Source organism: Indicator indicator, chromosome 2, assembly GCF_027791375.1.
Source record: "Indicator indicator isolate 239-I01 chromosome 2, UM_Iind_1.1, whole genome shotgun sequence".
NCBI lineage: Eukaryota > Metazoa > Chordata > Aves > Piciformes > Indicatoridae > Indicator > Indicator indicator.
Window position 1 is genome coordinate 52,966,383 of NC_072011.1, and position 288,358 is coordinate 53,254,740.

The window sequence follows — 288,358 nt, forward strand, 5'->3', positions numbered from 1 at the left end:
GTGTTTCTGCACACACCAGTATGGAATTTTGGGTTTCAGATTTATAAAAATGAGCAATTGTGGAGCATGGAGCAATGCTCCATGACAGGTGAATCAGAAACAGCCCCGTGGCCTCATGTACTTACATATAATATTGATAGTAATTCCTCTGGAATAAATGTATACAGAGTGTATACTTGTAAATATATATACTATACTCCTAAAAGTGCAAAGGAATTGTGTAGAACATGCAGTGATCTGAACAGCTCATCTTGACACTTCAAGCAGTTGACTTTGGCTTAGTAATGAAATCATGGTTCAAGAGAGAAGGAATGTCTTTTTCTTGAAGACCAAGATTGCGGAGACCTAGAGGTGTGTCCAGAGAGTCAGATTTACTTTAGGTTGCCTTTCAAGAGATTCTTTAACTTGGGTAGAATGAGCCTGAAGCACCTGACCACTTCCTACCATAGCTTCACCAAGCTGGTGTGCTTATTTTGATGAAACTACTACCCAATACTCTGCTAGCAGAAGCAGAGCAAATACTACAAAACCAGAAGAAAAACAATACAGGAGAGCAGGCCTTGATGGAATTACTCTCATTTGTGGAATGGGAGAGTAGGAACAAAATCAGAGCACAGTACTCTGGACCACTAGGCTTTCCTTGAATGGTGGCTGAGTCTGTGATGGAGCCAAAGAACTGAGCTTTAGGAAGGGATTTTCAGAACTGCAAGACCAACCGAGTGACTCATTTTCCTTCCTTTCCTCTCCTCTCTCCCCTGTCTTCTTCACACAAAAAAGTGGTGAAGTCTGGCACTTACAACATTTTATAAACCGTATTTAAAGGTCATTAGAATAATTTTTGTAGGAAAAAAACTCAACTAATTCAATGTCACTCTTACTAACAGCAACATTATTAATTTAATAAATCTATGTGTCAGTGTGAGCACAATCTAAAAGAGCAAAAAGGCCAATAATGCACTGTATTAGTTTTGGGTTTAATTAACGAGGTGGGAATTATAAAATGTAGTTATTTTATTTTCCCAAAAACCACACCCCAAAACTATGTACAAAAACTGATAGAATTATTTATGGGTTCTATTCGGTCGTGAATTCTTCCAGGATACTTAATGGCAATTTTGATACAATTTAGAGAGTTCAGAGACTGGAAAAAAGCTATGACACAAATAGCTTCACCCACTTATAAACCAAAGGCCAACCAATAACCCTTAGGAAGATATGAGCAGTCCAGGCTTTACTCACGAAGATTAGAGTAGGAATTTGGAGATAGTTCCTAGCTCACTCTCTCTGCTGACAGGCTCCAGAAACTGTCGGTTTGTAATCCAGTTCGAGGCTCAGGCTTTATCCCAGGGCTCTGGACCAGGCACTGGAAGCAAGGCAGGACACTCCAGACGACAAGGCTTGAAGTGAGGTGAGGCTTCAGCAGATGTGAGCAGGGCTTGAGCACGGCAGATTTGAGCGAGGCAGATCTGAGCAAGGTGGATCTGAGCAGGAGCCCCTAGGCTCCCGAGCCACTTGCATATATACAAAATGCCAGAGGTCGCTTGGTGCAATGGGGCACTAAAGCTAACATGTAGCCACCCACTGGAAAAGCCTTCTGCCAGGCTATGACCATAAAGGGCAGAGGCCAGGACCTTGTATCTGGGGCAGCTTATGTGCTCTGACCCCAGATGGGCATCTTGTTTACCAGGCAGGCAAGGTCCTGTCCCCTTTGCTCCTTTTCCTGCGTTGCCCTGTTGTTGTGGCAGGAAGGAGGGGAGAGAAAGGACCTGTCTAGACATCTTGAGACCTGTCTGGATTTGTACTGGGCCATGTGTCATGGCCTACCACCACATGCACCAAATTTAAAACAGAGACCTTCAAAAACCTAGATTTGAGTTTTTAGGATATACCTGAAGACATTCAGGAGAAAGTCCTATACACTGCACATCTCCCACTTTGTCTATACGGTTCTTAATCTGAAGTGCAATAGTACAGAATTGTACTGAAAATTGTGACTTCCCGGATTGTCGGAAAAGCGAATTGATTACTGTGTTTTATCTGCAATGCATTTATTCTTAAACAAAGCATTGCATACTGAATTTTCTTCTTTTTTCAGAACCGATCTTTGTAGCTGTTTTAGTTTTCCTTTTACTATTTTTTTATCTAATAAGTTTGCCTATGTCTTCATCACTGCTAAGTGACCTGAATTTTCTTCTTGCAGCCTCCCAGTGAAACATGTGGTATCCAACAAAGAGCACACATTGGACAACAAGGTTTTACTTATCTGAGTGTGAGGATTGAGAGCAAGTAAGAAACCATATTGCATCAAAATGTGCATCTGTCAAAGTTCTGGTAGATCTCAAGATTTAAAAGCACACCACTCTTAGTAACTAGTAATAGAAAGAGTGGGAGATTGTTGTGGGAGAAAATTTTACATAAAAAGAAGAAACGGATGTAATCTTGTACTAAGCAGAAAATTGGTTTTATCTTCCTATTATTCTAGTAGGCTGGCAAAACAGCCTTCATTTATTTTGTGTCTTTGAATATGTAAATGATAAACAGGAGCCTATTCTTGTAGGCGTAAAGTCATTTTATACTGCTGAAATGATTTGCACATCAAACCCATTAGCAGCAACTCTGTTTCTATTGTGCTGCTTCCTTGCTTAACACTTCAGAAGACATGAGTTTGGATGCACCTTTTCATTGTGACTTCTGAGTTTTATCCTTCAAGGTACAGAACTTCTTTGCCAAGACAGACATTTCTGTCAGAAAAAGTACTTAGCTGATATGTAGTATCTTTTAGTGAAGATAAATGCTAAACTGCAAAGGTGGTTTGCGTTTCCTCAGTGGGCTGCTCACAAGAATGAGATTGGGTCCTCGCTGTCTCTGTATGAAAATCTCATGTTATGGTTTCCGTGTGCATCAGGAGCCTTCTACTCAATGTGGGTTTCTAAACTGATAGAAGTACATGCCTCCATACAGCAATAGAGTCCTCCTTGGCTGTGTAAAAGGAATACCTTCATAGGAAAGCATTGTAAAAAACACAGATAATGTTTGCCTTTGATATGTCATCTAGGAAAACTTGCTGTTGTAGCTAATGAAGGTATCTGAACAAATTCTGTGTCATCTTGATCTTCTCAAGTAGGTGAGTTCTACTTCCCATGCACTTCTGTGTCAGGATCATCTCTATCAAACTAACACTCTCAGAAAGCTTTCTGTGGCATTCTGTTACTACGGCACTGTTTTCATAAAATAATTAATCAAAAATACTTATTTAAAATTATTACATAAGACAGCATTGGAAAAAGAAAAACATACAATTGAGCATGAAGAGTTAAACAAAGAGAAAGAAATTTTGGTTGTGATGTGTCATGATCCTGAACTTGTTCTCTTGCTCTTCTGTACTGAAGATCTCGTATAATACATTTCTTGAATCCTTATGGGAAAGAGTTATGTTTGCCTTCTTGGCTTGTATATCTTACTTGAACAACTGCATCTCACCACTGCCTTTGAGCTATCTTTGCTTCAAAGTACATTATACTCTTCTCAGAGGAATAGGCTACCACAGATCTCTGATACATGGTTCCCACTATGCATGCACTGTGGAGAAATAGAAGCTTTCATTTTTCCAGCTTTTAAAATTTCATTTTAAAATGCAAGGGGGATTGCATGTAGAAAGGGAGCATGCTCCCTTGTACATAGCTGTCACACGGAGAAGTAGGACATGCCTCACAACCCGGTGAATGACAAAAACTAAACACAGTCCAAACTGAATTCTCTGTTTCCACGGAAAGGGATGAATATACTGTTTTTTTAAACAATCTTCCTTTCAAAAAAGGAAGGGCAGGAGACTCACATTGGGTACTGCAGCCTTCAGCCAAGAGGTGGCGTTAAGGTGCAGTGCAATGTTCTCTTAACGAAACCCCATTCATTCCTCAAAATCTGTTTTAGCTGTGCTGTGCCTGAGGCCCAGAGATACGAAACAGTTAGAGAAATGAAAAATAAAGCGTGGATTAGCAAGGGATTTAAGGGGAGCTTAGATTGGAAAACTAAACCAATTTATGCCTCCAACCACCACGTTGCTTGAAGTTTGTATATCAGAGTCACACGGTCTGCAAGATAGCATGTTATCTGTGTAAACATGAGCCCAATGCCAGATACTAAGTCAGGCAGTAGATTAGATAATAGTAGGTAGTGTATTATAGTATAGATGCTCCTTTCTTAACCACAATGATGCATACTTCCAGCACATATATGCCTCTTCAGAGCACCTTCATCGTAAAAGAAGACAAGTATTTCCAAACCAAACAAATGGAGCCAGGCCTATTTTGAAAACAAAACAAAATGAAGCTACTCACATTTAACACTGGTATGCAGACTCTTTGGTGCAGATGAATCAACAGCAGCTGTATGAACAAAAAGTAGATTCAGTCCAATGAGACATTAACATCACAAATAATTGTATGAAAATGGATAGAAATGAAACCAATCATCCTAAGGTGTTAAAATCTCTGGGGAATCTGGTGCCAGTCTGCATAATATTAGCATTATTAACAATGCAGATCTACAACCCACCAAATCTTACTGTTTCCCTAGTGAGGTACAATTTTGTAACTATTTCCTGCTATTATGTTCACCAATGATGAGCTCTCAAAAGAGAACATAGCTTAAATGTAGTGAAGTTAGTTGAGTTATGCCAACTTCAATTACACCAGCTGCAATTACATCAACCAAGGATTTACTCCCTTGTATTTATCTGGGTAAAAACATAAGATGAGTGCCTTAGCAGTGCTGTTGTTGGCTCAGTATCAAACCTGGGTCTGAATTTTGTGGGTTTTGCCCATGTTTACTTGGCTATAGAAATAAGAGGCAGTACAGCTATGGTTATTAACTTTAATTTTAGTTTACAATTTAAGAAAAGCTGTACTAGTTTTGTATTGTCATCTACTGCTACCCAGAAAGTAGGGTAGCAGTAGAAAAGTAGTACAGCTGTTACCAGCCAGGGAAAGATGCCAAGCGATGCTCTGAGAATGAGATTCAAGTTGTCTCTGGGCTCAAGGTTATCATACATTTTTTTCTTCATACATTTTTTTACCAATAGGAGTTATTTGATTATACAGTTGCACAGGCAGTTTTGTACACAGCATTTTCTGTTATTTGGTGCTTTGGTTTTCATTGTAAAAGATTAATCAAGAAAGCTTCGAGGAACCAAGCCTTGTGACTCTGCTGCTGCTCAGCCTTCATTAAGCAATATATCCATATGTCCATACAGGAGGTGGCATGAATGTTAATGGTGCTGTATGTTTGATTGCATATACATGGATATAACTGAGGTAGATGGAGAAATAACTATTTTTGACTGTGGAGTGAAAATCAGTTACATAGGTGAAGTTCAATTCCAGTTTCATTTGAAGAATACTGACTCTATTTCCATCAAGACACTTCTTGTGATTAGTGCCAAATATCACAGCAAATTGGAGTTTATAGAAAGTCCTCCAAACGAAGTTTCAGACAGGTCTAACTACTGTATGGAATGAAGCCAAATAGGTTGTATCTAAAAAGGCATCTGTGTTTTCCAAAAGACTGGAGAATATTTAGAAGGATATTGAAGTCCTTAGGAGAAGTCTGACAAGATTTTTCAGAGACACAAAATCCTATTGTCTCTTCCAAGGATGTACAGAACATGTGGTGAGTCTGCACTTCAGAGCACCAAGGTGTGAACAGAGGAGAACTTTGATAACCTTCCAAAGTGTGTTTTTTACTATGTATGCAGAAGCTGTACAGGGAAAACCTGTAAGAATGATAAAGCACTATAATAAGTAAAATAAGTGTTTTAATATTAAAGATTCCTTCTGTATTATACTCCAAGTTTGACTTTTGAGAACTATAATGCCAGATGGTGAAACACTTGGCAATTAGAAATTTTAGCCACTGGAAATTTTGTTTAGCACCTACTGTGAGAAGCTCTTTCCAACTTGACTGAATTCTGCTACAACAAGCAGGACATTTGGAAAAAACAAAAAAAAAAAAAAGAAGAGAGAGAAAATGGAAACTTGCTTGGGAACACTTGGCTCCTTTTATACAAGAGTATCTTTTGTGAGTTTTCTTCTGAGCTTCAAGAATGTAAAAGACCAAAAGGCTGCAAAACATCTTTGTTTTCTTCCTTTTATTTTTTTTAATCTTTGCTCCTTCATTTAGGTTTCACCAGTTGAGAATAAATCAATATCTATTATACACATCAGACTTTGCTGTTATTAATTAGCCTTGATACTTCTGTATATTTATAAGCAATGTACTAGAACACAAATTCTACAGTCTTTAGAGTTCACTGTTTCTGTGACACTAGCCTCACAAAAGCAGAAGTGGCTTAAGTATTAAAGTACACAGCACACCTTTGGCAGACATCAGTTTCCTGTAATGAGCAGCCATGTGATCTTGAATGATGTACTGGTTGGAGAGCTTGCAGGAAGGTCCAGAAGAAAAAGCTGCAAGAGAGAAAAATCATAGTTCATTCAACAGGGCAAGTAATCTCTCAGGAAATAATGGCTTTGAAAACATTTTAATATTTACCCTCTCCTGCTTGCACTAAAATAAAGTCAGCATTCATTCATTTATTTAAAAAAGTAAGGGTAACACAAAATAGCATGAAAAAGTGGTAAATTACTCTCATTTTGCATGTTTTTGAATACCTGGGAGAATTGTGGCTTGCAATAAGTAATGTACAAGCCTCGAATATTATAGAATGATGGAGAATAATTGAGGACCTCCCTCTTTAATATCTGACACAATAAAAAGCATTTACATTTTGAAAGATTTAATACTAGAGAGTAGGACAAAGTACTGTAAAAAACTGCATATGAACATCTTACCTCTTGATGGTTCCAGGCCTAACTCTAGCACTCTGTAGAGAGGAAAATGGGCTGGGTGCAGACAAAGACAGAAATTGGGCCAGAAAAGAAGACAGAACATGGAACAGAAATTTATTACACACAGACTGACCATGACACTCCTCTGAATCTCTAACCCACAAGAATTCTCAGATTAGGAAGTATTTGCCTCTGTATCTGATACATCTGATCACTAGCCTAGGAAAAAAGGTCAAGAAGCAGATAAGCATTTTGTCATATTAAATATTAAATTTATTAAAATTGATTTTAAATTTAAATTTATTAAAATTATTAAATTTTAACCTGGTAGTGCAGCTGAGCTAGATCATTGTCTTTCAACCTGTTTCTAAACAAAAATATTTTTGTGTTCCTTCTCAAATTACCAGACAGGGTTTGTAGATGGAGATTTGCTAGCAAATAATATTTAAAAATGAACAGAATACCAGAGATCAGAAATCTAATGTGCCTTTGACCTTCCATCTATGAACACAGAATAGCCCTTACACTGAGATAATTAGCCCATCCAACCTGTGCAGAATTTGCTTTCTGACACAACAAAGTAAATTATTTTTTCGTTGTTCACATCCCAATGTACCATCTCAGTTAATGACTTATTGTACTTTGAAGGAATAGGAGACACTGGGTTGAGAGTCTGGGAGACAAACCCTCTAATCTTGGTTTGGCTGCTTTCTTGCCATGTTGCTTTTTCTTGTCTTAATCTTTTGCCTAACCAAGTGAGACAGTGCTACAGTGCTACAAATTCATTTTTACTGCAAAGGGGGGGTGGTGACTAAATTAATTTTATTGTGTCATCTTTTGAACAAGCACTATAAGAAAGAGCAAGACAGAACACCTAATGCCATAGTTGTTGCTTAATTTCCTATTATTTACTAATGTGCTCTGTCAAGCAACTAAAAAAGCACTGGTGTGAATATTTGCTTTCAACAGTGTGTTCAGGAGCAAGCATCACATTCCAACACGACCAACACGACCAACAAGACCACTGCAACTCTACTGATTGTTCATTGAGCAAGTTGACAGCCACAGTGCTTACACCATGACACAGCTGCAGAGACACCAACAGAAATAATGACTCTGTGTTTGCTGTAAAGCAATGGACAACCTGGTGCAAAATTATGACAAAACTGCATTTATCTCTTGTCTCAATGAAGTTTAACATAGTACAGGTACCACAATCGAATCCAACACTTTAGGCAGGCAAATATGAAGCTCACTAAGAAGTTACTAAGAAAGTCTTATTTCAGGAAATGCCTCAAATCTTTCTGATTGACACTGACATCTTAATTTCAATATATGTGGTGAAAAAGACAGCATGATAGAAGAGCAATGTGATAATCCAAAAAATATACAAGGATTAAAAAGGGATGAAAAATCCGTTTATAAAAGAAACATTCTTCTCAAAATCAATTACTGCCCTAAATTTCAAATGCTGGAGATATGCAGGGTAGCAGTAGTTTAATCTTTTGTTTGTTTGTTTGCTTGTTTGTTTTGCACAAAATCCTGTGTCCTGAAAATTTTTAACTTTGTGCAACAAGCACCATTGTGGTTATTCCTATGTAAGAGAAAAAAAAATCTTTGCCAGAGAGTTTCTATTGAACTTTGGCAAGGTATTTTATTTCCTATGTTTCAGTCTCTCTGAAAAGAGGACAATAAAAGACATATCTCTTTCTCAAATAAGGTGTTTTAAGGATAAAACAATAACTTTAAGAGATTTAGTGGGTGCCCATCCAAGTATCTCCCACCCCTAGAGAGGATGATCTTATTTGAACTCACTGGAAAGTGCACACTTTTCAGCAGAGGTTTTAACATATTTTTTTTCTTTTACATCTTTGAATAACTTCATATTGAGATAAATGTCAAATAGAAATCTTCCAGGAATTTTAAGCAGCCATGTTATGGGGCTCTGTTGATGGGACAAACACAACAGGTCAAATTGAAACAGCTCTTTTGTATGCTGTAAAGATAGGCAGAGTTCTAAAGCCCATGCCTGAACAGAATCAAACTTCTGTATTTTCTGCTGTCTTACATAGTTCTTGTTTACCTGCAACATTCAGTGAATTGTTTTATCCAATTTTTCAATATTTCACAGTTTCAACATTTTCTATGTTCATATGCTCATGCACAGATCTAACTACAAAAAGTTGCCTCCTTTTGGAAACCTAAACTCTGAGTGCTATTGTAGTTTCAAGACATTTACATCTTGCTTCTATATATGAGAGGAAAGATCTCCAGGAAACACAGGTCCAAGAACAAGCAATAAAGAACAGTGACAACTCTTTCGAAACTAACTTTTTTTATTTCCTATTTTGTAATGACTTTCCTAGGAATTTATTATAGTCCTGAACGTGTAGTTGCACGATAACTAATTTACCTAGCTTCCACTGATTGAATTGCAAGAGATTACTTCTGGAAATCATGTCTGGAGAATATATCATGTCCAGAGGTATAATGTCATATCATAAATCCAGTCGTAGCAGTATTAAAGTTTGACTGATACACAATGCCAGTGATAAAACATGTCATTTCCATGTAGCTAAAAACCAAGAATATGCTTTTGAAAAACTCAAGAGGTGACTTTGCTCCTCACCAGACTGCTAATTCAAAGCCACTAGTTTTTGCCTCTTATAGGAGCAAAAGCATGTCCTCATGAATGTCAGCTATTTCACTCTTTGAAAGACCAGTATAACTGCAGTGCTGCTCTGGCCCCGGTAGCTTATACCATTGCTAACTGCACAACATGTGAAAGAAAACTACATCTACTTAAAATCAACAAATAAAACCTGTTCAGTGATACTTAACCCTGAAACACTTGGAAATATTAAATTATTATCTACCCTTGATATTACTGGCAAGTGGAAACTGTCTCTACAGCATCCTTGGCTTTGCCTCTTATAAACTGATGGTAGTATTTGAGCCATGTTGCAAGGAAACAGCTGTCTCATACCATAAGCAGCACTTCACTGGGCATACAGATAGGTCATACACCTATCTGTATCTGTCTATTTCCTCATCTTGCATTTTAGAGCCTGAATTTGAAGGGGAGAAAGACCACGTCCTCACTCTGTGATTCATGCTTAACAAGGTAGACCAATTTTTCCACAGCTATGACCACAGTGCTTGCTTCAGTGCAGGTAATATGGTAATCAATGAGATTCAGCAGAGTGATAAAGTCAGTGGCTGACAAATGCTTTGGTTCAGCTGCATAGTTATCTCAAGATGCTCCCCTTCTGGATAAGTATTTCTGCCTGTTTTCAGCTACGTGAAGCCCTGGCAACCATTGAGCTTTGGCTTCTGCTTTGATCGTTCCACAGAGGTGTCTCTGCTTCTCTTCAGAAAATATACATATATCACTTTATACACGAAGCCAGTGTAACAGTCTGTTGAGGTGGGAACATGATAGGTGTAATCTCTCAGTGCTTTGGAGTGCCCTTGAAGAGGTAGGAAGAGGAGGATGGTAGGATAATACTCTGCAGGCCATGAAATGCAGCACTTTCTATGTACAAGGACCAAAATATATATTTCTACTGTGTTCCATCTTGGGCCCTTTACTACAAGAAAGATATGGAGATGCTGGAGCATATCTAAAGGAGGGAAACTAGTCTGGTGAAGAGTCTAAAGAAGAAGACTTATGAGAACCAGGTGAGGGAAGTGGAGTTGTTTAATCTGGAGAAAAGGAGGCTGAGGGGAGGCTTTCTCATTCGCTACAACTCCCTGAAAGTAGGTTGTAGCAATGTTGGGTCTCAGTCTCTTCTCCCAAATCACAAAGCACAGGGAAAGAGGAAATGGCCTCAAGTTAGCCAGGGAAGTTTAGGTTAGATATTAGGAAAATATTTCTTCACAGAAAGGCTTGTCAAGTACTAAACCAAACTAGCCAGGGAATGGTGGAGTCACCACCCCTGGAGGTATCTAAAGCATATGTCGATAGTGCTTTGTGACATGTTTTAGTGGTGGACTTGGCAGTGCAAGGCTAACAATTGGACTGGATGGTCTTAAAGGTCTTTTTGAAAACGAAACAACGCTATGATTCTATTAAATGCCTCTCACTGAAGAGAAACAAAGGACAAAAATTGCAGGGAATGACAGTGTTTGTCAGCATCTAATTAAGGACTGAAACTATACGGACCTGGAGAAGATAAAAAGTGGAACAGTATTGCTGAGAAGAGAAGCTTCAGGGAGAACAGCTTTTTAGTAACTCTTCTAGAGGTGCTTGGCAAAGATCCTGACCAGGTAAGCTGCTTGCCTGAATTAAGGCGAGATTTTTGTAAAAGCAGATATTAGAAGCACTTATCCACTTTACATTATTTCAGTAATAAAATCTGTATGTTTAATAATCTCCTACAGTTCAAACTGTTATTTCAAAACTGGAGCACATAAACACCTCTCAAGTAATAACTTGAATACTTACAGCTACTTTTGAGACTCATGTGTCCCTTGAAAGATCCCTTCACGGAGCATGTAGGCACCACCAGCATCTTGGTAAGGAAGGAAAATATATTGGTGACATATTATGGAATCATTAAGGAATACAATTACCTTTCTGCAGATCCTATGAGGATTACAGAAGAGTCATCTCCTGGCCAGAATGCTATGCTGCAACTGATACAGGTATGAAAAGGCTGGTACTTTTGACTGTTATGTCCTTGCCAGATTACTTCTGTTTGTTTTAATCCCTACCAATTAGCAGGGCCCTTTTGACCAGATACTCTGAGAGAAAATTCCCTTTTACAACAGCATCTACAGGGCAGTTTTCTGCAGGCCACAAAAATGACCCACGGCATTGCACAAATGTCACATATTTTGCAATCTGAAATACCATCTCTGCTAAACATAAATCTTCAGGGCAAAAGAAGAAGCAGCTCAGTAAGCTACTGTGCTGCTTGTTCCCAAGGGAAGCAGTGGGGAAAAAGGCACCACATTAAAGATTTTCTAAAGATACCCTATGATAGGCTCACATCACAGAAGCCAGGCCACAAAAAGCCCGGCCCAACACAGCAAAGTAAGCAAACAAGCTCTCTCATTTCAAATAAGTGGCAAAGTGCAGGAACACATATTCCAGACAGACAGAATTCTATCCATTTGATAAGGATAAGCCCCACTGTAACATCTGAATTAACCTCAGATGACTTACAGGGTAAATTTTGCTGTATGCCTTAATAGCTGAAGGAGCTAATTCTCAATTTAAAAAGCCACTCATTTCACAGAAGTCAGGTAGACGCAGATTCATCGGAAATTCAGGAGATTTGAGTCCCTACTTGTCCAGTGATATGGCCTTCCTAACTCCCTCTAAAATCGAGGAGAAGTTGGTACCTTAATTTGCAAGTCTGATCATGGAGACCAAACTTCAGTCCTCTTTTTAAAGCTTAGTGAAATGATTTGTCTACATGCAGAAGTTCCAGCAAGAATTTGACCTACAATTTAAATAGACTTCCTCCAATTTAAAAACTTATTTTGGTTCAACTTAAACCTGTTCCTGGTTAATGTAAAGCAAGCCAGTTACCACTACAATATGCATACATGAATCTTTTCACTTAAATGTCCATGCTTGTTAAGCAGATAGAATAACTGGCATGCAGGAGCCTAAAGCCCAGTAGCTTTGTACTCCAAAGGGTTGTGCACTGGCAGAAGTTCCTTAATTGTGAACTTATATTTGCCTGGTTAGATTTGTGAATTGTAAAGGAAACATCTCCCTAGAGATGATCTCAAATGTCAAAGGACACGCCAAGTGCCATAGAACTAGAAAAATCAATGCAATTTTTGATTTTGGTTTCCAGCCAACATCATAATTTGGTGAGGAACCAGGAGTGTCTGACTCGTGAACAATGAAATCTTTTGTTCACATGTACACAATGCAGGATAATTTTTTACTTCAAAGGCATTGCTGTAACTTCAGAAACCTTGTGTTTATACAGGCATAAACAAAACCTAAAGGCAAGCTTTAGAAAGTAATTACAACTTTTGGATCTTGATTTGGTGAGAACTAACAAAGTGCCTGGTTTTTTTTCAGAGAATGCATTTTGAAATTCAGGCTTCACCACTAGAAGCTTAGTTTTTGGCAAAATCATCTGACTGGGACAGCCACCTTAAAAATCAAAAGATGCAAGTAGCACAGAATATTATAACATTGTTCTGAGAAAATAATCCTGGAAAAATTACAAGCAGTACTTTTTAAGATCAATTTCTGCCATCTTAGACCACTGGCTTAAAATAAAGACACTATTAAATAAATGGGAGATGACTAAACATGTTTGCTTTTCCTCTGTGCTCCCTTCCTCTGTGTTCCTTTCTAATTGTCATGGGTCCCTAAGTTAATAAAATCATCAAAAGGTCAGCCTTTTCTTTTTTTTCTTTTGAAACTATCCTTCTATATTCACAATAGGATATGGACAGAGGAACTTACCACTCTCAAATCCAATGCAACACATCAAAACATTTGATTTAAAAAAAAAAAGTATTTATCTAAATGTATTTATTTAAACATATTCCTTAAGCATTTTTATTAAGGTTCTGAAAACTGGTAAAACTTAATAATAGCTATGTATATAATGGATAACGACTTAAAAGCAAATTAGTTTAGCAACACCTCACTGTATATTACTCCTAAAAATTTTTAGCCTTTAATTTCTTTTGAAACATAAATTATGCTGGCTGAATCCTTCACTCTTTTGACTTTTTTCTTTTTTTACATCAAACACCTGTACAAGAACAGAAGAATATTATGAAAAGAGCTCTTAATCATGTGAAAATTTAGAATAGAGAGCAATTATTTATTTTCTTCTGTCCGGTCCTACCATTTCAGCTCAACAATTACTCCACTATGGTTTCAAGTAGAAAAACTTAAGTGGGAGGCTGCTCTGAGGAAGATACAAATAGAGAATGCATGTAGCAAAAATTGTAATTGTTTGACCCAAATATTTTTAATTTAATCTGTGAAGATTCTTTGTAACACACGACACAGGCACTAAACAATTGTTGTTATTGAGCACAGTCACAATAACTGCAGATCTTTCAGCAGCTAGTTCTTTGCATGTGCATGTAGAACAGTTAACTCATGCAGTGATGTTGCTGCTGCTGTTTGAACTTGGGTGACTTCCTGAAGTGTCAATCACATCACTGTCCCAGGCTTTACAAAAATAGTCATTAACACACCCAGAGAGTTTACAGTTGAAGTCTGCAAACCAGATAAATAACAAGCAGGGAAGAAACCCATCATCTTTATTTCAGAGCCTTGTCCATTGTAACAAGATCAACAGAGTTAGTGGCAGAGAAGTGGAAATTGATTTTCTCAGTACCCAACCAGTGCCTAGTCTCAGGACATCTGATTTCATCTCTATCTAAATACCTAAAAAATGTGGAATTTTCTTTCTTCTGAGAAGAAACACTGCATAGTTTCCATAGCTGCAATTTTAAATGGTTTTTTGTTTTTTTTTTTTACTTAAGGAGCCCTAAAAGTTTGTATGAACAGTGTGTTTCCCAATAGAAAGCCATACAAAAAGAAAATTATTTTGCCAAGAATCATTTTGAAAACCAATGACCTGATAGTATGAAACTACTGTGTTCAAGTTATGATGATTCAGTGTCATGGTCCAATACTACACATGGAGCCAGATTGTATCAAAGGTGATGCCCCTAGCAATATATTCCAGTTAAGTTCAAAATCAGGCCTTGAATAATGAACATTCTTTTCCAGAGCAAAGTGTCTAACAGGTCTTTCTGAATCTGAAGGATATGGTCACTTAAAAGCAGTAATTTGGCAATATTCCCTACCACAAGCTTAAGTCCTGATAGCTCTAGACACAGAATTTGAAAACCATACTTCAGCACTATTGCTGAAATAATTCAGCAGCTATGCAGATGCTATTATTTTTGCCTTTTCATGGAATTAAAACAAGTATATAGCCTTTGAAAGAATGGTGTTACCTTTTGTGAAACTTTTAATTTGAATCATAGCAAACTGAGAGAAAACAGAGCTCCTGCCTCATATCTGCTTCAACTGAGTGTATAGTAACAGAAGCTGCTGTGTTTGGGGATAATTTCAGACAGGGAATTTCCTAAGTCTGTCATAATTTATGACCACCTCTGTTAACCTATACAAGATGCAGCAGGGAATCTAGACCACATACTCAATAGTTTCCTATCTATCTATAAATTAAGCCCTAATCTTTGTGAAAGAAAAGTCCCAGATCCAGCAGAGGCTTGTTCTAGCCACTGTTCTGCGGGCAGCTGCTGGACGTGTGGAGAGTGCATGATTCCTTAGATGACCAATTCCTTAGCATGTGCATAGAGCAAAACAATAATGCTCCATGTGTGCCAAGAACAACATCCTCAAGTTGGCACCCTTTGATTGGAACATGCTGCATGTTATTAATGAATGATTTTATGAAATTAATATGGCAAATATGAATAGTAACAAAATATTAATATATTGGTGTATTGATAGAATATTAATAAAACATTAGTATATTTCTATTAATACAAAAAATTGCCAAAATCTTATCAAAGAGGTTTGATGTACAGTTGGAATATATATTTACAGTGGGAATGTACAGCACTTAGGCAAATACAACAATTTTAAACAATTTTAAGCAAACTGAGAGGAATCACAGCGAAAGAGAGAATTTCCCGGTGCAAAATGGCGCTTGACCATGGCAAGGAGACTCGACAAGAACCATTAAGGCAAGGAGGCAGTGAATTAATTACTCACGAAAGTTCACCCAAATGGGGGAGTGCTCCTGCTATGTGTTAGCCATTGAGGCTTTTGGGGGCGCTCTTGTGTGTGCCAAGCATGGCTGGTAGCCAGCAGGAGGGCCACACGGTCTTGGGGCTGATCTGACTTCAGCAGGACGGCAGGCGATATGATGTGTTTTCCGTGAAGGGCTCTTGGCTTTTCTGGGTAAACTGAGGCACGGCAAAATTCTAGTTGCAAGGGGAAGTGCGGCTTGGATCCTAAGGCTTGTGGCTTCTATCCCAGGTATTGGACCAGGTAACTCGAGGTGAGGCAAGCCAAATTAAAGCAAGGCAGGTCCAAGCAGGCAAGGGCAAGGCAACTACAAATCAGCTCGTATATATATATCTTGCCCAAGATTCAATTGGGCCAATAGGGCAACCGAAGCCACCAAACAGTTACCTAATGAAAAAGGATTCTGCCAGGCTGTGGCCATAAAAGGCAGAAACATAGGCCTGGTCTGGAAGAAGCAGTGGCCAGTACACATGTTCTTACCCTGGAAGGAGGCTTGTTTACCCTGACATGTTGGGGCCTTTCTTTTGTCCCTTTTCCTGCGTTACCCCAACTCCTGCAGGAAGGAGGGGGTAGAGGGGGACCATGTCTAGGCACATCAGGACCTGTCTGGATTTGTGCTGGGCCCATTTGGCTCTACCATGACACTGCAGAAGCCACCTCCTTGACATGCTGGCATCTCTTATTGGGAAAAGATTTTACCTTATATATACGTGGCTGGATTTTACTGGTTAAGCGATTGATAACAAAAAGTATAAAAACAGCCACTCTGAGCAATAGTAACCTGTGATTAGGGACTTAGCAATGGCTTGGGGGATTAGGGCTGCTAGGGAGTTCTGCTTCTGCTAGTTTGCCCCTTCTGGCAAGGGCTTCAGTGTAGGGATGCTGCGAGGGGTATGCTTGGGACTTCTGTCAGCTGCTTCATCTGTTAAAGGCTTCCAGGACTTCTTCTGTAAGTGGGGCTCTGAGACTCTGTAATGCAAGGGATTGTGCAACGCAGTAATAAAGGACTTCAAAGAAGACTTCTGAGATTCTCTGCTTTTCTGGAATCTCATTGCTCTACAGCAACGGGGTTCGTGCCTTCATTCATCACCCAACAGGCCCCAAACTGCAGGAAGAACTAGAGAGGCTCATTTATATTTAATGTGTTTTGTTGTCAGGATGGTCTCTTCAGTTTCTTTGTATTTTCTGCATTTCTGTAACACCTGAATCTGTCTCCCTATACAAACCCTGCAGCAGTTATTTTAGTTTGCACCAAACTGCTTTAATTTCACTGGACTATAATAAAACAATTCAGTCAGTAATACTTTGGTATTTCACATCAATGCTTAACCGGAGACCCAGGCTGTAAATTCTATAGAAGAAAAATTGGGTTTTATAGCAGAGATACCTCATAGGGAATTTTCTCTATTGAATATCAAACATGGCACACCTAAAAAGGTGACACTGAAAGTGCTGAATTGAAGATATAGACATGCACTTTTACATTTTAGTGAATACTAATTCACAAATACAACCTGACATTGCTAATGGCATTCACAGAAGACATAAGACAGACTCTTCCTGGATATTTTGAATGATGTACAATGAAACAGATTAAAGCATGCAGCTAAGCAGTTGCTGCTGTGAGAGGATCATTCTCCAGAAACAGGAGGTTTGATTCTGTAACTTTGTACTTGCCTACAGTAAGCAGCAGAGCAGCATCAGCTCCCATATTTCCAGGGCTTTGTGTGTTGCACAATTTGGCTCTCAGTAATACAAAAGTGATAGAATATTCTGGTTTACGTTTTCATATCTAAGGATATCTAAGTTGCTGCATATACTATGGTGGGTTAAAAATTAGCCATATACTAAGTGGTTCCCATTGATAAGAATGTGGGAAGTTTATCACAGTTCTATAACAGAAACTGATCCGATCATACATATTGAGCAATGGAATTTATCCTTGTAAGTGTTCTCAGTGTTGACAGAGTAAGTCCAGGTAAAAAAAGAGTGACCTTCATTCACAGGAATACAGAACTACAGATTCTGAGATGCCTAAGGTATTTGTGCTCAGAACAGATTATTAGATATTCATTACTTCACTTTGAGAGTAGTAGAGCACAGGAACAGGTTGCCCGACACATTGTGGAGCCTCTATCTCTGGAGGAATTAAAAACCCACCTGGATATGTTCCTGACTGGTTTATTCTAGGTGATCCTGATCCAGCAGGGAGGGTTGGACTAGAAGATCTTCAGATATCCCTTCCAACTTCTACCATACTGTCATTCTGTGATAATGTCAGCATCCTAAGAGCCACATTAATTTCCTAGTGTTCTGGAATCAATCTGGGTCCGTATGTGAGTACCTGCAGCAGCTTGCATCCTTCATCAGGCATCAGATATTAAACAGCATATGCAGGTTTAATCTAAAATGTTAAAATAAACCCATCTTGACTGTTGTTTATGCAGCACTTTAAAGCTGGTTGAAAATTTTACAGGAAAATAGGACTTGGGGGGGGGGAGGGGGGAGCATTTTTGTTGTCGGTTGTCAGTTGTCAGAAATCTTTCTCAGACAAAGAACAGGGTTTCACTGAACTTCAGAAACAGGACCTGGAAGGAATCCTTCTGGAACACCTGGCTGTCTAAGGGAGAGTTCTGGCTCCCAGGACCCACAGCTCCAAAGCAGTCCCACTATATGTCCTCCTCTCTGCCAGGGACTGTGACCACTCCAACACCTGACACTTCCAGGCCTGCTGGCTTTGTGGAAGTATCACAGCTGTCTTCTCTCTTGTGAACCTGAAAACTACATGTCACATTTGGCCTTCTGATTGAGCAGCAAGAAACCTGAGACCTTTGAAAACTCATTTTATGCGCAGGCTCTGAGTCTCTGAGGTCCTGGAAAACTGCTGTGGACTTCAGGACTCACTCCAGTACAGATAGCTAAAAAACATGAAAGCTTGGGCATTTAGGAACCTATGAGACAGAGTCTCCAGATTTAACAAATTATAAAAAAATAATTTAAAGGCACAAGCAGATGGCTTCTAATGCACATTCTAATAACACATCAATTATTTTCCTTAATTTTGGACCTTCCTGTGGAACAGGAGTTCTGCCACTTGACTGCCTCTGCTAAAGTCTACCATATTTCTATTGGATGAACATGCTGGTATTTGTACTCCATAGTGTTTAATTATCTGATATCTTAAACTGTGTGATTAACTATTCAGAGCTGGAGGCATATTAAGCAACTGTTACCATTACATAAGCGACATCCTAGAGAGCCCTCATGCAGATATGTATGAACCCATACTCAAGCCATCCTCCCACTGATCAGCAGGATCCAATTTTAGCAGTGTTCATGTCATCTGCAAGGCCCCCAATGGAGCAAAGACACTCCTTTTCAAATGCCTTTGCTATCACTGGGTGGTATCCACTTGAAAACATGGAGAATCAAGGAGAGACACATGAAAGGAAGAAAGATTGGGTAGTCCTTCATCAAGTCCTTTGATGTAAAATGGAGATGTTATACAGCCAGAAAAGTATGAACAGAAGACAAATAATAAGAAAACCATGAAAGCATGTGGAAAAATTATGACTGCTCTTTATTCTCTATCTCTTTTCATTAACAGACAGAACATGGTGAAGCTAGCAATATATTTTAGAAAGTTGTCTTTCTTTTCATAAGAGCTCTGACATTTTCCCTCACATTTGCATGTCATTTCTATGTAGCTGCACACAGATCAATTATTTTTTCTCATCTAGGACAGATTCATAATTTCCTAGTAACAGTTTCAAGATTCTTAAATAAATAGAATGAACACCATGACTGTATCAGCCCTTTTATCCCAATTAAATATCTGAGGGTTGCTCAAGTACTGATTAGCCTGTAATCTTGCCCTGCAGGATAAGAATCACTCTTACTGGGCTTCTCACGGGCCAGAGCTCATCTGCAAATTTTTATCCTTTACACTACATCCAAATCAGAGAACTTCTAAACAGCAGGCAGTCTGTTCATTAATATATAAACTCTAGTTGATGAAGAACAAATTACTCAATTGCCTGAGAAAGTAACTGAGCCACCTTTCAAGCACGCAGCCATGCTGGGGTAGCTCATGGATTTCAGTGGGCAACACAGTCAAGTAGTTATTTCAATAAAGGCAGAAGACCTTTTCTGAGTTTCTAAAATAAACATGTTGTAAGTGAAGCACTTCAGACTGCATTTATCAAAAAGAAATATGGCCCCATCCTGGGCAGGTAAAAGCAGGATATAAATAAATTTATGCTGTCTCTGATGATGGATATAAACCTGCTGCTAGCACATTACTGCAGTTATTTTAGACTCCTTTGGAAATTTAAACCCTAAAATAATTTTTACTTCTCTACTCCTTCCAAACTTCTGTTTCTCTTCTCAGCAACTAGAAGACAGACTTTGGATGGGTGCAATGCAGTCTCTTCCTTCTCTCAGTGCCCAACAGCTGCTTGGACAAGGTCTATACCTCAGAAGTATCCCTTTCTCTACTGACTGGGAAGTTTGTGGCAGCATTTGTTCAAGGATGTGCTTCCTACTCTACCAGCATGCTCTTCTCTCCCTCAGAGCAAGCAAATGCCTTCTCTCTGTTCCCTGTGAAGAGGATTGAGTGCCGTGATAGCAGAAATTTCCTTGAGCTTCAAATCAGTATGCAGGGTTCTGTTGCTGTGACTCTGCAGCAATGTTGTATTTACCAGATTGGAAATTACTTTAGGAATATATTTATAATTAGTGCATAACTTAGAGCATGAGAAACCATAATGTGTGCCTTTCCCCCTTCCAATCTGTCTTGTCTAGTTAAACTAGAGGTTTACAGTTTCTCAGGGCAATAGTTGTCCTTCACTCCATACAGATACGTACCTCTCAAACAAGTCTCGACCTGTCACATTTAAACACAAACACTGCACAAGCAGCAATTCATGAGAAATAATCTGAGTACAAACAAACACTGAAACATGAGATGGGTGCTGTTAGAAGTCTACATGTCTACCACACTGGTTATCCATTTTCCCCCAAAGGACTACGGAAGGGAAAAGGGAGATGGAAGAGTGGTAAGGGAAAGGTATTGTATTCTTACCCTGTTCTTTCCTTTCCCAAGCATATACTTATGGCCAGTACTGGGGAAATACTTGACTATCTGACTTCTGGTCAGATACAGGGCAGCACTGGTAAAGTGTTTTGCCAGTGCATGGCCTTCTTTACTTATATATTATATATTATATTATATTATATATAATATAAGTTATAAATAAATAAAAAAACCCCACTCGTTCTTCTGTAAGTGTAGCTTGACTTCTTTCTGTTATTTTGAGCAAGATGAAGTCACAGGCTGCATCAGGGCCATTGACTACATTCAGAAGAAACCCAGATTCCACCAATCTTTCAGATCATGTTTTATTTACTGTTTGATCTCCTCTTGCCTATAAGGGCTGAAACTGGAAGTAATGCCTAGTGAAAAGAAAAGAAGAAAGAAAAAGGGAAAGGAAAAGAGAAAAAGGAAAAGGAAAAGAAAAAGAAAAAAGGGCAGAACAAATGAACTCTTAAGAGGCCTTCATACAACATATTCTGTTGATTTTATCCTAGTGTTGGCAAGGAAAGGTAGGACATTTGTAAATTATATTAATTTAAAACAACAATGTACCTTAAAAAAGGAATTAAATAAAATGATTTAAAAGAACACAGAAAAGAACATTTAACCAGAGCAGTTGGTAATTGCTGTCTCACTTGAGGTTTAAATATTTTTCCTCTACTCAACTGGGTTTTCTCTGCTTGTACACATGCTTTGACTTCTTCTACATGACATGACACTGGTATGTTATTACCTGACAAAGCAAGAAAGTTTGAAACCAAGTTCTGTTCTATACAGTGAGGAATTACTGATTTCTCCCCCTATTTGTCAGGTATAGTGCATTATGAGTGTTCTGGACTGTTGTTGGAGCAAGCCTATTACAGGAATTAACTAAATGAGTAAGCCTACTATTTATTTGGTTAGGGCTTTGCAAGAAAATAATTTAATTCCATTAAATTGTCATGATATTTATTATTATTCTATTATATCTATTTCCCACTTCTCAGCTCACAGGACTGTAAATCATCACTGATGTGCCATGTGGTAGGTTAAAGGTGACCATCTTGAACATAAGAACTTCACAAGGAACTACAGTTCATGTTTGAAACCTGCTGGCTCACAGGAGCTATCTACAAGTTTCAACAGTTCACAAAAGCAATACAGCCTCTTCCTGCAGCAGCTGCAACAGTTAGAAATGACTGATGGTTGAAAAGGAGGAAAAAAAATAGGATCTTTTTCTTTTCTTTGTGTTACTTCAGGGGCATGCTGTGCACTTGGTGGGGCTACCAGGAAGCTTACTACAGCATCTTCAGCACTGGTGAGGAATGATCAGTGTCAGGTGTCACAAAGCAAAGTTAAGATCAGTAACAACTGTGGCCACAAGGGTGACAAGAGAGGGTGAAGCACTGGTTGCTAGAAAACTGGAATTTTCTCCAGAGTATGCAGAAAGCTCCCAGTGGCCAAAAGCCAATAAAGCAGCACTGCTCCATCTAGTCAGAAAACCTCTAGCATAATGACAGCAGGAACAGTGATGCATCTGTTTCTAAATGCCAAAGAAGTCCAACAACCCAAAACAAAAACCCACAGGAGGATGAATGAAGCCCGGTTCAGAGAAGAACTACAAAGCCAGTGTAAATCACCGAGGAAATGTACGCTGTCAGCTCAAGATGAGCTCTCTGTAACTTCTTTTTGTGACATATGTCAATAAAATGATTGCTCTTTTGTATCAGAAATGTAGTCCAGTTCAGCATCTTGACACTGGGATCCTGCCTTTCAAATACCTGAAAAAAAAACCTTCAGCAAGTACAAATATAAACCCCAATTTGCTCTTCTCTTCATACTACATCTTCTAACATCCAGAAGTTTCCTTTTGAATAAACATTAATTACTCTTTCCAATAAATCTATTAGAATTTATGACAAAATAGTTGATATATCAGTTTGTATCACCTCTAAGCACAATTAAAAGGATGTGAAACAAGATCTTGGTATTTGTTGATACTTTGTAGTATTCGCAATATCTTAAACAGCTGCCTTGAAAGCATTTCAGTTCCTCAAAATCACTAAGTAATATTAATTCAGCATTTGCAAACTTTCCAAATACTTCTCCTGCTAACTGCATACTGTGACACCTTGACTGATGAGAGTAAATTAACAACTTCCAAGTCTTAAATTAAATAATTAAAGACAGCCACTGATATCTAAATCTGCTGAGATAAAATTAAACCCACAATTTACTACCAAATCTTCCAAGGATACAGTATCACAAAGTTAATATGGTATTGAAGGACAGCAGAAAATATGCTGTCAGATACTAATAATAAACTCATCTAAGGCTGAGACCAACAAGCTTTAATGAGAACTAAAAGCTGTAAAGTTATCATCATGTGTTTGTGTGGCTTTGTCTTCACTAATTAGACATTGCAGGATGAAAAGAATGATATTATAATGCTTCTTTCCTGAGAGACAGGCACAAAAGCTCTCAGCAAGAATCCACATTGCATGCAGAATTGGGCTAACCAGTCGTAAATAACTAAAAGATCACAGGATTACAGAATGTCAAGGGTTGGAAGGGGCCCAAATAGATCAGCTAGTCCAACCCCCCTGCCAGAGCAGGACCGTACAATCTTGCTCAAGTCACAGAGGAATGCATCCAGACAGGGCCTTGAAAGTCTCCAGAGAAGGAGACTCCACAACCTGTCTGGGGAGCCTGTTCCAGTAGTCTGTGACCCTTATGGTAAAGAAGTTCCCCCTTGTGTTGAGATGGAACCTCTTGTGCTGCAGCATACATCCATTGCTCCTTGTCCTCTCACAGGGAGCAAGTGAGAAGAGCCTGTCCCCTCCCTCCTGACACCCAGCCCTCAGATATTTATAAACATTTATTAAATCCCTGCTAAGTCTTCTCTTTTCCAGACTAAAAAGCCCCAGGTCCCTCAGCCTCTCCTCATAAGGAAGTGCTCCAGTCCCCTAATCGCCCTCGTAGCCCTCTGCTGGACCCTCTCCAGCAGATCCCTGTCCCTCCTAAACTGGGGAGCCCAAAACTGAATGCAGTACTCAAGATGAGGTCTTACCAGGGCAGAGTAGAGGGGGAGGAGAACCTCCCTTGATCTGCTGGACACACTCTTCTTAATACACCCCAGAATCCCATTGGCCTTCTTGGCTACAAAGGCACATTGCTGTCCCATGGATAACTTGTTATCCCCCAGGACTCCCAGATTCCTCTCCACAGGGCTGCCCTGCAGCACATCACCTCCTAACCTGTACTGGTGCAGTTTATTATTACTCCCCAGATGCAGGAGGAGGAGATGCAAGGAGGTCCTTGTTGAACCTCATTAGTTTCCTCTGTGCCCAGCTCTCCAGTATGTCCAAGTCTCACTGGATGGCCACACAGCCTTCAGCTGTATCAGCCAAGCCTCCCAGTTTGGTGTCATCAGCAAACTTGCTGAGCAGACACTCTGTCCCCTCATCAGTATCATTGATGAAGATATTTAACAGCACTGGACTTTCTCATTGTCTTCATGGATCAGACTGCCAGCATCAGCCAGAACTTGAAGTCTTTATTTACCTACCTACACCTATATATTCCTTGTTGTATCTTAGAAAAACATCTTAGGTATCCACATTTTTGGGAAACCAACAACTCTTTGTGCATTAATGAGCATATTTTTATAACTTCAGCTATGCAACTTATTTATTTAGATGTAAACTTTTTTACTTTGTTACAATTTCCTGTTATGTTTCATATTATGTTAGTCAGAAAACCATTAGGATGTCTTTTTTGCATATTTCAATTCCTTTGCAATTCATAAAAAAAATAAAGAAATCCACTGCATAAATCTTCCTCCATTTTTATCTTTTACAAGACTGTCCCAGTCAAACACTTAACAAACATAGAATGACTATAATAGGCAAGTACATTTTACTTTTGATTTTCATCAAAACTGTAAATTTGCTTCCAACTCTGGCACCTGCTCCATAATAATGTTGACACTGACTTCAACAAGGTCACAAATTGGTCCTATAGAAGCTCATGGGTATTTTGAAACAGAAGGCATGAAGAAATATGGGCAGGTATGTATGTGTTTGCAAAAGTAACAGAGAGGCCACTCCCGTCTGGTATTCTGTAATTATGTACTCATCTAGTTTCTTCAAATACCAGAAGAGCTTGGCTGAAAAAGACTGTTGGCAGCTGAAGGCTTCTTAAAACAAATCCTCCAAAATGTGTAGTGAAACTACAATATTATATTGCAAATGTAATGCAAAATTTTGTTTTCTGGAAGAAAAAAAAAGCACTTAACTACAATAAATCTCTCTGAAGCAGGGCTGAGTTATCTTTAGATGCGTGAATATTTGCTGTAGACTACTAGCTATGCTGCTGCAGCAAAACACTGTCTGGCTTCATCATGGAGATCCAGCTCTTCTTCTAAATAACAAAAATATTACCTATAGTTTCCTGATTTTTGTTAATTTGCTTTTTCATATTATTTCAAATGATGGAGACATTATATCATAGTGTAAATTGAGCATCCAGTAGGAAAAAGAGCATTGTTTAAAACTACAGCACCATTAAACTACCAGTCTTTACATGAATTTTTTCCCCTTCCCCTGGTGCAAGCAAGAACATTCCCGTTACAAGAGGAAATTAGCTAACAGAGCGAGATCATACAGCATAGTAGGGGAGCCCTGCTGTTACTTGCTGGAAGAACGTCAGAACTGAAAGGAGGAGGTATTAAATGTAACTCCCTGCTGCTCAGTCTCTTAAGGCACAGGCAGTTCTCTACTGGAGGCCTGCTAGCTGCAATCAAAGCTTGCCCTGAGAAATCTCCACCATAAAGCCATAAGCAGCAGACTATAAAGCTCTTATTAAGTTTAAACACAATCCTGGAAGTCGTAAGCACAGGAGGATCCTCCTGAGTGAGTCTCTCCGGATTTGAGAGAATCAGAGAGTTGGTGAGGTGGGAAGGGACTTCTAGAGCTCAGCTAGTCTGACCCCCCTGCTCAAGCAGGACCACCCAGAATTGGTTGCCCAGGGCCATGCTTTTGAATGTCTCCAAGGATGGATACTCCCCCGGGCAACCTGTGTCAGTGCTCTGTCAACCTCACAAGAAAAGTGATTCCTGATGCTCACGGAGACTCCCCTGGGTTTCAGTTTGCACCTGTGCACAAACTCCTTCTGCTCCAGTCACTGGGCACCACTGAGATAAGCTTGGCTTCTGGCACCCTGAACTGCCCGCCTCACAGCCTCCGAGAAGCCTCCCGTTCCCTCCTGTCCTCTGGAGACGGCGGCGCTCCCTCCCGCCCACTCCGGGGCAACCGCGGGTACCGGGTTACCTCTCAGGCGGGAGGAATGGAGCCCTGAGCCGTTTCGCGGACCGACACCCGCACAGCTGAAGCCGCGGGCTCGCGTGATTTCTGCCTGGCAACGGCGGCTGCCCGGGGAGGAGGTCCGCGGTCCTGCCAGCCGCCGGCCGCCTACCGAGAACTCGCTGCCCCGCAGGCGTCTCTGCCCGCCTACCCTACCCTACCCTACCCTACCCTACCCTATCCTATCCTACCCTACCCTACCCTACCCTACCCTGCCTTGCCTTGCCTTGCCTTGCTTTGTCTCCCCTGCCCTGCCTCCGGGGCCGTCCTGAAGGTGCTCTCCCCTACGAAGCTGCGGCGTTGACCAGGCGCTTTGAAGCTGCTTTAACCGGCTCCTATTTATAGCTCTTCTGTCTTATTTTTAGAGCTGAGCCTGGGTCTCGGCCACAAAGGCTGGCGAAGCGTGCGCAGTGTACGGCCAGGCAGACAGCGCTATCACCATAACCCCGAGCGCTTTCAGAAACATGGGTAGTGAAGCGATAAAATGTGTCGCCTCATCAGATGAAAAACAACTTGGAGCTTCAGCATGGGGTTGGGTCTGCTGACAAACGTCTGGGCAGGCCACAGGCAGTGTCTGAAGTGGAGGAGAGGCCAAAGCGACGAGGAGGGCAGCATTGCCTGTCAGCATGGCCTAGATGAAGTGTGCCTGTCAGCACTTCCTGGCTGTGTGTCTCTTCTGAAGGGGTTATAAGAAGATCTCAGAGTCAGTAATGGTCCCTATGCAAGTAATCCTGAGTGATACTGGACAGTTGCAGAACTGGCAGGAAAACATATTTCTGTGCTGCCTATAACATGATATTGATTCAGATGAACCATTGAAGTGTATGGACCAGTCCTAAAGGTGCTCATTTATCAATATCCAGTCCATACCATTATCTTAGAAACAGACATTATTGCAGAAGTTTGTGACGGTTTTAAGACTTTTTAATTTTTCTTCACAAAGTTCAAGCGGAGAAAGTGAAAGAATGTAAACAAATCACTATTGGGTGTAAGAAAGCAAAATAACAATTATTCTAAACACTTCCATTGGAGAGAGAAATGTTTAAGAATCTCTACTCAAAACAAGGTTGGGGAGTTGGGCAGTTCTCAGCTTGCTTGCTGGGCTTCTGTTGGCTGTTCTTTTCTGGCTGAAGATAACACACTGACCTTGACAAGCTAAGTCTAACAGCCTCTCTGCTTCTTGACTCTCTGCCTTCTGCCAGTGGGCCTGGGGGGATTCCTTCTGGCTGGGAGGAGGCCCCTTGGGGAAAGGCCCCATGGGGGAAGCAAAGAAGGCTTGGTTGTGCTTTTCTGTTGATTATATATATTTGTAAATGTTGTGAATAGTGTATGTTTGTACATATTCATTGCATTTCATCATAGATTGTAGATTTGTTTGTAAAAACAGCTTTCATTTGCTTCCAGACTGAGCTAGCCTGGTTGTTGTTGGTGTGGGATGGGGATTTCAGCTCTCACACTGTTACAGAGTTCATTAGCTTTTTTGAGCACATACACTCACCCTGAAGGGCAGGTCCTCCCTTTCCTTGGTACTTTAAATTCACATTAAAGGGAGCCAGGTGCGTGTAACGAAGCAGTGTAGCCCAGGGCACACACATTCCATCACTGGCATCCATTACCCATACTAAGTGACTAGAGGATAAATTAGACTTCATGTGAACACTACTCTGGTATTTTCTGCAGTTATTAAAAAAAAGTGTTTATCCAGATCTGTCTGTCCCCACCTTTCAGATTATGCAGCTCCAAAAGAAGCTGTAAAGAAGTGTCACAGAGTACAGCTGGAACCATAGAATCTGCACTACAGGCTGCACTATCAGGCAAAATGGTTATACTATTGGCAAAGCAACTGCATAGCCTCATGTAATTTAGAAAAAAAAAAATCCTTCACAGGATTATAAACAGAGATTAAATCTAGCCTTTTCAGAGCCCAGACAGTGTTTTAGAACTTCACCTGAAGGAATATTTTAATTAACTGCTAGTTATTGTATAGTCTTGTTAATGAATAATATCTGGCCATTACAAAGGAACATATTTGTTTTAGTTAGAGCTTCATCTGCTTTAGAGTAAGAGATGAGGAAGGGCATTCTGAGTAGAACATATCAGTCATTAGGGCTCCTTGTGTATAGTTAAAGAGATTTAAACATTAATACCATGCTCCAGAAAATACAACGTTGCAGAACTCAAGTTGTAGCAGTAGAGACTGTAAAGACTGTCTCTGCTGCTGAAGAGTCATCCTGGTGACATCTCCTCTCTAAAGTCTTGAGCCTATGCACCATATGAGGCAAGAACATATCTAGATTAAGCTTCAGCTATACAGGAGGAAGATTAAATTTCCAGATTTAAAAAACTATGTTTAATATTTCTGACCACTTCAAAATAAAACATGCTCAGGTGGCAAATAGAAGATAGACTTTATTTCCCTGAGTCTTCAGATTAAATCAGGCAAGTAGACATTTTTATCTCCTGGCTTCATGTCTTCTAGCAGATCACTACGGGTGACAAATGTTCTGGAGGGCAAGCTATGACTTTTAATTTCACCCAGGCAGTTAATTTGCATACAAATAACTGACTAGTCCTTTAATTATCCCATAGTTCTGTTGATGATGGACAAGAGCTATAGCTCATACTCCCTCAGTTACGTTGGTGTAGCAAGAATAACAAATAACTTTAAAAAAAAGTGTTTTTGTTACAAAGTCAGCACACACATCTCTGAATTCACGCAGGGAACAGATGTAATAAGTAAGAAGATACCATTTGAGCGCAGTTGCTATGTGGGGTTGAACTGGGCTTGAGAGAAAGTTGTGTAGATCCTAACCCTGCAATCAAGAAAAGTTGCTGTTAATGTGCTGATTCTTTTAGAACCAAGACAGCTTTTAAATGCTTTAAACACCCACTTTTCTTCTATCAGTCATTGTTTTGATTGAAGAGAAGGGAAAACCAAAACAAACACCTTATGTGGAAGATGTAGAGCTACTTTGAAAAGCATCCTTTACAAATGCTTCTCTTGGAACTCAGTCTCTCACAAAGAGTAGATCTGTTGCCTGAACCATCCTTCTCTGTGAACAGGTAAGTTCAGATGCTTTTATTACTTTTTAATCTAATGGGCTGGTTTCTAGCTTGTATTTAATTAATGTATCTTATGCTGATACTCTTGAGAAGGATTGTTGAGAGCAAACTTGAAGAAATTCAGAATACTGAAGAATAAGCAAGAGATAAAGAAGGACAAAAAGAAAACTGTTTGTTATCCTCATAAAACACAGAAAAAACTGCCTGCTGTTCTTTCTTCCTTTGCTTCTTTTCATGCTGGACATGATAGAGTTTTGCTTGCCCTCTCTTGTTTAAATCAGTAGCAAGATTTTTTAAAAAGACCTTATTCTGGAGGAATAAGGCAATGTCAGTCTTAATGCATTTTTGGATATATTTCTGAGCAATATTAGTCTTATACCTGCGGAGAGATATACAATTGTTTCAAAGCAATTCATTAGTTATATTCAGTATTTGAATTTGCAAATGTTGTTCAAGATTAAGCAACTTTGTTTGTTTGTTCGTTCGTTTTTCCAACTCACAAGTGGGAATAAAAAGATTTGAATTTTAATCTGGATTGTTATGACATGTTGCTATTTTCACTTTTTATGAAACAACTTGATTAGGAGACAACACATGAAGAGGCAACAATAAATATTAGTCTGGTTCTGTAACCTTTACAAATGAGCAACAGCACTGAGTTTGGGTGGACTACATTGATGAGAAGTCATTTGGTTCTTAAAGTTTAATTTGTTAACAAAATACAAGGAAACTGTGTAGCAATTCAGTGTTGTTGGACTTTTCAAGAGGCACAGCAACTAAACAAACAGTTGAATGATGTAGCAGCAGCAGGAGACCTGCTAATGCAAATACTTAGTCAAGTGACTCATAAAAACAAGCCAAAAGAAAAACATTAGACAGCTTGCTCTTTCTTCTTCTCTCTCTCCCTTTCCCCCTCCTCTCTTTCCCTCTCTCTCTCCCTCCCTCTCTGTCTCCCTCCATTCTCTCCCTCTACTCTCTCCCGGTCTCTTCCTCCTGCACTCTGTTTCCCCCTTCCCACATCACGTATCTTAAAAGCACAAGCAGATCAACACCAGGGAATTTTCTGCTACTTGTATATGGTACATCCATAAGGGGGGCAAAAGTGAAATGACATTCCATTTTAAAACTTAAACCAATGTATAACAATCTCTCCTTCTTGCTGGATCACTGAAAGAAAAGAGGTCTACAGAAATTCTCCAGCTGCCTTACTACATTCTTTAGTCACTGTCTTGGTGTATAGAGCTAGTCCACCTACAGCAGACAACAATGGAGTAAAAACAAACATCAAGACTAAGACTTCAAATGTAGTTGTGGTGCAAAAACTCCATTGAGGCTTTAAAGCCTCATTTTCAGAAATATAAATATTAGAAATAATTGGATATTCCCAACCTTTGGTAATCCTAATGTATCTGTTGAATTTTCATATGAATTCATATAATCCTTTTGTCCTCTGCTTGCTTTCTGTTTCAGTTGTTCTAAACTGGGTCTACTGTAATGTGTTTGGTGTTTTCTCTGCAGCTTTCTGTGGCTTTCCTATTCTAAAATTTCTTTCCAGGAAGCTGCACTCACATGAGTTCAATCAACATACCTCTAAGTGGTCACATTAACAAATCACGACATTTGGAACAACATGAAATTCAAACTATTAGGTGAAGGCTGCTATAGTATAGGAGTTGAAAAGTATTATTGTCTGTGGTTACCACATACAACTATCACTTAGAGAGGATAACCCTCTTAAGGGGTTCTCTAAAGCACAAGTTTTACTTCTTTAGAAAATATACCAACTGCCAGTCCTTATACCACCTTCTGAATATTAGTAGGGATTGTGCATCTTGCAAGTTCAAGTACACCAGAAAAACTGCAGAATTAAGCTTCTGCTGAGATTGTTTCCATCATCTTACTATTTTTCTTTCCTTCTTTTTTTTTAAAATATGTATGTAACATATAAAATCTGCATTCTCACTCATAACTAAGCTAAACTGAGGGGCACTTTAAAATGTACTTACATCTGCTCGTTTATCTCTGGAGTACATCTTAATGGCATAGTTGTAAGTTACTCTTGTTATTGCTGAAAATTATGAAGCAAAACCTATCTTTCATGTTTCTCATCTAATATAAAAATAGCCTGATTTGATTCTTGGAAACCTTTAACTTCTGGCTGCAATAAACCTGTAGAAGAACATGTTTCTAAAATACATGTTTCCAACCACTGGAAGGAAGTCTATCTTACTAATATCTTTATCATTAATTCACAGTAGTGATCCAGAAACTCAATCCAACAGGAAGGATAAAAATATAGAGGCAAGCTTTAACTAGTTTGTTGACTGAGACTCTTTAGAGACAAATTTAATGTCAATCTCAGCTGCAGAGACCACCTGCCACTCTCTTTTTATATTGCAATGTATCCTGTGCTATTTACTGTTTCCACTGTGCATCTGTAGAACAGACATCATTCCTTGATTCTCCACAAGAAACTACAAACCTGAATGCAGCCCCATAAGAGAAGGCAGGATTTGGGAACTAGTGCAAGAAGTCTATTTTCTAAGCCATCAGTACCTTTACTCATGATATAGTCTTTGTAAGCAGAGCTGGTGGATTTTACAGGTCCTGAAGTCATGAAGCTAATTAACCATTACAGCCATAAAGTACCTCAGCCTAGATGAACACATCCACCATCCATATGGAGCACAGCAGTAATTTAGTTTCTGCAGTGGCACTCCAGATACAAATCTGCAGTCTGATAAAGGAGATTATCTTTATGCCCTGTGTCAAATTGCACTTGGAGTGGAGGATTTCACATCTTCACCTGAGACCCTGCTGAGTATCACTTTTCTGTGCCCATTGCAAAAGATATATCTGCACAGCTAAAGGAAGGATTACTGTAGATTCAGTCCTTTTGGAGAAAGGCAAGATCAAATATGGGTTTGTAGATTAAGCTTTGCCTTTCCAAAATGAAACACATGACTCAGGGATTTCAAGCGCTTCACATTCAAGTGAAAAGTGACCAGCACAGATGCAGATGAACATCTATGGAATTTAATTCATGGTATTGACAGCATTTCACATGATTACTGATTTTGTTACTAATGCAATTATTTCTTTGACAAGTTGGGAAATACTTAGCAGAATCTGTTTTATAATATTTTCAACAAATCTCAGCCTGGATATGGGTGGATGATCCTTGTTGAAGTACAAGAATGTCCACTGAAGTATTTTATTTGTGTTACAAGGGCACATTGCCTGGCATTGCCATGTCATGTGTTGCCTTGGCTGTTACATTATGTTGCCTAAATCACTGCATTGTGCAAGAGACCTGATGATTGCTTCCCAGCAATGATGAGAGTGAGTTATGAGCCTCTCTGCCTCTTCCTAAAATAACAAGGAATGAATTACATGTGGGCAAACACTTGACTCATTATTCTTGGAACTGATAGCTTACCACACAGGAATTGGAGGCTGCTCAGTGAACCAGTCCATGGTTCACAGGAAGAAGAAGCCTCCAGAGGAGCTCAGACACTCAAAGAATAACATTCTTAGCCAAAAATAACCCTGAGCACTGAAAACAAATTGGGGAAAAAAAAATTGGTTTACTTGTAAATGTGTTGCAGCAATGTGTACCCCCAGACATACCCGAGAGATGAATCCATCTTTGTCTCTTCATTCTTTTGTATCCAAGTAAAGCCTCTTCCTTACTGTGATGGCTTGAAACCAGTGCTACATATGATTTACATAGCTTAACATCATGAGTCACGTGAGCTAGTCATCTGCTGCTGGTGAAGACCCTTGTGTAGGATTTGAAGGTAAGAATGGCTGCCCTAGGGCAATTGAAACAATACAATGCTATTTGCAGAGGGACTGAGAAAAACAGGATTGCTTAGAAAAGGCCAGAATTGTAACAAAAGTGGTGTGAGAGAGGACAGTCCCACATATGAAGCTGTACAAGGAGGATGGGTAGGTGTCGTTCTTGGCATGTCCTGAATGAGTGTTCAAAGGATGCAATGCAGCATGTTGTGCTGTGGGTGTCATAACAGGCTTGTATGGATGTGTGTCAACATGGGTGTGAGGATGGGATGCAATCAGGATAGTAGAAGTGATACATCTGTCCTACCTGTTCACACACAATGGTGAATCAGGGATCACCTTTTCTCCGATATCCTCCACATGTGCTGTATGGTTTTCCCTCAGTTCTACAGCTGATTGTGGTGAATGACATGGCCAAGTGCACACCATGATTTTGAATCTGTGTTTTGACAGTCATTCTGCAGAGTCTTTGGCACAAAGTAGAAAATGGCACACTGACAGCAGAAGGGATATGTCTCTCTCATAGATGTGAATCCTTCCTTGGATGAAAAAGCTGCTGTGTACTGCCAGCTAGCATTCTTGCTGATCGTTACATTTCCAAATTAAATCATGATTTAAGTCTACTTGAGGCAATACGTGCTATGAGATGCTGCTGTGGCATGAATCTTTACAGACTATTGCATAGACTGGGAACCAAAACCAAACCTACCCCCACATCTTTTTCCTTCTGTTGTGTTCCCTTCCTTATCCCCTGCGCTACTATTCCTCCCCAGGAGCAATAAAACATTCTTTCCTTGCTCACAATTTTAAACAGGGAGATAAAGAGAGTGATCAGCCTGCCAAGAGCAAGGGAAAGGGTCTGGAACTGCTTGACAGTAGTGGAAGTGGAGAATAAGAGTTGATCACTCTCCAGAATAATTCCCTTTCTTCTCAAAATATGTAATACCAGTACTGATACCACAAAAATAATAATCTTTCCATCCCTGAGAAAATTTGAGGAAGTACAATTAGCATCCTTGTTTGTATGTTGACAAGTCAGCCTTCATCCCAGAAGTGGCATGGGTCTCCAAGGAAAGAATGATATTTCTGTTCCAGAGTATTAGTGGCCTGAGGCTGATCTCTGTAAACTACAACTGAAGCTTCTCTGGACTGGAAATGACATTCCTGTTGGAACAGGAATGCAGGAAATTAATATGGTAACAAATACACTGCTAAACACAACTGTTTATATTAGGAGCTGGGCTCTCATTTGTGCTAAAATCTTCTTACCTACACAGGAAGCTATGAAGGGATATTCAAATGGACAAAATTATTAGAGTGAGAGGCTTTTAACAAGACATGAAATACCCTAATCTGAAAGACACATATTAATGCAATTTACTGGTGTAAACAGAGCAGAAAACAATTAAAGGAGGCTGTTGTCATGATCTTGATTGGTCATGGTAGCTTCATGCTGAAGTTGAGTTTGTAGTTGATAACAGAGATAAGCAAAATTAAAACCCATATAAACATCTTTATAAAATAAATAAGGATCATATTTTTATATTAGTCTATTAAAATAGTTATGCTTAGCATGGTTATGTTTACTTGAAGACCTAGTTACCTAGTGTTAAAAACCTTAGGAAACATCAAACACCGTTATCCCATTCTTGTAGAGGGTCAGGAGGAGTCTCTTAAAAATGACAGGTCAAGACCAACATGAAAATCCCATTTGCTAAATGTCTTTAAGGAAGATGCTGCCTCTTTTCTGCTCATCTGCGGGTTTTGGTAGGACCTGTGTTGATTAGTAATGCTTCCTGTTGTAATACCTTGTCTTTGAACAAAAATGGTTTGTACTTTCATTCTGTGAGAGATGTAAGTACCTGTAATGGGTTTGAACAAATCATAATAAGACTTGAAACATTAGACAGTAACTGCTTAATCCTGCAGATATTTCATTAATTTTTCTGGGTTCTTAAGGTAGTAAAAGTAATTGAAATGTTAACCTAAGATATTTGCTAAGGCGTTATGCTTATTCTCTATTCAATTGGTGTTCCAGTGCTGTGGGTTAAAGATGGATTTGTTATTAGGAAAATAAGATTCTGAGATCTCAGCAGTTTTGACTTAAAGGACTAAGTTGTATTAATTGTACTTGTTGTCTGCCCACAGGGTGTAAAGAGATGATCAAAAGGCTGGCAAGCCTCAGATGACTTTGATATTGTTGCATGCTAACAACAATAGATCTGCAAAACCAGGAATTCCTCCAGAAGTTAGCAAGTTAGCTTGTAGGGTAACTGTTTTAGCAGGTGGCATAGCACAGGTGTAATAAGTGAGGCTGTGACCTTGGGGAGTACTATACTTGGTACTTTCTAATTCAAATCATAGATGCTTTTCATTCAGCTTGGACAGAGTTATATGAAATATTTTTTAAATTAAGGAATACCCATAGTAACATAGTAGAAGGTGGAACGTACTGGTGTTATTTTAATTCTGCTTTCATGCAGTACAGAAAGTGAAATAGTGTTTGGATATTGTCCTGAGCAGAGGAGCCAAGAAATTATGTTTTGAAATCCTGATACTGACATTTACTCAAAGCTGAAAGAATGAGGCAGCCTCTGAGGCACACTTACCCCACTTTTGCTAGAGCATCGCTAAATCAACCCTAGTTACCTTATTTTCAAAATGTAGAAATACTGCTTGTATTATGAAGGTTAACTAGATAGTGTATGACAAACTGCTTTGAAGATTGAGCATCAAAGAAATTGCATACTTCAAAATAGGGCTCAGTATTTAATAACTTATCAGATAGCTGGCTCCTGCTCACTCTTGTCTTGCAAGAGTTTTGCGATTTGTTTTAATGATGGTAGGATGACCTCCAGAGCTTCTACATTTTATCTGAAGACTGCTATGCCTGGTCTCAATGACTTTTTGTGTTATCTTTTACCCCAGTTCCATGTAACATTTAAAAAAGTCCTATTATAATTCAGGAGAAAAAAAAGCCCCTTAGGCTCTATGATCCTTTAGCATTTTAGATATTCTACCGTGTATCTAAATTCCAGCATTGTGTCAGATGCACATTTCCTCTGCTTTCATCCCTCTTCATCTGCTGTTTTAAAAGGAAGTCAGTTGTTTTGTCAGCTGAATACTTCAGTATGTGACTGTGATCAAAGTGAATCCATGACAAATAACTAGCATAGGAACACCTTACTCGTACAACTGTGCACAGTTTAGGAGAATAAAATGTGTGCTCTCTTACTGTATTGGGGCAGAAGGGAACTAATGTTTTGTAAGAATAATTTTCTGGCTGTGGAAAAATAAATTTTAAATTCCCAGCATATCTGTTACACTGAAAATGCAGGGGAATTTAGAGCTGCATGTGAAATCTGTGGCTTAAAGTCATCTCTGGGAATGTGTTGATGGAATAAGTCAGGGTAAAACAGTGACAATTCATCAATTTAAAACAAGGTAACTGTATTGTGAGGGTCTTCCAAAAGGGATGATTTTTTTGCTTCGCCTGTTCTTACACTCTGTTCCATGTATGTACTTGTGTTCATTCTCAAGGACGGGTACCATTAGCACTCTGGGCAAGCTCTAGCTCTCAATTACTTTTATTTAATTCCTCTGCTCACTGCAGATGGTATAATTGCACCCTAGCTTGCACAAGAGCTTCTCTTACACTCAGATGTTGGGAAAATTAATATGGGCGAGTTTCTTCATGTGTCAGTACCACATCCAACAGGCAGGCACAACATTATGGTACCATGTTTTTGCTGATGGACACTGGGCTTTGGAGGACAGTTCTCTCTTCCCCAATAGATGGATTCCAGTGGAAATTCCTCACTGTTGGAACAGAAACATCTATGGCTACAACAGTAGTTCGGGGTTGCTCACACCCCTGCAACAGAATTTGGTCTGTACTGAGTAAATTGTATTGCATTTAGAATCTTTTGTTGACTTTCATTTAAATCAACAAACATGAAGGAGGAACAATTAAATGTATTGCTTGCTAACTACACTCAAGATGTACATGTTCTATTACATCTCATTCTGTTATTTTTGTTCATTGGTTAACAAATATAATAAACATGCCCAACTTAAATACATTACTGCAGGATGCTAATATACTGAGGATATTGAATATAATAGTTGTCCTGGAGAAACAGTCCAACAGAACAAATAAAAAATACATAAATTATTTGATATGATTTGATGTGATTATTCTGTCTTAAATTTCTCGGGAAAACAATTTGTCTTCGTTTAAGGAGCAAGACAGGCTCTCTTTAACTCTTCTTAAAGTAGTTAAAGAAAAACACTCCACTCTGGATTGGACAGAATTGCAAAGTTTAAATGGAAGTGCTATTCATAACTAATACTACAGTACAAAGCATATAAAATGCACAACATCCATAGGCCATGGTTCTTCAAAACCTCCTTAGGCCAAAGCCTCTGACCACCTTCCTCCAAAACAAGCCGAAAACTCAGGCCTCAAATGAACACACACCTTCCCCCAGCCCCCACACCTCCTTGCTTCCCTCCATACCAGGCCTGCAAAGACACAGCTAAAATTTGGCTTGCCAGCTCCTGGCCCCTGCCAAGGCTGCTCCAGGTCTCACTCCTCCACATCACAAAGATAAGGGAGCAGCATCGGGAAGAAGAGAAAGGGAAGAAGGGAAAAGGGAAAAAAGGGGCAGAAAAGCTTGCACTGTTTATTTTTATAGAGATGCAGGGAATGAAATAACAAAAAAGTACACTTTTAGGTCCCCATCCCCCAGACCTATCTAGCCTCTGGAGGCCCTCGACTTTATGGTTCTTAAAGGCACCCACCCTCAAACCGTGACACAATTACCATGCTAATTTATTTCTTGAATGTCCTAAATAGCAAGATAGAGGAACAAGGGATGATCACCAGAATCACAGACCAATTACTGACTTAGACCATCTATAGTGAATTTTGCTCTAGTTTATTTTAAACATTTGGTAGTTTAGCATATATAATTATGGAATCATGTAAGTTGGAAAAGATCAGTAAGATCCTGGAATCCAACTGTTAACCCAGCACTGCCGAGTCCACCACTAAACTGTGTCACTAAGCACCACATCTGCATATCTTTCAAATACCTTCAGGGATGGTGACTCCACCACATCTGTAGCAGCCTGTTCCAGTGCCTGACAACCCTTTTGGCAATGAATTTTTTCCTAATATCCAGCCTAAAGCTTCCCTGGTGCAACATGAGGCCATTTCCTCCTTTTTCTGTCTTGTTAACTTGGGAGAAGAGACTCCCACCCTGCTACTGCCACCTCACTACTGGATATTAGGAAGAAATTCTTCACAGAAAGAGTGAATGGCCTTTGGAATGGGCTGCCCAGGGAGGTGGTGGAGTCACTGTCCCTGGAAGTGTTTAAAATGAGACTGGATGAGGCACTTAGTGCCATGGTTTAGTTGATTAGATGGTGTTGGGTGATAGGTCAGACTTGGTGATCTTGAAGGTCTTTTCCAACCTGGTTAATTCTGTGATTCTGTGATACAGCCTCAGGTAACTGTAGAGAGTGATAAGGTCTCCCCTGAGCCTCCATTTCTCCAGATTAAGTGACTCCATTTCCCTCAGTCACTCCTCACAAGACTTGTGCTCTAGCCCCTTCACCATTTTTGTTGCCATTCTTCAGACACATTTCAGCCCTTTGATGACTCAGGTGCCTAAAATGGAACACAGTATTTGAGGTGTGGCCTCACCAGTCCCGAATACAGAGGGTCCCTAGCCCTGCTGGCCACACTATGTATAATTAAGAGATGCTTTGCTAAGAGAAGTAATAACATTAATAAGTAATATATTTGTGCTTTTTATAGGTATATATAAGTATACAGGAATATAATTTGTCTGACCATGGTCAAGCTTTGTTTCTCTGTTATTCGTCAGCAGACTTCTCTTATTTTCTGAAACAGAATATTCAAAGCAAGCCTGCTACACCTACTTTTTGGTAAAATACAAACCCCTCAAGTGAGTGAGCAGCACATTTCCAGCACACAAAAATGTTGAGCTAATCACTCATCATTATTTTGTGTTCTTTGATAAATGTTTCAACACTGCAGTTTAAATCAGCAGGATACCTGTTCAACATGATTTTCAGGGAGATTCCAGCTGAGCCCTGATCTGCAAAAGCATATACTATTTTTCTAGTGCAAGTGCTCAAGGGTTGAATGAAATGTGAAAATAAGGTATATGTGAAGGTCTATTTTTAGTTTTGCATTTTGCATGGCCAGGGTGTTTACAAATCTGATGAGTGGGCTCTAGAGTAAGGGTGGAAATGTACACTACAATCATCTATTTCTCAAAATAGCATACAGTTTCATAGATACTGCTCCTTTTATTTCTTCATGGACAATTTCCAGTGGATTTATTCAGTAAATTAAAACCCAGGATATTGACAAAAAAAATGCTTTGAGCCTTCAGAGTCTTCACACATCCTTGCAAGACCAGTGAGAGAAATCCTTCTACTTTTTCTGTCATTTTTCTGTTATGAATCATAGAATTCACACCAAATGAGTTTAATCAGAACCTCTTATATGTATACATATACAGCAGATAGCTCTGAAATTAGCTGCCTTGAAATACAGAGTTGGTCTTTGTCATGTTTGCATTGACGAAAATCGTATGAATGGTATTTCCTGAGTCTTCTGGTGGTTTTCCTTGAACTTGACAAGCAAGATGGATTTTGGGGTTTAGGCTGTCATTGTGTTCCATTTCCAAAATGACTGAAAGAGGCCTGTGCTCTAATCTCCATATGAATGTTGGGATTTTGTATTCCAAACACCCACCATCCTAACTGCAATACATCTAAAATGTGTTCTATAGCTTTCTGCAAATTTATGCTGAAGTTCACAAATATTAGTCATTTTGAGGGATGATACTCATTTTAATCTCGACAACACTTACATGCCAAATCACTTTGTGTCTCCTTACCTGTACAGTTGTATTGATAAAAATTATTTGTATCACACATAACTGCAAGGCAGGGTAGATAAGTCCTTGTAGGAAGCCTCATACCACTTTTAAGTTTACTGCTTGAAAGCTGTGCATCAAAGCATTTTGTGCATTATTAGCTTGTTCCTTGCCAGATGATGTGGTACCCACACAAATATTACCATCTGGTAACTTCTGTTTAAAGCAGATGTAGTCAGAATATTCCAGAATTTTAATCAGTATTTAGATTTCTAAATGCCAAAGCAAATATACCTAAGAAGAGCTTCTTAGACTAAAAGTCTGCATTACAGCATGCTGATCTCCTCCCTGAACAGTATCCATGCACAAAAAGGACATGTTCCAGATATCAGTTCCTAGACGATAATTGATTTTTTTTTAGGATAACTTTCCGTGAGAACATCTGCAAAGTCATATGAAATGAAACAAGAAGTGTGGAAGAGAATGAGAATTGTCCACTAAATTGTGATAGTCTAGAAGTTGCTTAGGCTCTTGAGTTTTAAGGCAAGATGCAACTGAAAGCACACCAGCCATTTATTTTGGTGCAATGCCTCTTAACAACCATATATTGATAAAAACAACTACTTTTAAGATTTGGTCAGATCACAATTGAACACTGAAACAACCTTGGCTAAAAAGAAATTAATCTGATATACAGCTCTGCGAATGATAAAATCTAAAGGAACCAGTACAGAATGTGGGGGGGGTTTTGTTTATTTGGTGGGTTTTTTGTTGTTGTTGTTTGGGTTTGGTTTTTTGTTTGTTTGTGTGTGTGGGGTTTTGTTTCTTTGTTTTTTTCCCCCACAGGAATTTATTTATAATTTCAGAAGCACACATTAGTGGAAAGAAGCTGATGAAAATCCTGTTGACAAGTAACAAGCATGAAAATTTTATTCTCCTTTTCCTTGAGTCACCAGAGAGTTTATATTTTGAGCTTCAGGAATGATTTACTAGGAATTTCTGTGTCATATAGCAGCAAGTAGTATTACTGCCTTAGCTATAGATGCTGGACCCTATTTCTTTATCAACACAAATGTGAATTTTTCTCTGAGGAACTCAGTATTGGTACCTTGTTTTCCAGTCAGTGGAGTTTTGCCATTGATACAGCATGTAATTAGTTATGACCCAACTATAGAAAACAACTTTGTGTTGCTGAAATTTATGATTCCTTCTAGCGATTATTGGAGAAGAGAGAACTGGGGGATTTGTTGCTATAGCAGGGGGTAAAATGTAGCCCACTACAGATGAATAATGCTGGCATGGGATTTTTATGAAATACAGCAGAATGTAGATAAGAAATTGGTGGGTACACTTCAAAAAAGTTTAACATGAAAGAGTTCAAATATCAATTCTCCATAATCTGATTCTACTCATTCCAAAACAAACAAACAAAAGCCCATGTCAGTACCATATTTGATAACATTTCACTACCTTCAAAGCTTGTTCTTCTATATTGTTGTTTTTCACATCTCCTTGTACTGGGCAAAGCTTGTACTCATATTTGCCACATATCCTTTAAAAACACCAACTGCAAAATCTAAAGTACTTTACTAGAAACTGCAGATACTAATGCTGTTTCTAGGGGATACTCTTTGGGAATTCTTTGTGGTGTGAGCACTGGTGTATGCAGATATTATAGAGAGAAATGTTTTACTGTGATTCTTGCGTTATTCAGATTCCCCCAGCAGAATATTCCTTCCCTGCTGAATTATTGTGATAAAATTTTTTTCACATTTGTGGCAGCTGAAATGTGGGGTTGACACTGGGTTGCTCCACAGAGTCTAGAAAATAGGTGGAGTACTTGCCTCTGCAAAAACTGTTTATGTTTATGTCATTGTTGGTGTCTGCTGCTATTGGGACGATGTGTTTTCTGCCATTTGTAGCAATCTTCCTGCTCAGTTCTGGCATGGTGGCTGGAAAAGAGGAGGCTCCAGGGAGACATAATAGTGGTCTTCCAGCACCTGAAGGGGAGGCTACAAGAAGGATGGAAAGAGGCTCTTCATAAAGGCCTGTAGTGATAAGACGAGGGACAATGGTTTCAAACTAGAGAAGAGCAGTTTTAGACTGGATATTAGGAACAGGTTCTTTACCATGATGGTAGTAGACATTGGAACAAGTTGCCCAGGGAGGTGGTTGGGGCCCCATCCCTGGAGATATTCAAGGTCAAGCTTAACAGGGCTCTGGGCAACCTGACCTAGTTGAGGATACCCTTGCTTACTGCAGAGGGGGTTGGAGCAGATGACCTTTGGAGGTCCCTTCCAACCCAGACCATTCTATGATTCTATGACTCCATACCCTTTCACCTGGAACTGTGCCGCTTCACAAGTGGGTGAAGGACTGGATCTGAGTCCTAGGTTTTCACACACCTATTGGAGTGATTTGGTTCAGATCATAATACAAGTCAATAGTGAACTGCGTTTGTCCTGTATTAAACAGCTCCACAGAAACAGATGAATGTACTGAAACATAGTGTATACGAGGACATAGACTCTTTGCATTCTACTTACTTGTGTTCAATGTATATTACTTATTTTGGATGCTTATCAGTCCAGGCGTCAGAGCAGGTTTCTGTAAAGCACTTTGTTTTCCCTTTTCTCTGATTTCACTGAGGCACCCATACTCTTTTATGCATATCTACTGCTGTTCATCAATCAGAAGGTCACAATCAGCTCATCAAGGCACTTTGAAACCTTTGTAATGTGCAGTTGTTGATGATCTTTTTCCCCTTTTTGATTAACCCTACTTTATCACAGATTTAGTAAGATATTTTTCTCAACCGTTCAAGTGCTCTTCCTAAAGTACAATTACAGCAACTATATTAAGGAAGGTTACGAGCTGAAAAAAATGTACAAAGCCTTATTTTGAAATGAGGTAATACTAGCAACATGAATTACATGAACCTTGGAACTTGGTCCAGCTAAAACAGATTAAAGAAGACCAATTTTTGGAAGACCATGATTATTTTTTTGAAAATCATAGAAGTGTTGAAACAATTGAAAGGATCATGACAATGTTGATTTGGAACAGACAGAGTAGAGGAATCCGATTGTTTGGTTCTCACACTTGAGTAAATCAAGAGTGATTCCATCCGAGCAAATATAATTCTGCCAATAGGAAACCAAATGTAAATAGGAGGAGAAATGACCTAGCGAACCTAGAGCCTTTTGAAAGCTCTGTGCACAAGTCAAGTCTGACATTTTCTATTTTCTGTGTTGCAAAAAGCAAACCAAATGTGCCTCCTGTTGGTTTATTTTTGTGCCCTCAACAACATGGGAAAGCAAGTGGCATGTCAAATGTCATTTCAGTGTGGATTACGTATATGCATACACTCTGCTGGTACAGAAATCACAGTACTTTTCAGGGCATTCTGCATCCAGGGCATTACTCCTCCAGTTAGGCAGACTAGACTTCAGAAGAAGTAGTCACCAGAAAAAAGAGCCTGCAAACCCATGACGTTTCACCAGTACCTGGCTTCTCTCAGCAAAACTCCCAGCAGGCAGAATGTAAACAAGGAGCTGTATCTTTCATGAACCTTTTGCATGATTGAGTTTATATTTCACCAGTAGCAATCTGCCTTGTGCATTAGAAATAGACCATAAGAGTAGCCTGATTTTGTAATTTATATGTCTGTGCATTTTAGAGGAGACAGGGACATATGACTTCCTGAATTACATTATACTATTGACTGATCAAGTCAGGTATCTTGCTTCCTACAATGGCCATGACCTAATACTTCACAGATGCAAATAGCAGTTATTCAGATGTGGCCAGCTTAAAGACAGAAAGCAACTCCTACCTGTTCCTATCACAGCTTAGGTATTTAAACAAACTATCCATATTCATTGACTGTTAATTAACATTGTTTTAAGAACATAGCTGCAAATAGTTGCTGAATTTAGTAAGTTTCTGTTATTACAATAAATAAATAAATGAATAAGTAAATAAATACAGTTTAACAGAAAAATTCTGTTTCTGTAAAAGTCAAGAGGCAATAGTCTTTGAACTCCAGGATAGAAAAATGTAAGTCCTCTTATCCCCCTCCCTTCTATAAGGAAGATAATGAGATAATAACTGAATGTATCTCAAAAATGAGAGAAGTGGAAACTGCAGTCTGCTCTGCAAAGACTACTGGTGGAACTATTTCTGGTACTGAATTTTATTCAGTTGGAAATCTGTTGGCTTGAGCCCTCAGCCACCAGCTATGGATTTAATTGATGTTTGCAGCTGGATGAATAATTCAATTTCATCTGTCCTCTTCAGCTTGTGAAAACAATCTTCAGGTTTCAGCTCCCTCATGTATTTATCCAGATACTTCTCGAATCCATTCAAAGCTGTGCTTGTCTTCCTTCAGGATGATGTTTCCAACAACATGAACAGGCTCTCAGTTCTGCAAAGATTCTGCTTAAACAGAAACATATCAAAAGGTCTGTGCAAGGGGAAACCTGTGAAATTCAGCCCTGATGTTTCAGTCTGGGTTAAATGGATACACGGGTGACATTCTAACAATGGTGAAGTGAATGGTACAGTTCCCATGGACTTGGAAATGAGAGTGATTTCAGATTAGGTCCCAATTCCTGCAGGTGAAAATCTAAAATTCAGACTTGAAAGTGCAGTTTTAAAATGTATTTTCCATGTTCAGCTTCATGAAATGTCTCTTGTTGTTTTAAAGAAAGAGAATGTAAGGATGGCTGATGTTGTTGCAGTGTAAATATTTGCGTGAGTGCTTATTCAAAGTCTTTTCTATTCATTTTGTGGAAAAAATTTTGGTCAGGATTGTTGAAATATAACTTCCTTAATATTAAAGAGGTCAGAGTAAGCTCTCTGTTTTGGATGACCTGGAGTAAAACAATAACAGGTGATTCATTTCTGCTTCCCCTGACTAGTTCACTACAATAGAAACTTGGTGGAAAATACAGTGATTTAGTGGTGGGGATGATCTTTCATTCTCCATTAGACATCAGTAAAAGCCATGAAGCAATATTCAATACAGCCTATTTCTAAAAAGCTCAGTAATATTTCCTTTTTTTCCCCTTTTTTGGTTTAGTTTCTATGTAACTTCTATTTAGATTCCACTTTTTTTTTTTTTTGCAAAAACACATTTAGCCACTAACATCAAGAAAACAAAATTATATGTTTTAAAAACAACCAAAATGTGACAGTAAATGGTGTTATGATGAAATAGGCGTAAAGTGGCTATATTGTGGGTGGAAGATTGATGTTCTTAATTATTCATTTTCATGCTTTTAGGTGCTTGGATTTTTAATGTGATGTAATAGGTACCGTTTTAGCTCATCATTACCTTTAGTGCCTTCAACTGATTTTAGAAATATGTACAATGATTTGGGTTTCTGTTTTGATAATCTGGCAATACTCGGATGACATGCAGAAACAAATCACAGGTTGGTAAGGAGAATCAGATATATTTCTACATCAGAGGGAATGTGTAGGCTAGAAGAAGTCAGAGACCAGTTTTTTAGGTTTTTTCTGCTTGCCTTGTGACAGAGATGCTGCAAAGCTTTCCAGCAATGTGGGAAACATATTTTTGTTTAAGTTGCAAAAGCTAGTGGTTGAAAGTAAGGCTGGAACTGAGCTAACTACTCCCATCCTGATAATAGATGTTGGCAAGAAAATCAAAGCTTGATTACTTTCATTGCCCTCTTGACATACTCCCCAAGCTCCCTGGGACAATTGCAGCCAACTTAGATTATAAAGGCTTTGGGTTAGACAAAAGACAAAAAAGCTTCTGCACTTTTCCTGCTTTCAGCTTGCTTTTCCATATTGCGCCAGTTCATGCAGTAGAGACCGAGTCCTCCTTTTGTGTTCATCCTTGCCTGTATGTCTTCCATCCTATCCAGTCTAATTGTTGCTGCCCTTGAAATGTTTATATAGCACCGGAGTAGAGGACACCTCTGTATCCCGAGAAGACATTTTCTTGACAGGAAGACGCAGGAACAGGATCTAGTTTTGGTATGAGTGGTGAATTGGGAGAAAAAGTAATTCTCTTCTTCCTCAAACACACTGGTCAGCAACAGCACCTGGTCTCATTGTAGAAGGGAAGGCATGCTTTCAAAATTTTAATTATAGAAATCAAATATCTAAGTCTGTGAAAGAACAATATAGTCCACAGGAACTTTGAAGTACCTTGTCCTTTTGATTTGTTTACAAATTTAAGCATATTCTCCTTTTAGCAATAGATTTCTATACTTTGTACAGAAATGACTGAAAATATTTCTGTTTATTATTAATTGCCTTCTGGGCAAAGATTACATTTTGTATTATGATACAAAAATACCTAAGGCCCTCTGTTTGAGTGCAATATAGAACATTTGATTTTCATGGATACTGGATGCTACTATGGATTTAACAGCTCAGCCCTTATTTATCTTTCAGATCATTGTATCAGACATAGGTACTCCACAGGAAATAGAAATAATTTTGTTCCTCATGGTTATGTAATCATTAGAAAGTCAGAGGTACATCTGTAATGTCTGTCCATTAATATAATCATTATATTTAATAATAATCAACTTGCAGGCTTGGCTTTTCTGAAAGCTGTTAGTGAGAGAGCCACTAGTCTTGACCTTTTTAAAAGGGTATGGAGCTTTTGCCTTCCTTCAGGTAAAGGCAGTTGGAGATGTTCACAGCACCCATACCATCTGAAATGCACCATCCAGCAGCACTGAAAGTTAAATGTGACTATCAGACTAGCTCTTGGTTCCAACCATTTATATTTTGTTTTTTATTGGGTAAGATTTCTCAACTCTGTGTGACACCAATGTAGATTTGAGCCTCATGGCATAAATGCTGAGTGGGTGGTGGGGATATGAACAACTTATAAAGCCAATCTTGCTTTAGAGATGCTACCTGGATGGCAGTTAGACTCATCAAAATGGCTCATTATATTTTCCAAAGTTATTTTCCCATCATCAAATGAAACAGCTTAATCTAATGTGAACAACATGTACAAGATGTTTGTGTGCCTGGTGTCACCTATTTTGTACATAACTATTTAAATATTATCTGATGGGATATTGTTTTTCTAATATGCAGCCCTGTGTTTTTCTAAGACACAGCAGCTAGCCATCTGCCTCAAGTATACAAAAGCGCCCATATTTTCTAAAACTAAAGTGTGCTCTTGTATAATTGAAAAAAAAAATCTAGTCAGTCTTTGAAAAGTGACAGCAAATAACTCAATTTTCATGCTAGAGATATTGAGTTATGCTGTCTCTTTCCAGTGACACAGTCTCACAGCCTTCAAATTAATCCTGTCTCTACAGACCTGTTGGGCACAGCGAGTTACTGCAGATCTAGCTGCAGACAACATCCATCTGATTCTGTTCATCCAGGAGGAACAGAATACAGCTCTTAAAATTCATCCTTGTCTGGGCTGAAGTTGGCAATTTGCAAGCATGTATGAAGAGATCAGCTGCTTAAGGAAAGTCTGTTTCTCTGTTCTTTGGAGGAGGATGATCTTAGAATAAAAAATGAATGCAGTAAATAGCTGAAAGCTGCTACGCCACACTAAAACAGGATAGAATGGGATTGTTGATATCCCAAATTTCTCCCTTTTCATGGTCCATTCTCTCCTCCAAATTGGCAGCTGTTTCCATGAACGCTAATTCCTTCCTCTAACTGTTGGCAAAGAGACCATTTCTAAGACTGATGCAATATAATTTAAGATGAGAGTGCTTTTGTTAGAAGCACAAGTTGTCATACTCTATCCTTTCCCCTAAACCCCAAATATGTCTGCATGCCACACTGTTCCCTGTAAAATGGCCATAACTGTTCAGTTTTCCTTCCCAGACCTTTTTATGGCCACCACATAAACATTATTTTAACACCAACTTTGTGGCTGCCAATACACTTACCTCAGAGTTACTCAGATTTTACATGGAGAAATGGGGAGTCTTACTCTTGGAGGGGCAGGGGGAGAGGGGGAAGGAGCAGGTAACTCCAGCTTAGCATGGTAAACCTTTGTTAAAACTGAAACTATGTTAATTGCATAGTATGCCTAATTACCTTAGGATTTCATTTTCTCTGCTTTTTCCCTTGTGGTATAATGAATTTGGACTTTCCTTTGTTTGTTTTTTGTTTGGTTTGGTTTGGTTTGGGTCTTTTTCCATTTAATTTTGAACTAACAATAAAGCTTTTTCTTGATTGTTTTGACTTTTTTTTCTTTCATTATTGCTTTTAAAGTTCATTTTCCTTCTTAGCCTTTCTGACTCTGTCATTGCATTCTTGTGCTATTTTGTCATATTCATCCTTAGTCCTGTAGCCTTTGCAAACATTTTATATGATTCTTCAACTGAAATACTAGTAAGGAGAAATTTTATTAGGAATCTCTACCAATTATTTAATTTCTTTTGTATCTTTTGTGACAAAGACCTAGTTCTGGCTATTCTTCTACATAAAAAATAGTCACATAAATACCTAGATTGATTTTCATCTTGGAAATTCTTGTCACACTGAATGAAAAGATTTCTCTTCAGTTTTGAATTCATCACCTTTTACTTTCACTGCAGCTGTGATTGTGTGTCAGTGTAGTATGATGTTCTTATAGCATAACAATACTTTCAAGTTTTATTACATAGTGTGTAGATGTGTATGCCTTTAAAGATACGATTTTGCTTCTAAAATCTACAATTAAATGTCTTTGGATCAGTTTCCCATTTTGAGATGGAAACAAAATAATCAGCTCAAATAGTTTAATAATATGGGAAATCAGTGGTTCCACTGTCATGGGTATGCCTGTGATGTTGTTGAAGGTATATAATATATTCAAAATTTTATCTACCAACTTTATCTGTAGGTCAGCAATTTGTAGGCACTGCATGACTTTTCTGTAATCATTGTGTAATTCATGGACTGAAGTATAGAACGAAGAACAGTTTTATCTTTAATTCTTCAAGTTCTGGCACAGTTAAGATACCTTGTTTTGCCCAAGTATCTTATCTATAGAACAGAACAAATGCAGTATTACCTCAGTAAAATTATATGAGACTGAATAGAGAGGAATTATAGAACCTGTAAAAAATATAGATCACTGGTTAGACAGGATTCATAAGCATTTGAAAGAAGGTGAATCATTATTTAGAAAAACAGTTTGTATTTCTAACTCTGAGGAGTTGTTTGTGGAGTTCCTCAGGGACCTGTACTGGGTCTAGTGCTGTTTAACATCTTTGTCAGCAACATGGACATTGAGTGCACCCTCAGCAAGTTTGCCAGACACCAAGCTGTGTGGTGCTGTGGACTCACTTGAGGGAAGGGATGCTATTCAGAAGGATCTTGACAGGCTTGAGAAGTGGCCCAGTGACAACTGCATGAGGTTCAGTAAGTCGAAGTGTAAGGTTGGACCTGGGTTGGACCAGTCCCAGGCACAAATCCAGGCTGGGTGCAGAATGGGTTGTGAGTAGCTCTGAAGAATGATACTTGGTTGTATTGATTGATCAGAAGCTCAACATAAGCCAGCAACACACTCATGCAGCCCAGAAGGCAAATCCTATCCTAGGCTGCATCAAGAGGAGTGTGGCCAGCAGAGCAAGAGAGATGATTCTCCCGCTTTACTCTGCTTTTATGAGATGCCACCTTGAATACTGCATCCAGTTCTGGTGTCCCCATCATAAGAAGGACACAGAGCTATTGGGGGAAGTCCAGAGGAATGCCACAAATCGGATCCAAGGGCTGGAACACCTCTGCTATAGGCTGAGGGAGCTGGGGTTGTTCAGCCCAGAGAAGAGAAGACTCCGGGGGGTCTGTATAGCTGCCTTCCAATAGCTGAAGGGATCCTACAGAAAGGCTGGAGAGGGATTTCTCATAAGGGTGTCTAGTGATAGGACAAGAGGGAATGGTTTTAAGCTAAGGGAGAGTAGGTTTAGACTGGATCTTAGGTAGAAGTTCTTCAGTATGAGGCTGCCCAGGGAGGTTGTGGATGCCTCCTCTTGGGGTGTTTAAGACCAGGCTGGATGAGACCTTGAGCAGCCAAGTCTAGTTGAGAGGTATCTCTGCTTATGGTGGGGAGGTTGGAGTAGATGATCTATGAGGTCCCTTCCAAACTAAGCTATTCTGTGACTATATGATTCTACAAATTCTCCACAGTGCTGTTTTGCCATTGATTTCAAAAGGAATGGAATTAATCTAATGAAATTTTGTAAGAAAGTACTTTGAATACTTCATTAATAACGTAATGCTGTCACCTTTTTAGTTGTGTGCTTTTTCTTTATCCCTCTAAATGGCATATCTGGTATGAATATATAAAACTTTATACTTAAAGGAAAGCTACATCTCCACAAGGTAAGAGAGTTGATGTCTTTGTCTAAATAAGGAAAACGATTGGTGTTTAAGGCAGCCACATATTCAGTCAGAGAGTGCACTACTGTTTTACTTACCCAAGCTCACCTAGGTCTCGCTGGATGAAATGATAGACAGAAGATAAGAGGTAGCAAACAACAGGTTACTAAAAGATGAATCACTATAAGGCAGCATATATGCACTACTCACTCTGTTTCAGGACAAAGTCAGAGCAATTCCTGAAACTCATTTGTCTGACTTTGTGTTGAAACATGAAAAGGACATACCTTAAAGTACAAGTGAGAGAGGCTTTAGGAGGATGTTAAGGACTGAATATTGGGATGTTTTTTTGGTTGTATGTTTTGTTTTGTTTTGTTTTGTTTTGTTTTGTTTTGTTTTGTTTTGTTTTGTTTTGTTTTGTTTTGTTTTGTTTTGTTTTGTTTTCCCCTCTGGAACAGACTAAGAGTACTTATGAACGGAACTTTGAGTGAGCAACTCTACTATGTGGTTGGGGTTCCAAGCCTGCAGGAAGTCGCAACCTGCACGGACAACCACCTCCTGCCCTTGGGGCACCTTTGTCCTTGTGCACTGGCTTTGAACCTGGGCCGTGTTTGGAGTTGGTCTATCTTCCCAGATACTGGGATTTGAGGCCAGTTACTTCAGATGAGGAAGTGGATGTCTTTAGCCTAGCATTTATAGTAACTGGCCATCCTAATCACCTTGGAATGTGAAAAGGGACCAGTGTTTCCTGCTTGTCTTTTTTGGTAGCTTTCCATGGCTTAGGTGTGAGACAGGCATCTGAACTTTACTGAACTTTGTAAACAGGAAAGTCTTTTATAACCTTTTTCAGAGGAGGGCAATTTGAGCAACTTTGTTACAAAATGTCAACAGGTTTATACCTGATGACAGAAGACCAAAAAGCCATTTTAAACTTCAAATGTTTCTTGTGTTGCCTTCTGTCAGATAGTATAGCACAGTAAAGCCTTCTCTGATACTTTAGGGAAAACGCTTTTGGGCTCCATGCCAAGGCTGAGCATATATTGCTACTGTACACAAAAGCATAGATTATTATGCACATGCACTGCATGTGAGTGAGGGATGTTGTGTTTGTGGTACACCAGTCAAAACTGACTGTATTTTCAAGTCCTAAAATTCCATCAGGAAGAGAAACTTGGAAGGGATTGAGAGAATTTTTGATACAAAAGGAGAAAGGTAAAGCAATTTTGAGGGTTTAAGAGTATTCTTGAACTCTGTCAAAATGAATAATTCATGCTTTTGGGAGAATGTATTCAAAACTGCAAATTGTTATCCACACAACAAAAGAACTAGAGATAAATGGACAACATATGTCCAAACCATTTTATAAAGCAGGCAAATTTATGGAATTAATTATAACATTTTTAAAGTTTAAAATTGCCCCATCTGACACTAACATCATCTGATACAAGTGTATTCTGCAGCAGAGACTAAAGACATCCTCAAAAAAAAAAACTTTTGGGGACAGACTTGGAGAGAAAAGGTATGGAAAAGAGGCAGAAAATAGACCGTAAACACAAAGTGGAAATTGATGTAAGAGCTACTAGCTGTAATATTTTTCCAGTTTCTGGAAATGCAGATTACTACAGCTGAACATTGTGAGAGATATGTTATTAAACTTATGGCTGCATAATCTTGGACTACAAATGAGATTTGCATTATTTTATCAAAGAAAAGATAGTTTGATATGCCCTACTTCTCAGGGGACAAGCCAGCAGAGTTCCCATTCCCCTAGGAATTCTAAGAAAACCTGTTAATTAGTCACTGATTTGTAGAGTTTGACTCTTCCCTACTATGGATTTATGCTCAAAGATCTTCATTAACTGACTCGTATTATGTGAATTAATTTCACACATTTCTAATTATTGTCAGCACCCAAGTGCAGGCACATTAGATTTACAGAGTTGTGGTAATTGCTCATAGACAGGAGTTATGCAACTTACAGAAATGGGAAAGGAGAATAGGCAATTTGTGTGCTTGTGTAATAGCTAAATGATCAAAAGTGGACTAAATAAAGAGAATTGATCATCTGCAAGTGTTTTCATAGACATGCAGACCAGGAAAATATTTTTTTCTATTAAAAAAACCCCACCAAACAATCAAAATAGAATTACAGCAGAAACACGTGCTATGTGGAAAACGACTCTTGATAATTTATGCTTTCAGATCACAGTGTCAGGCTTGCTTTGACCATCTTTGATACTTCTCTTAGTTCCAAGAACTTCTTACTTGTTTTTAAAATATAGTTCCTGAGGGTTAGTTTTCTGTGACATTGATTTTTGTTGGTTCGTAGATGGCAGCATTTACATGTTTGCTTTCACAGAGAAATAGCTGGATCAAAAAATTGGTATTACTTCAAATTAAATGGGAGTAGAGGAGTACTCTTTATCAGAACTGTTACTATAAACACTTGCTTACAGAGTAGCTGGGACTCTGGACTTAAAATGCACAAAAAAGAAAAAATTCTCTAATTTAAAGAAATCCTTGCACTAGTGATTTATTACCAAATTATATATAGCTAAGTCTTGCTATAAGGCAGATTTTCCTTTAATTTGCATCTACATCTTTATAATAGCTGTCAGGCTCTTGGTAAGTATGAAGTTTTAAAGTTAATAAAAAATACTACGGTGTTTTTTTTTCTCTTTGTCAACTACTACTTCTGTTTCCAGCTCTTCACTGCAAACAAAAGACCAAGAAATCGAAGAAAAAATGTGATGTCCTGAAATATTTGCCTGACTTCATGCATTAGGGCTTTAAGCAAAGTATTAACCATTTTAGAGTGCCTGGTGGAAGGTTGTGAAACTTAGGTATGTGAAACTATTGAAGTATCTGTCACAGGGACTCACATATAGCACATCTCCACATTGAGAGATTCTAGAGAAGTCTTATGAAATGCTATCATCTGACTGTGAACAGTATAATTGTTTTAATGTTTCCAGAGTCTGGGGCCAGATTACCAGCCCAGTCTGGTCACAGATGATAAACCTGTGAAATAAGAAAAAGTTTCTTTTTAATTTAATAAGAGTGGGAATTGGTTCTCTGTACACAGCTTCTGGGAATATTTCCTTATTTATTTAGTCTAGAGAAGTTCAACTATTGGCCATAAAAGAATTAAGATTGTAAGCATGCACAAGTGTTTGGCTAGAAGTTAAAGTCTCAATGGTCAAGCCAGATTTTCTTTTACTGACAATAATATTCCTTTGTTTGTGGATGCATATATTTAGAAGTTGATTACAGAATATTTAAAAGAGAGAGTTACATTTCTTCTTTTAACCCCTCAAGATACCTTCAAATATTTAAAATGGTATACCAGAAATTTTAGAGCAAGCTTATATGACTACTTACTTGAAACAGTTTTCTCAGTCTATTTTGTTAGGTTACTCTTGTGACAACTACATTTTCTGAAATATGACTAACAGATTAATTGTTCTGTGTAAGATTCCTAAGTGACATGATTTTCTCGAATATGGAAAACCTATGCTGTACAATTTTTTTAGGGAATTGAATACAAATTTAAAAGGTGTGCCTCAAATTACTGACATCTGAACTTGGCAAATCTGTGTGAAACTGCAGGGAGGGAACTAAATAAATCCAGGTCCTTTTTCAAAATTTATAATTGGGATAATCATAATGCTGCAGCTAATGGGGAAGAAGAATAGATAGAGGAGACATGATGAATTAAATTTCTAAAAAAAGGTACAGAAAATGAAATGAAACTCTAAAGATTATGTTATTCCCATCTCCTTCATCCTAATCAATAATTATTGATACAGTTGAAAAATGATGTTTAAAAGTCCCTTTTGTGACTGCTACTGAAGAAACTCCTAAATAAAAAAGGAAATTGTAGCAATGAAAGTTTTCCACTTTTAAACAATGGAACAAATTTTATACTTTGAGGCACACCTGACTCCCTAAAACATACTGGGGATCTTTCAATGACATTTAGTCTGCATGCTGCACATGCATGTTTCTTGTGAATGATACTTGAGAAAGGAAGAGTTAATGAGAATGCTGATTTTTCATCTATTCATTGTAGCTCTGGTCATTTAAAATCTTCTGGAACATTTGAGATACAATTATTCAATCTTTTAAGGGACTTTGGTTAATTTTGGCTCAGATTTCCAAGTGCTTCCTAATCTGTTCAATCAACTGTCCTTTGTAAAGTCCTATGAAAATGGAAAACATGACAGAAATGCCATGTGCCATAATTAAGTAACCTACTAATTTACTCTTGTGTGTACATTGAGTGCTTTGGACAGGAAATACAGAGAAAGAACATACGTGTACTTCGGAAGAGAATATGCTATGACAAAAGGACTTGTTCAGAAGACTCCTGAAAGACAGAAATAAAAGAAATGCTTTATCTGAGAACAAAAGCATGGTGACTTCTGAATATTACATCACCAAATGAGGAACCCACAAGCAAGACATAATTTTTACTGTAAGTACCACTACTTTAGACAAATTCTTAATTTACCTAAACTTTACAGTTTTTAGTCAGGTTCCATAACTTGAGATGGTGGATTAGAATGTAGAATTAGATTGATTGATTCATAATTAGATCAGCAAAAATGCCTTAATGACATACCTATCTATAATAAAGTGTAATTTTAGATAATAGCTTTTCTTTTGAACTGATGATACTGTAGTAAGGTCTGCTTAGATGCAATACTTGTGCATGTGTTAAAGATTTCTTGTATCTGAATATTAGAACTTAGGCAAATTGTGTCAGTTAAAGCGTATGTTGTTACTGAGAATCCTTACTGGGGAATTTGAAGATATCCTTAATTTTGCTCTGATCACAAACATCACTTAAATAGCTAAATGCATATTTATTCACATAAAATATTGTGATGATTAATTGGGAGCTTAGAGATTAAGAAACTGCTGAGTAGAATTATCCTTACCTGAAAACCCCACTTAAAACAGGCTTTCATTTCAACATGTTGATGTAAGTGGCCCCACTGCAGTCAGGTATTGGAGGTCCTTGTGTTTTTATTTGGAAATTGTCAGCAGATGTGTAAGTTTTGACATAAATTTTCTCATGAACTCAGGAAAATCCTGCCCAAAATTTAAGAAAGAAGAAATTAACTTTGTAGTGCTTGGATTCATGAAAGAGGAAGATCTGTTTGCAGATATCTGTCAGTCTAAGGACTCGCACTGTGGGTTTCTGAATTCAAGAAGAGTCTTCTGAGATACCACAAAAGCAGCTGCTCTGGTTTTAGATTATTTCCCTTGCTTTTGTATTGGTTTTGGGTTATTCTTTCTTTTTTGTTTTGTTTTGTTTTAATTTTTTTGGGGGGTGTGTATGTTTGGGGAGACTTGTTTGTTGGTTTGGTTTTGTCGTTTTTTTCTTCCTGCAAAAAGCCCAATTTGGAAAGTGTTTGCTTTCTTCCAATCTGATGTATGGGTGTTTTTTGTTTGTGAGCAAGAATTTTCTCCTTCTGCTTGGTTGTCTATAGTCCTTACTGAGCATAATGGTGAACATAATACTGAGTAATTGTGTTGGATGGGAGATAAACAACTTATCACCATAATGGGTCCTTTAATGTCATGTAACAGAACTTTGATGCAGTTCCGTTGTTTTCAGAGTTGTGTGTCTCTTTGGATCACTGTCTACTGTCAATGTTTCTGAAAGTGAACTAGATTTTTTTTTTTTTTAAATGCCTAGTTATGCTGAAATGATACTTTCCAAAATACTTAACCCTTTTATTGAAGGACATTTTTCCATTAATTAATTAAATCCTTTATCCTTCATTTGAAAAGTCATGGCAGTCAGGTGAAGTCCCTGGGGACTGGAAGAAAAGAAACATCACAAACATTTTTAAAAAGGGTAGAAAGGAGAACCCTGGGAACTACCAACCTTTCAGCCTCAGCTCCATGGCTGGGAAGGTCATGGAACAGATCCTCCGAGATGCCATGCTGAGGCACATGGAGGACAGGGAGATGATTCAGGACAGCCAGCATGGCTTTACTAGGGGCAGGTCCTGCCTGACTAACCTAGTAGCCTTCTATGATAGAGGGACTATGTCAGTAGATAAGCGATGACCTATGGATGTGAAGGCCAGAAGGCCAATTACATCCTGGGCTGCATCAAAAGATGTGTTGCCAGCAGATCCAGAAAGGTAACTCTGCCACTTTGCTCTGGTGAGACCTCACCTGGAGTACTGTGTGCAACTCTGGAGCTCTCAACGTAGGAAGGACATGGACCTGATAGAGCAGGTTCAGAGCAGGGTTATGAGAATGCCCAGGGGGTTGGAACACTTCTGCTATGAGGACAGGCTGAGGGAGCTGGGATTGTTCAGCCTGGAGAAGAGGAGGCTCTGGGAAGACCTAATAGCAGCCTTCCAGTACCTGAAGGGGGCCTACAAGAAGGATGGAGAGAGACTGTTTACAGAGGTCTGCAGTGACAGGACGAGGGCCAATGGCTTTAAGCTGGAGAAAAGCAGATTTAGATGTTAGGAACAAGATCTTTACTATGAGCGTGGTGGAACACTGGAACAGGTTGCACAGGGAGGAGGTCGAGGCCCCTTTCCCTGGAGGTATTCAAGGTGATGAGGCCTTGGGCAGCTTGGTCTAGTTGAGGATGTCCCTGCTGACTGCGGGGAGGTTGGACTAGATGACCTTCAGAGGTCCCTTCCGGCCCACACCAATCTACAATTCTATGATCATATATACTCCTTTAAGGTGTATACTATGGATGTGGATGTTCAGGCTGGAATTACAGATTTAAAAGCCCAGTTTATGGTTATTTATCCTTATTTTACTTTATTCCCTTCTCTGCTCTCTCAGAGTGTCAGTGACTACATACTTTTCTCTAGAAGTAGTTTAACATTGCTGGCCTGTCAACCATTAGCATCACAGCTGAAGAATGAGTAGTTCTGAATCTTCAGAAAGTTGATGAACTCAAGCATTTATTTTTAAAAACTGAAAACAAACACCACCATCACCTCTACTAAACTTTTTTCTATCACTTTCTATCCTATGATTCTAAAAGGTATGGAAAAGAGATGAGGTAAGTTATACTGAGGTACCAAGACTGCTGTGGCACCCAATTGAAGCTGTTCAACAGCCTGCAGCACCCCTACAAACTCATGACAAATGAAGTATACATTTGCAAAAATCTAAATGAGACCTTAGGCAGGCAGAATGTAATTACCTAATGAGAATTTAAGTAAGTCCTCAGGACACCTGGGAAGGAAGTTGTTGCTCCCTGTTAGTAGGGTGCCAAGCAGGAAATGTTTTTTGGATTATTTACTACGTAAAGTACCCTACAATGCCAGTAATTTTCAACTAGTAATAAGGCATGATGGAATAGAGCCATCATGCTCTATTATGCAATCTCCATTTTATAGAATGTATGACTGTAACTTCAGTTATTTGCTGTTTACTGGGTGAAATCACACCAACTTAGCTTTTAAAAACAAAAAATAATTTTCAAAAGAAAAGAGAAGGCAGTACCAAGTCTGTGCTCTCTGATATGGATGTTTTGCATAGGGGCTTGGATTAATAGCACACAATCCATTTCTGTATCTATCTGTAATATTAAATCTGAAGGGTATGTTAGACTACAACTCAAAAGAGAGTTGGTACACCATATATAAGAGGAAGATGGAGGTAAGTATTAGCTATGGGCTGTAGCACAAATTTGTTTTCACATGAAAACCAAAACATAATGCAAAGAAGCCAACAAGATCAGAGGTGATTTGCTTTGAAGGTTGTAAAATGGACATTTAATCTGTACATCTTTAGGGTTATTGATGTTCTTTTCAGTATTTGCAAGCCAAGTGTTGTCAGAAAAGCCGTAAGAAAGGTGAACTAAGAGCATAAATAAGGAATAGTCATAAACACTAATGATTTTTCCTAATACTACAAACAGCACCTCAACTTCTCTCTCTAAGGATACTGGAAAAGCTGGGGTTAAAGTTTAAGAGAATGGAAAGAGAATGGTATTTTTAAATGCTTTAGAAACAGGTCTTATGTTTGAAACTCAGAGGATGAAAAGTGGAAGGCTGTCCCAGAACTGGCATTCATTGTTTGACTAACTTTTCACCTTGCAAATATTTTTGGTACATACTAAATCATGATCCAGCCAAATGGTGATGTTTTATTCTTGGAGCCTGTGTTCCATTATTCCATTGGTCTTCAAACTTCATAGTTCTTTAAATTAGTTAAGGAGTGCTGCATCAACAAATACAGCTAGGCATTTGTCAGCACACTGCAGCTGCAAGGACTTCATTTGCAGAAATCGTTTAAACATCTGGATGCTTAGTATGGAGGCTTAATGTTTCTCCTGGCCCTTGGTGAGAATTCTACTTTGGTCAAGATTTTAAATTTTGAAGTCTACCAAGTGCAGGAACAGGGGGAAGCTGAAAAGTGTTTGGGAGAAGAAAATGAGACAGGATGTGAAAACCATCAAGGAAATAGATGGAAATTAATTCCTAACACCTTTGAAGTATGAGGTCAAAAAGATAAGTGGTACAGATAAAGCATGTTTGAGAAGTTGAGAGGCATCGTGTTGCGATTAAGTAGATTTTTCATACTTTTATTTTAATGTGATTGATTTACATAGATAAAATAGATGGCAGTTTGATTTTCTGGTATGTATAACCAATTCCCATCTTAATTAATCTACTATTAAAAGAGTGGATTTACTTCCTACATTCACTTCTGGAAGAGAAAGGAACTGCTCAATGCTGGCAGCAAATTCATATAACATTGAACACGGTACAATCCTGAGATCATCAGTATCACAGTATCACACAGGTTATCAGAGGTTGGAAGGAACCTCAAGAGATCATCGAGTCCAACCCCCCTGCCAGAGCAGGATCACTCAGGGTAGTTCACACAGGAATGCATCTGGACCTCTTCTGTTTTGGTTAATTTAAAAACAGCATCTCCCCACATATTCATTCACTCCCTTGAGAAGGTTAGAGGAGAGAACCAAGAGGATCATGCTCATCCTTATATTAAATCCCCTTTCCAAAAGGCAACATTGTACATGTCTGTGCACACCAAGAGTCTTTCAAGGGTTTCTCTACCCTGTCCCACTTCTGGCACCTCAGCCAAGCACTCCCTTTCAAACCTACCGGTTTTGAAAATCTCCAGAGAAGGAGACTCTACAACCCGCCTGGGGAGCCTGTTCCTCACTGTAAAGAAGTTTCTCCTCCTGTTGAGATGAAATCTTCTATGTTCAAGTTTGAACCCATTGTTCCTTGTCCTATCACTCTGTACCACCAAAAAGAGCCTGGCCCCCTCCTCCTGACACCCACCCCTCACATATTTATAGACATTGATCAGATGCCCTCTCAGTCTTCTCCAGACTAAACAGCCCCAGGGATCTCAAGTCTCTCTTCATAGGGGAGATGCTCAAGTCCCCTGATCATCCTTGTGGCTCTCCATTGGATTCTCTCCAGCAGGTCTCTGTCTCTCTTGAACTGGGGATCCCAAAACTGGACACAGTATTCCAGGTGTGGTCTCACCAAGGCAGAGTAAAGAGGTAGAAGAACTTCCCTACACCTGCTGGACACACCTTTCTTGATACATCCCAGGATCCCATTAGCTCTCTTGGCCACAAGAGCACATTGTTGTTCCATGGAGAACTTGCAGTCCACCATCACTTCAAGGTCTTTCTCTGTGGAGCTGCTTTCCAGCAGGGTAGCCTCTAACCTGTACTGGTGCCTGTTGTTATTTCTCCCCAGATGTAGGACCCTGCACTTGTCCTTATTAAACTTCATGAGGTTTGCCTGCATCCAGCTCTCCAGCCTGTCCAGGTCACGTTGGATGGCTGCACAGCCTGAGGGGGTGTCAGCCAACCCCCCCACCCCCCCCCCACCCCCAATTTTATATCATCAGTGAACTTGCTGAGGGTACTCTCAATCCCCTCATCAAGGTCATTGATAAATATATTGAACAAAAATGGACCTAGTACTGATCCCTGGGGAACACCACTGGCCACAGGCCTCCAAGGTGACTCTGTGCCACTGATGATGACACTCTGAACTCTGTCGTGGAGCCAGTTTTCAATCCACCTCACTGACCAGCCATCTATGCCACATTTCCTGAGTCTTTCTATGAGGATGTCATGGGAGACAGTATCAAAAGCTTAACTGAAGTCAAGGTATATGACATCTACTGCTCTTCCCTCATCTACCCACTTGGTCATAACTTCATAGAAGGCTATTGGATTAGTTAGACAAGATTTCCCCTTAGTAAATCCCTGTTCTCTACTCCTGATAACCTTCTTGCCTTCCATGTGGTTAGAGATGACTTCTAGGATGAGCTGCTCCATCATCTTTCAGGGATGGAGGTGAGGCTGAGTGGTCTGTAGTTACCTGGGTCTTCCTTCTTGCGTTTTTTGAAGACTGGAGTGACATTTGCTTTCTTCCAGTCATCAGGCACCTCTCCTACTCTCCATGACTTTTCAAAGATGATGGAGAGAGGTTCAGTAACAGTATCAGCCAGCTCTCTCAGCACTCATGGATGCATCCCATCAGGGCCCATGGATTTGTGTGTCTACAGTTAGTATAAGAGATCTCTAACCCTGTCCTGACTGACCAATGGAATGTCCACATCTCTCCAGTTCTGCTCCCTTGCTTCTAGGGACTGAGCTTCCTGAGGGCTGGTCTTAGGAGTGAAGGCTCAGCAAAGAAGGCATTCAGCAACTCTTCCATCTCTCTATCATCAGTTACTGTATCTCCCATCTCAAGTATGATGTGGTAAACCACAAAACAACATGAAGACAAATACCTTTTTGGCTTTATTTATTACATGGTTTTATTTATTACATCCTTCTTAATTTTTGACTTGTGGAGAAGAAAAAAATGCATGATTTAAAGTAGTCATGATGAGTTTTTAACAATTTTGTGTTTTGAGAAAATACTTGGTAGATCAAACATTATAGTAAATGCATAGAGTTGTCTGTGCATGATTTTTGAGTTATTCAGAGAGAGCACATCTTTCTACAGGGAGGTCAGAGTCAACTGCAAAAGGGATGATTTTATTCATGCAGTGTTTCCTGTAAAGATAAAATGCAGATTAACAGTGAGATGTATTATACTGTAGTCCAGAATTCCACATCAGTCTAGGAAAAGTTTGCTGGGTGTTTGTTTTTTCTACCTTATTGTTCACATCCCTAGGAGTTTTGGCCAGGATCTAAATTTTTTTTTTCACAACCATTCTGTCTGCAGCCTTTGACTAATAGAAGCCATAAAGTTTGGGCAGGTTCTGACTCTCACCAATAAGAACAATTCAGAATGTTTGAGCAAGAGTCAAGTGTGGCTTCTCTGAATAAGCACTGAGTAAAAATAGCTGTGACTTTGAGATCTGACCTTGCAAAGCATTGTTGCAATAGCACTCTTCTAAACCAAAATCAGTGGGATAAGTTGCAGAACATCAGCCTGTCTTCAGTGTTCAGCTGTTATTCCTAGTGTTTTAGAATATCTAAAATGCTTTAACTAAGGCCTAAGATAGAAGCAAGGTATTTTCTCCTGTATCTAGGGTGCATAGTAAATACTGAGCTAGATGGAATGCCTCTTTCTTCTTAAATTGAAAATAAAACTGCAGAACTTCATTCTCTTCTTGGATGAATAGTCGTCATGTAGCAGCTAGCTTTGCATGTGGCCAGGCAGCTTTTTAGTTTTAACTTTGGAGCCACATCTTTGATTCTGGCTTTTGAAATGAGTTTACAAACAAGCAACAATGACAAAAGTCTACCTTGAAAGTCTTATTCCAGCAGGCAAGAAACTGTGTTCTAGAAATGTGTTGCATTTGTAAGGGTGTGTACGAGTTTGAGGTCAGAGGGCTGGTAGCACTCCAGTGCAGGAAGGACGGAACAGGAGAGGTGCATGCATATGAATTTGCTTCATGTGTTCTGCCTGTTTTGAGTAAAAATTGAGGTATTTTAAAGATATTGTTTTGATGTTAAATGATTTAATACATTTACAGATCCATAAACATTGCTTTTTCTCTGAATGAAAAAATGTATCAGAAATATGTTAAAAATTAACTGTCATGAAGAACAAAATGTTGTTTTAATTATTACAGGATGTTTGGTTTTGGAATTAATAGACAAAATAATTGTGATTCCTGGAAATTGAATATATGGCAGTAAGGTCATGAAAAAATGCAAGGTTGATTTGCAGGTCAGGTTAAGGGCTGATAATGTTAGCTACAATGTCTTACTCTAGCTGATGCCATATTAGTTATTTAAATATTAACCTGACACATGTTAGATGAAGAATGCCTGTTGCTGTTTGCATGTAACAAAACTAGCCTTCACTTCTTTTTCACAGAATTACAGAATTGTCAGGGTTGGAAGGAACATCAAAAATCATCTAGTTCCAACCCCCCTGCCATGGGCAGGGACACTTTCCACTAGATCAGGTTGCCCAGAGCCACATCCACCCTGGCTTAAAAAAAATCCAGGATGGGGCTTCCACCACCTCCTTGGGCAACCTATTCCAGTGTCTCACCATGCTTATGGTGAAGAACTTCTTCCTAACATCTAATCTAAATCTACCCTCTTGTAGCTTGGATCCATTTCCCCTAGTCCTATCACTATCTGACACCCTAAAAAGTCCCTCACCAGCTTTCTTGTAGGCTCCCTTAAGACATTGGAAGGCCACAATAAGGGCTCTGAGGAGACCCCAACTCTCTTAACCTGTCTGCATAGGAGAGATGCTCCAAGACCCCTGATCATCCTCATGGTCCTTCTCTGGAAATGTTCCAGCATGGTTATATCTTTCTTTTTCTTTTTTAAAATTTGAATATGCATATAAAAAACTTTAAAGCCCAAAATACATCCTAATATCTCTTTCAATGTGGATTATTTTTTTTAACCTTGTCTTAGACTCATTACAACTTAAAACAGCTACTTATTTGAAAACTTGATGACAAAATCAAGTGATTCAAAATATATAAACTTCGTAAGGAAACTATTTTATTTACTTTGAGATTAAGATTATAATGTAATGCTTTTTACTTATATGTGATGGGAAGAAAAGCACAGAGAAGAGTAACATTTTTTCCACAAAATGAATCAGTAGTTTTAAGAGGTGTTGTACTGGAGCAATATATTGGATACAGATAAATCAGCTAGAAAGCAACCTAAGGAAGCTTATAACTTCACTTTTTCTGCTGACCTCATAAATATGTAAGTCTCCACAGATAAAATCAATGGAATTCTATATAGCAATCTATCTGTAATTGATTGACAACTAGAAGAAATCCTGCCAAGTCTATATGCTGAGCCAAAATATGTTGCTTATTCCTGGATTTAATAAGGATCAATCCTCCACCAAAGCTGAAAAAAAATATTTTTGATTCATATATTTGTACCAAAAATGTTATGCATAAATTATTTAGGAGAAATTTTTTTTTTTTACTTGTTCTCACCCTGAAAGATTTGGAATAGCATGTTCTGTATATCACATTATAAAATGAATTGTCTGTTAAAACCAGAAAAAATTCTTTCCTAACAGTCACTTAAATGATGGAGAGGTGGTTTCTGAGCTGTTCATTTGAAAAGTTATCGAGTTGCACAGCAATCACAGAATCTCCAGTTTTATTATCCTTTATGTAACTGAGAAATGCCTGCTGTTTTGTTGTTCTGTTTTCATTTCCATCATGTTCCAAACCAGCAATGCGTCACTGTCTAAAAATGCATTGGCAGGTAATAGAGAAAGGCAAGTAAAAGGTCAAATCTCTTGCAAACTGATAAAACCACATAACTTAAATTTAGATGGAAACCACATTATATGATCAGAGAGAAACAATGTATGGATTGTAGTATAATTTATAAAATAAAGAACATTACAATTAAGGAAGCCCAGGAGTGAAGCATTAACAAATAAGTCAGCATTCCCATTGATTTGCCTTTAGATGTGTGCTGTGTTCTTGTTTGGTTGAGGCAAGGACATTTGTTTGGATTTTCTCTGCTGCATTAAATACCTCTTCTATTTTTTACCATTCTTCATAGAAACATGTGTACAAAGCAAAAACTCCTCAGTGGGAGACACACCTACATAATGACTTTATCTTGCTAATATTGCCGTTATTCCCTCAAATAGATCTTTCAGTTTTCCCACCTACCATTTGATTTGTATTTGCTCACAAAACAACTTAGTACATTGTGTGCACTTAACCTACACACAAGAAAGACAGTAGAAGGCTAAAGAACGCACTGACACCATGCTCCATTTTCTCAGACTTGTAGCTTTCCATTTAAAGAACTCTTAAGAAGCTGCTGCTGTCTTGTTTTGCCTCCACTCCTTGGTTGACAAGGATAGATTCAGAGATGTTACCACCATACTAGAAATGGCAGGAGAAATGCAGAGGCCACACCAGAGGTTGTGCAGGTGATCTGTGTCACACGGAAGACAGAAGCTCTGATCATATCCCCATCAAAAAACACAGCAGAGCCTTGAACATCTTGTTACACATTCAAATAAGAGATGGTATCTGACTGTTGTGCTGCCCAAACTGCTTCTGTCCAACTCTCCTGTAGAAAGGGAAGCAGATCAGCAGGGTCCATCTGTAATGTGCACATGTTTCTGTCTGAGCCTCATGCACGTAGTCTGATCTCTCACACAAACAAACATTTGCTTCTAAAGAAGTCCAGACAGGCAGAAATCAGATACTGGAGCTGAATGCAACATTTTGAAAATCACAATGAACTTGTATTATACACCATTTTAAAAAGTGGGTATTTTTTTAAAGGTCATACTTTCAGTATAACCCATGCATTGCAAAGAACCAAATGAAATACTGAAATGATAGCCACTACCAATTCATGTAGGAAAAGGTTTCTAAAGTTTTAGTGATGCCTTTTTTAAGACTGCTGGGGTGCTTCAGATGAGACATTAACTATTTTCAAATGTTATTGCAATTATTTTAAAGAATTTTGAAAACCATTGATCAAGAAGAGTACAAAAAACACAGTTGCAGAAATAATCTGGTCTGTAACCTAAATAGGGAGATGTACAGTGCCTGTTGCCAAGGTATATGCAGAAATAACATGATGAAAAAATCACAAACATCAGCATGCTTTTGCTTTAATTTGGAAAACCCACATAAAGAATAAACTGTAGGAGACTGAAAGTAAAATCCTAGTAATCTATGAGTCATTAGTGTTTGGATTTGATGACCTCTGGAATGCAATTGAATTGAAAGAAAAAGGCAGAGAAGGGTCTTACTAAACACCTGTAGCTCAGCTCCACCATCAGTAAACATGGAGGGGCAAGAGACTCAGGAGGTGCTGCACACTACAGCTTCTCTTATTTTTTACATGTGCTACTTGGAGTTTACTCCATTTTGAGTCTGTGGCAATTATCATCTAATGTGACAGCAATGGCTTTATGAATATAAGGAAAAAAACTATTTTAGCACAGGTAAAATCCTCAGAGAGAAGCCGCCAGACATTTTTGACCTTGCAAAACAAATTTTGGCCATTTATATGCTTAACTCCATTAATCTTATCCTCATACAAATTGTAAGGAGCTTATATTTGAGAATCTACTTCAAGTTTCTATTTGACTGAGGTAAGTGTCTGGCAGAAGGGGACACCATCATGAAGAGTTCATCCAGACTACGGTTTCATGGCCAAAAGAAGGCATACAGATGAGGAATTAAATTCTGTGTAGAAGTTTTCTATAGGGTATAGATGCTATTGCTTCCATAGAGAACTGAGCACTTGTGCAAGGAAGAGAACATCTTCACAATGCAAACATGCTTAACATAAATGCAAACACATGGAGCAGGTTGGCTTAAAAAATCAAATTGAAAACTGATAGCTATAAAATTTCTCTCATCGGAGGTGTAATGACAGGAAAGAAAAATGTAACTAAATCCTGGAAACATGTATCAACAGGCCTTTTAACAGTATTTAGGATTTCTAGTAAACAATAACAAACACCGCAGAAATCTTGGTTTTTAGCTGTGGATGGAGAACAGCTTCTTCACAAAAACTCAGCTACAATTAAAGCTATGGGAAGACAGGACCGTAATGGGACAGCGATGGCAGAACTGTGCATGCCTCCAGCCACATGACTTGAGAATGTGATGTAAGGCAGCCTATATGACAGATCTCTAGATAGAAAAATCATCAGTTCTGAAGCAGAGGTGCGCAGATTGGTAGTCTGTTCTCTAGCTATGGGTATTCATTTGCATCTCTACAGAGTTAGCACATGGTTATAGGGATGTACAACTCATGAAAGACTAATGCTTCATCCAGGTTGGAGGCAGACAGCGCTAGACAACATGAACGCACATCTGATAAAGCAGGGACAAAGCTGTGTTTCTATTCTTTGCCAGCATGAATTAGAGGTGATGAGAAGCCTTTTTGAGGTAAAATGTCTTCAGTGACAGAAGCTAACATTTCAAGTTAAAAACCTTTGCCACAGGAAAGCACCAGTCTGACTGAAATTTCCCATGGAAACCTGCATTTCAGCTCCACTAAGCACACAATAATGCAACTACTTGATACTGCCAGGCTTGTTAAGGTGCTGGATTAAGCAGGTTAATATTGTCTCTTGACTCTTCAATATTTTCCAGGCAAGGGTCCTAAGATCTTAACCAACAGTTTAGTTGCTTTTGTGGGATATGTGAAGAACTTGTATTTAATTCTTCTTCTTTTTTTTTTTTCTTTTTTAAGTCAGGGTTTGGAAGTGGGGTGGTGGGCAACAAAAAAGAAAAAATTTTTTAAAGGTTTCCATTCTCACAATATGTGGAAGAAGGCATTCACATATGTGGGAAGATCCAGCTTCTCTCTACCTGTGCAGTCAGTGTACATGCTGCCATCTTAGCTTAGCTTCAGCAATTGCCTGGCTTCTTAGATCCTCCTCAGCCGTAAATAAGTCCTATCACCCTCTGACACTCTTTAAATGAAACAAGAAAAGTTTTTTATTTACCCAGAATAAGAAAAATAACTCTTAACAGCAGAGAAAATAGAGATGGAAAAATCCTGAAAAGCTTTAAATAACTGAAAAACCCACAGTGAGCCCATGCCCACTATTCTGATTAAATTTCCCAGATATTTTTTTCCCTGTGACTGTCCCCAAAACAGATTGTCTTCCTATTCACTATGACATTTTTTTCTGTTTCACATGGACAAGCACAGCAATTTCCAAACATGTATTATAAACAGAAGTATATTGTAAGGGAAAGTAACCTTGCTAACCTATGCAAATACCAGAGAAGAGTGTGAGGATTATATTAGAAAGGGTGAAAAAAGGTTAGTGCTATGAAGAAATAGAAAAAAAAAAAAACAAAACAGGAAAAGATGTTTCAACTGCTTTTAAAACCTCTCTTTAAATTATTTATTTGGCACTTTGACCACTCACAATTTAAATTTTTTCATTCATTGTAATATTTCATTCCAGTTTTTAATTATATTAGTAACTTGAGGCTACTTCTTGACTCAGCAACAGCTTCATCTTCTATTAATAAATGGCACATATCCTTGGCTTTGACACTTGCTGTGAGTGTTTTGGCTTTGGTAGAACACACAGTCCAGGACACTGTTATTGCCTCTTAAACCTCAGATCTTCTCAAGTTATCAGTACAGTGTTTCACCCTGATGATGATAACTTAGCACAAAAATGTTCGATTTTCACTATGGTTCTTAGTGCTACTGTTGCTAAAAATACAGATCAGAGAACAAGTTCTTTTAAAAACCCTTATTGTACAAGACATTCTTCCAGATGGTTTTTCATCTCCATAGTCTGGAGACAGTCAGATAGAAGGGACAGCCTGGCACCTGAGAGCTGTGGGTTAGAAGTGTAATACATCTCATTGTGCATGACTGAAAGACCTTGGGATGAAGGTCTCAGGGTTTTTGAGCTGCAAACCAAGTGACCTCCCATGCTGGGGTTACAGCACTCATGTGACAGTGGGCTGCATTGGTTTGGAGGCTGCTGAGGGACATGAGCCAGTTGACGTGATTTTGTCTGGTACGCAGAGGCCATCCAACCCAAATCCACAAGGGAACACTAAAAGATCTGGGACATGCTGAGCTATCCACTCTCCCCACAGCTCTCCAAAGTCTATGTGGCTCTGTGAATAAAAGAGAATGTGGCTTCTGGGGTCAGGAAGATTGACCATCTCTCCACTGAGCCTCTGAGACCAATCTGTTTTTGCAGGCAGCATGTCAGATAAATATTTTTTATAAACTGACCATCCTCTGTTTTAAAATGTTAGGTTTTTGTTCTCATCCTCCCTATTAAGAGTTTGTTCCAGAAGTGGGATCTTCTCATGCTTTTTGTGATTTCCAGCCAAAATTTATTCACAGAATGGTTTTGGGTTTGTGCCAACATGGTCCATTAGCTCAAAAATGCCTTTTTGATTGATCTACACACAGCAGAATAAGTGAGCTGAGCTTCTCCTGTTTGCTCTGACACAATCCATCTAGCTGCCTTTTCTGCTTCTCTTTGGGTTAAATTCTGTGGATCACTGATGACTAGAACTATGTGCATTTTGCCACTGATGTTTCACCAGGGCTTGATGGTTGGCATGCAGCACTGATAGCTGGAGAAACCTCATCTCCTATTGCGTTGTTGATACTAGCAACGATAATCAGTCTAGACAAGATGGTGGATTTATGAGGACTTGTAATAAATGTAGTTAAAACAGACTAGAAGGGTCCAGCTTATTATGCAACACTCTCTTGTGTTCACACAGTGATACAGGATCAGGACACAACAGGATTAGGATCCAAACCACACTGATCCACATGAGTAGTGCTGTTTGTAGGTGGGTCTGAAAGAATCAGTGTCCTAAATGTGTGATATTTGGTGGCTTTCTGCTCAGAGGCTGGCCACTTTGGGTTCCTTCCAGAAAGTGTTGACTCTCCCCATTCACTTGTAGTAGACTTGTTACAGCTCCTAAGAATCTCCTTCCTATGGACACAAAGCATATTTTAGGTTCAGATTGAAGCAAGAGTTTAAGGATAATTGGGCCCCAAATAGTCTTAGTTAGAAGTGTAACATTCCTTGTGCAACACATTGCTTTGAACCAGGACGGATCAATATCAAGAGGAAGAAGAAAAACATCAGCTTTTCTCCGTTGCAAGCTCCAGTGTTACAAATAACTGACAAATATTTGTAGTCTACCCATTACATCTAGAAAGATTCATCCTGGGCAATTACATTAGTTACCACCAAGAACACTCCATGATATCTGAAGAAGAGACAGAGAAAGAAACATGCATCCAGTGTCAGAAAAGTCAAAGCAAATGTGAGGGATGAAGGATCTGGAACAGCAGCTAATATCTAATAGCTATTGCATCCATGGTTCTCATGAAATGAATCAGGCAGAGGAATTAAAGGAGAATTTTTTCTCTTCAAAAAGAAAAGTTTCTAAAGAGGAAGGTGTGTAAAAGCTAGCTCTAAGCTCCCTGCCATGGCATGCCATGGCAGGGTTGCCTTTCAACAAGAAGAGCAATCTGGCTTGTGCTAAGGGAAAAATATAGAGTCATATTCTGAAAGAATGAAATTCTGAGAGGATATCCAAAATAGAAAATTATTTAATATTTGTAAAAGAAAAAAACACACTTCCTCCCCCCCCCCCCCCCCCCCCCCCCCGTTTATGGAATACTAATTTTGAGACCAGATTGTAGCAGAGACCAAAACTGAAACAGCATATGAGATTCTAACTTAAGTGTAGAAGCAGCTGTGTTAGTCTGCCAGGCTGCAGAACTCTCTCAGATGAGAATAGAAATTTTAGAAAGAAAAGAGGTGATGGCACAGTAAATGGGGCTGACAAACAGATCTTACTAAAAAAAAAAATGGATGGCAAAGTAAAAAGACCCCAAGCTTCAACAGTAAAATTCTCATGTGTGGTGAATTTACAAGAAGTAATGTGAAAATTTACATGTGAAGGAAAAAAAAGGGGAGCTAAACAATGACTGGCTTTTGATAGAGATGCTATTTTGTCAAGAAACAAAGCTGTGTGAGAAGCTGTACCTCAAAGAAAATTAAGTATAAGTGTTCTGCACAATGAAGAAGATAATTCTGTGGAAATTGCTCCAATAGAGAGCTATCTCAGAAGGCTGAAATGCCCCCTTGAAGAAGAATTGAATTGGATATTGATATCCGGGTCAATATGCAATCTTAAGTAAGTTTGAATACAAATAAAAAAGCCCAAATTGTGCAGTGATAAACTCACTTCTGTAATAGCTGTAAACAAGATATAATTGCAAAGCAGTCTCTTGAAAACAAAATTTTACTGATTACTGATGGAGACAGAAGCTGGAAATGCATGTGGCACTTCATCTCACAGGGAGAAGGCCAGATGCACTTGGAAAAAGAAAAACAGATTAAAAGAAGCAACAAACAAATAAATTAAGACATAGACAGCAAAGAAAGAATCATAAAGCAAATTTCACCAAGAAAAAAGGAAATTGAAATAGTCATTGCAGTTTTAAGAGAACACAAAGAAAAATGTAGAACAAAGATCAGAAGTTGAACATATGCACATGCTTAAAGAAACTTTCTATCCATGATTGGATATTCTGGAGATTTTAGAAACAAATGTCCATTGCAAAGGAGAAAAATGTCCCAGTTCTCAGTGCATATTTACAACTAAGTACACAGAAAACTAAACTGCAACCTGTTAAAAATTTCTTGTCCACAGGGAACTCCCTATGTAATATTTTTTGCTCCCTATGTGACTAATTTTTAGATTCCATTATTAAAAATGCACTTTTCCACCTCGAAGAATTAATGAAAGAAAGAGTGCTTAACAATGTTTAACATATATACACCATTGTAATGTGGTTAATACACACATCTCCCCCAGAAAGACTTAGCAGTCTAGAGAGAAAATTTATGGTACAGACTTAAGGACTCTCAGTAAGTGGCATGGCTTGCATTCTAAATTAAAGGGTGACTGTGTCTTGGCTTGATTTATATGTTGATTTTGAACATGATGGGTAAGGTGGTTTCTACCATAGTTCCACTTCATCCAAAACCAAGCTTTATATGCCTTTCCCCACCCATCCCCCCACCTCCCTGGGTACACTTGTTTTTTAGTGTTTGCCTTTTGTGCTTTACTGCAGTTAGCATTATCTGAGCTCTGTGTTCTACATGGAAACTTCTTAAGCATGTAGGGTCCTTCTGTGTCATGGCTTGTGAGAGTCCTTCCCATTTCTCTGGGCTCATAAGAATATACAGGCTGTATGCCACTGTTGTACTGGGGCTCGACCCAGGCATGCAGTGATCCCTTGTCCCCATATTTCTCACATCCAGTTGCCATGCCAAGGAAAGCTCAAACCCAGATCCTGAACATGAGCCATGGCATGTTGTAGCCGGGCGTTGGTCTGAAAGTTTGTGGAGCAGGACCCTGAGGCATGCCAGGTCAATTGAAAGCCTCTAAGTTTTCAGGCTTCCTTTGAAGTTGATGGGAATTTGCCTGAGTAAGGTATGCATAAAAATGGCCTGTTGGGACATGGGTGTCAGTATTAAATGCTTTATTGCTGAAATCGTAAGCAGCTAAATATTTGAGGATTAAGAATACTCCGCCCAATGGTTTTCTGGTTAGAGTCTTCCTGTAGAGGTAGATGTGAGCCCCTATCTCCTCTCCTGTCTCCTGGGTGGATGCTTCAGCTACTGAGTTGCACTTAGTGGTGCCTTCTAGCTCTTTGTTCTCTCCCTTTCCTTCTTCTCTTCCCATTTTGTCCCTGTCAAGTACTTTAAAAAGTCCACCCAGACAACATCTGGAATCTCTTCCTTTAAGAGACTTGGATACCAGAGCTTGACAAGGATTATTTTCTGTGGTGTTGCCCGGTGGCTGGTTGATAGCAGTTCCTGGAGGACTGTTGTGGATGATTACCTTTCCCCGTGTACAGGACTCAGGCTCCAACTTTAGACTGCAGCTGCTGTTTAACTAAAACTAGGTGTACCAGTGCAGAGCACAGTGACTCTTGAATCACTGTGTTGAGATCACGACCAAATTTTAGCTGTCTTTGTTTACAGTATTGTCATCTAAGTCAGTGAGATCACATCAAGACACAGTAACTGACAAGACGTGAATCTAGACTAGAAGAAAGACTGGGTCAGCTACCCTTGCACCCTGTTATTGCAGGCAACTAGATCATGCAGTTCCTTTCACAAACTGGTGACTCTCCAGCCTCTAGCTCAACCTTATACATTCTGCAGCATTAAATGAATATGAGTTACATGAATATGAGGAACATAAAGTTACAGACTTTACCACTGAAGTGTCTTCCATGTCAGTATGTCTCTAGTAAGGATCCTTAAGGAACACTTACAGCAAGACGAGGTGTTCCATGTTGCAGGTCAGAAAGTCACACACTGCAGTACCAGTGGCCTGTTCAGTTAAGTGATGGATCTATCTTTGTTACATTAGAGGAGTGTATAAACAAGATCAGTAGATTTCTGCTATTTATTTCAGTACTACAAAAGGCTTATGACATACTCATTAAAAAAGAATAGTAAAAACTAGAGCATAGCTAGTGTATAAATGCAGTTTTTGTTGATCATACAGATGCAGACTTCTACCTAAAATTCCCCATATAGCTTTCTGTTAAATATTCTGCACAGCAGCTATTGCGTGTATGTTCTTTCCTAAGCAGTCATTTTGAATGGTTAGTAGTTTAGCAGTTATTGACAGGTTGCTTTCTTGTCTTAAAAACAGAGGAATGTGTGAATCCTTGTACACAGTGGGTATTCAAGTACTAATGGAAGTGATTGATGATGAAAAGCTTTCTTTCTACTCTCCTGTCATCAACAACCTATTGGAATCAAGAGAACATGGATAGAAATTAATGTTCCTTGAGTTATGCTAAACAGTCGACGAATGGGAGATTTCTTTCATCTTATTCAGTTGAAATTGATGATTTGCTCTGTTTGAACTGAGTTAGCAGGAATTTTCTGCATGCTGAAGCATCCTTGATGGTTTGTCTTCTTGAATGCCAAAGGAATAAACTTGGCAAAGAATCTGAAGGGACATGGTGTCAGTGTAGTGTTTGACAACTAAGATGACTATCAGTGATCAATACCTGTAGAAGTGACCAGATGTAATTTGTTTCTGTCCTTGGATTTTTCATTGAAACTGTCATTGGTTAAAATGCATAAGTAGTCCTTGGAGTGGGAACTCACATCATCCTCTGTCAAGTGAATACATAATCACTAAGCTAGGAATGTTTTCTCTCTTCCTCCTCCTGTCCTTTTCCCACTTCACAAGTCCTGAATTTTACAGGAAGAACTGGGATTACGTAAGAGTTCTTTAATGCCTGCTGGGTTACAGGATTGTCATAAATCTAAAGAGGTCCCTTGAATGTCATGCCATCTCCTTATTACCCTGATGCTTGCTGAGAAGGTTTTGAAAGTGGGCCACTCAATCTCCTACCTGGAGTCCGTTTTATCCAGCAAACAGATTGAATATTATCAGCTGAAGGAGACACTCAGAGTGGTTGGGACTGTAACAATAGACTGACATATACAGAAGGATTTGCCACATACAGTGGAGAAGGCTGCTCAGAGTTTGTCAGCCATCCTGAAATCCATCTTTTCTCTAGCTAGCTTTCAGTAAAAAAATAAATTATTACAATAAAATGTTAAGATTATGAAAATAAATCAGTGGCTATTTCTGGAGAGAGGTATGAGAAATGAAATAATCAAATGTGTTGTAGCTACATCTCATTCTAGTTAGGTTTAAATCATCTTGAAGCCTAACTTTCCCATGTAGCTAGCAGAAATTTAAGTCAAAACTCTTTCCCATACAACAGACAAAATAACTGACACAGACCTCTGGTGCTAGGATCCAGTCTCTTGCATCCTGCCTGCCATGGGTTAGCCTTTGATCTCTAAAGACGGTTTTGGAGTGCCTTTCTGACAGCATAGGGTCAGCAGATAACTGACTCTGAAGAAACCCTTTATGCAATAGGAAGACAAAACATAATGACAAGCTCAGAATGTGCTCTGGGGTAAACAGGTCCTTTATTTGTTTTCAGTAAAACTCTTTCTAATGATGGCAATGGAGGTTAAACATGCACCCATGTAAGTATAAGTCCTGGTTTTGCTGGGCGGAATCAAAAGCCAGCCATGGGCTGCAGGCCATTAGCAGTTTTGAGTCTGCCAGGGCAGCTGACTTCAGTTGGCTCACAGGTGTATCCCAGACCATAAGCATCACACTCAGTATAAATGAGGAAGTATGCTGAGGAGAGAGGACCCTCTTGCTTTGGCTCCCACTTTAACCTCCTTTCTGTTCTGGAGGACTGCCTTCTTGGATGTTGGGACTGTTGTGTTTTTGTTGGGTTGATTGTAACTGGATTTATATTGTACTGAGATTGGTATTATTTTGGTTATTTGATTCCCCTTCTCTGCTGTAGAGTGGTCATTGGGTGATAGAGTAACAGCTATAGTTTAGTCCTAAATATAGGCTAAATGTATGCAGTATATTCCAAGTGTAAACATAACTTTGCACAAATATGTGAGGACTACAAATACAGCTCAGTAATATTTCCTGGGGACCTGACCCAATTGCAGAACAGTACACTTAAGTTCAATAATATACTGGAATAGGTGATCTCAAAGTTTGGCTTCCTGGAACTGGGGTAGTCCCAGTGATTAGTTCCCTTGACAAAGGTGAAAGATGTGGGTTTAAATTCCTGTATGCAGAATAAACAGTTCTTTTTTCCCCCCTATCCTGAGAGAGTCTTTGGTCATTGCAGTATTGCATAAAATCTGGTGGAGGCATTTCTTTTATTTATGCTTTAAAAGGGTAACCATCCCTACATTTTACACAAAGTTTCTTCTGCTAGCTGTCTAGAAAAGCCTACCAAATAAACTCCCCCAAGGACATAAGTAAGGAAGGCTTATTTTCCAGATCAGTTGGGCATAAGAATGCCATTAGTGCTGAGTAGCATGGTGGGAAGTGTTTTTGTGTCCAGAAGCAGAAACCTTGTGAAAGAAAACCAGCGGTACAGAGAAATTAAAAGGAGTAGGTTTGGCTTTGCATTACAATTTTGCACATAGGCACCTCTGTCTAAGTCAGATGCCATGTCTGTCCCTTGCACAGTGATATAGAAAAACCCCAAAAATATAAGGTAACTCCAAAACTGGAGGTAAACACATAACTGTTATACAAGTACTGTATTTGAGCCAGTTTACAATGCAGAGAGGTCAGAGTTACTAGTCTGTGTTGCTGTTAAGACCATGCCTGCCCCACCTTCAGGAGCTGGCAATATTTATTTGTTATGCTGTGCAATCTTGTGCATGCAGCAGCTTGCTCTGAATTCCCACATGGCTCCTTGCATGGAGTTCTGCTGTGATGTGCGGCTATATCCACAATCCTTCATATCTGGATTACACTTATTTCTGCAGATTTGCTAGCACTATTCAGGAACTACTCCCTGTGAGTTACAGATGCTTTCCCTACAAGTCTATTTTACTAGTTACAATATTGAGATTGTAGCTGACTTGCCCCTAAATATTTTAGGTAGTTTTTATGAGTAAGAAAAATCATCAGATCTTCCCTCTAAAATAAAGAAATTGCCAAGGAGTCCTCAAGAATCCAGTAAAAATGTTCAGCCTGAGGCTTCCTTACTCATTGCTTTTGTTGTGTTTCTTCCATTGAGATATTCTTGTTGGATAAAGCCTTAAGTAAAATTTTCAAGTAGTAATCCTCTTAGTATATGAAGTTGTTATGAAAGAGAACATGAAAAGCTAGGAAAGCAGTAATTTCAGGAATTGGTTTCTTTATGGCTTTCCTATTAACTTTCTTTGGCAATCTCATGCTTCTTAAACCGGTTTATTTCCATTTTTAACAAAACCAAACCAAAGCAAACAAAACCCAGGAAGTTTACATGAATTATTATGGGGGTAACTTATATCTGTTGTTAATAAAAATTAGAAAAATAGTTTTTATTGAGGACTACCTTTTGTACTAATGCTATGAATTTTTTACAGTCTTACTTTGCCTTTTTATGTGATAGGGAAAGTGATTATAAAAATATTAAGATGCTGAGGAATTTAGAAATAGAACAGCCTCCATGTCCAGGCTGCTAAAATGTCATGGAAATTTCATAATACTAATTTTAGCTGTTTTACTTGAAGGAGTTGTATAAAGAAACTTTCTCACCAGTCTACAGTCCAAAATGTGTCTAGTTCCATTTGGTGCCTGGGATATTTACATCTGGGGTACATTTATATAGAGACAAAAACGTGGGCCAAATTCCCCCTATATTTGGTACCTACATTCTCCTTGAACCTGGAGGCCAGCTTTTAATTTTCTCTCTAAAAACTGAAAAGAAACCAGGAAAGTATACAAAATACTAGATCAGTTTCTTTGCATGCTTAACATCAGTGGCATGACACAACCGACATGACACAAACCTTATTTCGAGCAAAACTGTAAAGACAGATTAGCAGATACTTCAAAGCTGAAAAGATCAGTATGAACCTGTAGCCTGTTCTCCTGCCAACACAGTTCATAGCTGCCAGCCCAAGATTAAACCTCCAAACCCAGAATTTCCAAGTCTACACTTTACAGAAAATAGAGGTAGGAGTGTTTAAGGATGAGAGTGCTCAGCAATGGCAATGCCTAATGTATTTTATGTATGCATTGTTGTGTCATAAGTCTGTGTCACTATTTCCAGAATTCCCTAAAATGTGGATGTAGTATGTCACAAATATAAATATAAAATCCTCAGCTCCTCAAGGCATAGTTTAAAAGTAAGCACATGCTTATCTACTCAAGAAAAACTGCCTCTTTCTTATCAAGCCTGATGTGTGCAGTTTTTTATGTACATTTTTTTTCTTTCAAAATACTCCATGTTTTTTTATCAGCCTACAAAGACAATACAGAGATTAGGTTTCCAACTCCCAAGTCATCCAGTACCACCATGAAAATCTGAGGAGAGCTGCATGATTAGTACTAATAGAATTGCACAGCCAGCTATACAATTTAGATATTCTCATTGCCAGTCTCCTATGTTGAGGAGACTGCAACTAGGAAAAATGAAAAGCATATTACAAACCAGTAGTTTTGTAGAATGTTTTCATCGTTGCAGATAAACATTTTGTAATCATCCCAAAGGACCACTATCTTCCCTTCAAGGAGATCAGTAACTCAAAGTAGTAGTTTTTCCTGTGCATAAATAATCCGTAATAAAGGTGACATATGACAATCCGCATTTATCATTGATGAAAAAGGCATTGAAAAGTTAGTTATAATTGTTGGTTCTGAAGCTGTCCAAGCATAACATGTTTGTGAAAGCAAATATGTAAAAAAACAGTGGCAGAACATGTGAGAAAGAAATCCCATTAGGTCTGGTAACACAACACAGGCAGGGAGGAAACCCACTGGGAGATTTACAAGCCAGTAAAGAAAAATACACATTCACAATATTAATTACAACAGCAAATACCTTATGGGTTCCAAAACAACTTCCCACTTGCTGCACGTGGATAAATAGATAAGAGTTACTAGCGATGGAAAGAATTAGAACCTAATTGAAGCTGACAGCTAAGCTGTATGAAATAGATGGGCACATGTAAACATTCTTTCTGGTAACTGATGAGGTGAGAAACAGTAGCATTTCTGCTGAGAAACAATAGCATTTCTGCTGAACAAATGATTTATCACACTGTATGACAGACTCATGGTAGACGTAATAGCTTGCTAGTGAGGCAAAATTCATTAATACGTATTCTAGTTGCACCTCATACACTTAACTCATTTACAAATGCAAATTAAAAGTGATCATGCATTTTCAAATGGGACTGCTTTAAGACTTCACCATTTCCAGAGTCAGATGAGGGCTGAGTATCACTCGGTTGCAAGTGTCTCCTGCCTACTGCTCTTTGCTCTCCTAGCACTGGTGGTGGACTGGAAGAGTGCACTCTCAGCATGGGCACTGGGGGTAGCCCTGCATCATTGTTGCCTGTGAAGCATATCTCGTTTGCTCAAAAGAAAAGCAAGTTGTATGCCATTAGTTTTTCCTTCAGTATAAATTTACATAGCAGGATATGACTAATGGTTTAATGGCAGAATACAGTAACATGGCATGGCCTTAATGTCATAATTATCCACAAAGAACTGACAGAGATCTTTTAATGTCTCCAAAGAAATCAAGAAGAAAGTAATTCATAAATCCTGCTGAATAAGTAAAATGAGCCTTAATATTAACTTACTAAAGTCCAGTGGTATTTCTGCTGAGCTCTGTTGCAGTAAAACCTAGCAGTAGCAAAGGTTTAGCCTTGACTTTAGCCAGGTATGTGATCTGGCCTATTCTGAAGAGAATGGAGGCTTCCTGCTCTCAAGTCATGAGGAAGCAGAGTTTCATTTAGCAGGAAAGGAGCCTTGTCCACAGCAAGGTCTGAAGCCTATAGCAATACCTTGTTTGACCAAAGACATGGGGCTCTTGCAGTGAATTAAGAAAGTGTCCATGTGAATAGTCTGCTCAAGTCAATGAGGGAAGTGCCCTTACTGGAAGCATCACAATGACAGCCCCTTGGGAATGTAGAAATCCTTGGCAATTAAATAAGGGTGAAGAAGGCTGGAACCTATAGTGCCTCCTGTTACACAGCTGACCAAAGAAGAGCATTTATTGTACCCAGAGGTGGAGGTTTAGCAGGAGCCACTTGCTCTTGGCACAAAGGAAGTGTCCTTCATAGTATTCCAGGGAGGGGATGGATCCTGCGATTAGTAAGAGGAAAAGAAAGCATTAAGAATAGATAAGGGTACTTTTTATGTGCACTTTTAAAATTGGTCTTTCTAGGGTGATGTTCTTCTGGAATGACTTTTCCTTACAAGTGTGCTTCTGTCCTATCAAAGTTATATAATCTACAGACATTATTTGTGTGAATATGAGACTGTTGTTTATCATGCAGCTTTGACTTCCTCTTCATGCTGCATTGCCTGTCTGTCTTGGCTGAGCCTACTTTTAACATTTCAAAGAGTTGAGCAGCTTCCAGCAGCCACCGTCTGTGAGTAATGTGGCCATCCCAAACTCATGCCAACTCATTTTTAGACAGCATTTGACAGTCCTGTACTTTGTGAGTCTTTCTCATGTTAGCATGAAATACACGAACCAGCATATATTCTTACAAACATTTATTTATTTATTTATTTATTTATTTATTTAGATAGTTAGTTATTTATTTTTAGTTCAGATAAATCCCTTTGGCTCAGCAGCAAGCCTCTTTGGTTCCAAGGTCGGACCTCTTGCTGATTGGACCCTCTTATGCTGTGCTGCTACTGAACTGTGGTGTGCTGACAATTCCCCCTAATATCAAATTTGCCAGACCAATTCAGTGGGAAGCAAATGAAGCTGTATTTACAAGCAAAACTACAACCTACAATGAAGTGCAATGACTATGTACAAAATATACAGTACTTGCTAATATTTACAGGTATTTAGAAGTGACAAACTTCACAAGAACTCCCCTGGCCAAAACCCAGGGGAGCTACTACAGCTTCTCCCCTCAGCTTGCTCCTCTCCCTATTCCCCTGTACATAAAAACAGACAAGAGAAAGAGCAGAGAAGTTGTTGTTTACACCAGTCACAACAAAAGCAATGCAGTCAAGGTCAATAAAGCCAGGAGAAGCATCAGCCAGAGACAAAGAAGCAAAAAGAGAGAGAGAGGTTGTTTTGTACAACTAGTTTAAGTCTGTTATCTCTCCAATGGATTGTATAGAATTTATCATTATTTTCCTTTTTACACTCAACAGTGATTTATTTACATTCTGCCACTTTTTGTTCAAGATCTGTGGAAAAATTTTTAAAGGCATAACCTAAAACTACCACACCAACAAGACCTGGGCAGGCTGGAGAGCTGAGTGAAGGCAAACCTCATGAAGATCAATAAGGACAAGTGCAGGGTCCTACATCTGTGAAGTAATAACAGCAGGCACCAGTATAGGTTAGGGGTTGCCCTGCTGGAGAGCAGCTCCACAAAGAAAGTCCTTGGAGTCCTAGTGGACAACATGTTCTCCATGGGACAGCAATGTGCTCTTGTGGCCAGAAGGGCCAATGGTATCCTGGGGTGCATCAAGAAAAGTGTGTCCAGCAGGTCTAAGAATGTTATTCTCCCCCTCTACTCTGTGCTGATGAGACCACACCTGGAATATTGTGTCCAGTTTTAGGCTCCCCAATTCAAGAGAGACGTGAATTTGCTAGAGAGAGTCCAATGAAGAGCCACGAGGATGATTAGGGGACTTAAGCATCTTCCCTGTGAAGCGAGACCGAGACCTGGGGCTTTTAAGTCTTGACAAGAGAAGACTGAGAGGAGATCTGATCAATGTCTATAAATATTTGAGTAGTGGGTGTCAAGAGGATGGGGCCAATCTTTTCAGTGGTGCACAGTCATAAGACAAGGAACAACAGATACAAAGTTGAATATAGGTTTCACCTCAACATGAGGAGAAAATTCTTTACAGTGAGGGTGGTGGAGCACCGCAACAGGTTGCCCAGAAAGGCTGCGGAATCTCCTTCTCTGGAGACTTTCAAAACCTGCCTGGATGCATTCCTGTGCAGACTACCATAGGTGATCCTACTTTTAGCAGGGAGGGGTGGACTCTGGAGGTCCCTTCCATCCTCTAACATTCTGTGACTCTGTGTTGTAGCGCTTTTTATTACTTAATCTTGTTAGTATTGGTTGGTGGCACATTTTGTCAGTGATACACTGCATTTGGATGTATTTGCTCAGGATGTGTCAAACTGGTCAAGTATCAATTCCAAATTTAAGGGCAAGATGGTCACAATATTTAAAAAATATATGGTGTATACTGTGATTGAAATATTAGAGGGCTCCATAGAATAAATGCTGGTGCTATGTAAGACCTTGGGAAAGTAGGAGCAAGACAAACAGTTTGTCTTGTAAAAAAAAATTAGTGGTTTTCTTGCTGGATTTGAAGATGCCTCTCACTAAAAGTATGTGCCAGATACCACTCCTACGTGGAGTGTTTATATTTCTGGTAGAAGCTCAAATTCACTTTAAGTAAGTGGTATGCTACAGCTGAGGACCGCATCTGAGATCACAAGAGGTACCATCAGCCAACTGAAAGAAGACATTGGAGATATTTACTAGGTAATTAATGGCAATAATTACTTTCACAGAGACAGCCCTTCAGCTATCAAAGTTAAGGCATCAATGCAGTCATTCCTGGAGTGGATGTTAAAATTATTTCTGCCTGTTGGGTGGAAGGTTTAAATTTAAGGCCTCGTCCATACTCTCGTGAAGCTATTGGGAGGCATCCCACTGATTTCAAATTTTAGGCAATAATTCTGACCCTTTTTCAGCTTTTATTAATAATTCCCCCACTCAAGGCAAAACAAAATCTTATTCCAAATATTTAGATTGCTAAAGAAGGGAATGTAGTACTATTTTTTCACAATATTTTAGAGACACAGGTCAGCTTGGAGGAAAATTTGTGCCTGTTTTCCCATTGGATGTTGGAAAAAATCTTGTGAAATGATTATTTTCCATGAGATAGGTACAGACAGTGTTTACATAGGCTAATGGTTAAGAAATTTTTTGGGGAGAAAGGGAGAAAGCTGATGATTTTGTGTGCGTGTGTGTGTAAAAAACATCCGGGTGAGAAGATCTTTACTCTTCAAGACTCCCTTGAGAAAGGGAGTATCAGTAGACAGGAGGAGGTATTTCGCTTTTTTCTGTTGTTTGAGTACTGGGAGTACGTTGATGAAGTCAACTGTGACTGTAAGGGTCTGCTTGCAAAAGGGTTTCTTGGACTGGGCCCAACGTCTCTTGTTACTCAACAACTGCTCTGCTGGCTCATGGTGATGGGAAGTGACGAGGTGCAGCTCAAGCTGAAATGGCAGATGCAGCTTCCTGCCCCTGTTGCATCTCTGAGATGTGTGACCACACTAGAGAAGACTGGCATGACTGATGCTGCTGAAATTTGAGTCCTAAGGAACTCAATATTACACTCATTTGTATTATGTCACATTGACAGGGGAAGCATTAAAGTAAGTGATTTCTAAAGTGTTTGCTGATGGTGCCACTGATTTGAGCAGGATTATAGTCCATTAAACACCCCATGTACGACTGACTTTGGTCATTTCACTAATACAGACTCTGGCTTCAAATGCTTGTGACCTATTCCTTTTAGTTATGGTGACTAATCTTTTAATGTGTTTGCAGAGACTTTTGAGAGAGTGGTTGTGGGAGCAGTTTTTTGATTCTCTTAGTAAATCCTTTTTTGCCTTTCAGGCCAGTGTAGGTGTTCATCAGCTCAGTGTGAACAATCGACCATTGCAGGTGACAGATGAACGGGAAATTGGGGAGTTAGCCCGTGGAGAGGATAACAAGAACAATTTCAGGCTTTTTAGTGGCTGAAACCCACAGCTGAAGCAGCATTTCTGATGTACCTATCAGAGTAAAATGGAAGGAGGCAGTTCCCTGGCAGGGAGTGGTATAGGAGAGCAGCTGCCATTCCTGACTCCTAGATCCCACCTCATTAACTCCTTGCAGCAAAACGCCGGGCTCTAAAGAACACGGGTTAAAAATCAGACCAAGCTGGGGAAGGACGGAGCCGCTCCGCAGCTTCGTCCCTCTGCCCGGAGAGGTCTCCCCGCGTGTTCCCCCGGCTCTTACAGCTGCGGTGACATTTCGCCTAGTTCAAAAGTTCACAGGGAGGCTCTAGCGAGGCGGTCACGTTTGGGGTTGGAGCGAAGATCGCCGGCAGGTCCTGCCTTGCCGCCAGAGGTGGCCGGTGTCTTCTGTTCCCTCCTGCTTGTCCCCTCGCTCGTTTCCAGGCGAGACGTTGGTCTCCACAGGTACCACGCTGTCCCCTTCACCCCTTCCATTTCCATCCTGCGCCCCTGCAGCATCTGCCAGCCAGGCTGCTGGCGCAGAGGGGAGCGCACACCCCGGGGGGCCGAGAGCGGCGGAGGGGCGGGGGGGGAGTCCTCGTCGCGGCTGCCCGCCGCCCCACAAAAGACATCGCTGGGCTCGGGCCGCTCCGCGGACACGGACGGACACACACGCAAGGAGACACGCTCCCTCTCTCGCGCACGGACACGCACAGCACCCCCACACACACTCACACGCCGTGATGTGCGATGCGCGATGCGCGACGTGAGGCACCTCGCACGCCCCGGGGCCGGGGGGAGCCGGCGGGATCTGCGCTGCCAGCCCGCCCGCCCCTGCCGCTCCCTCTCCTCCAGACCCATCCATCAGTCTCTTCCTCTCGATCTGCTCCTTCCTTTCTTTTCTTTTTTCTTTCTTTTTTTAATTTCCTTTTTTATAAATTTTTAAAATTTTGAATTTCTTCTAACTGTATCTACACAAGCCCTGATAAAATGCCTGCCCGTGGAGCGAGGAGAGGGCACCGGGTCGGTAAATAAGAAGTGAGTACGAGCACAATGGCGTGTCTCCCCGCTCCCAGCCCTGCGGATGCTGCATGCGCCCCTGCTTCCCCCGCCTTCAGGCGCCCAGGGACCCCGAGATAGTCGCGGCGGCGGCCCGGACCCCCTTTGTACCTTGCCTGGCTGCTTTCCCTTTTTTCCTGGCCTCGCTCCGCTCCTCAGCCCCGCCGCCGGTCGCCTCGCCCCCGCGCTGCTCCCCGACGCGGAGCATCCCTGCTGGCAGCGGCTGGGCACTCGTCCACTGCTGCCCGCCGGACCAGGGCTGCGCCCCTCGGGGGCGGTGGGCATAACCCAGTGCTTTGGAACGGCCATGGCCAAAGGGCGGCGGTACCCGGTGCCCGCTCCTTTGTTCGCCGCCGGCGGCCGCGGCGGGTCGGCGCTACCCCTGGCGGGCGGGCGGGCGTGCGGGGGGCTCGGCGAACCTGGCTGGGAGAGCCGAGGCCCTCGGCATCGCCCTTGGGGGCTCGGAGGGTCGTGGGGGTGCGATGGGAGAGGTGAAAGCGTCGGGGAGGAGGCTCCCCTCACCAAGGTGTGGGGCGCGGGAGGGGGCCGTGCCTTTCCTCAGGTGCCCGTGGGGTGGGGGCCGGGGGCCGGGCAGTGGGAGGCATGGACGGCGGTGTGACTGTGATGCGCGGAGCCCGGCCCATGAGGTGTGCGGGGTGCCCCGGGTTCCCATTCGGCCCGGGACAAGGACTGACTCCCTCCTGGCCCCGAGGTGGGTGACCCTGCTAAGTACCACCCTATCGCTAGTCCCGGTGAGAGCGTGTCCCACCTCTGCCGTCCCGAAGGCGACTCTCCTTTACGTTTAGATACTTAGATCTGGACTTTTCCCACCGGTATCTGGAAGAGATGTCGTGGCCGCTCAGAATATACTTGTAATTGAGAACAATTTAAATATATCTGGTGTGGTCAGCTGCTGGGGCAGTTTGCTGACAGGAAACCTTTACCTGCACTTGTTGTGGCAGATACTTTTAGTGCCCATGCAGTTGCTAGGAGTCACGTGGGTTATCGGGATAACACACAGCTGCTCGTTTCCTAGCCCGGTGGGTTTTTGTAGCTCTAAATAAGAATACACGCTCTAACAAATGTTGACTTTTCCAGTAAGTACACATATGTTTTACCGGTGTTTTCTGAGAGGTGTAATTCATACTTTATTAGTGCTTTAAGACTGGTATGATGAGCAGTGTATTGTTTTTGTGGTTGTGTCTGGGGAGATCAGAAGTGATCACGCAACTGTTGCTGGGGCACATTTGTTGGAGCGCAGGGCAAAACAGGTCAGAGAAAGATAGATTTGTATTTTTCTGCTACTTCTGTAAGTACTGAGGTAAAACACAGCTGGAAAACTGCTTAGCAGTGGTTAAGAGAGCAGCGGATGTAAAGAATCTGCAGCAAAATACCACCTGATACCGATTTAATGAAATGCAAGCTTGTAGGGGAAATCTGCATTTTGTAAATCATTGAACATCATAAGGGAACAGATGCATATAGGAAATGTTGCAAAATGTGTGCATGCAGGTAAAAGGGATAATACTACTCAGAGTAGCTGATTTGTGGTAAGGTGACATGGGATTTAAGGGAAAGATTCAACAGTTTAAGAGTTCCTGTTAGAAGCAACAGGATTTCTGTAACCTCTTGGCAGATGCTGATGGCAAAATATGAGTGGCACTGTAAAAATTAACTTTATTTTTCTGTTTTGCCAGTGGCGGCACCTGACTTGCTGGATCCCAAAGCGGCCACTCAGAACTCCAAACCAAGATTATCGTTTTCCACCAAGCCTACCGTGCTCACTTCACGGGAGGAAAGTGATTCAGCTATTAATGTTATGAAATGGAAGACAGTCTCAACAATCTTTCTGGTGGTAGTTGTGTATTTGATAATTGGAGCAACAGTATTTAAAGCGCTGGAGCAGCCTCATGAGACCTCCCAGAGAACCACCATTGTGATTCAGAAGCAGACGTTTGTATCTCAGCATTCCTGCGTGAATGCAACAGAGCTTGATGAACTAATTCAGGTAATCCATACCAAACCCTTGTCACTATGCCCTAGAGGGACAAATTATATATGGCAGCACTGCTGATAAAAGGGGAGAACTTTATTAGCAAAGCTCTGTATTGGCCAGGTGATGTAACAAGTGTCAAGACCAAAAGCTGAGCAACAACATTTTCATGCAAAGCCTCATGGTTGAAGAGCTATTGCTATTTTTAGGTCCAGTGTGCTTGATAGACATCCTTTTCACTGAAGCCTCCCATTATGCTAATTAAATGATTATTTGTCAGCAATATATATAATTAATAGTTCACATAGGAATTGATGTATTGATTGTGCCTTGCTAGGTCTGTCAATATTTGAAATGCCTAATTCTGAGGAAGAAAACACACCATCCATTGCCTTAAAGGACTTCTGATTTACTCTGATTGTATCACTCTAGCTTTCCTTCCAGCTGTATCTTTCCTCTTATTGATTTTTGTTTTAAGTAGAGGAAAGTACCACAGACTTGCTCAGTTTTCTCCAATTCTTAAAGGCATGCCTACAACTGATGTACATTGGTGTGTTCCTACTAACATGACTTTACCCTTGCAGGTCACCTGTCTCAGACCCATAGGAAATATTTATTTACAGTAGCACAGAGCTAGAACCAGAGCCTTATGAGGCCTTCTCCAAATTAAATCACGTGTTCCCAAATTCTTATGAACATCCAATGGCACTCCAGGTAACAGCAAGGGGCTGCCACATAATGCTAGTTCTGGAGATGAGACCAAGAAATGGGAAGCTAGAATGAACATCCAGGAGCTGGTAAAGATTAACCCCTTACTTAATAGTAGCCATGGGGCTGCCTGCACTTGCAGAGCCTGAGATGGAACAGTGGAAAGCAGGAAGGCATCCAGACCCAGATTAGCATGAGCTCTAGAGCATGGGCAGCAAAGCTCTCTGGTTTTTGACAGCAGATATATCTGGGAGTTTAGAACTGAATTTTACCTTTCTAGACTCATCTGCCTTGAGCATCAGTGTGGACACCTGTGGGTTCTGTTGGTTTGCTATTTTATCTTTTATTCCAGTTTTAAATGCAGAGCTCTGGGATACTGAGTTATTTTTATGGCACACTTCTTATGAATTTTAAAGTCAAACAGGAAAAACACTTTATATTTTCTTACTTCTCTCCTGCCTTGTTGCTAAAATGTGTTCCCAAACTGCCACCCTTTAAATGACTGTCAGGCAGTTTCTCTTACTATATCCTGACTAGGTATGTCTGAGGAGGTGCTGTCAACGCCAATTTTGATGCTGTGCAATAGCTATGTTTTAGTGGTTTTACCAGCACAATGTGAGAATCTTTCAGAGAAATATACACACATTTTGATCAGGACAATTTTTTTTTGCAGATAGTATAAATATTCCCATATGAAGTATTTAAGTCAGATACAGTACATGTGAAGGTAAAAATAGAAATCTTTAAGCAATATTATCTTACCTTATCTATGAGATGGTCCTTAAGGCAAAAACTGTTGAAATTTGCTCTAGAGTACTTAGATATTTTAACATTTATGATTCCCTACCCAGAAGCACAGATTGGTAATAAAGCCCCACTTTATCAGCATTCAATGCCCATTTTATGTTCCATGTAGAAGTCTCAGAGCACAGATACCTGTATCAGCATTATCTCCCATATTTGCTAGTGATTTTGGCATGATCAGAAAGACAGGCTTGTGATGCGTTGGGAAGGTGACACAGCCTTCTACAGCAGGTGGATGAGAGATGATTGTGGGAGAGTTTGCTCAGGTTGTAGTTGGGGTAAATGTAAAACTTTATTTTTCCTTGTTCCCTTCTGCTTCTCTGCAAAGAAGAATACCACAATGTGGAGGTAGGAATGTGCTGCTACACTCCTTTTATAGGAGAAAATCTGAGGCATAGGGAGTCTGGTTCTACAAGTGCATTTGTGTGCCTTTCTTTATGCAGAACAAGTGATAACAAATTGCATCAAGTTGTTTAACAGTTAGGAATTGACTGCCCAAAGTAAAATAAATAATCAGCGACAAAGCAGAGTCTCAGATAATTTTTTCAAGTCTAGGCTTGTACCTTCATCATGGGGTCATATTTCTGCTCTACTTACCCACTTTGTTGCAGAAGCTAAATTACTGGAATACTATTTGTCTCTCTGGGTTTAGGTCTGTCTGCTACTGCAATTTAATGCAGTGTTTCTTCAGTTTTCTTTGGATATCTGTATGAATTAAAAAAACAGTGTATGTGAGGAACAAGTAAATAATAATTAAGAATTCACTGAAAGCTATAAAACTGAAAATTAACATGTACCAGTGTAGTAGGAGGCTGGAATGATTAGTGTGTGTGAAGAAAATTACAGAGCTTATAGACCATAATCTCTTTAATCAAGTACTTACCTTGAGTCAAACTATAATGAAATTCATTACAAACTTTTCCTTTTGAACTTGGTGTTCTGGGATTCCAGAATCTGGTTTGGCTTTTGTTTGTGCTAGTCATTGCTCAAGGTGCTTATCATGCCAGGATTTTTCAGTCTTCACAACTTCTTATCTGCCATTTACCCTGAAGTAAGCTTGATTATTGCAAGACTGCTAACCAACAGTACAATGCACAGTGGTCTAATCAGGTGAGCAAACCAGGGGAACTAGTTTAAAAGCACAAATTCAGCTAAAAAAAGTTAAGTGGAATGAAAGTTCAGTTCACTAGCACCTAAGGACTATCTAGATTCTATCATCTCTGATAAAATCTTGCCTTTGCCACAGAGCTAAGTACACACAAAGCCATGTGCTTCTCTAAGTGCACACAGGACAGGGAATTTTCCCTTCCTGTCTTCTCCATCCTTACTTTATCCCACCAATCACCAAAAATCCTTGTGGCACAATAATATATACTGCTGACAATTTTTCAGCACATGCAGCTTTATTCCCAGGGCATTTTGGATTCCTGAAACTTTGTAATTTGTGTGGCTCTTCAAGGTGTACTCAGTGAGAATTATACTTTTATACACTTTGTGGACTTTTATGCACTTATGAAACACGGGACAAAGAAGAGCTGCTATGCAGTGTAGAAAATGTGCAAAGTAAATGAAATAGAGTGCTCTGATGATGACAACCAAGTAGCCTCACCTGCTTCAGAAAAATGACCTGGATTTTCCTCCTAACAGTTCATTCCAGTCCAGCAGAATTGTTCCTGTGTTGACAAAAAGGTAGTCTTCATGACTTTCTCTGTCTTGACTTCCATGGTCCGGTGTTGCAAATCTTTCAGTCTAAACCACTTCAGTTAATTGTTGTCTCACTATAATAAGCTATACCTGCAATGAATAACAGCAATGCATGATCCTGATACCTGCTTCCAAGCACTTTGACATTTCGTGAGCACTTCTATTCATCACTGTACCTCAAATGTGTGGAAGTCACGCAGAGTTCAGCCCCAGAGGCTATTTTTTCCAGGCATTTTCAACTCCTGTTGCTGTAGCCTGAAGCCAGTGTTAACAACACTATCAAGCGTATCACCGAGTGCTGTATACAACAACAGTGTGGAGATGGGCAGTGCACAGCAATCAGTGGTGGTATATCTGAGTTTACAACCAGAGAAATATCCCAGAAGGGAAGCTTGTGAATGTATAACAGTGTCTTGGTGAGTCTAATGAGGATACAACAGCCTGGCAAGCAGTGTGTGGTCTGATGTTAAACTTTGTTTTTTAAAAGTTTCGGTTGGAAAGTCTTGAAAGGGTCTTGCTTATCAGATGAGAAAGCATTGGTTTGGTGAAGGTTATACATAATATCTAATGGGTTATAAAATTGTAGAAAGGGATGTGGCCACTTTGCTACTGTTCCCTTTTTCAGAAGAACTCTTGGATGGTGTTTAAGTTTCTCTGCCCATGCCTGCTCTCAGCTTGGCCCTGCCAGGTGACAGAATAAAAGAGTAAATGTAGCTTACACTGCGTGGGTATATGAGAAAATATATAAACATGATCTTCATTTACACTAGGGATTTTTCACGTTTTGCATGTAAAAGGTTTTTCTTCACCAGTCAGCATCCTGTTGGTGGAAGCTAAGAGAAACCTGGGAGTAATCCATCCACACACACGCACACAAGTAACAATAAGCATTAAAGAATGAGAAAAAAAAATTCTAACTGGGGAACTTGTATCTAATTATTTTAATCTATATCTATTCCTCTTTTAGTGTGTTGACTGCTCCCTTTAGCAAGTTTGTCACTAAACATTTGAAAATATTCGAGACAGTTTTCAAACTCAGATGCACAAAGTGTGTTGCCAGGTACCTAGAAAAATCTCCTGCTGTATTTATGTACCTGTGCATAGTAGCAAACTCAAAGACACCTTAAGTTACATGTTTGAGTTGCATGTATGTCTTCCTGCAAAGCTGTGCAGACATGAAATACACACATTTACCTTCATGGCATCTCCTGGGGTTAAGAGTTTATCTGTGGGGACAGTTGAGCCTGGCCAAATATGATATCCAACAACTTCATAAAGTTGTAATTTTTATTGTTTCATACATCTCCTTCTCTCTATAGAGGGAATGATAAACAGGAAAAAAAAAAAATTTGCTTTCCTGGCACCCAGAGCTCATGGATATGATTGCGCATTGTGGGATGTCTTACCAACGAGAGACAAATATTTGTCCCCACTGCTAAAGAGAAAGAAAGCTGATTTAAAAAAAAAAAAAAGAGAGGAGGTTTTTATTTAAATATCACTTAATTATGTATTGCTCTGCAGTTATTTGTTTTAGTGTTGACCTTCGAATTTTTGAATGCAAAAATTGGAAATAAGAGAAATTTCAGTTATATATTTTTTTAATATCTAGAATGTCCCAGCAAGCTGGTGTGAATTATTTTAATAACCTTAGTGTGTATTATTTTAACAATCTTAGTGTGTTAATTCTGAAACTTAAAGAGTTTTCCAGTAGTACACTGAAAGTTAATAACAAAAGAAACCTCATTTCTAGTTCTTTTAGCAGAAATGTCCTTCAAATATATTTATTCTGAAAACTCTAACAAGGGAAAAAAATGTCACACTAAACAGCACAATCTTTTAATGTGTTTCAAGTGCTATTTGTGGTAATTTCTCTTTTATAAAACATTCATTTTGAAATCTAAACATGATTTCTGGTTGCTGCACCAAACTGTCTCAACAGTACAGGACTTTTGTAGAATTTTATGTCCAGCCCCTTTCTGGGTATGTGGCTTCTTCTGAATACTGAATGATCACAAAAATGTGCTTGCATTAAAAAAAAAAAAAAAACAAAAAACCAAAAAAAACCATAAACAAACAAAAAAGAAAACCAAGAAAAAGAACCATCAGGATTAACTGAATTGACCCTGATCCCACAAATTGATCTCCTTGGATTCTGTAGGGGCATGTGGTTACTATGAGGAGAACAGCTCTCTGTGCTGGGGTGCACAGTCATGTCCCATGTCAGTTTTCATCTTACATTTGTGTCATTTGAGTTCTCCCTTCTCTTTCCATTCATCTCTTAGACTGTGAATGAGACCAAAATGTGTTTCTTTTTACCTCCCTTGAGGAAAAAATCTATTTTTTTCTTTATCTCTCTTGAGAGAAGCCTGACACAGTTATGAATGGCAAGGCAGCAGTATTTCTTTCATCAAGCTGTCATCACTAGAATGTCATCATGGCTTCTCATGTGATTAATTTCTCATAAAACTATTTTACTTTAAAGTATGTGTTTCCTATGACTTAATTTTTATAGTTTAAGGTAGAGAGCTACAATGTTGCTTCTCTACCAGTAGCTTTTTCACATTTTTTTTAATTACAAATTGAAATTGCATTGTAACCCCTGTCCCTTCTTCTGGTTCTGCACTTAGCACCTGGAGGGAGAAAACTTCCCCCTAAACTTTCTGTTGCCTGGGAGCATTCCCTCCAGTGTCAGATCAATTCCTTTTGCTTTAGTTATTTTCTACATGGCAGTTAAACTAGAAGAATTTTCTTTCTTTTTTTTTTTTTTTTTTAAGCACAGTCTTTATCCTTCATAAGCGTAAGTGTGATACAGATTTTTGGGAGAATAAATAAATTCTGACTGCCCTTGCCACTTCTTTGTTCAAGCAGATTGGTTTCTAACGTTTTTTTTGCTGCTTCTGGTGTTGGGGTTCTTAAAGGATATATTTACATCAGATGAACAGTAGCTAGCTTGAATGCATCTGAATGACAGCTTTTGTCTGAGAAAAGGTGGCAGATATGACTCATTACCAAGTCAGTTTTGCTGAGCAGCTGTCTGCATAATTCTTCTAGTCTTTAATCTCAAGAAGAAAAGCCCTCTTCCCTGAACGTGTGTGTACACATACATATAGATATGAACACATACACACAAGATTTATAAGCATAGTCTGTTTGTAATGCACATTTAGAAAGAGAAATGTATTTCAATATGTTTCTCCACATTTGTAGTTCAAGATTGTGAATACAGGGAGAAAGGCGTCCTTCAATTCCTGCGACATGTGGGGTACTCGTCTCCACTGCAGATTACACTCATATGTTAATCAAACAAAACAGAAAAACATGGAGTCCCAAATTGTAATATAAACATCATTGCAATCTCTTTCAGCAGCAAGGCTCAAAAGCATGTGCTTTTGGAGGTAGGAAACTGATTTGCTAAATGCGAAAAGAATCCTAGTGTGCCTCTGAACAGAGAACTAGGATTTCCGTTCTTTGTAAACCAAAACTGAAATAAAAATACAGGGCTTGTGCAGCAGCTGGGCCATATGAGACGTGTTGCTATACCAGAAGGTGAGAAAGTGCACTTGTCAAATGGCAACAGGACAATGAAGGAAGAAATCTAGGCTGAGAAATGGGTTTCTAGAAACTGTGAGGCATATCTGACTTCATGACATCACTTGTTAAATGATTGCCAGGAAGTACAAGCTTACTCCTGGGAAGCTGGATAATGAAATACTGCACACTCTGGATTTTGTCAGGAGCATAATTTAAGGTGCTCCTCTTTTAATGTTTGAACGGAAAAGCTGAAATGTTGTGCTGCATCATTTCATAAAAATGAAATTACTGGAAAACGGTGCAAAGGCATGTCTTCATGGTGTGGAAGGAGATGAGCATTAGGATGACTGGTTTGACATATTTATTTCTGCCTGATCTCTGTAAGAGGCAATGGTTGATACCAGAAGTTAGCATTCTCAGTTTACAGCCTCTCTGTATTTCTCCTGTGGTCGATGGGCTGGCTTTTGTCAGTCATCTCCATTGAATCCTTGCAGGGTCAGAGGACCAGAGGTTGAAATCTCTGACCTAGGAGGATTGTCTTCTGTTTTCACAAAATGACTGTGTTGTTTGAAAGGCTGTTTTATCTCTTGTCTTGACAGAAAAAAGTCACAAAGTTCTGTGTCTTAATCTACAAGGGTAGCTCAGTGTGGTGTTTACGGACAGGTATCCATATGAACACAAGGACATCATGATAAAAAACTGCAATGTATTTATCAGAAAGTATTTCTAAATTATATGGGAAATTAAATACTAACATTCAATTAAAAATAGATTTTTATATTGTCACAATCCTTTTCCCAGTGTTCTGAGTTCAAGAAAAAAACAAAACAAAACCAACCAAAGAAAATGGACGGTGTGAACCGATGTGTTTTTGGAGCTCAGCTTCTGTTTTTGAAAGTAAGACAGGTCATGTCTGACCTGTCCTTTCTGGGCTCAAACCTCTTTTCTTTGGTGCTCTGATGAAGCTTATTCCTGAATACAAGTATAAAGCCAGGTAGGTTGGATGTAGTACAGATTAGTACAGACACAACTCATGGCTATGCTAAGATAAAGTACAGAGCTAGCCTAAGAATCCATGGAACTTTAAAATGGCAGTTAAGTTCCTAAAAGTTTTAAATATTTGACAACTTTATTTCACTCCTCCTTATTATCAAAAAAAGCCCACATTTTCACCATTATATAGGCAATTGAAGAAGAAAAACTACTACTGTAAGTATGTAATACTATTCTTAAAATCGCTACACATAGAGGTCTTGATTTGGTGCCATGAGCTGGGTGACCCCTTCTTTGTTCAGTCCTCTGCAAAAAGTAGACAAAGGCTCTGGAAGAAGGAAATGCAAATGAAATCTGCGTAGTTCAAGAACTGAAACTGTCCACATCCCTATCCTAATGTTGACTAATTCTGCAGTGCTGAAGTGAAACTGATTTTTAAATCAGTATTTAGTTCGTATGTGGAATAAAAGTAATAAAAACCCAGAAAGACTGCCACTGAGATAGTCAGTTAAATTTAATAATGTTAAGTTATTATTTAAGTCAAGAAATTCCCATGTTAAGATGGCATAAGGTGTTTACAGATTGTAACATATGATAAACATACAGATTATATAGAGTTTTCATGACTCTAACTGTTTCAAGAGTCAAAATGCAGAGTTACTATTGGTACTGTATAAGTTCGGATAAGCTGTAAGGCTCGGGTGACAGAAAGAAGTTATGAGGGAAGGAAAGAATGACATTCCATATTTGTGACAAATCAGGTGGTTGTGCTTGCTCTAGCAATGAGGCATCACTCAAGAAAAAAGGCTGAAGACCAAGAATAAAGTGGCAGTGAAAATTGAATCTAAGAGCACTGACAATGACTAGCATGCTGAGGGTGAGATCCTGGCTCTTAGTCAAGTTAGTGGAAATCAGCAGTGTGAGCCTGGGTTTTTAGTCTGGGCTAAGGAAATATTAATATCCAATATTCCAGGCAAGGTTGTGCAGTGGATGTAATCATAAAGAATCTGCTATCCTGAAATTAGTGCCCTAATATAAATGTTGAGAGTTGTATTATATGTGATTTTCTTTTAAAATTGTACTTTGGAATAGCCTTTGCTGAGGATCTGCTCATAGGCACTGACCAAACTGAGAAGAAAAGATGTCCTCTGATCCAAAGAACTGAAAATGCAGTTAACCCTCCCAAAAACTCTGCAGGCAACATTCAAAGACTTTATGAGATTGATCTCAGTAAACCAGCAACCTTATCTGTCATCCTTGCTAGTAAGGAGGACTTTTACCAGAAATTCTGAAGGAATATAATGCAAAAGCTTTGTTACTATTTAAGGCTGACTCCTCCCAAACACAAGAACAGTGCAGGAGAAAGCTTAATAGTGTGTTTTTGGAAATTTAATAACCCTGTGATGAAAAAGGCATCATCTGACCCTCTATGAGTAAAACTATGTTTAACATAATTGATAAGGTAAATCAGTAAGAATTCAAATAAAGTCAGTAATAAATACTGTCAATTAAAAATTACTTATCTATACTTATATTAGAGAGATTTCTTTAAATGAGTAAATATATTATTTAATAAGAAAGAGTTTTTAATTTGGAAAAAAGAGGCAGATGATGGATCTACAAGATCATTCATTTCTTCAAGGAGACAAATAAGAAATTACTATTCAAGTGTTTCTCGTAACATAAGAACTTCTAAATTTACTTTGAAGCACATAAAGGTCTCAAAAGGGAAAAGCGTTTTATATGATCCACAAGTAAATTGTAGAACTTACTGCCACAAAATGACTTGGCTCCCAAAAATATAAGTGAGTTCCAAAATAGTTAGATAAATTCATGGTAAAATAATCCACCCAAACTGATCTGAACACCGTGATGCAGATGCAGTCTCCCACTCAAAAAGTCTTTAAAACTGTATTTAGTCAAAAGATAGGGGGATGTATGAAGAGAAAGCATCACTTGCCTATTTACCCTCACTATTTTCCTAATTAACAGTTGGCTAAAATCAGATATAAAGATAGTGGCTGATTGTCTTTTGTAGCCATTTGTTGTGTTTTGTTAAGTCTGACCCAACAGAGCAGTTTTGGGTTAAGTTGCATCTTTTTCCTGGAAGTTTGTAGGTACAGTGTACTGCAGTTAGGAAACACATAGCTGTTCTCTGAGCAGTTTAGGTTGGCACACCTTTCATATAAAAGATGTTGAGGTAGTATGGCTCCAAAAACGTATAGTGATGATTAAAAGCTCTGAAAACATTTTTCCTCTGCATCTGCCTAAGTCTTGGTCTTGTTAGATGGCCTAAACAGATGTGTTGCTCTGGGTAGTGCATTCATCCAGTACAACAAACCGTAATAAGGCATGAACGGTCCCACTGCTGTACCATATGATGTCCTCACTAGACAGCACATTCTCATTTGCAGGTGCAAGGACTTGTGATGAAAGTTCTTAGTTCACTGAAGTGAAGCTGTATTCAAAATGTATTCAGTAGGCTTTATAATGCAGCACACTGGGACTTATAAATCAAAGGAATATCTGTATTGTGTGAATTATAAAATCAATGCAAGGGATGATTTCCACATGCTGCATAGTCTGATGCATCCCTCCATGTTGCTGAATATCTTTATGTGCATAACAACTGTTGGACAGTTCATCAAGCAGAAACTGTTAGTTAAAATCTACATCTTAGCTTTACAGTACTTATTCTTCTGTTCTTCCCTTAAACATCAATTATTATTATAAGAATCATGATGATGAAATAAGACTTGTTTTAAAATTTCAGAATGAAACATCTCCCAGTATCACTGCTGCAGTATTCACTGTTGCCCAGTTGCAAATGATGTACAAATGTAGAAGAAGCTTTATTCTTCCAATTCAAAGGAAAATTAAACTCTTTCCCCCTTCCTTTCTTGCCCCATTCTTTCTCCTTCCTCAGGAGTATTGAAATTTCCACATCTTTGGTGTCTGCCTTTCCGGTCTTTAATTAAAAAAAGGAAAAAAAAAAAAGGTTAAAATGGGAACAGCTGAAGGTATAAAAGATAAAATAGTGTAAAGTGTATGTAAAGATAGCCCAATGTGCTTTCTGGTGACAATTCTGGGTGTGGAAAATGGTTTGGGTGTGGAAAATGGTTTGGGTGTGGAAAATGTTTTAGGTGTGGCAGCAAGATCCCTCTGGCTGCGTAGATGCAGCTGTGGACTTTGAAATGGCTACTTTGTGCATCTGAGCTTTGAAAATGGGAAACTGGAAACTGACTTAGTCTGAGATTGCATCACAAAAAGTGGTGTTAATCCAGCGTTGGTATTTTGTTATTTCTGTTCAGACCAACTGATTTTTATGGGCACAGTTTAGAAACAGAAATGTTTCCATTTGCAAATTATCAATATATTTTGTTATTGAATAAAATACTGCTGCTGCACAGCACTGTTCTTTTGCATCAGACTGGCCACACAGAACACTGTTGTCTGCTCTGTTGCTGAATATCTTTATGTGCATAACAACTGTTGGACAGTTCATCAAGCAGAAACTCTTAGTTAAAATCTACATCTTAGCTTTACAGTACTTATTCTTCTGTTCTTCCCTTAAACATCAATTATTATTATAAGAATCATGATGATGAAATAAGACTTGTTTTAAAGTCTCACAATGAAATGATCATGTACATTCCTTAAAAGGTTATTGCAAGTTTTAAATTAATTTTTCTTGATATGTAATGTTTAACTCAAATACTAGTACACATCTGCAATAGAAGTGTAACTAAACAGGAATACTTTTTGTGTTAAGAATTTACGTTAGGTGACACTGCTGAAATAGGTAGTGTTTCATATTTCTCAAGACTATGAAAATGTCGCTAGTGGCAAACTTGTTCATTTTGGCTGCTAGAACTGAATTTTTCAAGAATGATGCTTATGAAGTACAAAGTTGTATAAACACAGGGATGCATATTTGATTGATATTTTTATTAATGTAATGGAATTTTTATAACCATAAGTGTAATTGTTAATTTCTTAAATTATCTCATCTACAGTAGTGTTTTAATTAATTAATCATTGGATCCAAAAGAATGGATGGGCATTTTTTATTGGAAGTTTTAAGAATGACTGTTTTAAGAAGTACATTTGCTTGCCTAACTCAGTAGAGAAATGTTTTGGGAAACTCTCAATGTAAATATTTGTCTAATGAATATTTTTCTTCACCAAATAGCTGCAACAGTGAAAATAATTGTTTGCCATCTGTCTAAGGTGTTGATGTTACTGATACTGTGGATTTTGTATTCTCCTTAGTGGTGTGGGGTTTATGGCTCTGCTGGATGCTGAAATGCTTGGGGTGTCTGTTGAAAATTAAATTGTAGCCTGAAAGAATGATAAAACTTGATCAGAGCCACACTGATAATTTTCTGGTTTATTTCTTGGATTAAATAAGTGATTAATCCATTTACTGTGTAATGTGAATAAATATTATTCTTTCCTGAATATTGACAGAAATATTTTTTGTACTTGCAGCAAGTAGTGGCAGCAATAAATGCGGGAATCATACCTTTAGGAAACACAACTACTCAGATCAGTCACTGGGACTTGGGAAGTTCCTTCTTCTTTGCTGGTACTGTTATTACCACAATAGGTAGGACAAAACTTATTCTCTTTTCATAGTAAATAAGCTGAAAATATTTTGATTTCCAGTGTGTCTATTAGTTAACGGTAAATTTTCTTAGTCTTCTGCTTTGAAGTACAGTTACTTGTTAGCTGCTAAGGCACAAATTATAACAGTCTGTAAGCATCCCTAGCTGAGTCAATGAGTCTTCTCTAGAAGAAAATTGTTGCTGTATATTTCTGAGGTGGCTAGAAGATGTTGTGGAAACATTTTCTGGGGGGAATTTGGTCAGCTGTGTAATCACAAGTGTTAAATAGGGCATGAGTTAAAGTGCATGTGCATTAAACCTTGACTGAGATTTATGGAATTTTAAGTCTGTATAAACCCATTCCTATACTGTTGTGGTTTTTTTTTTTCTAAATTCTGAAAAAAAAAGATGAGAACATGGTAATCAGTTGTAAATACTGTATTGATGAGTAGATATACATTCAAAGGCTAACTTTGAGACTTCTGTTGCATTCAGAGAATTCTAAAGCTGTAGGGTGATTATTTGTGCACACAATCCCAAAGATTTTTCTGGATTCTTTCTTCATTGGAGAACCACTGTCTCTCTGAGCAGTGTTTCATCTTTCAGTTTCTTCTCTTTGAGTACAATACAGTTTACGTGGTACACAGTTCAGAGATGTAGTGTAGGTCATGGATCACAGAAGGAGCATCCACAAACGTGGATGGAAAATTCAAAGAAGAAATCAAATGAGAAAAATTTAAGAGCTACATTATGAGGGTATTGTATAAGGAATAGCAGCATTGTTACAATAATTACTTCTACATAGTGTTTCTTTGCTTATTTAAGAGGATGTTCAAGTGTTGAATGTGTCTTTGTTCTTTATGTAAAAGTGTGTAAGCATGAGATTTTTTTGTGTTTGAGTATATGCAGACCTTTATATATGTTTAAATATTGTGTTATTTTTCCACATGTAATGGAAACACAGGCTTAGTGAAAACAAAGAGGGGAAAGTCTTAACCTCCTTGAGATCAATACTAAACTTACTTATTATTTAGTAGAAGGTCCACAAGGTAATAAAAGACAAGAGTGTTGAAAAATGTATTTTTAGCAGACTAAAACAAAAAAAAAAGCAAGAACTTTGGAAAGATAGCTTTATGATCCACCTTATGTTGTCCTCTTCTGGCAGCATGCAGCTTTATGTTGCTAAGTATCCATGGTTCTGTAGAAAGTGCTTAATATTTGTTTTAGTTCCCAATGAGGATAAAAGTTAATGTAAGAAATTTTGGGGGAATTAAAAGATTCAAAATTTATTCTAAAGTGATGAAACATTTTTTTTTGTCATTTTATTTCCAATAAAATGACTTTTCTAATTCAAAATGTTATTGACCTGATTTTACCAAAACATGTGTGAGTACTGTTTAGAGGAGAGTGGGGCATCTGCAGAAGGCATCCAGGCCTCTGATCCACTGTCCTCAAGAGGCAAGATAACCCAATAGGAAATACATTGGAAAATTAATATATCAGGTAATTTCTACAAACCAGAGTAGTCAGAATCAGGTCAAACTAGGCAACTGTAAATATTTTTTTTTTTTATAAAAACTTGAGAAAATCTGGGGAAAAAAAATCTTCCATAACATACTTTGTCTTTGGAGTAACTGTTTGCCATCACAGACCCTTTCTGAGAGGGAGCTCCTGGTCAGCTGCAGTTTTGAGCTTGGTTTCTTAGGACCTCGGGACAGCATGCTTATATGAAAGCCATAGTGTGACTGTGGTGTCCTACTGCTATGTGCCATCTTACCAATGGTTCACAGGACTTGCAGTGTGACAGCAGACAGAGCTGCCACAAAAAGCCCTTGGAATTGTGACTTTCCAGGGAAAACTCTGACAGGTGTAACAGTTTGGTGTACATGTCATCAAGTGATGTTGTGTTCAGAACAATATCCTTTTATATATGAGTTATTTATTGAATATGAAGGTGTTCTTTCAAATTAAGGGGCATATGATTATCTAATTCTAATTATCTATATATGTATCTATAATTATCTAATCTAATAATTGATATTCTAATTTCATAAGAGACTAAAAAGGCAGTTTATTAACATTCCCAGAGAATTGCCATAGGTTTCAACCAAACACTATGCATATTCTCTATGGACAAAGAGAGGACTTTATAAATTCACGAAACAACTTTAGAGGTATAATTTGTAAAAGTGATTTTATGAGTATGAATAGAGTTTATAAATATTATGTTCTTTAGACTGTATACCTTAAGAAATACTTGAATAGAAGAAAGGATTGCTACCATTTAGAGAAAATGATAGCTTTCTGCTGTGGCAGCAGATTCTCTCTAGCTTTTCAAAACTCTTATTACTATAATTTTACCTTATCATTTAGCTCACACTCCTCTTGATGATAACTCAGAATGCAAGAAATTAAAATGGAACCAAGAGTTTATTTATGGATTGTGTTTCCCAAACCTTTCTTTAACGACAGTTTCAATTGTATCCCAGAAATGTTTGGTTCCTGGGGAGAAGGAATAACAAATAAGGCCTTTAGCATTTCCCTAAGCAATAAGTTGCAGTTCTACAGTTGCTTTTATTACTGGATCACAGTGGTGATGAGCACTTAAGTGAAAAATATTGACTGTGTGTTTTGGTGGCTATTTGCAGCAGTCCACAACCACGTCGTTTTTCACTTTTGCGGGTCTCCCGCAGACTGCTGAAAGGCTCAGTGATGGGGGCATGTGAATCTGCTGAGCTTCAAAGCCAGCTAACAAAAGCAGAGGTAACACTAGAGAAAACTGATGTTTATTTAGTAGGGTATTTTTATTCTCTTATAATCCTTTATGTTATCCAATAAATTCTGCAATGCATATTATAAAATGAATACCCTCACTTTTAATAGAACATAGTCTGTCATACTGCTTTGAGATCTTTTCTATGAAGTGAATTTAATTAAGAGATCAGGGTCAAATAATTTCACAAAACTTTATTTAGAAAAGATATTTTGCAAGTTGTTTCTTCCCCCCCCCCCCCCCCCCGCCCTGTGTCTGAGTTGGCTGGTTTAGACTTTGCATTTACTGCTGTGTAACAGCACAAAGCTTGTTTCAGGAATGGACTTCACTGGTTATAGGTTTGGCTTGCTTAGTTAGGTGTTTATGCTTGTGGATATGTTTCTAGGAAAAACACATCTCACCTCAACAAAGAAATGTGATACTATGTGATTACTCTGTGTGTATGGAACAGTTTCACATAGTCCCTAAGACAGAGAAGGATAACAGGGGGAATGGGAATGCAAAAATTGTTGATGAAAAATATTATTGCATTGTTCCTTGGGATACTGTGCATGTCACAAAGCACAAAAGATACTCTGTTTTTCTACCTGAAAATGTCATTGTCCAGTTGGCCCTGTTCTAAAACCACACGTCCAAAGAAAAGGAAAAAAAGAGAGTTGGGATGAAAAGCAAGAAAAAATGGTAACTCAATAGTGCTGAGGAAAAGGAGAAGAAAATAATCTCTGTGTCGTCTTTTTATTCTGCTGTCATGCATGTTTTTCTGTTCTATAGATAATTCCCTTCAGTAAGTATCTTAACTCAGAAATGGGCATAGAGACACAAGCTGTGCACACCCTGCTACCCCCTAGACAACTTATATTTTAATTGAGAAAGTTTTTTATGAGCAGCAGTATAGGAAGAGAGACCTCTCTTACTGCCAACTTGAGACCTGTATCAAAGTAGACATGGCAAGGCCTTGAGCTTAGCAGTCGTTTTCCCAAGTGATTACTGTCTTAGCACATAATAAATGTAGCATCAACTGTAATATCAGAAAATGTATCATGAAACCCTCTATTGGACTCCCATGGATCCTTATCTCAAATAGTTGTATTTTTTTCTGCTGTTATTCCAGCCAATCTGTAATGACTTTTTCAAGCACTGCAAGTAGACATACAGTGGAAAGGGTGTTTATTCAGAATCCTGGGAGACAGAATATTTTGAATAGCAGTTGTGAGGATGTTGGGAGTGCCAGCAAGCTCACTGGTAGCTGTGGTTTGCCACAGCACATCCTTTCAAACAGAGCTATGTCTTCATAGGGGTGAGCTCACAGAGCTTCATTAATATGATTAATATTTTAGCACTTGAGGATATTTTGCAGCCATATTAATGTCCAAATGCAATATTTACTAATAACTGTGTCAACAAATAAAAAACTGAAGACCATGTATATTCTTTTTGCCCTTTCCCACTTTTCTTTGATTTTTGAACCCAAGCTTCTCATATACATGAAACACCAAACCCCTTGAAAAGTTCACTCATGACTAAAGTCTTTAACTTAGCTTCATGCATCTAGCAACAGTAAGAGTTATGGATTTTTTTGTTTGTTTGAAAAGCCTAGCAACCATTATTAAAGAGTGCAAAGGAATGTAACCCTTTAAAAAACAACCAACCAACCAAACAACAAAAAACCAGCAAAAAACAAAACCCAAACTAAACCTGTAGATATTTATAATTTAGAGAGTAGTTGTGAATAAACCCAAACTAAAATTATGAAAAAAGATTAATATTTTAACTAGAAATCTGAACTTGATTTTCACTTTTAGTGTTGCAGTTAGTTATGTAGCTTCAAATGCAATTTCACTGTAAGGAATACAGCTTTCTGTCATTTTCCTGCTGCTTGGACACAGTCTTTTCTTCTGAAGGCAGGGTATTTTAGAAACGTCTTATTACACTGCTTAGTGAATTGAAACAATAATAAAATCCTGCTGCTAAATCTGTCCCTTCTGGCACCATTTCATTGCATTTTTAAAACACGAAATAACAGAATAATGTGTTAATAAGAAAAAATACAAAATACATTTGATATTGTAAAAAGACAAATATTGTTGATGAGCAAATATGTTATCTATTATGTCAGATAATCTTAGAAGTAAAAAATTGCAAATGATGTTGAAAAAATATGTTCCCTTAGAAAAGTAAGAAGCATCACATACTTGTGTTGGAATAGTTTTTTGTTTGCTTGTTTGTTTCTTTTGTTTTGTTTGTCCCACCAAAGAAGAAACAGAACTATTGAGGATGAGCGTCAAAATTTCATTTGAAAAGATTACTCCAATTTGTTTATCAGAATATAAATGCTGGGATTTCTGTTTCTATATTTGAAAGTGAAGAGAGAAGAACCAAGCAAAAGAGAGTGAAGTGCAAATGCTGAGGGGATTGAGAAGGGGGTTGGTGAAAAACTCCAAAAAGTAAACACCATAAAATGCATTTGTCTGAAAAATATTCTGATGTGTGATTTTCCCCATCATATTTTTAGTCAAATCTTCATTTGAGACTATAACTTAAATGAACTTGACTACTTGGTGGATACTGGAGTATATGGCTTTTGGGGACCTGTTTCTTTCAAGGCTCCTCAAGTGAAGTAATCTGCTTTGTTTCCCTTTCCAAAGCACCAGGTAAAGTTTTATTAAGGCAAGGTCATGAATCTTACCCTCCACTAGCAGCCTGGATGCACGTGTCCAGATTTCAGATAGCTTCTAGCAGGGGTATGTGTGTGGCAAAGCTGAGTGTAACCAGATGATAAGGCAGCTGCAGAGCAATGCAGAAAATGAGTGGTTAAGATTTATGGTCTGTGAAAATGTGGTAGCAAGTGACATGCTGAAGGGGTCACTAGGGAATGAGATGGAAGTGCTCCTTCTGTTCCTTACCCTGTAGAGGACTCCACTGAAAACTCTCTCTGTCTTAATGTGATTTCCTATCAGCTCCCCAAGTGTGTTAAATATGTATATCTCATATGATAAAATGTCAAAAGAAAGAACTGTTTTGTTTAAAAAAACCACAAACAAACCCTGAGATCTCTTCAGAAGGTTAGCACTGAGCTTACCTACCCATACCTGTGCTGCTGTTCTTAATAGGAAATGTCAGAGCTAAAATAGCTTTTTAGTCTATTTGTTTCATTATAATTTATCTCCTTTTCTTCTTCTGTTGCTCCCGTGAAAAAGTGTCTGAATTTGACCTGGTTATTGGCTGTTGACAAATAGTGGTTTGCTTGTGCCCTGGAGAGAACTGCTAGGACTCGGTAACGAAATTCTCCATATATTTCATCTGAGCTGAGCATACTTTCTCCCAGGACAGTAGCAACTAAACAAGATTTCCTCTGTAATTATTTCTCCCAGAACAGCAAGTAGCTAGTGTATTACCACTCTGCCCTCTATTTTCTCCTGCATTTGTTCAGGCAAGGAGAAAGAGGGCTTATCTTAGTCAAACACTGAGGAAATAAAACTTGGACTGTACAAGGTTCAGAAGTAATAATTACAATAAGGCTGCTGAGAACTAGAGAACCTGAAACAGTGATGGAGAAAGGACCATGGTGAAGAGCTGAAATGAAATAGTACTAGATGAAGAGCTCAGTTAGAGACACTGAGGGCTAGTATATTAGAAAAATTAAATTAAATTAAATTAAACGAGCAAATCAGAGAAGAGAAATCGAGCCTCACTAACCAAAATGACTAAGATCAAGAGAAAGGGAGGACCATTTGTTTCTTTCCTTCACATACTAGAGAACTCAACAGCTCTAAGGGTAGCTCTGAAATTGTAGAAGGGCAAGTTTATGGGATAATACACTGTTTTAATTACACAGAGAAATGCTGGTTTTCCTCTCAGCCTGGTTTTGATACACTGGTATCAGACATGCAGGTACATTGTAACCTGCATGTTCTGTGGGCCATATAGCAATGTAACCTCTTGTAGTGTAAACGTATGTGGGAGTTGTTGACCTGGTAAATTCTGAATTCTGGACAAGAAACTTAGCAAAGGATAGTATAAAGGGTTGCTGTCTCTGTATGGAAGATGATGGCATCAGAGACATTTCATATCACTTTTCACATGTTGATTTTTTTTGCTATATTTTTTTACACATTTTTCTCTCTTTTAATCCTGATTCAGAGCACTAAAAGCTACTTATTTGTCTTGTAACACTGAGTTTCCAATTATGTTTATAGTCTGGAATATTTTTTCCAACTTTCTGGAATGTTTTTCAACTTCTATGTGGTTTAACTTTTTTTTTTCAAAAAAGTCTTTTTAATTTTATCTGTAAGCTTTCTGGTAGGCAGCAGTGGTGGTTTTGCTTTGGTGTGGCATCTATTTATTGTTTGATCTTGCAAGGCAAGGAGGAAGACATACTATTTTGGTGTGCTTGCATATTCCAACCTTCTCATCTTCCTTTTCATTAAAACCAGTAAAACGTTGTATTAAAAAAAATTGGCAGGCATGCAGCTTTCCATCACTCTCTTTTACCTTCTGTAAGTTCCTAAACAACAAACTACACTTAATGCCATTTAGCTGAGGAGCAAAAAAAGTCAGTTCATTGGTTGTGACAAAATCACCAATTTACACTGCAAATAAGCACTGAAATTTTCACAGCTTACTCTGTTAATGCTAGTGTGATAATGGAACTGGATTTTGTTCTCTTCATTCAGATTTCTCATTGCTAGCTGATCAGTGTAGGGTTTCTGAGCCTCCTGATCATGCCCACTTTAATTTCCAGGTTACAAAAGCTTGTTGTTATCAATAAACAAAAGGCTGCCAGGAAGAACTGCTGAAAATGGTTATACTCTTTGCAGAATGCTAGAATGAATGAAATTATTTCCTGCTTCCCTTTTTGTTTATTTTTGTAATTGCATCAGGAGCAGCGCAACCAACCAACCATGAGAACTTCAAATCCTATGAGCAAACAGAGGCACACGATTTTGAAAAACACAGAAAAAGGTTAATGCTTTGTGCTTTGTTTCTACAAAATGAAGTAACAAAATTGGAGTCACTGAGTATGTAGGGTTTAGAGGTCAAAATAAAAGCACTTATATGTTGTGTGTATATTCTGTCAGGATGATTTTGTTGGTAAGTTCCCCTTTGACCATGTTAAGCTGTTGACCATTATGTGCTGCTTTTTTTCCTAGCTGTTTGCACTTACTGTTTAATTGAGCTACTAAACAAGATCAGCTTAAAAAAAAGTAATTTAAAAAAGCAGCCATAATCAATGACAGAGGGTTTTTTTTTGAGACTTAACAATATGAGAGTAGTGTGTTTGACTGTAACCTCCTTTGAAAGTGGAGCTGACCAGCTCACCTGGTGTTCCTGTCTACCGGTGCCTTTAAGGACAAGCTCTGAGTTCTGAATCCTTGAAGATCTCTTGTTGAGCAGTTTAACAAATCTGACCCAATAGCATATTGTTTTATATCAAGTGAAGAACCTGCTTATATGTAAATCCCACTCCACCTATCAGATTGACCTGAATGTAGGATGAGGTGGTTTTTCTTCCTGAAAACTAAGATCCATCATCAGTAAATTTGCAGGTGACACCAAGCTGGGAGCAGGTGTTGATCTGTTAGAGGGTAGGAGGGCTCTGCAGAGGGACCTTGACAGGCTGGACAGATGAGCAGAGTCCAATGGCATGAGATTTAACACATCTAATTGCCGGGTTCTACACATTGGCCACAACAACCCCAGGCAGCGCTACAGGCTGGGGACAGAGTGGCTGGAGAGCTGCCAGGCAGAAACAGGCCTGGGGCTACTGGTTGACAGTAGGTTGAACATGAGCCAGCAGTGTGCCCAGGTGGCCAAGAAGGCCAATGGCATCCTGGCCTGGATCAGGAATAGTGTGGCCAGCAGGAGCAGGGAAGTCATTCTGCCCCCGTACTCAGCACTGGTTAGACCACACCTTGAATACTGTGTCCAGTTCTGGGCCCCTCAGTTCAGGAAAGACGACGAGTTGCTTGAACGTGTGCAGAGAAGGGCAACAAATCTGGGGAGGAGCACAAGCCCTATGAGGAGCAGCTGAGGAAGCTAGGGTTGTTTATCCTGGAGAAGAGGAGGCTCAGGGGAGACCTTATTGCCATCTACAATTATGTGAAGGGTGGTTGTAGCCAGGTGGGGGTTGGTCTCTTCTCCCAGGCTACCAGCAACAGAACAAGAGGACACAGTCTCAGACTGTGTAGGGGGAAGTTTAGGCTTGCTCTTAGAAAAAAGTTCTTCACAGAGTGATTGGCCATTGGAATGGGCTGCTCAGGGAGGTGGGGTTGATGTTCCCAAAGGTGTTTAAGAAAAGACTGGATAAGGCACTTACTGCCATGGTCTAGCTGATTAGTTAGGGTTAGGTGATCACTTGGACTTGATGATCTTGGAGGTCTCTTCCAACCTGGTTGATTCTGTGATTCTGTGATCTGAAGATAGCTTGTGTAATACAATGTATTCATCAACTGTGCATCTGCTTCTAAGTCCCAGGAATGCCCCTTGGCACTGTGGCTGATTGGAGCAGGGGCTGGTGCTCATGGGGTGTGTGTTCCAATGGTCTATTGAATTGGACATCTAGGATCTGCTGAAGAAAAGACCCAGTTGGTCAGGATAGACTCAGCTCTATTCATTCAAATGTTTGTATATAAACTGGGCTGGATAATTCCTGACAAATGGAATGAAAAACCTGATGGATTCTACTTCAATGATATTTGAAAGATAGCTACTTAAAAAATCAAAATAAAACAACCAGCCAACCAACACAAAAACCACACAACAAAAAAACCAAACCCAAAGATTATGTAAAATAAGTTATACTCATAGACTAGAAGAGCTTAAAAATTCCTTGAAAAAGTCAGCTGCCAGTAGGATAAAATCTGATGTGTTGTGCCACCAGAATTATGGAATAAAATAACATTAAAGTATCACTACAGTGTGTGAGAATATCCATTAGCATTTTATAAAAGTGAATGGATTATACACTGAGAGCTCTCTGTATTTTATAGGTTTCTTTTTACTGCCACCATTTTGGTTCCATTAAAAAACCTGGGAAAAAAAAAAAAAAAACAAAACCCAAAAAGGAATCTGGGTAGAAATACAGATGAAGTGGAAATTAACAAAATCCATTAACTGCTTTCAGCGAGTGTTTTGCTGTATTGAATCCTCTGGTGCTTTGGAAAATCTCATCCTCTGCTGTGATATTTTTTTTGTGCAAGATCTGCATCAGTCAGTATAACTGCAAGAAAATTTGTAGCTCACATCTTGGTGTGGGTTAGAGATCCATATTTTTCAGGAGTACAAGTTTATTTTTTGTTTCACAGAGTACCAGGTTGTAAGGGACCTCAAGGATTATCTAGTCCAACCTTTCAGGGTAAGAATATAGTGTAAATGAGATGGCCCAGCATCCTGTCAATCTGGGCTTTGAACCTGTCTAATGTAGGGGAATCCACCACCTCCCTTGGGAGTTTATTCTGATGCCTAATAGTTTGAATGGTGATTTTTTTTTTTCTGATATCTGGTCTGAATCTCCCCAGGATCAACTTGTCCCCATCAGCCCTTGTCTTTACCATGTGTTTCTTTGTAAAAAGGGAGTCTCCCTCCTCTTGATAGCTACCCTTTATGTACTTGTACATGGCTGAACAAACCCAGTTCTCAGCCTTCCTTCCTATGACAGGTCTTCCAGTCCTCTGATCATTCTTGTGGCCCTTCTCTGGACCCCTTCCAGCCTGTTCACATCCTTCTTGTATAGCGGGGACCAAAGCTGTACGCAGTACTCAATTTCTACAGCACTGTGCATCTAATCTGTGTGGAGTGCTTAAGGTAAAGAGGATAAAAAGTGATAAATCCTTATTTAATACTGATAAAGAAAGTGTAATTGTTGAGTACAAAAGTTATTTTCTGATTACTTCAGGTTTTAATTTTGGAGGAGCAGACATTTGCAAATGACACCTGTTACTTGCAAGTTAATAGTAAGGACTTGCAGGATGTGAATTTTAGGTGACAGTGTAGAAAAAAATTATATATATACATGCATTACCTACTCTTTCCTGGTCATGCTGGGATTCATCAATGAATAGGTAGATGTTTTTCCAGGTCTGAAAAAAGAGTTGGGATGTAAGCTAAAGAAAGGACAATCGCCTGCTATATACTAGCTAAAAGCAAATAAATATGTTTGGTGGTATAACTATTAGGCTGTAAAGCATGAGTACTTGTGCAGGAGGATCAGGAAGAATAAAAACTTATTCCTTCTAGTTATTTTCCTTTCTGAAAGCCGTCTTATTCTAGCTAAGGCTGTCTCAGACTGATACTGTTTTATGTTTTTGTTTGTTTTGTTTTGTTTTAAAAGAAGCAGTTAGAAATACTCTTTAATGTTAATAAGAGATTGTCATGTAAGTTTTTAGCTTTTTGATTCTGTGGGGACAAATCTGCTGGCGGTTTTACTGTTGCAGCTTTACTAGGGATGAGCTTTTCTCCCTTTCCTGCACTTGCGTGGGATTTTGATGTGTTTTGCTAGACCAGTAACCAGAGCCTAGAGAAAGCCAGATATAATTAAAGACAAGACATTATTTCATTTGGACATCTTTGCTGTGGATGTTTCATAGCAATGATACAAACTATTTAAAGTCAAGCTTTGCATGTTGGACAGGAATTTGATGCCAATTAGTTAGTCTCCCTTACTGGCAGGATTCCTTACTCAAAACCAACTGTCCATCTGAAATCAATAATGCAGTATGCCCAGATACTGTGAGTATGGAAGTGTTAATGTAATATTCAGATGAATAAGTGGAAAGCATCAAGCAAGCTGAGTAGGAAAAAGAATTCCTATCTTGAGAATTCACATACTTCACAAAATCCATCAAAGCAAAGGTAAGGTTTTTTTTTTTCCAATGCTTTGAATGTAACTACTTTTGTACTTATTTATTTCATTCCACAGTACTTGTTATTCTTGTTCTGTAAAACTAATGTTTAAATTCTGGTTTCCAGTGTTAAGACTATATATATGGTTAAGGATGATATTAGTTGAAAACATTAGTGGTGTGTCCTACCTGCCAGAACGTCATGAGGCTGCCTGAAGCTGTAACCAAATTGAGGAATCAGGTATATTGCTCTTGAGTTCTCTCTTGTTTCAGATAGCCAGGCTGTAGCTTCTGAATAATTGCTTTCTTGCTGTCATCACCTTTTGAAGTATAGACTTTTTCATCTCACTTCCTTTCTCCAGGCATATAATTGGAATGAAATACTTCTTAGGAATGAATTGATGATGCTCTGTACTTCTGGGGCTAGCAAATAAACTCTCTTTTGTCACTGGTATTAGTTGTACAATTTATTTTAGTTCAGGAAAGTTTGGGGTTTTTTTAATACTCAAAGAATCAGATTGCTTTTATTGCATGTTAGCATTTTGTTAGCCTGTGAAAAACTTGCACCATCTCAAGAGACTCCATATGAAAGAAATTCCCTCCTCTTGTCTCCAGTTGTTATTTCTTGTCAAAATTTGAATTTTCTCCTCTTCAACCCCAAGAATTTGCCATAGTAAGGATTATTTGATTCTATGATTTTTTCACCTGTAATTTCTGCAGGCCTTCATTCTGAAACTGTATCATTGGATCACATATTAGTCTTGACTTGCTTTGTTTATCTTCATTCTAGCATGGCACAAAACTGTTGCTGGGGAGAGCATAGATGGATGGATGGATGGTTCACAGATATTTGAGGCTTTTTGCAGTGTGATGCATCACAACAAACTTATTATTAGGGGCTGTAATGCATCACAGTTGATTTTGGAACCAGCATGGTGCTTGCCACAACCACTGTTGTGATCTCTTTGCATTTGTGTTATTTTGTCTGCCTTGTTTATGTAGATCACAAAGTCTCTGAAGCAAGTATTGTTGGCCTTAATGTCAACAATATGATCAAATACCCCAAGTGTCTGTATTGCTCAGTTAAAGTGACGACATGTTAGGGAGATACCTTGCAATATGCAGTTAAATTTGCTATTTTTTTTTTATTTCCTATCTCTGCAGTCAAGAAAAATACCTGCATCAAAGGTCTTTGAGATGAAGCATTTGTAACACTTCTAATTTACACAGCCTAATTTTATGTGATATTTGAACACGATTAAAAAACCCAAAGCAAACCAACACAACAGACTAACTGAAAAAGATTGAAACTTTTTTTCAGTCTAGAGGTGGATCTTCTATTTTACTCTATAATCTTCTAGCTAAATAAGGTAATGTCAGAGGCTACTAGAGTCTTTAATTCTTGCTTTTAAGTAAGTAACGTTCTCTATAGAAAATAACTTTGGTAATTTTAATAGTTTAAAAAGGTTTTTGATTATATTGTTGGTACTCACTCTAAAGTCATGTTACAATATGAATGTAGTCTTAAATTAGGACATAATATGCTGAAACACATTTTATGTCACTAAATGTTTTTAGAAATCTGCCACCATCTGCCAGCTGGGTTAAACTTTTCAGGCAGCCCTGGATATACTGATCCAGGCTTTTACTGAACCATACTGACTGGTAAATCTTCACTCTGATCAGAAAAGTACAAGTTATTTATATATATATATATATATATAAAAAGAAAAGGGCATCTGTGCTTTAGATAAACAACTGTGACTGCTCCTTGGGAAACGGGTACAAGAAAATACATTTGCTAGAATTCAGTAAGTGTTAAAAGAGTACCAACAGCTATGGCAGTGCTCCTCTTGAAGGCAAAGAAACTTTTCCTCACACTTTTGCTCTGTTCTTTCTTTGAAAAGAATAAGAAGGGATGATGGATGTGAGAGGAAATATATTAGGGGCTGTAAACTTTGCTTCACATTTTGGACAGTGACAATATAAAGTGTAATTCAGTAGTCTGAGGAAGGAGAACTTCTGTGATATGTCTGTGTACTGGCAGGTTAAGAACTGGCCAGAACAAAGGTTTTTACCAGAACAAGAACCTATTATCTGTTTTACTTTTCCATTATAGATCATCAAGACAGAGAAATTTTTAATTTCTCAGTGTCTCAGTATGAGATTTATTGAGCTTTAGTTGAGCCCTGAAGTGATATTATCTTAGGCTACATAAAAATGTGATTTAGTTTTGCATTTGCCTGAAATACATTATTTTTCTCTAAGATGGCCTGTGAAGAGACATCTATAAATTTGTAATGACTTATAATGGATTCTTATTAATATATTTTTCATCCTAGTAAACAGGTTTTAAATCTGTGCATGCAAACATCACATTTTGTCTGAGCTTTTGACTGCTAATTAGTTACAGTGCTTTTACACTGTTCAGAATTTTAATGACTGCAGACAAATATGAAATATGGACTTGACTGTTCAACTAATCTGGTGGTCTCTTTTGTCCACTATAGGTCAGTGAAGGCTTGGAAAAGTCATTATTCTATACCCTTTGCTCCTTTGCTCTGTGTTTTCTGTCTTGCAATCTCCAAGTTATGCTTTTCTTCTGATTGTGCAAAAGGAGCAGTAATCAGTGTGGTTCTGCACCAATGATTTAGTGCCATTAGAAACGCAACTGAGCAATTGCTACTAGTAGAATATTAATCTCAAAGTAGTGTTAGATAAGAGTGAAGATACTTAAATGCCAGAATTAAAGGTTTCATTGATAGATGTCTTGCTCAATACATAGATTCATAGGTGCCTCTGAAGCTACAGTGTTACTAATGGAGTGGCTTTCATAGGTCTGGCATAAAAAGGGGGAAAATCAGTATCCTTCTACTAAACCAGTTGACATTGGGTTAGTGTGCTGGGTAAGATGCCAACATTTTCTTCTTTCTTTCTATTTTCATTCACTTATTCACAGGAGAGACAATTGCTTGCATGGAATACTTTACTGGTGGGATAAGAAACCTGAACTGCATTTATAGTATCAGTTTTTCTAGGACTTTGTGCAGTGGATTCTTTTGCTATCAAGGAAATTAGTTGCAGAGACCAAGAATCATGCTCCACATTACAGGGTGAAATGGAGATGCTGATGGCAGCTCAAGTTTTGGAGCTTGATATATTAGAGCCTGTAATAGATATGATAATTTGATCGTAAGTTCAGCTTTTTTTGTTTCATTGGAATAATGATGCACAGAGAAGTCAGGAATCAAGGTCCTTCAAGCATAATAGGAGAGGTGTGTTCTGCCATTCTTTGAAGTCTCTCCTCCCTAGTAAGAAGTGATAGGATGAGAGGAAATGGCCTGAAGTTGCATGTGGGAGGCTTTAGGTTGGATATTAGAAGAAACTTCTTTGCTGAAATAGGCTTCCCAGGAAGGTGGTTGAATCCCCACCCCTGGATGTGTTTAGAAGAGGTAGGGATGTGGTGCTGAGGGGTAGGGTTTAGCACTAGTCTTGGTAGTTAGGTAATGGTTGGACTCACTTATCTTAAAGGTCTTTTCCAACTGAAACAATTCGATGATTCTGTTTTATGAAGTAACCAGCCCTGGGAGTTGCCCCATAGGTAGTGAGTTGATGAACTTACCTGATAATGATATAGGAAAGATATTTATTCCTGTGGAGTAGAGATATTTCAGAGTTTTAAACACCCATGATGATCAGTAAGAATACACGAGAAAAAGATGTAGACAGGAAAAAAATTGAGAATTTTAAAGATTAATTTAAATTACATTATAAATTATATTTAAAATTAAAATAATTCTCAGATGAGTCTTGTGAAGGCAATTCATAAACCTGGGAATGCTTGTATGAAGAAGTAGATTATAGTAGGATATGATCACTATGCTGATCTATTAAGAGTTTGGAAGACTGTTTTGTAGGGATTTCTTCTTTTATGAGCAAGTTTTACTACATATTGATAAAACTACAGCATTTTATGATGTAGAAAAATGTCTTTAACATGATTGGAAATCAAAAATGTGCTAAAGAAGAGGAATGATTTGTAGAGAAAGACATTATCTTTTACTAGAGCCACTGAAAACACCTGGAAGAACAAATGAGTTTTTTTGGCATAGCTGAGGAAGACTTCCATTGCCCAAATTACTGTTGCTTTTCAGACACTCTGATGTAGTTTAAGCTTTTCCCAGAGTTCAAAATCTCAAAAGGAACAGATCTAGATTTCCTCCCCTTCTTCCTTTTTCCCGGTAGGATAAAAGCAAATTAGGCAGGAGAAAGGAGAGGTAAAATCACAAAAGAAATGGTCTGGAATCAATTTGGAGGTAAAAAAGCTAAGTTTAACGAAATAATATAGCATTTGAGTGACAGGGAAAGTTACAAAGGTATAAGGAAAAGGGTAAATAGAAAAATATACAAAACCAGGCCCAGCTGGCATTAGATTCCCTTGATGTAAATGTGGATTCTCTTTGGATGCAGTTCTTAGAAGCATGGAGGCAGCATGGAGGCAAGCCACGTGGTAGCTCAGGAAGCAGGAGGGCATCGTATATGTCTGTTGAGTAGGCCAAGCAGAAGAAAAGGGGAGAGAACCAAGAAGATGGCTCCCCTTAAATAGGCTTGCTGGACAGGAAGGGGGAGTGGAATAGACCTTGACTCCAAGGATCCCTCCCCCTGGGAAGGGGAAAACCAAATCTCTTTCTGCCCACCTGGATCAGGTTTTCTTTGTCCACCTGGGGGCTGAGTCCTTTTCAGCCCCCTCCAGGTCTGGGTATAACCTGGCACACACTCAAAGACATTTCACTTTTCTATTATTTTATCTCCCATTTGTACTCTTCTACCATCCTGATTCTGAAAGAACTATTATTAGGCCTCTCTATGAAATATTTGAACTATCTTGCAGATATTGAGAGACTTGTGTCTCTACTCTTACAGTAAAACATTTAAAAACATGTCCTGTGTTCTCACTTAATTTTTAAAATAAGATTTCCATAGTGATATGCTGCTAGATCATCTTGCAAGTATGAAGTACAGCACTGACAGGGGAAGTGTAAAAATCCATCTGTACTACTTATTTTTTATTCTTTTTTCCTCACTGTGTTTTCTGTTTCATAGAGCACCTCAGCCTTAGTGGTTGCATAATATCTCTGTGAGAGGTAACTTACAGGGGCCAATTAGAAATAATCATTCTTTCCATAATATGCTGAAAATAAGAGATCAGATTTAGAATGAACGAATTTAGACACATGATTCATAAAACATAATGTAGCAGTCAAAATTATTTGTCAGTCAAGAAAATAATTTTTAATACATTGGCTTCCACATTGAAGACATCCCTTCTCCAGGTTCTGTCTGGCTAAACATGTCCTGTCCTGCACTCTGCAGCCATAGTAGGGCAGTAGAGGTGGGAATCAAAGGAACTAGCAATAGAAGAGAGAGTGATGATAGGATGGGACCCATATTAGTTTTCATTGGCATTAAGAAGTTTGATTTTGAGATAAATCAACCCATTGTGTTTGAATGGGTAGCTTTACACTGCAGTGCTTTGTGAATCCTGTCCTTGACAGATGTGTGAGTGCATGTGTGTGCATGTATATGGATATATAATGTTGTACATTCATAAAAGTATACTGGTCTTGGGCATGTGTGTGTTCCTTGCCAGCCAAGATGCATGCAACATTAGGCAGCATGTCTTTGCTGAGGATACATGCTGTGATGTGTTTCAGAAGGGCAATAAGCATCTCATGGCATCTTGCCACCGGTTGGTCATGCACCCCTGTGGTTCTAAGATGGTTCATGTGCTGAATGTAGAGGTAGAACTACTTCATTCTCATCCTCACCTAGAAACTTCAGGATTTTTCAGAAGATAATTTTTTTGGTGTTCTTTTTAAAGCACCTATCTCTAATGACAGGATAGAGAAATGAAGTATTGAAAGCTGTTGGAAGACTGAAAGATTGCCAGATGCTTGTTAGAACAGCCTGCTGCTAAGTAGTCACACAGAGAGAGGATGGGAACTTCAGCTGCGGTCCTCTGTGAAAAAGCTCCCACAGAGATCTGGTTGTTAACTCATGCAAAAAAAAAAAAAAAAGGAAAAAGCAAGAGAAGCTGCTATTTCTGTGAGTTGTCCAAAAGTCCAAGTGAATGTTCTTCATTCTGTTGTTGGCTGCTTTCTCCAGCACACTCTCCTTCTCCTCCCATCTTTTTCTTACATCCTTTCCATCTTAGGTTCTTCTACATCAACCTTTCTTGTCTCTTTTGCTGTATGCCCTCCCTCTGAACTCACCCAGAAAAAGAACTGCAGACCTAACAGAACATTTGCTAGGGAAGGCTGCAGCCTGCATCTGGATAAAGAATTGGCTTTGAGACAGCAAGTGGTAATGGAGCTGCTTCTTTTTTATGCCAAAACATTTTAAAATCTTAGTTTACAGGCAAGTTCAGTTGTAAGCCCTTAGTAATACATCTGTCACATATTTTATTGCATATGGCACTATTATTAACAATATAGCTAAACACTATTAGCAATATAGCTAAATACTAGATCAAAAACAAATTTCTAGGGAAATCTGAGGATTTCAGAGAGAAAAAGCAGATTTGACAGCACTTGACATTATTGATGCACACTGCTAGTAAATGCACACACGAGTGAGATGGAATTGTCTTCATCCATGCACATTTAAAAGCAATACATGTCTCACATGGGTTGGTTAAAATGCAAGGTCCTGAGTCTGCTAACCCTTGTGAGTATGCTTGACTTGAGGAGCATTGGGAGATTCTCTGTGGGTCAGGACCTTGGAGAACTCTTGCAGAAAAGAGATGATTTTGTGGCTAGAAGACATGCCTGGCGTTACAGCTAGATTCAGTATTTGCAAGTTCAGTGATGTCTAACCCCAACATTTTTAACTCTTCTGGTTTTGATCAGTGGCAGAGGCATATGTTTCTGAAGTCTTTATGTAGTCATGACATTTTGTGCTTCCTGTGAGGCACTCTTTGTTAATATTAATACAAATGAATCTAAATATACTGGGAAAAAATAGTATTAATTTTTTTCCCCTTCAATCTTGGAGATACCACCCGGGCCCAGTGTAAGGGTAGTTTTACTGAAACCACCTCTAGGTTGTTGGGCTATTCTTTAATATTTATTCAAATCAATGCTATTCTAGTTTTCTCTCTTTTACACATTAGATTCTGGTGAGTTATTTTGGTAGTCCTAAAGTCCTCTCTGCCAATACTCATCCATTCATACATATTTCAAAGTTCTATTTTTCATAGAAACTACATGTTTGTATCAACTCCATGGCTTTAGGTATCTTTAAAGCATGTATGTTCAGAAGTCAGCTATTGTCTGCTTCACTGATGGCTCGGTTGTTACCCATGCTCACTGTATTTTGGACACTTTCCTCTGAAGTCCCACTCAGAACTGGTGATGCAGACCACTGCACTGCTTTGAAGTGCTGCATATGCTGTCCTATCCGACAATGCAGAAAAAATTTAAGTCCAGTCTGGTAAAGTACTTCTGCACGGGGAGATTTTGGGGATTTTTTCCTACCTTTTTTAACAGAGGAACAATTAGTTCTCTGTAGATGCTTGTAGGGTAGCCACAGATGTTCCCATAACTTTCTTCAGCTTGCTGAGAGATAATGGGACTTAAAATAACTGTAACAGTGAAAGATATGCAGAAGGACATGTGTATGTAAGCATGTATGTATGTAAGAATATGATGATTTCCTGGTATCAGGCAATACCATGGCTCAGCCCTGTGGTAGGAAAAACAGTATAATACAGTCTGTGTACAAAAAACTCTTGACCCTCTAACTGCACAAATAGTATGTTTAAAGGTATGAAAATATGTTTAGACATATGTATTTACATCAGGGCCCTTTAAGTGTATATGCATATATATATGTTTGCATCTCTGCAAGCAGTATAGTTGCTTACTGTTCCCACCTTTATCCAAGTAAATGTAATGTTAACAACTTTCTGTTCATGATGAGATTTCTCTTCACGTTAATGCAAAGAGGAGAGAGGCTGACCAGCTATGAGAAATCAGATCTCTTGTATATAAATTGTGTACCTAAGTTGTTTTGAGTGTTACTTCACATACAACTGATATACCTTGGTAACTGATGAATAATTTCTTTGTCTCTGGGATGTAACCGATATGTAAGCAGACACCCCTGGTGTCTGCAGTTCCAGCCTGGACTGGGGTAACAGGAGTTTTTACAGCTGCACCAAGGCTGTGTGGCCTAGTAGCTTGTGGCGTTGATGTGGTGACACTATTGATTCTCTCCTCTTTGCCTTGATACTTCCCTAGCAGGTGAGAGGGCTTCTGTGGCACTTTGTGCTCTGTAGTTTTGTTCTTTGTGTAGCTCTTGACTGAGAAGTAAGCTTGACTGAGGAGGTGTTTGGTTGAATGAGTGATCTTGGAGGCATATTATCAATTCCTTAGAGAATAATTCAGCTTTATGTAACTTCTCTAAGGTATTTCTCAGGAACTTTTTGAGCCTTGAGCAGGGTTCTACCTTATGCAGATCTAGTCTCTGGTAGAAAAAACTGAATATATCCAACTTTCATAAGATACTCTCTTAGAAACCTTTCAGAGGATTGGTACTGCTGTCAGGGCTTCTGGCTGAGCTTTGGACTTGATGATCTCAAAGATCTCTTCCACCCTCAACAGATCTGTGATTCTGTGATTTGGATCCTGGTCTCATTTCTGTTCAGAGAGGTTTTTTATGGAGCTAAATTCTGTGGCTTAAAAGTTTATCAACTTTCTCTGGAGGGGATGTTGTGAAAGGAGTGTGGGAGCAAATAAAAGAAAGCTAATTTGGTAACTGGATGAAAGAAACCTTCTGCCTTTTTTTCTTTCTGCTCACGTTCTCCCTTGTTTCAAGCCTCCTCACCTGAGACATCTCATGTCACTAGGCTCAAAGACACAGTTTTCTCCTTCATGTTAGAAAATAACAAGCAACACAGGGGAAGTGGTAGCTGAAGCCAGAAACAGTTATATGGGTAGTGAAATCGGGGAATGGTGTGTAACCAGGCCTGTCCTTTGTGCCTGCTTAGAAATGCAGTGGGAAAAAAGGACACACTTGTGGCTGCCCTGAGGAAGAGGGAAGGAGTTAGCAATGTGTATGGGTTATTTTTTTTTTTGGTGTGTGAATAACATGGAGGAATTTTTAAGAGATGATTTTGCTCATGAGGGAACTGTTACTGGAAGAAGGTGCATTATAATTTATATTCTCTCTTAGTTTTATTACATGACCCAAAGGCTTATTTATCTCTATCTCTATCTCTATCTCTATCTCTATCTCTATCTCTATCTCTATCTCTATCTCTATCTCTATCTCTATCTCTATCTCTATCTCTATCTCTCTCTCTATCTCTATCTCTCTCTCTATCTCTATCTCTATCTCTATCTCTATCTCTATCTCTATCTCTATCTCTATCTCTATCTCTATCTCTATCTCTATCTCTATCTCTATCTATCTCTCTATCTATATCTCCATGTTTGAGCTCTGAATTTTTTGTATGTATGGCAGTAATTTTGCAAGGAGTTTTGTTCTCAAGCCAGCGAAAGAGTGGTGAAGTTCAAAATGAATGAGACAGTAAAAGGGAAACACTATCTGCTTCAAGAAATGTGTAGTTTTTTGGCCCAATCCTAAAGCTTGCATTTGAACTTCCTTCACTCTTATATCACTTGCCCAGTTTCTCGTAGTCTACTGACACCAAACAAGAAAATGTATTTTTCTGTTTGGTTGGCTAAATGCTGCCATGTTCAAAGATGATATACTGCCAGGAAAAAAATAGGTTTGAGGATTTTTATGTGGAATCTTGTATTTCCTAGCCTTAATTGTTCAACTGAGTTTTCAGTTTCTGGGGTATTTTCTAAGTTCTCAGTTCAGCAAAATTATGACCACAATGCTGTAGGAAAGACTGGTTGTGCACTAGATGTTTGTTAGGATTCTGTAATGCTTACTAAGAGTTTATGAGTACAGGGTTGTAGAACACAGCTGAGGCACACAATGTAGATTTTGGCTGAAGAGGGTTGAACTCTGTACTAGCTTCTGGTAAATACAGATTGTATTTCTCCAGTGCAGATATCGGCTTTATAATTTTTTTTTTGGTTGTTATTGTTTCCCCCCACTCCCCCAACCCCAGTTCTAATGACATATGAAAATTAGCATCTGGAGGCTATTTTGAGGGTAGAAGAGGTAGCATCAAGTGGTTTAGTCATATGCAGTAGATTTTTTTATGTTGTTGTTTTTTTTTTTTTAAAGTGTGCAGGGAAAAAATGTGGAATATAGAGCTAGCTATTCTCTCTGTAGTACTGAATACTTTTCAGTTCACAGTACATTTTTTGCCTGGTGAATTGGGAAGGGCATTACCTATTTTGAGATAGTCAGAATGCTTCTTTAGTGCTTCCTTTTCTTTGTCAATACACATTCAAAAGGATATTTCATCTCAAAAGGAGATTATTTTTCTAAAGATGTCCATGGAAAGTTGTTATACTATTCTTGTAGTTGGTTTGCATTTTTAATTGGCAAAAGTCTTAAGGTAAGAAAGGTGACTTATGTTTCATGACTGATATCTTGTGAAGTACTTAAGGATTTAATCAAAATAAATAACCTGAAATTTCACTTTCAAAATTCTGAGTTAAATGCATGTGGGGTTTTATTTGAAGGTTATTATGTACCTATGTTGAGGATTCTGATTTTTAAAGATTTTTTTTGTTTTGTTTAAACTTCAAGAGATGTGGGACTGGCTCTTTGTATGCAGACTCCTGATTTGGCCCATTTCATTACTCTCTGCATGTATTTCTAACTCCTATGTGTGGATCCTAAAGGCAGAAGAGTTCAATGCTTAGTCTTAATAACTTCTTGGAAGGGCATTTCTTCTTTGCTTAGATAAATATCCCAATATGCATTCATAAAACTAACTGCACTCTATTTCTGGAGCACTTTGATTTACTGTGAGCTAATGTCTGGAGCAATTTTCTTCAAGTCAGTGACAAGGAAAAAAGGCACATCTGTTGCACTTAATTTTTGTGTGTGTGTGTGTGTATGCTACATGAATAGTATTGAAGACACCAAAGGAGTAAGTTATCATTATGTAGAATCTTCATATATTCTCCATGTTTCTGAATGTGACTGTATGGGAATCCTATATCTACGTGTTTTTTTAATGCTTATTCCAGTTAGAGATAGTTTTGGATCATTCAGCTCTACTTCTGTGACTTCAACTAAAAGGCACATATAACCAGTTTATTCTAGTACAAAAATGCATTTAACCGTATTTATTTTGAGAATAAGTTTAATCTGTAGGCATTGCATTAAGAATTTATTTCTGTTCAAAATTTTTGATCTGTCTTGATCTCTCTGAACTGTAGAACTGAATGGAAATTAAATTTACATAAAATTGTTTAGAATAAATATTTCTAGTCTGATTATTAATAATTTTAATGCATTTTAATATATGTAGTGCTGTAGTATTTACCTACCAAGTAACTTAAATTGCCCACAATCCCATCTGGAAGAACTGTTATTGCCATTATTTGCTTTTAAATCCTGCACCCTTTTTTTGTGTCATGGCAATACACTTTTATTATGCTCTGAATTCTAAAGTACTACTTTAGATTAATCTCAGGAACTATAGTATAGAAACCCCTCAGGTCTTAGAGTTTCATCATTTTGATTGAAGCTAATGTATATTGAACCACTAAAGCAGTTAATTTTGTAGTCAGATTTGGGGGAAAAAACATTCAGCTTTAGCACTTGCAATATAATAACGGTTTCATTAATGTCTTAGTGGCCATACAAAATTGCCTGAAGATACTTTTTCGCTGTGTAAAAATTAAAAATGCCAGGTGATAAATATCATAGTATTTGTACATGATCACTTTAAGAAGGGAATCAAAAGACTTACACTAATGAATCTCACTGAGTTTTTGGGAATGTGAATAGACATAATTTAGCTTTCATTCATTTGTGTGTAAACATAATTCTTGCAGTGGTTTGTTTTCTACCAGGAATCACAGAGCTGTTCTGAAAAAAATCAAAATGGCAACAACCAATATGTTTGCTGTCTTTGTGTTGACAGATGAAGCTGTGAGATACCAAACTGACACAGATTGCTCTTACAAATATTTCTGATCCCAAAAAAGAAGTTCTGGTTAAAACAAGCTAAAAATAGTTAGCCTTAAGTTCATGAAAGCTTAATTACTTGCTACAAAAATGTTATAACCAGTGCATTGTGGTGTTCTCTTGACTGAATAATGTCCAGTAGAACCAGACAATTGGAGTGTGAATTAATTTAGGCCTTGAGTGGGATTTTTTGAAACATGCACTGTTCTAATCCCAGTTAAATTCTCTTCTGGTTGCTTGAGGAAAAGGAGATCCTGTAAGCAAGAGCAGCTGGAGTTACATGTTTTGAGTAGTAATCTTTCTCTGATACTTTATATAAATTAAATAGGAGACAATTTTGTTTGCATATTTGAATATAAGGTAGCTACTATGATTTTCTTGCTCAAGATGAATATAAAGAAGGCAACATGGATTGGTATTTTTTTTTCCTCTGTGATTATTATGCAGGGTTCTTTAAAATGAACAGTTATTATTTGTTAAAAAAATTGGAAAAACTGATTTACAGCATTTGGCTTATTACAAACCCTTCAACACAGACAGTGTTAGTTATATTGGTGTGATTTTCAGGATCATGCATTCCTACACAAATCCTTTGTGTAGGGGTAGATAAAAGTATGATGAGTAATACTCTTGTATTAACCTAGACTTGTAATGTCTGGGTTTCCACACTTCCCCATCAGGGTGATGAGCTAAATAAGCACAAACACCTGTTCAGGATGGAAATGCTTACAGACAACAACTTAGTAAATATTTTTATGAAGAAAAGCAGTATATACAAGTGTTGTAAGTGTCTAAAAGCCCAAAGGAGTAGAAATGTGCTTAGACTTAATGGTAGTTCCTATCTTCAAAGACAGCTTATGAACACTGCTGCAGAATATTTCTTAAAAATCTCCTAAATATTTTGTGGCAAATATTATTTTCTGTGTGAGAGGGCAAGATATACTTAAATAAAGTGAGTGCAATTTTCTTTCTCTATACAGGATTTTTTTAATGAAATGAATGTAGCCTGGGGAGTTTTAAATCGAATGCATATTTGCCAGTTCAAACTGAAGTGACTGATATGGAATTCACAGCAGCTAAAACACTGATGAAAATTTCCCTATAAATAAGGATGAGTCTGAGTTACTAGTTGCTTATTTCTGATAGTGATGTAGTAGTACTGACCTTTAGTGAGGCTAATTAACTTTTCTGCAATGCATTTCAGAGTGCTGTAATAACAGCAGAGAAATGAATATCAATATATGTTATCATCTGCTAAAATACTATTAAGAATATTACTTTTCTTGCCTCCATCTTTTAATTTTTAAGGTTGAATAAGGGCATGGAGTGTATTTTAATTAATGTAACTGACCTCTTCTCCTATGAGGAATAGTTCTGTTTAAAAGTCATTAAGATTTACTGTCTGTAGCTTGCATAACTGCTGTGCTGTCCATACCTCTATATGCTTTCATGTTTTAGGGGAGAAATCCCAATATTATTTTATTGAGTAACTGTATTTTCTTGTCTTTCAATTCAGAGAAATATTGTACTTTTGATGAAAAGGGAGCTGTTACTTTTACAAGATGAACTGACTCTTGAGAGAGAGAAAAAATCAAATTACTGCATCTGTGTTTTAAAAATGGTGTTTGGGTAAAGATGTTTGTTCAAAGTAGGAACTAGATCAAACCTGCATCCATTAATCCTAAAACTTTTATACTGAAAGACATAAAAATGCACTCTGCAAAGGTGATGCTCTTCACTTTTCTGACTCCATTTTACTGTTTGTCACTGGTAACTTTTATCTTTCCTGAGATACCATTTCATATGGTCTATCAGACACCAAAGGGTAGAGGAAACAAAGAGTTTGACCCTACCCAATGTGTAATGACCTCAAGTAACTTAGATTTAAATAGGACAGCAGGCTGATAGTTTTCTCCAAGGGTCTATGGTTGGGGAATACCTTAAGGCCTTTTGGAAAGGTCAGGATAGAGACTGGCCATACCTCGTCCCTCACAGCCTCCCTCTTGACAGGGAGGTGCATTAAATGTTTGAGCTGATGATCTGAGTTTTTTAGAGGTCAAATTCTCAAGTAATTTCCTCTTGATTTTCCCTTTTGCTTAATAAATAAATGAGTTTTTACTCTTGGTGTTCTAGGTCTAACTGAGAATGTATTTCACAGCTGATTTCAGGAGACTGTGGTCTAAGCAAGACTCCATGTGTAGAGTCAGATGGCTTAGTCTACACTAACTTATACACACACAGACATTCATGATTTTTTCCCCCTTGTGAACTGAATTGCAAGATTGTATAAACTTAAATCCTTATTCTCTGTCTCATGAAGTATTTTATCCCATTTTGAATTATTTACCTAAGTGCAAGTGAAGTAATTAGAGATTTCTAAAGGATTCCTCTTACTTGTGAAAGAAAAATCATAACCTGTGTATTTAAAAGAAAGGTGGGAAGGAAATGATAGCTTATGATTTTGCAACTTGCTGAAATTCCTGTCCACTGTAAATCAGACTGGTTTCTTTCAAAAGCCAGCTGGGGATGTAAATCTAAATATTTCAGTGTACTCAAAGTGTAAATTTTGGAATTTATTTTGTACTGCCTGACAACAGTCTATCTAATGGCTTACAGCATCCACAGAGACCATTTTCTATTCATTTACTGCTGTTAGGAACTTCTGGTTAGAATCACAAACTTTTATGAGAGGCTTATCTTCATTCTTTTCTATAGATCCCCATCTTTATACTGCTCTTTTTGGCAAAGAATTAAGTGTGAATCTTCAGTTACAGCTCACACCAGGTGGCTTGGGTGTAGACATGGATGTGTATTGAGGATTGGTAGGACACTTGTGAGCCACAGAGTGCTCATCTTCCGCTACCTTCTGCTGAAGCACTCTCACTGCAGAGGGAAAACCCACACACTAGGTTACAAAAAATTGAATACTGTGGAAGCAGAAGTTAATTCTTGCTCCTTTGTAAGATTTTAAATATTTTTGCAGTCTTATAATTGCCCTTTCTTCAGTTGCTTGCATAATGATATTATAACAAAAGGCTTTTGATATATAGTGCAAAATTCTGGGAAATTAAAAGAGCTGGTGACAGCATGATTTCCAGGAATGATCTTCTGACACATCATGACAGCACTGAAAACAAAAATCTGTTAAAAATGTCATTTTACAAAGTATATATGTTTGTTCACATCTGCTGGTATATATGCTGACGGAATGAACGTGTTTTCACAACTATTTAAATGTTACCTGATTAGGGATAAGTCAAACATTTTAAAAGTTAAGCATATTATTTGCTTTGCTGAATAAAGCCAAAACGTGAAGTCAGTAGGACTTGTTTATGCGTGGTGGCTAATTTTTTATGGTTTTAAATTCCACATTACTCCCAATTTTAAAGATTTTCTCATGAAAAAGAAAAAAAAAAGAAAGGAAAAAAAGAGAAAAACAAGAATGACCTCACACTTCCAGGTATTTGATAGTGAGCTGCACTGACAAAAAAATTAGCTTCTTTTCTTTTTCAAGAAAATAATGCTATGAATAAAGATTTTTAGAGCTTTTTAGTTTAGAAACTTCTTTCTTTTATAACCTTAAGTCTTTTGAGGAAGTTGGGTTTCTAAAATATACTGGTATATGTCAGGAGAGACATTTTGATTCGTAATAAAATGCTTAATTATTTGACATAATGTGCAAAATCACAGAACCATAGAATGCTTTTGGTTGGAAGGGACCTATAAATCTAGTCCAATTCCCCAGCAATAAGCAGGGACACTTTTAGATCAGGTTGCTCAGAGACCTGTCCAAACTGACACTGAATTTTTCAGGGATGGGGCTTCTATCACATCTCTGAGCAATCTGATTCAGTTTCACCATGCTCACCGTAAAAAAAATTCTTCCTTGTATCTAATCTAAACCTACCTCTTAGTTTAAAACCATTTAAAACCATTACCCCTTGTCCTATCACAACATACATATATATGTTATGCAATTGGTGCTTAAATATGTGCAAAAGAGGAGGTTCTCTTTCCTGGCAGTCTTTTTATGTCCCATCTGCCCTGGACTATTCTCTATTTCCCAGGATGTCTGTGATATCTCTGTTTCAGGGTAAATGATCTGGATACATGGGGCTGTGTATGTGTAGCTTATAAGTAAGAGTTGATACAAGACATACAGGAGGTAAAAAAAAAAAAAAAAAAGACTAAAAAAATCTGCATTTTTGAACACTGAGTTGGTGAAAGGTCTCCTAAAGTGATGCATGAAGAAAAGTTTAAAGAAAATTGCACCTTAATAAGTCAAGGTACCTGCATCCATTTTGGCCAGTTGTATCAGTTTAACATGATCCAAGATCTGAGTCTGCTGGTTGCAGGATTATTGGATTTTTTAGTTGTTGTTTTAAATCTATGACTTTACTGAAACCAGGGTGTGTTTACAGAATACCTGTGTTGGCATGGAATGTGTTTCACAGGAGAAACTGGATGTCCTTGCCTCTGGGAATAGCAGTGCTCCTGGAGAGAAGGGGCAAGTACTGGGGTCTTGACATATTTTAGCTGTTCACATCTCATCTGTTGTTGTAGATCTAACGCAGTTTTAATTTTCTAACACTTTTACTACATTTTATTATTTGTAGGGCAGACAGAAACATGTGCAGGCAAGAGGCTTTTAACTCCACAGGAAAGCACAGGCATCGCTTTGTACTTGGGATGGAGAGGCCAGCAAGAGTTTGCTTTACCCAGCACAAAGAATTGCTTTATTTATAAACAACATCCCCAAACCTGTTTGCTCAATTACTGACAGGGAACAAAAATGAAACATATTAAAAGAAAACACTGAAACTCTAGAAAAAAATATTTCAGATTTCTATTAAGTCTCAGCATCAGAAATATGATTCTTAGATTGCTTTTGGCAGTACATCTAAAATTCACAATTCTTATTTTTCTGTGGATAACTTGGATCAGTGAATTTTTATCTGCATATTGATATTGTCCATGATTTTGGTGTGGAACAATTGTTGCTTTGTCACATTTGATATGTGTTTACTCTTGATAAGAAGATGTGGGTGGTAAAAGTTTCATGATACTGTGAACTTTTTACTTTGAAGTACATTATGTTTTTGCTAGATGTTAGCTGGGCATCTTGCACCCATGGAGTAATCTCACTAAAAGAAAAAAAGCAAGTGGGAGTTTTGGGATTTTAGAGCTGATTCAGTATTGTTAGACAAAGAATTAGAAGTAAAATGAATGTAATCAATAACAACAACAAAAAAGAAATTAATTGAAAAAGAGACAGAAGTCCTACCACTGATAAGTAGGTACTTTTCACTGGGCAAAGTGACAGCTGAATGAAATGTAATGAACAATTTGTACTAGGAGGCAGAGCTGTCTGAATTGGTGTTTAAGCTTTTGAAAGTCTTTTAACAATTGTTACCTAGTACCTAGTAACTGCCTTAGCAACTAAATGTAAGTTATTAAACACTGTAACAGCTTCATATCCATACAGAGACTTCCCTTACAATGCTCCGTCACCTCTCCAGCACAGAACTTTGACTTGAAGGAAACTTCTTTTCTATGAATATTTATAGCCTGTTCTTTTGAAAGTATTATTGATTTGATTACTGCTCCCACAGAACACAGATGAAAAGAAACTACTGAAAGGAGATCAGCCTCTGTCTTGTCAGTTCTCAAATATTACACATTTTCTTAAGTCAGTCTAGGCTTCCTGTTATTATTCATAATTGAAAAATGAAAGTATTGGTAATTGAGAGGGCTTTTACAATCAAATGTATTTTTTCAAGCTTGAGCCAGGACATTATAACTTTCAGAATAATATATTGACATTTCTATGACACAGAATGATATGTTAGTGCTAACAATCAGAATTTCATAGGTTGGAATACAGATAATACCAAACAAAATGTTGTGCTGAGCAGTCATATTAAGTAAATAGCAGTACTTCGTGACAGTATCATCCTAAATCATGGGCTAAAACTACTCAGAGAATTCAGATAATTGAAGAATTCAATTTTGAGCAAAGGTTGTAAGATATATAAAAGAATTAGTGTATATATGTGACAGAGAAATATTTAAAGGGTACTTATGCTCAACACATTCATGTATTCATCTTTGCAAATAGTCTTTGTCCTTATTCATCCTTCACATTCTCTTGCACTATGCTCAGGAATATACATGCATGACAGAATGAGAGTCAACAGATTTCTGTGTGGCCTTGAAGAAGGTTGACTGAGATACTTTGAGGACTTCAGATGTCAGACTTTCCCTAGTTAAGGGTTGATGGAATGTGATTGTCTAGTCCTTAGCCAAGGAGTTATGGACCTAATAGTGTGCGTTATGGACTTAAATGATATAAAGAATTTTGCACTTTCCTTCCCTCTGTTCAGTTACCTATTTGGAAAAAGGAGAATAGCAATTTTCTATATATCTGCCTCACAATGTGCAGTACTAGGAAGTGAGTCACATGGAAGACTGAAAATGCTCTTGTAGTAACCAAAGACATAAAAGTCCACGAAGTATTTATTTGTAAATATGTAACTATATGGCATGGGCAAACAAAGGCATGTTAAACTGTGGACAAGAGACAAAGAGAAGAAGATGGAAAAAAAAGGAATCAGTGTGAAAATTTGGATGTTTCCACACAGTGAACACAAATGCACAAGTTTTAGTATTTCTGCAGCACATGCAAAGATTTCCACATAGCCCGTATGCGGTGTACTGCCTTTTTGTTTAATGATTATGTCCAGACCATTATTTATACTCAAAGTAATATCTTGTTTATCTAGGAATAAGTGTGCATCTTTGCCTTGGCAGTGATGGGCTGGCTTGTATTTAAATGCTAGTCTCCTGAGCCCAAGTGACAATCCAAAGGGAAACAGCATCTGGAAATACAGTGAGGTACCTTTCATAAAGATTTCATCAGATAACTCCTCAGGGCCTGGACAAAGCATCTTTTGATCTCTTAAAATCAATTTGACATTCAGTATCAAAATACATGTATGCCCTTTGAAAAGGGTAATCACTGTAATTGAGCTGCGTAGTCAGGGTGGATGTGAACCTACAGCAATACCGCTGCTGGTTTGCACACAGCAGCTGCTGGCTGAAGCTGAGGGCACGGCAGCCACACCTGGCTCCAGCCTCATGCATTCAGCAGCCAGGAGCTCAGCCTTTCCTCTATGAGTCTATGCAATTTTCTCAGTATCAAGTTTCTGCAATTTTTTTTTTGTGTAATTAAGCGTGTGCATGTTCACCAACTCCTTTATCTTTAACTAGTGAACTGTTTCATCAATTGCCCATATACCCAAACCTATAGCTGAGGGTAATTTCTCATATCTCAATGAATATGACATTATTTTGGTATAAACTTCACTTTCTTTGCTACCTTATTAATGATATCTTGTGCAATCTGAGTTATGTCAAAAAGAGTGAGAAAAAATTTACTGGTATTTGAAATTACATTTTTTTTGCTTGGAAAGAAAATATTTCAAACCTTCCCCAGATGTTTCAGTACCACTTGAGCTATTTCATATAAATGAATCATAAGTGGTGACACTCTTTTCTGGTCAATTTTGCAAACAAAATCTAGTCCTAGAACTCTCAAAAGCACCTATATTCTCTCACATGAGAAATACTTAATTGCAGCCAGTTAGTTTCAGTAGATGCCCTGCTTTGTGTAGGAATTTTCTGTGAAAATATTTTCATTTGGAGTCTCTGTTGTTCTAACTCCACTTTGAAATTTCAGATCTAAAAGAGCATTCTGAAAGACTGAGATACCAGTTAACTACAAAGCAAAAAGATTTTTTTCTCCACTTAAAATAGAAATGAGATTATTTATTTTTTAATGAGTTGCCAGTCTTCCTTTCTATGAAGGTTTGAATGCAAAGACAGTCTCAGCATCTGAGCAAAAGTATCTTGTCAATTGTATGAGAATTTTTAGCATTTTAAGCTCTTCCGTATTTGCAATAAGACATGTTGTTTGTCCTGGCACAGAATCAGGGCAGGGGAGGAAGAACCTAACTAGAAATTGAAACCTCAAACATTATTTTGCTCAAAAGCTGTAATGTATTTGTAGTTATCAAAGCTACTAATTTATACTTAATAGCAAGTCTGTTTCACATGGGGAAAGTTACAGGCACTTTCATCCTCAAAGAAATGAACGGGAAAAAAAAGGGGGGGAGGATATGAAAATGCAAAAAGGTTTTGCCATAAATTCTTGGTTTGCTTTTTTTGTTCTTGTTGGTTTTAGGTTTCTTTGGATGTTTTTAAAATAATTTTTATTCTCCCTTTTAATTTAGCATACTCTTACCTCCATCTCTATTGCTTACCAAAGGAACTGAGGTTGAATCTTATTTGAATCTTGGAGGTTTTGGAGCTGAAAGAGTGGATATGTTATTTTGTTGAATGGACCAATTAGTTACAATCTACTTACAATGGCCTTTTATTCTTAGTTCATTCAGCAGTTACTGGAAGATCCTTCTGAAATACATTTCTCATCCACAGCTGCTTGTCAGAGAAAACATATTCTAAATGTGCAAAGTCCTTTGGGCATTAAAGGCATGCTAAGCATTTAGCAAGGACATGAAAGGAATTTGGTGAAACTAGGAAGTAAATCATGCTCCTCATTATGAAAGTGCAGTGGGGAGAGTGCCTTAGATAAGGACAGTCTGAAAATGTGCTGACACTATCTTGGGTGAAACTGGTCTCATTCTGCAAGTCAAATTTTGTACTCTACTGTTTATTGCAGATAGTGTTGGTTAAAAGCTCTGTGAGGGAAACTTCTAGATAAATCTAGCAAGTTTAAACTAAGTGCATTGCTCATTTTCATGTTCAAAAAAATGTTGGTTGTAATGGGGAAGCAGCTGGCTCTAGGAACCAACTTGGGAGTAACAGTGGAAGAGAAATGCTGCATGGGACTCGGGATGTGAAGAGTGATGAAGATACTGAGGCTGCATGTGCCATCCCCATCTCTTCTAGGCCATCCCCATCCATTCTAGGCAAGCAGCTTGGAGGTGGCAGAGGGGAGACAGCAGAGAGCATGGTGTGATGTGGCTAATTCCCTGAGGTTTCACAGCAAGCAAGGCATTCATAGACAGAGCTCACGTCAGCCTCTGGAACAGAAGTGGCAGCTCTGAAGTGACAACACTTTGCCAGGAAGCTACTGCAGAGGTGCCAGGTGTTCCTGCCCTGCACATGCAGAAGAGCTGTGTGGTATGCAGGTATATGTGATGGCATTCCTGTGGCCATGTGCTCCTTTCTAAGCACAGCGCCCCAAATGAGATTTTTCTTGGGTTTTACCTAGTAGCAGATTTTTTCTTCTTTAATTTTGTTTTTAAAGAAAGGAAAAGTACTTTCCTGAAACAAATCCCTCAGGAATTGTACTAGCCATATGAAATATAAATATGTTTTCTCTTCTATTACATAAATTATGGATTAGTTTTTCACTGGAGAAACCAAGAGTAGGATGTAAGGACAAGTTGTGTAACTCGCAAAGTAGGCTGTGGTGTACAGCAGCAGACTGTTATAAAACATGACACTGTAGGAAACTATGATTAATATGTGATGGAAACCCCTTGGCAAATCCATTCACTAAAGTACATGGTGTATCATGAGAGCACTATGGTTTGTATTATACGCAGTGAGCATCTAGACAGAGATAAACTTCTACCTGTTTGTAATGTTCAGTAATGGGTGAGATTTTTAAAAAGTGTAATCGATAAAAGACTTTCTTTGCTGTTTATGGAAGAAAAGCACTTCTTATTTTTCAGGATGAAAAGCAAGGATTTGTGAGCGTAGAAGTGAGGTGCTATCCTTTTCTTGAGCAAGGCATGACTGATTTAGGGAGGAGAATACACAGAGCTGAACAGGGACTTTGTGTCCTCATGCGAATTAGCAGCAGATGACAAGTATGCCACAGCAGCAATTGCCTCTGAAATAGCTGTGGGATGCACAGAGAATATCCGTTTGCTTTATGAAGCTAGGTGAACAAGCTAGGTGCCTGTTTGGCACATGTTTCACTGGGCTGGTGTTTTGTCACCATTACAAGACACCACTTTTAGAGAGCAAATATTCTTGGAAAAAAAAATGAAAAAGGGAGAGCCATTCCCAAATCCCCTAGTATGAATTTTGTTAATCTGATATATCCAGACCTCTGGTCCTGAATTGTGTTAAGACCCCTCAGGAATTACACCCTGGCAACTATTCAAGCTCCTGTTGAAGCATAAACAAGAATATTTATGAACGCAAAGTAGGTTGGATCTATTTGTCCCTTTTTTGGTTGGTAATGAGCTAATTTTATTTTAAAACTCAAGGGTCTTTTCTGCTTGGTGCATGAAGGGACAAAGTGTAGCTGAAATTTCCTGAATTATGGTAATCAGTAAGTTTATCCATGGCTCTGGTTTAGGGAAAGGATATAAGGTTGGTCCAAAGGCACTGTGAGTTTTCCACTTGCCTGAGTCATATTTTTTTTTCATTAAACTAGTGCATGGAATTTACAAAGTTGGAGGACTACACAACTTGTAACTGATGCTATTTCCTGTAATTGTGTCCTTTTTCTTTTGGACTGTTTTTTTTTTTAAAGTCATGATTTGGGGAAAATTTTAATACTAACTTTTATACAACTTTATCTAACTGAACTTTATCAACATTACATTTGTTGTTTATAAAAAAAATCTAGACGTAAAATATATTCCCAATGTGGTTTATATTTTATTTCAATGAAGTTGAGTGAGGGGCAACTTTTTCTCCCATGTACTGAAAGGAAAAAAAGTAGTTTAGACAACAGATCTTCAGTGCAGCTTACCTACATGAGAGCAGAATCTAAAAATAATAGGTTTCATAGAGAAAAATCTATATGTTACACCCAAATGCTCAGAATGGTTAAACAAAAAGTCTGATAAACAACGAACATGTGCTTTATATTGAGAAGCTTATAATCACATTATGCAATAATTCTAAGATATCGTGAAAATGAAAACTACATTGTGAGTTCTCAATAGAGCTGATAAAATTTGTGTATCAGCTTTTTCAGAGGAAACTTGAATTTTCAATTAATTATTTTTGTGTATATGAAAAGTATCTCTTCCACAACATTCAAGATACTAAGAAACATACTTCTCATTTATTTGTGAAAATATTTTAACAATGTATTTACAAGTTGTGTTTTTTCTGTGACAAAGTAATTTAGAAAAAAAATGACCACTGAAAACAAAATGACTTAATTTCTCCATAGAAAATAAGACTTTTCCTGACTTTTCTTGGCCTTCTTTGAAGTGCACGTTATTGTGCTGAGAAGTTGAGCAATGTCAAAAATACTGGGGTTTTACTACTGCTGCTCCCAGAAAACTTGAGTGATCCTTTTGCAGAGAAAAACTTTTTGAATTAAAACTGAGGACTGACACCCTTGAGACTTGTCTGTAGGATTCTGCCAGTGTGATCTTGTCCAAATCATTAAGATACCAATCTTAGGAGATGCATTTGAGGGCATTTCACAGGTCTGTGCTCTTTGTATTTCAGCTTCTTCATTCTAAGTGGACCAGCAGCAACTGAGGTATCATAGGCATATCAAAGTGCTCTTTTACACAAGCCAGTGAAGACAAAATGGTTTCCACTTTCAAAGGGACAGAGCCATGAACTGTAAACTCTTTCTTTAAGCTTTGTTAACAACACTGAAAGAACCAAACCTTTAAATAATGAAGACTCCAAAAGCAGTCCCATTTATGATAGAAATCCTTGTTTTGCTCATCTCAGGTTGTGGCGGGTTGAAATTCCCCCCAGTATAACATTGCCAGACCAGCTCAGTTGAAAGCAAATAGCTATACTTACGAGCACACTAAAAATCTAGAAATATGGAATGCAGTGAGTATGTACAAAATATACAATATTTACATATATTTACAATTTATAAACAACACAAGGCCCCCCCCTGGACAAAACCAGGGGGTTACCAACAGCTACCCTCCCTGCTCCCTTCTCCCACCCTGTACAAGGCAAAAAGAAAGAGAAGCAAAGCTGAGAGTAGTTTGTTAGTACTTAGTCACAACAAGAATGCATTCAAGGTCAGCAACAGCTAAGCAAAAGCAGCAGCTAGCATCTGCCAGAGCAGAGAAACCAAAAAGAGGAAGTTAGTTTACACAAATAACCAATGGGATTGTTTAGACCTTATCATTATTTTCCCTTTTACATCCAATGGTAATTTATTTACATTTTACTACTTTCCTACTCAATCTGTGAAAAATTTTCCTAGGCGTAGCCTAAAACTACCACACAGTTTTGTTTGTTTGTTTGTTTGGTTTTTTCCAGGCTGCTTCACTTTGAAACACAGAAATTGTAGCTCATTTACAAGTACAGCAGCCTGCTAGTTACACGTACAGTAGTAGACCTTTATTTGCAAGTAGCAGAGGATAAGGCATAGCCTAACCAATTGGCATTAACCTCTTGTAGTAAATAAGAAAAGCTGTCATTTATTTAAAAACAAACAAACAAACAAAGAAGCCCCCCCCAAACCCCAACAAACACCCAAAAATTTATCAGAGTTTTACTTCTCTGCAGTATGTATAAAATATAAAGTAAGGTGGTAAATTGTGTAGCAGAATTGTGAATTGTTTAACTCAGAGAAGATTGTCTGACCTGCACTTCATTTATTTTTTACATTTGCTGTGTCATATGGTTAAGCTAGGAGGATCTGTTTTTAACCATTCTGTTCCTGCAGTCCTTTTAAAATGTGTAATGTAATATATGTAACTTCTTAAACATCTCAAGTTGTTTGTAATTTAGGCTTTGGAAACATCTCTCCACGCACACAAGGTGGAAAGATATTCTGTATCATCTATGCCTTATTGGGAATTCCTCTGTTTGGTTTTCTGTTGGCTGGTGTTGGAGATCAACTAGGGACAATCTTTGGAAAAGGAATTGCCAAAGTAGAAGATACCTTTGTTGTGAGTATGCTGACTGCCTTCTTTGTTCTTCATGCTGTTCATTGAAGTTAACAAGTGCAAAGTCTGAAAAACAGAATGTAGCTCATTGTTGTAACCAAATGTATAGCAAAAGACAGGAAGATCTTTACAAAGTCTGAACATGTTACTGAATACCTCTAATTGAGAATTGGATGCAGCCCAACATTACCTACAGTAATTATGAACAAATCCAAAATATTTTTCACATATAATACTCCTGTGCTTGCTGTAATGCTTGTCTTTGAAGGTTCTCCTATTGATTGTGATAGGAGATCAATGACTCAAGAGATTGAAGAGGGGGGCTGGAGGGGTAACATGGAAATTCTTGCTGCTGTTTTGAGAGGGGCTGTAGGGGTAACATGGGAATTCTTGCAGCTGTTTTGAGATGTTTCACAGAAGACATTTAATGTCTGAGTCTAAAATCACAATTCTTAAAATCTCTACTCAGGTGCCATCATACCTGAGGAGATGATTACAGCACATAAGCACCTACATTTCAAGATGTATGGGTCTGTAGGTGACTAAAGCTTTGGGTATTCACAGAAAGAGGACAATCCAAATGATAAAGAGCCTGTTGGTGCTTCTCTGATATTGGTCCTTTGTGGTCTCCTCATTAGGCTGTAAGATGTTCCAGCTTAAGGCATTTTCAGCCTCTTTGACTAAACAGTTTAGCACAGCCTAGAGGTTTAGCCCTTCATTGTCTTTGGATACCAGTCTTTAATTATTCATGCAAAGTGGTACAGCTTCAGTAGAGGAAGACACTTGACAAAAAGACTAGAAGCATAGGCAGCTGTTGAAAAATTCAGCCATAACAAGACCTTAACAACCAAATGCCTTAAATTCTAGCAGAGGAACTTAATTTGCTTAACTTGGTCTCTGTTTCACGTATGGAAAAGTTCAAGGTTGTGTTTTACTACTGCAGTTACTAAAAGGATATTTTCTGAGAATTTAGAAGCATAGGGTAAACTGGATAGTGAAACTTAATAAAATTAATTATTTAGATGTTTTACTAACCCTTAGTAAAATGGCATAGGTAGAGCTATTATCTGATGTTAAAATCATTTATGAAGTACTGTTTGTCTTTTGAGATGTAAAAAGTCTCATATCCAGCTAAGCAAGCAGCCTGACTTAATATCTGTTTGCAACAGCAGTGCAAGAGTTAGAAGAAAATTTTTTCCCACGACAATCTCTAATTCTGGGGACAGGACACATTTTCTATGCAGAAAGGGTATATGTCGTGGCTTTATTTTTGAAGAAGGCAAACTGGGGCTGTGCAGAGTAGTCTCATGCAATAGGAAAATACAAGTCTGAAAGCTTTTTAAGAAATGACATTGGAACATCAGTTTAAGTCCAGAGAAGATACCAGTGAATAACACCCATTTCCATTGAGGTTTCTCTAAAAAAAGCAAAAACAGGCCATAGGAACATTTTATTTTTATCCTTTCTGGGTTTTTTATAACTGAATTTTATTTTTTTCCTTAAAAGTACAAAAGATTTGACACTAACATGTGTCTCTTAGCCTTTTGCTCATAGAGATAATGATTTCCATTTTTTTTTTTTTGGTAATAGATGTATCCCTACACGAGAACGGTTCAACATAAAAAACAGCATCTTGCCTTTATTTCATGATATCTGAATGAAAACAATGATCTATGTGTTGCAGTCTGGAACAGTCTCTTGTTCTGTTTACTAGTTATCCAAAAGAAGAAACGGGATTCTGATGTGTCAGAGCAGGGTATTTCATGTTGCAATAACCCAAACTGTTACTGTGATTTGGGTTACAGAGCTGGACCTTGGTTATGCTGACTCTAAAGCGTGGTTTCATTGGCACTAAACTTAAATACAAGAACACATCCCTTTGAAACCCTGCTTTGATTTTCCTGTGTGAGAATTGTAGCAACCTGTCCTCTTGAGCAACTTAGGCTGTGTCACTGTGGGTGGTAGGTGCTTATGTACAGTGGTACAGTTTTATTAATGATGGGTTTCCTCTCTTTCCCCTTCCCTTTCCAGAAATGGAATGTGAGTCAGACAAAGATTCGCATAATTTCAACAATTATATTCATACTGTTTGGCTGCGTGCTGTTTGTTGCTCTTCCTGCAGTTATATTCAAGCACATAGAAGGCTGGAATACACTAGATGCAATTTACTTTGTGGTTATCACTTTAACTACCATTGGATTTGGTGACTATGTTGCAGGTAAGATTTTCTCATAACTCTCTATCTCATAATATTTTGCACAGTGATATATGTTCTGCATTTTTGCATTATTTTGGGACAGATATGTCGTGGAGTCTCTTTCTCCAATTTACCCTTTATCATTCTTGTGTCAGTGCACATGATGGGGCCTGCCCTCAGCTTAGATGATGTGGCAGCCTAGAGATAGGAGATGGGAAAGTGAAATGCATGGTGCCTGTCTCTGCATACTTGATTTTTTCTTCAAAGATTCTTTACTTGTTTTTTAGGAAGACCTTTTGTTCTTACAGATTGAGTGTAATGCAAGAATTAATACAATGTCCTAGTTTGCTGAATATGTTTGTTTTTTTTTTTTTTTCATCTGGATTGCACTTGTCCCTTTGTATGCATTTTGTAATGTTAGGAGAAGGTTTAGCACAACCTTTAGCTAATGTGTCCAGCTTTTATGGTCCTGTTAACCCAGATCGGATTGGTTGCAAATAGCTTTAACATACTAATCTAAAAAAAAAAAAAATCTTGGGCTACTTCTCTGCATCAAGTATCTTTGACTTTTTTTCTTGAAAAGGTGTTAAAAATGTTGCACCACTTCTCTTATGTTGTCTGTGTTGAGAAAGTGTGCTGATCTGAGTGAGTGATGTGTTGATGTGAGGATTAGAAATTCAGAGCTTTGTGCTCTGAGACTTGCTTTCTTCAGCCTGGTCTCATGCTTCTCCTCGTGCAGCACCATCATCTCTCATGAGATGCCTCTTTCCCACCTCTGAACTCTGTGCAAGGCAGAGGTAACTAAAGACAGTAGTGCTGGGCTGCTGTCAGTGACCTGCTTTGCTGGAAGTAAATGCTTCCAGTAGGTATCTACCCGGCATGGTCCCTTCTCATGTTCCCTCTGTACCTGTGGCTGTTGCATGAATCCAAGTGCACCAAAGTGAAGGTCTCAGGTTGCTTCTCCTAGTGACCTGTAGCCTTGATAGCCTTGCCTTGATAGCAAGAATGACAGGTCTTGTGCCTGACAAAAGTTTTTCAGATTGGTGAAGTCCCACAGAGACCTTTGAAGTGTCTGAACTCTTTGCCATATTCACAAAAGATCTAGCTAAAATAGAGGAAATTTACTGTTGAAGGTACTAAGTCATGCAAGCTGTTTAAAAAATAAAGGGCACGTGAGAAGTTGCCAAAGATTCTTATAAATTAAAGAACTGGGCTATAAAATGGGAAACAAAATTTATTTGAACAATTTTTGGGTGATGTTTCCATATTTCTTTTGAATATGTCTCACTGATTTCTCCCTTCCCCTTTCCCATTATTATTTTTCTTCTATCTATTTTGTCTTAAGGAATTTGTGATTCTAGTCAGATTCTAACTAACACCAAATAAAAAATTCATTCTTTTTCTAAGCCAAGAGTCTGGGTGTTTTGGAATTTCATTCCTGAGGACTGCATGTCTGTCAGAGAATAAAAATAATAGTATCTTAAGGCCTGGTTATATTTACTGTAAAGCATTATGTGCAAAGGCCCACTTTGCACTAACTAGAACACTGAGCACCTTCATCATTACTAGCATAAATTTCCACAGATTCTTCTATTTACAGACCACTTGATATTAAAATTTCTTCCCCTGTAATGTCTCATTTTTAATTTTACCAGGAAACACTTTCTCTTTCTACAGATTGCCCTTAGATTACATTGTTCTGTAGTTTATGGTCATGTATGGTTCCTTTCATGTATCTTTTTTTTTTATTTTTGAGGTTCCACTGTAAGTGCATGATGTCACAAAGTGCCATGAATGTTTTCTATTTTCTTTTAGAGTAGCATGCAGAAGACTTGTATCAGTACTATAATATGCTATTGACTTAAAGTCTCAGTGTGTGGGATTTGGATTTGTACTTGCAGAAATGATACTCAAGAGAACATGTTTAGATGAGTAGCTCCATCATAAAATTGTCACTGGACTGTATTTTGTCAGAAATGAAGCTGACAATATTGTCACCATCGTGTAGACTAACATAGCAGGTTTATGGCAAGTGACTTGAAGGATTTTTTTCAAAGTGGTCCATTTGTTTTATTGTCCTTCCAGAACATAATTGTCTAATTAAACAAACAAATCTGAAAAATAGGTAAGATATTCATTGACTATGCTGCATCATAGAAGTTTACAACCACTGGTGTGCATGAATACTAGGCTGTTTGAAGAAAACTGACACTGCAAGAGAAAATTAGTCTTAAGGCCTAGGCTTCCTTGTTAATTTTGAGGAATTATGCAGAATCTTTTGCACAGTAGCAAATTAGTAAGTTGTGTTTATAATTTTCTGGTTTTCTTGGTTTCTCTTTTAGGCAAGTCATAACTACCACACAGACACTAAGGACCACTGATATTTTTGTAGTAGGCTTCGTCTAAAACACCCTTTCCTTGAAGTTTAGGAAACCTGAGTGCCATAACAGAGGCCAAACAAGCATGTAGAATTAAGGCATGTAAGTCTGTAGGGGAGGTTGTTGTATAGAATATGGGATTTGCATCTGAAATTGTGGCTCTAGAGCATGGTGTTTGTGGTTCTGTTTTGTCACAATGACACATGCAGCAGGCGGAATGATGCTTCAGTCCACTTAGTGCCTAGGTGGAAATGCGTTTGGGAAAAAAACCCTCACACTGGTATTAATTTGTTTCTTTCTCTGATTTTTTTTTTTCTGATCAGAAAGGCATGCTTCTTCAATATTTAGAGTGAAAACTTTCTTCTTCCATTCAGAATTATAGTAAAATCTAAAGCAGTGATACTCCAATTTGCAATTGCAGTGGAGTGAACATTTTGCCAGTAAAAATAAAAATAAAGCTAGCTATTCTTGTAGCATGTTGGAAGTCCATGGGATATTTGATGATTGTGTCAGTTTGGGATCATAAAGTTCCTTCAAAACCAGAAAATTCCCAAATATTTGAAAACTACCAATTATTCTGGTAATTTTTCTGGGAGGAACAGTCGTTCCAGAAGAAAAAAAAAATGTGTTTGCAAGCCCTAAATATTAATGTCATGATAGTCACAATGTGCATTAGGGTTAAAAGAAACATTTCTTACAATATGTGTTATTTTTCACTAACATGGAGCTCACTGCTTTCTAGCACCACTGCAGCTCAGAGCTGAAGAGAAGCCCTGAGAAACTTCCAGGAGGTAAAGGAGAAGGTGTTTCTGAATAGCGTGATGCTGGTCGTCATTAGAAACACTTGTAGAGTTTCCAAGAATTTTTCTACAAATTGCTTCTCATTTGTACTGGACACCAGGTGCTCTGTTCCCAGAAACTAGAATACCAAAACATCCCCTTTTGTACTCAGAATCTAGGTTGCTGTTTGGAGTCTATGGAAATTTCAGCTGCAGTTTCCAGTAGCAAGAGAAACCTTAAGGCAAACAAAAGATCACTCAAGAGGCATGCAAAGAGGAAAAAAAAGAAAGAGCTCTTGTAGTGCACGGACAGCACTCCAAAACCCAAACTTAATATTTCTTCTGTATTATGCAATGGTTTGATTTTTCTAAGTTTTGGACAAGTTGATTTTTTTTTTTTTTTGGTAGGGAAATCAGTACATTTTCTAACTGAAAAAAAAAAGTTCATAGTTGTAGCTTTTCACACACACACAAAAGGAAGAAAGAAACTGAACTAGAGCCTGCACTGTCTTGTGAAAATCAGGACAAACGTGCCTTTTGTTGTTCAAGAGAAACTATTGAGTTTAATATGACAGAAGAAAATCCAGCCACTATTATGAATATTCAGTGAAAGAGAAAAGAAAAGAGATTAACATAATGAAATATTATTGGGTACTAAAGCTAGCATTCAGGTATGTATATATATTCATAACGTGGCAATATATTGTTCATACATGCAGATAAATCCTTAGCAGTGCAGATTGGAACATATTGCTAAGGGAGTTTATCTTACAGTTTTCAAATCTAAACCTAAATTAGATGAGATGCCCAAAACGTGGCTGAATTAAGTAGAGGTCAGAAATGTAAATAACACATCAGTAGCCTTTTCCACAGTGGGGATTAATAATGGGACAAGGTTATGCTGCAATTAGACCAATTGAATCACAGAATTTTGCAGGTCTCATTTAAAAAATATATTCTAACTCTTTTGTGCTTGGCTTTTTTTGGCAGGGGTGTGTGTGTGTGCTTTTTTTCTTTTGTTCATTTTTCCCTCAATTTTTGAGTTCTGATGTTTAGCCTACTTTTTCTTTTCTCTTTTGGTCTGTAATTGAATTTGATGTACTGCCACTGTAATACAGATATCTGGGTCTGCACTGTGTTGCTTGTCCTGAGACTTAGTTTGTAGGGTACAGAGATATTTTCATCTCATTTAATGTCACTGAACTGGAACACTTCACCTGGTGGTCATAGCAGCCCAGTTGATCTGCTCTCACCATGTGGTATTACTTACCTGGCAGAAAGACCTCTACAGAAAGAAATTGCTGTTATGTTGAACAAGAGGCATGTGTCAAGCATCCCATAAGAGAGCTGTGCACTCTCCCACAGGCTTTGTGTCTTTTTTTGGCTTTTGGAAGTGCTCTTTTCCACCACAAGACTTCACGTCCATAATAGGGTCTGTCTGGTGTGAACCACGCAGCCTACTTTAAGTTCAAGTCAGCATGTGATGTCTTGCTCAATTTCTGCATAGGACATCGTGTATGGAGTGTTTTATAAGCTGTGCTTTGTATTCTGAAGTAGCTCTCCATTTTTTCACTGACTGGCATCAAGTAACTTGTATGGCCTACTTGCATTCTCTCTTTGAGTTAGTGCAAAGAGATCTTGTCCCAAGCATGCTTCTTTCCCACATCTCCACATAAGCTAGCTGTTCTCTGGCCCTGTTTGCAGTCCTTGGAGGTAATTTCTTTCAAACTGCATATCTGAACCATCATATTTCTTTGGACAAGGACAAATGATGTTTCTGGATTAAGTCTTTTGGCCAGGTTTGTCACAGTGGGCAGGACAGACAGCCATTTGTTACTTTACAATTAAAGATGTGTTTGAATTCCATGACATATCTGTACCTAGAATAATTTGTACTGCAGACAAAAAATAATAGACATTTCCTGGTTTGAAGGGCCAGCTTCTGAACAACCCAAAAATCTGTGCTGGTAGGGAACTGAGATAGTCAATGCCAATAGCACTTTCTATTTTTAGCTTCTACATTTGAAGTAAAAATGCAAACAAAACCAGACAACTTTTCAGAAATAATTGCATGTTTCTATTTTGAGTTGGTTAACTGTAGAAAGAATGGTGAACAGAATGGCAATAATAAAATTATTTACTTAAAATGTACTTGTTTTATAAATGAAACAAATTTTAAAAAATTAAATATATTTATTTGAAATCCTGATCCCTTTAATGAGAACCAGAATCTGTTATAATGTGTCCCTGAAATCTTCTCTAATGCCATTCCTCATTAAAACACAGAGCTTTTCACCTCAGTAAGGAATATATGTTTGGGGCCAAGAATGCCTTCTGAAGTGCTGAAAATCCCAAATAATTTACAGAATCACAGGATATCTTTGATTGGAAGAGACTTTGAAGATCATCTGGTCCAGCCCATCACTGAGAGCTCACCACTAAACCATGTCCCTATGCACCAGGTCCAACTGCTCCTAAACACTTCCAGGGATGGAGACTCCATCACTGCCATGGACAGCCCATTCCAATGTTTGATAACCCTTTCAGTGAAATAATATTTCCTAGTATCCAGCCTAAACCTCCCCTGGCACAATCTGCATCTTTTTCTTCTAGTCCTGTCACTTGCCACCAGGCTGTCCTCTTCCTTGCTCTAACCTCTCAAGTAGTTGTGATGAAGTCTCCCTCAACCTCCTTTTCTCCAGGCTGAACAACCCCAGCTCCCTCAGCCACAATTCATAGGACATGTCCCCTAGGCCCTTCATGAACCTGATTCAGGCCACACCTTGAGTATTGTGTCCAGTTCTGGGCTCCTCAATTCAAGAGAGATGTTGAGGTACTGGAACGTGTCCAGAGAAGGGCAACGAAGCTGGTGAGGGGCCTGGAACACAAACCTATGAGGAGAGGCTGAGGGAGCTGGGGTTGGTTAGCCTGGTGAAGAGGAAGCTCAGGGGTGACCTCATTGCTGTCTACAACTACCTGAGGGGAGGTTGTAGGCAGGTGGGGGTTGGTCTCTTCTCCCAGGCAACCAGCAGCAGAACAAGAGGACACAGTTTCAAGTTGTGCCAGGGGAGGTATAGGCTGGATATTAGGAGGAAGCTCTTCACAGAGAGGGTGATTGCCCATTGGAATGGGCTGCCCAGGGAGGTGGTGGAGTCGCCATCACTGGAGACGTTCAAGAGGAGACTGGATGAAGCACTTAGTGCCATGGTCTAGTTGATTGGATAGGGCTGGGTGATCAGTGGGACTGGATGATCTTGGAGGTCTCTTCCAACCTGGTTGATTCTATGATGCTATGATTCTATGATTCTAGTTGCTCTTCTCTGGATATGCTCCATCACTTCTATGTCATTCTTACAGTGAGGGGCCCAGAACTGAACATAATATTTGAGGGGTGGTCACACCAGTGCCAAGTATAGGGGGACCATCACCTCCCTGTTCCTGCTGGCCACAGTGTTTCTAATCCAAGTGTTTCTAATCCAGTTTGGTTGGCAGATATAAGAATGGTGTCAGCAGCAATACACTTGCCTGTGATGAAGACACAGAAATACTCTTTGGTTTCTCATAGATTTCAAGGGTCTTTGAATAAAATTTGTACCACAAAACATCTCAGCGATAATCTGTGCTGCTCTTGGTAAAAGGTTATGTCAGTGAGGCTTCTAGTTGAAGATTAAGGGTGCTCCAGCTGGGAGATATATTTCTTCTTTATTGTGGTTGTAACCTGTTGAGGCTGAGGTCAAACAAAGCTGAAAAAATGTTTTGTCCCTTGGCCTACAAAACTGGTTTTGCCAAAAAAACCCCAACAAAATTTAGCTTCTGCCTTCTCAGCATTTTGCTTCCTAAAGGGCTTTCTAAAATAATCTGCTTTGTAATTTAAACATGATAGCGTTATTAAGTCAAAATTATACTATGGAAAATCCATACAAATGTATCATGTAGATATGCTTTTTACAGTGTTGCCAGTAAAATCATTAGATGAATTATCTCATAAACTTCGGTATAGAAATATTTATCTATACATACTCGTTGTGGCCACATACCTCAAGCTTCTATTTGCAGCAACCCAGATTAGGAGCCTGATTTTATTTGTTCTAAGATAGATGAATTGCAAGTTTAAGGCTTCTATTTTATTGTACTGCAAAATGTGAAATGTGAGTTATTTTGTGTTTTCAAGAGCTCTGGATGAACATAATTTTTTTTTTTTGGTGTGTGTAGATATAAATTGTCTATTCTCTCTAGTTGTACTTGAAAGCTCCATTACAGACATATCTAAAATTTATTATTTTATACTTTAACACTGAAATAAAGAAAGGAACCGGTGCACCAGTTCAAAAAGGCTGCCTTCAGCTGGCATGTGTTTTGTCTACCTTTTTCTGAGTATGATCAGTTCAGCTCAAGTCCTTGCACGCTGTTTTCCTTCTCTGCACAATGAAGAGGTTCATGTTTGCCTGCCCAGCATGGACATTTATTAATGCACATGATAGTCTTCTTTATTAGGGCTAATGAATTAATGTAAGTACTGAGATGATGGGTTTCAAAGTCCATGCAAAATCACATTTCTCAGGATGTGAACACATTACATATTCCAGATCAATATTTGAAATTCAGTACAGCATTGTTATTTGGAGCAAGAGGGAAGTCCTTTCATTTAGGGTGTCCTCAATATCCTCAAGGACATTACCTAAAATAATGATATATCAGAATTTGAATCAGTTTGTGTTCATTTTCTAATTATTATGAATGATCAGCAATCATTATCTAAAATTCACATTCTCCAAACTGTGTTGTCAAGAGTGGATGTGTTTAGGTAATTGGTTAGATAAATTCAACCACAAATTTTGTTTCTCTATGAATTTTTGCATGGGTAAGAAAATAGAAGTTGTAATAAACTGCTTGGGTTTTCTTTTATGGAAAGAGATTAATTTTAAAGCAGTTCCGTACCTATAATTATTAAGTGTGATTTAATTTTAACTACCTTGTTTTTCAGGGGGATCAGATATTGAGTACCTAGATTTTTACAAGCCAGTGGTGTGGTTCTGGATCCTTGTTGGGCTTGCTTACTTTGCAGCTGTACTCAGCATGATTGGAGACTGGCTAAGAGTCATATCAAAAAAGACAAAGGAAGAGGTAAGAACATTTTGAAAGGGGAAGAGATGCTACTTTTAAAAAATCTTTGATCAGAAGTCAGATGAGCTTACAGCTGCTTAGAGCACAGGTCAAATCTGTTTATGTATGAAATATACACTGCAGGTCGAACTGCAGCAAACTTTGTTGTGGTCTAGTCAAACACACTGTGATTTTTACATGGCTGCATATAAAATTAGGTTAAATGTATTATTAAATTCACTGTGTATGCACAATCACACCTGACTTACAGGCAAAAAATTATCTAAGTATTATTCTGGATAGTAGAATGCAGTTGTTAATTTTTGAAGCAAATATAATTCTGCTTTGATTGTTTCTATAGGGAATGCAGGTATGTATAGAAAAATACTAAATAACAGATTATTTGTTTTCAAGATACCTCTGATCATTTTGTAGTGGTAAGAAAATAAATGTTTCATATCATGGAAGGTATTGGATTGAATTATTTGAATATGCCTATGTGTGTTTTACCACGGTCTCTTCAGCAGCATGCCTAGTTATTTGTAGTCAGGTGCATTACTTTCAGTTCAAATATATATTTTACTTGTAAATGTGTATTTATCATTCCAATGATGCTACCACATTTTACTTGAAATTTTGTCATTTAAGAAAATGTTCTGGTTTTGAATACATCAGAGGACAAATAATTTGCTTTGCAGCTAGCAGAGTTCAGGTTTTACTGGAATTTTGAGAATTTTTTTTTAAAGCAACGTATTATTTCCTTCTAATTTAACTCCTGTTCATCTGCATGCATCAGTTCTCTCAAATATAAAAACTCTAATTTCTTTTTGATGGAATGAATATGTTGGTTACTGTGCAGTGGCCTACTACTTACACTGTTTTAAATTGTTTTCCTAGCTGTAGGGCATGACATCAATGCCTAAATGTAATCCTGGCAATCCCTGAGTTCACAAAGACTATACTGTAAAGGGTAGCTTACAACTACATCCCTTCACTCATTACAGATCCTGCTGTTTTCTGACCTGAGGGCAGCAGCTATGGTGACAGCAGGCAGGAGGATATGAGCTGGGTACTTGGGCAGGATTAATCCCCCTTTGTGAGGCATGTGGGATGGGCAGCCCATTTTTATTGTGGTTGCTATGCTCGTAGCACTTTATAGTTGTAGATAGCACTGTGGCATGTTTGTTGTAAGTACATTTTTACCAGGCATTTCATTAGCACGTAGCTCTGAAGCTGCGAAAAAAAAAGTACCTATTTGATCAGTTTCATTTAAAGAGTATAATCTTGTGCCCCTTTTCTGTACATTTTCAAGGATTTTTATAACTTTCCTTACACAATGAGCTTTACTAGTGTCCTTAAACAGATACAAACAGAGCAGCAGATATCCCATGAGTGTTCCCATTTGCAAGATCACCGTTTTGTTTTCTGGAAAAGCACTGAGGGGGTCTGTAACACCCAATCTACACGACTTATACTGACAGCTAGAAAACCAATAGATCACTTCAAATGCCATTAACCTGCATGGTTTTTCTTCATTATTTTGAATTTCAGAATTAAGTCTGTCTAGCTCATTTTTTGCCTCTCAACTAGATAAAAAATAAGAGCAGGACAAGCACACATAGTGCTAACTGTGTGCACTCCCTTAGTGTCTAACTATTCTCAGCTTGGACCATTTCCTAAAATGCATTTAGTTTCTTTGGGTTACTCGTTTCTGAATTCTTGAAAAAACATCATATGACTGTGGCACTGTGATTTGGAACATTTCCTCAGACACAGGTGACAATTTAGTTCTTCACACTACTTCCTAGAATTAATCTGGTCTTTAATCTCACTTATCTCAAACTATTCTCTCTTATCCGGACAGTGAGATTTCTGAATAAGGTGTTGTCTTGACTATATAATTGCACATAGCACTCTGAGGGTTTAATCTTGTTTAGAGTGTTTCATTAACCATATTATTATAATGATAATATCTTAAGAATGTTTTAATTTTATGTTATCCTGAATTTATTTTATACTGAAGCTATTTCACTACAGACTAACTTTGGAAAAGATGCAAGGAAACAAGAACAATCTCATGGATTCCTTTAACATATTAAATCCATTCCTATTTTTATCAAGTAAAACTCTATTTGCCAGGTTATGTGGGACAGTATTATAGCAAACTTTCTTTCCTCAGGCACCAGGAATGTATGCTTTATTTCATCATTCCATTTTTCTTACCTTTATAGCCTAAACAAGCATATTAATTTTGTCTACAGAAAGGAAAACCTCATTCTTCACATATATCCAGATTCTCTTGGCTGTTGCAGGTGTTCAGGATTTGGCTGTACACAAGTGTCTTGTGTGTTAACCCCTTGCTTAGGCCTGTCTGAGAATTTATAACAGAATATGGCAATTTGAAAATGCTACAGGTTTAAAAATGATGGAAACCAGTTTGAGAACTGAATTCTGGAATAGCACAACTTCTGTGCTACTTCCAGAAATAATTTTTCATCTTTCTATTCTACCCTAATAATGCCTTGTAGGAAGAAACTGCTCTAAATATATTGCATTTTTTATAAGATTGGCTGTGTTTGAACAGAAGTGTTGTTAAATGTTCACTTTAAAGGTACGGTTTTATGATTGAAAACTGCTCTCTTAGCTCATCTGTATTACCTGCCTAGGAAAATTTAGGTGAAGAAGCTGAGGGAATTGAGTTGAAATGCAGTTATCCACTCTCCTATTCCATCAGAAGCCAGAAGAGGTTCTGAATTTCTTGTCTTTTTTTTTTTCAGTTAAATTTGCGTCAGCTAAAGTTAGGTATGTTCAGCCTCTATGGATGCAGATTACATCAGAGGAACCTGTCTAGAGTTCAAATAGTAGAAATTAGTGTAATGGAAAATCCTATTTCTAAGTATGTGTTATGAACTGTCTTTTAAGGAAACATTTTGTCAGTCAGGGAGATACCTCATCATAACCTAAGGATAGCTTTTGAAATTAAAATGTTATATACTCAAATCTGCTGAGTGATAGAGGCTATGGTAAAATCTTGAAGACCATAATTAAAGCACTCTTAAAACTTAAGCAGTTTGATATATTTACTATGAAACATAAACCACTGAAATCTTCCTTCACAAAACTTACTCACTATAGGTATCAATACCTACAAGCAACCAAGATTTTAAGTAGGATTTGTATCATACTTTTCATGAAAAAAATAGCAGTAGCCTGCCATGTTTTAGATAAAGGAGGGTGCAGATAATTCAATAGTCACCACTTGTCTTGGTTGCAGCAGTTTGAGACCAAGAGCTGATAGCAGCCAGGTGTGGTGAATTTTACCAGAGTCCAGGATGAAGACAGAGGGGTTGCAAATGTTGAAAAGCCCCTCTTCCCCTCAACAACCACAACTGCATCTCAGCAGAGGTATTTGATTTATCTTTTGATAGGCATCCATAATGATCTCATTTATGCCTTTTCCTGTGGTCTAAAGTAAAAAACAATTTTATCAAAGCGTATTTAGTGTGTATATTGTGAAAGGAAACCTCCATATTCCAGGAAGTGGGCTTGTTGAATATCACCTTATATCTATAGTCGTGTTTACATTTTTCTTAATATGGTTACATTGTTCATAAAAGTGGTTTGCATAAGACTTTGTGTTAATAGTGCATTCCACTTTAAAAAAAAAAAAGCATCTTTTGTTTTTTATTCTTTTCACAAGGTACTACCAGGAAAATTTGTTGTAAGCAAAAAAGTCCGATCAGATATCCACTAATCCCACACAATGCTTAATTTTGATATTAAAATCCAGATAAGCAGAATGACTGTCAGTTGCTCAAATGGCTTTTGTCTCCTGAAATACTTTCTGAGAATTTTGAATACATCAAATAGGGATGGAAGTGAAAGACAAGTAGAGACAGAAGTGGGAGTTTTAGAAGGGTAGATCTGCTCCTGGAAGCAGTTCATACAGTAAGATAGATGAAGTGTCAGAAAGTCACTGGAACATGCTGTGTGCTATAATCTTAAGTAGGCGGTCTGTCTCTGAAGTTCAGCTTCAGCTGTGCTAGCTTGCCTTAAATTCCCTCCTCTTCATTGTTCTCTATACTCTGATTACTCAAGAGCACTGTTAAAGTCTTCTGATTTTAGTCTTTTTGGAAGGTAAAATTTCAACAGTGTTTTTTAACTTGTCATAGTTTTCTTCAGAAGCTTCTGAATTTCAATGTTTCCAGCAAAAATGCCTATCCAACCAAGAATCTTAGTCATTTAGAGTGTACATTTAAAATTCCTGTTTTTAAAATTAAGTCCTTATGTCCCTCGGCCTCATGATATTCTCTTTGTGAAGCTCTAGTCCAGACTCCATTCAAGTCAATAAAAATGCAATTCATCTCCAATGTAGATAACAACATCTGACCTAGTCATCTACATTCCTTTTACAGTCAGTGAAGGGAAATGAGTGTTTCTAGAATGATCCATTTAAATTTTTAAGGCATCTACCATATGAGATGAATTGCATCCTGAAAGAGCCTGTTGTCTTCACTACATATGAAAAGCCCAGACGACTGACTCAGTTTGGACAAGAGGTGTTTCATTCTGGATGTCTTTCTTTTGAACTGAACAATATGGATCTAGCTTTAAAGACTAAGCCTAAAACTTCACGAGAAATAGCACATTGGGTTGTGGAAATTCAAGAGCCAATTGTATCTTTGATATTTATAAACAACTTAAACAACTTTGACTCATCTGAATCATCGTTCAGTTTAATCTTGGCAGCCAGTGGCAGAGCTGTCACTCATGTCTGTCAAAACAGAATTAAACTTGTCATGATGCATTATTGCACTCCCTATAACATATCTTTTCCTTTTACTAGCTTCAGGCTGAAGGTGCTAACACAGCATCAGGTTCACCTCCTAAAGAGAAATTGAACCCATCTATCATGTTCCTTGAGAAAGGACACTAGATGTAGGCCATATGCATGAAAAGATGAAAAAAATGAGAGTACTCAAGTGAGAAAACGTTTTCTAACGTTTTAATGAGTTGAACTGGCATGCCAGGCAAACAAGAATCAGAAGTTGTTCAGTGAAGGTGTGTGACCAAGGAGAAGGAAGAAGTTCTTTAAATGACAGTGAGCTCTTAACCTAGCTCTCACTGTTTTAAGAAGCAAAAACTGTTCCATTAGAGATGAAGGTGTTAAGAATAACTCTTCAGCCTGGTGAGCAGAGGCTTTTTACGATGGTCTGAGCCAATTGCTGATCCATTGTGCATTGTTATGAGTAAGATGGATCAGCTTCTGTTGAAGAAAGCAACTGTTTGGGCTTTTCTTTTACATATAGAAAATTTTAAAAAAAGACAATTGCAGTAGTTTTAAGAATTGTATATCCACAAGTTCAATGAATAGGTTAGACTGACTTGATGGAAGTCTGTTCCTAGAAAGCACTGAATAGTTGTTTTGTGAAAGGAATTGCGTATAAAGTCCTTTTTCAAGGAAGTGATACATAGGGCTGACACAATGCAAGCAGGGGATCCATGAATTTCTGTAGTAAAATGGTGTTACTGCTGCAGATGTTATTAAAAGGTACATTGCTAGAAAACAGTCCCTAGATCATAGAATCATAGAATCAACAAGGTTGGAAAAGACCTCAGAGATCATCAAGTTCAACCTGTCACCCAGCACCTCATGACTAACTAAACCATGGCTTCAAGTGCCATGTCCAATCCTTTTTTGAACACCTCCAGGGCACATTCCAGTGGCAGATCACTCTTTCTGTGAAGAAATTTCTCCTCACCTCCAGCCTAAACTTCCCCTGGTGCAGCTTGAGACTGTGTCCTCTTGTTCTGGTGCTGGTTGCCTGGAGAAGACACCAACCCCTTCCTGTCTACAACCTCCTTTCAGGTAGTTGTAGAGAGCAATAAGGTCTCCCCTGAGCCTCCACTTCTCCAGGCTAAACAGTCCCAGCTCCCTCAGCCTCTCCTCACAGGGCTTGTACTCCAGACCTCTCACCAGTCTAGTTGCCCTTCTCTGGATACGTTCAAGTATCTCAATGTCCTTCTTAAATTGAGGGGCCCAGAACTGGGCACAGCACTCAAGGTGTGGTCTAACCAGAGCTGAGTCCAGGGTAGAATGACTTCCCTGCTCCTGCTGGCCACACTATTTCTGATGCAGGCCAGGATGCCATTGGTCTTCTTGGCCACCTGGGCACACTGCTGGCTCATGTTCAGCCTCCTGTCAACCAGTACCCCCAGGTCCCTCTCTGCCTGGCAGCTCTCCAGCCACTCTGTCCCCAGCCTGTAGCCCTGCATGGGGCTGTTGTGGCCAAAGTGCAGCACCTGGCACTTGGACTCATTGAATGTCATCCTGTTGGACTCTGCCCATCTATCCAGCCTGTCAAGGTCCCTCTGCAGAGTTCTCCTGCCCTCTAATAGATCAACACCTGCCCCCAGCTTGGTGTCATCTGCAAACTTACTAATGGTGGACTCTATGTCCTCATCCAGATCATCAATAAAGATATTGAACAGGATTGGGCCCAACACCAATCCCTGGGGGACACCACTAGTGACAGGCTGCCAGCTGGCAGTGGCACCATTCACCTCCACTCTCTGGGCATGGCCCTCCAGCCAGTTCCTAACCCAGCACAGAGTGCTCATGTCCAGGCCATGGGCTGACAGCTTGGCCAGGAGTTTGCTATGGGTGACAGTGTCAAAGGCCTTGCTGAAGTCCAGGTAGACTACATCCACATCCTGCCCCACATCCACCAGGCAGGTCAGCTGGTCATAACAGGAGATCAGGTTGGTCAGGCAGGACCTGTCCTTCCTAAATCCATGTTGGCTGGGCCTGATCCCTTGGCCATCCTGCAGGTGTGCTGTGATTGCCCTCAAGATGATCTGCTCCATAATCTTGCTTGGCACTGAGGTCAGGCTGACAGGCCTGGAGTTTCCAGGATCCTCCATCCAGCCCTTTGTGTGGATGGGCATCACATTGGCCAGCTTCCAGTCATCTGGGACCTCTCCAGTGAGCCAGGACTGGTGGAAAATGATAGACAGTGGCTTGGCTAGCAGCTTGGCCAGTGGCTTGGCCAGCTCGTCTGCCAGCTCTCTCAGTATCCTAGGATGGATCCCATCTGGTCTCATGGACTTGTGAGTATCCAAGTGGCTCAGCAAGTCTCTAACTGCTTCCCCATGGATTTCAGGGGGACTGTACTGCTCCCTGACCCCATCTACCGGTTCAGGAGGCCAGTTATCCTGAAGCCCTCCTGTCTTACTGTTGAAAATGGAGGCAAAAAGGGTATTGAGTACCTCTGCCTTTTCCTCATCTTTGGTTACAATACTCCCCTCCAACTCCAATAAAGAGTGGAGATTCTTCTTGCCCCTCTTTTTAGCATTAGTATATTTATAAAAATTCTTTTTATTATCTTTCACAGAAGTGGTCAGTTTAAATTCTGACTGGGCTTTTGCCTTTCCAATTTTTCTCCTACATGCTCTAACAACATCCTTAAACATATTCTGTTACCTTCCCCGCTTTCCAAAGGCTATATACTCTCTTTTTCCCCCTTAATTCCTTCAAGAGATGCTTGCCCATCCAGGCTGGTTGCCTTCCCCAGTGGCTCATCTTTCGGCACATGGGCACAGCCTGTTCCTGTGCCTTCAAGAGTTCCTGTTTGAAGTAGGTCCAATCATCCTGAACCGCTGTGTTCTTAACAGCTGCTACCCAGGGTACTCTCTGAATTAGTTGCTTAAATAAGGGTTCTATTATTGCACCTCCTTATTTCCCTGTATATTGAAAACTCCACTATCTCATGATCACTGCACCCTAGACCTCCTCCTACCATCACATCTCCCACCAGCCCTTCTCTGTTTGAGAACAGCAGGGCAAGCAGGGCTTGACCCCTGGTAGGCTCACAAACATCTGTGATTTAAACTTTGGAAAGAATACAGAGGGCTACAAAAATGCCAAAAGAGCTGTCTGAAGTCTGCCTAGCATTAAAAGTTTTTCTGCACTCCATCCAAGTTCTATAAAAAAAGTGCATTTATGAAAGAATAGCCACATTCAAAAAGGTGATCATTTCTAATCATTTCTGTGAGATGGGGGAAAACATAAAAGTCTTTCTACAGTAAATACAGCCATAGCTCTCAGGTCAAATTTGACAAATGACAGGACAAAAAACCAACCAACCAACCAAAAAAACCCCAAACCAAAAACCCACCACCCAAACCCCTCTCCAGCATGGAAAGATGGGAGTACAGTCTGTCCATAATGTCTCAAAGAGTCTCAAGAGATGTATTGAGTGGTATTGGTGTCAGGAGAAGGTAGAAATGGCTGACCTGGTTTTGAACACACTTTGATCTCTTCCCTTCTCAAAAGACTGAGTATAAGTCATCCAGTTGGTGTTCTCAGCTCTACCCTAGCAACAGTTTGTAAGACTGAGTTTCTGTATTGATCACTCTTTTACAAGTACACTGCAGTACTATGTGCAGTAATGAATATGACAGAACATGTTGTTCTGAGACTCAGAAAAAACGAATCTGCTGATGTTTTTCCACACTCTTTTTGAGAGGTCTTTTCTCATAGCTTTGTGTACTTTGAATGTGTGACGCCAGATTCAACACTCACAAATGTAACATCTGCATTGTTATTTTGGTGTGGTTTATATTTATATCACACCTCTTAGCTGGGCGTATTATAGCCCTTTAGAGGCAGCTGTTTTGTTATTGCATATTAAGTATCAGGTCCCAAAGTGATGCTGATGTGGAGCTGATTACAAGAGATGTGCTGCCTAAATGCACTTCCTTGAGCAGCATGGCTCACTGTGCCTGCTGAAAGGAGGGGGCACCTTGTCTGCCAGTCCCCACATCTGGCCCTGCTCCTCCTTGACTTGTTGTGTGACTGACTGGTTCAGGGGACATGGAAATGTCTCCAGATTGGGCTACATGCAACCAGGTAGTGTTGGCAAAAGCTACTGAATATGCAAAAATCAAATGAGCAAATGACTTATCTTCATAATATGAGAAATTGATTAATGAGGAGGGAGTTATAGCAGTGGCATTTCTTGGAGTTAATTGCCCTGAAGGTACATTATCATGTTTTACATGAAGAAATCTTGCTTTTGGAGATGCAAGATGCTACTGGGACAAATATGTCTGTGATTTAACTGTATTGTCAGAGTGATAATTAATCTGGTATCTGTTCAGCCCACATCTTCATGATTAATATTCCTGAAAACTTTACTTTTTAAAAGCTAATCTCTTGGATATTGTTAGGAAAAGACATCAAAACATGTTAGTAATACTGAGTATGTATGCACTTGATATCTGTCCTGTGGTGGAGACCCTAGACAAAGCCAGTTCAGCAGAATGCCATTGCAATTTCAAGTGTTGCTGACAGTAAGAAGTCTGCTTTGCAGTCCTGGATAAAAAGGACTGAAGAATCTACAGAATATTTTTCTCTACAAGGAATGAGCTCAGTTCTAATACTAGAGTTGAACAACTGAAGTGGAGATGTAATATTTCACCCAAATATCACTTTTAGATATTGATATTAGAAAGTTGAAAAATAAATTATACTGGGACTCGACCATGTAGTTACAATAGTCATTCTTTACTTGGTACCAAGCCAAAATTAAGAGTCCTTTTTAAAAAAAAAAAAGTTTCCTTTAGTGTATCTTTATAAGCTAAAAATGTCCAATGAGTTTATGATACAGTTGTCTCCTGTGGGAGAAAGTCGAAACAGTTGTTCAACTGCCTGTGGCTTGGGTTTCATTATGCTTCTAGTATAATTCTTAAAATGTTTGCTATTTCTGGCTGCAGCAAAGACACTGACTGTGTAGTGCAGACAGAATACATGCTGTTCTCCTGAACCACCTTAGGCTCAGGTGGTAGAGCTTTATGTAAACCTAAATAGTTTCTTGTGGTTAATATAGGTGGATGCCGCTCACTCATCAAGGTGCAAGAGGGGTTGGATGGCTCTCTGAGGTAGATGAAACAACTGAATAGAACAGCCAATTTCGACAGGAAAATGTCAGCATCATTTTTATCTTTGGAAGTTTATTAATAAAGCAGAACATTAGAGACTGAGACAATGAGGCGAATTAACTTGTGTACAGCACTGAGACACACAAACAAGCACTTCTGTGCAAAGAGGTGTCCAATGAGCAATATTCAATAATAGCTCTGAGGCAGTACCTAACATAGCAGTGTTCATATTTCTGGAAACAAAAAAGAAGTACAACAATTAACTGCGGTGACTGTTAGAATATCTGGTTCTGCTTTTGTAGACATGATTTTGTTTTTAATTTTGTACTCTACCTGGTTTTATTTTGTTGAATTAGACCATGATAGAACAAGAGGACCATTTCTGTATCTACCATCTGTCACATCTCTACAAAACATATTCCCACAGCTGCCACCATAGATGTTCCTTCACAAAAAAAAAAAAAACCAAAAAAAAAAAAAATCATGGAGTCTCTGCATTCCCATTGGAGAATGTGGTTCGTTTCATCCAAGGCATCAGATGTGATTGTGCAATTTATGTGAGTGAAACCAAACAGTTATTACTAACCGGAATAAACTCACAAACATTACTTATTACAGGACCAAATAATCCATTTTCCAGTAGGATAGCATTGTTCCCAAAGCATTTCTGACCACCATGGCTATAAAATACAACTATGTAATGTCCAGGAGATAAAAATTCCACAAACTAGAACCTTTTCCCCTTTAATAGATGCCTAAAACCCAGACAGATGTGTATACCAATCAGGGTAACCAAAAAGGAGATCACATACTGCTTAATTTGTGCCATTTACTTTAAAATTAATGTCTAGTAGCTAAAAGACCTGGAGTGGAATAGTTCTTTGCTACAGGGCTGAAGTCCTGACAGAATGAAAGAATAGAAGGTAGTGGTTAAACACCTGGGAAAGCTCAGCATAGGTACTGAGGTGCCTGAGGTATTTCTACATTTTATTTTATTATTGGTTACCTTTAAAGACAAGTAGAGCAGTCTTCTTTAAATACTTTAAATACACAGATTACAGCACAACAGGGTTTGGGTACTTACTAATAATGCTGTAATTACAGAAATACTAAAAAACAGGTAATTGGTATGGGAATTTATTTAGTTATACTATGAATGTATAGGAAATGCACGTGCTTCAATAAAAGTTGCTGTGAAACTTGTCTTTTTTTCTATACTACACTGCAGTCTTCTCTAGCCTGTAGACATGTACCATCTCCATGGAGAAAGACCTTGGAGTCCTAGTGGACAGCAAGCTCTCCACGGGACAGTAAAGTGCCCTTGTGGTCAAGAGGGCCAGTGGTATCCTGGGGTGCCTCAAAAAAAGTGTGTCCAGCAGGTCTAGGGAGGTTCTTCCCCTCTACTCTGCCCTGATGAGACCACACCTGGCACACTGTGTTCAGTTTTGGGCTCCCCAATTCAAGAGACACAAGGATATGCTGGAGAGAGGCCAACAGAGAGCCACAAGGATGATTAGGGGTCTTGAGCATCTCCCCTGTGAAGAGAGACTGAGAGCCCTGGAGCTCTTTATGCTTGAGAGGAGAAGACTGAGAGGGGATCTCATCAATGTGTATAAATATCTGAGGAGTGGGTGTCAAATGGAGGGGGCCAAGCTCTTTTCAGTGGTCACAGTAATAAGACAAGGAACAATGGATACAAACTTGAACACAGAAGGTTTCACTTCAACATGGGGAGAAACTTCTTTACAGTGAGGGTGACAGAGCACTGGAACAGGCTGCCCAGAGAGGCTGTGGAGTCTCCTTCTCTGGAGACTTTCCAAACCTGGCTGCCCAGAGAGGCTGTGGAGTCTCCTTCTCTGGAGACCTTTCAAACCTACGTGGATGCATTCTTGTGCAGACTACCCTAGGTGATCCTGCTATGGCATGGGGGTTGGACTCAAAGTTCTGTGGAGGTCCCTTCCAACTTCTAACATTCTGTGATTCTGTGGCAACTGATGTAGTGAACATAAATTTGTGTCCAGCAGTAGCTCGGGTGGGCATAGGTGGCATACACTTGCCCAGAACTGCAGGCAAGTGAGATGGCAAGTAGATAAACCCTCCTGTCAATGCAGGGAATGAAGCTACCCAGGAGCTGCATTGTTAAACTCATCAACCCTCTCTGTACCTGCTTGGGTTTTTTTTCTGTTTTGATTTTCAAGTGTGACTTTGAGAACAATTTCTGTGAGTGTTGGATGAGTTTCTTGAAAGCTAAGATAATGCTATGTGCTCTACTCTGCTGCCTGGATAATGTGACATGTACATGCTCTTTCTAGTTACGTCTCTTAGTACCATATTGTGGAGAGGTTAATTGGATGTGTTATTTTTAAGTAACAGGAAAAAAGTACATTGAAGAGGAAAAATGAAGCTGCAAAACACTTATGAGAATGCATTAGGGATAAATGTTAGAAATTATATACTAAGGAATATCTAGAATGTTATGAATATCTGTAATGAAGACCACTTTTTTGGTTTTTAATCTAAAATAGATGGTTATCTCCAGCTCATCTACTTCCTCTTGAATTAATTTTTTTCTTATTTTCCCTAACATGACCATTGTAAAATGTATGAGCCCTGTATGCCAAAGGGAGACACCAAAAAGTATAGCTATGAAAGAGAAAGCTATATGCATTATTAAGAAACACATATTTTCATTTGCTATTTCTATGCCACTTTTTTTCTTGTTTGGTAGTTAGTGGTTTACCTCTTTCCATATTGTAACTTTCAAGTCATGGATCTGAGTTTCATTTGAGAACTACGTATTCCTTTGCGTTCTGTAAGCAGAAGTAGATTGGCTATTGTAATGCTGGGAATTTTCCTCCCTGACAGAGAGGAACAAAATTAAGGCAAAGTTATGTTAGATAAATGTGTATTTCTTTTGATTCCTTTAAGGATGTCCTTCATTAGACTTTTGGGTTTTCCTGTCAGAGCACAGATGCAGTTTAGTTCAAAGTACAGATTATGCATGTAAAAGTTATGGCTACATGTCTTGTGCTGTCCAGACCACACTTCATAGGATGTGGTCTTCCTACATGGTGGGCAGTTTTGTTTGGATATCCATTCTTTGGATATCCTCTGTGAGCAGAGTGTCCAGAAAGATCTTCAAACTCCTGACAAGTATAAATAATTAGAGTAAATATACTGAAGATTAAAGCAGATACTTCAGTATCTTCAAATGTGTTCTGGGTTTTTTTTGTGTGTGTTTTTTGTTGGTTTGTTTGTTTGTTTGTTTTGTTTTGTTTTGTTGTCTTTTTGGTCTTTTAACTGTAGCATCCCCATGGACATACATTCTGGCTTATGCTGTTGGCCTCTGTCCAAGCATGGAGCTCAGCTAGACAATGAGAAAGCTAAAATTTGGTGGTGATGAAAATGGATAGAGAGTTTTGGTCTCAGCAGTGATGCTGGCTGAGAGCCAGGTTTAGGTCATCATTAATTTAGAGGGGTTTTGACAGGAACATGTGAAGGAATGGCTGCTTAATGTCCATGTTTTTTCCTATTTCTGTCAAATTTAGTATATCTGACTTTTGGTGCTAAAGTATATGCACATCTGTGGAACTTTTTGGTCATTGGGGAAGTTCATGCAGTATTTTTTTTTGATGTATGGTTGAAAACAAACTCCCAAAAACTCAAAAGTGACTTTAACAGGAATGAGTAGACGCAGATCAAAATTGTTCAGAGTCTATTATTCATTATATCCTAATATAGTAAATGTGACATTTGCACCACAGGTAGACAGAGACAGCTTAACATAGACATGTAGAGATCTTACTAGAGATGACCTGTGGTATTTGAGACACCCCGATGGGGCTGTCAGATATGACAGATAATGTATGGGATACCAGGCCCATCTGCAGTGGTAACTGGAGGCCAGACACCCTGTGCTGGGCAAAGAACTGAGTCAATGCCCTTTATTGGATAGAAGGTATCTAGTTTTTTGTGGTGAAGTATGCTGTGTGGAATATTTAGTTGTGTTACTATTAATGTATTTCATGAGAATTTGTCATTGATGCTTATCTTTTTTGGTCTCTATAGCAGTAAGGTTCATAAATACGTAATAAAGTTACTAGCTGATGATATTCAAAGTACTACATTCAAAGGTTAGAGTTGATACTCCTTGTGAAATATATCTAACACCTTCCAGTCTAATTTGGACTAATTAGAAAAAGTTGTTTACTATGAGGGTGGTGAGACACTGAAACGAGTTGCCCAGGCAAATTGTGGGCACCTTATCTTTGGAAGTGTTTAAGATCAGGCTGGATGAGACTTTGAGCAACCTGGTCAGGTGAGAGGTGTCCCTGCACATGGCAGGGGAGTTGGAACTAGATGATCTTTAAGGTCCCTTCCAACTCAAGCCATTCTGTGTGGAGGAAGTCAATCCTCGAGCTGGGTTAGGGACTGTGTCCGCAGTACTGGTGACATTTCAATTCCTTGAAGTTTAGGCATGAACGGCAGCATCAGATTATTGCTGCTTACTGTATTGCTGAAGTGCTGTGACTGTTACATGTTCCTATTACTTTTGAAATATTTCATCATTCAGCCTTATGTAAAAGTACTTAGTTGTCAATAATTTATGTGAAAAAGAGGCGTTGTCCTTGTGTCACTCTGCCCCCAACTATAATGGCTGCACAGCTACAGAGCTGTGTGCTATGCTGTGTAATAAGGCAAGAGAATTGGAGAAAAGTAAATAATTGTTACATTAGCTGGGTATGTTAAGAGTTTTTTGGATCAGAATAGGCAACTGGCATTTCAATCACTTTGCATAAGACATTTTGTGGCTGTCAGCCCCTAGATGGAGAGGAGCTGTAATGCAGTGTGATAAAATGCCGTACCCTAAGGACAGAAATAGTCTGAACATACACAGAAATGTCCCTATGGAACTCAGAGGGATCAGATTAGAATAGCAAGTTGCTTATGTACACTGGTAGTGAAAAATTGCACATTTCTTTTCCTATAACCTTTTGTGCTTGAGTCTGTAAGTGCTGTGGAATTAAGAGTTTTATTCTGAAGAAATAACATTTATCTGAGTGCATTTCAGTTCACACAAAAGCTAGGGGCTGAAAGCAGTAATTTAGGGCACACACAGCCCACACAGCACTGAACTTCTAGTTTCTCATGCTGTGCCAATTACTTCTGTTTTACTACTAATGCATTTCAGTTCTGCTTAGCAATAAGACTGCATTTTTAATTTTTTTTCTAATGATTTTGATATAAACTGAACTTATGCCAGGCAGCATCATAGCTCTGGTCTACAGGCAGATAGAACTGAGTACACCATGTTCATGTTCCACATCACATTAACTGGAACATGAATCTACCTCCAAAGGAATATTTAATGATGTTCTTCAGCAGTCATCAGATATGCTAACAACCACCATTTTAAAATTCTCCTGAATAACTTATGTGCACAAGAGTTAAAATATAGCATCTTGCCCTGTGCAAGACAGGTTCATCGCTAGCGAGGTGGGCTGGCAAGGGAATTCTGAGCCTGTCCTAGGGATTACATGGACGTGTATTCTTCAGAAGCATGGCCAGGTTTTTTTTCTTTACTGGTAAAACAAGAGAGAAGTGGAAACTGAAATCACTAGTAAAAGGAAGGTTAAAAAGCATGTGCAAAAAAAACAGTTTAAGATGCTTGTAGCTTTCAGTTGGTTGCCAACATGCAGTTTTAAAGCAACTGATCTGATAACATCCCTTGAATGTCATCATTTGCAGTGGCAGAGATGTGTGCCTGAGCCAAACAACCAGTCTGGTAGATGCTTGGGTGAGTTGGTGAGGGGTACAAATGTGTAGGGTAAAATAGGAACCTATACACTGTCTCTTTGCTCCCCTAGATAGAAGCTCACTCCAGAACCTGAGCTGCCTGTCTCTAATAAAGCTGGGAAAAAGGACAAAACTGCCCAAGGCTGTGCAGTGATACTGCTTATCATATTTTTATTATTTGTTTACTAAAATAAAAATATTGTAGCAGCTGCAATATTTCAGCATTACAGATTTCATTACTTTCAGATCTGAAGTGCAGTGTGTCTGATTCTAATTGCACAATTTAAATACTAATAATCATTTAGCTGGGTGAGTCCTCTGTGTATTTTACAGATAACAGTCCTGGATTAGAAAATATATATAACGGGTCCATATTAGTCATCTGTGTAATTCACTGAGGCTGAGACAGATGTAATAAAATGACCTCTGGGTAAAGAGATATTTTCTTTTGTTTCTGGAGGGGGAAATTTTCCCTGAAACCCAGTCACCCCTGTGTGAGCTGATTATTTTCTACCTCCATTCTATTCCTGTTTTCTGCTGCACTGCAAAGCGTGAATAAGTCCATGACCACTTTTCTTTGATGCTTTACCTCCCCCCCTGCCACCTTCTCTGTGTTATTTTTGTTATTTATTATTTCTGTACTCACCAAGTCCAAGTTTGCTTGCCAATGATTGAAATTCTGGACTGAGCAGTACTAGTTAGACTAATTTATTTAAGTAGGTTAATTCTTCAAATGCTTTGCTTTGGAGCTATATTTATCAGCAGTCTATCTTCCCTGTGCTATGCCTTCCCACTATTAAACTGCCTACAAAGCAGAGATTTAAAGGGAGACAATCTATTTCCTTTGCAGCTATAATGAGATAATCTCTTCAAAAGGTGCCTCCTTTAATTAATGATGTAACTTGTTTACTATTGTAACAGTTGTTTGGTTGAAATACATCAGCAAAAATATAAATAGCATACAAAAAAACTACAAGGCCATAGTTAATTTCAGACCAATATCTGAGTGAGCTGCTCAGTCTACCTCATGCTGTATCTGAGGGAAAAATAAGGACTATTTGGGATTCTCTGCCAGCAGCTGCTTTCCTCCCTCTCCTCAACCCAGCCCTCAGACCTTCGGCTTCCTAGTATAAAAATTATGGCAGGTATTTAGTGAAAATGGATCAGCCTTTGCCATAAAGGCCATCAATGTAAGGACATAGAGAGTTAAAGCACAGCAACTGATTGGGCAGCAGAGATCTACATGCATTCATGAAATGGTAGTGATGGCACAAACCTAGCAACTTGAAGCCAGTCTGACTGGAGATCTGCACATAGCAGGGGAAATAGCCCCTTCCAGCCATGGGGTGAGTGTACAGCAATGGCAAACATCATGCCACGTTTCTTCAGGTGTGATTGGTTAACAGCTCTCAAAGTTCCACTCTGCAGTTGTCTTCTTGCTGCTTTTTAGTATACCATTGCAGTAAGCAGACATGTTGCTGACAGCATGGAAACTGTTGCTGTACTGGTGCTACGTTTGAGCAAGCACAGAGAGAATACAAGCAGCTGATATTTTTCTTTAAAAAAAGCTTTTCTGTCTAAATTTAGAAAATACTTTGCCAAGTCTCCCAGGGATCTTTCCACAGACAGTAAGAGCACTTGTTTATAACCCTGCACCCGAGTAGCAATGCATAATAGAGCCCGGATTACTGGGATTTCAGCATCCACTGACCAGCTGGGTACTGTGCACGTGTCAGTGTTCTGCAGCTTCTCTGTATTGTTGACTGCCTATAATTAAAGAAACAAACTTTAGCAGAAAATATTTTTGTTGTGTTTTTGGAAGTTGGTTAACTCTTTAGTAGTGTGACATTTTTGTCTTCCTTAGTTCTATTAATGAAAGAGTGAATCTGTGGCATGAGAAATCTGTGCTGGCAGCAGTGGTAACTCTTCCCAGTCCAAACCTGTGTTGTGGTCTTGTTGGGCTCTTGATCCTAAACAGTGTCTGAAGACTTCTTCTTTCTTTCTTTTTTTTTTTTCCCTCCTCATTTTTGCTGCAGGTAGGGGAATTCAGAGCCCATGCTGCAGAGTGGACAGCCAATGTCACCGCAGAGTTCAAAGAAACTCGAAGGCGCCTGAGCGTGGAGATCTATGACAAGTTCCAGCGAGCTACCTCCATCAAAAGGAAGCTCTCTGCAGAACTCGCTGTCAACCACAATCAAGACCTGACTCCTTGCAAGAGAACCCTGTCAGTCAACCATCTCACCAGTGAGAAGGACATCTTGCCAGCTCTAACAAAGACAGACAGCATTTACATGAACGGTTTGACTCCGCACTGTGCAGCAGAAGAGATAGCTGTTATTGAAAACATTAAGTAGCCATGACTTTGGATCCCAGTCCCTGAGAAGCTCTTGGCTTAGACTAGCCATATACCCTTTTTCTCTCCACCTTGTTGATGATCAATGCCAATAGCATTTTATATGTGTGCATGAGTTCCACAGAAACTACAGTCCAGATTTACCATCACATCTCTTCAAAGACACAAAGATGAATGGCACTTCTGTTATCGAAAGATGCTGGAACAAGGAATGTCTTCTGCCTTTATCTGCCCAGACTGTTTTTCACTTCTAATGTGCCATACGGCCTCAAGAATGAATCACACTTCTTTATGGTAACAATGTAGCTTTGAGGGATCAGTCCTTTAAAATTTCAGGGTCTACCTTACTGAGCCTAGGAATGGACCATTTCTGGACTACAACACATTTGTAAATGGCAAGAAATTCTTATGCAGCCTTTTACCTAAGAAATTTTTGTCAGTGCCTTATCTTTTGAAGAACCAGAACCTCTACAGTTCCTGTATGGTTTTTGTTTGGTTGGGTCATATTTTTTTTTTTTTCATGAGAAGTGTATTTCATTTGAGCTTTCATTCTTCTTGAAATGATGGTGTTTTAATGGGTGTCTGTGGTGAAGATACCAACCAGCATGAATAAATGCCAAAACTCAACAATCATCAGATGATGTTCTTAGCTCTAAATTTGAAGGCACTGCAGTTTCAGACGTTGCAAACACATCCCCAAGAAGCATTTTTGTTTTACTCAGGTTCAGCTGATACTTATTCACATTAACTTGCAGAATTTGCTGACCCTCCTGGGGTCTTACTTTTTCAAGCAAAGTTCAGCAGTTGTTTTTTGTCTCTGTCAGATGTACCAAAAAAAAAAAAATCTGCAAATTATCTATCACTGAATTATTTGATAGATGACAAGCAAATAAAAATTACTATCATGAGGAGAGGGAGGAGAGGCTTTTAATTGCTGTATTCTATCCACATCCAGAGAACAATGCAGAAAAATATAGCAATTTTTAACAAGCATAATCCTTCTGCCAGATGTTTGCTCTATGAAAAGGATTCTTAACTTCCTCTTTAAGTCAAGTCACACCAGACACTGTATGGTATTTTACCCAGGAATCCTGCGGGAGTGCTTCCCTTAATGTCACACAGTACAGTGGATGCCTGCGCCAGAGCAGTGACTAGCATGGGAATGCAACTGAAGTTGGTATCACTGTGACTTTCTACATTTCAAACAGAGATGGCTCTGAATATAAGTGCAGGCATGAAGAAGAGCTGATAAATAGCACAATCTGAATACTGATGATTGTTCAGACAGGATAGGCTGACAAACAGCAGATCTAAACCAGGCTATGGGTTTTCTTTATTGTTTTTAAGAAAACACATTAATTTTGTATTTTTTTGTTTTGCTTATAGATGTACATGACATTCAGAAGAAATGCAGGATGGAATGGAGAATTATGTGGTTTTTCCTTATGTTAGTCTTTTGTAACCTGGCTGTACATAAAACGAATAGAACAGGCCTTAAAGAATAATTTAGGCTCTGTGTAAATTAAAAAAAAAAAAAGAATGCTGATTGGGCATGATTCAAGTGGCAAATCTTACAGCATCTCTGACCATTAGGTAACATGCAAGATATGAATGTTAATGTTTTTTGGATGCTTAGCTTGTTTTCTAATAAATATAAGTTAATATGTAAATTCAATCAATTCAGTGTAAATATCAGTCAATTAACATTTACAGAGAAGTATGCTTTTAAAAAACTAAGGAAGTTACATGACACAGCACTGAGCAATGCTCTTATAACAAAGACCCTTGTCTCCCCAGCACAGTGTTCTGAATGTCCTCATGGCAAGTGTTCCTCTTGCCACGCATAAACTGTGAATTGTAATGAAAAATAAACTTTTTAATTAAAATAAGCTTTTCTGAATCTCCTGCTTGCTACAACTGGAATGTTAAGAAATAATTTGTGAAACTGATTTTTTGTGCTTTCATTGGTTACAGAGTATATAGCAGCTTGCCACCTGCTTCAATTTAAGCTGGTTTAGCAATAAAAGCTTGACTCACCCAGCACAGAAATAATTCTTTTTCTTGGTATTAAAAATAATGCTCTTTGGTTGATGTACCTGAAGTTGTGTTTCTTGCTATTTTATTTCAAACATTTGGCAGGCTACAGTTTCTCCTATCATGTGCTGCAGAGCTGATGGCAATTGGGAGGTGTGGGGAGCTCTGACCTTTCTTCCTGCCCATTCACTTGTGGCTGCTGGTAACCTTCTGCAGAACTATGTACAGAAGCAGCTTGAAGGGCAGTAGCCTTTCACACAAGAGCAGTCATTCTGCAGGGAATATTTTGCAGATGCCTCTTTAATTGGTTCTTGGCCAAGGGAACGATAGCCCACAACTGTGTGGCAATGTTCCAATCTGATCTGTGTGGGATGTGCCTTTTGAATCAGAATTGGAGAAAGGAACTATCAATCTTTAATGCTTTCTTTTTTTTTTTTTTTTTTTTTTTTTTGACACTCAGAGATGAGGTATCTTAGATTAAACCCTTGGATCATTCTAGCCAGTTTCTTTCCATTTACCAGCCTATAGCATTTGTTGTCTTATGTGGTTTCTTCCATTTGAAAGACATTTTTGGACATCTCAGGACTGGCTGAAAAGTGTATGTTGTTTTGAGGTCCTGTGACAAAGTTTGAGATATTTTGGATTTTATTTAAACCATTCGGCATTTTTTACCTTTCTATATAATCTGTGAAAAGAACTCCCATTAATTTTGTTTCCCTTTTCTCACATTTGCAACAGATCTAAATTATTACATCTTACCAAACTAAATTTGCCTGTTTGGAACAAAGCATTAACAAATAAAAGCCTTCAATTTTAAGCTTAATAACTGAAGAAGAAGAAATTATGTGTAAGTATGGTATAAGTACTTATACATACTTATACATAAGTATTATGTATAAGTAGTTAGACTTCTAATAATCCAAAATCATATAGTGCCATTAATGTTATTGGAAAATCTTTTTCTCCCTTTCTACACAGTGATAGATCACAAACACTGAGAACAGCTAATTTATAAGACTTGATGAACTCTATAAAGGTTTTTCTTTTCCTTCCTACAAGACCAGAATTTAATATTAAAAACCTTTAGAAATTTTGCATAGCTCACTTCTCCTTTCCAAATATGGAGCTACAAAAGCATGAATTAGGACTTAAGGAAATTCAGTTTGTTAGCCTCATTTCTGACATGTGTATGGGGACCTTTCCAAACTGTTAGGATATCTGCTACTTAAGCAAGTTTGTGAAAATGGTATTTTGGTTTGGTAGAGGGTTGGTTTCTTTGGTACTGACAAGCAAATCCCATTAAAAGAGAAGACATTATCAAAACATTTTAGATGAGAGACACATTTTGGCACAGAAGAATCTAAAGGCACATGTGCCACAATAATTTATTTCTGTGTTAGAGGAAACATTACAGTAATAGAAATGATCCAAAATCTATTAGAGAAGTAGCTAGAGTGAATGTGCTTTTTTCTCTGGCGTACTGTATCTGGTAAAGCCTCTGTGTTGGTCAAGGCCTCAACTTTTTGGATAGGCCTTGCATGAGAGACAGGGCAATTGAGTTGTAGAGAATTTGTTCCATGCTCTATTTGAGCTTGAGTACCAGGACGAGAGCTTACTTTGGCATCCTGTCTGTGTTTTGTAGCTCCAGGCTGTATTTCCTCCTTTTCCTAATACTTAGGCTGCCTTGAGGTGCTACTGTCTGAGCTGTGAACAGCCTGGAAGGATCAAACCTAGAAGCTTGCTTAATCCCATGAACATCCTATCTGTGCCTTCCTCTGTTCATCTCTTGGTGATTTTTTTTTTTTTTTTTTTTTTTGATACAACAGGAGAAAGGCTGGAGGGTAACACAGGAACTTAGGAACAGAAGGGCTAAACCTCTAAAAGAACCACCTTTGAACAGAAATGGAGCTTTCTTAGGTCGCTCAGCAAGCCAGAAGACCAGGATGGCAGATGGGAGAAAATCTGATCTGCATGTTTGCTTGGACTTCTTGTTCTTCCAGCATTATTTTCACATCAACGACCTGTAAATAGGAATATAACACACCCTGTAGAAGAAGAAATGGAAGGCTGCTCTACTTAGTCAACCCTACATACACATCACAAGTCTCTATATGTATATAACTTTGTTTCCTGGGAAGGAAATTTTCCTTTCAGGAAAACTACATATAGTGTCGAAATACAGGAGTAATATTTCTAATAAATTGCTGTCATGCACTTATGTGGCAATTACCTTTTCTTTCTTATCTTGCAGTACTGTTTGAAAGGAATGGATTTTCTGTATTAAGAGAAATATACATTTACATGAACTTGTCAGTGTTGAGGTAATTATTTTGTCATAGAAACGTGAATGAGATACTTTTTTGCATTGCCCTGCAGATTTAAATGAACAACATAACCTGCATATAATGTGTTCCATCAGGGAAAAATAGAGAAGATGCTAGTTTATTTTTATGAGAAATGAAAAGCTGTTGAGCTACACAGAGAAGTACAATTGTGAAGAGCCTGTGCAAGAATCGATTGGGATAGGTTTATTATGTTTAGGAAACTTGAACATTTCAGTTTTGACCATTACTTATCATACTTCCACAAACATTCAAAGGAATGTGTTGAATAAGTTTATAAACAGGTACATTACTTACTGAAGAACAACACATTTTATCCTTACTACATAACAGCTTGTATACAACTTGTTGTTCTGGACCCAGCTATATTTCTGCCTTGAATATGTTTCATCTTGACTGAAAAACCCACTTTGGTACATTGACTATTGTATTGTTTTTGTTTTTTTTTAAAGGGAATGTCAGAAGAGTGTTTATGTAGACATCTTTAGTCTGACTTTGGCAAATGATTGTCCTCGGTGAGGAACTCCTTTATTTTTACTATATTGACTCAGTTGGTAATTCTAGCTAATTCTCAAGACTAGTTATATGCAGTCAGATCTTCATCCTCCAGAGAAAGGCATGTAAGAGAGATCTTGATTGGAATGTACTCATTGTCATTAGTAATAAATAATAATATTCACCAGAAGATGAACAACAACCTGAAATGACTTCTTACAGTAGTTTAGTGATAGCTCTTTGTTTTTCTTTTTTTTTTCCTCCTTCCCTTTTGCACTATTAATGTGATCCTTTGAGTGAAACAGGGAGATGTGACAAGTTTTGCTGATAAGCTTACATCTTTCTCAGTAAGTCTATTTTAGTCTTGTTTGGCCCAGGGGAGACAGAAACTAACTTTGCTGGAGGACAAGAAATATGAATCTATTTGTTAAAAATGCTCCCATGGGAACATGAGGGAACACATTGCTATATTGTCACAAATCCTCTCCTTCCACTCCTGTGGATTTTTCGTCTTCTCCAAAGTTTATAGTAATCAGTATTCATGCACTCGTGTAATTCTACAGTTCAGTGGTAGAAAGCCATTCCTATTTTTTTCCCCCTAAGATCATGGTTTTGTTTTAAGTTTCCCCATGTTTTCTACCATGCACAAATTTCCTGACAGCTGAGTGCCAAAGCTGTATGAGCATTGAAGTTAATAGTCTGAAATTATAAGCTGTGCTCACAAAAGGTAGAGCACATCCCTGCAGCAGACAATCTTGGATTCAAGTCCATTAGATCTGGTGATAAACATGATAAAGAAAGGTTCTGCTTTAACTAGCACAGCCGTACTTAGTACACTCTTCTCAGTAATGTATAGAGCATTTAGAATATTTTTTGTCACCTTTTCTTGTTCTGAGGCAGAAGAGAAGGAAATGTATAGATTTAATGGCCGTGTATTGCACATTTGGACAAAGTAATAGCCCAAGAGTTGGCAGTCTAGGCCCTTATGAACTACAGAGTGAAAAGTCACAAAGTCTGAATGCTTTTTAATAGAAAATATCTTAATGGTTTGTAGCAAAAAGGAGAATAAAAAATTAGGCTCCACTGTGAAGAGTGAAAGTGGGAGTAACGTGTCATGTACCATTGTGCTCTTTATAAAGTGGAGGTGGTAGAGGCACAAAGACCTTTTCATTTCTCAGTGTCCTTAGAGACTATCAGAAGAGAGTCAGAGCATTGCTTGCATTATGTCAATGTACTTTTGCTTTTTTTGCAATGCTTTTGCAAGCTCTGAATTTGCTCCAGCTATAAATGTATTAAACCTTTCTGGGTGCTGCTTGACTAATGACAATGGGACAGCTTGAAAGGGAAGAAACTTTCTCTTACTCGTACTGCACAGACGGACTTATGAAGAGATAGTTTTGTCCTTTGTAGGACAGGAGCAGCCTTTGGGAACAGGCATGCCACAGCTTAGTACTAGATGAAATCCATTTTTTCCAATATGAAGCCCTTAAAACACTGTACAGAAAGGGTTTTGAAAAAAAAAGAGAGTCCTATTTGCTCTATCAAGATCAGAGCAGAGGCAGCAGTTTTATCACTGCAGCTGCATGCTGCTTTTGAGCTTTGCCTGTCTTTTAACCACCAAGACTTTAGCAAAAAAAAAAAAAAAAAAGGAAAAAAATTAGCACTAGAAGTGGTTTTCATTCATGTAGACTGAAAGTGTAAGAAAATAATTCCTTGAAAATTAGCAAAGAGAAAATTCCTCTGAATCTTTGCTGTCAGTTGGTCATTATGGAAATCAGGTTTAGAACTGAAACTAATTTCTATTGAAGGGCTGCATTTACACGTCAGCTTAACTCTGCTAACCTCAATAAATTACTCCATGCTTACTGTCCTTTAACAGAGCCTGCTGCTCTGAGTAAAACATTACAGTGCAGAATATGCAGAGCCCTTAACTACAGAGCATGCCTTGAACCTTTTCTCCTTTTCATTATAAATTGTTACTCTGTACAGAAAAACAGAATGCAGAAATGCATAACTAGCTACAAAAATAAGCCAAGGTATCTTTCTTTCATTCATAGGTTTGGTTTGTATTTTATTTTTTTTCTGTTTATGTCTGTAGGCTATAGTTAAATGACTTCATGCATTTTAATGTTTTGTAGTGGCATCTTGCATAACAAATGTAACTCATTGAAGCAAATATATGTGCCCTGTGCCTCTGGTTTGCACATTTCTGGTCTGATTAGAAATTAAGGTGTTTAAGGCCAGGCTGGATGAGGCTCTGGCCAGTCTGATCTAGTGTGAAGTGTCCCTGCCCAGGGAACTAGATGATCCTTGTGGTCCCTTCCAACCCTGACTGATTCTGTGATTCTAATAAAACAATCTCCAGTGCAGATAGAAAGGGTTATTTATGAAAAAAAAAATATACATGAGAAGTGGTAGGGATGGACTAAGCACATGATTAGTGTTTTCCCAATTAATATACCAGAAATTTTGAAAATAAGTATGCTGCTCTGGAGAGTGTGGCATGGCATGATGTATGAGGAAGACAGGATCATGTGCAGACCTCTCCACATTGTGATTTCCTGCAGTGCCTAAGACTGCTGCTGAAATTGCATGCAACCATAATAAAGCTGTTTTCCTATCTCTTGTAGGTTGTCTGCCTGTCAGTTTGGTAATTTTGCAGCAAAAAGATATATGAAGAAGAGAAAGACAGGGGTTACTGACCTGAAAGAATCTGGGGGCAGCTGCAGTGATTACATTAAGTTCTCATGCATCTTTCTTTCCACCTGTGCTGTTTGGGAGCTGTGTGAGAGATGTAGCTTGACAACTGAAGTGCTATCTCATCCCTGCAGATGTATAGCTTTGGTCTGAAACTGCCTATGAAGCTCTGCTATATAAATAAACTAGAAACACATTCAAAGAAGCAATAGATATTCTTCAGACTGTAATTATCTCAGGAGCTCTTTGTGGCCAGTCTGTATTTGAGCTATATCTGAAGCAAAAGATCCCTAATGAAAGTCCAAAACACCACAAAACAGGGTACCCTGAAGTCAGGTCCCTTATACTTGACTTTGTATCTGTCTTACATCCTACAGGTGGTGATAAAACCAGAGCTAAAAATCTTTAGCCTGAAAAATAATTACCAAAAAATCAGTCCAAGACCTCAGCAGAATTCCTTCTTTCCTCAGTCCTTTTTGAGAGTTAGTTTTATGTCTGTATTCAGAGAGCAGCAACAAGAACCTCTTTAGCACAGGTAATAATCGCATTAGGATGTCTCTATCAAAAAAAAAAAAAAAAATCCAAACATAATATTTCACACATCTAACACAGAAAGCACTTTGTTTTCTTTTTTTGGCTGCGAGTTAGTGCCAGCACACATTTTCCTTCTTGCTTGAGAGAACTCCTTACAAGTATTTTACCGTATTTTCTTGAATTTCTCTAAGAAATTTCCTTTTGCTGTGATAAAAAGATGGAGTACTCTTTGCCTTCTGTTCTGCTCACAGCAAATTTGTTGTGGTCACTCATTTTGCTTCTGTTTTGCTGAAATACTTCACAACTGCCTGTATCCCTCTATTTTCTATTGTCTTGGAATTATAATCTTTGGAGGAAAGGATCATGTTTTTGCTCTCTGCTGTACTCTGTACATGGCTGCTTGGTATTATAGTAATGCAGATTCTCAGTGTCATCAGCCAGTTTCATCTTTTCACTGGGTTGGATATCAAAATGCCTAATTCCTTTCTTGTGGCAAGGAAAATGAGTCGTCTTGAATATCCCAGTGTATCACACCCAGTCATGCAGAGTACCAGGAACTTCTTGTTCTCTCTTGTCTTGGCCACCAACACTTTGTTTATCGCTGTGGATACCCAGCAAAGTGCAGGGTAATTCTGGAGAAAGGAAAAAATGATGTGCACAGGAGAAATCTTTTTGAATCGGGATGTTAAAAATCTGCTGTGTTTGTGGAATTAGGATGATGCTGTGGTTCTTAACTAACACAGTTTACTGGGAATTGTGGCTATGTAATAAATTAATAGGATCACTGCAGTGAAAAGTATGGGAACCACAGATAATATGCTAGAACCACAGATAATATGCTAGAACCATGGATAATATGCTGGAACCACAGATAATATGCTAATTTTGTTTGTCATGTTTGAGAGCACTTTAAACATGTCAGGTGACTAATAACAGGCACGGAAAATCAAAGCCAGCACTTGGGGTCTGGCCTTCTCCCCAGAACAGAACTGTTGGTTCAGTGACATTTCATAATGTCAAACTTTACAGCACTACTCGTTAAATGTCCCATTTTTTCCCTAAAAAACTGTCAACCCTTAGAGTGCAGAATATTGGAAAGAGTATGAAGGGGAATAGACTTTGGTCCTACACTTTAATCTGGAGCAGTGTTTGCCTCCACATTTCCTTTCATGGGAGATGAAAGCAATTATTAATTTACTAAAAGCTATGCTGCTAAAGCACAGCAAAAGACTGGACATGAAGCTTCTTTGATAGATGAGGTAGCCAGATTGCTGGAGTGCTTCAGAAGTTCTACTCCTGAGTCCAGTGGCAGGTACATGAAATGAAATATATACAAAAGAAAATATAAAAGGGAAGCTTTGCTTTGAGAATTGCTACCAAAAATAAAAAGCCCAGGAGGCAAAGTCCTGAGTCAAATAAACTGTGACTAAAGGCAATAGAAATAACTCTGCTTTCTATGAGAAGGCTACTAAAGGGATGTCCTTCTATCTGGGCAGAATATCAGGCTGCAGTCTCATCTCTGTGTCTCTCAGACTAACTGTCTCCTGGTCTCCTCCTGCAGTAGAACAAAAAGGGTAGCTTCTACCCAAAGGAACTGAAGGATTTGGCTTGAAAACTAGAATACAACGTTTGCTAAAATAATTCCAATGCTGTGTGCCTCTCTGAGTTTGGATGAAGTGTGTTGTTAAAGTTCTTTTCCAATAATTTATTTTGTGACTTTGTTCTTGACATGATGTTTTTGTCTAGTTCTTGAATAGAGGCAACAGCAACAACAACAAGAGCCTTTTCTTGCGGTTTGTTCTCATTTGCTTGTGCAGTTGAACCTCACACACAAATATCACAGTTGCTTCTCCTCCAGTGAAGCACAGGATAAGTAGGAGAGTGAAGCCATTGCGGGAAAGGATAGGTTTTGCCACAACCAGAAGTCTTACTGTTTGCAAAAGCGCAATTTATGCAGTGAGTGGGATCTTCATACAAACGCAATTAACTGTAATGATGTTGCTAATTTGCCTGAATGCTCATTCATCTTAGCATTTGAAGCTACAAAATAGGTCTGTCAGGGTCTGCAGCCACCTCAGTTCACTGTCAGCATAGCTGAGTGGCAGAAGTGGAGAAAGCTGCTGTGGGTGTCTTACAGCTCACCCTAGAGCGATGAGGTGTGCTGAAGTAGACCTGCTTATGGCTATTCTAAGCCATGCGACCTTCATTCCCTTCAGACCTCTTCTGTTGGTCCTTCACTGGTAAGATGCATCCCACATATTGGAGTGACAATCACAGACTCAAGCTGAAAGCAGAAGAGTCACATCACTGTGGCACTTCAAGTCACCTAAGCTTTTCGGAGATTTTCCTGGTGTTCAGTAACTTGCCATCTCAGAAGCTTTGTTTTCTGACTCAGTGCTGGTGTGTGCCTGACAGCATGTGTGTTGAGCTGCAAGGAGTGAGGGAAGGGCTACCTGATGTTTCACATTCTGCAAGCAGACAAACCTTCTGAAGATGTTTTTTCCACCCATGGGAATGCCTGTCCCATCTTTGTCACTCTTGGCTTATTCCATATGTAGGAGAACAGATAGGTTGACAGATGAGGTTGCAAATGGATTTTTTTGTTGTTGTAATTGTTGCCTTTTTAATAAGTCAATCTAGGAAAAAGGTGTGTACGACAAGGAGGAACAGTTTCACCTTCCTCCTTCTGCAATGTCACTACTCAGGTTATCTGAAGATCTTGTCACAGCCTTCAGGCCTCTGCAGGAAAATAAAGGTAATGGTACTACTTGTCTAAAAGGAAAAAAAAAAAACCCAAACACGCAAAATTGAACAAACCAAAAGAATACTTTCTAAATCAATCTTTGTGCATCTAAGATCCACACAGAAAAGAGCCTGATGTGTCTCAATTTTGTTTTGCAAATCACATGGAGATGACATAAGTGCAAGACATAAGGCTAGAATATCATGTACTGGTATTAATTCATTTAGTCTTGCCACAGCAGAATTCATACTATGTGTAAAATTACCAATCAACTGCTATTGTGGGTGGGGGTTTTTCTGATAGACTAAAAGAGAGAGTTAATGAACATGCATGAGAATAACTTCTAGCCCTCACTTCTATTATATTTCAGAACATTTTCCTTCTAATTCATAAGCCCTCAAGTTTAAAAGATCAAGCTTGACATAAAAACATCTGAAATGACAGAAAATTGGAAGACAGGGACATATGATCAAATGAGGGAATGCTAAGCTTTTCAGCTAACATGAAAGAGTAATTGCTGAGGTGATACTTAATAATTGATGCCTTCATTCAGTATAGCCCTGAGATTTAGGTCCAATAAAGAATTTATGTACCTAAAAATAGTCAACACAAAACCTGATTTTCCATCATTTGGTCTGCAGACAGGATCCTATGCATACAGTTCAGGCTCTAGAGCTGAAAAATCAGCAAAGGAAATCTCTCTGATGATCAGAGAGGGTCTAAGATTAGTGACCTCAGCCTGCTCACACTGGATGTGAGTCTGTTAATGATGCAGAAGATATGGCAGAGGGGGCTGAGGAGTGACTGAGCTTGTTTCTGCCATCTGATAGAAAGCTGCAGTTTTCTTCAGGTCCCCACTGAATTCTCATGTTCTAGATCTGATTTTGAAAAATGGAAGTGCTGAAAATAGAGGCAAGTGTTCAATGTTTTTCTGAGCATGCTGAGAAACACTTCTTTGCAGTCCTTGATCTAATGCACTACTGAGTTGTTTTTTCCTCTCAAAGCACCTACCAGCAGCTTTTAATATACAGTAAGAGAAGGCTGAAGTGAGGTTTGCTACTGCCCCTTGTATACAATAACTTTTACCTAGCAGCTCTCTGGACAACTGAATTTTTTAGCTGGAGACTATGAGTTCATGCATCCCTGAAGTGCAGCTGAACAAAGGCTAACAGGTCAGGCTATCAAAGTAGGAGTTTCATTCCTACTGCTTGAAATGGAAGTGGTGTGTGGATCAAGAGACAAACAGCCTCTAGCTAAGGTGCAAGCTAGTTAGTTTTACACAGCTGAGCCATATTGCCAACCCACTGTCCATGTATAGGAAGGTGATGGAGAGGTAATCCACTCCAGGAACAGAGATTGGTAGTCAGAGTTTCCAGTCTGAAAGAAAGCCTTGAAAAATATCCTAACTGCCCAAACCACTGCTTTGGGACTGAAAGGATTAAAGTCTTCTAGTAAAACAACCTGCAGCAGGGTGTGGTTGGGGGCCTCATCAGCTTCTGCCCCTACAGCTGTTGTGATGGAAATGATGTCAGGTCGTTGGGGCGAAGGTGCTGCTAAAGCCTTTTGGGTCAATAGGCTGCGTGGAAGATTTGCATATTTTTGTAGGGAAGTGAGCTGTGATGGTGTGCTAAGGACTTGTGACTCTTGGAGGAGGTGAAAAAGCTTGGTAAATGGGTTAAAACAAAGAAGGGGGTCACTGGTGCACACTTTGAGGGGGCTGTTGGGTTCAGGCAGTGTTGGAAGAGGAGATCAGAGGGCTTGATTGACTGTGAAAGTAGCAGGTAAGGGTTTTGCTGTTGTGTTTTACACTGAGACTGGAACTTGAGGGATTGTAGGTCTGCCTGTGTGGCTGCTAAGAAGTGGGGCATTTGTGCAGAGATAGACTCAATCCAATGGGGAATTAAGGTGTTTGTACTGTTCCACAGTTAAAGAAAGTAATATTTTCCAATACACCAAGTCACTTTTTCCTCCTTAGCCTAGAAGTGAAGTCTCATTCAGTCTGAGGTGGTCTTGTACTTGCCCTAGAAAATATGAGTGGAGATGGCAAGTTAATGTTCATCCTACAGTTGTGGCATTCCTGGAGAGCTGTAGGAAATGTCCCGATATCATTAAGGAAGGTGATCAGCCACAACCATGCTGCAGAGAGAAATCAAGCAGGAGCAGCACATTAATCAAATGCATAGGAGGAAAGGAATTGTGCTGTGCAAAATCAGATGAGTTGCCTGCTATACTGCTTCACATTTTTTATATTGATGAAACACTGAAAAAATGCTTTGTCAAGTTTATTGCTGAAGGTTACTTAATGAATGTGGGGCTTTGCCAGATATAACTAAAAGGACAAAGCAATTATCAGTGTGTGCAACTGTCCTTCAGAAAAGAAGTCAAACAAGTCCCTTCTTTAGTAGAGAAGGAAAAAAAGCTGTGAGTTAGTTTTTCTTTAAGTTCTAGTTCTGGCCCTTAGTTTTCCCTTCTTTCTTATTTTTTAACAGAATTCATCTGTACTGTTGCAGCATAAACGATACCTAAAAATACATCATTATTCCCAGTCTTATTTGTGTTTCCACTTGCATGTTTTGGTTTGTCGTTTCTTCTTCTTTTTTTTTTCTTCTTTTGGTCGGGTTTCCCTTTTTTTTTATTATCTGTTTGGTTGATTGGTTGTTTTTTAAACAAACAAAACTTAGAGCTATCAGGTGAATTGTTTAATTGGGAATTGCTAGACATGGTTTTGACAGAAGTGTCATTAGCTTTAGATATATAGGAACAACACTGAAACAATCCAGGGAAGATCACAATCAGCAACCAGAAAATTAAGTGGCTTTGTGACTGTAGCTCTTAAAACCCTGTAAGCCTGCCTTTTCAGTCCTAATTAGAAAATGTGTAGGTTTCATACTTAAAACCTCCCTTCAAACAACTGTTGTTTATCACTTTCTTTTTCTGTGTTGACTTAGTCACTTGATTTGGTTTTGCATCTCTCTAGAAAAGGCTGTTATCTCTCCTCACCTTGAGCATTCAGGTTCTCACCATTCATATCTGTATGAATTCTTTTGTCCTGACTTTGAACCAAGCTATTATAATATACATGTATAATAGCATTGAAGTATTACAATACGCCACAGAAAGCCATGTGCAGCAGACCATAATTTCTGGAATCAAGGGCTTTGGGATAACCACTCAGAGATGTTAGCTGAGGTACTGTGGGCAAATAAAGTTAAAAATGTTTTATCTATTCTTCCTGCAGAGAAATGGATTAAAAAGCAAGCATTGCTAGATTCTGGCTTGCACTGCCAGATGCTTGTGTGTATTTCCCTTTTTGCATTCCAGGGGACTAGACACTCCTTCCTCTATTTTAGCCTGCCTCAGCTGCTTCCACTCCCCTGCTCTCTTTGTACAGTCTATGAGGTAGTTTGTTGTTGCTGTGGGAGCTACAAATGGCCCTCTCTAACCCAGATCTCTTCACAAGACCCTTAGTTTGTGTAAAGTAGTCTGCTTGGGCATGTAGATTATTAAGCTTATCCACCTTCATCTCTGGCACAAGCTGAAGTAGTCATGAGTAGTGGGGCTGTGCTTGCAGACACTGAATTGATTGTGTGTTGTCAACTGGTTCACTTCAAATTTAGGTCAAAGTATAAAATATTCCTGGGGTCACTCTTTCATTATCTGACCACATTTTTATCTCTAGCTGTAGGAAATGTTAAATAATTTAACATGAATGAAATATGAACTGAAATGAAATGTCTATGAAAGCAATGGAAGAAGCATCAGACTAATGGATAAAAGAATGGCCCCTGTGCTCAAAAGGAAGGATGCTGCTACCAGGTTGCTCTTCCCAGGAGTAAAACTGAGATATGTGGGTTTTATGGCAAGACCATGGTAGCAAGACTGCAGCACAGCTGACCCCTTAGTGGGAGACAGTTGTGTACATGTTTCTCCTGTTAATTTTTGATTGATGGGTTATCTGAATGGGAGTGCAATAGCGGGCAAACTATTAAATAAGAGCAAAAAATAACTCCTTGTTTATTTTCAAACTGTGCTGTAATCCTTATATTAATGAAGAAAAAAAAAAAAGAAGAGGGGTGGAAACCATTGTTCAAGTTTTACCATTGTGATACCCATGCTTCTTTCCCTTGACTTCTGATTGTTTCTGAGGTGTTTAGCATCTCCAGGGATAAAAATAAACCAGTGTTCAAGCCAGATCTGAAGAGTGTTAGCACATTAAAGATAAATTATTTTGTCAAGAGGAGAGGACGAAAGGCGAAACACCACCAGCATAACAGCCATATGGTCTCAATAATAGTACAGCCCTAAGAGGAACTACAGCTGGTTAAAGTGTATCTGCTGTAACACTGGTATTAACTAGAAATTAATGTAACTGAACTATGGGAAAAGGGTAATTGAATTTTAATAGGAAAAATGCAACAATGTGATAACAGGCCAGGATTGGAAGGAACCATTAGATTCTCAGCAAACAGTCAGTCTCCATAAATGTAGCTTTATATACCAATTTATATACCAATGTTTCTACCAATAGCGAAGAGGGTATTAAAGAATGAAACTATTGAAGCTTCCAGGAAACAACATCCTCTTTCATCTGTTCTCTTTCTAAACTATAACCAAATTATTCTTTGTTCACCTAACCTAAAGCTTGACAAAATTTAATCCAAACTTCAGTAACTCTCTTAAACTCAAGAGTAATTACCCTGTTAAACTCACTACAAATTAAAAGCTGCCAACCTATTCACCTTGCTGCTGGCCTGGCATACTGAGTCTGGTTTCCTGGTTTCGTTTTTATTAGCTTATGTGGACAAGTTGGTAGGAATTAAATATGAGATTAGTTATATACCTCATTTCTTGGTATCCAGAAGTAGTGATAAAATCCATTATGGATTGTGTGGATCAAATACCAATAGGTCCCAGACATCTTTCATATCTGTGAGCTTTACATTGAGCTTTTGGCAATGCCTTTGAGAAAGGCACCTTTGTTTGGAGCTGCCTTTATGTTAACCAGTACCAGAGGGACTATCTTGAAAAGAAGCCACCTGCTGCTTTGTGAGTCATAACTTTATTTACTCACTTTCCTTAAAATGAAGTGGCACATGAACGCTTTAACAGCATGCTAGCTGGAGAACTATCTGATCATTTCATCCTACCACTATAGATTAGATAAAATGAAGCCTAAACTAAGGTTAAAAATGGTCACTTTTTTCTTTGCCTGCTCTTGATTGTGTTGTTTCTGAATGGTGTGAAAATGCATACATACCCTGAGGCAAAATGTGGGCTCTACTAAATTTGACTGGCTTCCACATCTCATTTATAGCTACTTTACCTAGTCAGAGCTAGAAACTTTTGGAGCTAGAAAAGAGAACAACTATGTTCACATGATCTCCACAACCAAATCAAGTGACTGAAGAGCCAGCTGAACCTTACTGTCCTCCTTAGTTTTCTTGGACCCATTTTCCAGAAATAATGAAATATTTCTGAATACAGAAATACTGAAATACAGCACAGTGATTACAGATATTTAACTGTTGTGCTATCTTTCTTAGAGCCTTGCTTTCTCATTTTAAAAACAAAGGGTTGTGCAGGAAAAGGAAGGTCTTACAAAACAGAAGTTTTGAAGATGTGAGACATTACGAGCAAATATTTTTATACCCCTGAAACAGCTATCAAATTTTCTCTTAATGATGTGATTGACAGTAAATACTTTATCTATCTTGCTCAGTCACTTCTAACTAAGAGAGGACCATCAAAGCAGAAGATACAGACATTGATGTTCAGGAACAGTGCTGCTTGTGCTCTGGATAAAATGAGGCTTTTTGTCTCTCTGACTGCCAATCTTCTGTCAGTACACCAAAACCACAGACATTGTTCATGCCTGCTTTTTCTGTTTTGATTTTTCAACTTGCTTTATCATGGGATGGTAATGTAAATACGTAACTACCTGTTTGATCTGGAAGGTAGTAGTGGTTTGGTAGTAGTGGAATCATGTTTCCAGTGCCTCTGGACTTAGCTAACCTAAGAGTGTATTTAAGTCATCCCACTGTAAACCCTGGGTTTATATGAAACAATATTAAAAGACCTTACAATAGCAAATAAATTCTGTTTTGAAGCAAAAAAAAAAATTAGAAATATTTTTTTCTTCTAACTATGACTGCTCCTTAGGACTCTTTTGCTGTCCTGGCTTCAAACAGGCAGTGTCCCAGTCATTCATCACAGGATTTTGTTTTCTGTTGTAATAATGGCAAATGTCAGCATCATCAACTCGTCTTGCAAAAAGAAGTGTCTTTCTGTAGTTTGATCTCAGCCAGCCAATCTCCTCTTAGCTGAAAATCATGCTAAATTGACAATGGGGTTTTGCTGTGATTGACTGCTTCTGCTTTTATATTTCAGTTATTAATGCCAAGATATTGTCCCTTGAACCAAAAAGTCAGAAGTTCAGCTGGGTGTATGTACTCTGCAGCACATATGGCATGTCTGTTTTAATTGAGGATAAAATCCAGAATGCACACGGTTCTTCAGAATTGTTAAGAGAGTTTTCGTGCCTGAATTTGTTTTCTTTTTGTTGATTTGGGATATTTTCCCTATTGATTTAAAAGGGGGAAAAAAAGTTTGAAAAACATATATGTCTGTTTCTATTGAGACAGGAATTAATTCGTTGTTTCCTAATGATCATATCTCACAAAACTGAGGAACTTCATGTTGATGCCACTAATTCAGCATCTGATTCTGCTTTAAAATCAGCTTCAGGGGTAAGCAGTACAATTTCACTTCTGGTTTTATTTTTACATGTATAGTTGATAATCTTAAGAGCTGGAATCTCCAGGGATATGCAATGTTTTTCTTCAAGCTTTGATGTTTAAATTTAATTACTGTGCACATAACTCTTGAGTGGGCATCAAAAATTTCATAAGAATTACTTGTTGTGTACATATTTTTTTGTTTTGTTTTGTTTTCTATTGGCTTTCATAAGTAGCCATTAGAATAATTTATATTTGCTTGTTAAAAACTTTGAGTTCTAGCAGCGTGCCCTGGAGATACATTTCAACCAAAACAAGTATACTTTTAAATTTTTATTTTGTTTTACAAGTAAGGAAATATTCTGGTCACCTTACAAAGAAATCAAATTACTGCAGCAATTTTTAGAGTGGTAGATGATCGAACCCTTCTAAATCAGCGCTGTGGAACCTAGATGCAGGGTTTAATTCTTGCAATAAATCACTTTAAGTAAGTATACTTTTAGATGTTTATTTCTGAAAATTTAAGTTTACTTAGTGAAAGCTCTGTGTGTTGGAGATTGTTTTGTGGCATGCTCCTTGTGATACAAAATTAGAAAACAGTCAAACAATCTGCCTAAGTGACATTTCAGAGGAAGATGAAAAACTGCTCAAGTGTTCACTGCCCACTATGTTAGAAGTTAGTTTTTTGACATCTGAGTAACAACTACATTTCAAAAATCTTGCAGTGTTTTGCTTATCCTGCCCTAAAAATCATCATACATTACCAAAGCATAAGCCATGACTTGTATTTCTTCCAATGTGTTTTCCAGTTGCATGCTGTAATGCTGTGGTGACTGTCAAGTGAATAAAAGTGAAAAAAGTTCTCAGAGAGACCCTGCTGGTTGTTGGGCCTGTATTTATCACATCAGGTAATCAAGCAGGGTTAATCTTGGCTGCAGTCATCTAAAAGTTAGTTGTTTAGGTTTTCTCTTTATCTTCTAGAGAGGACAGGCTTATTTTGAACTATCATCTCAGCTGACTTAGGTGCAAAGTTCAGCTAAACCCTTATATGTTATAATAGATATGTTTTTTTTAAACAGGGCAATATAGATACAACATACAGTGAATTATATAATATTGAATGAAATACTAATGTAATGTAAATAAAATACAATACAAATTATTTTGCTCAAGAGAATTTTCTCCCTCTCATTCAGTTGAAAGTTCTACTTGCTGTTGTATAGTAGGAAGAAAAAGGGTCATGATTTTTTTAAATAGCCAACCTACCTGACTATGTCTGGGTTTAAATTTTAATTCTCTCATCTTTAAAAGTATAAAAACACCAAATTTCATTTCAAATCTAGCTCTAGAGCTTTTTATTTGAAATCCAGAACAATTTTCAAAGACTACCTGGCTGCTTCCAATTAAAATGTGTTTGATGATGGTGCTTGGGTTGTTGCTGATAGTTTCTTGGCAAAGTAGTTTTTCTTAAGATTCTTCAATGAAGATCATTTAATCAAGTGAGTTGTTTCTTCTGCAAAACTGAGACACACAAACCCCACTCCCAAACCAAAAAAGCTGGCCAAATTTGGTATAGTTGCTAACAACTCATTTGCAAGCTAGTATGCCCAGCTCTTGTGCTGGTAAGCCTTTCACAAAGTCGAACATAACTACTGCTAATTAATGTGATCAAAAAACCTAAACATACAATGACCTGTTTAGATACAAAAGGTATAAATAATGCTGTGGATCTGAGCACATAATTTCTCCCTTATTTCTATCACCTTGTTCTTCAATAATTAAGGACAGACTTAATCAAAGGCATTCTGAACTTGCCTTTTATAGCATACAATCTATGAATGTGCAGCTCTCCAGGGTTTTAGGGAGCTGCTGTCTTCCCTTTTTTGTCAGTCCTTCTTATAAATTGTTTTTGAGGTTTGCTGAGATGTAGCAAAGATCAAAACATGAGAATATCACTAGCATAACCCCACGCCTTTGCTTGAGGGTATCTCAAACATTTTATTACTTTCCTAACTCTGAAAATAAAAGGAAATTATGGAGGAGGGGTAATTATTTCTGAAAGCTGACTTATTTATAAAACTTCTTTACAGATTTTTCCACGTGCATATCTGAAGAGATTTTACAGATGGTAGTGGTATTATACTCTAGGGGCAAAAAGTTAAGGTGTGATTTCAAGTGGACCTCTTAAACATTTTTCCTAGGAAGGAATCCTTAATTGTTATCCTCTTTTTCTGCCATATGAAGTGGTGGAAAGGAAGATCCCTCATAGCAGAAGTTAGTCTATCTGAAATTAACTCTGAAATTAAATGTTCCCTCCTCAAAGAGCAGCTATCCATAAGAGAAGTTTTCTTACCATTCAGTTGTTATTTCTCTTTATAAGCTAAAGAGCGTTGTCAGTAGTCAATACACCTGTGTAGCTATTGTCCCTCCCCAGGAGCAGTGCTGGCTACATACTTAGAAAAAGCTAATTGAAAACATGCAATGTTTTGATGCATGAGAACAAGAAATAAGGAATATGCATTCGAGGGAGTACTTTTAAAAAAATATTAATTAAAATGAGCAACACTTTTGAAGTGATAATTTTGGAAACAAATGACTATAATAACTGTGACTTGGAAGTGTTCCCAGCTTGCTCTGTGCAACTTCATTGCCACAATGCTCAAAAGCATCTGCACATTTGTAATATTGGAAGTCTGTGATGGTTACCTCTCAGCTATGTCTTTGTTGGTGCAAATACCTTTTAAATTGGTTTTAAGTGGTAAAAAATTGGAGCTGGAGTTTTGTGGGCAAAAGACTTCTTCAAAGTCTCACCATCTGATCTAGTGTGAGGTGCCCCTGCCCATGGCAGGGCGGGGTTGGAACTAGATGATCCTTGTGGTCCCTTCCAATCCTGACTGATTCTGCTATTCTATGATCTGAATGTGCTGAGCTTTTAGCTATTCTAGCTACAACATGTGAAGTTTCAGTCTGAGCTATGCTTATGTTACCTTATGGGGTTGAGCAGCAGTGGGTATGAAGATGAATAACATGCTTGGAGAACTATGAATTAGGTAAAGCTTTCCACAGAAGCAGTTTCCTTATCTCTCTTTTTCCTTGTATATGAAGTCTGCAGATTGCACAGAAATTTCCCTCCTCTGGGAATCTCATTAAGGAGATGTCAAGGGCAAGACCATGCTCAGCTTGGTTTTTAGTCTAATACGTGTACAAGCTATTCAATAGGAAGAGCTATGCACGGTCTCCATGCGCAGGAAGATTTTTAGACGTTGTAACTGTCAAGGTTCAGCAAGTCTTTAGTAATTACCTACAAACAAATGATCCTCAAAGGGACCCTTAATAGGATCTATGGAGCCTGCATCCTGGGCACAAAATCCATAAGGTAATTAAGGTTTTGCAAAGTCATAACTAACCAGAAGTAGGGCGTTAAGAAAGTTCCCTGACACCTTCCATTATAACAATGAGAGTTATAACAATTCCACAAGCAACTTGGGCTAGAAGTCTTGTAAGATGTACTAAAGACCCTGAAAATGAATTGTTTGAGAAGTTGATATATATAATACTATGAGAGAGTGTGTGTGGGGTTTTTGTTTGTTTGTTTGTGTCTCACTTGAGGAAATGGCCAGTATTTTGTCTTACTGGTAAATTCTTCTTTAAAACAGTAAGCAGATCCTGAACGTTCTGCTAAGCAGTGTGTAGCCATTTGGGCTGGGTGCCTCCAAAAAAAGAAGCCAGAGAGTTGAGACCTCCAGTGTCTAGAGTATCCAGCACAGTAGGTGGACACAGGCAATAGTGTATTTCTACCCATAAATCCTGCACCCTTAGAAATATGGCTGCAATGTTATTGTCTTTCTCTTTCTTCCCTCTCTGCTCCTGTTGGAGAGAGATGCTCTCTAGTCTGGTAACAATGGGGGAGTATCCCAGGCCTCTTTGGTCTGAGTAACTTTTTTCCTGCACAATCTTGGCCTGTTTAGGCCTAATGCCAGGGTACAAAGGGGGGCAGTTCAGGCCTGGCCAGCCTGAAACCAGCCTTGCAGTGATGGGGGGAAGAAAGAGCCCTGGGGGGTGTTGATCTGGTGTAAAGGAACTTGGGTGTTAAGATTAGACTGGGGGTTTCTTTGAACTTTATATGCTTTGCTATGCTTTGTAGTTTTTGTAGTATATGATTTGCTTTTCTGTTTAAATTTTCCATTACTGTCCAATCCATTTGTGTAAGTGTTATTCTTTTGCCCCTTTTGGAGCAATAGAGCAACCTGTCCTGCTCTATACTAGGACACAGTGTCAAAAAAAAATGGTGAGAGTCATCACTCTGCCTAGGTAAAGGAGATGGCAATTCAACAGGATGTCACTGGATGCCTTCAGTGACCATTTTGTCCTTCTCTGCTTCTTTCTCTGCTCACTGCAGAAGCAGTGGCTGATGCCAAAGGGAGGAAGGCTTTGTTGCTGGGCTGTGCTGGAGCTGTTGGCTTCCAAAACAGGAGACACAACTTGTCCAAGGCACACCTCATCTTTGAGGAACTTGTAGGGCAGTGAAGGAGAACTGAGCTCAGCTTTCTACCTTACATCATGTTGCGCTTCACCCTACGGTGATGTGTGAAACAACGGTTGTGGGATATTGTACAAAAGCATCATGGTGCATTTTTCATCATCTTTAAAATAATATTAGTGTATCATAGTAACTGATATATTATTTAAATTAAAGGTAACTTCAAAGCAAATTTACTGCCAGGCAAATACACTGTTTCTTCCCAGCCATTAATGCTTTCTGCTAGGAAAAAACTTCTTTTTGCAAACAAAGAAGGAAAATATACCTGAACTAATACTTTTTGGTTGCAGATAGGAAAGGTAATATCTTTTAACTGAAAGCGAGTACAGAAATTATCATTTAAAAATATATGTCCATATTCTTGGCCCTTTTCTGAGTCTCATTGTATAGTGGAGGGATCATAGAGTCATAGAATTGTTAGGGTTGGAAGGAACCTCAAGGATCATCCAGTTCCAACCCCCTGCCGTGGGAAGGTACACCTCACACTAGATCAGGTTGCCCAGAGCCGCATCCAGCCTGGCCTTAAAAACCTCCAGGGATGGGGCTTCTACCATTAGGTTTAGGATGTTTGCAAGGTATTTTCTGTAGACTAAAACATTAAGGTATTTCACATGGAGCCTCAGTAAGCAGTCACAATCAGCCTTGCTGTTACCCTGATCCTAAGAATATGGAGCTTCATCATCCTGAGACCCAAGCTGACATAATTGTCCTTCATTGTATTAACTAAGGCTGCCTGTTCCTCATGGCATTCATAGAGGCTGATATCAGGATCTGGTCTAACTTTATGCAGGCCCTATAATTTTCCTTTACACTTCTGTTCTATGACTTTTCTGGTTTGTGTTTTGTTTGTTACACCCAAATCTCTTTCTGCTAGTCAAACAATAAACTGACAAGTGGAAAAGTACGAAGGTTAAGGCACAGGTGCTTTATATAGTCTTAAATACCTGCACACAAAAAAAGCCATGTTAAGCAGAAGGAGGATGAAACTAATATTTAAGTTCCTTTATGTGTCTCCTCTCTTAAATTAATATTATCTCTCCAGTGAAACTTAGAGAATTTTCTCTGATATTAAGTCAGCACTACTAGTTGGGATAACTGACTTAAGAAGCATCTGATTTGGTTCTTTGTTGTGATTTATTAATTAGAGAAGAAGGGAAAAACAAACAAAAAAATCCACCACCTTCTTTCCTAACTGATTTTTCTAATATGCTAAAAAGATGAGAAGAAAACATCAAAAACTTCTTTAACTACAAGAAAAGTGAGACATTTGTCTTCATCTCTGAAGGAGCCAGTCAGCAGAGGAAGAAGGTGCAAAATATGTTTGTGAGTTACTCTGACTATTATAATCTGTAGATGTGTGTGATGCTTGTTTGATGTCAGCTGGCAGGTTGGGGTGGCATTTTTCCAGAGCATTTTATTTTTTCTTTTCTCATTAGCAAGGAAGAGCTATCAACCTTTTTTTTTTCCTTTTTTTTTTTTCCAATGTTAAGTCTAATTGAAGCTGCATCTTCACCATGTTTTCATTTCTAGTTACTTGAAAGGATCAAGGACAAACTAAAGGGCCCTCTGTGACCAGCAGTAGAGTAAAGCTCATAACCTCTGGGACTGATCTGAGAACTTGATAAGGTTGTGTGATGTGGTTTTTCTTCCCTTCTGCAGATTTCAGTATCCAAGTTGATAAGCCATGTCGCCTACCCTTTTTGTGTGTGTGTGTGTTTTGTCTTTTGGCTTTTTTTCTGATCAAAGCATCTCAGCAGATTTCCTTTGATGTCTCCCTACCTCTAGCAGGATCATAAGCAGTGTGACACAATAAAAAGGAAAAAAAGCATTTGTGGAAAAAATAATTTTCCAAACAAGATGATTTTTCACTCAAGTGACTAAGAAGTGCACAGAGGCAAAGGCTTATACAATTGGTGTTGTTTTGATTTCATGCTCAGCCTTCAAGGAATGGAGCACTTAACCAAGATTTTTTTTTTTTATTTATTCCTGCTGTCTTTTCTTCTGCAGGTTCTTGTACCCCACCTCCCAGAGCCTCCCTTTGCACTGGCTGCAGAAAGCTTTGCTTATTACACTCCAGTCAAGACTTGAGCGTGAAGCCTTTTGTGAGCGAGAGGAAAATCAGGCCAAGTGTGTTTATGTTATGTGTTGTTAATAACAACAGCTCTTGGCTTTTGTGAAGCACATGTCAGGCAAGGAATGCAAACTGCTTTTAAAACAGGCATTAATTAAGGTTGACAACCTCTACCCTCTTCCCTTGCTGTGAAGTTAGTAATCAGAACTTTCAGTGGCTTTTAAATTGCCTTTCCAAATAGTGACTGCCCCTTGAATGGGGCAAAGTATGTGACAGCAATGAGTAAGGGAGGAGATGAGATCTTTCAATCCATGTGAGGATGACACAATCCTCCCTGGGAGAGGGGCTTCTGACACCCAAAGTCTTATACAACTCATGAAGCAAACTGGCTCTGGGGGAGGGTTTCCTGTGTTTAGAATTGGGGCTTGCTCAGTTACCCCACCGTGGGAAAAGACAGATTGCTCCCAAGTTAACTGAGGCATGGTAATATGAATGGTTTGATTGGGCAGCTACTCTTCTACACTGGAGTTCACCATCCTGTCATTTTATCTAGTGATAGAAAATGAGCCAGAATTTTAAAAATAAAATAAAAGAAAACAAATTAAAAATTCAGTTTTGGACCAGAATTGCTCAAACTTAAAAATACTAATTAGGGGGAGGTGAAAACTAGATTGACATAAAGACATAAGTGGTATATTTTTAACATAGCTGAGCATGTTCTGGCTATCACAAGTGTCTGTGTTGTATTTTTTTTACATCTATGTAATTTTACAGGGAGCAGACTCACAGTCCATTTTGTTCCTCATCCTTCGTCTATGGTGGTCCATCACTTCTTACTTCAGAGGAGAGTATTCCACTACAGGGGAGATTTTTCTTCTGCATTAGCCTTTTCCCTGATCTTTAACATCATTATAATAATAGTGCAGCAGCAGAGTCAGCTGGGTTCCTCTGGAGAGAGACCCCAAACATAGAAATCCCTGGGTGTTTATAATTTGCAGATTATACATCTGACCTTCATACAATCTTCATGCATCTTTCATGCACCCTTTGGTCCACAGGTGACCTGGGATCTTTCAATGTGTTTTTGACTCCACATTGAGCTCTCTCACTGTCTTCAGCAGGCCATCATCTTACAGTTGCCATACTTTCCTTACCTTCTATGTTGTGGTGGCTCTGAAGGCCTTGCCTTGACTGAATAGCTACAAGTTCTGCACATGCTCAGCATATGTAGTTGAAGGTTTGCACTTTGTGGCCTAAGGCTTCACTAAATCTAGCTGCTCATGCTAAGTAAAGTAAAGCTAAGCAAACGGTATATTAAGTCATGCAAGATTCCAATTTTAAGTGATTAATTCTATTTAAAACTTATTTAAGCTAAATAACTAGTATCTCTTAGCAGAAGAAAGCAAGGAAGGAATAAAGGAGATAACTGTAGTGACAGACTGGAATTTAAAAGAAACAGAAGTATGAATGTATGATTCAAGAGGACTGATGTAGGCTGTGATGCTTGGAGAGAGGCAGCACTTCACTGTGACTTCCGCTTGTAGCTTTGTAATAGTTAGAAGCAAAAATGCAAAGACAAACACTCCAAACAAATTATGTTAGCAAAATGAGATTACCTTCTCTGTTTGCTTTTGCAACTCTGAGCATGTTGTCACACCAACCGATAGCAAATTTGTAACAAACTAGTTGGGCGGCTCAGTTCATGAAATGAGTATTAGATAGATGTTAAAGTCAGGATTACAAACATATTTATTATGGTCCTTTATAATGAATATATAGTTGGTGTGTATACCTGAATAGTTTTGAGTAGTATAACTCTGCACAGACCAGCAGTATCTGTGAGGGGCATATTTTGACTTATAGGAGAAATTTTTCAACTTAAAATGTATCCATTTTTCCCCCCATTTTTTATTTTATTTGTTTTTACTCAAGTAGGATGAGGTGGCAGAGGAAGATGGCACACAGTTGACACCAAAACCAGGATTAGGAAAAGAACAATCAAAGTACGCTAAGGAATTGCATGTGTACAGTATGACTTGATTAAGGAAGGCATAATGCCGGGGGCAGATTTTCACTGACTTGATTTATTTCCCTGCACTTCTTACCTCCAATGTAACTTAGTGCAACTGGTTACTCTGAACCTACTCCGTTAAGTAGTCTCCTCATTTCTTGTTTCCCGTATGTGGCACCTGAGAAATCTGAATTTATATTGATTTGTCAAGAATAACAATCATGCTAACAGTGAAAGATGAAGTCTTTGCGGCTTATTTTCTGCGTTTTACCGAGTGGTGAGTTATAACTCATGAAAACTATTTCTCTGCTTTCAGTGTGCAGTGCCCCATATGACTAAAACCATTTAGTTTCACAAATCTGATTATGTTCATACTATTTCTGAAACAAGACATTTCCCTTTCTGTTATCTTGGATAATACAATTTCCAGTGTGCATTTAGAAGATCAGAGAACATCAATGACTACAGCTGCCTCTGTGTTTATGGCACATATTGTTCATGGTTCTCTGCAGCTAGAGATGACTTAGTTATGTGCTTCTGATTATTAAACCTTATAATAACATAGGGCACACTATACAATCAATTACAATAAATGACTTTATTGCCAATATCTAGCAATTTCCTGTTATTCTTATCTCAATTATTTTCAACAGAACAAATTGCCTAAGGGTGATTACAGGTGGTTTATGAGCAGATTAATGTGACCTTAAGGCTTCATGGACAATGAATGTAAAAGAGTAGAGAGTGCCCTGAAGATCCTCAATCATTCTTTCTCATTATCACATCTCAGTAGAGTGTGAAATGTTTCCACCTTGGTTGTGCACATCATAGTCTTTGAGCCTTTCTGTATATATGTGCTAGTTCTCTAGCAGCCTATGGTGGTGAAGGACAGAAGATGAAGATGATGGTTACAGTAATGTCTAATTGCTAAACCTATGACCTGACATAAGTTATTAAAGGAAAAGAAAAAATAAATATTCAATCACTTTATTAGCCTTCTGAACCTTTGACTGTTCCTCTGTAGCAATACAAACTAGAGCAGCTTTTGATAGAAGACTGAGATTCTTCCACAAAACAGCATGTACAAAAGACCACAGGGATGACACTAAAATGGAGGTAGCACTTGGCAACATCTCCTGCATTGCTGGCTCGGAAGAAGCAGGCAGACACCAGAGGACCGTGCTGTGAAAGGCCATCTTGTGAATTCAGGGAGAGCTACACCTGCTACACCCAAGAATATATCTTCTGAACTATGAGACTGACAAAATCTGAAGTTCCTTTCATACAAGAAATTAAAGTGTAAAACAATGAGGAAAGAAAATGCTCCAACTCCTGTATGTAACAGGAATTATGGTGGAGTCCAGAGGCCCTTCCTTCAAGTTCAAGGAATTGTTTCAGCATATGCACTGGTTAGGCCACACCTCGAGTACTGTGTCCAGTTCTGGGCCCCTCAGTTTAAGGACATTGAGGTACTTGAACGTGTCCAGAGAAGGGCAGCAAGGGTGGGGAGAGGTCTGGAGCACAAACCCTACTAGGAGAGGCTGAAGGAGCTGGGGTTGTTTAGCCTGGAGAAGAGGAGGCTCAGTCATTGCTGTCTACAACTACCTGAAGGGAGGTTGTAGACAGGAGGGGGTTGGTCTCTTCTCGCAGGCAACCAGCACCAGAACAAGAGGACACAGTCTCAAGCTGCACCAGGGGAAGTTTAGGCTGGAGGTGAGGAGAAAGTTCTTCATGGAGAGAGTTGTTAGATGTTGGAATGTGCTGCCCAGGGAGGTGGTGGAGTCACCATCCCTGGAGGTGTTCAAGAGGGGATTGGACGTGGCACTTGGTGACATGGTTTAGTAGTCATGAGGTCTTGAGTGACAGGCTGGACTTTGATGATCCTTGAGGTCTTTTCCAACCTTATTGAATCTGTGATTCTGTGATATGTGGCAGAGCTCAAGAACATAGAATGTGGAACAGCTACGAATTCTCCCTGTGCTTTTGTAAATCCAGCCCAGTTTGTGACTTTCAAATGCTCTGGTACCCATGCAAAGAATTGCTGTGGTCTCTCTGCCTGTGTTGTCCCCTAAGTCACCTGTGCATTCATGTGCCGCTGTTGGGTGTCTCATTTCAGCAGTGATTGTGCAATTCCCCACAAACAATTCAAGGTGTTTTCTGCCTCCTGCATGTCATCAGCTTTCATTAGTATGGGATGTAGCCACTAGGTATAGATCCTTAGCAGTCTTTCCATAAGATATCAGGCTAGTCTGAGGTCCAGATGTTGAATTCAGACTAGATTCTCAGATGTGTATCCAAAGTGCATACCACTCATAGCTATTATCCCATACTTGTTCTTTGCCATAAGGAGCATTGGTGATATCAGTAGGTTATTCACTGTAAAATGCAAGCATTTGGGAAACAATTTATAGGACAAGGCTGAACACACCATTCACTGGAAGTAAAAAATATAAACATGACTAGAGATTGTCTTTTGAAGTAGCTCAGTCTTCAACTTGTCAAATATAGGACATCTTAATGAATTGTTGTTATAAGGTACTCAAACTTTCTTGTTCATTATTTGAATGCTTCAGCTGGCTCTTGTGATATAGAAAACTAAGTAATTTTAATGTGACAGGTGTAATTGTGGGAACTTCTTAAGTTTTTATACAGTGATAACTAAAGCTTGAAAATATGTTAAAAAACCCACATTGGGTCAGGTTTGAACGAGTTTGTAAAATATGATACAAGTACACAGAACAAGCTAACTAGAAAGTGAAAGGGAAATTATTTGCTATTTTCTTACAAAGATGAAGAATTTATCTGTTTTCATTAGTGCAAAATGGAGGAGAAAAAAAAAACAAGACAAAGCAGGAGAAAGTCATGTGGTGTTAAAGTAAGCAATTTCTATGTCAAAAGGAAGATTATTTGCTTTTTCTGGTTTATTTTTTTAAGTTAGAATTGAAAGTCCATTCATTGGGAGCTTTTTTCAAGAAGAGGATACCTAAAATGAGTGAAGAATTTGAGTTGAAGAGGGTTTTTTTTCTTAGAGTTTGATTGCGGATTTTTTTAGCTTAAAATGTTATTTCCTTGCATGAATAAAGTTGCTGTTATAAATGTTATAAATGTATAAAGCAGCATTTAGTGCTATAAAAATCAAGGCAGAGAGCAGGCAGGTCTGTTAAAAATGTTTCTCTGAATAAGTCATAATGAAAATGCATTGAAATATTATTTACCATTTAAATGGCTGCAGCAGTCAGGAATCATGTGCAGTTGTGGAGAGTTGGTCCAAAATTCATTTTACTGACCTGAAGACCTAACTTAGAGCCCAATTTTTTTTTAACTACACTTGGCAGAGAGATGCTGAGTAGGATGTGTTGCCCAGCAACAGGTTCTCCTTGTTGACTCTGGAAGGTATCTGAACAGATGTGTTTTAGGAATCAGGGATATGAGCCCTAAGGTTCAGAGACTGAGGATAGGATCTGAGAAGTCCCGACACCTGATTTTCAGAGATTATCTTTAGATGGGCAGCTGCAGTGATTTCAAATTTGAAAAGCAACTTTAAAAATTACTGTATCCACATTTAAAGGTATCTGACTTACTTCAAACTGGAATTAGTTTCAGAAGCTTTGGGCTTCTGGAAGAATACTTCCAAACTAGTTCTGGTCTTCACAGCTGACAATCCTTGAAGTAAATCACTTTTGAGGCTTCCTCTTTCTCCTTTAGAGGGTCCTATACCCTATCTGAGACTGATCAGGTGAGTGGAGGTTCTTGCAAATTGCACTACTTCTTAGTCTAAATGCTCTCCTATTCAGCATCTCTGCAGTTTGATAGCCTCTATGGTTTTTCTGAGAAAGAATTCTTTTTATACAACTCTTGAATATCTATCTTATTTTCAAATATTTAATTCATTTTGTGCCTAAAATTTTCCCTATATTCAAGAACAACAAAATGCTTGATTTAAGGCTACACTGATCTGGGAGTCTCCTGATGTAGCATGTCCTTGGGAGATCTTGCTTTTTTGCAAGGTTCACTATGCCTGTGTTTGGAGAGCTATTGACTATTTAAGAAGCCAGAATGACTATTTCATTAGTTATGTTCTTCAGGTATGCTGGATAATGACAATATGTGACATGTTTACAAAGTAGTTGTATCAGCTGCTAGTCTATGGAAACCCTTAGGACTCACTTTTCCTGTTTGTACATGAAATTCCCCAGAATTTTTAATGCACTCTATTGGGGTCACTGAACTGAATGCTTGACGTGTAACACCTTCATGGTCTAAAGCTGCTGTTACTGCTTTTGAGAGAATGAAGTAGAAAATGTATTTTATTAAACCTTGCTTTAGTAGGAAGGAAAGTAATCCACGGCTTTTGCTCTTTAGCTTGATGGATATGAATGCTTTATCAGAAATTTTCCAAACAGGCAGGGACTTGTCAACCACTATCAAGCTCCTCAGTAAAAAAGCAGAAGAATGTGGGAGTATTTGAATTTGAGCCTTACACCTGGACGTCGAGATTTCATAAACAGATGTGGATTTCTTTTTTCCCATTTTGGAATTGGCAGTCATTATGAATCCAGTTTAGACATCTTGAACACCTCACATGGAAACAACAGAAGTGCTGGGTGATGGACTTGAATGCATCAGGACACTTAAATTTCTTTTTTGTCAAGTTGGCCTTTTTATTTTTGGCTGCCAAGTGTTTTTTAATGTCTCATGTTACTCTGTTCAAAAATCCATAAGAAAAACTTACAAGTATTCAAATAATTTTGCATTTCTAGGAAGGTGGTACCTTCACTGTTACTATAATTGGCTCTCTGCAGTTCAGAATTAGACCTATATAAGAGCAGTGAAAGTATATTCATGAGAGTTCAGAAGCTCTTTTGTCACTTTCTAACTCAATATTATCATGCGAGTCTTATGAGAGAGAACTTACTCAGGTTTTGCACAGTATTCTTTTTGGCATTGTTGTGGTTTTATATTTACATAATCTTCATTTCTTGTAGTCATGACTCTCAAAACACCTAAGAAAACTGAGATCTGACTGTGTTAGGAAAAGAGAAAACACAACAGTGATAAAGCATGTGTCTTCTAGTCCTTGTGGAAACAAATAATGAATCTTATATTTAAAGGATGCTCAACACCTCTCTAAGACAACTTATCTTACAACAATGTACCTGATGAAATTATGACCCAGATATATTTGTGCCAAGAAAAAAACCCCAAACAATTACTTCTCAATCTCTAATTTGTTGTGCAGGTTCTAGTGCAAATCTCACTTTCTTAACTACTCTTGGTGCACCAAAATGCACTTCATTTAATTCTTGGGCACAGTTGTGCCGATAATTCCTGGCAATTAACAAAATGTAAATCATAGCAATTATTAGACCTGTCTGGTGGCCCCTATTAAATATGAAAATATGACCCATGCTCAAGCATCATAGTCATCCATTGATGGATTAATAGCATCTATCCTTCTGAGACGAAGTGGCTATTTGTAACATTTACAGTAAATGGACAGTGTTCTAGAAATACTGAGTTTGTATTTTTACCAGGAACAACATAATTCTAGTTTCTGTTTTAGCACATCCTGAGCACTCACTACTTGGTTTTAGCTGTTTAACTGGTGAATGTTTTAATACTTAGACCATCGTGCTAAAGGTCTCTTAAGAGCAGAATCAATGCTAATCCTAAATATAAAGTGGACTGTCAGCACGGGAAAAGCTCCCATCTCCATATGAGACCTTTACCATATTGATATATTTGAAATGATGAACTCTGTGCTCTGTGTTGGCAGGACAGTTTCTATATTCATGTGCATTAAAGCAGAAAACTTATGTGGATTATATATATAATTCTTGCCTCAAAATTTCATTGTCTTATTCAGTTTCTATAAGTTTAAGAAAGAATTTGCTAGAACTGAAATTGTGGTACCCAACAATGACAAAGCATAAAATAGTCCATAAGTGTAACACGATATAATCACAAATATTCTGTTATTCTACAGCCTATCAAGTGAAAACTGCACCTTCATGACACCATTGCAACTTTTGCAGTCAGTCATGGTGATTCTTCTACCAGACTGCATGAAACCCTGTAATGAAGTATGTTTCATGAACAACTTCCAGGTAGAGAATGATGTTAAAAGTTTTCATAATTAAGTTATTCAACAAGAGGAGCAAGTGTATTTTTGTTGGAAGTATATCCATGGTAAAAATGTGACTTCTTCAAAATTTATATGCATTTTTGGAGTCAAAATGTTGTACTAATTTGCAATAAGCAGCCTGAATTTCAAATCATAAGTAGAAGCCATTAAGCCCATTTAAAATCATGCTGCAAGGCAGTCCAAAGATCTTATCTAGCTTACATCCCTAGAGGCTGTAAGCTGAAAAATTTGGAGCCTGTGAAAGGATATATGGAGGATCAATAATTTGTAGACAAAAATGACAGAAGTTTCCTGTGTCAGGAAAATGTAGAGGGTGCCCTTTTTCTAAAGAGGCTTCTTGGAAGAAGGTTCTTGGAAGCAGGACTCTGTTTGTGTATATTTCCAGATTCTGTATGGGGAAAATAAAGGTGAGCTCGTGGGGGAAGCACTGCAGCTGAGCTGATATAAGTTTTTGTAATGAAAATGAGAAAACCTAGGTGAAACTGCAGAGTCTTCCCAGTATTAGATAAATAAAAAACAGATTACTTGGTCACAAGCAGACTGTAAACTCCTGTATCTCTTTAGTAAAGTTTTATATCACTCACAAAAGCATTTTGCTGTGGATGGTCTCAAAAGAAACACTTAGAGCATGAAGTCTGTAATGTTCTAAATATCTCTCACTATCTTCCTCTGTGTTTCTGTGGTGAGCATTCATCCTTTGAGTCATCAAGTGGTTTTTCAAGATTTCCATGGCATATCTACTTTCAGGTCCTTATGGGAGGATGCGATGTGCATATGCTGCCTTGTGTGTTGAGATCTACCTCTCTACCTCCATCTCAGTCATGCACAATCTGTTTTGAGACAGGAGAGGTGGGAAGTCCAACTCAGAAAACACCACACTATTCAGATATTGATGTTGACATAAAAAAATCTAACAAGCATTACCCAGTTTCAGGCCATCATTATCTCCCTTAGTGAGGCCTGATGAATTCAGGAGAAAGGCTTATTTTGTGGAAAGAGTGTAAAGGATGTAAACTCAGTCATGTTGTGTGGGTTCATGTTCACTGGGAACTGAAAAGAGACCTCAAATTAACATAAGAAGTAAGAAGGTCAGGTCACTGGCCTATAGGTAATAGGCTCTCTCTTGCTCACCTCCAGCACACTAATGCCACTCAGAAGTGCCAGAAGTACAGGAAGAAGTAGAGATTGTATCTGGAGTACAATTTTTTTTTAACCAGTTCCTTATTTACATGTCCACCAGACAGCACTGGTGAATCTGGTGGCAATTGTGGGCAAATTAAAATGTGTGTCTACAGAAGAAAATCCTCCCATTAGATGTGAATTAAATTTTTTGGAATTTGAATGAGATTCAAATAAAATTGTGTTGCATTTTTAATCCTTAAAATGAAATCCAGAGCTCTCTGAGACAAAACTAAGGAGAAACAGGTCAAAGCAGAGGCAATTTGGGTGAAAATGAGACATTGCTAGTTAATAGCCTGGTATTTCTGATATGGAGCTCGCTTTCACCTGAAGTAAAATTTGTTAATTTGATATATATTTTACGCAATTTGTAGATTATTGCTCTTACATTATGTATGATGCTTAAAAATCACTGGATCTAACACCAGCCTTGTTACAGATGGTATGAAGTTTGCTCATTTGCACATTTTCAGATGTGTAATTGAGAACGATGTTTTTATTGTACGGCTAAATAAAAACTGAGATGATATTTAACAAGTTTTTAGTGATCAAATGTACCTGTCACAAGTGACTGAAAGGCTCTAGCAGTTGTTTTAGCAGGGAGGTTTAATGAAGTCAGACTGCAAGAAGCGTGTACTGGGCCAGGCTGAGGCACAAGGTGAAGTGGATTTCACCAGTTCTCTAATGCTTTCTTGGAAAGAAAAGGACTTTTCTTTCTAGTGATTAATTAGACTCATTTCATGTGGACTTAAAACAAAAAGGAGCAAGATTTTTAGGGGCAAATGAGTCAACAAATTGTCTGCAGTAACTTGCATTGTTGATGTACAGAATCTCACAGAAAATGATCAATGAGAGGCTGACTCTGTACTAGAAGGAACTTCAGGACATAATGATAATTTATCCAAAGGAAGGATAAAAACCATAATTAAAATACAACCAAAGGCCCTCTACAACCTGAAAACAGCAGTAATAACATCACAAGAGGTGAAAGCACATGCAGTATGTGAGAGTTCTAATATGGTAAATCCAGGCCCTCCAGCCATGTCCTTGAACGTGCTGCTTTCAAATTTCAAACCTCTTGATTGCTAGAAGAACCTGGAAGTGTGTGAACCTAGTAGTGCAGGACTGAGTGGTGTCTCATCAGTTTAGCTACTCCAAATTGAAAACAAGAGTAATACAATTCTAAGTACCCATCAAGCAGCAATCTCAATGAGAGGAAGAATTAGCCTCTTTTCTGAGGCTTAGGCTACCTACTCTTTCATGTTTAGAGGCTGGAAACCTGATTCTGCTCTAGGTACTGTGATGTGAATCAGAAGGAAGAGATGTTCTGAATCCCTCATTTGGACTTTTCTATCTGCAATAGTGCATGTTAAACATTTATAAATCCCAGTTCTTAGTTCTTAGTTCATAGTGTAAATGAAGATCAGTCTTGTCAACATCTATAATTATAATCTTTTAAGCATAACAGTGAGCTAAATATTTTCACAATGTCTCACTCCAGTGGACTATCAAAGAAGTCAGAAGAACACTTCCCATCACAGCAGAAGGATAATCCTGCCCTAAAAGTGAGTCACAAATACAGATTCTTCTTAAATTTTTCTTTACATAAGCAATTTCCTAAAACAATCTAGGGTTTTATTTGTTCAGTTTCCAGATAGATGCTTTTCACTACCCAGGTAGCAGAGAATAACTTAGAGTGAAATTCCACCTGTATGTGAAGATCCACACATAACTCACATTACCGATTGAAGCTTTATTCAGGACAAGGTTCAAGAAATGCAGTGTCTCAGGGCTGAGGACAAAGATACAGCTGAGAATTATGGTCATAAAACACTCCTCAAAAGTCTACAATAAATCTTAAATCCATAATTAATGTACTATATATGTATGCATGCTTTGCCCAGAGAAATTTTGAATGCCTGCAGGGATGGACATTCTCAGTGTCTATAGGTACCTTATTTCAGGGCATAACCAAAAATTTTTTTGTTGTATGTCCTTCTGGAATTTTCCTTGCTGCAAAATTCAAAACATTTCTTTTTTGTCTCTCCAAGAAGAGCCTAGCTGTCTTCTTGATAACATCTCTTTAGCAGCAGATTACTACAACCTGATGCCCTTTACACCCCTCTAAGGCAGAGTCCAAATTATGTAAAGATTTAGTTATACGCTTATTTGGTCTATTTAATTTCATATTCCCTGTAATGAATTTATAAAATCCATATAACGTTATGTATAATTCATGCATATTATTAAACATGCTAGTATAAACTGGGTGCAAATGAGTATGATTCTGATAGATTATTTATTCAGAGTAATTTTTTATAATTTTCACCTTTAAATTTATACATATATCCAAGAAAGATTATTATATATAAAGGAGTAATATCTTTTAGAAATGTAGTGTTTCTACTCCATTCAGACGACAGCCTGCAATAAGTGTGAATATGTGATAAAAAATATGGAACACAATGATTCCATGCTCTGTTACTTCAATTTTGGCTAGATTCTGACCTCTAACTAAACTGTGAATACAGTTTACTTTTAATCAAATAGACCTAAATAGGTTCATTAGAAATGTGAGTCACAAATTATGAAAATTTCCCTCAAAATGGAAAAAAAAAAATTCTCCCTTTTCCCCTCTCCAAATAAAGTATTACATAAAACTAAAATTCAATTACATATTTCAAGCATAAACCAGGTTGGATGGGGCCTTCAGCAACTTGGTCTAGTAAGAGGTGTCCCTGCCCATGGCAGGGGGTGGAATCTCTAAGGTTTCTTCCAACCCAAACTGTGCAATCATTTCATTTTAGTTGCTTAGCCTTCTTGGGCAAAAGCCCTGCACTTGCAAACGGAGCCAGCAGGCTTGTGTTTTATGGGGGCTTTGATTTAGTGAGTAGCCTGCTACAGCCAGTTGGCAGAAGCCAGCTGGAAATGTCCAACTCCACAAGGATGCACCAGATTATGTGCTCATATTGAGCCTGGTTGTTTTGTACTGGTGCAACAGCTTTGTGTGTGCTGCTGCTGAATCTGGGGGAATCTTGGGGACAAAAAAGGCTGCTTCTCTTGCTTTTGTCTGCATTCTGCTTTTTCTGTTCCTTTTGCCTAGGGATAGAGTTGGGTGAGTGATGTAGCAGAAGAAAATCAGTCAGGGAGCAGTAAGGCAAAGTGGCCATCTTCAGTGCAATGAGACCAGATAGGATGCATCCATAGTGTGCCATGGGAAATGGCCAATATCATTGCAAGAATACTGCCATCATCCTAGACAGGTCATGGTAGTCAGGTGAGGTTCCCTATCTCTGGAAAAAAAACAACATCACAACCATGTTTAGAGAACGGAAGGGGAAGAAGCCAGGGAACTACCAGCTGGCTCATTCTTGGGAAAATTACAGAGTAAACTCTCCTGGGGATTATTTTTCCTAGGGAGAAGATGACTGGGAACAACCTGCGCAAATTTGCTAAAACCAGACTTTGCTTGTCAAATCTCGTTGCCATTATAACAAAGTGACTGTTTCAGTGGATGAGGGGGAAGCAGTGGGCATACCTTCACTTAAACTTGTCTTGAAGCACGGTCTCCCATAGTGTCTTTGTAGTCAGGCTGGAAGGGTGTACAGGTATCGAACTACCAGCTGCACTACTGGACTTCAAAAGAAATGGCCAGCAGTACAAAGCCAGCTGATGTCTGGCTACTAGTGCCACTCTTCAGGCTTTAACAGAGGTGGCAATAATTTCTAATGCTGTTGTTGCCAGCTGATAGGACAGACATCTTCTTCAAGCTCACCGACAACATCAAGCTGGATAACAGAGCCAGGGCGACTTTCAGAACCTGGAGATGTTCAGAACTCGACTGGCCAATTCTTTGAGCAACCTGATCAAACTTTGGAGTTAACTCTGGTGTGGGCAGGGGTTGCCCCAGGTGAGCTCCAAAGCCCCTTAAGACTTATATTTTACTATGATTCGCTCTATAGCATCTATGCAAGAATCACACAATAAATCTTTAATTGAGGAATGTCCAACTTCATGGTAGGGGCAGACCTGCACAAGGCCCTTCATCCACTGAAACTGATTTATAATTTTAAATGTGCTTAGCCTATTGCTTGTATGTGCAGAATCTTCTCATCTTTAAATCATAAAGGCGTTTCATTCCTCACAGCAATAAAGAACCACAAGAGACACCATTAATAATGCACATTTCTAGGTGTCCTACATTTAGAAAGGGTATGCTAAAACAATGTTGTTAGCTATCACTCATTCTTTAAGCAAGAATTTATCATATTTTTACAAATAGTGTCTTTTTATCTCTGTAACTCTGTCTAACATAAAGGTGCTGCCTCTGTCAGGCTCTCCTCCTCCATAGTACACCTGACTTTTCTTTCATGCCAGTTTGGGCTACACAGTTAGTAGAAAGAAGTTCAAAGTGATTAGATGCAGCTCGCATTAGCCTAGAAAACTGAGAACACTGGTAGATAAACTTTTCCTTTGCCCAAATAAGTGCAAGAGAATTCAGAGAGATTTAAACATGGTGTAACTGAAACTAGCACTCAGTTGCTGAGGTGAGCAGCTCTGAAGAAGGAAAAAATTACAGAAAGAATTAAAAGAAAAACATAATCTGGGAAGGAACCTACAAGAGAAGTCTCTCTCAACTGATTACTGAGCATTGTTGATGGAAAGTGTAAAGAAAATGATAAAAGAGAGGTCCTGAGTGACCCATAGGAAATGATCAGCCCTTATTACTTCTGTGAGTCTCTGAAACAAGGATGGAATCATGATGCCTTTGTGTAAATGGAGAGGTGAGGTTTGTTTGATCATTTTTTTGGAGAAGGTGATATTTAATTTGCTTGCTATATTTGCCTCTCCAGAAGGTAAAAGCTGAATGATTCCATCCTATTCTACATGTGAGAAGCATGATGGAAGAAGATATGTCAGGAGCCTATTTATATACCTATCAGTACTCTTTAGTGACCACTGCTGTAGACCAGGATCTCCTGAGCATGGAGAAGCAGAAGGTGAAGGCAGAAGATGGGACCTGCTTCTGAGTCTGCCCAAGGCATGAGCAGCCTCAGGCTGGCTGAGAGCAGAGAGGAGAGCCAGAGAGGTTTCACTCCCTCCTTTTCTGCTCAATCCAGGTGGCTGTGTTAGGTCCTGCAAGTATCTTCATGCTTTCCTTTTCATGCAGGCATGAGAAAAGGACCATAAAGAAGATGGCTGGTGTAGCTGTCTTGAGTGGTGTCTTGACAGATGTGAGCTGTGAGGATGTACACTAGCAGAAGGGCTCACACTATTGGCTTCCATAACTCATCTGACCAAAACAAACTGGATAATCCATTGTGCTTCGATCACTACTAATTAGATATCCATACTCTGATTCATTTGGTTTTATTCCTGTTCCTTAATTCCTACAAAAATAAAATAAGACGTTCTAAACCAAATTATTGTGTTTGTAATGCAATTACCACTAATGAACAGCTGCCAAAAAGACAGTTTTGTCCAAACAGTGTAATAACAGCTCGCCAATGGACAGCACTGTAAATGAGTTGTCTGTCATGCAGCACTTTCCTAAATTAAAAACATTAAAAAACCCAGATCTTTTCCTTTTCCTGATTTTGATCTCACATAAACCGAACAGATGTTAAGAGAAACAAACAAAAAAACGTTGCAAGGTTGTACACAAGGTTGTGACTGATACATGACTTGGGAGCGGGGCCAGAGATCAGAGAACGCAACTGCTCAAAATCATCTAAGTGCTTTATGCTGCCAACTTGCTTACAACCAAGAGTATACGAGGTGACAGAGCAGCTCTCCATAGGTATGAGAGTACAACGTTTGAAGCTTGCATATCTTCTTGGAAATGTACATAAGCCTGTGCCAGAAGAGAGAATGGATACTCAGGCCAAAATCAACCCAGAACTCTGCAAGCAGACACAGTGCTGTTGCTTAGTGCTGGAAGCCGGTTCCAAGCCAGTCCTCCTGATCGGGCTACAAAATGTCTAAATCCTTATTCTTAAACCCAAGTGCAGCATGCAGGTAATTTGCACTGAAATTTTGAGTGGTAAGGCACTGTGTTACAGGTGTTTATGTTACATATTTACCTTGGAACTGATTTAATTTGAAAAAAGCAGTCTTCTGTGTGACTGGACCTGCTTGCAGGGCTGATTTTACATTTTCCATGTATTTCTTTTTCCGCTTCAAATGCAGGAACTGTGTTGCTAGAATGCCTCCCTGCATATTCTTACAAAAGTATGTAATCCAGAATGTCTCAGTAACAAACCATTAACCCATAAATCAGAGAAGAGACTACTTCACAAGTCTTCTCTTCAGCTGTCATTTTGAAAAGCAGGGACATCTCTTTGAGGTGGTAAAGAGTGGAGAAAAGTTGAGGTGCTAGATCAAAGTCCTTTAATAAACAAAAAGAAAAAAGGGGTAAAAAACAGAAAACCAAACCAAAACAAACCCTGTGAGTTACTTGAACTTGAGCTTGATTCAGGAATTTCTCTGTGTGACTGTTTCTGACTTCAGTTAATTTTTGGAGAGGTGCTGGTCTCCTGCCTATTAGCAGTGTGCGTCTTCTAGCATGATGCTCACCTGCATTGTGCCACTTACAGCCTTTTCTGGGCAGATATTGTGGGCAACTCCCAGTTGTTACCTGTCCTTGGTTATTTTGGGTGAGACAGCAGGCAAACAGTGTGCTTTAGTTCATCACAGTATCTGCAGCACCAGCATGATATTCAAATAAACATTTTGATCCCTGCAGGAGTTCAGCAGCTGGCTTGCTCCTGCCTTCTCTTGGAGCCCAGGAAATCCTGAATATCTTTCCCAGACCAAGCAGAAGCAGATATTACTGTAGCAGAGCAAGGAGCTAGATGAGAAATTACAAAGAAAAGAGTACCTTGAAGGGAAAGAAAAGAGGGGAGTATGCATGTTTATTGTTGCTGTAATTTCTGCACAGGAGAGCTCAAACCACAATCAGAGCAAGCAGTGTGGCAGAAGGCAGGGACATAGCAGAATGGGGGAGAGGGTGACTTCTTGGGAAACAGCATGGAGTACTGGTACAGGACTAATGCCAGTTTATAAGGCTGTTTAATTCGGCATATTAGCAGCAGGACACTTCTTTGCATGTAGGTCCTTTTAATAATGTCCAATATATAACAATTTTAACTTTTAATACAGGTCAGACAGTGCTCTAGGTATGCTTTTTGCTGTTTTAATGTAATAACAGTTTGCAGTTACTGATTTACCATACCACATTTTAAAGAAGATAAAATGTTTGGCCATGTTAAAATGTTTAGTTCAAATAATCTAGATAGCAAATGTTTTTGCTTCATACCCATACGGTCACGAGATGCAAACTGTCATATAGTCTTTGGTGTTGGGAATCATACACTGGAACCCAGGATGGTGTAACGAGGAGCAGAAGCAAATGGGTGTGAAGTGGGACATAATGCAGCAGAGGATGACTCTGCATTTTCAAAACTGCTGGATGCCTTTTTATGTTACGTGGATGACCTAATTTGTTTGATGTCGTGTTAGTTTTATTCTAACAATCTTCCTCTTTTCTTCTCCCCCATTCCCCCCCCCCCCCCCCCCCCCTTTCTTCTACCCTTCTCTGAAGGGAATGTAAGTTTATGAGACCATGCTGCACAGGATTGTGATGTGTTTGCCTGTGCCTTTCCCAGAAGCTTTTTGAATCCAGCTCTGAGACCCATAAAACAGATAAAGGTGCAGGACAAATGGGGTTCTCTTACTGTCTGGGCAGTCAGAGCTCATGCCTCATTAGGGAGTTCAGGCAGAAGAGACCTCACAAAATGCCCCTCAAAGTAGCAAAATCTTTAGCCAAAACGTGTACTTAGGAGTGAGCAGGAGACAGAAGTTAATAGGAAACTTGGCTTCATTAATGCTCCTACATCTTACAGCTGCTTGTCTTTTTTTCTTTAGTGTTGCACAAAAGCTTATTTACACCATTGTTTCTAGCAAGTCTTTAGTTCTCATTGACCTAATTTTGTCCCTGTCTCTCCTTTTTATACTCTGTAAATTTCTCCTCCATCATTTCCTCCAACTCCTAGTTATTACCTAGTCTGCTGAAATGTTTTCTACCTTGCACCTCATTATATGCCCAATTCCAACAATGATGTGGCAATTATTGTGTGTAAATTACTTAAAACGGTTTCCAGCACTTAAAGTTCCTTCAGACAGGCAGACAGAAAAAGCAAACAGCTTTGAAGAGCAGGCAGACACTGCAGACAGGCAAGACAAACGCCCCTGATTTTGTTCACTTGCTGCATGAGATTTGAGGGAAGGTAGATTAACTCCCTCTTCATTTAGTTAAGCATTCTCACTGATGGCAATAGTTTTCTCCTCAGCTGTAGAACCAGTGAAAACTCAAGAGAATTTGGAGCTGAGTGTATTTGCAGTTGATATGTTTTTGGCTAACAAGATACTTTAGCATTCACTGTCATTTGCCCTACTGACTTAAATTACAAATTATTTGTGGTGGAGGAAATTTTCTTTGTTCCATTTGTACAGTGCCCAGTTCAGTGTGAGGATGATCCATGGCTGTGGCTTGTAAATTCCACAGATGCAAAATAAGGCTAATAAAGGCAACAAAAAGTTCTTATTTGTCTTTTTTTTTTTTTTAATATTTTTTCTTCTTCTTCTTCATGAAGCAAATGATTTGTTGGGAGCTGTGTACATCCACAACTGTCTGAGTGCAGAAAGACTTTAGCTTGCAAAAACAGGAAAGGAGCATTAGTGTTAGTGGTTCTGGGAGTACAGTGCTCCTTTGCATTGTTGTTATTTCTTTAGAAATTGGGATTTCTCATTTAACATACAAACACTGGGTCTGGCTGGAATGGAATTAATTATCTCCATAGGCCTCATAGTGCTGTGCTTTGTATTGGTAGCTAGAAAGTTGTTGATAATAAACCAATCTCTCCAACATGCCCTAACTCACCAGGAGGCTTGAGGTGGTAAGAGCTTGGGAGGGCACATAACCAAGACAGCTAACCCAAAATGATCAAAAGGATATTCTACACTGTATGATGTCTGCTCAACAACAAAAATAACAGAAAGGAGAATCATAGGGGGTACACTTGTTATTGCACTTTTCTTCCAGAGCAATGGCTACACATGCTGCAGCCCTGCTTCCTGGGGAAGTGGCTGGACACTTCCTGCTGATGGAAAATAGAGAATAAATAAATTATTTTCCTTTGCATCTGTGTGTGGCTTTTGCCTTTGCATGATTAAAGTGCCTTTACCTTGACTCATGAGGTTTTTTCCATCTTACTTTCTTCCCCTATCTTGTGCTGCTGAGGAGGGGACTGATAGAGCTGCTTGGTGGACACCTGTTGTCCATCCAAAATGCTGGAAGCCAGTTCAAAGACAGTCCAGCAAAAACTATCAGGTTTTTGACCTGGTATTTTGCCTAGGAAGGTTTTTTTGCATGTGAATCACCTTAATAATATATTCTTCATGAGCATTTCTCATGTAAAGAGTTTAGACAGTCCAAGAAAATCATACAAACACCTGCTTGTGTTTCTTACAGGTAATCCAAAAGCCAGGGGTGGCTGGGTTTTTTTGTTTGGTTGGTTTGTTGTTTTTTGTTATTTTTTTTTTCCACCACTATAGCAGTGCCAGTGTCCAAAAGAATTAGCTTTCACCATTGGAAGGACACCAGATAATCTTCTTCCTGATGTATATTTATGATACTATTCCTATACTTACATATTCTGTTTGGAGGGAGGGCAAGAATGGTTGAGACATGAAGAACTTCTCCTCCCAATCCAATGTTTAACTCACTGTTGAGGCAAGACAATGGACTCAAGAAAAGGTGTTCCCACTTTCTTTGGCACTACACAATACATTTTGCTTATGTTTTACAATTGAACTGGTTTAGGGCCAAGACCAAATTTTCTCCTCATCCATAGCAGGTGAGCAAGGGTTGCTAAAGATTTTTATTTGCTTTTCGCCCTTCATTCAGTCACACAGTGTCATCCATTTCTGAAGGCATCACGGAAATCTGAAGAGGTCTGAAGTACAACAGTGACCTTGATGTTTCATGACATGCTGTGGTTGAGGCATATGATGACTTGCTGTAGTTACCACATTTGATACAATGTTCTGGGAAGGTGCTGTGAAGGTGCTGCCTATGGTGAATTGCTTCCAGGCACAAACTGTGCTACTTCATCTGTGTTTGATGTGCTTTGTAACATCCACGTGGTCATGTCTGTAAATATGTAATATTGCTTAGAGCTACCTTCAGGATATATAAAATAGCATTTCCTTCCATCCTACAAGTAGACCCTAAGTTCAGCACAGTTTTAGTCTCAATGTTTGGTCTTCTTTGGATTTTTTGATGGTGTGTGTATTTTTGTTTTTGTTTTTTGTTTTTTTTTTGGGGGGGGGTGTGTGTGTCTGTATTTTTTTTAATTGATCTATTTTTTAACAAAGTGGAATTAGTTTAGCAAACCTAGACTCTCACAAGCAGATTGTGCTGACTGTGAGGATAGGTTTGTGGGCTGAGTTTTGTATCTGCTGAAGCTACATAAAAATCTTAACGTGAACTGCAAGCTAAGATAATGTTGCTCAATTTGCTTTAAATAAAAGTGCCTGCAAAAGATCAGACTAATTAGCACTGTCTCTGAGGACCTAAAATAGGTACAATCCTATTAAAATACTCTTGAGCTTTTAATTGTTTTTCAGGTGGAAGTACATTAGAAGTTTGTGCCTGGATTTTCCTGTCTAGAACCAGGTGCCTCAGAGTCCTGTTTGGGAAAAGTGCAGGTGGCTCTAGGGGAGGAACACAAGAAGGAGCTGGAGCTCCCCAAAAAACCACCAGTACAAACATACACTGTCTCTCTCGTTGGAACTCCTTCATTTTGTACTAATAACAGCTTTTGGAATAGGCTTCCAAATATTGCAGAAGAATGTGGTGCATACTACTATAGAGCCAAAGAATAACTTATATTGGCCAGGATCTCTGGAGGTCCAACCTTTACTTATTCCAGATTTTTATTGGGTTGCTGAGGGTTTTGGCCTGTCAAGTTCTGAACGTCTCCAGACTGGGTATCTCACAACAACTCTGGGCAGCTCATTTTCCTGTCTTATCTCCATTATTGGGAAAGTTCTTTTTTTGCTTATTTCCAGTTGGTATTTCTTTTTCTGCATCTTGTAACTGCTGCCTTGTGGCTTGGCTGTGTGCCTCTGAGAAAAGTCTGGCTGGATGTTGTCTGAGACTATCCATGAGGTAAAGGAAGAGCCTCCTTGCTTAGCTTTCCTTTCCCACTGCAGGCAGGGGAAGTCCAGCTCCTGCAGCCTCTCCTGGTGCCCCATGGGCCCCAGCCCTCTGCCCATCTTGGTAGCTCTTCCTCTGCCCCATTCCCCATCAGTATGGCAGCAACATCTCTCCTGTGCCAGGGAGCCCTCAGCTAGACATAACATTTGAGTAACTCCCTTGCTTTCACTCCCCAAAGAATATTTAAGTTCTTTCAGCACAGAATTTACTCCTACCTTCCCTCTACATTTCTATGTGATATGTTCTTCTAGTGAGGTCTGTAGTATTTTTTCAATCTTACAAGTATGGATTTATTAACTCAATGAAGCTATTTTTTTCAACCCTTGCTCTGTTTCAACACCTGGGAAAAAAACCAAAGCCCTGTTCTTCTCTGGCCTTATGTGATTACCGACCAACTCCTGCAGGGAAAACCTGCACTGATTCCTCAACAACCTGAAAATAACAACAATTTTGAATAGCTGTCAGGTCAAAATATTGGGCTACTTCTTCGAGCTTCAGTTCCCAGTGTCTCTCTAATTTGGAATCCAAGCAGCTCTAACCAACTTGTTTTCTAAAATTGGGAGATTCAGAAGATATGCATGTTTGAAATGAGAAAACACACTTAACAAAAGAGCCCTGTCATCTTCATTCCATTGTTTTGACACTTTGCAAATGTCTTAATTTTTGGCAGTTCAGAGATATCAAAGTCATATTGAACTAATGAAAATTGATTTGGTCTTCTGTTGGAGGCACATAATAAAGCAAGAGGAAATGTACTTCTTTTTTGATGGATTCTCATCTCTTCTAAAGCTAAAGGAAATCTCCACCCTCTTAATGTTACTTTCCTTATGTTCTTAAAGAAAAAGGACAAATGTGAGGAGAACAAAGAAGAATCAGGATATTCTGGTTGAGATCTGGGGAGATCTGATTTTAGTGGTGTTTGGTTAAGCTGATAGATGAAGAAAACAAATTGTAGGTCATCCAGTGATGGGAGACTGATATGGCAGTTGACACTGTGAGCTTGGGAAGCCCCAGCTTCCAAGGATGCTCTACTTCTGTGGTTCTTACTGAAGTCTCCTGAAATTCAATATTTCACTTTAATGAAACCTTGGAGAAATAAAGGGCTTGATACTTCTGATTGGTGATGAGTATCTCTGCTAAATGACCTGATCTTACAAGTTTAGGAGGCTGTAGTTTAAATGTTGTTGGTGTTTTTAGGCTGATAGAAATAAAGATTATATTGCTTTTGCCTATCCTGGATGATCTTGGTGGATTAAGTACAAAGATACAATAACTACTAAAAATAATTTCTTCAACAGGAATAGTTCCTGAAATTATCTATTTTTTTGGCTTTGTCATTCCTGAAACTGTATCCCTATTCTCAAGCATCAAAATGGTATAATACCTAAATTCAGAAATGAAACTGATAAACCACATATCAAAGCTGTAGACATCTTCTCTGATTAGTAGAATTCTCTGATTTATATAAATAATAACAGGGAACTTTTGCTAGGGTTCCATGAAAGATCTGTTCTCTCAGGTCTGCATAGCAATTGTCTAAGCAAAAACTGTTCCCTTCTATAGTTTAGTTTCCACAGGATTTAAGGCTTGCAACTGACCACGTTTGTTTCTTAGCATTAAGGCGAATTTGCTTTGGGGAACCAGTCACAGATTTCCAAAGCTGGAATAGAAATTTATGTACCAGAACATTATCTAGAGTGGTGGTAGTTAGCATGATTCTAGGCAGGTATGGATTATTTACAAACAAATACCATTCTATCTGTACTTTTAGGTTTTATAGTACCTCCTAACGGTTACATCCAGCAGCTAGCCCAAATAATGACTAAGTGGAAGCAATTAATGGTGGTGCTTCCATGCCTGCCTTGAGAGACTAAGCCTGTATGGCAGCTTTGCCTGCTCTTTATCTCCAGAAAGTTCCTTAAATTTTCATGTGTTAACATGAAAAGAATTCTTTGTTCTATTAAAATGTGAATATGGTTTTGGTCATCTGGGTGTGCTAGGAAAAATAAAAAAGGACCAGAGCATTTGTCCTGCATGTAGAAATGTAGTCAGGGCTCTGTAGCATCAAGATATGCATTTCTTGAGTGTGAGAAAGTCTGTCAGGCAAATAACCCCTGCAGCTTTTATTTTTTCTTTTTCTTTTTTTTTTTTTCCTTTTCTACTGGGCGAGTGGTGCTTGTAAACGTTTTATCTCACTAATTGCTACATTAATATGTAAATCTGCTAGTGTTGGTCAAAGGAATTAGGAGCCTGTAGCTTCTACAGAGTTCCTGGAGTGCCTGCTGGTACCGCAGTTAGATGTCAGCATTAAAATTCAGGACTCTGTGGTGCTCTTTGTGAGTAGACTTCAGCCAGGGTTAGCAAGTTACTCTGATATCTTTAACCTTAGTGTGGGGGTCCGAAGTACTGCAAATAAGGCTTTGCATACAGGTGTGAGCTTGAACTGAATGAAGATGAAAGTTTTCTGATGCCTCTGCAGTCTTCCCTGGGTTAGGGTTATGATGTAGGTTTTTGTCTTCCAGAGACTAACTGATTGAAGGCTTATTTTCAAAAGGTTTATAAACTGAATGGAGATGATTCCCAATAGTGTTGCTTAATTTTGACTATAAATAGATTCTTAGCATTAATTAAACCATTAAGGTAGGACTGGATCAGGGAAAGTTTTCACTAAACTAGCTAACAGAGGAATCCCGTGGTTTCAGTCAGAAGTTCAGATGGCTCATGACTCTGACCCTCAGATGATTTGAGTTATTATTTTCTAATGATTTTCATAGTAACACATTATACATAATAATATATTATAATCATTATTATTTTGGTGTTTATTTTATTGCATAAATTAGCATTTTAAGGTAACATGTTGTCTTTTAATCTAGTAGAGAAATTAATAAATTAAAATCAATCTGACCTACCTTCTGATCTGGAGATGACAATGATGAAACAGAAAATTTACTGGCCGCTGAAGAAGATGGCAAACAATATTTTCAAAAACTGGTATAACCAGAAGCCACAAATTGTAATGAATTTATTTATCTATTTATTTATTTATTTTAGCTACACAAGAAATTAAAGAAGTAATAATATACAGCAAACCAACAATGTGGATTTGTTTGGTTTGCAAGGCAGTAGGAATTAAAAAAAAAAAAAAAAGTACCGTTTGTCCTCATTAAAGGAAAAAAATAATGCTGATGGTAGACTTGCATGGGTGAAATCAGTGCTGAAGAAAAGAAGACAGATATAAAACCTGCAGATTTTTGTCTGTTTTTTTTATCTTCAATTGCTTTGTTATGCCTCTAAAAGCAGCAGCATAGATTAAGGCAGGATGCTGATGTTTTCTCAGAAACACAATCTTTAAGGTTTGGTATCAGCAGAACATTAATCCAAGACATTCTTATTCCTTGCAGACTTGAAACAATTTAACAGATCCAGACTGCACAGAATATTATAGTAACACAGAGCTAAAGCAGGAATTCAGCCTACATAAATGCAGAACATACAAAATATTATCATTTTGAGCAAGCAATTCACAGGGTTATTATGAAGGCTTCTCTTCTGTAAGGGAAAATAATGAAGTCTTTAAGAGTATTGAAAATAGAGACAAATGTAATTTTGATTTAATCATTTAATAAAACACTTCTGGTCTAAGTGGGAAGAAGTATTTTCTCACATACTTTTATAATCATTTCTACTAAAATGGAATTTAGTAAAGCATTTTTTTTACACTAGTCTGTTTTTCTCAGGTCTTCTGGTTAACTAGGTAATATTCAAAGGCACATTGTCAAAACTAAAAGGAAAATAGTGCTGACCTCTCCCATTACATGCTAAATGACATTTAGTATCAGTGAGACTGTTCCTGAGATTCGATGGAAAAATGGCATGTTTTAGATGAGAAAAGGAATATATTTGCACCCTTGGGATGACTACTGACTTCACTGAACAACCTAATTACTAAAATAGTTCAGGATGTTTGATTTCTGTTTGATAGTCGTTTTAACCCATCTGTCTCACTTCAAAGTAAAACTGTAAGCAAGTGCCAACAAGCAAGCACGGACTGACAGCCGGTAATTGCTGAAACTCCACCAGCCACTGTTTAAAGATACGAAAGTCTGTCACATGCTGGTTGTGAAATGAAGTGAAAATGGCTGAAGAGGGAGTTTTTTTCGATAGAATGAACATTTTCCAGAGTGACTAGATATCCAGAGAAATAAATAATAAAGCCTCGCACGAAGGACAGGAGCTCCTGTTTGTTTCATGACACAAGCTCTGCTGCCTGGGCAAAGAAAGTGGGCCAGTCCTCCCAGTAAAATGAGGCCTTCAAAGCCTCATTTGAAAGCTCTGCTGTGCAGCCAAAGAAGCAACGTGTCGTGTATTATAATAAAACCTGTCTTCCCTGGAACATGATCTGCATGGAAGATTTTTTTTTTTTTTTAATCAAATCAATTTGGATGGTTCAGGCACTTGAACTATATATTTACTAGATAAACATTCACGAGAGATTAGAACACAAAGGATTTTATTTCTTGTTATTTCTTTCAGCTCTGTTTGTTGTTTTACTGCTCTTACAAAAAAGCATGCTCCGTGGGAAGGCATGCCTTGCATTTATGCTGACTTCACACAGGAACCCTTACTGGCTCTTGTGTTTACCTCATGTGCAAATAAAGCACATGCAGATTTGAACTCTGTCACTTGGGTTCTGCTGGGAAGAAAGAAACAAATCGCTTTGGCCTGCTCTTCCTCTGAGCTTTGGCTTATTAAGGCTCTCAAGCTGCAAGCAGCTTGTTTTCTGGAATGTGTAGCCTGGTTATATCAATCATAAAAAGCGCAGGAGGACACATCTGATGCTGTTTGTTTACTTTATGGCTTGGGAATTGTCACTCGTGCTTGTCACTTCTATTTCCTCTTGATCTGGTTTGTCTAAAGTTTTCTTGTGTTTTTGCTGAAGATTTGGTTTCTAATCCACTGGTACAAGAAGTGGAAGGCACCCAACAGGCTTGTGATCATAGAATAATAGAATGGTAGGGGCAAAAATACCAGATACCATAGGATCAGTAAAATGAAGAAAGCCAGAAAAATAGCAGTGGTATTGTAATGCATATCTCTCACATGATACAAGGAATAATAGGAAGCCAATAGTAAATGGACTTGAAGAGATGGAATAGAACTGTTGATGTAAAATCCTGGTCCCAGTGCTGAAATGAGGGTTACCTCTATTAGCGGAAGCCAGGCAGAGAGGATAGCAGGCAGAGATAGAAAGACAGAATTTACTTTTGGGGGCCTTGGTAGAAGAATGGAAGGGACCTCTGGAGATCATCTACTCTAACCCAAAAGGATGCATTTTTCCACAGAACAGATAACTTCATAGTGGAACTTATTACTGTAGGATATTAGACCATAGAGATCTAATGTCTAAATGGATTCAAAAGGTCACAGAGGATATGTCTACTGGAGGCTGTTAAACACAGTGTTTTATCACCTTGTCTCAGAGGTGTGTATATATATATATATGTATATATATATATATATATATATATATATATGTATGTATGTACATATATACGTAATTCCAGAAGCAGATGTGAGGAAAAAAATCTTTTAACATATGCCATTTTTTGGTATGCTTTTCTGAACATCCATTAGTCATCACTGAGAGAGACAAAATGATGGGCTTGGATGAATTTCTGATCTGTTTCAGTATGCTTCTTTCTATGGCATAAGCTTTAAGAGAGCTATTTGAAACTGCAAGAAGACCTACCCACTTTTTCTATCTCTTTTTCCTACTCATTCCCTATGGTCTTCATGGAATAGCTTCTAATTGGGATTAGAGAGGAGGAGATTTAGATTGGATGTTAGGAACAAGTTCTTTACAATGAGGGTGGTTGAACATTAAAAAAGGTTTCCCAGAGAGGTGGTTGAGGCTCCATCCCTGGAAATATTGAAGATGAGGCTTGACAGGGTTCTTGATGACCTGATTTAGTTGAGGATGTCCCTGCTGACTGCCAGGGGGTTGGACTAGATTGCCTGTGGAGGTCATTCCACCCAGATCATTCTATAATTCTATGCTACCTTCTGTAAATGCTCTCCTTAAGTGTTCAGTTCGTAAATCAAAGCTCAAAGATATCCAGTATCAGCAAAAGCAGGGTTGATCCAAGAGAGAGGATGATCTGGGAGCCAAGAGTGGCACAGGCAGGGCAGTCACCCCAGCAATCAGGATGCAGTCACCTCAGCAAGCAGGACACAGTCCCAAAACATCAGAGAACACTCCGGGTTATCCTTAGGGTCTATGGACAGACCCAGACATGGTGAGGTAGTGAAATAAATCCAATGTCCACCCAGGAATGCTAATCAGGCAAGAAGGTGCTGGGACTGGAGATATGTCTAAAACATAGGGTTGAGGTTCACCCAGGAATACCAGTCAACAAGTCAGGACAGCAAAGGACAATTCCAGGTATGGATGCACCTACAGCATAACTCAAGGACCTGAGCTTAAAAGAGCCAAGAGAAGTTGGGTGGGAGAAAGACCAATGTAAGGATGGCCATAATAATCAAGGTCAGGTGATGGGCCAGGTTCCTTTGTGGATTTAGTCTTTGGTGTCAGGTATTGTATTGGTTGCGTTTTGTTTTGTTTTGTTTTGTTTTTTTTCCATTTTGCTTAGTTTTGTTTTTCTTAAAATCTAATTGTCAGTAGGTTACTAATGTGAGTTGGAGTGATGCATGAATCTCTGTTAAGATGTAATGAAATAGATCACAAGCTGAAAATGACAAAACTTCTACAGCACTTTGGAAATGACAAATAGAAGAATCCAGGCTCCCTAAGCCATTTTATTAGATCAGGTTATTAGTATCTCACTAGTTAGTAAAAGTTGAAACACTCTGTAAGGGTAACAGACAGAAGGAAGTCTGCAATAATCAAATAATTTGACTCTCCAGGATTTTGAATTTAACATCTGTAGCAATAATAGGCAAAATAAATGGAGAAAAAAATAAGGTAACGAAAACTGTAATTAGTACTGAGGGAAAGTCCTAAGTCAAGTTCTACACTTATTTGCAGTCAGTGGATTTTCAGGAATGTGCATTAGCTTAAATCAGAGAAACTCTGGCTTCTGTTTCAAAGGCAAGATTTTACAGCATATTTTGACATAAATTTTAACAATCCACTTAACGTTTAATAGAACATAAACTTTGTGATGACCAGAATGGTTTATACATCTACTGTAAATCAGATAAAACCTAAACTAAACAAAACAAACGATAACTTCTGTTAAGTCCACTGAATTATGATACCTTTTTATTATTTTATTTTATTTTTTTTTTTTTTTTAAATGAACGTGCAACTTTCTGGTAGTTGCAGAGTCTTGGTAACTGCTTAGATTTAAATCTCCATTGACTAAATAATTTTTGCTCTTACTTAATAATTAACTCGGTCCTGTAGGATAGGTGTACCTCCTGCAGAGGGAGGCAGTGGGTTTAGGGGATTTAGATACAAAATTGGCACCATCCTCTGGACCAGGCTTCGTAAAAGCCCCTATTACAGTGGAGTGAAGAAGTGCAGTGATGTAGAAACACAAAATTGTGTTTGTGATGTTCATCCAGAAACTCTAAAACTCTTCTGATCTGGAAATGCTGCAAATCCTAGGTTAATATTTTTTGTAAATTGCCTGCTTCTTTTTACAGGAATTGATATTGTACTTTTCAGTCACGTAGGAATGTAGGGTTTATTATGTAATTGTAAGATAGCAGCTCCTTAGATAAAGATGAGTTCTGAAAATGGCTTAAGATTAGACATCCTTCCTGGCAGAGAAGCTGGTTTCATGAATAAAACTAAGCAGCATGATTTTTTTTTTTTGAGTGCTTTTATTTATATTTTCTTCTATTTTTTCCTTTATATTGTACAATTCAATCCTGAATTCTCATGATGCATAGGCAAAAATACCAGATACCATAGGATCAGTAAAATGAAGAAAGCCAGAAAAATAGCAGTGGTATTGTAATGCATATCTCTCACATGATACAAGGAATAATAGGAAGCCAATAGTAAATAGACTTGAAGAGATGGAATAGAACTGTTGATGTAAAATCCTGGTCCCAGTGCTGAAATGAGGGTTACCTCTATTAGTGGAAGCCAGGCAGAGAGGATAGCAGGCAGAGATGGAAAGACAGAATTTACTTTTGAGGGCCTTGGTAGAAGAAATGGGACTAGAAATTGGTTTTATACAGTATTATGTATCAGAGTGAATATCTCTGGTTTATATATACTGTGTATCAAAAAAGGCCAGTTAGCTTAGCTTGCTTTCTTAATCTTCTTTCTCAGCAGCTCTGCATAATGCCTTAAACATACGTTTTATGAAGAAGCCCTGATGCTGTTCTCTTGTTTCACATAAGCATCCTTCAATTTCCTGTCCCAATTTAGTTCTAAAATAACACATTTCAAAGCATTTTCGTATGCCTTTGATAATATCATTACCAGCACTGGCTTAACAGATGTGATATATTGTCTGGCAGAGACAAATGGGGGGAAAAATCCCACAGCTGGTATTGTATACCAGCTCTATTGCAGACTTTTGAACTTGCTTGAATAATAACAATTAATGATTATCTATGCCAAGAGAAAGCAGAGATTACCAGTTTACACAACAGTCGAAATTCCAGTTGATTTACATGACTTTAAATTTTTGCATAAATAGCTATTCTTTATTCTCTTTTGTCATCCATGCCCAATCTCCCTTCTCCTGCATTATTGTCAGAGCAGCACAAACAAACTGTCCAAATGGAAACTGATTTTTTTTGTAAAAAAAAAAAAAAAAAAGTAATAATTCTCTTTGAGAATTTAAACACTGAAAATTGCTACTATTATTTGACTCTACTGGAGAATGGAAGAGAAAAATGTTTTACAAGGCAGACATTTTCTGATAAAACTACAACAAATAATTTATTGTTGAAATTTTTATTTCTGATGGGTGAAGAAAAGGCACAAAAAGGTTCTTTTTTCAATGCAAAGTTGTTTCCTCTGAGATTTACTCACTCTAAAACTGTTATGCTGAATGTCTTTTGCTTCTGGTAAGTCTTGCATTTCACAAAGAAAATTTTTACAAAATACAGCAAAGAGTATTTTTCTATAGCTTAGAGGGGGAAAAATATATGTAGAAGGCCAGATAGTCATATTCACTTACTATTCTTTTTTGTTGTTTGGTTGGTTGGTTGGTTTTGCCTTTACATCTGCTGAGAAGTTTTGTAAATCGGTCACTTAATATATACATAATGTCTTACCATGTTAAAAAACATTTTGGAATGACTTAGAACTCAATATATAACATTACATAATCACAGAATCACACAATGTTAGGGTTTGGAAGGGGCCTTCAGGGATCATTGAGTCCAAACCCCCCTGCCAAAGCAGGATCACCTAGGGCAGGCTGCACAGAAACGCATCCAGGTGGGTTTTGAAAGTCTCCAGAGGAGACTCCAAAACCTCTCTGGGTAGCCTGTTCAAGTTCTCTGTCACCCAGTCACAGTTCTGACCTGAGTAATGGTTTGATATTTTGTCAGTAATTTCAGTTGAGTGCAGTGATCCTTAAACAATCCAGTAGCTTCTGGATTCATTTCTCTATCACTGGAAACGCTGCGTATGTGCTGAGCAGCAGGAATGTTTTGGTTCTACAGACAGTTCCCTGATGCTGGAAAATGGGGAACATTCCTTGTGAGGAACACAGCTTCAAGAAATTTTAAAGATGCTTAAGGGAAATGTATTCCTCACCTAATGGGAAAACTTTGATTGCAATTAAACAACTCAGGAAATGTACATTTTAACAATTTCAGCATAAAAATATTTCTTTCAAACAAGTAAATATTTATTTTGTTTCATACTAAGGACATTATTAAAAAAAAAAAAATCAAACATACTGGGCTGTCAGACCCTGTTTCCTGATTCTTCTACTCAGTGAATGAATAACCAAGCCTTCCCAAGAACTCAGGTGCAGAACACAGATCCAGACAGATAACTGGGGTTTGGCTGGCTCTGATGCTGAGCACAAGTGCATCAACAAAAGCATCAGCCAACAAGGGGACAGGGGCAGGGCACTGATAATTTATATTTTAGATTAGTTAGATCAGCCTTTACATTAAAAAAAAGGACTTAAAAATGTATCAGAATTGAGGGAGTAATACTTTTTTTGTTGTTGTTAATAAAGGTTTCTTGATGGTGGAAAAGAGAACAGCAGAAGAATGTCATCTTCTCGTTTTCCTTGATGTCTGCTACAAAGAGCCTGTCTACTGTCCCCTACACATGTTTAAAAAGAAGGAACCCTCCTCAGGAATATATGTTTATAGTCTCAAGACTCTAATTCTGCTCAAAGAATTTGGAATCTCTGTGTAGCTTTGTCCCAAACTTTCTTCCCTCAACAATTATTTTTCAGAGAAAGTGGTAACACTGAGACATCTTTGGCTTTTTTTTTTTTCTGACAATAATGCCAAAAAATATGTAGTAACTTCTGAAAAATAGCCTTTATTTCTGAAGGTGATCAAATGTTGGCAGTTCGGCCTCAGATTTGTGTACTTACATCAGCTTTGATATAGTAATTTCAGGGCTAACATTTAGTCTCAGAACAGATTTGAAAAAAGTATAGCACTACAATGTGTGGAAGGTGCCAGCAATTTGATTCTGGGCTACTATCCATAGGATAAAGTACATAAACAGTCCTGTAAGTAGAAGGATCTAAAGCCTAATGAACAAACAGATGGGAGCCTGAAGACTTTTTTCTTCATAAGGGACCTGTGCAGATCTAGTTTTTGTGCTTTGATTTAGGTGTGCAATGACCATCCAGTACCACAGGACTCTCCAAAGTATTACTTTTCCCTGGGTGTCTGAAAATAGAATTTCTAGGTATCAAGAATATTTTAAGGCCAGAATATTTTCTGCAACAACAGAATCAGAATGCTTCTTGGTTAGATACCCAGGTCGGCTGGGACCTGCAGGACAGTAACTCAAATTTTATCTAAAATCTGCATCAAGTCCTGTTTAGGTAGTTACAGCCTTCCTTTCTTTCCTTCTTTCTTCCTTTCCTTCTTCCTTCCTTTATTTCTTTCTTCCTTTCCTTCTTCCTTCCTTTCTTTCTTTCTTTCTCTTTCTTTCTTTCTTTCTTTCTTTCTTTCTTTCTTTCTTTCTTTCTTTCTTTCTTTCTTTCTTTCTTTCTTTCTTTCTTTCTTTCTTTCTTTCTTTCTTTCTTTCTTTCTTTCTTTCTTTCTTTCTTTCTTTCTTTCTTTCTTTCTTTCTTTCTTTCTTTCTTTCTTTCTTTCTTTCTTTCTTTCTTTCTTTCTTTCTCTCTGTCTTTCTTTCTTTACTTTCTTTCTTTCTTTTTCTTTCTTTCTTTACTTTCTTTTTCTTTCTTTCTTTCTTTCTTTCTTTCTTTCTTTCTTTCTTTCTTTCTTTCTTTCTCTTTCTTTCTTTCTTTCTTTTTCTTTCTTTCTTTCTTTCTTTCCTTTCTTTCTTTTTTCTTTCTTTCTTTCTTTCTTTCTTTCTTTCTTTCTTTCTTTCTTTCTTTCTTTCTTTCTTTCTTTCTTTCTTTCTTTCTTTCTTTCTTTCTTTTTCTTTCTTTCTTTCCTTTCTTTCTTTCTTTTCTTCTTCCTTCCTTTCTTTCTTTCTTTCTTTCTTTCTTTCTTTCTTTCTTTCTTTCTTTCTTTCTTTCTTTCTTTCTTTCTTTCTTTCTTTCTTTCTTTCTTTCTTTCTTTCTTTCTTTCTTTCTTTCTTTTCTTTCTTTCTTTCTTTCTTTCTTTCTTTCTTTCTTTCTTTCTTTCTTTCTTTCTTTCTTTCTTTCTTTCTTTCTTTCTTCCTTTTTCTTTCTTTCTTTCTTTCTTTCTTTCTTTCTTTCTTTCTTTCTTTCTTTCTTTCTTTCTTTCATACTTTCATTATTTCTTTCTTTCTTTTTTCTTTCTTTCTTTCTTTATTTTCTTTCTTTCTTTCTTTCTGTCTCTTTTTCTTTCTTCTTTCTTTCTTTCTTTCTTTCTTTCTTTCTTTCTTTCTTTCTTTCTTTCTTTCTTTCTTTCTTTCTTTCTTTCTTTCTTTCTCTCTCTTTCTTTCTTTCTTTCTTTCTTTCTTTCTTTCTTTCTTTCTTTCTTTCTTTCTTTCTTTCTTTCTATTTAATTTATTTTTTTTAGCTCTGAAATTTTATATCTTTGCTTACTTTCACTGTCAGCAAAGTAAGGACAACAGGGATTCTTTTCTGAACTTGTTTTATGGTGAACATTCCTGAATGCATTTCTGTATTTCTACAAACTTAAATTTTAGTTGCAAGCTCTTGATGTCCTTTTGGTACATTAACATGATATGAAGTAACAGCATGTAAAAAAAAGAGAATGATTAACAATTTCAATTAAGTACTAGATTTAATCTAAATTAAAAATAATTTTAGCACAGGAATACTATTTCACCTTATCCATATTTTAATATAGGTATGAAGCATCCCTAAGGCAAAGCACCTCCTGTAATTTAAGACCACCACCAAAAAACCTCTAAAATATTCTTCCAAGGTAATTTTCTGGATGTTAAAAAAAATATAATTAGAATTTATCTATAGCACTGTAACATGAAATTAAATATATTGATCATGAAAACAAACACCACTGCTTCTATGAACATCACTACTTCTCATGTTAGAGAGTTTTCCCATGGTCCATAGTTGAGTACCTAAGGCCAACACTGGCAAGACCCAGAGTCAGGATTAAGGCTGGGAGAGAGCAAGCCTGCAGCTCTGAGTGGTGTTGGAATACAAAGGGGTGATAAATGATGGCATAAACTGTAAGAACAATGCTTTTCAGAGAGCTTGTTGATGTAGACCATGATGTTGGCCTTTGGCTAAGGTTTGGCCAAAGCCTGGAGTTCAGAGTAAAGGCTTGGATAGAAACAAAGCCAAGAGCTTCAGGTGGTATAGGGCTGCAAAGAGGCTGTCAAAGGATAGTGTAGGCTGGTTTAAGAAGTCTCCTCGGAGATTTTTTTGTGTTTGGTGTTGCTAAGGATATCTAGGAGAGAGATACAGTCTAAAACTGCAAGTGGCACAGGGCTGCCAGGGGCTCCAGAAAGATAAAGTTTTAAGATTTCCTCACTAATGACTTCTGTGTGCTCTAATTATGGACATATAAGCCTATATCAAGGGTAAGTGTTGTGGCTGGGATGGAGAGATAGCCTACAACTGCAGTTGGGATTAGCCTGCAAAGGGGCTGCCAAAATATCATTTAGATGGTAGAAAAAATTGTCCCCCAAGAGCTGTTCAGGCAGGTCCTGGCTATGTGTTTTGAGCTAAGGGGTCTTCTTAGGGTTATATTAACAGGAGAACAAGCCTGAGAGTTTCAGGTCATGTGGGGCTGCAGGGGGGCTGCCTAAGGGTGGTATAGGCTGCAAGAATTCTCCACACAGAGCCTATTTGTATGTATTGCTGTCGGGTTACAGTAAATCTCTGCATTATATTCCTGTCAGCAGAGTGTGTAAAATAATAATTATTTAAATTGGAGGGGAAATGTACAAATTTGGTATTATACAGGGCTGGTTGTTTTTCTTGTGTTTTGTTGTTGGGTTGGTTGGTTGGTTTTTTTAATGGTATAAAAAAATACTCCAGGAGTTGAAAATATATTTTGCAACTCTTGTTTATATTGAGGTAGAGGACTCTAGAGAAGGCAAAAATGTTTAATATTGCAAAGCAGTGTATTTTTTTCTGGAAATGAAATAGTAAATAATGAAGCACACAGTAAAATGTGAGCAAGGGCCCTTTCATTTTCACCACCTGGGTGCATGATGTTCTGTGATATTTAGCATCCAAACCTCATAAGAAACAGAAAAAAATATTTCAAATAAAATATAGAGACTTAAGTAGTGCCAATCTAGTTCTACTTCTTTGATTTCAGACTAGGAGAGTAGGGAAGAAAGGAAAGTGGTGGTAAATGAAAACTGCAAATTATAAAGGAAGCTCAATTTCATAGAATCCTGGAATTGTTTTGGTTGGAAAAAAACCATAAGACCATCGAGTCCAACCATTACCTAACTTTACCAAGTCTGGTGCTAAACCATGTCCCTTAGCACCACATCTCTGCATCTTTTTAACGTTTCTGGGTATGAGGATTCAGCCACCTTCCTGAGGAGCCTATTCCAGTGTTTGAGAATCCTTTCAGTTAAGAAGTTTCTTCTAGTATCCAATCTAACCCTCCCTGGGGCAACCATTTCCTCTCCTTCTATCACTTGTACTAGAAAGAAGAGACGAACACCCACCTTAGTACAACCTCCTTTTAGGTATTCCAAAGACAGTGGTACCATCCATCATGATATGCATGAAATCATGATGGATGATGTCTGGCCATTGGTCAAGTGTGCAACAGATAGTGGCCTAGAGGGTAAGATGTGAGCTCTGAACTCAGAAGCACAAACTTTTCCCCTTTCTACTGTGCAGTATTAAGAGGACAAATTCATAGAATGTTCAGATAATCCTTGGCAGCTAGAGGACCCTAAAGCCACATCAGAAATCTAATCCTTTATGCCTTCCCTCATCCTCTCAATCTAGTATGTGCCTCCATGTATTACACTCCATTAGACAGGGCAGGAGCTGAGGAAGAGCTGTAAAGCTGTGCACCTGTCCCTGCTCCTCACTGGCCAGCACAGATGCTTTCTTTGTGTGCATGGTTGTTCTTAGCTCTGCTCCCTATGGCTGCTTCTGACCTGGCTGGGTGGCTCCATATTTTGTGTTTTCCCTGCTTAGGCTTTCTTATTTCAAAGTGTCAGTGAAAGAAACGTCAGTTTTGGCAAGAGCCCCTTCACTAGAGGTGTGGGAGAGAAGGAGGAAATAGAGCATTTTGAAAGAAAATTTTCACATCACTGTACACAACAGCTCTAAGAATCACTGGCAGCTAGGAGGGGAAGGATGAAGCAGTCAAGGTCTAAACTATCCAGTCAAGGTCTAAACTATCATCAAGCAGCTATCCTGAGAAGCAAGGAAGATATGGATTCAGATCAGGCAGTAAAATGGCATCCTACCTTGATGCTACAGAAGGCAGATGGGTTCTCATGAGTGGCCTCTATATTACTTAAAGGCAACTTCCTCAACTGATGAACTGCTTTAATACAGAGCAGCTGGTCTAATTTCATTTCTGAGGATGAAAATGTGATAAAAGTTATATGCATGCAAGATCCTCAGTTGGTTCAAATTATTTGTAGCTTTTCACACTCTAAGCTTCTGTCAAATTTAATTTCATTGCTTCTGAAAATGATATCGTAGACTGGAGTGCTAAAAGGGGGAAAGATGTCAAGGAAGGAGAAATTTCTGCTATTCAGTTCTGGTTTTTTTTTCTGAACAAATTTTATTTATTCTGCTGGACCCCAGTTCTTTCCATTCTGAGAGCCTGTTGCAAGCATTTGTTATAATATCAAAAAAGAATAACATCTTGAATATATATAAAACTCCCACTGGATTCCCCAAATATCTCATATACTGCTATTTTATATATATATATATATATATATATTTCACATTGAAAAGTTCCTGATAAACTCAGAACTGTTTCGCTTTTCTGTTTTGTTAAAGTCTTAATGTAATTAGAGCTATATCTAATGAAAGCTGCAATAAAATCTAAATATGTTACTTTAATTGTGATTTTTCAGATACTGTGGTATCATGTTTGGGTTATGAATTCACCACTTACCTCATGTTCTTTGAGATCTTTTGGTGGAATGGCTCCTTCAACAGGAAAAAGCAGACAGAAATTCAAGACCCAGAAATGAGAGAGGAACTGTCAAAAATAGCCAATAAGTGACAATCCTTGACAGCTTTGTGGGGTCAAGCAGATGCTTCAGAATATCTTCATGTAATAAATGTCACCTTGTTGGATGAGAGATGAATATAATAAAATAAATGTTCTTTCTGAACATTTTAAAGCAGTCACATGCCTTCAGCAGCCCATAGTTGAGGCACTTCAGAACAGACACTGCATTTTCTTCTTCTACTGCAAGCAGATATTTTTGTCTGTTCTTTTTCCTACTCCTTTTCCCTTCTGCAGCTGCCTTATTGCAACAATGGCTTCATCTTACTTAAAACTAATTATTTGATGTGTCAAAGTTAGATCAAATATTAATTTCTTCTCTTTATTATATTATAGTGCTATTCTTACTTTGCTCAGAGTGAACAAATGTTTGAGTTTTACTCTGCAGTCCCTCTTGAATGAAAGTTCTTATCATGTGACTTGTTGAGGAATCTGGTTCCAAAATATGTATGAAGGTATGTTTATTTGATAAGAAGAGTCAAGCCAGCAAACTCATTCAAGTGTTAGTTGTTTTCAGAGGAGAAAAGAAATCTTTGGTGTTTTAAATACATCTACTCTTTTTTTACTTAGAGCTTTTATTTATATGCTTGCAGAAAAATATTGCTGATGCTTTTATGCCATGTGTATCCACTGAAGAGGTAATCCTTCATTTACCTGTGTAATTGGAAAGGAAAATGTTTGCTATGAAAATAGACTCATTGCTTTGGCTCTTAATTTCCTGTTTATGATGGAACTGATTGGTGTTTCTCCATTAGCATTAAGAAGGAAGGATCTGGCCATCTATGAATAACTCATTTACATTGTAATCACAAAGCTACAGCAGATTGTAACCCTTGATTCAATAACAAAAAACTACCCATAGGTCTCTGCAACTTGGATGGCCTAAATCTTGCCCATAATGAATGAGTCCAGAGTGAACCAAAGGGCATTCCAGCAATCTGTGTAGGATAATCAAGACTTGGCTTGATTATACTCAATAACAGAGTAACATATTTATTATTGTGTAATTATTGTTTCATTCTGTAACTTCATTCTTTCCTACCAGAATTCACTGACAGAAGTATGAAAAATTATGTTTAGCTTTATGTGTTATTGTGCCTAGGTAGAACATTTATTTGAATATTCTTGTTTGAAGAGTCATTATCATTTATTGTCATTTGCTGTAATTTTCATTTGCTTTCAAATTCGTTTTGGCAATGTACTTTAATTAAAAGGATTTGAGCATCTCTTTCTCATTTATTTGAAAGGAAGAAAGTAGACATGTTAGAGGGATTGGTAGATGTGCTGTTGAGGGATATGATTTAGTGGTGGACTTGGCAGTGTTGGGTTAATGATTGGACTTGATGATCTTGGAGGTTTTAGAAAAGCATAGATGAGAGACCATGTCTTAAAAAACAACAACAAAAAAACCCCAACCAAACAAAAAAAAACCCCTGTAGTTCTGTATTTAACTGCCTTTTTTTTTTTTCTTAATACATACCACAAATAAGTATCGAGAATACTGGTAGATTTCTTTGATTCAGAAGACCTTCAGTAGCCATTAAATGCAGCCATATTCAGTAAATCATATATACCAGTTATCAAGACTGAGATGGCTTTCAGGATAAAGCTGAAGCTTTTCTTAATTTGTAAAACCCTGATAGTTTAATGGACCAACATTTCTCTGAGAATCTTCTACCCAGAAGATTACTTAGAAAAAAACGTGACATGTAGTTAGTACAAAGTGTCACCTGAATGATTTATATAACACTCCTCCCACCACACTGCTCATAATATCTTCAAAAATGCAGGTGAAGAACTACAACAAAAGTGATAATGAAAAGGAAAAGCCTGAGATGTGAAATGACAGCACAAGAGGTACAATTTACACTTCACCTTACAAAACTTTCAAGGCCAAGGCATTTCCAGGTCAGAAACAAACCATAAGCCTTTACATAAAAAAACTGCACCTTTGTGTTTTTATAACACAGTTGAGTACTAATTCATACTGTTGTGCACATGTACGTATTAGTCAAACAACCATGACATTTGCCCACAAACCAGTAGTGGACAAACCATTAGATCTCTTAAAAAGAGATGGTAGAAGCTAGGCTGTTTTAAAAAGTTATTTTTATGGCGTACAGCTGCATTAGAATGCTCTCATGATATACATTTTAAATATCATGGAGGGATGGAAAGCAAAATAATAAAACATAACTGGCATGGTCTAGTGCATACTACTCTGATCCATAGTTTGCTGAGGTGTTTATATTAATTTCATCTTAACATCCTATTGTGATTTACCATTCTGCTTTATTTTCCTCAGGCAACATTTGCGCTTTGTCAAAATATTCACCAGCTTCCTCTGAGAGCTACAGGCAAGACTTCATAACCAGCAGGTTTTTCCACTGTGTTCCAATTCTGCAGTTCTACTCTGGGATTGTAAAACTAGGAAATAGCTTAAAGCAAAACAGTACTTTTCTATAAGCCATACAGTAAATCAACTTATGCAGTTAATAAAGGAATGAGTTTGTATGTTCTCCCACCTAAATAAGAGCTGTTCACCGAAGTAAGGATTTTCAAGACCTCATCCTTAGAATTTAGGCACTAAAAGCATTTTTCATACACTTCCACCACCGACTAGAGAATCCAGGATGTCTTAACAGGATTGGCTGTGAAAGTAAATCCACGTGACTCGCTGAACAATGTGCCTATAGGGGAATTATGCTGGGATGTGTCTTTTGCCATTGAAGAGACAACTGTCAGCAAAAGGCAAGGTGTAGCTCATGGCATTAACTCCCTCAGCCACACACTACTTACTTTACAGTTTATACGACACTTGCAATGGCATGTTTTCTACCTGTTGACACATTAGCAGCTGAAAATTAGATATGTACATCAAGGCAATTATTCAATGCAAATTATAGTAGTGTCTGTGCTAATAACAGTACCTGATAGTGCCATGGATCAAGGTCTAGCCTAAATGACTTCATAGCAATCTCTTTTGGTCATACAATTTGTAACACAGTATGATACACTTGATAAGGCCACTTGTTCTCACATTCTTGTTTCTCCAACATATGAATCATTAATATCCATATAGAGCTTTAAACTAGATTCAAAGAGGGGAAGGGGAAAAAACATGCTCACTGGGAACAAGCCTGGGATGCTTGTGAGGTGGTGTGCCAGCTCCAGTGCTACTTTAGGGGAGGTAGGGGATAATGACCCATGTGTGGGGTAAAATGCAAGAGCTATCGAGGAGTTAGGACTCACAAGAGAACCTGGGAATGATCAAGTAGATGTGAAAGAGAAGGGGGATAATGATATTACCAGGCCTTCATGTGATAAGCTGAGGGATGACACACCAGGGTGGGAGGGATGGGGGGCTAGTAAGGGCCTTCAGCCTGTTGCCATGCAGCATGCTGGGAATATGGCAACACAGTCTAAGTCTTACAGAGATGAGCCAGGGGCTCATGTGGTAGTAACAGCCAACAAGGAAACATCATCACATGCAGAGCTCACTGGTAGGTTAGTGGCCATGGAGGTGGCCAGGAGTGGGCAGATGGCAAGAATGAAAACTAATGGATTAACTCCCTCTCTGAAATGCTTATATACCAATGCAGGGAACGTGGGGAATAAGCAGGAGGAGTTGGAGATCTGCATTAGGCTGCATGACTATGATATAATGAAAAGACAGTGGGACAGCTCCCATGACTGGAGTGTTGTCATGGATGGCTATGTACTGTTCAGGAAAGGGGGGTTGGATGAGGCCTCAAGCAGCCGAGTCTAGTTGAGAGGCATCTCTGCCCATGGTGGGGAGGCTGGAATAGATGATCTCTGAGGTCCCTTCCAACCTGAACCATTCTGTGATTCTGTAAATATCTGAGAGCTGGGTGTCAAGAGGGAAGGGACAGACTCTTCTCTGTTGCACCCTGTGATAGGATAAGGGGCAACGGATATAAACTACAGCACAAGAGGAGGACCTTCTTCACTGTGAGGGTTGCAGAGCCCTGGAATGGGCTCCCCAGAGAGGTTGTGGAGTCTCCTTCTCTGGAGACTTTCAAGACCGAACTGGATGCATCCCTGTGCAACCTGTGCTAGATTCTATAGTCCTGCTCTGGTAGGGGTGCTGGACTAGATGATCTCCGGAGGTCTCTTCTAACCCCTAACATCCTGTGATCCTGTGATCCTGTGATCCTGTGACTGATGCCCAACTAATGTTTTATGTGACAGACAACTGTAACAATGAAAATCAAATATAAGGAGAACTGCATTATATATCAAAATTAAATTCTGCCTCCGGATCTTTGGTTAGTAAATCCAAATACAGCTTTGATATGTAAAATCGTTATAGGTTACACTTTCCTTTACATTACTTTAGAATATGTCCCTCTATTTCTCTTGAAGTTATCCCACAGCCAAATATACGTTGGCATGAAGCTTCATTATTGTTTTTATTAATGTTTTATGTGCTATTGCTCTTCAACTTGCTTAGGATCAATGTTATGGAGCATAGGCAGTAATACTTCCAAAAGTCAAGAATGGAAGGAAAGAGCCATGCTTTTAACTGAATCAAAAAGCAGGATATTTCTGAAAACTGTATCAGTTGTTGGGACAAGTAGAAAAGTCTGCCACTCCAATGTTTTAACATCCAGTGGGTCACTTTTGGTAGTATGTATTCAGCATCACTTTCAAGAATAGTAATATTCAGGTGACTCAGAGGTAAAGGTTTCAGATATTTTATCATATGAAGAGTAGCTGAGGGAACTGAGGTTGTTTAGTCTGAAGAGAAGGCTAAGGGGAGGTGTTATTGCTCTCTCTGACTACCTGAAAGGAGGTTGTATTGAAACCAATGTTGGTGTCTTCTCCCAAGTAACTAGCAACAGTATGAGAGGAAATGAGTTTAAGTTGTGTCAGGGGAGGCTTAGCTTGGATATTAGGAAAGTTTTCTTTACTAGACACTGGTGAGATTTTGGAACAGGCTGCCCAGGGAAGTGGCGAAAGTAGATGTGGTGCTTCAAAATATAATTTAGTGGTCGTGGTAGCTGGGTTATAGTTTGACTCAGTGATCTTAAAGGTCTTTCCCAACCTTAATGGTTCTATGGTTCTATGATCTTAAGTTGCACGAAATGCAATGTTTAGGGATTTAGTTCACTTGAAGAAGCAGGGGGTGGTAATTGACACTTAGGGGGAAAAAAAACCCTGCTTTAAATCTGATTATCTATTGAACCATGCTGGTACTGTATTTGTGTGCAGTACATTCTATATCACATTCTGCTTTGTATTTGCATTGAGCTTGAAGGGCTGTCCTAACAGCAAAAACCAAATACCATGATCAACCCCTTGCCTGGTTTATAGTGGTGTTTTCTGGACCTTTGATGGGTAGAACACAGTCAGTACTGGGCAGATAATACTAAGGCAAGTTTTCCCTGTGAATAGATAGCTTAACCTGGGCCTAGGCAGCAGAATCCTACAACTTTTGTAATTTTTTTAAAAGAAATATAATTTTTATATTTTTGCTTTTAAAGAACACTTTCTGGGGAGATATATCTTTGGATATTCCCATGTTATTGATATTCTAAGACAATTCTGTGGAATGGAATGCAAACTCTTATTTTTTCAGGGAATTCCTTAAACTTCTTGCTCCTCCTTCAAATTGTCACTGATGGCCTCAAATACTGATTGTTCCTAATATAAGAGTACAGTCTGTAGCAAGAAGAGATTTGGAAGTCAAACCAAATATTTTTTCTTCAGTGGAGAATAAACAAACAAGAGACTTGTGTTTCTACACCTCTGCAGGGAGAAGCATTTTGTTACATGTCGGCTCAAAAAGGGAGGTTTCTCTGAGATTTCCCTAATACTTTATACAGAATCATGGCTAATTTTTACTACAAAAGGAAGAAAGGGAGGAAATATGAGTGAATTAGAGTTGTCTGGTTTTAGAGTTTGCTCTAAACTTCAGATCAGGTATGGTACAGTATAGTTTGTTTTAAAATGCTTTTTAATTTACTCTACATTGTGATCAGGGAAGGGCCTCACCTTCTGTTTGATTTGAGAAATGTTTTTCTGTAAAACAAAAGTGCTCAATGTTAGCTGTAAATCAACATTTCTGTGGATTTGTGTTTGAAGGGTCTTGATTGAAGGGCATCAGAGACAAACAAGTATTATCTTCTCTTTAGGATTACACATACCTCAGAAGAGCACTTGAGATTACATATTAAGTTCTTCCTCACCATCAGGAAACTGAATTTTACTCTTACTGTGTTGTTAGCAGTGTTTGGGGTTTAGCTTTGGGGTTTTTTTTCTATTTTGATACATAACTCCACGATATGGCTGCAGTATGTTTATATGACTCATTAAGGGTCATATAAATGAATACGTATCTAAGGAGCATTGTTAAACGTTTGATAATATTTATCCATATGTAGTCTGGAAATAATAAGAAGTTATCCTTTCTTCTTAAGGTGTTCCTGCAGAGAAGGCCTTTCCATGTTCTCAGGATATTAAAGTAACAATTCTCAACCAGTTTTAATTTTTGTTTGTTTGTTTTTTTTTTTAAGGAAAAACGATATGACATGGCAAATAAACAGTAGCAAAATAACCCTTTTCAAACTTTGGAAAATAGCTTTATGATTTGCTAGTTTTATTCTAAAAGATAATAATAAATCCAATAAATGTCTGAAAAGCAGATCTAACCCCCAATTTATCTAGAATGTATCTGGTTCTTTTGGAAACGAAACAAGCAATATTTTTGTTTACAGTCTTGTACAATGACTGAATGAGGATATTTTCTTCTTTTTTAAAAGAAGGGGAAAATAACATTAATAATTTATTATTAAGAGTGAATTGCATTTAAAAGGATGCAGTTAATGCTATAGCCCAATATCCAAAGCTTCTGAAAATAAGGACAGAATTTAAGCAAAGCTGTCATTCAGCCTTTGGCTAGTTTTAATAACTAAGCAGATTGAAGTGCACTCAACTTCCCCTATTCTCTTTTATCACTGTCTTGTTTCAAATTCTTTTGTTTTCCAGACTTTCAAACAGTGCACTCAGAGAGCCTTTTCTTTCCATTAGATCTGATTTTTCTAGGAACTTAAAAAAAAATCTCACCACAGTGGCACCTAGCTTTCAGTTGAATATTTTATCACTCTCCCCGTATCAATTCAGATGGATCATAAATGCTGCCTATTTTCATGTTACAGTCTATTAGAAATGAATTTATCTTTTGACTGGTATAAGGTGATAACAATTTCTGCATTTATGTCTATATTATTTTTATTTCTCAAAGAATACGCTCTTAAGCAGCAAAAAATTATTTGCATTATCAAAAACTCACAGAATTCAGTGCAAGTAACTTTAGTTTACAGTGTTTCAATATTGTTAGGAAGTATTTACTTTTTAGCAGGATCTTCAATAATATAAAAAAATAAGTGTTTTTTTTTAATTTTCTCATGTTACTAATTCTTTAAAGCTTTTAATATATTGTGTTTTTTAAAACTAATTCAAACTTTAAGTTTCTTATGAGGCTTGAGCACAATAAGAAATAGCTATGGATTTTCTATAAGTTGATTCGTCATCACAAATTGTTGTTAATGAAATTAAAATAATGCTTTAAATGACCACCAAATTCAGACTTTTATTATAACACAACTGCCATAATAAAATTTTATTATACATATTATGAAGAAAGTCATTGACCTGAATGTGCTAGTGATAATCTTTATGCACTTATCACACACAGTGCTGAGAATTATATGGCTTCAGTTCAGCAAGGACAGGAAACCACAATGTCAAGAGGTCATCTAAGAGTTTCTCCATCACTCAGATGATGTTCTGTAGGCAGCATGTAATAGGAAAATTTGATGTTAAATTATTTTTCCTTTCTCTTGGAACAGGAGAGCCAGTCAGAGCAGTTTTTGCAGTTGTTACTCCACAACGCCATGCCATGGCACACTAATGACCACACAGTGATAGCACATAGAATCATAGAATGATGTGGGTTAGAAGGGAACACCCAAGGTCATCTAGTCCAACCTTCTCTGCAGCAAGCAGGGGCATCCTCAGCTAGATCAGGCTGCCCAGAGCACTGTCGAGCCTCACTTTGAGTATCTCCAGGGACAGAGCTCTGACTGCCTCCCCAGGCAACCTGTTCCAGTGTTCCACTACCCTTATGGTAAAGAACTCGTTCCCAACCTCCAATCTAAATCTGTTTTTCTCTAGTTTGAAGCCATTGCCCCTCATCCTATCACCATGGGCCTTTGTAAACAGCCTCTCCCCACCCTTCTTGTAGGCCCCTTTCAGGTACTGGAAGGGCACTTTTCGGCTTCCCCAGAGCCTCCTCCTCTCCAGGCTGAACACCCCCAGCGCCCTCAGCCTGTCCTTGTAGCAGAGCTGCTCCAACCCCCTGACCATTTTTGTGGCCCTCCTCTGGACCCGCTCCATCAGGTGCATGTCCTTCCTGCATACACGACCTGCTCTGCCCCAGCACACAGCACTGCTGACAGATGTGAGCTTAGGCCTGGGCCCAGCAGTGCACCAGAGGCTGAGGAGGGTGGCAGCCACCATCATCAATGTGAGCTGCACAGCATGACAGAAATGGCTACAAACATCTCCCTCCATGCTCACGCTCTGTTTCTTCTCCACTACATTTAGAGGTACAATGCAAGCAGCACAACTAAAACTGTATGTATTCTATAGTTGCTGTGATTTGTCTGTGGTAGTTCTACTGCCATATTTCTTATGTCTGCAATAGAAGTGGATAATTGAAAAATTACATTAGTGCCTATCAGCTTTTTTTGTGCTGTTCTGCCTTAATGATAGCTGTAACCTCATTTACAGAGTCATAGAATTGTTACAGTCGGAAAAGAACACTCGGATCAAGTCCAAGTGTCAACCTAAGACCACCATGGCCATTAAACCATGTCCCAAAGTGCCATGTCAACACGTTTCTTGAACATCTCCAGGGATGGTGACTCCACCACCTCCCTGGGCAACCTATTCCAATGCCTCATCACTCTTCCAATAAAGAATTTTTTCCTAATATTCAATCTAAACCTCCCCTTGCACAATTTCAGACCATTTCCTCTAATTCCACCACCTGATATTAGAGGGAAGAGACCGAACCGCACCACACTACAACCTCCTTTCACATAGTTGCAGAGAGCAATGAGGTCTCCTCCATGCCTTCTCTTCTCTAAACAATTCTAGTTCCCTCAGCTGCTCCTCATAAGACTTGTTCTCTAGACCCTTCACCAGTTTTAATCCCCTTACACAGCAAGTATATTGGTATGCATTTCCTTGAACTTGACTGAAGAAGGGAAAAAAAATCCTCTAAATTATGTAATTAAAAGAAAAAATTAAATTAAAATTAAAAGATTCACAGGAATCAGACATGAGGAATACAACCAGGCACATTTACTTTACATAGGATAAAATACAGTTGTGCTTCCATGGATAAGACATCCAGAAAGTGACAATAGTTAGGAAGACACTTGATAGTTGTACAATCACAGTCACTATGTCAGTTACCCAGATACAAGGAAGCACCTGACAATGACCGTTATCATCAAGAGGATGTACTGCTAGGAGATGTGGTCTTTAGGAAGGCCAGAAATTCATTAATGCATCTGTGCAAACCTTATATAATCATGGCATTAAATCCAGATAAGATAGAACAGTGCCAATTCAGTTTAGACTTTCATATTGATTCTGTGATCCTGAATAGAAGAAGAAGGGATACTTCATTATTTGGATTCTTTCTCTGGAACCACAACGTGGTGGCCACTAGAAACAATAATTTGATCATTCATGTGTGGTAAGTACTAGAAAAGGGTTTGAAGCTGGTTGCTGATTGCCTTCTGAGAAGCGTATCATTACTGAATGGCTACAAGGTAGAGGGTAAAAAGGGTAAAAAGGGAGAAATGCAGAAACACAGAGATGCAAGACTGAAGAAATGTAACAAACTTTAAAATAGGATATAATGTTTCTGAGATTATAGAAAGACTCTAATATATTAATAAACTGCTTATTTAACTGCTTATTTGAAGATTTAGAAACCAGAAATATCATCCCCTGCTGTTTCAAGCAGGAGCCTTTCTGTTTTATAATCCTATAAATTCTGATAGAAAGAGGTAGACAAAACTAAATTCAGAAAATACTAGATAAGCCTATAGTTTACATATTACTTGTGTATATAGTATTACATTACAGTATTTTAAACTTAAGTATTTTCTGTGTTTGGTGAGAATTCCTTTTAAATGGCAATAGACTACTAAATTGCAACACATTTCTGTTAAGAACCCTGGAGTGAAACTGCATTGCTGTTTTTTTCACTGCCTGTAAGCTGCTACTGGCATTCTATCTGACCTGATGTTGACTGGCTTTGTACATCTTACATTATTTAGCTAATAATTAAGGAAAATCAGAAAAGGCAATGATTGATAAATTGGTATGTATGGTCTAATATGTGAAGCATTTTTCTGGAAATGTAGAAAAATAGAGATATAAAGCTAAAGTACTTGTTTAAAATGAGGAAGGAATAAGTAGAAATATCACTCATTAAATACTTTTTATTAAAGAAATGGTTCATTATCCTTTTGGTTGACTCATGAAGTCAACATCAATCAGCTGTGTAATCTGTAATTATATAGCATTTCTCTGCCAACATGGGTGCAAAAAATCCATAGCTAGATTTTGATCAACTCTGACTCAAGGGACTGCTAAAGGATATTGGACTTTACAGCTATGATTTTTGAAAAATAACTATTTAATTTGCATGCCTTAATACATGGATTTTCAGATGGAGATATTTTCAAGACAACTTCTGAAACAGCAAGGTACTCATCCTTTGAAAGTCAGCCCCTTTAAAGCAAGTTCAATTACTTCCTTCTCTAATATCCGACGTTAAAACTATCATAGAATAATTCAGAAATCTTGCAGCAGAAAATTATTAAACACCACAATGATGTGTTACTTAGCACCATGAGGTGGCATCTGGTTTCTAATAAACATGTAGTGTAACTGTGGGTACTTTCATATGCACACACATGGCTAATCCTGCTTAAAAACACAATACACCAAGTAAAAAATAAAATACTTTTTTTCTGTCCTTAATCATTCATTATTTTTCAGATGTACTTTATTCTGTTTACTTTGGTCATGGCCAATGAGAGCAGTCATCTTTTTGTCTACCTGCTTTTTTTTTTTTTTGGTATTCTTATTACTATCACCAAAATTTGAGAGATCCCCTTACTCATTTTTTTTTCTTTGAAATACCAACTTAAACCAAGGACCCTTCAATACTAAGTGCTGTGCTATCTCAAAAATGTGACTTTCACTGTTCTCTCACATTTCATTCCCTCAAACATCTCCTTTAAATTACTCTCACTCCCTCCCCAATTGATACCCCCAAGGAAATCTTTCACATTTCTATTTCAATACCTGATGAGAAGATGAAAAGCAGTATGCAAGGTAAGGATTGAACACTAATTGATGTAAATGTGAAATGACATTAATGGTTTCTGTCTGGGCCATGACTGGAGACTTCCACACTTAGCATTTTTTTGTCCCTCTAGTAATATTAGATATGATAACGTTTTAATAGATTTGTGAGCAGAAATCTTAGTTCTGCTGTGTAAAGTTGAAATATACCAATACATAGATTTTTTTTTTCAATCTTTACGGAATTTTGAGAGCCAGATTTTTTGTTTCCAGAAATATGGAAGGAAAAAATAAGTATTGGCAACCTTCATTGTAATTAGTCTATTTCAATGACTGATAAATGCTTTCATTATTATTAATTTCTGACCTCTCAAGAGATTTGAGAAATTTTATTCAAAATGAGAATATTTTTTCATGAATAAGATTTCATGTGTGTGTGTGACTCATACAGAAAACAGAAAATTGCCTTTCCTGAGTCAAGCACTGTGACTGTAATATGAAAAGAAAGATGATGCAACATTAATTACTTCTGTGGTAAGAAGAAAGGGTTTCAGCAAGGTGTGAAAATAATGCAGTGTTGCCTTTTTTACTTTACATACTGTTAGAACTGGATCTTGTATTTAGAAATTTTCATGTTGTTTGATGCACTGCCAGCAAACTTTGTCAAAACAAGAAGGTTCTGATGTGCATTACAAGATTTGATAGATAAAGCAAATGACATCACAAAAGAAACAAACCCCCCACCACTGGAAATCATCAGTGAGGATGAGAACAGTGAGAACAAATAAGGCAAAGGCAGAATTGTCAAGAGTGGCTCTGGATCTTTCTGCTTCTTATGGACCAACCAAACCACTATGGAAGAAGCAGCTGCACTGCACAGCAGCTGGGGATCAAGGCTCTCTCTCCCTACATGTACCAGCCTATCCACTGCTTCACAGTTGCCTTCCTGGAAGACTCTTAATTATGCTTTGTTTCAGGAGGGGAAAAGAGGTACCCACATCATAAGCAGAGATTTATTTAAAATAAATTTTAAAAATCAGTAGTAACACACTATAGATGTTTATACATTTGAAAATCATTCTAAGAGATGTTTCACAGACTACCCTTTACAATTCTAGATTGCTTTTGAACAGCTGGGACTGAGGTTTTCAGAGACTAATAACCTGATGAAATTTCAGTGACTATTCATAAGACTGTTGACAAAGACTGCATAATTCCAAGAAGGAGATGATCTATTGTCTTGCCAAATTTGAAGTTCTGCTTAAACATTTCAAGTAAAACCAACAATGTCTAATTTTGGATATTCAGAACAGTGTTTTCAGTTTCCAAAGAAAGCCTACAGAAGAAACACAACCTGGGAAATTTCAGCCTAAATGCCTGAAGGCTGGCAGTATCATAAAAAACTTCATAAACACCAGTACAGGTTAGAGGCTACCCTGCTGGGAAGCAGATCCACAGAGAAAGAGCTTGGAGTGATGGTGGACTGCAAGTTCTCCATGGAACAACAATGTGCTCTTGTGGCCAAGAGAACCAATGGGATCCTGGGATGCATCAAGAAAGGTGTGTCCAGCAGGTCTAGGGAAGTTCTTCTACCTCTCTACTCTGCCCTGGTGAGACCACACCTGGAATACTGTGTCCAGTTTTGGGCTCCCCAGTTCAAGAGAGACAGAGACCTGCTGGAGAGAATTCAAAGGAGAGCCACGAGGATGATTAGGGAACTTGAGCATCTCCCCTATGAAGAGAGACTTGAGATCCCTGGGGCTGTTTAGTCTGGAGAAGACTGAGAGGGGATCTGATCAACGTCTATAAATATCGAGTGGAGGGGGTCAGGCTCTTTTGGGTGGTTCACAGTGATAAGACAAGGAACAATGGGTTCAAACTTGAACATAGAAGATTTCACCTCAACATGAGGAGAAACTTCTTTACAGTGAGTGTGACAGAGTACTGGAACAGGCTGCCCAGAGGGGTTGTGGAGTTTCCTTCTCCGGAGACTTTCCAAACCCACCTGGATGTGTTCCTGTGCAGACTACCCTAAGTGATCCTGCTCTGGCAGGGGGGTTGGACCTGACAGTCTCTTGAGGTCCCTTCCATTTGATTAAGTATTTAGAAAAAATAAGATGAAAGGAACTTTGGTTCTTTGTCAGCTTTATTACAGTTTTCAGGGCTCATTTGAGAGATGTGTATTGGAGTCACAGCTCTCCTGCTACTAAAGCTGGAACTGAAACCAAACCTGTAGGAAAATATTTTGAAAAAGCATGCCCCCTTGTGCTGTTCTATGGTATAAGACTTAAGTTTTTAAAGAGTAGTTCAGACCAGTCCACAAATACCTACCTGAAGAAGGCAATTCAACATTTCACCATTAAAAGGCAAGTTGGTGGCTGTAAATCGAATGTAAATAAGATTTCATGGCAGACATGGCATCAACCTTTACCCAGGATTTGGTCACTACATGCTAGACAAGTCACCTCCTTATGCCATGGATTAGATACTTTGCCACTGGTTGTTTTTCAGCCTTTCAGCAAGACATCCAAGTCTAGTACTACAAACAAGTAGTAAGGGTCAAAATGAGGGAGAAATTGTTACATGAGGTTATCTGGCTGGTACTAGACTGAGGGTCAGACCAAATAACAGTTGTCCTAGTCACAGAAGGCAAACGTCTCTTTGGTGTTGCTGTATTGACTTCACATACAGAATATAAAGCTCTAACCCTTAAATGATTGTAATTGAAATGAACCATAAAACAAGCAGTAAACAACATGGGTGGGCTGGAAAATGTCAAAAGGAGCATAAAGGGAGCTGAGTATATATATATATATATATATAAATATTTTTTCCCCACAGATTACTGACAGAATTTCTCTTGTTCTTATATGTAAGTAATTTCTAACATATATGTTCTTGTCTTCCCTACAACTCTTATAAACAAACCACATTGATGAACAGTCCTTGACAAACAAATAAAATATATGAATGAATGTTTCAGATAAATGCCTATGTTACAACCTGTGCCTCTGTTCTGACAGCACATTCAGCTATTTATTGGACATTTGGCCTGCTGTACAGTGGTGCCTACTTATACAGCAGTCCAGCATAAATTAAACTGTGCTAACTTACTGAAATCTAACCCTTTTTGTTTTAGATTGCAGTCTTATGGAACATCCAGTTTATAAACAGAATCTGTCTCAATACAGAAATGCAGTGAGCTTCAGCTGAATGACTTAAATGATGAACAGAAATGCATATATTGCACACAACCTCAAGGGGTTTTCAAATCAAAGAGGAGCCTGAAGCACCGTCCTGAATGCAAGAAAAGCCTTAGCTTTCACAACAGACATGCACTAGCAAACAGCTCCACGCTGTGGACACAGCGTGTGCTAGTAAAAAACCACACAAATCTACTGCACCTGAGCTGTCTCTTGTCTCACTAAGCTCTGCGAGGATATGCTGAAAATTATTAAGTTGTAATTAATTTAACACTTGTTCATATTAAATCTGTCTGGAATATTGGGAAGAGAAGGAATTTTTCTGAGACTTGGTAGATTTGGAATATTTTATTTTATTTTTCCTTTTTTTTAAATTTTATTTTTGGGGGAAGAAAAATCAACTACAGAAATTCTGAAAGAAAAGCTGTTGAGTAGCATGTGGTCCTGGCAGCCCTCTGGGAAGCAGAACTCAGTAGTGCTCTGTAGCAGGATTAGTGGACATCCCACAGCAGTTACTGAGAAAAAATGCAACCCTGGAGCATAATAGTATTCTTCCCCAGACTTCTTGAAAACAAGGATTTTAAGACTTGTTTTCTGAAAATGAAGATTTTAAGACTTTTCCAGGGATTCAGCAGACATATGTACATACTTCTTTACAAGATATTGCAGAATTTTTGTTTCCCTTCTAAGCTGCTTCTGACCTGATCTATAAACTCCATCCTTTCATTCTGTTTTAACAGAGGGAAAATTTGCCTTTACAGACATTTCTTCCAATATCTCTTTTATTTAGCTGTGGGGTGGAGCCGCTCTGGGCAAAGGGAACAAACATCTTTGGTAGCCACACACTGTGCAGCATTGCATCTGGAGCTGAAAAAAAGGGTTGTTTCCGAATTTGCAAGCATCAACCATATGTTCAGAAATGAAGAAACACATACTCCACCTAGTCCCATGAGCTTCCTCTCTTCTCCCCTGTGGCCTATTTAAAGTTATTCTGGTACTCTTTATCGAACTTCAGCTGTTAAGTGGATACCTTCAAACCTTAGACTCTTCAGGCTAAGTAATTGTAAGCAAAGCTGGGGAAAAACTGAGCATACACTAACTATTGTTTCCAGTGACTCACAGTACCATTTCCCAGAGTGACTATATTGGTGACACTCCAAGACTCCACCCTTTAAAGCAGATGGTAGAAAATTTCTAATTTGGCATTATTGTATAAAACAGCAAACAAGATCATAGGTTACAGGAAGATATAGAAACTAAATTCCTGTCATAAAGTTCTCATGTTTTATGGGAAAATTGTTTAAAAAAAAAAACCCACAGATGGGGACTTTAAATTGTTGATGGGTTCCTCTCAAATATGCAACGTGAATTTATTTTGAAATAGAATCCTAGACAATAGTATTACAATACATTATATCATCACCAAAATGAAATGGTTATTTATATCCAAAACATTTAATTGGTTTTCCAAACCAGACACTATGAAAAAGAAGGGGAAAAAAAAAAAAAAGAAGAAAAATAAAAAAGGAAGAAAAAAGTCTGACTTAGGCTTTATATAAACAGCTAAAACTGTATCTCAGCCATTGTTACACAAAATGCTACACTGCATTTAGCATTGGTGTAAGTGGTCAGAAAGGAACCTGTCCAGGTTGGTGCAAATTCTCCAGCTATACAGATCTGCTGAGGAGACAGAAAAAGAATTTATTAACTTCCTTTTGAAAGAAATTTGAAAGAAAGAATTTCCTAACTTCCTTTTGAAAGAAATTTGAAAGAAAGAATTTCCTAACTTCCTTTGACCACTTGGTGAGCCAATATGTTTCTCAGGTAACAACTTAGCAAAACGTGTACCTGGCAAACATGACAAAGAGCAGCAATTCTTCTCTAGGCTTGTATTTTAAGTAGCTTAAGGGTAACCATGCTATTGGGAGGTGTCTGAATACAATTTATACAGCAGAATTTGTCTTCTGAGTCCAGCAAACAGTATGCAGAAAGCAAGAAAACTATACTTGTACCCAAGTGCAAAAAAGTGGGTAAGAAACCCTTCCTTGTACTCTTACATTACTGCAATTGAAGAGATCAAATTCTAAATTCCAATGTACACCACCACATAGCAAAAAATTCATTGCATGGGTGTTGTTTTCTAAACTGTCATTGCTCAGAAGCACATGTCTTTAATTCCTATGTCTACTTTTTGCATAGTGCCACATGTGACTCTTTTTGGAAATTTTTTTAAAATGAATTAATAAAAATATTCTAGAAATGAGAAATATAAAGTTGCTTTGCATATTAGTATTGTATAGTGTTGATGTGTGCTTTGAAAGGAGCTTGGGTTTTTTTTTTTACACAACTGCAAATATTATATTTTAATTGAAATATCAAGACAAATAGTCGAGAATGGTTAGGCCAAACTGAAATTACCTTTTGGAAGTTTACTTTAAAAACAACAGAGGCACCTAGTGGAAGTATTTAAGGATTGCAGCTGTCAGAGAATGAATCAATGCACAGCTGATTTGCTTGCATTACTTCTTCCTGGATTGAATTTTGCAAATCAGATTACAAATGCCAATGCTGTTTATGTTTTCTTTAAGAAAATGTGAATCTTAAATTTAATGCTATTCAGGCACTGTGAGGGAAACATGATTTAGGAGCCTAAGATATATTTTTCAAAACTGCTCTAAGTAAGTTGGGCCATGGAAATATTTATATGGGCAATGCTTATACTGCCATTGCTTTAAGACAGGTGGCCAGTCACAGTGCAATTTATAGTTCTTGACTGCCTAAGCTATTAAAATCCTTATAAAACATGCTTAAATTAGGCATGCAGAAAAGTGATCTTTCAGTCAGCTGCCTGAATGAGCAACCGCTCAAAATGGCCCATAGAAAACACTGTGCAAGTCTTCTGTGCAGTCTTTTGACATGAGTAAGTTGAACGGTATGGTTTCCAAGCACTATCCACAGCCTCAAACCCTCTTTAAGTTTTTCTTTTAAAAGCTGATGGGTTGAACTAGGGAGTCTTCCTTCCAAATACAGGAAAATAAATACCCCTTCACACTCTCTTACCCAATATTTCAGCAGTTAGACTCCCCTAGGACATAAGAAAGGAAGTTCAATTTTCTTCTCTGCCTAATAGCACATTTGAACATCTTTATGCTCCAGGGAAGAAGACAATTCATCAGAAATATGAAAGTGGGCTCTGCTTAAACTCAAGAAACTCAAACTACAGCCAGACTACAAGGCATACAGAAAGCATGAAGGTCTAGGGCTTTGTGACACATTTGGCTGCTATTTAATTTCCCCTTTCCCTTAGGCTGTAGGGCGAAACACACCACAGAAGCATCTGTACTGACATATTCAGAACACATTACTGAAATATTTGTAGGCACACTCCCCAAGCTTCATACACTGTGGTAGTTAGGCAGTTATTCCAAGAAGCCTAACATGACAGGCTGATTTGGATTCTAAGGCACCTTAAAGATCATCTATTTCCAACTCCCTGCCATAGGCAGGGACAACTCCTGCTAGACCAGGTTGCTAAAGGCCCCACCAAACCTGGTTTTAAACACTTCCAGGCTTAGAGCCTCCACAATTTCTCCGGCAACCTGTTCTAGTGCATCACCACCATCATGGGAAAGAATTTCTTCCTAACGTTTAAACTAAATCTATCTTCTTCCAGTTTGAAGCCCTTACTCCTCATCCTGCCACAAGACACCTTTGTAAAATTCTGGAAGCCCCCATCAAATACTGGAAGCTTTCTCTAAGGTCTCCACAGACTTTTCTTCTCCAGGCTGAACATGGCTGTGTGTTTCTCTGTGACAATGATAGAACCTTGTAATACCAAAGTAATTTCTCCAAAATACTACACTGGCAAAGGCATCTTCATAGCTTTGATCAGCTGGGCTCTGCAATATGACTAAAGGAATAAAACTTGAATTTCCAAGGCATGCAAGTGAGGAAATGGCCAGGTAAATTAAGTTTATTCCTAGGCTAGTCACATAATTCTCACAGCATTTTCAAAATATGACTTTTGAGCACGCTTACTCTACCCAAGTGTCCTTGCAAAAAACCCAATAGGTTTAAATAGGGCATGGATCCTCACAGTAGGTTTTCAATCTCTAGGCAAATTTCATTTAAATTGCAATACTTGGCTCATATTTGCTTATTCTTCTCTTTGTTCGAGTGTAGGAACGAATCATAAAGCCTACCCTCACATCTTTAAACCACAATTTTATTGCTTCCTGTCTTAACCGCACTGTCATTTATTTCCTCCTCACTTTTCCTTCACTAGCTGTGATAGATTTCTTCCTCAAATCGCACTGCGGGCTCAGATTTGTCATGTCTACTATTTCCTTCCCTTTCACGGGGGCAGAATGTGATTGACAAGGGTGGGCGGCAACCTTGGCCTGGAGTTCCACGGTCCTGCCACTGCCTTTTCGTTGAATTTTCAAGGACTTTGCTGTTTCCCTGTCTCGCTTGCAGGGCATTATTATTTACCGGCGGCGTGAACTTCCCAGCCCGAGGTCCGTGCGGGCGGGGGGTGGCACAGGGGCGGGGGTGGGTGACACACTTGCTAGCAGTGGCTTCTTTTACGCTGGGGTCTCTGGTGCCTGATGGCAGAACAGGCGGCTCTCCCCTTCCTTTTAAAACAAACAAGAATTCCTCCGCCTTGGCTCCGTCTCCTTCAGGCGTGACGCCGCAACCGGGGCGGGCGGGCTTGGCCAACGGCCTCGACGCACAGGCCGGGCCGGAGTAGGCTAGGCCGGCATCAGCGGCGGTGACACGGCGCACCGCGGCGGCCCCGCCCCGCCCCGCCCCGCTCACCTGCTCGGCCCAGCCCCGCCCCGCCGACTCGCAGACAGGAGTCCCCCGTCAGGAGCAACAGAAACGCACCCGACCTTTCAGGGAGCGTCCCTGTCCCCGAGGGGCGTTGACCTACTCCCCCGCGCCCCGCAGCCACCGCTACCACTGCGGCGGGATCTCCGCCTCTTTGCAGCCATCCCCGTTCCGCGAACGGTTTCAGGCGTTTTGGCCCGTGCCGGCCCCCCTCCTCCAGGTGCTGTCGCGTTGCCATGGCATTTTCCGCTCGGACCGGGCAGGCGGCGCGGCCTGGCCGGGCCTGAGCGGTGGGGAGTCCGCGGGGCCGTAGCCTGTCCGAACGCTGATCTTTCCCTGCCCGCCGGCGGCCGCGGAGGACTGCGGGCCTGTTGGCCGATCTCCCGCCTTCTCCTTCCCCGCCGCCTTCCCCTTGCCCCGCCGCGGCTTCCCTCGACCGCGAGGTTCCGGCGGCGGTGGCGGGAGGCGGCGGCGGGCGCCGGCTGGAGCAGGCGGCGGGGAAGATGGCGGGGAACGGCGGAGGCTTTGCTGGCGCAGGAAGCGGGGAGATCATCCAGCTCAACGTGGGCGGCACCAGGTGAGCGAGGGTGCAGGGGCCGCCGCGGGGGTGGCGGGCGGACGGACGGACGGACGGACGGGGGCAGGGCACGGGCCCAGGCCGTGCTGGCGGGCCGCTGTGGTCCTGCGAGGCGGCGGGTGGCGGCCAGCGAGTCCCAGAGGGCGGGAGGAAGGGAGCCGCGCTGCTTTCGGCCGGCCGCTGCCGGGGGTCTACCCGAAGGGAAGCGCTGCCTGGCTGTGCAGGGCGGTAGGGTGGCTCTGGAGCCACTTCATCGCGGTGCCGACTCCCCTGGGACCTGTGCACTGGGGCTACGTTTTCTGGTGCTGCCTGTGAGGGGGCCTGAATAAAGATTCACCCAAGTACGTTGTAGGGGAGCTGAGCCAGGGGTACTCGGAGGCAGATACGGGAAGTGTTGACAGCCCAGCCTGGAGCCTGCCTGCAGCGTCTGGAATTTCTCAACACATACTCATATAATGTTGTCTTACGGACTCTCCGAGTATGCTGCTTTTTCAGGAGCAGGAGACAGAAAGCTTTGCTTTGCCATCGCATCTGTAGGCTTCTAATGATCAGCAGCCTCAGAAACTAAAGTATTAAAAGGATATAATAGAGCTAGTATCAACCAGAATAAAGAAATGTATTTGAATGTACAGTGGAAGTGTGGAAGACGGCATGTGTGGACATTTTGGCAGGCTGAGACAGAGAATTGTGGGACAGCTGTGATCCGAATCTGTGTGATAAATAGAGCAAATGTTCCTGTCAAAATGCTCAGGCGTGAAATCGTTGAGAATCCCGTAGCTAGTAATTAGTGAAGTAGTGTGTCTTCCTGAGTCTGCGCACAATGTGACACTAGCTGTAAGTAGTAGGAGCTACTATTAATATTTTAAGAGTTTTCTTGCATTACTCAGAAGGTGGACTCTTACAACTAAAGTGTGTGCTGCAGTCTTTCTTAAAAGAGGGTGCCATAAAAATTGATGCAGAATTCCTTTGTTAAAGTAAGACATTAAGAACCTGGTTCAGCACAGAGGAATTGCTTGTAACTTCCATAGGCAAAACTTGCCTTTAATGATGCTTTTGGGATAACTGATTTTTAGTTTGGACCAAATTTCATGTTGCACTAAGTAAGTTTCTTCAGTGAACTCTCTGAAATTACAGGCCAGTCAATCTTTTAGGTTTTTGTTACAAGTGAAATGACAAAGATTCTTCGATCTTATAATTTTAAATACATCTGACTTATTAAACACTTCCACAGAGAATAGAAAATTGTGTACAGGGTATGAATCAGGAAAGAAATACACATTCTCAGAGGACTTACCAACACAGAGAAGTATAAAGAATACAGCCAGCTAACAACTGCCTATATTTCATTGCTAGTCAAAGGTCTAGATTTTAGCAGGTATCATTTGGATTAAGGGGTAGGAAATGTGTACAGGGACATTTCCCTTTTAATGGGGAGACAATGTGCAATAGGTCTAGTCTTCTGTGTAAGAGAGTTTAGCCTTTTGCAAGCTCAGTTTCCCTTGGAGTGCCTGCCTTCTTTGAAAAATATGTCTGAGCTAGGTTTTTCAGCTTGCAAAGAGTGGATGATCTGGACAGCAAGAGGGGGAGCACAGGATACTATGCACATTTGCTTCTCTTCATTAGTTTCTGTTACCCTTACTAGAAACCTTAAACTCTTAGGTGTTTTGGTAGAGTTGCATGAGAAGGGTAGATCATCACTCTCCTCTGTCTCTGGCAGCAGTTACACTTTGGGGCACCTAGTAGAGTCCTAAAGTTTGTGTTCTGACACTAGGTTCTTCTCCCTGGCACTGCCGGAGCTGCTTTGTTGTGTTGATACAGCAGTTCATGGTCTCAGCTTTTGTGGATTCCTTTGCTGGGAGCACAGACCATTTACAAGTTATCAGTCACAGAAATTACTGTAACAAATTTAAGGGCTTTTCTTCACCTTTTATCTCTCTCCGGTTATAAGATAACAAGTGTAATAGATAATGAAAACATTTGTTTTAGAACTGACACTTTAGTGTGCCTATTTGCAATTGCATATATTTTCTTTAAAATAGCTGTAGATTGCCACCTGCTTAAGAGTAATTGAGGATATTGCTTTGAGTTTGCCTAATTTTCAGCATATGACGTCTGTCTGACCGCTGAATGTTACCTGCATGGTACTGCAGGTAGGCTTATACATGTCAATGTTGCTAGCTAGGCTTCTTTCAGCATCCTGGGAAGCAACACTCTTGTCTGGTTGTTTGCGTAGATGAATGTATATGTATTAAAAGTTCTAAAGTACATGTTAGTATGAGGTATTGCTTACTAAACTGATACCACAGTGCTAAATCACAGACAGAAAATCGTTATGCTACCTAAATCCACTGATTATGCAGAGCAATGAATTTGCGAGGACATGAACATGGAATCCGTTGAGGATCTTTTTCCTTTCATCCTTACTGTGTAGCTTGTTCTTCTGGCACATCTGGTCCACAACGTTAGCTGACTTAGGAGGTGCTAGAGTGGAACCCAACTGGTCAAAACATCAGCAAAACTTGAATTTCACACCTCAGAAGAGTTGACTGTGAGCCATGTGCTGAAATGCAAACATTCCTCCAGGTTGGAAGTTGGGCTGTAGTGTATAGAGAAGATAGTACCATTGCATCATCAGATATCAAACATTTATTCAGACATCCTGAATGTCTTCGTGGTCACATCAGACTTCTTTATTGCTTCATAATTAATTTAGCATTTATCATTCAGTGTTGCAATAAATGCCAGTTAGCTGTGGTTGTAGTACTTTTTCCATATCTTTCAGTTTATGCACACTTTCATGGGAAACCAAAAGTCCTCTGCAGTTTTTTCTTTCCTTTTTAATTTTTTTCCCCTCAAAATGCAAAAATAACTGAAAGTTATTTTTAAACATTTAAAGTATCAGACAATAAAAATCTCCAGCTTGTAAAGACCTCTAGAAGGGCTGAGTGGTGATGCTGCATCTATCCCCATAGTTTCAAGCAGTGTCTCGATTAATCTTGAATAAAATTCATGTAACTGATTTTTTTCTATTATGCACATACCATAATATAGTTAGCTGAATCATCTCTTAAAGTAGAGAGGTGATCTCTATTGCTTAGCAAAACTGCAAGTACACTTATGTCACTTTGCATTTAAATAGCAAAGTGCTTTGATTCTCTTTGTTTTGGAAAAGACTTTGTGCACATTTGTGCTTAGAATGCTGATACTGTAGATTTTCTGTTAAGAACAGATTTGTCATTGTTACACTTGCAGTGAGCAGCTACACAATCCATCTTTTATGCAGGATGGTAGTTGCATATAGCCTTTGTGTTTCTGCCTAGTAGGGCTTATAAAGTAATCTTTTTATTTATGTTTTTTTTTCCTCCAAAACTTGAAAATGCAAGCAGATAAATGATGATTAAGTACTTTTATTAAAAAATGTTTTTGTAATGTATTCCTGTACTATGTGGAAAATTGTCATGGAATTTTACTTCTGCATTTCTTTTTTTGATTCCCATTAATTAAGGGGTCCCCAAAGTTTTCTTGGTCATGGTACTAGTAAAAGGTTATGTAACAGTCAGAGAGCTGATGCAGAGTATAAGCTCTAGTCCAAGCTGCCAGTCCGGTTGTCTTCCTTCATGTTAAATCAAAACCAGAAGTATAGAGGAGTTTGTAGTTATTATGTAAAATACTGTCTTGCATTATACATAGCACTATAATTTATATTCTTTTATAATATTATGATTCAGAGTAAACATTTTCTTTTAACTCTTGTTGTGGACCTTGGAGGGTCCAAATAGCAAAATAACAAATAATTAAAATTATGGTAAAATAATAACTGAACCATATTACAGTCTTCTGCAGTGCACGGTGTAGCAGTTTGAGTCCTAGTAAGGGTAATATGCAGTTAATTAAGAATGTAGCACACTGTTAATAAACTTCTATTTTAGTGGCTGCTTTTTTTGGTGCATTTAACATTGATGAAGTACAAGAAGCAGAAATGTAGGATGCTTGCAACAGCATGTTACGTATAAAGAATGACACTCCTGGTGTCTCTGAACAGTCCTACTTCATACTGAAGGACAATTTGTGCAACCTTTTTTTTTGACTCTGTGCAGGCATTAAAGTGTTCTTAGACTTCCTAAACCCTTTTGATATCACCTTCGTAGGATAAGTAAAAATGTTTTAATACAGCAGACTTCCTTCAAATTTTACAGCTGATTCTATACTTTTAACTTTCATTTCCTAGGTTCAGCACTTCAAGGCAAACATTGATGTGGATTCCAGACTCCTTTTTTTCCAGGTATTTGTACTATATCATCACATTAAATAAAAACAAATTAACAGTAATGTAAAAAAATCCCAACATGTTCTCAGTTATTAATTTCTGCTGTAAATAATGTTTGGGTTTTTTTTTCCTCCTTAATTTTTCCCTTACCTCAAACAGTTGGACAGATTCATTTGAAATAAGCTGTTACCTAAACAGCATCTTCTGTCTTGAATGATGGCAGCTTGTATGTGCTGAAGAGTTGTCACTTTTTAAATGGAATATTAGGGAAATAAGGCTCCAAATTTGCAAGAATGGGAGATTCCACTGACTGTTTACTGTATTATCACTTGTGATCTTGTTGACTATACACAGTAACACTGCGTTTAATTGTTTTTGAATTACTGCTGTACCCTGAGTTAACTCAGTCTTTTGAGGCTTTCAACTTGTGGTACAGGGGCTGCTGAGGAATTGAACATTCTTTTTTCTAACTTTTCACTGCCATTACTACTTCTGGAGGTTGTGCTTGCATAATGTTTGCACCTGAGTAATTTTGTGCTGTAGTTGCTGTACTTAGAATCATAGAATCAATCAGGGTTGGAAGGGACCACAAGGATCATCCAGTTCCAACCCCCCTGCCATGGGCAGGGACACCTCACGCTACATCAGGCTGGCCAGAGCCTCATCCAGCCTGGCCTTAAACACCTCCCTGGGCAACCCATTCCAGGGTCTCACCACTCTCATGGGGAAGAACTTCTTCCTCACATCCAGCCTGAATCTCCCCACTTCCAGCTTTATTCCATTCCCCCTAGTCCTGTCACTACCTGATAGCCTAAAAAGTCCCTCCCCAGCTTTCTTGTAGGCCCCCTTCGGATACTGGAAGGCCACAAGAAGGTCACCTCAGAGCCTTCTCTTCTCCAGACTGAACAGCCCCAACTCTTTCAGTCTGTCCTCATAGGAGAGGTGCTCCAGCCCTCTCATCATCCTTGTGGCCCTTCTCTGGACACCTTCCAGCATGTCCATATCCCTCTTGTAATAGGGACTCCAGAACTGGACGCAGTATTCCAGGTGGGGTCTCACCAGAGCTGAGTAGAGGGGGAGAATCACCTCCCTTGACCTGCTGGCCACACTTCTCTTGATGCAGCCCAGGATCTGGTTGGCTTTCTGGGCTGCAAGTGCACATCGACAGCTCATGTTGAGCTTCTCGTCCACCAGCACCCCCAAGTCCCTGTCCTCAGGCTGCTTTCCAGCCACTCACTGCCCAGCCTGGATTTGTGCTTGGGATTGCCTCGACCCAGCTGCAGGACCCTGCATTTGGTCTTGTTGAACCTCATGAGGCTGGCTTGTGCCCACCTCTCCAGCCTGTCAAGGTCTCTCTGGATGCCATCCCTTCCCTGCCGTGTGTCTGCTGCACCACACAGCTTGGTGTCATCAGCAAACTTGCTGAGGGTGCACTCAGTGCCACTGTCCATGTCACCGATGAAGATGTTGAACAAGACTGGTCCCAGGACTGAGCCCTGAGGGACTCCACTTGGCACTGGCCTCCACTGGGACATGGAGCCATTGACAGCCACTCTTTGAGTGCGGCCATCAAGCCAGTTCTTTATCCATCTGGTAGTCCACCCATCAAACCCATGTTTCACCACTTTTGTCAACCCAGTTGATCTTAAACACATAAAAGGAAGTGCAAAGGCCAGCAATTTTGCTTCCTTACATTTAATTATTGTACTCTAGATTTCTTTCCAAAGAAAAGCCTGGCAGCTGACATAGGCAGCATTACCAGATCTGCTTCTGTTTTACTGAAATGTTCGGAAATGTCACCTTCTTTGAGTCAGTGCAGAAAAGGCACAAGGAGAAGTCCCATGCTATTCCCAAACCTGTTAACACTAAATATACTATGTAAGGAGGTCGTTTTGAAAATCATCCAGTACTGGAAACTCTCAGAGGTAGTTGTCATCCAGACTTGGATGGAATCTTGAAATAAAACTCTTGATGTTAGTTAGTTTGCTGCTTCTGTAAAACAAGTTTTTGGCATTGTGTTTTCTATACATCTAGAGCAAAAGTGTTTTTATCTGTTAGGAGAGAAGCTTCAAAGTAAAATTGTGTAAGAACTCATCCATTCAGTTCTTACCCAGTAAGTCCTTGCAGAATGAATTGTTCACTCTTCCTTTTTGCTATAGCATCTTTTACCAATTTACTATGTAATAACAAACTATGCAACCCTCTGGTTGCCTAGAAAAACTTTTCCATCCTTTCAGCCTTGTGTCTGTTTTCTTTGGGAATCTGAAGACCCTTATGATGCAGTTCTTATCCTCCCCTGAGGTGTGCATGTTTTTCAGGAGAGATGCTTGGCCCACCCCCAGCATTCTGCTTTATCAAGGCAGTCTTTGCTCAGTTACACTGTTTTACCAAAATGCAACCAACAGTGCACGCAAAGAGCAAACTGACTGAGAGTGTTGCTATCTTGTATTTATATTAGTACGTTTCTGAGGAACATCTAATGATGCTTTCCTGTGTTTCAGTTTACTGAGTGGAAGAATTTCAACACTGAAGGATGAAACTGGTGCTGTAAGTAATAAACCTACTGATAACATATTAATTTACTGTTATGGTTTCTGTTGGGCTATTTCCTAAAGAGTAGTTTGCTGTGGGTACTAGTGGGAGTTAACACTGCCAGAAATATGAAAATTGGTGACCTCTCTGGGTTTCATGGTTCTCATTTTCATTCCAAGATAACTAGAACAGTGTATATATTGTTGTGCTTATTCTGCATTGTACAGACAATGCAGAGGCAGCAACTGTATTTTTTTAAAAGGAAAACCTGCTAATTGCTATATTGCAGAGAGAGGTGTAATTGTCATTAGATAGGTATTGCCTATGTAGTTGAATAATCCCGACATGGAAATGTAGCTCTTGTTGGCCTATACTTATATAGCCAAGTGGCTGTTTCAAGTCTGTTTATATGATACTCTTAAATGGGAAGCTATACTTACATCAATGTTGTTGAGTGGTCATAAGGAACACAGGGACTTTGCTAGAATTGTAGTTGTAATTGACTTAACTAAAAACAATTCTAAACATATCTTGATCTTACTACATTTACTGCCTTCTGAACACACAATAGTAAGAGTTCCAATTTTGTTTGCCTGCTGTCTCATCTTCAACTCCTCTTTCCCATGCTCAGCATTAAAAAGCATTTTAGTTGGCAGATGCTGAAGTCCAGCAATTTTTCTTTGCAGATATTTATTGATCGAGATCCAGCAGCATTTGCGCCCATCTTAAATTTTCTTCGCACAAAGGAATTAGACTTACGGTAAGAAGTTCTAATTATTTCAAGTGAAAATTAATTTGAATGGATGCATTAGAAATGCTTAAAGTTAGGATTGGTCAGTTTTAGTCATCTGTTTGGGTGCGTAGTGTATGACTCTGCTCCCTTATAGTTCTGGGGCCATGTCTAGAATATATGCATGGTGTGGTGGAGGGCAGAAATGGTGGCCTTGTATTTTGTTAGTGGGGTCTTGTAATTTAAACCACTTCTGGGCCATGTGTTTGTTTGTTTGTTTCTCTATCTTTATTCTAATGAGGGATAATATTAAGATCATTTTGAAACCTCAAACGGCAACACGTTGAATATATTTGGTGGTAACTGTAACATTGTGTAACATCTAGTTACATAAAGTATTTATATTCAAGGTATTGACTCACTTTGTCCTCATGGTTTTTTGGTTGGCTGTTTTGATTTTTCTTTCTCTAGGGGAGTCAGTATAAATGTTCTCAGACATGAAGCTGAATTCTATGGAATCACTCCTTTAGGTGAGTTGTTGGCTTTTTTTGAATATGAGGTTGTCTCATATTTATAGTGTAGTAGTGACCCACTTACAAGTCTTGGGCAGTTGTGACCCTGAAGGATTTAAAAATTACTGAAACAGAAGCTTGTTTGAAATAATGTAGTGCTGCTTAGGAAGTAAAACTGGTCATGTCTGGTTTTCCTCCTTAGTGAGAAGGTTGCTATTGTGTGAAGAACTGGAACGCTCATCTTGTGGCAGTGTCCTTTTCCATGGCTACCTGCCTCCTCCAGGTATTTTTGTGTTCATGGTCTGTTGTTGCTTTAGTTTGTGGGTGTGACTGGGGATGCTGAGGTAGTTACTGTAGCTGTCAGGCTGTCCAGAGAAGGTTTCCCTGTGGAAAGATTAAGATGAATGGTTGAATCAAACATTGTTGTGATAGGAACTCAAGACTTACTTGTATTCTGTATGAAATAGCATATGTAGAGTACTGAGCAGGCAGTTGTGGCACGTTAATACTAAGCAGGCTGTGTTTGGGAGTAGAGTAGAATAGAGCTTCTACAAGTAGATTTCAGTTAAGTGTTATCATAGAACCTTTCTCAGGGTACAGTTACATTAGGTGTTCTATGTCTAGATGACATATCACCACAAATTAGCTTTCCTTAATAATTTGAGTACTTGCTAGGTTTTTACTTCTCAGTAGAGACGAATGCAATTGATGTGTTAACCTGAAGTCTAGGGAATATCTAGCCAATTGTTGACAATTTTTCTGGGGATAGTTCCTTAAATTGTAAATGTCAACGTTGAGAGCAAAAGCATTTTCTGTTAGGATATTGCTTAATTCTTACAGCAGATGAATTGGACTTTAGATCAAAACGCACAAGTATCAGTCCTTTATTTTGAAGTGAATTAATAGCTGTTATATTGCTAAAGTTTATGGAGTAGGTCAAAATAACCTCTTTTCTTTTACAGGCATTCCCAGTCGTAAAATAAATAATAATACTGGGCCTCTGGCTGATGTTAGAACTGGTCAAAACTGCACCGAAAGTGAGAATCATGGAGGTGGTGTCCAGCCTACACTTGGTGGTTCTGGGGCAGGTACAGTCAGGCTAGGTGAGAAATGTCAGGTTTAAACTGAAAACAAATTGCAAAGATGATTGTCATAGGAAATAAAACCTGAGTGACTATTTCTTGATGTAGTTTGTCATTCTACGTTTGCCTGATCTTAAATTGCTGAACACTTACTTAAACACTACTTCTTATACAGCAGTTTATGCTCGTTGCTGCAGAAGCATGCCAGGAGGCTGAGAGCAGGGCAAATCAAAGTTCTTCATGCAGACCTAGTATGGTCCCTTAGACAAATACCTTACACTGTAGTAAAGCTATGATGAAAACCAAAGAGACTTTGGTTTTGGTTCAGGATCTCCTTCCTGCTCTTGTGCATCTTTTTTGCTTTGGGTGCCTCTCTTGTCCTGGAAGAGTTGACTTTTTAGAGTAAAGGTAGTCTTCAGTTGCTCAATTACATACTTTCCATATAAAATATATGAAACCCTTAAGTAAGATAGGGTTGAATTCATTAATTTTCTAGCTTTTGACTTTGGAAGCAAAATGAAGCTGTTAGAAGTATATTTCTTCTACAATCATGTAAATTGTAGCTATGTTAGTAAAATCTAGAATACCTTAAAACGTGAGTCTATATCCAGGTAATACAAAAATAAGCCTTGAAGATCAGTTGCTGATTCTTCTTTGCAAGTTGCTGCAGGTTGGAAGAGGGCAGTCTCAGGGAAAATGAGATAGAAAATGCATTGTTTAGACATTAGTTCTTAGCGTATCAAGGCCAAGAGCTGGCTTGTGGAAGTACCATCCAGCACTTCTGCCAAACCTAACTTAGTTACAGATTGGAAACAAACAGTCCTGCTAGAAAATAAATGGAGGAGCTGTAGGAGTTCTGAGACACTGGAAATATTCATTGTAACAAAAGTCTGTAACAATAATATAAAGTTTCACCAACTATTTGGAAAGAACTTTTATGAGAGAATGCATTGTTTCTTATTTGATAACAATCCTCAAATTTTAACCAATTTAGCAGGTTTTGAAACCAAGGCGTGTACTTGCCTCTCTCTTTCTTATCAACACTTTTCATATGAACATTTACATTCCATGTAAGAACTGTAATAGTTGTAAGGATTGTGAGAAGTAATACCACTTGCTAGAATCTAGCTGAAAGTGTTGAGAAACTTCATTAGCAAAGTTCCTGTTTCATATTCTTTTGGAGAGCTCTATCCTGTTCTAAATATCTTTGCTCATCTTCTAGTGCCCATAACTTCTTTACTGACTTCAGGTCTGTTGTTGGTTTTAGGATTTCCTGTGGACCCACGGAAAGTCCTAATAGTAGCTGGCCATCACAACTGGATAGTAGCTGCCTATGCCCATTTTGCTGTTTGCTACAGGTATGAATATAGTGGCTTGTCAGGCTAGAGGAGTCATAAAAAAATTGAATTCTAAAAAAAATAATAAAAAAAAATTCTATCATTCTATACAAAAATTGATCGTGATGAGCAGAGCAAAAGGTTTGCTTTACTCTGAAATGACAGTAGATCATGCATTCAGTCTGCTCCTATAAATTGGAATTGTCACTTTTGCTTCTGCAACTGAACTGCTTGTTAGGAATTCAAATTTTGCTGCTTTTATGTCAGTTCTTGATGCTGTTGTAAAAGTAATGGTGCTTCAAAAGCCTGTATGAAAGCGGGCTTTTAATAAGGGATTGAAAACTGGGAAGTTAGACTATCAAAGAAATTGGAATAGTTTGTGGATTTTTATTACATAAAATGTACCTTGTCTTAAATTTCAAGGTTTTTGCTTTAGCAGAACTGTTAAGCACTTGCTACTTTACCTGGATGGCTGAAAAATGTCTTTAAGTATCTTCTACACAAACTGGCTATTTTTTAAGATCAGGTGAAAATAACACCTTCCTATTACAGAAACTATTTTCAGTTGACATCTGGTAATCTTGATTTAATTGGTGGCTGTCTTTTCAGTGAAATTTAATGTTTTAGCAAAATCTGTTGCCAAAAGCAGGCACTGCTGTCATAGTGTGGTTTAGAAGCAAAAGGGAGAAAAAAGAGTGTAATGTGAATAGCTTCTTTACTGCCAAGCTGAACCCATAGTTTGCTGTATAGAAGGCTAAATTACTTGCTTAACTTTGTAACTTAAATCACATCATGTCTCTTGTATTCACTGGTGCAATTCATTTTCTTTTAATTTGCACTAGATATAGCTTCTCTTGCCCTGCTAAAAGTTCCTGTTTTCAGTTCTGCTTAATACGGTCTGACTGGAGAAAGAGGCAATGATTTGCAATTGTCTCCATGCCAATTGTCCCCTCCTTAGGATTTTATCTCTGACTGTTTTCTTTGGTTGCTGGCTCACATAAGAGAGGGATTCTATCGCTTTCCTGCTTGGTAATATGCTCACTGAGATTGTTACCATTGAACTTAAGTCATTAGTGATGCTTTTGATGACACGTCAGGCTTGATTGGTTCCTGAAAGAGGGCACAGGTCAAGATGCTAATTTAAAATGCTGCTTTTCTTAAGAGTGACTCAAGATAGCAGTCTTGATTTGAATATCTTTTTCTTCTGGAACTTGGAGGAGCTCTAGGAATACAGTGGTGGAATTTCTCCCCCTCTATGCAGCTCTTACACAGCTTTGGTAACGCTTTTGTCCCCTCTTCGCTGTGTCTTACTACATGTTTGTTTTTATTGCTTGACAAGTGACTATTTTGAATATCTTGTGTTTGAGGAGACACCATACACTTAGAACTACTTCGCTGTATCCACAAATCTTAATATAGTTTGCTTACACTATTAAGCTGCACTTGAATGATGTGATTTTTAGATCCTTGTCAGGATTACTTGAACATAATATCATCATCTGAATTTTACCCACTTCTCAAAGTAAGTGGTAATTTGTAGTGGTCTGAACATTCAAGCCTATGCAGTAAAAAATGAAATATATTCAGAAGTTTAGTTGGCGACTTGCTTTTATGCTGCTTGCAACAGATATTATTTAAATACTTGAGATAATTATTTTACTAAAGATAGTTATTTTAGTAAAAATCTACAGCAAAGCACAGTGCATCCTAAAGCTAGTTTTTTTTTTTCTCTTTGAAGTATGACAGAATTCTTCAAAACTTGATAACAAATCTTGTCTTGGTTGTGTTTGAAAGCTCAAAGATATTGCAGTCCTGCTCCTAAGTCACTTCAATACAGTTTCTTCTGCATGCTGTAGAGGTAGACCACAGTGATCTGTGGTGCTGCAGAATGCAATGCTGAATTGAAAGAACAGCAACTGGCAAAAAATACTATAGCTACGTTTCTGCTTTCCATGTTAATGTTTATACTTAAAATACTGTGGTCTAGCTCAGATACAAAGTATCTAAATTGTTGCCTAAAATTAATCAGTTAAATTGTAGCTTTCTGGCATCCTAGAAGTCTTTAAAATTGCAGAGCCAAATGATTCTCCAAAAATCAGGCTTCTAGTCAATTTAATAGTCTTTTTATAATATACCATAAACAGAAAATGTGATCAGATAACACAACTTTATGCTAGAGCATGATGTGTGTCTTCTGACCTGATATGTATGACACCTTGCCTCTGGAAATTATAATAGAGATTTCTGAAGATGCGTCATCTTTTGGCTAACCCAGGCTTTCAATTGGATCATCCACACTGGTTCAAGCTTAGACTGAGATATCTATTTCTGAATCTCTAATGTTTGCTCCCCGTTCCTTTGTTTGCCCTTCCAGAATTAAAGAATCATCTGGGTGGCAGCAGGTGTTCACAAGTCCCTATCTGGACTGGACAATTGAGCGAGTGGCTCTCAATGCAAAGGTGGTTGGAGGACCTCATGGAGACAAGGATAAGATGGTTGCAGTTGCCTCGGAGAGTAGCATAATCTTGTGGAGCATTCAAGATGGTGGTAGTGGAAGTGAAATTGGTAACTATAATTGTTTGAGCTTTTTTTTTGTGTGTATATATTTAACTACAAAGAAGTCTGTGCGATCAGCAGGGTTTGGTAATCAGTTTCACAAAGTGATGAGACAAGCCGTAGTAAGCGATGTGTTGGAGCATATTAACTTTCTCCACTGTGCTGGAGGAATATTTCTCAAAAACAAGAAGGTGAATATTGAAGACTGTGTACTGAACAGACACTAACTAATACTTACTGTTCAGTTCAGCTGGAGTTTTTGTGTGAAGATGCAAATTAGAGTTAAACTTTTCCCTGGACATGCATTTGAATCTAGGCCAATAGCTCAGAGGAACTGAATTTCCTAGATGGAAAGCTACAGATACTGAGAGATTATGCTGTTTTCTTTACTTTGCCTTATTAAAGCTGTATTTTTACACAAGATAATAAAAAGGTTTTGGTTCTCTGTCAGATGTAGTTCATAAAGGTAAAAAGAATAAATTTTCATTTCCAGGTTACAATTGGAGCGTCTTTGTAGAGACAAAAATGCACTTTGCTGCCTTAACCATACAGGATTTGCTGCTTGTACGTCTTGGCACTGAAGGATATACAATTAGGGAGGCTTTAGAAACAGTGAGAAGACATTTTCAGAAGTAAATATTCCTTAGTACTGATCTGATGGCTTGTCTGGCTCACTGTGCCAAATGCAAGGCAAGTTCGGGAGGCAGTGAAGGGAACATTACTATTAACTTCCTGTAGCCTAATCCCTGGTGTTTGAATTGCCCCTGTTGTGCCAGTACTGTCTGTTTTCTCTGGCAGCGGATACTGCTAACAAAGTCTGACAACAGTCTTCTTATGTGGACACTTTTCTCTGAAACTTAATGCTGGTTAATTTGTGATCTCCACAGTTGAAGTAATGAGAATTAATGTGGTCATTAATTCAGGTCAAAATGACCAAATTCAAGTTTTGGTCCATGAGCCTTCAAAGGAAGTGCTTGCTTGAAAAGATACTCTGGCAGTTTCTAGCTATGTTAACAGCTGTTACTTTTTTTTTGTGCTTGAATTAGTGGAAGCACCAAGTCAGACTTGAAGATGGAGAAAAGTAAAGGTCTTCCATGAAATGATACTGCTTTTTTTGCTTGTGATTCATCAAGTTCATGTGTGTAGTCATGGTCAGCAAAACAGAAGAAGTTCCATTGTATTAAAGGAAAAAAAAAAAAAAGTCTGAAAGGTGTGTCTAATGTGAAATACCTCTATTAAAGAGGGAGTAAATACTGTACTTGAGAAGCCTTTTCTTCTGTTAGGCTCCCCTTGACCAAATTTTAAAGACCAGGAATGATCAGCACGCATGACAGCTGTACTCCTGTAATAGGCACTGCTTTAAGCACTATGCTGTTACATTCCTTTTGCATTTTGTGGTTTGACTTAGCTGCTTGTGTTACCTTGGGATTTCCAGTAAGAGAAGTGAAGCAATATCGTGGATTTTTGGAAATCAAGTGCAAAGAAATACCAAACCCATAAGTGGACGTTTATTTCAGATAGAAATTCTAAAATATGCCAGTATCAAAAGGTTCTGATAACTCTGAGTAGAACTGAATGTGACAACAAAACTGGAGGATATACCCTTACTACACAGGCTGTAGTGCATTGAAGTGACTGTGAGTCAAAGGAAGTGCCACGTGGGGTGAGGGGAGCAGAGAGAAAATGCCCTCCAGGACTGAGTCTTTAGTCCAACTAGCTGAGTAAAATGTACTGTTCCTTTTTTTGAATAATAGGCCATGCTTCTTCATTTGTAAAAAGAAAAAAATCTAAAATCTGCTTGTGTCTAATAAATTATCACTTGAATATAGCTGTCTTGTTTCCTTGTAGTGGCAAATGCCTGCTGTCCTCCTTTGTGTTAGAGAGAGAGGGAGTACATTAGCATCATCTTGTGAAAGAAACTGCGTGTTCCAAATAGTCATTGGAGCCTGATGGCACCATTCTCAGAAAAGTGTGTGGGCTGGCATGTGTATGATAGAGCTCTCCCAGAGCACTCTCTCTCCTTTCAATATTGCTTATATTTGACACTGCTGCTGGATTGCTTCTGTAATATGTGTTTTACTGAGAGGGACCCTTAAGACAAGAGCCTGTCATTATGTGTAGCATCGTCTCCCCTGTGGATGGCTCTCAAGATTGTTGAGCCTAAGCAGGACTGACACTTCACATTCCTCCAGACCATTCAAGCTGTCTTCCTTGATTTCCTTGAACCTCATCCTTCTCTGGAGTAATCAATTCTAGTTGTTTCTGTGGGTTTCTTTATTATTGCCTTTTTCATGTGCCCTGTACTGCTGAATCTTATACGCATCAAATACCCTGGAAAACAGTTTAGCATCCTAATTAAAACATAAGTATATACTGAGCTTCCTGAGGTTCCTTTTTGAGGTGTAACTGAGGGCTGCTTCTTGGTTAGAAATGGCACTCTATTTGCCTGAATTTATCCAAAAACAATGTTGGGAAATTTTCCAGTAATTGGGTACTCTTATTTTGAAGATTTCTGCTTCAGTTAAAGTATATTAGTGAAGAGTAATATAAATATGTAGAATGAGCAGTATAGAATAGGAAACTCTTGAGTAAAGCTTGACATCTGGTAGTGTAATGTATCCCCTGTAGCAATGGCTTTTGTAGTTACCAGGCAGTAAAACTTAGCCTGGAATTACTTACAAACTGAGTTACTTACAGGGCCATTTTGCTGGACTTAATGGGTGGCAAACTTAGGTATTATCTTTAACTTTTTAAATTTGCTGTAACTTTTAAGTACATGGTACAATAAATAGACAAAATGTAGTATGCTATCCAGGTTTGCAGTTCAATTAAAAATACTGGTGAGACTAGAAGGCTCGAAAGAGAGGACAGATTTTGTGGAAAAGCTCAGATGTTAAGGTTTACCACAGTCATCAATATCTGGCATGCTTTGCAGTGTTGCAATTTTTATTAAGGTAAATGCTTTTGATGCCACATTTCCTTTATTTGGAAAGCCAGTGTTTGCTAGTAAGTCTTACCTTCCAGAGTTTGAGTAGTATGTGATGATGAAACTGGTGAAACTGGTTTCCTACATAGCTGCTATTTCTAGTAGTCTGTACTCTCTACTCATGGCCTATAACCAAAGATAAAAGATCTGGAGATGAAAAGAGGAAAAATAGACTTGTTTTTCTAGGTTCAAAAGAGAGATTTGAATGTATTCAAGTAGTGTCACATTGGGGTTGTTCCATCTTTTCCTAAGAATAAATCTTGTAGCTGTATTTAGTTTCTAAAAACACATTTTCGGACTATACCTATTTGATTGGACTGAGAAAAAAAAAAGTGGTGAGGACTTGTAATACTTTAAAAGGTAACTGCAAACTAGTATGGAGTAAATTTGTCTTGTGAATACCATGAAGTTACTGCTTCTTAAATGATGCTTAAAAGTCACAGATTAGCAAAAAAAAAAAAAATCACAAAACAACCACAAAATTCTGCTTTGCTGTAATAGATTTTTTTTTTAACACCTTAGGATGTATAAAGCCATTTGAGAACTTGATGGCTGCAGAAAAATAAGGAATGCATCTTTTGCATAGTTTCTTCTTCCTTGTCTTGCCTCCTTTCTCCTTCCCAAGTAATGAAGGCATCAGCAGAGAAGACATAATTTAATTTAATGGAACCCAGTTTGCTGCTTGAATGGTACCTCACCTAGCACCCTGCAAACTCAGTTTTGGCTGTTCTTGCTGCTGTAGCAAATGTGACATATGATAACACTGGAGAGATTCCATTGTTACTGTCTTTTTCTCTTTATTTTAGATGAGCTTCACAGACTCTTCATTTTTTGTAGGAGTGTTCAGTCTTGGAGTCCCTGTAGATGCTCTCTTCTTCATTGGCAACCAGCTGGTGGCTACAAGCCATACAGGGAAAGTAGGAGTGTGGAACGCTGTGACTCAGCATTGGCAGGTGTGTTCACTTCAATTTTCTGCATCACTTTGAATAAGCTGGTATGTCTTTCTAGTAAAAAGAGACTAAAATAATCTAAAAGCATGTGTGAAATACCTTCCTGTCACAGGTAGTCCAGCCTTGACTTGTGTTACGGAGTTTGCTGCCTTGATGTCTAAATATTGTTCCTGTGAGCAGAATATCAAATTGTTTGGTAGTACTACCAAGCATGCTTTCTACAGGCTTTCAAATAGAAGGATGTGATATTATTTGAGAGTAATGAATGTCAAGTGTGTGTGTGTGTTTAAACTTCCTTGTGAATAATTAGATTTGCCAAAATTCACTAGGATCATAGGAAATAGAAAAAATGTGTGGCAGCAACTTCTAGACCATCAGAAAGAAGAAAACAAGGCAATCTGATATCTGGGGATCTCGAAAGTTGTTTTACAGTGGGAGACTCTTCTTCAGAAGACATATAAATGGTGCTTTAAGGATGTCTGTCTTGCATGTGGATGCTTCTGGCTGCACTGACTTTATTTCTGCTGTCAGCACGTGTATCAGATAGAGAGGTCCTTGGAGTCTGTATGAGTCTGAGAAAACAGTCCAGTATTCGTGTGAATAACAAAGCTTGTAATGCAGCCGGACATACATCTTTGTGGCACAGAACTTGGATACAATAAAAAAAAAAATCCCAAAGGTGCCTTGCAAGTCCCAAGAGGCAGAACCGACCTGAGGCTGCTGTACTCTTTGCTGACTAAGTTCTGATTCAACCTTTAAGTGACAGTACTACTAACAAATAACACAGATAGTAAGCACGGGGTAGCACTGCTTCTGCAGCAGACAGACATGTTAGTATGGTCTTGAATGAAGTAAAACATTATTTAAAGCTCTACAGATACCTTGCAAAATTGTTGGTTAAGAGACAACTTAATGCTATATGACAAGCTGGCATTTGACAATATTTTCTAGAGGAGCAAGTCATAAGGAATAAAACCTGATGTTCCATTCATCATCTTTGTTTCCAGGGGGAGCCACAGAAATCTTTCCAATCACATTAATAGTTCTTCAGTTTGACTGGCTATTCCTTTGGTGAAAGTATTTTTTGTTGAAGGGTAGTAAATCTTTCAGAGGGACTTTTATGTCATAATGTCCTAAACCCAAAGTTTTTGGCTTGTTGTTTTTTTTTTTCCCTAGAGGGTTTGAATAGCTTTCTTTTAAACAAACAAAACCAACAAACAGAACACCCAAACTAAAACAATAAACGAAAACTAACCAGTTTCAAGGTGCTTTCTGTACCTTCTGCTGGTCTGTTAGTAAGGAGGGAAGAAAAAAAAATCTTCCTGTAGATATTTGGCTCCCTTTAAAACACATCCTTCCCTTAAAGACCTAAATAGCAGGGTTGTACCTCTGGCCTTTAAATTCCTTGTGAGGATACCTGGTATTTGTGTAACTGCTTTCCGTGGTTGCCCATAGCTCTGAACTGAACATGTAATCATACTTGCTGCAGTAAGAGAGGTTTTCAGGAACAGGCTGTGCCAATCCAAAGGTAACTTTGTTTCCTTTCAGGCTTTCTTTCCTGCTGCCATTCTAAATTCTACTTTAAGGAGGCTGACCTCTGCCTATAATTGGTTCTCCATCTTCTTCCTATCTTGGAGATTTGAGCAGACTAGCTGAGAGGTGGTTTCCCTAGTACTTACTCCTCTGGCAATGTTTCAGTTGCATATAACAAGAAAGAGAGGAGAGGTAGTGGGTGCTAAATACATCAGTAATGAAATTCTTGCATAGGCAAGCTTAAAGGAAGCAGAATATCTAGTGTTATAGAATAGGAAGTAACATGAAAGCAATAGAGTATAACAGGAAAGCTTCCTCTGTGAAATGAGGTTTCTTGCCAGCTGTGCTTTACTAGTGACTGTTGTATAGTGTTGCTCTGTTTTGAAATTTCACATCCTGGCTCTGGTGTTCCTATCTTAGCTGCAGAGGAAAGGGCTCTCTTTGTTTTGTATGATTTACCTGACCCAGCCAATCTCTGATATCAGCAGCTTTGTGGATCCTCTTGCTCAGACCTCTCCTTGCAGTTATGTCTTCTGCAAGGACAAGAGTCGTGTTGTGTGTCTGTTGGTGGGTTGCCTCTGCCTTCATTAGTTTTGTAAACTTGCAAATGGGAAAGCTTCTATATACACCTTTGATCCACCGAATTGGAAAGCACCTTGATCTGTAGACTCTTAGATGCTGAGACTCTGATTATTTTCTTGCCTTTCTGTTCTTGTACTACTTATTTAAAGCAGTCTGGAAAGAAAAAAAATCTTTTGAAACCAAGTTCTGTGGCCTAGATTGTTAGATACCTTATTTAATTAGGTGTGGTATGGATTTGACTGTGGGATGAGTAGAGTACTTGAAGTGCTGTATCTGAAAAAGTGCTATGTGAAAGCATTGAGATCAAGGCTAGCAATTATTTGCAGGAATTAAGAAGGATCCTTCTCCAGGTCATTCAGTCATCAGTTATATGGAGAAAATCTAAGTGCTTTCCAAGAACATTTTATTTTTAGCTTTGGATCTGTGCTGGATTATAGGTGAACATAAGTGAAAGTGATGTAGTTCTTTAAACCAAGACAGGAGGGAAAGTGCCTTTTCCCTTCCTCCTCCCCTTCTTCTCCCAGAAAATATGCAGAAGCTATATTCACGTTATAGCTTTCTCTGTAAGGCTATGTGATAGGCTTAGAATATATTTTAGGGGCTTACAGACTATTCTTAGGTCAGGAAGGGGTACTGGTTTAGAGTGCCAGCTCTAAAATGTTTTTAGAAGGTGTGGGGAAGTTTCTTTGGTTGGTTTATTTTGCTTTTATCCAACAGATTCATTGTAGGTATTTTGCAAATGATTTTGCAAGTGTCCAAAGCAATTGGAAAGATGCTGCTGGTCAGAGGGAAACGAGAACTGAAGCTGAAATTTCCACAAATTTTTATTCAGTGTCCATTAAGTTGGCTGATTGAAATATATGGAGTACAGGAAAAATTGTTATGGTTGCACATGTTCAAGTGCTCTGGATAAAGAAAAAAAACTTTTGACTTTTTCTTCCTTAGGGCTGAAGCAGAATTTGCTCAAGATAGGGGATCAGACCTAGGATAAGCTAGATTTTAACTTTTCTTGAGAGCTCTGTCCCACCTGAAGGAACAAGTAGTCCTTTTAATCTTAAAGGGCGAAGAGAGGGCATTCTTAATCACTACTCTTAAGCTGTAGACCAGTAAGTAAAATATCACAGGGCTGCCTTCCAGTTTACTTGGTGCGGATGTGTATTGGAAGTGGGAAATCTTAATGGCCCAAGAATTTTTTCTCCTCATTATATATCTGCTAGAGGGTGAGATATCCACAGATGCTGGCAGAGGGCCTAAGAACTGAGGGTAAAGGAAGGCTTGGAGAGGCAGCATGTCGTCCATTTGCTCAGCAGCCCCTTAAGGAGTTTTCAGAGTGGGAAGAAGGAATCAACAGAAAGGGTGAAGTACACTTATTTTGCATACCAGAAAAAAAGACAACTAATTTTAAAGATGTGGTTTGGCTATGCAACATTCTGAGCCCTGTGCCTTCACGTGGAGAAGGACCTTCTGGGGCAGTTGTGCTAACTTGTCTGCATGCTTCTGCTGAACTCTGTGACTTAAGATCCAGCTTGGTAGAGGAATGTGATCTACCAGCAATACCTTAGGAATGCCATCGTATGTGTGTGTGCGTGCACGACAGCTTCAGGCTAGTGACACTCAGGTGCTTTTCAACAATATGTACCAAAAAAGTCTGAAAACTGAGAAAGTAGCAACCTCACTTCTGGATTTGTTTATTTTTATTTTTGTTTCCTTCTGTTTACACTAGGTTCAGGATGTTGTTCCTATCACAAGCTATGATACTGCTGGGTCTTTTCTGCTTCTGGGCTGTAACAATGGCTCTATCTATTATATAGGTAAGAAATAAAAAGGAGGTGGTACTGAGCAGCTTTGTTCTTAAACTCTGGTTGGTCTAAGTTGCATCAGAACATCTCTGTGTATTCAGAGTAATAAACAAATGTCTCTTCTCCACAGACATGCAGAAGTTCCCATTGCGAATGAAAGACAATGATCTTTTGGTGACAGAACTGTACCATGATCCCTCCAATGATGCTATAACAGCACTCAGTGTCTACCTCACACCTAAAACAAGTCAGTATTCTATCGTGGTCTCTTCAGTAGAGCCTGTTATAGATGAGGGATTTTTCCTTTTGCCTGAATGGGTTTTTCTTTTGCTGCATAGCCAGGCTAAAGCAGACAAAGTAGCCCTTGACATCAACAGTGTTTCTCCCTCTTCATGGAATCACCTTCAAATGACTGATAGGCATAACTGTTGCCCTGTACCTCCATACACATGTGTATATAGGCACTGTGTGTGCATATACTTGTGCATCATGCATTATATATTATAAAGTAAGAACATATGTGCAAATATTAATATATGATGCATTAATGGACCTTTGTTGGTTTTAAGCCTTTTACACAGGTTATGCTCTTAGATTATGAATTGTAGTCACTGAAATAGTTTGTGGTTTGAGGAAGGAGGAGACAACCTTGCTTTACATCTTACCTTATAACCAATATACTAAAACCCATTTACTTATGTGGGTGAATGATGATTAGTTATTGTATATATACACACTTTTGTAATCACAGTGCAACTATCTCTTAAATGAAAAAAACCAAAACAACCCAAACAACAAATCTCCCAAAAATTTCCAAATAAAGCAAAATTAAAAAAAAAAAATCTCAAACCAGGAGAAAGAAGCTTATGGAACTCTGTCTATACCACAGTGATGTTTGTAACTGCTCTTTCCTGTTTGCCTGTATGTGGAACTTGTTGACCATAGCATCACTGTGAGGAGTACCAAAATAACAGATCATAATACTTTATCCATCTCTTCTTTCACTGCCAGGAGGGAGACTGTGTGACAGTGTTCAAGAGTGTAGTATGGAGCTGAACAAATGTTGCTTTTTTGTTGTTGTTATGACAAAATGTTTCTGTGGGAAAATATTGAGTAAACAGCACTTAGAATAAATACTTATCTTACTGCTGAAGTTTGGAAATACTTACTGCCTCATTCCCTGACCCCTTCTCCCAGCTTTCATTCCTGAAGAGAACAACTGTGTTCTTGCTTGCTTTAGGTGCAAGTGGAAACTGGATTGAGATTGCATATGGCACCAGCTCTGGAGCAGTAAGGGTGATTGTACAGCACCCTGAAACAGTTGGATCTGGGCCTCAGCTCTTTCAAACCTTCACAGTTCATCGAAGCCCTGTTACAAAGATCATGCTGTCAGAGAAACACCTTGTGTCAGGTAATCTGTGTGCACAAATTTGTATTGGTGATTCTCCCCTCCTTCTGAGCAGTGAAGTATTTGTATGCATTGCTTTATAACTTGCATTGTTCCCAGAAGTGATAGAAAAGAGTTGGACAGATCTTTATCTGGGGGAGAGGGGCTGGGCTAGATTGACTTGGATCATCTTTCTTAAAGTAAACATTCTTCAACGCTTTTAGCAGTTAAAAGGCCTAAGTTTCATCTGACTCTTCTGTGTCTTATTCCAAGGTTGCTGTTTGTGGAAATAGAAGAGCTTGTAAACAAATGTGTCCCTGTCAAGTCTTTCTGTTCTGGGCAAGTCTTTTAGAGCCTGTCGTCTTTTAACAGCCTTTCAGGAGCTTTCTGGGTTGCAGAAAAATGTGCAGAAAAAAATGCCTTCCCATGGCTTCAAAGGGCTGTCTGTGTTTCTTCTTTTCTTGGCAGTTTTCCAGTGTTTGCTGTAGTGTCCTGTTTGGCCTGATTTATGCTCAGGAAAGTGTCTTGCTTTCAGGGAAGATGCAGTCTCTCCTCCCTGTGTAAAAATCTCTTCCACCCAGAAACCAGCAACCAGGGGATAGCAGAGAACAGATTTACTTTCCCATTTATTTTTAAAAAGGAACAGGAAATATGGTATCACAGTATCACACAACATCACAGTACATTAGAGGTTGGAAGGGACCTCCAGAGATCATCAGGTCCAACCCCCCTGCCAAAACAGGATCACCTAGGGTAGTCTGCACAGGAATGCATCCAGGTGGGTTTAGAAAGTCTCCGGAGAAGGAGACTCCACAACCTCTCTGGGCAGCCTATTCCAGTGCTCTGTCACCCTCACTGTAAAGAAGTTTCTCCTCATGTTGAGGTGAAGTATTCTATGTTCAAGCTTGAAGCCGTTGGTTTTTTGTCTTATTAGTGCACACCACAGAAAAGAGCTTGTCCCCCTCCACCTGACACCCACCCCTAAGATATTTGTACACATCGATGAGATCCCCTCTCAGTCTTCTCCAGACTAAACAGCCCCAGGGCTCTCAGTCTCTCTTCATAGGGGAGATGCTCAAGTCCCCTAATCATCCTCATGGCTCTCCATTGGATTCTCTCCAGCAGGTCTCTGTCTCTCTTGAACTGGGGAGCCCAAAACTGGACACAATATTCGAGGTGTGGTCTCACCAGGGCAGAGTTAGAAGGGTAGTAGAACCTCCCTAGACCTGCTGGACGCACTTTTCTTGATGCACCCTAGAATATCATTTGCTCTCTTGCTAACCAATAATACTGGAAACGAACAGCCCACAGGTTCTTTGTTGCCCTGCAACTTGATGCTAAACCATCAGTGCCAGGAAAGGGCACGTTTGTGTATGGAAAACTGAATAACTGATGAACGAAACAGAAGAGCACTACCGTGTGGTGAGGGTTCTGCTGCCATGCTGCACTGAGGACATGTCTTGTTTTAGCACACAAGGATCTGCACACAGGATTGAGGCTACTGGTGCTGACTCAGATCTTAATGTTGTGGCCCATCACCTGCCTCAATTTGTTTCTTTAATTTCTGAGGGAAGAGACAAAACTAATAGAAAACAGGACACCATCAACAATTTGTAGATTGTTAGGTTATTGTCTAGAGATGCTGTGTGACCTGACATTGACTAAAATTCTACTTGATCACTCAGTTTGAAAAAACTACCATAGAGAAATCATTGGAGAAGTTTATCTCAACAGTTTTGTCCTCCCTTGCAAATGTTAATGTAACATCTTTTCCTTTCTAGTTTGTGCTGATAACAACCATGTACGGACATGGACTGTGACTCGGTTCCGGGGCATGATTTCAACTCAGCCAGGCTCAACTCCTCTTGCGTCATTCAAAATCTTATCACTGGAGGAAGCAGAGAGTCATGGCAGTTACTGTTCTGGAAATGACATTGGTAGGGTGCCTCTCAAATGTGTTGTGTGAGCCCATAAGTTCACTGGTCTCATAAAGGTTTAGCAGACCTTCAACCCTACAGCATGCAGGTCAGGTGATGGGTGTAAGCTCTTACGTACTGCTCTCCTCTTGAAAAGGTGGCAGGGATCTCTAAGATTCACCTGGAATTACTCAATGTTTAGGTCCTATAGAGTGAGTACACTTAACAGTCTTATTCTGAAGGTGAGAAAAAGGGAGGAAAAACTTCTGAACACAGATAATATTCCTCTTCCGTGAGCAAACTGATGGAATATTTCACTTTTAGTTTAACTAGAGAATGACAGAAAACACAGAAGAGTGTATTAAAAGTGTATGAGCATAGTAAGGTTTGGTTCTACTATAAATTGCAGTTGACTGTTCAGTTGGGGTTAAATGATGCACATGTGAAAAAATTCTTCAATGAATTTGAAATTGTAGCAAAATTTACAGGAGCCTTGAAACTGCAGAGGCAAATTACAGTAGTACATCACTGTAGGAAGATACTTGAAGGAATGCATGTCAGTATATATGGGTAGACAGTCTGGATTCCTTTGTGGTCTGAGTCTTGCAAATGAATCTTTGATGAATAGAATGCCCAGTGAACACAGGGTGGGGTCAGTACTCTGGCAAGAAATCTGATTAAGCCTCTAGACATCTAGGAGCTGCAAAATAAGAAAGTACTGACTGTTATTAGAGATGTAGGGTTTGGTCTGACATAGTAATTCTTCCAGGAACATGTAAGAAACTCAAGAATAGGTGTCCTTTAAAGCAAAAGAACATAAAAGATTTGTCTGTAGAGGCTTCTAATTACTGGATGGCATTTTTTAGCTATTAGTCATTTTTGATTCCCTGGTCACGATGCTTTAAAATTGTAGTGGTCATACTAATATGAGTTTGGGTCTTCAGGGCTGTGTGGGGAAAGATGGAGAGGGAACTGGAAAAACAAACCAGAAAAGTGATCTTACTTTTTTTTTCTAGGACCCTTTGGTGAACGTGATGATCAGCAAGTGTTTATCCAAAAAGTTGTTCCCATCACGAATAAGCTGTTTGTAAGGCTGTCTTCAACAGGGAAAAGGTACCTTCATGTTCAAGGTTTTAAGTTGGAAAGGAGCAGGACTGTTTCACGTGGCAGGGTCTCTCATCCCTTAAGGATGTAAGCAGTTGCACGTAGCTGGCTTCTAATGTGCTCGACAGCTCTGGTTCAGCTCTGTAGTTTGTGTGTTAGTAACAGGATTGTACTTAATGATCTACTGTAATGTAGAAGCCAAATGGTCATATCAGAAGCTGATTTCGTGATGAATCACCTGATGAACTTGAAAAGCAAACTCCTACAGAACCTATAACACTCAGACATGGTACCTTGCTGTCATTACATTTCAAAACTAATGCTGAAGTTGCTGATGGCAGGGATTATGCTGCTCACAAGTGTAAGCAGGGAAGCAGTTTCCCTCTTCCTCTGCAGTTGTCTTTGAAGATATTAGAACCTTTAAAAATGAGAGACTGTCTTTTAGGTCAACTATACAATAATTTCCTTAGGCTTGACTTCATAATGTTTTACTGTGTTACTGCCAATGTAGTAAAAAAGTTGTCAAATAACCATAGCTGCTTTTCTTCCTGTCAAGCTAGGAAGACAGCAAGAGATCAGAGAAGGTGGTGCATCTCACTTCTATGCTTCTTGTTTATTCTTGCATCTCTTGCCTAATGACTTTGAATCTGAGTGAAAGTGTTGATTCTTTAACACTAATAGCATCTGAATTGAGGAATTGAGACTGGAGGATTAGTAATGTGCCTTTTTCCTTACTTCAGGCTGGATTTGTACATTGTGAAAAGTTTTCTTAGATGACTTATTTTGGTACTTCTTGAGGAAAAAAATCACTACAAGAGGTCAATAAAACAAATTACCCAGAATATGTGAGTTTCTGGTGGGGAGTATGGCTTAGCAGCTTAGCTTTTCCTGTCATTTCCCACATAAGCTTCTAAAATGAATTGAACAAAGTGATGGAGATTTGCCATATCAAGTAATATCGCAGTGGTCATAAGACAAGGTTTTCTGTATAGATAACCTTGGATTATCATCCTTGGATTTTTTTTTTTTTTTGTGGTTAAATATTCTATTTCTACAGATCGGTTTCTAAGAGTGCCCAGCATACAAAAGAGCTAGTTTCTGGTATTTTCTTGAGACTTTCTGATCATTGCAAAGTGAAATTGAACATATGGGAATTCCCTAATAAAAATAAAGAGGTAGTAAGACCGCAGATGGATTGGGGTGGGTGTGCAGCTGAGTAGCATGATGGTCATGGGGAAAAAATTTTTCTGATGGCAAGTTTCGGTGCCTTCTCAGAAGATCGAAACAGTACTGACTTCACTGGCCAAACTCTGCCAGGTGAAATTGTTTTGGCAATTTAGAGTTTCTCTTTCTGTAGGATCTGTGAGATCCAGGCAGTTGACTGCACTACCATCTCATCGTTTACTGTGCGAGAATGTGAAGGATCCAGCAGAATGGGCTCCCGGCCACGCCGCTACCTCTTCACTGGCCATTCAAATGGCAGCATCCAGATGTGGGACCTGACCACAGCTATGGACATGGTTAATAAGAGTGAAGACAAAGGTAGGTTGTGTTATGCCAGGACGGTGTTATGGTTATTTTTCTGACCTCAGACATGTATGACTATGGTAAATGGACTTGGGCACTAAGAGCTGTCCCTTTCAGATGTTGGCGGCCCCACAGAGGAAGAGCTACTCAAGTTGCTTGACCAGTGTGACTTGAGTACATCTCGCTGTGCCACACCCAACATCAGTCCGGCAACCTCAGTTGTTCAGCCAAACCGGCTTCGGGAGTCTAATTCCAGGTAAATCACTAAGGGTGGCACCAGCTGCAGACACCAGAAGTTTTATCTTTCATGTAGGCAAAGACAGGTTTGATGACCTGAATGCTGTAGCTGAGCCACTGAATCTGTGGATGAAGTTTCTTGAACTACACACATGTACTCCTTTATTTCTATTGGTTTATATGCATGCAGATTAAAGTATCCTATGAGAATCTGAAGTAAGTGATCTGGAAGCCCTTGTATGTGTGGGGTGGGGTGGTTTGTGATGACTGCTAAAATATTGCTATTTTAATGGGAGCTGCTGTGATGGGTGGGAGTGAGGTATGCGGAAGAGCTGGCTGCTATTCCCAGCCTAACATCTGCTCTTTCTGTCCTTGGTTGTTTTTGTTTTTTGAAGTCTCCAATTGCAGCACCACGAAACCATCCATGAAGCAGCCACGTACGGTTCTGTGAGGCCATACAGAGAAAGCCCCCTTTTGGCAAGAGCGAGGCGGACAGAGAGCTTCCACAGCTACCGGGACTTCCAGGCTTTTAACTTACCCAGCAAAAGCCCGACAGAAAAGGCAGCTGCTGCAAATGGGAATTCAAGCCAGACAGAGGCCAGGAAGGTGACAGCTGAGAGCAGTGCAGCTGAGAGGAAGGCAGTCCTGACAACTGCAGTTGAAGTACGAGGCACAGGTGTGACAGATGCAGGTGGGTGTTGCAGTACAGAGGTTCACCGTCTGCCAGAAAGTTCTCTAGATCTCAAAAGAAGAGGGCCAGAAGAGGAGAGTGAAGCCAAAGCAGAAAGCAAAAAGAAAATGGGGTTTGAAGGAGCTGGCTTCCTGGGAAGGAAGAAAGTGCCTCTCCTGGCCTCTGCACCAGTCCTTGCTGAAGGTGTGCCTGAATTACCTGGTGCAGCTTCTCCCTCGCCTACAAAGACAGCTGCTTCACCACGTCACCGGAAGAATGACTCATCCTGTCAAGACTATGGCTTGTGAAAATGTGACCGGTGGAAAAGACGAGGGGCAGGTGCCCTCTGGCTGGTAGCAGGCATAACATTAGGTGTTGTGGGTTGTTTCTTGAATGGGACCTTGGTCTGATACCCAGAATGAAAATCGGACAGTTGTGAGAAAGTACCTGGCTGCTGCCAAGCCTTTGAAGAGTTGTCCACACCAGCATGTGGCTTTATGTCATGCTCCAAACTGTAGTACGGTACTCGGTCCAAAAATACTGTTGTGCATTCTTGCGTAAACGTGGTCAGGCATGTGATATGTTGTGGTTATTTTTGTTTTGGGAGAAGGGAGGGTGCTAAAGGAATACTTGGTCGCTCAAAGGGAGATACCTTTTAGACACAGCCACATACTGCTCTGCTGTCTGCTGCTGCTGTCTTGGCTGGATTTTGCCTGATTCACAGGGCTGCCCCTGTAGTGTTTTATGAATGGGATCCTTGCTCTGTATGCTGCTGTCTGAAATCTGAAATGTTCTGTGCAGGTTAAGGAGGAAGCTATTCAAAACAGCATATTATTTTGCCTCTTAGTCCAAATAAATTGCCAGAGGAGTGTTGCTTGTGCTTTCTGAAACTGTGGTATCAGATGATGGGTTTTGCTGATTGTGACTGAGAGCATGCATAAAAACATGCTTGGCAGAATACACAGAACTGGTAGTCTCTTGAGGGCTTCTTTTTCACTTTCTGTGGAAAAAGGACAGAGATGAATATGGGAGTAGCTTTACTGTCATGGTATCATAATTCTCAATTACAAGTGCCTTGATGTGATACTGCCTACCTGTGTTGCACTCGCTGCTTGTTGTTTGCTTTTAGTTTACTGTGGGTGGTGAGACAAATTTTATTGCCTGTATGTTAGTAATACATAAACAAAAAAGAAGGCTCTGACAGCAAGTGTGTAATAGGGAGTGGGCTGGGAGGTTTTCTACCTCTGAGAAAGCATGCTTGGAGTTAAGCATTAACTAATAGCTTTTTTATTGTTATTTTTTTTTTGTTGTTGCTGGGTTTTTTTAAAATATTTGAGCTGAGAGAGTGGGAAAGAGGGAGGGAGAGACACAAATGTTAAAACACTCCATAAGAATTCCTTCATTTGCTGTTTTATTCACTTGTGCATGAACACAATTTTGTGGTGGACCTTTGTCAGGCTGGGAAAAGATGTGGCTGTCTTGCCACAAAGGCCCCTTTTAGACACATGCTGAATTTTTGGACAGGTAAAAGACTTCTCCTTAGCAAATACACTGTCCCCCCTCCCACCCCCACAATCCTCCTCAGCTGTGAAAGTTGGATGATAGACAAGGATGAGCCTCTACCTTCACAGTCTTCTACTACTGCCTGACTTAGGGATTGTCAGACTGTTCTTTTTTCTTTCTGAGCTGTCAGTACTAACACATTTTTTTTTACAATGCAGTTAGTTAAAGAGAGGGTGGAAGCAAAGGCCAACTTACCCCCTCCCCTGTCAAAACAGTGGGCATGGGGTGAGGAAACAGCAGCCCTATCCCCTCCCGCCGTGTCCATGCAGGCTGCTTTTGGCAAGTTACCCACTTTCCATTTTCTAGAGAAGGTGGTTGTGCTCTTCAGAGATGGGTGTCAGTGAACGTGGTGTGCTCCTTGGTGACGGTGCTGAAGCCTTTGATGACATTGACAAAATCTTCTTCATCTACATACTGTAAGAGGGTAAGGGGGGGGGGGGGAAAAACATGTAAGAAGCTGTATCACACTAAAGGAGATCCCGTTGCTTCATTTCTTTGTCCTCAGCCCCTAAAATTCGTTCTGAAATAGATAAGTGCATTTCTACCTCTTGTGTGTTTTCCTGTTCTTCCCAGCCTGAGCTAAGACCCTGACACACATTCAAGTATCTGAATGCAAACCAGGAAGGTTCTTGTAGTAAGTAGGTAATGTTCATCTGCAGGGTGGAGGGAGAGGTGAGCAAAACTTGCTGACCGTGCTAAGCTACTTAGTGTAATAATGGGAGAACTGAGTGAAAAGTATGGCAGGAGGAGCTGAGCAGCATGGTAGCAGAGGCAGGTTAGGTTTAGGGAAGTGTGAAGCAGTGTACCACTGTACATTGGGCAGAAGAGCCCAGCTTTGTACATACTGCAGCTGAGCTCATGCTGTCAGGGTTGCTTGCCATCAAAAGTGAAAGATTTTGTTCTGCTCCTACCACTTCTGAAATTCATTGGACTGTTCTGTAAACCAGTTCTAACATACTGACATCCAGCATGGGTTATGGGGAGTTTGCAAGCTAAACCAAATCATAGTGTTAGCACAGGGTAAGCAGATGGAGCAAGAGCTTCCTTAGCATTGGGAAGCTGTTCTGGCTTCTGAGATCATAGAGAGATATGCTCTGGGTAGGCTGTTAGTCCCCAAGAAATTGTATCATCAGGATGTGATGGCCCTGAAAAATGACTCAAGGCTGAGTCACAGGAACTCCATGCGCTGCAGATCAGTGCAGACTGGAAGCTTAACCTGTACCTATAGGGAGGCTGCACAGAACTAAATATCACTGTGTTCTTACTGAAGCCTTACCAGCATCCTCGGTTCTGCTGTTACTGCTGCTAGCAGTGGTAGCAGCACCCTTCCTACTGTGGCATGCCTATAGGTTTCAGCCCTTCTGGATGTTTGGTATACTGAAGGTGAAAGCCCAGGGAAGCTGCCTGGATTTATGTTCTAGACCATCCTTCTTGTTCCTTTGGAAGTAAACTTGACAAATTTCACTTTGTATTTTGGACAAGATCCACTCAATAACTGCATAGTCCATCTAACTTTGTTCCTACCTTACATTCTCTTCAACCCCATCTGTCCCATTTTTAGGAATCTTATTCAGCATTTTTTTGGGAGCAAACATTCACATTGTGCTGGCTCCTGAACCCCTTCCCACACATTTGCTTAGGGAAGGATCGAAGCCGGAGGGGTGGAGGTTAAAAAGCCTGTTTCCTGGTGACAAAGAGGAATGGATGCTGCACTGTCCTTGACTTGAGAATAACAATTTATATGTGTGTTCAGGGCCATGTTGGTGACACTGGCCAAACCTGTCCCCTTGTGTGTTGAAAGACAGATACTCTGCCTGCCCCCTCAACCTCCTTCCAGTCCCATGTGGGCAGAGTTTGAAGTCTTTGTCACAAATGCCAGAAGATCTGAGTATTCACATGTCCGCTGCATGGTGACTGAGCAGAGGACAGAGAGCAGGTCTCATCAGCAACTGAGTCCAAGATTACGGATCAGCACTCACTAGAGCACAAGCTCCTGTTTCTGACCCTGAATGTATGAAGCACAGCAAACAACCCCTCCTCACACATGGTTATTTCCTGAAATGCTTGGAGAGAAAAGCCTGTGTTGAAAAGTTGACGAGATAGAAGGTAGTTCTTCAAGGTGCTGGTAGACTATAGAGTTGTTATTCAGTGGGAAACCAGAGAAAGATGCACATGGACATTTTACAGCTTGCAAATAAAGAAGAGAGCAGCAGGCAGGAAAGATTTTGAGGATCTAATCTGACCATGATCTTTTAGGGCTTTTGGCTGTATCTCCAGCAGCTTTTGATATTTTGACTTTTCCATGACTAACCAAACATAAATCAACAGCCACAAATGCACAACAGCATCACAGAGGAACGGGAGGTCTTACCAAGCCCCGACCAGTGGTGCGATGATTGCGAATGATGGCGTCCCAGGGCGATTCGTCGGCAAGAGACTTTTTGTCGTAGAGGTCGAGAAGCTGGCTGACGCTGCGGTGCAGAGAGGCTTGGGAATAGGTGCGACGTAGATGGCTCTGACTTGGTCTTCTTGGCCCAGATGCAATATGGGCACTGCGGTTGCTTGTGGGAGAACCAGCTCCTGGAATTTTTGTATCTGATAGCCCCTATGAGGAAGACACAAACTAATGATCTTAAAGGTCTCTTCTAACCATTGTGATTGTGTTGTGTGTAGTAAAAATAAAGGACATGGTCTTAAGCACTTTATCTGAACAAAGTAAAAGCAGAAATGGAAGAGAACAGAGAAACCCATGCATCAAAAATCATGAACAGTTACAAACAGGAGAAATGCTTCAAAAATCATGGGCTGTTAAAATAAATATTAAACAAAACCCCCACAAACACACAAACGGATCTTTCCCCATTGCAGGACGGTCATACAAATTAAAGCAAAACTTCCAAATTCTGTTTTATTTTTATTTTTCCTTTCCCTCTCCCCTTCCCCCCCCTTTTTTTTAAGGTATCCAATAGGCAGAGGTCCAAAGATTTTTGATTAACAGAATGATAGTCCAGATTTGCACAGCAATGAGATGTTAGCAGACCTCCTTTTTCAGATAGTATGACCAGGGAAAGACATTCATCCACAAGAAGAAACATGCAATGTAAGCTGCCTTTGTGCATGCTCTTTGGGTCATCTGGCACATCACACATCTTGCAGCTCTGCAAGCTAACAACTGTACCTCAAAGTACATTGTGTAACTTTTGAGAGTGACACTGCTTGATGAATCAGACGTGTCAGCAATGGTCTCAAACTGAGGTTAAAGAGAGGGAGGAAAAAGTGTTAGGGTAGGGCAGGGTGCACTGCAGGTACAGTCTGTTCCTCAGGGAAGGTGTGAATTATCTGCAGCTCTGAAGGGAGCAATGTAACAGGACATGGAGGTGGAGGGAAACTAGCAAAGGTGAGATAGTATTTAACTTTTAACTGGTCAGTAAGTACTGTGTGGGCAGTCAGCATTGCTTGCCACATGACCTCACTATTCATTGTAAAACACAAGTGAATTTGCTCCCTCATAGTAGCTCGCTCTTAATATCTCATAGTAAGTCCTTCAACTAATGCATTGTAGAATCTTTCCTTCTGATCAGTCAGTCCATGCGCTTCTGGAAAAAAAAAAAACAAAAACAAAAGGAAAGAAAAAGAAAATATAGGATTGGGTGGGACCAGGAACATGGAAAGGAACTGTGCAGGCATGCCAACAGCAATGACATTTTTAAAGTCAAGAGGAACATGACAGACTGTTGAGGAAAAGGAATCCAAATGATGAGACAAAAAAAAAAAAAAAAAAAAAAAAGAAGTTTCTTATGCTCTTAGTCTTTGCCAGAAGAAGGGGCACACTGGAAATCCCATTGTTTCCAAGAGCTCCATCACTGAGGCACAGATGCAGCTTCTTGGCACTGAGACAAGAAGGAACAGAATGCGTGAAGGATGCAGAAGTCACTATGCTGCTTGATGGCGCTCACAGGAAAAAGAAGCTGAGAAGTGACAAGAAGCATTATAACACCATTATAATAATGATACAAAGCCTTTCTATTTATCACTCCCCAGCAGTCCTCCTCCCAATGCTCAGGTGGTCCCACTGTGAATCTATGTGCACAGATGCACACACACGTTTTATAAAGGTCTCTAGATTCTCCCTGTTTGCACTCTCCTCCACACCTTCCTCGTATGCTGCTCATCCTAGAGCAGACCAGCTGGGTGGTGAGTAGATACTAAAATGAAAAAAAAAACCACTTCTCTTAAGTCCTGCTTTTTTTTACAGGCATATTTATGACAGAGACTGTCAGGTTGGTCCTGGTTAGCCATCCACAATAGATAGTTTGGAACATATGAAAGGCTCCTCTGAAAAAAGCATGCTTTAGCACCCACAGCATGCCTTTTCAGATCTACTGTAGATGTCAGCTAACATCAGGTGACATCAACAGCTTTGCATTTTCTGTAGCTACAGATCCAAAGTTTGTCTTGGGCATCAGAAGCATTTCCAGGCCTGCAGGTCAGGTTCAATAGAGATCTTTTTGGACTAAACCCACTGAAGGCTCACTGCCTTCATAGGTACACCAGGCAGCCCTTTTCCCATGCTGAACAGTGGTCATTTGGTAACCAAGAGCGTAACAAACAGTTTTAGCAGGGAAAAAAAACCCTCTGTGTGGGCAGATAAAAGTATAATGCAATGGATACAGAACATTACAATTTACCAAACGTACCGGATGGATTTCACCTGATGAGTACACACTCATTGGTGATGTTCTTTTCTGGAGTGGAACTAAAGGAGGTCTGTCTCGTGCATAGGGTTGCTTGTGGACTTTTCTTTGAAGAATTAAGGAGAGAAGAATAGCCAAGAGGATCAAGCCTAGAAGTACCATCAGCACTGCAAACCACAACTCGTTGTAGAATTTTGCACGTTTGGATTCTCCTTTGTCCTTCTCCCCGGGTGTTGTCAAGATCAGCCCTGTAAAAATCAAGAGGGATTAGGGGAGAAAGGGGCTGTTATTTCAGAAAGCATTTAACAGTATGCTATCCCTTTCCTCACTAATAAATTAGGAAGAAATTTAAGTAATTTTGTCATCATGTGCTTATTTGCACTTATGTTCAAGGTGCCATAATGGTTCAATATGCTAGCACGCTATAATAAAAACCTTACTACCCTCAAGAGACCCTGCTTAAAGTTCTGGCATTGCTGCTTAGGCTGGAAATCACCACTGCATCAGCAGCTCTTGGGAAAGGAAGCAGTGGAGGTGGAATGTGAGGGGGGGGGAAAAAAAAAAGAAAAGCTTCTCCAAGTAACCTTGAAGAGTGGAAATGACTATGGTGATCTCAGAGTGGTACAGACAGAGGACATTCTCTCCAGCAATGTGTAATGGTTGGCCTGTGCAGTTAGAGAGGGAGGAAGGCTTCACTGAAGTGACTTCACTGAAATGAGTGATAAATTAATGTAAAAGCAACCAACATGAAACATTTTATCCTTTCTTCCTCTACCTGCAGGAAAAAAAATCCACTTGGTTGGCTTTGCTTCATACACAACACAAGTGTAAGAAATAGTGACAGGATTCCCTGTTGGTTGCAATCCTATGTGTGTATCCATACTCTTGGCTAAGGGCATTTCCATCACCTTTGCTTCCAAGTCTCCTGTGCAAGTAGCCTGTGGTGCTGGGTATAAGCAGCAATTGACAGAAAAAGGAGTAGAGTGTGGAAAGTGAGGATATAGAGTAAATGGGACCATTTTATAACAGCAGCCTTGCCTGAGATACTGCAGGAGAGATAGGGTTATAAGGAAAATGTAGCATGATGAGTAAGTGTAAAGACAAGACCCATCTGTTTTAAGAAGCTAAACAAGATGCAACTCAAAAAATAAATATGTCAATTAAAAACAGTGTGTCAGTTAGAAATAGTCCAAGCTTAGCTTCCACAAAAACTGAGTTAAAAACCCTCAAACTTTTTACTGGTAGGCATCTATGGATACTACTAGGATACTGCGGATACTAGGATACATACTACTCAGTGGACAACAAATGAGGTCACTACACCAAAATCCCTCACTTCCACAAAACAGGCAAAGGCCTTGTGAATAGAAGGGAAACAATAGATATTATGAACTGGGTCTTGGCAACATCTCATATGACATAAACTGGTGAGGGAAACACATGAGGTGGATGCAGAGACTGGTTAGTTGGTTGTATGAAAGCAGCAGGAGAATGCCCCTTTCTGTGGTGAGTGAGATGTGGAAGGAGGAAGAACTTGGAAGGACAGGATTTGAACTCAAGAAATTCTTAATTTGGAAGTCAAATCTGGAAGACAGCAGATTCTATTCAGCAGGAAAAAGCACTACATTTTGAAGCAATGTATGCAAAAATAAAACCCCCAAAATATTACATGTCTGGAGAGAGGATCTGAAGGTGATCATGATTTTTTGCCATGATCCATGGCAAAAAAAAAAAAAAAAAAAAAAAAGGAAAAGAAAAAAAAGTGGTGCTAGGTAATTTCTTCACATATTTACCAACTCCATCTCCAGCGCTGTACTTGATGACTGGTGTCATGGCACTTCCTTCATCAGTGATGCAGGTTACTTGAAACAAAAAGGCTGCACAAAAAAAAGGAAAAATCAAAACTCTGTAGGTACTATTTCACTGTGATCCACCAGCTGAGACAGCCAAGTGAGAAAAGCTGAGGCAGGCATAGCACATAACCCACCTAAGTTCCAGCACAGAGCCTCATAATCCCTTATGGGTGGGTACTGAGCTTCTGAACTAAGAACCAGGGCAGACCATAGCTATTCACCACTATTATGTTACTAGAAATGATGTTCCTGTCAACTTTCAATTTACTCATCATTTTGCCCTAAGTCCCTCATACTCCATTCGTGGCTGATACAACCATGTTAAAAATATTTGAGTGAAACAGAAAAGAGTATTAGTATTACTGCAGTAATGAGGAAGGTAAAAAATAAATTGCACAATCTTTGACATACAAAAAGCCCAATGCCTTGAAAACAGAAAATGTTTTTTCTTGTTCTTTTATTTTTTTCTCACTTGTTAACAGTTTCCCTGTATGTTAAAAATTGCAAATCTCTTAAGAGAAATTGCATTACAAAACAGCTGATTCCAAGAGCTATTGACTTAATTTGCTTCAAATGAAAATTTAAACTCCAGTCTTTTCTGAAGCTGAATATTTCCATGCATTTCCCAGAGCACAGCCCTTAAAGGTGGAACTGCAACACAGCTCCAGGATCTGGGAAAGCTTGACTCTCAAGAGTCATTCTTCTCCAGCCAGATACAGTGTTTAAGAGGAAGCTTAGCGCCAAGGATTTTTGTTTCAAGCGTCTCCTTAGACATGTCTGTACTACACTCCTGTGCTCTTAGCTTGGGATGGCTATGGAGAGTTTTTTCTTAAATCTAGCATATGATAATTAATTTAGCTCAGCAGTCTTTCTCAGAGAGGAAAGGAGAGGAAATTGAAACTGACTTTTGTCAGATGTCCTTGGTAGATACAGCTCGGTGTCAAAGCCGCTGTAGATGCGCTGCCCGCTCTCCATTAGCACGTACTCCTTCAGCCGGCCGTTCAGTACAAAAGTGCGGCTCCAGTCTATGTGGATGGTAGATAAATTGCTGACAACAGAGAATGGAGCTGCATACCGAGGTGCTGCAAAAGAAGGAAAGAGGCTCATCTCTAGCTATCAGGTATGACTGAGTTACACAGCTCAGAGAAAGAGATTCTGCATGATACAAGCGCTCTCTCACATGTGCTCCCTCTCCCTCTGATAGATGTGTGCCAGTAAGGAAGACAGGAGCAGAAAAGAGACAGCTGTTGTAGTATGCCAGCCTCTACAGTGAGAAAGCAGAAGTAGCTTGTATCTTTAAAAGAAAGACCAAGAACTCTCTGCCTTTGCCTTTGTGCATGTGGTACAGACACTGTAAAAATTAAATTCCAGCTTAAGGTGGGGGACAGGGAAACACAGGAAGCTGTGCAGCATACCAGGCTGTGGAAACTGAACTGTTCAGGTGAGGACTCTTTTTCAAGCCCCATGGGATTGTGCAAGATCATTTTTTAACACATGCACATACAATGAAAAAAATGAGGTTTCATAAAAGCAAAAGCAGATGGCAGGCAGAGAGAAAAGAAACCCAGAACTCACTTCAGGGAGGAAGAGTTCAGTGATTGGGCTCAAAAGCTTGCTGAAAAAAGACTTCATTTAAGTTTGAAGTGGTCCTTTCTTGTGGCTTTGCCATGAAGCCATGTGCCCAGTATATACTGATTTGTTCATAAGAAAGCTGCATGTCCAGCTCCACTTTGCTGCTAATGGCTCACTGCCACTAAAGCAAATCTTCCAGGCCAGACAAAGGAGACATTCAGAGTGACTAAGGAGACTTGGTGTGAAGACATCAGCAAGACAAGAAAAGCAAGACTGAAAGAAGAGAGTTGTGGACCTTGTGGGCAGGGGGTTAAAAATGGCTTCCAAACCCTTTTGTTCTGTATGTCTCACCAGTTCCTCACAAATTTTCTCCATGTAAAAGTTTACTATCGTGTTCCAGCTTTTTAGTTTGCAATTTAATAAAACACAGCTTTAGAGACAAGGACCTTTTAATTTTTTTTTTTTGTTCAGTGGTGACATTAAAGAAAATCTGAGGCTATTCCACCTCTAAGGATGTAGCAGATACATTTCTAGTAATCACTAGGCAGAATACCAAGTGATGCAAAAGGAATTTTTAGAAAGGTGATTCTAAAATCCTGACAGGAGACTATATGATAAAAAGTGAACATCCTCTTTGGCCTGACCTAGCACGCTGAGATGAAATGCCCATCTCATCTGTTAAAATGACTCTGGCTACAGTACTATAGATCTTTTTAATAAAAGCTGATCTTAGACTACTACAAATTCAGTTTTGATGGCGGCAAAATCTATCCTGACTGTAGGCACAGGTCCTGCATGTTTAATTTCCATGCAGACCACCACATGGCCTTAAATTATTGCTTGTGGTGGTTAGATAAATAGTAACAAATTCTTACTTCAGTGTCAACAAGGATCCAATCATTCAGATGACATCTGAGGAAAACTCTCATGAGCCCTGGCAGAAGTGTAGCATGAATTAGTACAGGAAGCTTGCTCTTGAAAACATTCATCAGGTCTCTTTCAAGATCTCCACTTTTCCCAGGGATTATTTATGGCAGTGTATTTATTACTACACATCATCCTTCTGGTAAAACTTGAACATTTTATGTTATGCAGCTTTGCTGCCCATTTTCAGTAAAATAAAAGGATTCCAGGCTCCCAAGACAGGGGATATGATATGAGACGATGAGCAAAGAAATATTTTGGAAGGAACGAGCAGTCAAGCCCCAGAGCAGAATTTCAATGAATGGGCAGCAGAGGCACAGTAACTGAGAACACTGAAGAGACAGGTTTCTGGGGGTGTCCTCTTTCACAGAGGTGAAGCCATTTGACACTATGGATGCCTGTGCCTCAGAAGTGGGCACTGCTGATCCATTTCTCATACTCACGTTCCTTTTCTGTAGTGAACCCAATCCATTCTGAGGCACTGCTGCCAACAGAGTTGTAAGATACAACTCGCAGGTTGTAAGTTGTGTAAGGTTCCAGGTTGGACACATTGGCACTCTGCCCTTTTCCTGTATACTTCACCTCCGTTGGGCCAGGACTGCAAGCCTTCACTGCTGGCTGTAGGTTCAGGGGACAAGCCATATACACATGGAGCTCATAGCTGAGAAGAAAGTTCAGATTTTGATTAATCAAGAGCCTGAATCACATAAGAGCCAGTCATACATTTCATCCTAACAGCTGTATGTCTGGCTACCAGAGAAGAGAATGGACCTGATCCCATTTTCTTGCTTGAACATTTTGGGCCCAGCCATAAAACACCTATGAGCATGGTTTAAGTCATGCTCATAATGAAACTGGTGATGCCTGTGACCTTGCTGCATACTTCTGCAAATCAGGATTTGCCTAAGTAATACAGGATGCAGCTGCCTCTTCACTGCCAGCTGAGATCACAAATTATCAGCTGTGCAGCCACAACTGTCAGACAAGTACCTCCACTGACCACAGCTCATCCTCTCCACCTTCATCCTCCCCAACTTCCTGCTCAGGAGAAAAGCAATTGTGTGCATAAACACCTCTCAGATGGTATTCAGGCCACAGGAGATATCTCCACCAACATGTGGAAAAAGGAGCATGGCAGCCACAACCATTCACTGCTCTCAGCCCTGTGATTCCATCTCAAATTGCTCTGCCACCTATCTGAGATGTGCAGGTTTGACTGGGTGGCAGCTCCTACCTGGTGACAATGCCGTTGGGTGACTGAGGGGCACTCCAGTGGAAAGATGCATTTCTGGAGGTCACGGTGCGGATCTGCGGCGGGGGCTGCTCTGAGGGTGGAGCTGGCTGTGTGGTGATTTGGGCCATAGGTCCTTTGCTGCAACAGTTGAAACAGGTGCAGGCCTCCACACCAATAGAGTATGTGGTAAAAGGTTTTAGCCCGTGTATTGTCTGCTGGGTGGCAGTCCCTTCTGATAGCTATAAAAATTAAGAGGGAACTTGTCAGAGCTTCAAGTACCAGAAGTACTAAATAAGAGTTACAGAGGTGAATTAACTCCAGAAGAAGACAGGCACAAGGGTCTGCATGTCCTTTAAGTCTGACATTAATGCAGCTGTTGTGTACTGGGATCTCTGCATTCATTTTTCTCCCATTATGAAGCTAAAGGGCACTGTTCAAAGGAAAAGACCATGCCATCAGTGGCCTCACAACATTTTGAATTGAGTGCTGACCACTGTATGTCAACTTGCAAATGTCATTCTCAGAAAGAGAGAAAGAGGAAAAACCCTTAAGGAGATACTCAGGGATAAGTGGTACTGAAGCAAAAAGAAATTAATGTGGAAAATAGCTCCACGATAAGAGTGCTAGAAAACACTCATGCATATCTCATAAACTTCCTCACCATGGATATAGGAGACAGCATTGAGCAGTGATGCAAATAATGTCTGGTGAGTCATTTTCCTCAGACACAGAAGAATGTGCTCACTGGTAGGTACCTTTAAGTTGAAGGCCAGTATGATGCTGCTAGGCATTCAAATGGCTGGGGTGCTGGGCTAGCCTGTTAGGAAACTCTCCTATGCTCAGACCTGGCAGTTGTAGTAAAGGAAACAGTGCTCTCATTCTAAAACTGCTCACAGGAACTGCCACTTTACCTTGTTGCTGCTATAGCTTCATAAGCCAAAGAGATAAAAACATGTAGAAACCACCAATGAAGGGCAACATCTGCTCCCATTTGGTAGCATGTGATTTATCAGAGCGCAGCAAAAAGTAGGAAGGAAAGAGACAAGCAAGCAAAGGCAAGCACTTGGTGTTCTTGGTGCCAGAGGCAGAGATGAGCCAGCAGCATGGCAGGTGTGGGGGGACAGAAATGGAGGACCATGCATGCATTGATGAGATGAACTGGCTGACTCAGACATGGACACAGCCAATTGCACTGGAAGGAAGACATGTGTAATGTGCAATCGGTAGGCAGCTTAAGCTCATGGACAGGATTGATGGCCTGGGAATGTGTCCCTAGCACTTCCAAACTGAGCAACACTGGCTAACGGAAAAACACCGCATACAACTATTGACCTACTTGTAAAAATCAAACAGATAGTGTTACACACAAAAAGTATTCCAAGTGTTTCACACTGATTTGGTGGTAACTGTTCCAGATACCTTCCACAGTCCTAACCTTTTCCTGTTTTATGACTCTTACGAAGCCCTGCAGGTTTCCTTGACTGAGATCAGTCATTTCTAGACACCTAATGGTGCTTTGGCTGAGCCACCAAACATAAAAGTTGCTTCAGTGCTTTACCATTAAATGCTTCCTACCAACAAGAAAGTTTTTAAGGAAAGCTCATGTACAGCGCTTGAATGTGAGCTTCAAATCCACAGGCTACCCAAAGTATGCAGTCATTTCCTAACAGCTGCAGTTTCCAACTGCACCATTTGGACTGGCGGGAGCTGTTTGAAAGCATTTCACTTGGATGGTTAGCTGCCCTTGAACAATACTGATGCCTGTCACATTATCACAGCACATCATTACGTCAGAAGTGTTTACTGATGAGAGGAGTGAAAGTGCTGGTGCTGCTTTAGCCAAGAGAAAGCACTACAGAAGAAGCAAGTTAACAATGGGGGTGCAGGAGAGGAAGACAGTCTGTAACCAACAGTAGCAGCTTGTAAAAACAAAATTGTTAAAGCTAGACAATGCAAGTCTGGGTGGAAGTACAGAAACTGTGTTAATAACACTCACCACCACATCGGTCCCTCTGGTATCGTTGGAAAACAATCTGTAGATGCTGACCACCCCATTAGGCTTTAGAGGGGGTCTGATGCTCACCACAGCCACTGTGGATGTCACCGTGCCAAAGAGGGGAGCTGCCAGGCCCTCAGGAGGGGCAGGGCCTGTTCGGCAGCGGGACCAGCTGCTGGGCGTCCGACCTGCTGAGTTCACAGACCACACCTGCAGCACACAAAAAGCAGAATCTGAGAAACTCAGTGAAGGACTCAAGCCCACAAAACATCCATGGTTAGCCAAGGATGCTTCTGCAGCTGTACTGACACTGACAAAAAGGCAGAGCTATGACACCCATGTAAAATGTTCCTTGACTGCTGCCCAATGCTTGTGTTGACTAAGTGACTTTCTAACAGAAGAGTGGAATATTTCCCACTGCCATATTTAGGGAAAAGCAGCAGATTTCATGTCTCAGGCAGTGTGTGTTTGTGTGTTTTCTTCATATCTGATCCTCAGACTGAATTCCCACCACTACCTGTGTTGCAGGATTCCTTGAGAAGCTGTGAGCAGCACTGATAACGTTTTCAAAGATATCTGAACAAAAATACTGATAATCCAGTCCTGACAATTTTTCCTATTCACACACTTCATGCATGCAAGCAGCCCTGATGAATTCATCCCAGCAGTGTGTGACACCTAAGTTACATTCACCTTGAGTGAATATCACAAGCCAAACTGTGGTTACCCTTTAAAACTGGAAGGTTTTACAGGAACATTCCTCTCTTGAAAATTTTAATGTATCAGTCATTTGGCAACAATTTCAAGTAACCCATAATATAAATAAAGCCCGCTGAAATGTATAGTTAAGTCAGCATCCCTCATTTATTTTCACAACATTTACTTTATTGCATGAGCACAAAGGCAATGGCTTCAGTTCCAAGATTTCAAAATTTAGCAGCTTGAATTAGGCCTGATTAAAACCCACACGTCTCTATGAACTATGCCTACTGATTTTGTCAGCTTCCCAAAACCAGAGTGATCTGCAGACTACATAAAACTCAGCACTTATTAAACACACTCTCCAACAAATCTGCATGAAAATTAAATTTTGCTTTCATCAAGGAGTGAATAAACATATGGAAGGATGTATAATCTTATTTATCAAAAAGCATTTGTATAATTAAACACGAATATCATAAAAGGTTGCCTTAGGTCGTCATTTGCATGAGTAAGTAATTTGTAGAATGTCAGGTACAATAGACAGAATAGATGGATGCGTGAGTGTATAGGGTTAAATTAGGCTCAATATTAGCCAACCACATAGTGATCAATCAGAATGATAGATCTAAATGGCAATACAAGAGGACTGTCTGAGTGATTTTTAGTCTAAGTATTCCTTAGTAAGCTTTCATGTTGAGTGGTTCTAACTACAGTAAAACATATTCTTATGTGATCCACTCCGGGCAGAGGTCCTGGGCAAGTGGGTGTGGGGAATGTAGCTTAAAAAAAAAAAAAAAAAAGTTTAGAAATAAGATCTTCAAAACTGACCCTGGGGTCCTTCTAGCTTGCAATATTAAGTTCCAAGACTACTGAAAACTCCTCAAGGAGCTAAGGAAGGAAAAAAAGCCCAAAACCACCACGGTGGCTTTGAAGACTGTAATTCTGCCAATCACACCCCAAAGTTCCTGCCTGATTCCAACAGTAACATATAGCACTATCCAGTGAAATCCTACATAAGTACAGATGATGCCCTACAATACAACGCTCAGCCAAAGCACTTTTGTTTTCAGTGAAATCATTAATATATCTCTGTGGCAAACTTTTCATAGAGTCAAACTCTATTCACTTTACCGTAGTAGGTCAAACCTTTTCTCTCGGTTCCATTCCAGCTGCTTCAAAGATTTATCCACAGTCATTCATTTCAAAGGGCATATTTCTTTGTGGAAAGAATAAGCCACATACGGAAAAAAGCAGCCCACTGGCATAGGCTCAAGACTGACCGGAGCTCCAGTTATGTCCAGGCGGTGGCCTTAATGAGCACAGAGCGTAACAGTGTCAGACCTGACCTGCCAAGTAAGCTGCCCACAGCAAATCTAAAGGTGATCAGTCAGGAACAGGGGCTTCCTGCGTAGCACAGGAATTCACTCTCAGAATGGGACCTTCCAGGAGTTTTGGAGGAAAGAGGGATGCGATTCACTTGGGAAGCAGATGTCTTGCTGAGGGTTGGATGGGGACATCTACTTCCACAGATCACTCTCCTATTGTAGGTGCCTACACCTTGTCTTTCAGAAACCAAGCCTTATTTCAGAGAAATGAGGGCTCTTTCATTCAAATACTGTGTTAGGACGAGCTAAAAAGAGGATGCTCATGCCCTTTCATACTACAGCCGAGTGCTTAGAGGACTCCTCCAAAAGGCAGGTAATTTAGGTTGACTCACATGCTTCAGTGGAGGTAGTTGAGCCTACTGCAGTTCAGAATGGGAGTAACGCAAGCAAGTCACCCATCTTTTCACTTGGGGTGCTCCCAGTGCTGTCTCTTCAGGGCTGTTTCACTTTGAATGAACACAATGAAAACCAGGGACTGGGCAGAGCACAAACAAGCAGGACCAGACATGGCTTCTCAGTTTAGCCCTTCCCTAGGGAGCTTGAGGGGAGCAGAGGTTGTTGTCCATCCCCCAGGTGTCACATGATGGTCCTTCTTGAAAAAATGCTGAGGTCATGACCACATGCATGTGGGCCTGGCAGACAGGTATGGTCTGAGCATGTCTTCTAGACAGACACCAGCTACCCAGCCCTGCCAAGACATGTTTCTAGCAGAAAACCTCTATGCGTGTATGAAACTCTCTAACACCAGCTTCTGAGACAGCTGTGACAGTTAAACAGGACTTCTGAGGATCTAAATTCAGGATTACACTGACCTAAGCTGGATTCCCTTGACTCCCTCAGCTTCTGCTCAACCATCTGTAAAAGGATGGATGGGCATAAAATTATTTCCCTTTGAGAATCACTGCCCAAGTAAATCGTGGTCAGTGTTTGAAGACTCAGGGCACTTAGTGCCCAGAACTCACTGCAGACAAAAATACTGATGTTTAGCCATGTGTT

General features: G+C 39.0%; 3 protein-coding genes across 3 annotated transcripts in view; 2 read left to right on the top strand and 1 right to left on the bottom strand.

Moving 5' to 3' along the window:
• The first annotated feature begins 24,678 nt into the window (after positions 1-24,678).
• On the top strand, positions 24,679-163,110 carry KCNK2 (potassium two pore domain channel subfamily K member 2). Its single transcript, XM_054397185.1, is given in 9 exon segments — positions 24,679-24,768; positions 25,880-26,035; positions 78,734-78,773; positions 85,254-85,564; positions 97,781-97,898; positions 134,404-134,564; positions 136,593-136,779; positions 144,900-145,039; positions 162,793-163,110. Coding segments are annotated over 9 exon segments (1,521 nt in total).
• An 80,548-nt stretch (positions 163,111-243,658) lies between these two features.
• On the top strand, positions 243,659-271,793 carry KCTD3 (potassium channel tetramerization domain containing 3). The gene is made up of 18 exons (XM_054395198.1): positions 243,659-243,732; positions 247,961-248,014; positions 250,501-250,546; positions 251,218-251,291; positions 251,733-251,791; positions 251,976-252,056; positions 252,736-252,876; positions 254,123-254,213; positions 256,567-256,757; positions 260,572-260,687; positions 264,523-264,610; positions 264,729-264,845; positions 265,839-266,009; positions 267,767-267,922; positions 268,918-269,014; positions 270,363-270,547; positions 270,650-270,788; positions 271,165-271,793. Exons 1-18 carry the CDS (start codon positions 243,659-243,661, stop codon positions 271,745-271,747), a joined length of 2,463 nt encoding a protein of 820 aa, XP_054251173.1. The 3' UTR covers positions 271,748-271,793.
• A 1,532-nt stretch (positions 271,794-273,325) lies between these two features.
• Positions 273,326-288,358, bottom strand: part of USH2A (usherin) — a 414,010-nt gene continuing 398,977 nt past the window's right edge. Inside the window, exons 64-72 of the mRNA XM_054394908.1 lie at positions 285,276-285,485; positions 283,280-283,518; positions 282,489-282,706; positions 280,455-280,631; positions 279,490-279,573; positions 277,700-277,944; positions 276,181-276,252; positions 275,374-275,607; positions 273,326-273,416 (exon numbers count right to left, since the gene is read on the bottom strand). Coding sequence (XP_054250883.1) covers positions 273,327-273,416; positions 275,374-275,607; positions 276,181-276,252; positions 277,700-277,944; positions 279,490-279,573; positions 280,455-280,631; positions 282,489-282,706; positions 283,280-283,518; positions 285,276-285,485 — 1,569 coding nt within the window. The 3' untranslated portion in view covers position 273,326. The remainder of the gene's footprint in view (positions 273,417-275,373; positions 275,608-276,180; positions 276,253-277,699; positions 277,945-279,489; positions 279,574-280,454; positions 280,632-282,488; positions 282,707-283,279; positions 283,519-285,275; positions 285,486-288,358) is intronic.

Bases quoted from the DNA above. Each gene is read 5' to 3' on its own strand.
- KCTD3 (XM_054395198.1), top strand. From the start codon at position 243,659: ATGGCGGGGAACGGCGGAGGCTTTGCTGGCGCAGGAAGCGGGGAGATC. The intron at 250,547-251,217 runs GTAAGTAATAAA...TTTTCTTTGCAG, and splicing joins TGAAGGATGAAACTGGTGCT to ATATTTATTGATCGAGATCC. The intron at 260,688-264,522 runs GTGTGTTCACTT...TGTTTACACTAG, and splicing joins CTGTGACTCAGCATTGGCAG to GTTCAGGATGTTGTTCCTAT.